The 232,134-nt window shown below is 39.6% G+C and overlaps 3 protein-coding genes and 2 non-coding genes across 8 annotated transcripts; 2 read left to right on the forward strand and 3 right to left on the reverse strand.

Annotated features, from left to right (window-relative positions):
- Positions 1-6,904: 6,904 nt before the first annotated feature.
- syt3 (synaptotagmin III) lies at positions 6,905-46,862 on the reverse strand. 2 transcript variants are annotated; one of them, XM_088069083.1, is made up of 13 exons: positions 46,571-46,862; positions 40,689-40,807; positions 37,891-38,315; positions 31,868-32,263; positions 29,122-29,230; positions 27,368-27,544; positions 22,229-22,355; positions 17,532-17,750; positions 15,198-15,318; positions 12,880-13,051; positions 12,045-12,174; positions 10,639-10,732; positions 6,905-10,112 (listed from the first exon to the last, which is right to left on the reverse strand). In XM_088069083.1, the coding sequence occupies exons 3-12, from the start codon at positions 38,039-38,041 to the stop codon at positions 10,643-10,645; spliced, it is 1,692 nt and encodes a 563-aa protein (XP_087925209.1). In that variant the 5' UTR covers positions 38,042-38,315; positions 40,689-40,807; positions 46,571-46,862; the 3' UTR covers positions 6,905-10,112; positions 10,639-10,642. The 2 variants fall into 2 exon arrangements, with proteins under 2 accessions (XP_087925209.1, XP_042361774.1); XM_042505840.2 differs by having other exon boundaries at positions 40,452-40,807.
- An 18,004-nt stretch (positions 46,863-64,866) lies between these two features.
- LOC121957173 (protein kinase C and casein kinase substrate in neurons protein 3) lies at positions 64,867-88,126 on the reverse strand. Of its 3 annotated transcripts, none has more exons than XM_042505700.2 (10): positions 87,880-88,126; positions 85,255-85,322; positions 72,336-72,492; positions 71,890-72,125; positions 70,913-71,068; positions 70,607-70,782; positions 68,451-68,571; positions 68,232-68,302; positions 68,013-68,092; positions 64,867-67,391 (listed from the first exon to the last, which is right to left on the reverse strand). In XM_042505700.2, the coding sequence occupies exons 2-10, from the start codon at positions 85,312-85,314 to the stop codon at positions 67,282-67,284; spliced, it is 1,167 nt and encodes a 388-aa protein (XP_042361634.1). In that variant the 5' UTR covers positions 85,315-85,322; positions 87,880-88,126; the 3' UTR covers positions 64,867-67,281. The 3 variants fall into 3 exon arrangements, with proteins under 3 accessions (XP_042361634.1, XP_042361635.1, XP_087925358.1); XM_042505701.2 differs by lacking the exon at positions 87,880-88,126 and adding an exon at positions 87,454-87,687; XM_088069232.1 differs by lacking the exon at positions 87,880-88,126 and adding an exon at positions 87,447-87,687.
- Positions 88,127-95,589: 7,463 nt separating this feature from the next.
- Positions 95,590-95,681, forward strand: LOC121957343 (small nucleolar RNA SNORD88). Its single transcript, XR_006106760.1, has one exon. It is a non-coding gene; the product is annotated as a small nucleolar RNA SNORD88 (small nucleolar RNA).
- A 158-nt stretch (positions 95,682-95,839) lies between these two features.
- LOC121957344 (small nucleolar RNA SNORD88) lies at positions 95,840-95,929 on the forward strand. The gene has a single exon (XR_006106761.1). It is a non-coding gene; the product is annotated as a small nucleolar RNA SNORD88 (small nucleolar RNA).
- Positions 95,930-97,701: 1,772 nt separating this feature from the next.
- shank1 (SH3 and multiple ankyrin repeat domains 1) lies at positions 97,702-231,187 on the reverse strand. The gene is made up of 27 exons (XM_042505266.2): positions 230,798-231,187; positions 203,444-204,013; positions 186,825-187,028; positions 185,877-185,948; positions 184,379-184,487; positions 182,000-182,154; positions 181,038-181,205; positions 178,899-179,015; positions 177,871-177,948; positions 177,102-177,168; positions 176,340-176,509; positions 174,820-174,941; positions 173,415-173,563; positions 171,344-171,457; positions 169,534-169,609; positions 156,382-156,464; positions 156,126-156,250; positions 154,753-154,888; positions 154,555-154,635; positions 151,118-151,126; positions 150,790-150,816; positions 150,621-150,677; positions 150,314-150,429; positions 149,372-149,495; positions 145,179-148,689; positions 142,043-142,933; positions 97,702-101,129 (listed from the first exon to the last, which is right to left on the reverse strand). The coding sequence occupies exons 2-27, from the start codon at positions 203,960-203,962 to the stop codon at positions 101,042-101,044; spliced, it is 7,368 nt and encodes a 2,455-aa protein (XP_042361200.2). The 5' UTR covers positions 203,963-204,013; positions 230,798-231,187; the 3' UTR covers positions 97,702-101,041.
- Between the last annotated feature and the right edge of the window lie 947 nt (positions 231,188-232,134).

A 232,134-nucleotide genomic window follows, 5' to 3' on the forward strand; every position in this document is an offset into this window, starting at 1 on the left:
TAAGATCTAAAGGAAATGATAACAAATAACAAGAAATGATGGACCTGGCATACAAATTACCCCACAGTTACAGTGCAGTGCAAATATATTAATGAAAAGCCCAAAGTGAAGGCAGTGGCAAACAAGAACGTTTTAAACATTAACTTTAGAGAAATGAGAGCAGGACCAGGCCTCAGGTTCCAGATGTGTTGTGCATCTTTTTCATGTTACGTTTTGCCCCTGGTGAGTAAGCACACCTGGTGTTCCAGATGACCTGACATCTGGATGGTTCATAACATGACAGCCCATTATAAATGCATTTTGGCCCCAAACCTTTCAATGCTTTAAAAAACTAGCAGTAAAATGAATTCATTCTTTGACAAACAGGAAGCAAGTGCAAATGCTGAGAACTGGAGTGATGTGCTCCACCTCCTTGAATTAGCTTCCTGTCTGATCGACTTGTCCGATTGACTTCTTAGAGAGACCTGTAACGATGCCATTAGAATTCAGGTCTTTTAAAGATAAAAAAAAAAAATCATCCACATACAGTATTGTTCAGCTATATAGTCCTCACAAATGAACCTCACTTTAATGATTTTTTTAAAGCATCAAATGCAATCATGTAAGGTAAAAAGCTGACATTAGGCTATGACTAAACTACATCATGGTGGCATGACCAATGCAACAAGGCTCTAAAGCTGTGTCTAGCTTGGTGACGTTCTGTAGTCTCATTTAGCCACTTGTTAGCAATCGCCTTTTGCAATGTCAAGTTGGTTAGACAATTTGTTATTTAATTAATATTATATTAATTTAACAGCACTCTAAACAGAGAGCTCAGAATATGACTGGGAATTGTATTCCAGAAATAAACAAGCTCTGGAAGCTGAGAAAGAGGCTAACATAGGCCCTCTCTCTATCAGTCCACAGACACCCTGTTTAGCCGGTGCAACCCTTACTTGTAGTCCGGATTCCCCCTAGGTGTGGTCCAGTAATATATGTACATCCATTCTTGGCATCTGTACCAAATGGACACATCTTTCATGATTTGCTCACCACCAAATTGTAACATGCTCCAGGGAAATTACCTGAAATTTGCTGATCCTTGAATGGTGCATACTTCAGATGTCACCTCAATGTAAGAAACATGTTGAAGGTCAATATTCGGCAAAGGCTGGGGTCTAGCAGGGCCAGCATCATCAATTCTGCTGCTGTCCACATGATGCCAGGGAAATATTTATGATTAAAATTCCCGCTAGACAGAGCAACAGACAAATGGTAACACCACAGTAAAATCAAACATACTTGTTTTTTTATGACACATATCCGAACGTGATCTTGAGCCAGTCAATAGACTAATACTGATGATCATGTTTCTGATAGTTTAATCTGGAAAAGTCAATCAGTGATGCTCGTTCTTTGTCGGTCAGAAAAAAGTCTTATGCCTATTCTCAATTTTACTCGTGAAAAAGCCCCCTGCTCTGTCTGAATCAGGACGGCCAGTAGATGGATTTGAGGCAGATGCAATAACAGATGACCTTTCTCATGACTAATGCCACTGCCAGAGCACTTTCAAAGAGTGAGGTTAAGAGGTTTAAGCCAAGATAACATTCAGTGATGACCTTATACCTCCAAGCTTTACTTACACTGAATGTGGGCATCTATTAAGTGCCTCTGTTTAACAGAAAAGTCAGTGCCATAATAATAAAGCCAAATCGAATAAATGTAACCCAGATCTGAACTAGATGCACAAAACTAAAGCTAGAAGCTTAATGTACTTTTGCTTTTGGTAAGATGTTTCAAATAAGGTCTGTGGTTAACATAAGAAACTTTCGCATTTTGTTCTGCAACAAAAAATACATCAGTAAATACCCCACTCGTGAACTTTGAAGCTTTTATATGTCTCTAATGATGTAAAACATTCTGACTGTAGGAAAATAAGTGTGCGTGAATTCAATTATACCAAATAATACCAAATAATATAACTCAAAACACACATTCACTTTAATCTCATAGTCACTCACATTTTAACATAAACAGTCCTGCTAACATTGATTCAGCAGTAGTATACACAAAACTTTCTACCAAATTCTTATAGCATGCTCCAGGAATGAGTCCTAAAACCCAGAAATGAGTTAGCTTTTCAGCACCTCCGCCCTTGTCCCTTGCTTCAGTGGGTTTTATAAACGTATTTTTGGTAAGATGTCTGGTCTGTGGTTAACACGAGCTTAAGAGACTTTCATGTTCTGTGCTATGACATAAAAATGTGTGAATTTTGAAGCTTTTATTTGTCTTTAAAAATACATTTGCCAACAGGTGGCTAAATGAGACTGCAGAATGTCATCACACCGAACAGGGCTTTACAGCCTGGCAGCCGTAGGGACCTTAAGTCGTGACCATGGTGTAGTTCTTATGTACAGTCAGTGGGTACTCCTTGATCTGACATTTTCAGCTGAAATCAGTTGCAAGCTACTCTTACCAAGAGGCCATCCATGTATGCAGGCATGACAGCAGCGGTCTCTGATAAATATAGTGAGTAGCTAGTAAGATGAAACGACCAGTTGATTATTTTGTTTTCTCGAGATGACAAAATAATTAACTTGTGATCTTGAGATTATGGCATCAAAAAAAAATGCAAGTACGGCCTTTCTGGGCTTCTGTAATTTGATAAAAGAAAAAGTAGGCTACACTAAGACTCCAGAGAGATGCAAAGACATCACATGTGTTTCAGACTAAACTGTCCCTCAGCAAAGGCAATAGTCTGGTGTATTCTCCTTTAATGCCTTAAGTGCTGTTGAACCAGATCTCCAGAAGATGTCAGCAAATATCTACAGTAAGTACAGTAGATGTTTGGTCTTTATCAGAGTCAAGGTTACAGATGGTAACTTAAATAGCCTTGAAGTGATGTATCTATGGTTGGCCTATGAATTTATGTAGTGAAGTTACATAAAGAAAAAGCTCCAGAGACCCATGTCCATGATGTAATGCAGAAATCATATATTCTAACCATTATCTAAATTAATATAAAATGTTGGCGATTTGATACTTTAGAAACTGAACCTGGTTGTCAGGTTTGGCTGGTTGGCATATCTTCTCTCTAGCTTTTTTATTTAATCTTTCCTTCTCAACACATGCTCGTCCCCTCCAAAACCTCAGAGCTGAAACAAGAAATAGAGCGTAATCACTACAGTAGCAATTAGCATGCTAACCTGCTGTCAGATTACCACAATGCACCAGCAGCTAACCTATAGTTGTAACACATTGGTGCGCTGTTCCTGTGGGTCCAACAATAGCATCTAGTCCCCTGTGGCAGTGCCAGCCAGTCAGCTCAGCACAGTGTTCAGCAAAGGGCTTCAGAGCTCATCAAACTCAAAACCTCCCACAGAAACAATGCTCCGTATCAATTTAACCCAAATTCTATGGAGGGCAACAAGCTGTGGGCTCAAGCAGCTTTTCCATTTGGGCGTCAGTAAGCAGGGCTGCTTCTGGCGACCTAAGAAAAGTTCATCTGAGGGAAGGTTTACGCCCAAGGCGATCTCATGGATGCAACAGTTAAATTCCACACAGAGCTTTTTTATTCTGACTGAGTTACATGGCCGAATTAGACAGACAGAATGGTTCATGAATGCTTGTGAGTTTATGCATGTGTGTGAATGTGCATGCGTAGGCACCCTTTTACTTTGCAACTGATGCTTTCTGCCACTCTGAGGGATATACTGTGTGCCTCGCTGCTTTGAACTTCAACACACACAGTGCCAGCAGTTGCCAAGAAATTATAAAAAGCCTGCTCTCCAGGAGTGCCTTTTGGAAAAACCAGTCAATGTTTTCTTTTTTTGTCTCCCCCCGTTTGTTTTTTTGTTTGGTCAGAGAATGACATAATAAAATATGAATGAGAAATATGGTCGGTGCCTCGGCGCTCCATGTCTGCAAGGTCCAGGTGGTGTGGTAAAGACAATTCGTCTCCTGACCGTGGTACCCAGCTGGGATGCTGAGGGCCAGATGGTCTGCTCACAACAGGTAATCACAGCCAGCATGCTGATACACTGACATCCACACAAATGGGTTACCAGGACTACCCAGAGCATTTGGGATACTTTGATAGTACCCCCACTGTCAGTCCCTGGGGCTTTTTCTATGGAGTCTGGCACAGGTGCTGTGCCATAGATGTAGTGAGTAATGAAATGCAGGCTCAAATATGGATTTTTACTCTTCATTTCTCAAAGGAACTGTGCCTCTAAACGACTTCTGTTAAGTTGTGATGTCACAACCATACTATATAGACCGAATCACAATGTTTATTGACTTCTGGGAAGAAAATTCTTGCCTCATGTACATAAAATCAAATGGCAAAAAGCAAATGCTGCCTCAGTTTGTTAGATTTTAGCCACTTAAAGAGGCCCATGGAAAAATATATATATCAGTTTAAGTGCACACTATATTTAGAATATATGTACTGCTTTACTTTTTCTGACCGGGAATTGGAGCCTTTATATCAAAGCAACCAACATCCTTTGACAAAAACACTAATTTATCCGAGTAGAACACTGAGTTGCTGGTGTACTGCGGCATTGATTGGTCAGTGTTCAAAAATAGCTTACGTTTTGCTGCTGCCCCTGTCCACAGCAGTACATTACTTAGATTCCGTGTATTTTGTTCATCAAAGATGATAGTAAAGCAACAAAGTACTTAAATTAAGCACAGCTGAACCCTCAGATAGGTTGGACCACAGTGTTTAACTACATATTATTACACGTTACAGATATGGCTGAAAAGGACACCAAAAATCAACAAGTTTGCCAATTTAAATATCTTTGCAATTGTAATAAACTTGCAGTAGTCTAACTGAAAGTGATTGCTGTTTGCATGACATCACAGTGATTTTTTCTATAATGATATAAAGTGCCGCTACAGTGCCATTACAGTCATTTCCCTGGAGGCTTGAGTGCAGATTTGGAAGATCCATAAACACTGACCAATTAGAGGATACTGAGCTTTTTAAGGAAGAGAGGGGTTTAAAGACACAGTTGCTAAAAAAAAAAGAGTGTTTTGGGTGAGCGCAGGTGTATTCAGGTAGACAGTATTCAGAAAAATGAAGTGTTTTTAAACATAAAAGCATGTAAACATATTATAGTAGACAGCCAAAATACAAATATGAACCTGTAAATGAGCATTACTTGGGACCTTTAAAAGGCAAGATTATTATTTTTTAAAGAATTTACACATTCCTTTTTAGCATTCCCCATTTGAGGCCATGATAGCAGAGATATAATGTCAAACCATGTTTTACAAAAGTTTTTGTTTGTTCGGTGAGTATCATTACATTCTTCAGTGAAAGCAATTTATAGAGAAGGTCAGGTCCTGGGGCCCAGCTCCTGTACTAAAACACCATTCCCCTGCAGAGGCAAGCTACTTTAATACACCTACGTGGTTGAGGTTTCCACTTGCATGCATTCATTGAATTCATTATTTTGAAAGGTTTGGGGTATTATTTATAGTGTTGGAATAAAATGTTAAAAACTGTGTACGCGGCATAATAAGCGGCCTCATAAAAAGGTCGGATTCCCTTTGCGCAGTGCTTTCAAGATGAGAAAACAAAAGTTTGCAGTTCCAGTCACGAAAGGTTTTTGGCGCAGAGGTAATGTCACGGTATCAAGTGATTTTAACACATTACATAAAGATATACATTCGGATGGCAGATGTCAGGGAAATAGAAACACCAAAGTGGCACCCAAAGCTGTTGCATTCATCTTCAGTGATGCAAGAGAATGTGTTATCATTTAGGATAATAATCAGATATATTAGCAATAGCAGCTAACGCGTGGCTGTCAGCTTACTTTAGATAAATCCCTCCAGTGTGATACAAACAACTCTATATTGCACACACACCTCCCCCAGTCTCTAACGTGCTCCCCCTCCCTCTCTGCCTCTTTCAGCTCACTGAACTGAGTGAAATGTCTTTCCGACTAAATGATTTTTTTTTTTTTTGCACGGTGGGAACGTTGCCATGGAGACAGCAGTACCCCCCCCAGCCCCTCCTTTCACTTTTCTCTCTCAACAGTCTACAGCGTTAAAGCTGTGCTAACTGGTGCGTTGTCACGTGTGTATGTGCACACATGATCACTGTGTGTGTGTGCGTGTGCGTGTGTATGTGTGTGTTCTTCGCTCTTCTTGAACTGTTAACACTGTCAGTATGCTGCAGGTGCCCCATGATGAGTGTGTCTATATATACACTGCCTGTCTCCACTTCTACACACATTTACACACATCCTGCAAGCAGCTAGCCCCCTCTCTTCTCCAGGTTTTCCCATTTACGTCCACCTCCTCCTCCTCCTCCTCCACTTCGCTGGCATGCTCCCGCTCTTCATCCTCCTTCATTTGTTTAATCCTCTCCTACTCCTCCTTCTCTGTCATTCCCCTGCACATCTGAGCTCTTCCTCCTCTCTCTCTCAGTTGCAGATCGCAGCTGGTGTGCACCTTCACTTTAACAAGAGATTATAACCACTCGGCAAATAATACAATTATTATTTTTTTTTTAATAAAAAGGGGACCAAATCAGAGTAGGGAGGCCAGATGGAGCAAAGCACACAGGGCGAGCAGTCGTGTTCCATTTTACATTTAAGCAAAACGCGGCCACAATAAAGAATTCATGACAAAGTGGCTGAATAATTACACACGACGTAATGCACAGCAGAAAGTCGGAGAGCTTGGTGATAAAAAAAGGAGAAAAAAAAAGTTGGGTTCAGGCTGCTGCTGTCCAGGTAGACTGTCTAACCTCTAATGCCTGAGTCAAATATGGACTGTGTGCATGTGAGATGCCCAGGGCCTTGCATATTATATATAGCACACTGCCTGGGATGTGTGACAGTAGCTTCTCTTCTGCCTCCCCATCCAGTGGGATTAAAAAGAGTCAGGAACACAGCACTGGATGATACATATCCTTTATTTCCATTTGCTTCAGCCACACCGTTACTTACACATTCACCGATATTCTGCGACCTGGTACAGCTGTCCTGACTGAACCCCTCACTCAAATTCTCAGCATTAACCAATAAAAAAGTAAACCTCTTGAATAAATCAAATATAAAAAAAAAACAATTGAAAAAAAAAACAATTTTGAGATAAATACAGCATAAACAATGTTATTTCATCATCATTGTTTTTGACCACAGAGATAAACAATTGCTAGGTCTCCATTTAGTCGTCATTAGTAGTATTAGTATCAAGTTCATTGTCAGATTTTGCTTAAAGCATCACTTATATAATTTTTCATTGCATCAAGTTGACATCATTCATGTTAATATAAGCATGCAAACATGTTTCCCCATGACCATTCAGAACTGCACTAACACGAGAAGACAGCGAGAGAGAATACAGAGGAGGGGAGAAGGGAGAGGGGTGTCTTACACAGAAAGAAAGAGGGCAAGATGGAGGGATGTGAGATAGCAGAGGGAGCTGGAAGGTGGTGGCGGTGTTGGTGGGGGGAGGAAAAATAGAGTGAGAAATGAATAGGTGAGGGGGAGGTGGAGGAGTGGAGGAAAGGTAAGGATCGCTGGAGGAGAGAATGAGTAATCAGACAGTAATCAGACAGACAGAAACAAAAAGAGAGGGAGGGTAGCGGACAGCGCGAGGAAGAGAAAAAGGGAATGTGCTGGTTTCACTATGAGTTTTCGTAATCTATCACCAGGCAGTAACACAAGGGCTAAATAGGGTAGACACAAGCAAAGACAGAGAGAGAGAGGCTGGGAAAGAGAGAATTATGGGGCCTCGAGACCAATAGATCAATACCATATCTACTTATACAAGCTGGTCGATAATCCACCAGCTGACAAACCACATGGAATACTTGCAGGTACGATGCAGGATGTGTTACCTCCCGAATACCCGATCAAGCATGCCGGTGACTGCGCTTGCAATAGTAAAGAGAAAGAAACTAGATCCCAGTGCCCTGAAACACACTCCTCCATAAAAGTGTGTGTGCAAGAATGAGAGCAAAATGGCAACGATTGCAATACAAGTAGCTGTAGTGAGGTGTTGTACTGTTGTTTTGCTGAGGTTACAGTCGTAGTAGCAGTGACAGACATGGCTTTATAAGTCCGTATCGGTTTAGAAAGGAAGTGCAGAAATTCCAGGCCCTTGTTTTCTCACAACACCTCCTCCCTGTTGTCTTGCTCTAAGGGGATGTAAATTTGTCATGATCTGTAGGCCGTAACAAATGAGCCTCCGATGTTTGTTTTTTTTTCCCTTCTTTTTTTGTGTGTGTGTGTTCCTTCTCGTAAATTTAATCAAAAACACACCCGACAATTCAATTTTCAATCACTGTGCCATCTGTTTTTTTCCCTCGGACATACAGTACACAAATTACTGAAAGAAGTACACGATCAACACAGTTACTTACATCAGGCAAAGGGTTAGAGAGGAGAGGAGGGTCGAATGATTGGCAGCTGATTTCAGAGACGACATAGACAATACAAACTAATGTCTATGAAAGACAGTGTTTCCCCACCTAGTGCAATGAGGCACGTATAGTACACGCACATTCTCAAACACACACTCACACACAAACACACACACACAAAATGGCTCCTTGTAAAGACACGGGACAGAAGACATTTGGCTCCGAGACAAGCGTTCCAGTCTTTGGATGCCGGGTTTCGGGAGAGTGAGGGGGTGGGGGTCAAAGACAGAAAAAGGACAAGGGAGGGGGTGAGCACAGAAACGTGTCACACACAAGGTCACAGTGACACACAGGCATACACACGCACATGGACGCGCCACAAATACAAAACAAACACGCCCACAAACACGGAAACACACACTAATAAAAGCAACACGGACGTGTGTGTCCTCCTAGAGTCTTGTCACGGACATGATGTGGACTTGAAGATTTTCTCAGTTGAAGCTGGACAATGACTTCTTGAGAAAAGAAAAAAAAGTCCTGGAATGATAAAAAATAAAATAAAATAGAGTGGTGATATCCTTCCCTGTGGTATATGTCCTCTAGCGAGTGCATTCCAAACAGATGCTGGTCCAATCCTAAACACAGGTTTCGTTCAACCTGTGTAGTCGTACTTTAGGAAAAGTCTGCCGGTTTGGCCAGAAAGCAGAGGACGATCAAAACAGTCCATGTCTCTCAGAAGTTCACACCATTGAATCCTCAGTGGACTGTAAAAATGGCATGAATAAACTCCTTACCTGATGGTTATATGTGTACAAACAACAGAGAGAAATTTAAAAAATAGATACTGATGACCACCATGAGGATGGTGACAAAAAGCATGAGGAAGAGGGACACATTTCAAGGTTGCGTTACATGCTTAAACCAATGAGTCTGTCCTCATTTTTTTTCGCTCCTCTGACATCAATAAAGACCACTGGACGCTTTTGTTGTCTGTCTCTGGGGAAAATAAGCAAGTTAAGTCTGAAACAAGACGATGTGGAGCCTGAAGAAGGCGTCCAAAATGGTCCGGGAGAATCCACCTCAAATGTTTTGTCCTGCTAAGAACTACGTGAGACGTTTTTCCCATACAGTATGGCACATACTGTACACCACTGTTGCAAAGAAAAATATCAACATAGTGATTTTCTTCTTTTATAGTCTGTACAAGGGCATGAACCTTTGGTCCTGGTTGAAATGACCATTCTAGGATGGCTTTCTATTTTTTCTATTTTTTTGTTTTCAAGAGAGAAAAAGTCACATCACACTCCCTCCTAGATGAAATACTACACTAATCTGAAGCACACATGAACTACACACATACTACAAACTCTGTGTGTATTCGTGTGTGTGTGTGTGTGTGTGTGTGTGAGAGAGTTATGTATGTTTGCTCCCTTGTTATATCCCAAATTTACACCCGAAACCAGTCCTACTGTACCGTTTAGTGTCTGCATGTGTTTGTAAATGTGTAGTCTGATGCTCAAAGTGTAGCTTGTGATGGATGTTTTTTTTTTCTTCTTTTTTTTAACCCCCTGGCTTGGTAACGATGGCACAGGACTTAGAGGAGTCATTAGCAGGAGCAAAACAGCACTAGCAGTCGGACACTAGCAACGTCTCTGTGTCTCTCTTTCTTTGATGGAGAGAATTATTCACAGATGAGAGGAAAGAAAGGAAAGTCTGGAGCTGCAGAGATGATAATGACCTGAGGAAAGAAGGGATAAGGGAGAAGAGGCAGATTAAGCAAGAGAGAGACAGCACAGGGGGGAGAGAATATATAAACAGTATGCAGTACTGTAAGTTTGGAGGGAGGAGGGGGAGATGCATTACATAACCCATAACATCTAGATTATACAGATGCTTCTGCCTTAGAGCTCCTACATCTGACAGCAGCACAGCTTCCAATTTATCACATACTCGCAGTCAGGTCATGCCTTTAAAGATTCCACCAGTTTTACAGTGTAAATCTGACTTGAGAGCATCTGCTGCACAGTACGTGGATGTACTTTAAGATACATTCCAATACAGTGTTTAGAAATCAAGGGGGTATTGAATGTGGAATAGTGATGCAAATTTCAATACACTGTTGCCGAGAGAATTCTGCCACAGTGTGCGTGCAAGCATGTTGATAAGAAAACATAAATATACCTTTGTGTGTGTGTGTGTGTGTGTGTGTGTGTGTGTGTGTGTGTGTGTGTGTGTGTGTGTCAGATAAACCAGGAAAGGCTCACAGTTTTAATCGGAGTGAGGACTGTCCACCACGATATGTGGCTTAGGGGAGGATGTTGTAGCACTCTTCGACACAAATGTACCGATTGCTTTTTCCTGCAAGGAAACAGAGATTTTGCTTTTGTTGACAAAAAGAGCCACTTTTTAAAGAAAACATAAATTCATTTATAATACATGATATTTGAATATGTTCTGATATTAAGGAGCTGTATGTGACATTCAGCGCATTAATATAGCAGCAAACAACTTTTCTCTGAGTATCTGTCTTAGATATAGTGGAGTAATGGCATCCTGAGCAGAGAATGAAGTCACGCTCCCTATGTGTGTGTTAATTTGAGCCTCTCTGTTTTTTGTTGTGTTAGACAGTCCACCGGCTCAGTCACCTCCATGTTGAGAACAGTGCGCACACAACCTAGTCAGACTTTCAATCATAGATACGCTCTGAATGTTGTACAGAGCTCTTTAAATGTTTCTGTTATGAGAGTTATATAGAGTGCCACTGCTACATGTAGGCTCCTACTACTATAACTATTGTTACTATTGTACTTCACTCAAGTCTTGTACCTAAGGGAATTGTTTCACATTTTGGGAAATGTGCTCATTCACTTTCACAAGAGAGAGAGGTATAGAGTTAGAGGAGAAGATTGATACCATTCTCATTTCTTGATAGCAAATATGAGGCTACAGTTGCAGTTATCTTAGCTTAGCACAAAGACTGGAAAAGGGGAAAAACAGGTTGCCTGACTTGAAAGAAATGTTGTGGTTTAACAGCGGACTTGCTAGCTTCATATTTAGGGAGATGAGAGTAGTATCAATGTCGTCATTTAACTCTGCAACAAAAAACACATAAGCACTAAGAAGTACAATTTTGAGTATTTCCTTATTATGCTTCAGTATTTCAGAGGAAAATATTGTTTACATTGTTATAGATTAATTGCCCAACAATAAAGTAATTAAAATTTGTTCCACATAATGGCCCATTTTGCTCATTACATATTGTATATTTCATTTAGAAAATGTATTGGGTTATATTTTAATGCTAATACTTATAATGAATTACACAAATGTGAACCTTGTACTTATAATGGAATATTTTTAAAAACTGCTACTACTTCCTTTTCTTAAGTAAAACATTGGAATAATGATTTTATCACTGTTGCTTTAATGTTGCTGCACGAGTACTTCTACTGCTATCACTACAAAGACTGCTATTCCTCAAGTCACTCATACTCTTAAAGATAATGATAATCATCATACCATAAAGTCATTTTGGTTATCAGGCCCCGAACCAACAGAAGAACTGAACATAACATATGTGGTATGAGATCACACTCATGACACATGAATGCACACACTCACAGTCACGCTCACACACACACATGAACACACATGATCATATGCTCATTACCTCCACAAGCTGATGCCAGTGCTCTATTGGTTTGCGTGGATTGGCCAGCATGGCTGTCCAGTGCTCCCTCCCCGGACCGTCAGCTTCACTGCCCACACGACACATCCCTATAACCTCATTATGACCGATACTGGCACGCAGCAAGGGATGGAAGCAAAGACAGGAGAGACAGAGAGTGACAGAGAGGACAAGAAGGAGAGGGAGGGGTGGAGAAAGGGAATGAGCGAGGATATAATAAAGCAGGGTGAGAGAGGGAGACAGGGCTTGTAAGAAACAGGCAGGGAGAGTCTCATTTATCAACCTTGAGTACTGGGAAAACAGTACAGCAGCTGAGGAAGGATATTGAATAGCAGTTCACAAATACACACAGCCCCGCATAAAAGCTTGATGTCAGCGGGGGAGCAGGCACGAGCACAAACATACAAAAGCACACACCTATGGAGATGCCAAATGGAGGGCAGACTACATAATAGGAAGGCGGTGCATCTATACACAAACACATCAACCAGCCAAGTGTTGCTGCCAGCGTCAGACAGACAAACACTGGCAGGGTTACACTTCTTCCCTCACCATTAGCATAAATCATGCTTATTCATGAGGCGCCCGTCTATATAAAACAGGGAAACTTCCACCAGGAGGCTGACTCCTTGGGGGGGGGGGGGCACACAGTGCATTCAACACATCCGCAAACCATGAAAATGTGACAACCCAAAAGAAACACCACGCTGCATGTGCAAACACACACTCAATAAGCAGCACGCTTCACAGTAATGATCAGTTTCATGTTAAAGCCCCCGGGGCACCCTATGATACAATAACACCTCAGCTTGCTCACCAGTCATAGTCCATCACGGCAATGATGATGGATACACTCTCTATATTTTCATTGGGAATGTCAAACACCAGCGCCTCGTTGTACGTGGGGTTCAGTGTGTTTTTCTTAATGGAAGTCTTCCTCTTTTTTAGCCTTCGCCCATCACAGATCAAAGAGGCCTTGACGTAAGGGTCTAAATGAGAGACAAGCGAGAGAGAGAGGGAGACGAAGACAAGGAAGGTGGAAGTGAGAGGTTTAAAAAAAAAAGGGAGTTGTAGGAGAGAGAGGAAGAGAAGGGATGGGGATGAGAAGCAGCAAAGAAGAAAGGGAGAGACAGAGAAAGAGGGGGAGGAAGCATAGAGAAAAAGATAAGGGGGAGACTCCTGCAAACGCTGTTAGGTATTATGCTCACAGGTATCCGCGTCTGTAACACATAAAAAAGCATGAAAATCAAGTCACCTTGGCAAAGCTGGATTAAGAACACAAAGGGAGAAAAGCAGCACAGGTTGAATCACTCCAGTTATCCATTCAACATGTGCAGCTCGGTGACAGCAGCCAGGGAAAACACACACACACCCACGACTCCATTTTTATGCAGCGATTTTCAAGCATCTTTAAGAGACCTCAATCATCTCGGGATCACTGTGGCAATAATTGCGGCGTGTGGTCATTATCATTTGAGATCTCATTAATCTGTGGGGGCATTGCCGTTGCAATCATCAAGTGTTAAACTGAAGTATAACTGAAGAATAAAACCTTACGATAATGCTTTTGTTCATTCAATATAAGCCTTAGCGATCACATTGCTTTACATCAGTCTCACAGGTATAACTTGTTTTTGTCTATTCCTGCAGATTAGTACAAGGCTTGCTTGCAACAAAGCACATAACCATTTTTACTGGTTGTTGTGTTTGTAAGTAATAAACTTTATAGCTTTGGGTTATATATTCATAATGTATAAACTCCACCTCAGATTCTCTAACATAGTTAGAAACGATCAATCTGGCGATACAGTTCAGGAATTATTTAGCAAAGATGTATGGTAATTTACTTTTTTTGCACTTTCCCTCAATATGCTTCATCTCTTTCTACTTCAGTTTTTGTTTTAAAATCAGTTTTGACAAATGTCTTCTGCTTTTTTTTTTGCACAAACTTGTTGGTTAAACAAGAGTCATTATGATCGTAAAAGCAAAAGCTAGAGAGTGTTGCAGGAAAAGAGGGGTCGCATCCCCAAATCAAAATGCAACATAACACAAGTAAGTCAAGTCTTTGCACTCAAGTCCCAAGTTAAGTCTCAAGTCAAGACAAGTCCTGAGTTAAGTACCAAGTCAAAATTGACCAATTCCAGGGCAAGTTCCAAGTTAAGACAGACAAGTTTTGAGTCAAGTCCTGAGTCATACAGACGATTCTGATTATTCTGATTCTGATAAATTTTGAATTTTGAGTCCTAAATATGTCATAATCAATGAATCAATGAATGCCTTTTAAATGTTAATTGGAATTGTCGTGTCTCCGTCTGTAATTTTTCGAGCCATGTGTTTAACAAAATGTTTTGTATTTTTTCTCCTGTCATGTCTTATCTGTGTGTGTGTGTGTGCGCATCTATCTCTGTTTTAGGTGCAGCTCACTAGTGAGCAGTGACTAATCGTACTGATTGAGAGCAGCCGTGAGCTGTGGGCAGAGCCTATAACAGAGGCTGCATGCCCTGCTCATTCTGTCTCTGACTCCGTGCACCCAAGACAGCTTTTTGTGTTTGGTATAATTTTCTTTGACCTTCTTGTAAAGAAATGTTTTCTTTATGCATTCAACCTGGTGTGTGTCTCTTATGTTGCGACATTTGAGACAGTCGTAACAGGTCAAAAGGCTCATCTTTAAGTGAAGTCCAAGCCAAGTTGTAACTCTCACATATGTGACTCAATCTGACTCCAGTCCTGACTCAAATCAATAGTGGAATAAAACTATTTTTTCAAGAAACTGGCACCATGTGCACTTTGTTTATTCATTTATTTTGCTTTTATTTAACCAGACAAGTCAACTGAGAACCAGTTCTTGTTTACTGTGTGGACCTGGCCAAGAGACAGGGCTTGTGATATTTGCAAATGAAAAATGTTTCTACTGCAAGTTTCACCAGTTATTAATCAAAAATAAGAAATAAATCTAAGAGAACTCAAGGAGTCAACATGCGTCACCAGCGGCTGTTTTTTCCGACAGTATTAAAGCTGTTCTCTGTCATATTTTTCCTTCTAATGAGTTTCCCGTCAGATGGCTTGCTGGAGGTGTCGCAGCAGCATGACGTGTGTGTGTGTGTGTGTGTGTGTGTGTTTGTGTTAATCCTTTACCTGAGAAACCAGTCAGGTCCATGGCTTTGAGGTTGGTGGCCTTGATGATTGTAGCAGTGAGCCTGCCTGCAGTGGGCAGGTAACACAGCGAGAAATTAAGCTCCCCGAGATCAGCCTTCTCCTGTAGGTCACCACACACACACACACACACACACACACACACACACACAAACACACACACAAAGGGATCAGAACTGGAGCAAGGACGTTGTGATCACATATCCACATGGCACCAGAAACAGAGTCAATTAGGAAAAACACTGACAGACAGACATTCTTTGGTGTGCTATGATTGTCTGTGGCCCGATAAGAACTACATCTGTGACTGACGGCGGCTGACAGCGGGCATCCTAATGCAGACAGGCAGAGTGTTTAGGCAGTGGGGAAGTGCCGTCACTGTAAATGAATCATATGCCAATCTGTCGATGTCCCCGAGTGGAGGAAAGTGTTAAGTAGAGGTGACGATTCTCCAGGCTTTTTATATCTCTTTCCCTCCCCTCCCATCTACTGATCTTCTCACTGCCTGTGGTCTCAGTGGCACCACAGTAATGACACCGGCGGTATTCAGGTCACACTGTGGCATGATGACTCCTTAGTGGCTTTGAGCCTCACTAATCAATACTTCCCCAAGTGAAACACTAAAATATGATGAAAGGCTGATGCTTTGAACTTATTTTAAAAAATGAAACATCCATGCCAAAAAATTAAGACTTTGCTCTGTCTAATTTGCTAATAGCCTTCTATGAATATTTCATATAAATCTACTTGGACGCCCTGTGATAAAAAGTTTGGATGTGGCCAACGGTGCCTTTCCAGTAATCTTTCTGGACTCTTCTGAGCTGTATTTTCATATTACCAGACTCTAAATGTACTGCAGATAATTCTAAGTCTGCACTATTTCTGTACATCTGCTCTATGATCTTCAGACATTAAAGTGCTTTTTGTTGTGTCATTTGATAGACAAGGAAGAAAATAATCATTTGAATCCTGCAAGAACGGAAAACTTAACTACCAAAAGATACTTCATCTTAAAAATGTAAATATCGCTGAATTGATGGCACTGGAATATTTTATGTTGTAAACCATTTATGTAAATGTAGGTGGCTTAAATTCCCTTTTCTGATTTTTTTTTGAAAGGAAGGTCATTTCAAGTTTTTTCAATTTTTAAAAAATCATACTCAACTCCAGATTTTTCATTGAAGCGTTTGAAATTCTTTTTCTTGGCATGTGTGAACACAATCTCACAGAACAGGGGTACAATTGATTCCATTAACCCTTACATAATGTTCATAAACCTTCACAGAACCATTACAGTTAATTTTGACCCTGCCCAAGAATCGCCTCATGACAAGCGTAAATACCAAATTTTGAACCACATAATGTATGAATTGCTTATCTGACATTAATAAATGGGTGATTACTTCTCAATACATTTTTCAGAGAGCAGGGAGATTTTTTTAGGTTTACACTACTTGGTTATAGAGAAAAAAAACCCTACTATCACACAATAACATATCCTATTTCACTTAGACATGAAAAAATAACAGCCATACTGATTTAATTAAAACTGAAAATGGCAAGACCACTCTGGAACAGGGGGGTTTCATATAACACCATTTATAGCCATTACAACCATCAGACCCTTCCTCTCTACTATATCATAAAATATCTAATATAATATAGCTATTATTTTAACATTAACTAACATTTAACCAACAAGCAAAAACCAAAAAGTGATTGAAAATCATAAACCACTCTTAGTATTCGCAGCAATGGTAGGACATCACTGTTGCTGTGATACCATGAGGTGATCTGGCATCTTTACATGCCCCATACATCTGTAAGTTGAATATAATTTATATTATGGATCTGAAACATGTATGCATGCATGTACAGCCCACAAGGCAAATTGTGCAGATTGTGTAGACAAAAGCATATCCACATTTGTTTTATTTTCCCCTTTGTACTGTAATGTGCATAAATCTTATTGTATTTATGTTTAATGTTAGGCTACATACTGCAATACCATTTTTGGACATTCATATCTTTATTTTTAATGCGTTTTCTCTTTCTTCTAAGCTGTAATTCAGATTCATTTTCACACCATACATTTCTGCTGGAAATCTAGAATTGAAACTGTCACTCGTGTCATGTTTGATATGCTCCAATCCTCATTCTATCCTATTTATCACTGCTCAGGCCAATAATTTTGCAGCTGCAACTGCCCAATATCACTGCAAGGCTCATTCAAATCTAATCTAATCTTACTTGCAATCTCCTTCAAATGAATGTGATTGTTTTGAGGGTTTTTTTGAAGCAGAGCTTGGTCCTTACCGCAGTGCCCTCCACGATGTCCCTCCAGACGGGTTTATCCCCGCTGCCCTCGCTAAAGTCCAGCAGGTTGTCCACCACTACCTGGCCGATCAGGTCATGTCTGGAGAAGCGGTCGAAGTCGTACACAGAGAAATGCAGCTTTCTGGAATGTAGCTCATTCAGCGGCACGCTGAACTGAAACGTCTCATTGAACACTGGGTTTAAGGTCTTTCTGTGGACCTGAGAGAGAAAGACAGAGTTATAATTTATAGTAACATTTTAACATTACAGCCCACAATTTATTATTTTATTTAGTACATACAGTTTCAATGCGTAGGTACAAGGGAATCAGTACAAAAAAATGAGGGGGGAACAAACATCATATTACCCTGCAACACTATAATTACAGTGAAAAGGGGGTTAACATGGGACTACTTTCTTTTATAGCCCACATACCCCTGACTCCTACTGTAATAATGGGTGCTTTTGGCCACATGTCTGCATTACTGATTCCTGTATTTATAGCTACACAGGTGCACCCTTATTTCCGGGCTTAGCCTGATGCTTTGCTCCCCAGCAATTAAAAAAAAAGAATACTATATTAATAATATTAAGTACTCAATATTCAAAATCTTTTTACATTGTTAATTTCCTGAAGCATTTTTTGTAAATATGTCATAATTCTTTTTTCAAGCTCCTCAACTGGCAATTTTCTCATGGAAGAAAAACCTTTATGTCCTAACCCAGCCTTTAGTAGCTCATCAGCAGCTCGAGTTTACCTGCTGACCTGTGACTCTGCTCATCAAACACACAAACTTCTGCTTGCTTTTTGTTTTGCAAGCAACTGCATGCTATGCCATGGCAAGTTGTAATATAGAAGTAATTTTAGTATAAGCTACATGTTCAAACTGATAACCAATTCAGAAGAAGAATAAGAAGAAGAGCAAAGTATAACTTTATACTTCTTCCTATCCCTTTTCACAAATGTAAACTGATGCAATTTGTGGATGGAATTTAAAGTCTTTTTGAGTTTTTTTCTTTTTGTTATTCATATGTTTTTAACCACTATTTGTGACTGAATAGTTTCTCAGTAATTTACTGAAGTGTCAGCAGATACATTTTCTGGACGTGCCCCAGTTGGTGCCTTTCATGTTACCATCATTTTCACATCTGAGACTTTTGCATTGCTGATTGCATTCATGTCACAGACTTCAAAATTTCCTCAAAGATAAATTCAAGACAGATTTTGAAAAAAAAACAGCAGCCTTTTTGACAACACTTAATGCTCTTTTGAAGATGCCTCCGAAATCAAGAAAGACTTGTATTTTCCTGGTATAAAAGGTATTCGATACGCTGCCAGGTAAAGTACATTTTCAAACTGTTTAACAAGATACGTCTGGATTTCTTCCACCAAACGAACTGGATATTTCTCATACCAGCAGTATAGGGAAGACACTGAGGATTCTGGGCATGTCTTCGAAAACACAGTAAGTGCTGTCAAACAACCCGCTGGTTTTTTCAAAGTTTGTCTTGTTGCTTTTATCTGTGTCTCAAATGTAACCATTAATGCAAAACTCTTATTCTTTAAAACTCTGCTTATCTAAGTGGCACAAAACTGGAGCTATATTTGGTCACAATCCTTTTCTCTGAAACCAGTAGTCGACAAGATCCTGTTTCTTTTTTCTTCTTTTTAGTCAAATCTTTGGCACTGAGCTCTCAGTGCTGTGGTGTTGAATATTTTTCCTTAGATTTGATTAGTTAGAATCTTGGTGGGGTATTTTTTCCCTTTTTTTCTGTTTTCTGCTGCAAACCACCCATTTTTTCCAAAAACAAACTGCAAACATAAAAGGCGTCACTCCCTACGAACCAAAGAGTTTTTTTTTCCTCACAGAAAAACAAGAGACTGCTGTAATATAAAAGCTTTGATTAACTGCCTGTAGGATGAATCACAATTTGCTGAAAGCAGCACAACAGACGTTATTGCATGTAAATGTCATGAATCAACATATTTCAAACTGACCTACAAAAACCAGACATATCAGGACACAGAGTATTCCAGAGAGGTTTGATTTTCCAAACCTGCCAAAATGACCTTTAGCAACATAATTAACCTCTACCGCATAGGTTGACCTTGCTCCTCCGCCAGAGGGAGAAAAGTGAATTTCACCTTTTCTTGAGGGATGAAGAATCAAATCAAACCTGCTGAAATTAAATAAAAGACCAAGTACAAGGTGCAGGATTTCTTTCTTTCATCCTCACAACACATTTCCTTTTGTTAACTGTATTTATTCCAGGTGAATCTACCTCTATTTCTGTATGTTGTGTTTCCTGCCTTTTCCATCTGTCTCCTCCATAACACATCAAATAAGACAGATCATTTTGTATGCAGCCTGATTGAAAGGGAGTGGCTGTAATTTCCTGCTCATCATGTTTTAACACATCACAGACAATTTGAATTTGTCTTCAATATCATTCAATCTCCAGTGCACTTTTTTCCCCCTACTATTTGTTGATTTACTGGGGGGATTTATTTGCTATGAAAGCATTTGATATGAACGTTGTCACGAAATGAGGCTGATGATAATTAAAATGTGACACATGCTCGATTTGACTGGAAATCCAACTTTTGTCACTGCATGAGTGGGTCTGTCACTCCAGCTTATTAGCACTTGATGATTACTTGTTAGCTTTGGATTAAACGTGCAGCCGATGGAGACGCTGCGCCTTTAGAAATCAGCAACACAAAGCTCCGGTATCTACTAGGTGATGTCTGCTTTGCTTTTGAAATGAGTTGGAGGGATAAAAGCGTGGCAAAATTTGAGTGGTGTAAAAATTGCATGTTAATGAGGGGGTGATTGAAATGAAACAATCATCTGCACTCTAAACAAAAGAGGAGCAGTATTATGCAAATGACTGAAGCATTGACTCTTTTCAATGGCTGAAGGGGCTTTTGTGATATACAGGAGACAGATGCACAAAAGGGGGAAACCAAAAGGGAGAAATTTCAAACTGCTACAGCTTCATCTTCACTGAAAACGTACTTTTCACACTTTGTACGGTCAATTGTGACAGTTTTCAGCTTCAGAGTGTCTCCCTGTTTTATCCAAACACTGTACAAAAGTACTGCTGATACTGATGGATATAAAAACCAAGAACAACTCACATTTGTGAGGCGACTGAGCTCATAAGTCTTGAGCTTCCCCACAGAGAATAAATTAGAAGAGAGGAGGATATTTTGAGGGCTAAGGGTACATTTCCTGGTACAGAACATCCCAAAATGGACTCAAATATTGACTCTACTGTCCTCAAATACCAGAATAACACACAGGAGTTGAGTAGCGGTGCACAGTAATAGTCTGAAGCACATTATCTTGAATAAATTATGCCCCAGATTAGATTAGATTACATTAGTGAAACTGTAATGATTCCCCATGAGGAGGCCGCGGTCATCAGAGCAGCAGGAAACAGACGGAGAGAAAACAGCAAGTCAGACCTGATGATGGTTTAAAGACTAACGTGTAGGATGTAGGGGTATATATTGGCAGAAATGGAATACAATATAATAAGTATGTTTTCTTAATTACCTGAAAATCAAAATTGGGGTTTTTCTTCTTCTTTTTTTTTTTTACCCTAGAATGAGCTTCTATATCTGCATAGGATGTGAGTCCTTGTCCATAGAGTCCATCATATTGTTTCTACAGTATGCTAGAACTAACAAACCAAAGACTGGAGTGTTCCTGCAGGCAGCTTTATTTAGCAACCCCTAAACAACAACAACTTCAGAAAAACAGATTATTTATCCTTAAACTGCTAAATTTAGTGTTTTTAGTGGTTTAAATCACCAGGTCTGTCTGTTTTTTGAGAGGAAGAAGCATCCACACATAACTTAGCTCTCAGGAAAAACCTCCTGAATGTCTAGATCTTAAGTTATCAGAGATAATGAGCACACATTAGTGGATGCTGGGGTAGCCAAACAGCATCAGAGAAACACTGATTTTTAATGTGAAACTGCTTCATTCAGTGTTCTTAACTGATCAAATTACTTGTCCGGTAATTGTTTGTTGTTGTTTTGTAGGGAGCAAGAAACCTCTGCATATTCATTTATTTGTGGTGGCATGCCACGATGAAAATATCTGCAACCACAAAAAGATTTTTATTTTTTTTTGGAGCTGGACGGTTCATTCGGAGTGTTGCTAAATATATATACATATATATATATATATATATATATATACACTCTCGGATTGCAAGGTGTCCTTAGGGCACAGATGGAGCATCAGGCGCATGACAGTGAAACTTAACTGTTCATTGTGCTGGATCTAAAACTCGCATTCACCTATAGCAGCTTCTCTTCTCATCTTCTGATGTGATCAGAACAGCTCTGAACAGATGAAGAGATCAATTATTTGCCCCAAGAGTCACAAACTGCTGCTGCCCTTTGTCATGTACCGCCACACATACACTCTAATTCTGTGTGAAAACCTATCTGCGAATAATTCTGTTTACGGCAAAAATCTCCTAAACAATAAAAATTCTAACAGGACATCACATTGGGCACATGGTAGAAGTTTCCGCTGTTTGCAATCTGCAATCCTCACCACTATATGCCGATAAATCCTAAACATTGCTACTGTAAATGTTGACAGGGTTTTTTTGTTTGTTGGTTTCTTTCCACTGAGCATACATTTGAGTATGGTGAGAGTGAAAGCGGGAGTCACCTTGGTCTGGTATTTCTTCTTCCTGTCTGGCAGTAGGTAGATCTTCACATACGGGTCAGAGAAGCCATTGGCGTCCTTCGCTGGCAGGTCCAGAGCTTTTAGGATCTTCACCACCAACTGCTCTGTACTGACACACACACACACAAACAACAAGCTCCATTAGACGTTCACATGCTCAAAAAAAAAGACATAAAAGGCAGGGGTCGCACAAATTTACACAAATAATCTATGAGGCCCAGACAGGATCAACCCACACACAAACACAAACACACACCTGTGCAGGCTTTATACACACACACAATAGTGTGGGAGGTTCCAAGTCTCTGAAGCTTAGAAAAGCATGCGTGTGTGTTTGTGTGTCATCCCTGCAGCTGTATCATGTTGCACTATCAGCGATGTGAAATGTAAGCACAGTAAGCACAGATGTACAGCCAGCAAGAGTCTGGCCAAAGCTGAGCTCATTAATAATCCTTAACACTATACACTTGATTCTACACTTGCTGTGGGCCGCATAGTTCTTAAAGGTATACTATGCAGGATTTTCCTTAAAAAAAGTAATCCCTCTCAATCATCTCTTATGATCCACTAGAAGTATGTGGCAGTGTATTTATCTGCAGAGACTCTACCCTCTGACTGTATTTTCTTATCTTCTTATTTTGCTGTTTTCAGGGCGTTCCTGGGCTGCAAATTTTGGGTGATAGTCTGTTGCCTCAAGCCAATAACAGCACGAGGTCAAGCCTGGACTTAGCAATTAGGTAGTAGCGCAGGCTGTTCTCATGCACTGTGAGAATACGATGTGCAAGTACATATAAAAAGTAATGCACTAAAATGTGTATATATCCCATGTAATCATGAGCCAGTTATTTGTGTTTAAACCATGTATTTGAGAAGGCTGCATTCATGTGACCAATGAGATGACGGGAGTGAAAACAGAAGTAGTCTGTGTGAGGTGGTACATTGGGCGGGTGGATGGCTTACAAAACACAAGACTGTCCCCTGGAAGACCAGTGTTCAAAACTGTATAAAATCAAGGTGAGGTATGTTAAGTAATAATAACATAATAAAATAAAAAAAACATGAAAACATCAAAGACGAAGAGGACTTTTATTTTGACAAAATGTAACAAATTTAAATCATAAATTGTTGCAGAAAAGCAACAGATTGCTGCATAAAAATCTACTGCAGGAAATTAAGTGTTTGATTCTCAGAATTCCCCCATTTCATACATAATTTCTAATTTCTTTTTGTTATAGTTAAAAATCATTTTCAAATGAAAAAATCTGAAATCATATGTACAGACATGGCTTTACATAATGAGCAACCACTGGTATAAAAGAAGCATTTACATAAACTGATTGTAATGGAGCATTTTCATTTGATTTTAGAAAGTACGGTACAAATAATGAGTTTTATTTGCTCCTGATCTTTATTTATTCTTCGGCAAAATCTGTAGTCAAGCTGTCAACAAAAGTTTATCCCCAGTACCAAAATCTAAATTACAACTTTGATGTGGCATTCTCAAAACTGACAGATTTTTTAAAATTATTATTAGCAGTAGTATTATTAGTAGTAGAGAGCAGCTAAATCTTAGCAATTAATATTTTCTAATACTGCTAAAAATAGGTGGAATAATTGTCGATTAATTATTTTAGAGATTGATCTTTTAATTTGTAAAATACTTTAAACAGTCCAAACTTTTGTAAAAAAAAAAACAAAAAAAAAACAAACAAAGAAATGCAGCTAATCTTCAATGTCGAGTCGTCATCTTCTTTGCTTGTTTGTTTTGCTCCCTCAAGGCATGAGCAGGTAGCAAGTGAATGCAACAGTATAAAAGACTGAAAGAACACCACATGAGTAGACTGCATTTTTGCTAAATTAATGACTCAACCTATTAATTGATAATCAAACTGTTGTTGTAAATTGTATCATGATAAGTCAAACTCATTAAATTAGCTTTATCGCTAACTCTGGCTCAACAGCTGTGTTGTGCATGGTCCCTGTCAAATAAACAAATAAAAATAAATTTGTTATATATATAAATATTTAGTACAATACATGACCAAAAATTGATATGGCCTTTTGGAGGAGTTTATTGTTTCAAGCTCAAAGTGTTATGTCACTGACAAAATAAAATATCAGGAATATTACACTGCACACTTCTTCTGTATTTTCTGTTACATTATACAGGTAAACAAATTTGGATGATAAGCAGTTTTGCTTCAAAAATAGTATAATTGGTATTCATAGCAACAAACCAATTATCTTTATTCACAAATACACGTAAGCACTACAGCGGGAGTCAAGCCTTTTTTTTTGGTCATGCACACAAGCATGTAAACATAAATACACACACACACACACACACACACATGCACACACACATGCGAGCACACGTAACACATGTCTTTACATTCAAATGCTCTATCCAGAGTCATGGCTGCATCTCACGCACCGTTTGTTATGTATTTAATTACCGGATGAAGATGAGGACAGCTCAGAGGCCTTTAATCAGACCTCGTTAGACTGTGTCTCCCCTTGTTAACCAGTGTGTCAGCACTTCATTAGCTGCTTTAGGAGAGCAGCGTGAACTTTGGGGCTGAGGAATGATCAGCAGGGCAAACGCCGATAGTGACCCCAGCAGTTATAACATCCCCTGTCCATGTGTACCAATCAAAAATAAGATACGCTTGTTGACAATGCAACCGTAGCCAATGCAGACATGTGTTTACCTCTGTATCACATCATCATCACAATTAAGGCAATCGGATAAACATGCCCACTCTGCAATCATATCAAATCAGGGAGATGATATACAGTGCAAATTGCTGGAGGAAATTACATTTTCAGCTTAGCCAGATAAATATTTTAACAAGAAAGCCCTGACCAATTCAGATATGTATCTAACGATCTTTATTCCAGTATGATTTTAAGTCATTTTGGCGGTTTAGTCGCCATGATTAGCCAGTGTGGTTCATAGCAACACTAAGATGCACCATAATTGGAAACGAGAGGAAGCTTGTGTACAAAAAAAAAAGGAGTAACCCTCATAAATTTTGTTTGTTTGTTTGTAATTTGTTGTTTGTAACAAAGACATAATCACAGATTTCCCTGCACTCACGTGTCTTATTACAGAACAAGAACCCAAGCCAAGGCTTTTTACACAATCCACAAGGCATGCTGCAGAGAATATACCTATTACTGCTCGAGCACAGAGGGAAATTCATGGCCTGATTCCTGGCAGACAATGCCTGAAAGCTAGCTGTTATTCCCACAGTGGAAATGTGTCAGCTTTTAATGGGATTGTCAATAGAAATGCCTTTCCCAGAGGATCTGAGGAAGATTGACATTGTTGTTCTGACTGTTACACTCCAAACAGCTGGGTCTCACACACTGACATACCAATCTGATCATAGTTCCAGTGTGAACACACCTCTATATGTGTGTTATCTACAGACATGCCCTCACATCTCTAACCTTTCTTCTTCGCTCCCTCTCTTCTCCTACTCTCACTAAAACAATTTGCCTCCAGTGTAATGACAGGCAACTACGGCACAACACAAATTATCTTGAGACTTTATAAATAGGGAAAAGGGACACATGAATAGTTTTCATCATTAACCTCCCTGTCCATCCAAGTCCCTTGCTAATTCTCTATCTGTAACTGCAGCTATAACACAGTCTGGTGTTATTATGTGTTGACAGGGGCCGCTGTTTAAAGTGGCTCGCTATATATAATTCATGACTGAAACGGCCTCTCGCTCCCTTTCTTTTCTGACCATCAGCACTTTCACCTCTTGTAATGTTTCTACATGTCAGGGAAGGCAGAAATGGGGGACTGCCAGCTGAGCCGCAGACAGACCTGGCAAGGGAGCTGCCAACTCCTCCCCACAACCCACAGCCAACCCTGACTGAGCACACACACACATTCATACACACTCTCTCCCATCAGCCAGTCCTCACAGCATGGCACCCACCAATTACTTAGACCCAAATTCAACGGAAAGAACCGTCAAAGGGGTCAAACGAAAGTAACTACAGAAATCTGTGCCACATGGTACATAAAAGCCACAGACACTGCTTTCGCTTACATTTATTGCAGCCAATCTCTTATTTTTAAATATTTCAGCATGATTATGATAAACAGAAGACACCATTGTCGAGACAACAACTACCAGTCACCTCTCACATCTCATGCTCATGGTGTGTTAGCTGGTGTTTTTCCCAAAAAAACCCCTCACTGTCACAAACTCAATTTTCTACTTGAGTTGAAGGTTTTTTTTTGTGTGTCTACTGAAGGGGATAAACACGCTGAAAGATATTTTCCCAAGAAGCACCCTCACTCTCTGTTCTGTGGCATAAAGAAATTCAGCAAACCAATGTCTGTTTTCAGCCCTCCTGACTTAGCATTTGAAGAGCTGCACACCCACCGCTATGATCAAAGTGGTGCAAAAACAGATGCATCAACATTCACCAGCGACGAGCAAAACTAGTTCCACTCGGTGTTGGATTCATCAAACAAGATTCAGGTCTCATTTTCAAGGATCAAAGGTATAGTTCAGCACAAAATCAAAAACACATATTTTATCTATTTTATCCTTTGTGCTTGGTGTGAGTGTTGGAGACATCTGGAGATATCTGCCTCCTATCCAATCTAATGGATAGATGGCACTTGATTTGTGGTGCTCAAAGTGCCAAAAAATAGAATATGGAAAAACTCAACGGCAATGTCTTTTTCCAGAAATCATGATCCCTTTACTCAAGACCATGTTGTGAGCAGTTTCATATAGGGACTATTTTTTACTGAGCTCCACCCGCCAACTGTAACACTGTGCAGAGGGAAACATGCATCTGCACATGTGAAGGAGAACAGTAGAATACTTTTGTGTTTTGCACTATTTTGATCAAAGCAAGAGGTGTGCAGCTTTTCAGACAGTAAGTCAATGGGCACTCCACACAGACGCTGATGCAGCGTCTTTAGGCTAACCCGGTGGTGATGTAATAGCCTCACTGTTTACAGTTAAACTTTGTATCTTAAAACTATTGTGGCAATAATTTATTAATGTTAAAAGTCCACACTTTTTACATAAGAGGACACTGACAAAGCAGGTAGGTTGTTTAGATGTAAGCTCACTGACTTACTTGAAGGCATAGCGCAGGAGGAAGCTGATCTTGCCGCAGTTGTCGCCCTGTTTGCCTTCACCCTGATCGCCCTTGGGCCTGTAGAGCTCCGGTTTGATCTGCCCAATGCTGGTTACCTGCTCCTTCTCCTCACCGTGGAAATCAGGGCTGGAGAGCTGGTGAGTCATAGGCTTGGGCCTAAACAGACACATAAGAGCTCAAAGGGTGAATATTAAGTAGAGAGCACAGCACGCACACAAACACACACACACACACACACACACACACACACACGCGCGCGCACGCATACCGCGCGCACACACACACACACACACACACACACACACACACACACACACACACACAAACACACACCAGTGCTATGCAATAGTGTAATTCAGCAGCTTAATCAGACATGCTGTGGTGGGCAAAACATCTAAATGGAGTTTACCCACTGCTTTTATTTGCATAAGAGTTTGCACACCTTTTTTTGTACACATGTATGCATCATAATACTTGTTACTTAAATCAAGGCCAGTTGTGTGACGCTTCTAGAGTACAAACAATGAAAAAGTGCCTGTTTAAAAAAATAAAAAAAGGTTTTCTGTGGATGTTTTCTGTTTTTGTGGCATTTAAACCTGCAGCTGTGATTTTAAAAAATCTGTTTAAGGTCCAGTGTGTAAGATTTAGGGGGATTTAGTGGTGTCTGGCAGTGAGGATTGAAGATTGCGACCAATTGAAACTTCTCCTGGTCAGAATTCCTTCAGTGCTCATATTCAGGAGGTTTTTAACGGAAGCTGAATTATCCATAGAGGTCTCACCCTCTCCAAAACAAACAGAGCAGTTGATTTAAAGCAGTAAAAAAAACACTGAATAAAGCTGTTTCACGTTATAAATCAGTGTTTTTCAAATGCTGTTCAGTCCCTGGGAGACAAGCCACTGGCCTATAGCACCTGCAGACTTAAGATCCAGGCGTTCAAGAGGTTTTTACCTTGAGACCAATTGGTCTCTTCCTCTCCAAAACAAATGGACGTCAGGAATTAAACCAGTAAACACTGAATAAGGCATTATCACGTTAAAAAAATGTGTTTTTCCAATGCTGCTCATCGCAGAGGGGCTTCTAACTAACATGAGTGACACAGAAATGTGAGAACGTCAGAAACTGAGAACTTGAGAACCTGAGAATGCAAATGGCCCTATCTGGAGCCAGTGTTGGGGTTTTCCACTCTGGGCTACTGTAGAAACATAGTGGTACAACAAAGCGATCTAACATGATTCTAATTTCTAGGTGATCATTTGATAAAGAATACATACTTATCATATTATATTCCATTTCTGTCATTTATCCGGTTAATTCCCATACACTGGACCTTAAATACCGCCGCAAGTTTTAAAAGCTGTTTTTCAAGATTAAACTTCATATAAAACGAATGTGGTTGAGGTTCAAACAAAGTCTTAGATTATTTACAAAACTCAAAAGTCCTCATTGAAGGATAGCAAATTTAAAGCCAACATCAACCAGTGTGGTCTTCATCAGTGCGCTTACAAAAACATAACTTTAGCTGGTAAAGCCCTCCTTCCCCTAAATTTGGATCACGTGTTATTCAGTCGATTTTGATCACTGGCTGGAGGTTAGGCTTACTCCTGTTTTTATTCATCACTACATCTCTGAGTTCAATGGCAAAAAAGACACAACACACAATGAACAATATACACACACTCTTATAGAGCCATACACGCACACACACACACATATACAGTAAACTCACACTGACCTGGAGGTGACCTGCTGCTGGGAGTGAGCATTGGGCAGGTCTTTATGGGGCTGGGCTCCAACCTCTGAGTTGGGGACATCTGGAGACGTCTGACTCAGCTTCAGAGTTCCTAATAGAGTGACAAAATGGACAAAAACAATCCTTGATGACTCACATGTCTCTTTTGTTAGCGCCATTGTGGCCTGAGTCACTACAGCGGCTAACAGTGATGTCTTTCTTTTGTAATGCAGGGGCGGCATCATCGATTGAATTGATTGTATTACATTGATTTAACAGAGGGTGATTTAACAGCAGAGAGTAGGGAGGGAATGAGCAGACATGTTTACAATAGCACACTATGAGCCAGCATGAAAGGCATATAATGCAGAGATGTGAAAGAGGGCACATCCAACTGCAAAAAAGGCAAACAGCAAACATTTGACTGTGAATAATAATACACAACCTGCACCGGTGTTGACAGCCAGAATAAATACAACAGCAGGGGGGAAAACTCAAAGCTGTCACCTGAACTGTTTCATCAAATCGTGTCGTGAACATCTCTCTGACATCAGTTTGTTACAGCTCCTAAAACTGTTTCTTGTTCTAATTGCGGCTTATTTACTGTAGCTAACAATTCCAACCAACGCACCATCACATGCTCTCTTGGAAGGATCTCTTAAAGCTACATTAATCTTGTGGTATAGCTTAAGAATATTTCACAACATGCACAACTATTACTTTAAAGTTAAAAACCATCCAAATTTGAGTTGCAAACCTTTGTGGTATATTTTACATAATTGTATACTCACACTCTCTTATAAGAATAACAATTTGAAGTAGACACTTACAAAGCAAGTTGAACTAGTATTGAATTTTTGTGTAACCTGGAGTCATTAACTGTTATTTTTGCCAAAAATTGACTCTTGTTTTTGCCAAATGGTATAATTCTTGGAGTGATAGTTTGTCCCTGGGGTGAAATTTGAACCTAGTTTTTCAAATATTACTGGAATATGTAATATCTCTATCTTGTTTTTAACAAACAAATGTCAACACAAGTAGGATTGGTTGTTCACAGCTGTGGGTTAGTATCGGTGTTCATGTGAAAATGAACACTGCTAGGATGTCAGTTCAGTGCCTAACCATGTATAAAGTTTTGTCTCTCAAAAAACACAACTCTGCAGACTGGCTCTGCCTTTTTTTCATGTCAATAAAGGTCTAAACTGGAAAGATCTTTGCCTGCTCTTGTCGTTCTTCCACCACAATATCTTCATGTGTATTTGTGTTAAGGATGCAACTAATATTTTTCTAATTACTATTTTTAAGTTTAGCCAAAATAAAAAATATGAGGAAACACTGACAAATGTCGTTACATACCATTTTTTTTTCAATTTCATTATTGAAATAGATGCCAGTAAATTTTCTGTCAATTGACCAATCAACTAGTTGTTACTGCTCAAATCTGTGTATTTATTTTTTATACTCGAAGCTTAAATAAAAAAAGTTTGTGTGTTATGTGAAAAGGTTGCTTGTAGTAACAAACCCACACAGGGTGATGAGCCAGCACGACAGCTCTTGAGAGCTTTTGAGCTCATTGTTTTTGTTTCATGGCACATTTACTGTTTGGTTCAGTTTCATGACATGAACTTTGTGTTCAGCCGTGTCAGGCTGCAAACACGTTCTGTTAAGACTAGCTTGTGAGGAAAGTTGAACATTTAGCAGCTAAATAACATGATTCCTAGGGCACAAATAAAGTCTTGAACAACTATATGTTGACATGTTAGCAGTAACCCAAGTAACTTCAAGTAACCTTGAAGGGGACCTGTCACACTCATTTTTAGGTTCATGCTTGTAATTTGGGTTTTTATGTGAACAAGTCTACATTAATTCATATTCAGAAAACACTTTCTCATTATTTTTATTTTTATTCTATTTTATTTTCCCCATACTATCTGCCTGAATATGTCTGTATTGACCCTCTGCCTGAGATGCTCCATTTTAGCACCTGCGTCTGCTCTGACTGGTCACCATATCCAGGTTTTTCCTGTCTGGGCTAACAGAGTCTCTGTGCTACCACTGCAAACGGTAAATGACTGTAGGAGTGCTGTGACCCTTTCTACAGTTCAACAAAATCACCAATAAAAGATTCTAAACCAAAATCTTCACAATCAGACACATTTCAGCAGGAATATGATCCAAAATCAAGCAGAAATTAACAACATCATTCTCTGACAATAACATGTAGCTACATATAGCAGTAGGCTATGTAATGTAATGTGTGGATTGAAGCCTGAGTTTTTACTCACATGGATTACTTTTACATATGTTTACCTCACTATTTGAAACTTTGGCCACGTTTAATGTGAACATCCAATTATTTTACGTTATATATGTGACAGGAAATAAGAAAAATCATAATCCTCATAACCCTCTTTAAAAGCTTATTATGTCTTTGCACAATATGCTGCTTGAGTCATAAACAAATGAATCCTTTGATAAAAACATGGCAGGCATTGCAGTAATTGACACTTCATCTTAAAGTCAAAGAGTACCTTTTCCCAAATTTCCCTCCTGTAACTGTGTGCAATAAGAGATTAGGCTGCTAACATGAAAAAGTAATATTCCTAATATGGTAAGGTAAATGTATTAAATTCAGTACCCTGTGAGTGTATTAAAATAAGAAGTTATTGACCACAGCTTTAAATTACTTGTACAGTCAGACTGGGATTAAGAGTGTCTAATGTCTGTGAGCGTGCTCTCTTTCTCTCACCAGCATTGTTGGGATAGGAGTCCATGTCCAGGTAGGAGGGCTCCTGGGTATCCTGTGGCCCACCAATTACGCCTCCGACCTCCCCCCTCTCCAGCCCCACCAAGTCAGAGAAATGTGGGTGGTGCTGGCCCTGCTGGCCCAGGGAGGGGTAAAGCGAGGACGAGGAGTGGCCCTCCTTCCTCTGCAGCAGGGGGGGTAAAAGTGATGAACCTCCGGCACCTCCGAGGCTTCCGACACCAGCGCTTCCGGGTAGCAACCCCGACGTCAGACTCAGGCCTCCGCCCTCCTTGTCCCTCCATGGCAGCCAGCAGAGTTTCCAGGACACAAAGAGGGAGACGGAGAGGAGTACGATGCCACAGAAGGTCACAATGACCGACAGCAGACTGACAGAGATCTCTACAGAGGAAGACAGAGAGGAGGGGGAGTAAGCTAAAGACAAACAAAAAGAAGCCACAACTTCATCATTTGAAAGTCTGTGTTCACACACAAAGAAAGAAATTTCATTATAAAGTTGTATGAGGAGACTGTAGTTTTCACAAGACTCGCTGGCAGCTCTATGAGTCTGTACTCAGGCACAGCAGTGCTTTGAGCTAAATGCTAACATCAATATGCTCACAATGACAATGCTAACATGATTATGTTTAACAGGTATAATTTATATCGTGATCACCAGTTGACCAATTAGCAACACTAAGCATGCTATCATGCTGGTGATAGCATGCTTAGTGGTGCTAACACCTATTTAACACTAAAGACAAACTACAACTGAGGCTGATAAGGCGGTCAGTAGTTTTATATGAATTATAAACATAGACTCTATATAAAGATGGACGACATAGCAACTACCCAAAAGTGGCAAGAACATGATCGTCCCCTTGGTGGCTGGCTGCAATATAGGTCATAAATCTCACCCCCTACATGCTGGTGAAAGGGACACGGGCCAAACTATAAACTCATAATACATGTCAAATAAATTTTTCCTTAATATGGTTTTTGTCATTTAGGGTAGATTTTTTTATTCCAGCTGTTTGTTCAAGTGTTCATTTTTCCAATAGGTTTGGTTGTAATTGGTTATTTGATGCTATCCAAAAAAAGGGGGATTTGAGGACATGATTGACACGATTGATCACGATTGGTGAGACAGAACTCAATACGGAGATTGCTACTACGCAGACTCTGGCTCCAAAATGCATCACCAGAGCGAGATAACAGCAGCCATATCCAGGATATTTTGGTTTAATTTTTGTACAGTGGGAGTAAGTTGAGACAAGTCACTCAAAACCACAAATGTGAACTGCACTGTGGTGATTCGTTGTCTGGGAATAATGAATGTCCATAGAAACTTTTATTACAATCACTCGGGTAGTCATTGAGATTTTTAACTCTAAACCAAAGACAGACCTGCCATCTATGGATCTTTTTCGCCAGTCATCTGTTACACTGGCTAAAAAACAACAACGAAACCACATGAGTGCACATCCTGTATTTATTTATTAACACATTATGCCTTGCAAATCAACAGTAAGCCACCGCACGATCAACAATCCATACACCCCCTTCACGAGCACACATCACGGCAGTGTCTCAAAAATCACAAATCACGGAGCAGCAGAAGGAACCCGCTGTAGGCGTAAATTGATGCAACGATCCCCTGAAGCTCATATCCCACATTAAAATCCTGAGCTTAAAATGGGGGCAAACATTGGTGGAGTGGATATTCTTAGGGGAGGAGAGGAGGTGAGGCAAGTGGGAGATGTGTGTGTGGGGGGGGGGCAAACAATAAAAAAAAAAAAACACACTAGCATCCGTAATGATGTCTCTATGCAATGTCATCCTGCATTTCCTCATGGTTATGCGCTTTTTAATCTGTGACGGCTCAAGGATTGTGTTGGAGGGGTGGATGGGATTGGGGGCGGCGGGGTAGCGGGTGGGGGGGTGAATACGGGGCGGTAGAGGATGTGTGTGTTGGAGAGGAGGGAGGAATGACTCATCCGGATGAAAAAGTACACAGAATAAAAGAAAAGCGCAGTTTCAGCACCAGACTGCCGGACAGTTCCAGCAACAGCCTCTGTCAAAGAGAGCAGAAATGAAAGAGAGTCGACATCAGCTCCAGAGATGGGGAACTTTTGTAGTTCTGTTTATGGCTTAGAAGTGCACAACCGCACATGTCGGAGCTTATGATACGTAAATTCATGAATTCATAAATTTGTAAATACCCTCTAAATATTCCATGAATATTTATAAATAAATAGACTAAATATACAATGAATATTTATAATTATCCTGAGCCATTTGAAGTCTCTTTATAAATAGCATGTTTGGGGTCTGATGACTGTCTTGACAAAAGAACCAATCAGAGCCCACAATGAACTACAGGCCCAGAGCCCCTAACATGAATATTCATAGGTTGTAAGTAGACCAAGAAGACTCATTACGATACAGAGTGCAGATTTCGCAAACCGAGTATGCTTCCCACCTTGCAGCGTCTAATTGCAATTTTTGCCTCTCACCATCTTGGGCTCCGTCCAGACTAGGGCCACCAATTAACAATCTTTCCTGTCTGCGGGCAGGCCAATCATCACCTTTGTGTAGAACAGCAGTGTCTTACTGTGAGAGGAAAATGTTCCCAGAGACCCTCACCAGCTTCATAAAGAGGCTTCATTTTCTTTAACCCCCTTTTCCTTCCATTTACTTCAATTCAGAGTGTCTTTATAGGCGTGACAATGACATAAACACTGTTAAATCACACAAAAGAGAATGGAATTTTATCTGTAACAGACTGACAACAAGACTGAGAGCAAATGAGTGAAAACAAGACAACAGCAGCCAATCCTCCAGCCCTGGGGTACGTCTTCTGGAATTTGGTTCGCCTTCTGTCTACACCCGCCCTCCCTCTCTCTTTCTCTTTCACTCTCTCCTCTATATAATCCCCTCAAACACCCCTCATTCCTCGCTGTCATTTCTTTTCCCATGCTGTCTGCCTCTGCACGCTCTGACTTTATTCCTCTCCTCAGCGACTGTCTCTTTGTTCATCACCCCTACCTTCTCTCTGTCCCCTCTCCCTCCTTCTCCTCCTCTCCTTCCTCGCTCACTCTTTGGTGAATTATTCATCAGTCTGTGTATGTCATTAATCAGCACTTGTTCAAAAGATATGATTGGGGGCCGCGGAGGTGGGGGAAGGGAGAGGGGGACATCGATCTGTCGCGGTGGTGAACAAGACGGGGTGGGAAGTGTGGAACAAGGGGGGAAAAAAGGAAGAGAGAGAACGTGACGATGGAGATCAGGAGATGGGAGGAGGGTAAAATTGATGAAGCCGGAGGAGAGGAAAAGAGGGCACAGGAAAGGATGAGGTAGAAAACATCAAGAAAGGACTGTGGTGATGATGGGCAATGGAGTGAAAGGAAAAAACAGTCCAAACGACAGAATGGCCGGCAGGGCTGAGAAAGACAGGGAGAAGGTTGAAAACAGATTGGTACACATGTTGAAACAGACATATAAGCTGACTAGGTCTATTCTCCCTTTCCGTTTCCTCAGAGGAGAAGGGGGAGGAAGGCTGATAAAGTCGATGCAACTACCACGCCATGTGTGAAAGAGAAGAAACCAAAGAGGCGATGGTTGAGAAGGAGAGAGTCAAGGAACAGAGCGATGGAGGAAAACAACCTGACAATGATTTAGAGCGAAACCAAAAGAGGGGAGGGGTTTTAGGATGAGAAAGGTTAATGTATTGATCTGGAGGGGGAAAAACAAAGCGAGGAGGCAGAGGAGTAGGTTGTGTGTGGTTGGCAGATCAGGGAGCACAGATAAGACACGGCTGTGATCAAACGTGCACAGGGACTGTCGGGGCCAAACCACTCTCCTCCATTTGTCTCTCTTTAGGGCAGTCGCTGTACCTTCACGAGCACTGATCCTGCCAAAGATCCATCCCTAATCCACAAAGCATAAAAAGCGAGTCAGCGGGCGGGTAGGTGGGTGGGTAGGAGGCCTCTGAAGTGCACTGTGAAGAGGGACTGAGACTCCCTGTCAATCAGCAAATGATGCAAGCCCACTGGGAGTTGTACATTGCTCCACATCAAACACATCTTCGCTGCTTACACAAGGCATTCGCTGACAGCTTTCAGCGGTCGCCGTCCTCGGAGGGTTCAGGGACTTCCATCAGCAAACACCGAAAAGGCACAGCTGGTAAGCGAGGAGGCCAACGCCTAAAACCATGGTGTGACATTTCTTCATAGAGCCATCCAAATCTCCAGCGGCAACATGCAGCCAATCCAGGCTAATCTACACTGAGCCACAGATATCCACGCTAATCTGCATAACAGCGCATTGCTCTTCCAAATGCTTTAATGAGAACCCACACACAATACTCTGCACACAATATATTCCACAGTGCAGTATCATGCACCTACTTACTTTGGTTAAAAAAAAAAATGAAAAGAAAGAAGAAGAAATAAATATATTTATAATCCAGCTCTCAGATAACAATCCCAGAATTCTACTGAGACTCTTTTGGGGCTCGTAAAAGAAATGGGATGGACTTGTACCGTTGCCATTTCAATCTAGCAGATGAATATTTCATGGTTTGTTGTTCTGAGTGCACACTACCTCTAACAATCTCCAAACATTAGCACTCATCTTAACATTTGCCTTCTCATACCTTAAAATCGAACAGATGTCATGTTGCTGTACGTGTCCACAACTGCTGAGGCAATCCTGAAATGTTTCTGCTTAAGTCAATTTTCCAGCTGTTACTACTTTTATGACAAAACATACTACATTTATGCTTCAGCAGTGTGTTTTTTGTCCATTTCAGGGTGTGATATCCTGATTCCCACCATAAGGAGTACTTAAAATCTTCAATGCAACCCATATTAACAGAATTCCTTTTGAGTTGGTGATCAGTTCCTTAAAGCGATTCCAAAAATCTTTCAATATCAAAGACTCGCCTCTTATAGCCTTGAAAGGTGTCTGTTAAATTTAAAGTTTCCTCCTTTACAGAGTGCAGCAGCTGTGGTCTGCTTGGAAACATTACATGTAAAATCTGCACCAGTTGTGTTAGTTTTAAATGATAATAAATACTAAGTATATGGACAGATGGAGTGGTTTATTCTGCAGGAGATGTTTGAGAAGTTTCTGCAGATGTCTTGACACTATTTCCATTGTAAAAGCATGTTGTCATTGGAGTACATTTGAACGGACATGAATCATTCTGACCACAGACTCTCTGTTCTGGATGAAGCAGAGACTACCAAAAAGTACAAGCCACCTTTCAAATGTACAGGATGTTAGAGCCTTTGATACAGCAAGGGTGGATGAAGTATTGCTTTGAGGCAGGGTGAAGCAAATTTCACTGCATGGTATGGCCCTAGGAGTGACTGTGCTGGTCTGCCTATTAGATGGATCACTATGAAATTTTGTATAGACATTCATGTCTCCCCCAGGATTAACTGTAATCACGCTGGTGGTCCCCTGACTTTTCATCTAGCCCCATTATCAAGACAAAATTCTAATCATGACCAAATATCTGCAAAACTAATGACATTTCTATCAGTGTAACAGTAGATTGTGTTTACTGTTAATAAGTCAGGCTGCCCCCTGAAAGTTTATTGTTTAAATCATTAGTCTGACATCCTTCAGACGACTGTGACTGCTTCAAGTCCAGCAGTCAGGGTTTTTGTTTGTTTGTTTGCTTGTAGTCAATGTTCAACGTGCTTCTGGGGACGCTTTGGTCCCCATAAATACACCATATTTAAATAGCCCAGCTACCATCAATAGCAAATTTTGTATTTGCTCAACCCAGATTTTAAAAAAGTGCAGCCCACAGTACACGCACACTATGAACATTACGCCATGCTGTGGAAATGAGACATTAGTCTTGTTCTTAACTGTATCCTCCTCCTCTGAATCCTCTCAGAGCAAACAGGAGAAAATCTCTCTTCATACTCATGATACTTTGAAAAGGAGTCTGTCTAGACAATTGCAGACATTGTAAAACTCAATTTATGAGATGCCCCAGGTGTGTCAGTTACCTGTGTCCAGCTGTCTGTTGCGCCCTCTCAGCAGGTAGCTGAACTCCTGGCAGCGTTCACTCTGGCTGTAACCTCTCGGGGAGTTGAAGCACAGCTCCTCCACCAACACCAGCGCCTTCTTACACAGGTCTTCATCCCAGTCCCCCGACATCCTCCAATCCGCATCGCACTCTCACCAGCAGCCAGCCAATGACAGCTCAGCCCTCGCCGCCCTCACCTATCGGACGGCGCCTGGGTAAGTAGATTGTTGGCCCGTCCACCTTTTACAAGGTGCGGACTGAGAAAGACGAGGCAGAGGAAGCTGAAGGGGCAGTGGCAATAAAGGAAGAACACGAGGGGCTCTGTAGGGTGCCTTGGTCTGGATCACAGAGACCAGACTGATGTGCCCATGTGTGACTGAGCGACACCCACCCCTCTCACTTTCCCTGGAAGAGATAAAGGGAGAGAAACTGGCAACGTAAGTGTAAGGACATAAAAGTGTACAAATCAAGTTCTTTGGCAGATTGGTCACCTTACCCATTAAGCGAGAGCATTGATGCCAAAACCATCAGTGTGTCCCTGATAGATCATTGGCTCTTGTGCTACATAATATCACTTTAGCATACACTATAAAGAGTGATGCTAGACAACTGGCATCATGTAAGAAGTGAAAGAACTTGTTATAAGTACAGCTAAATGTTAAAGTCTGGTTGATTTCCTTTGAGATTGGCAAAGGTTACATCAAAAGTTTACCCATATTATGAGGAAAAAACATATTCACCGCTTATCTAGCAGTGAGCTCCACTGCCGTTACCACAAAAGAAAAGCCTTACTATTGTTTTGTGTTTTTACTTTATAGAAAACAATTTTGGAAAAACTGTTTTGAGGTTTGTGGATTATCTTCATATGCCAAGGCATCATTTCTGCAAGGTTGCATTTGATAAACATTACATAATCAATGCTTTAAGCACCACAAATTAATTTCCATTTACTTCCATTTTAAAGGGATGGCAGCAGAAGGCTCATGGCCAAATAAAATCAACATATGGTTTATGTGTGGCCAGAAGAACTAGTTGCACAGTCATCCAGGGGTGTTGATGCTTAGTGGGTTCTGCACTAAGAGCAACCCTTTTTTTACAATTAATTTCATTTAATTCATATTATTATCAATATAACAATATAATCTAATGCAAATTTAAATATACTATAAATAAATTAAACCAGTTTTGAACAACAAAACAGTACATGATATATTCACTTGGGCATTATCTATTTTTTTATACCTTACACCTTTCTGACATTTCACCAGAGTATATGGTTTATGACAGTATTTGTGTAAAAAAAAAAAAAAAAAAAAAGTTAAAAGGTCCAAAAAAAACCCATCTCCTGTTTTTGTTAAATCTACAGTCACAAAATGTCAGTGAAGGAAATATTGTCACATCTATTTTCCATTTTGAAAAAGACAAATACAACCTTAAACTTTTATTGAAGTTTCTCTCTTTCACCAAACTAAGACCATCTTAAGTGTCTTGTGAAATAATCATAAAACCTGCTTGATTCAAAATCAATGGACACAAAATTAAACTCATCAAAACTGTCATAGTTAGTCCACTGTTCCAACAATCAATTAATTTCCTGAGTTAAATGTGAAAATATGCTGGTCTATAGGCTGTTTTTCCTCACTGTCTTTCTCTGCCAGCTTTTTATTAGTCCTGTGATGTTATCCCCACCACTACCAGTTGCCATCTTTCTCCGCTCAGTTGCCTGTTTCACCAGTAGAGACTGACCTCTGGTGGTGCAAGCTATGCACTACAATGCATTGCCTCAATACAGCTTCAGTTTTCTATTCAGTTTAATAGAAATTGGGACATCTGTATTTTCGACAGTACTTAAAATCAATCATTGGGATCACACTTCCTACTTTGGGAAGTGAAGGTGATAAATGATGGGTAACTTTGTAAAGCTAAAATTGTGTACTTGATAGTGTTCCAAAAACTTATTTACTGAGTTTCTATTTTATTTTCAAAATGTATAAATGGAGACATTACAAAGGAAAACTCATCCACTTTTGCTGCATAAACATCAGTCTCCTTGATTTGAATAATCTCAGATGCTTGAGTACTCACTCAACATAGTGTATAGTTAATGACAACGAGCCCTACTGTCAATGATCTTGTGGGGATACAGTGATTATTTTTGGTTTCTAAAACTGACCAGTGGGTCAATCATCCTGAAACTTCATGTAATGTTTCAAAGCAAAACACTCTTTACTGTAATTACAGAGTAATTTAGATAATTATGAGCTGTCTTGTGTTAATTCCCTTAATTACGAAAATGCTGAAGAAACCACTAACAATGTGAGAGTGGAGGAGACCGAGTACTGTTTTTTCTTTTATTTTTAAAAGGTGTGTGTGTGTTTTTTTTTTAATAATTCAACCTATTTGGTCTATTGCATAGAAAAACAGCCAGCTACCTCAGATTTAGCTTTACATCTTGCTATATGTTGTACTGAAGAAACAATCCAACTGAAAGCATTTCATCAGCTTTAATAACGTAATAAACCCATGGTTTGTGTGTTTTACCTTTATTAGACTCGACTCTTGAGGATCTGGGCCATGTTGAATTTGCAAGCCAGAGCGAAGACACTCTTCATGTAAAATTTTCTTTGAAAATAGATTTGGCCAAGGGATGCTGAGTTATGCCTGCAGTGCATGCATAACCTTTAGCGTGTTATTTTCCTAATGTTTCCAAGTCCAAAAACGCTGGCCTGCAGACAAGTGGCTTTTGTTTTTAAACTTAAAAATGGGAACAGAGTCAACCTCTTAGTCATCCAGCTCCAACTGGAAACATCAGTTTTCAAGGCCTCTCCAACACATCAGCGTGGATTTGCACCCACTGTCAAACTGGTGGAAACTCTTTTGAAGTTTTCCAACATCACCTGAAAAACAGAATCAAGCAGTCAGTATGATCAGGCTGTTCTCATTTACTCTTCGTACTATTTTTCCATGAAAAGTAATGCATCAAAATTTGTAAATAACACATGTAGTTATGAGCCAGTAATTTGTGTTTAACCCTCATATTTGGGAAGGCTGCAATCAGGTGACCCAGCACTGACGGGAGTAAAGAAGGAAGCGGCCCCGTAAGTAGGCAGGTGGACGGGTCTGTGTGAACTGTGTGAACTAAACCTAACAACAGTTCTCTAACTTGCCTAAACCTTACCTCTGTTACTTTAGGTTAAGTACGTAACATCATTCGTGGGGCACTAATTTGCAGGATAATGTAGAAACTGTTGTTCTTTGCACAATTTTATAGGATACCATACAAACAATTTTATGAGGATATATTGATAATTTGAAGAGACAGAAAAAGATGGACACAGACAAACTGCAAAACCAAACTAAGGTACAAAATCTCCTAAAACATCAGATGGAGGTATAATTAGATGTATTAAGTCTGACTGCCTTATGTGTGTGCTCCTTGTCCTTTTATCCAAGAGGAACTAGACTTCTTTAGCATACTTTCTTTATTTTTGAACTCATTCTGTCTAAATAAAAGCAGGTCAATGCCCAAACTCCAGTTTCTCACAGTCTGTGAGTCTCCAGGGACTCTGACTGAGAAGAGTGTATGCAAAGTTGTGTCTAATAATACAAAACCGTTGCAAAAACCCTGCTATTGAATGTGTCTCGCCAAAAAAATCTTGTACAAGCTGTAGTGTGGTTGAAAAATAAATCACTGGCAAAACAATGTTCATGGTGAGAGGTCAGCTCACTTTTCCACCAAGCTGTTTTGTCCTTACGAAGCAGTGGACCTATTTCTCAAGCAAGGTGCCTTGTCGGACAGGCCAAGGACTATTGATCATTTGATGTATGTTGTTCTGTGAAATGTCAGCGTCAGTCTTTGTGCATTGAGTGGCACCTTCCTAGCAAAGAGCTCCTTATGTGTCCATCCCTCTCACACCCATCAATCAATCACTGCATTAGGCAAAGACATATCTCACTCTGAACAAGTTCTGAAACAAGAAATGCTTCCACTCCCTTTCTAGTTTTCTCCATCTCCTTTTGAAGACAGGAACACCTTTTACCTCTCTTGTTCGCCCTCTGTCCCTGTCTCTTTTGAAAAGCTGATTGTCACATTAGGAGAGTCTGTCAGTCTAAAAGCAGCCCAGATAATGCAAAGTCTATTTATCTGTCCATCTCGGCTCAGCCTATTGCAGAAATGAATCAGAAATTAGGGAATCAAAACGCCATCCAGACCTTACATCCTACACCAGCCCTCCTCTCACCCCTCCTCACCACCACTCTCTCCCATTAAGATAGTAAATCTGTCTGAGTGACTTTAAAACTCAGGATATCTCAATCTGAGGAATGGCTGTCTGGCACAATCCTGGCCGCCTCAAATGCCAGTGAGAGCATCAGAAGGGAGGGAGAGGCAAAGAAGAAATGGAGGAGACAGACAGACGGAAGGAACGATTGTGTAGCAAGACAAAGAAAGAGGGAGACAGAGAGAGAGAGATGCTGACATTAAATTGGAGGCGAGACAGATAAAGAGGGTGGAGAAAAAACTGGAGCAAAGAAGGGCAGGAGAAAAACATAGGAAGCTGATGGCGAGGGGTGACACAGCAACAATGGTAATCAAGGGTTCGGGGATGCAATTTACAACAAGCAAAATATTTACTGAGGCTGGTTATTCACAGATAAATATGCCTTCAAAAGCATGTTGACGAATCATTCCATCCAAATAGCACCATGCCCAGAAATGCACATTCCCCCTGTAGTGTACAGAGCAACACTAAACCTCCCACAGACGCTCCATTGACTGCTGTTCTGCATGGGATCAATAACTCTCAGGGGACGAGCGCAACACAGACCTGTCGTCCAGCGAGGTCACTGTCCGACTGGGCAGAGGAGACATGACGGCACACAAGGTCACAGTCTAATCAGACTATGGAGAAAGGAGGATCTGTATACAGAGGTCTTATCACATAACTGAAAGAAGAAGAGGGAGGTCAGTGTCCAATTATTGGAGATCATCAGATCATGAGCTAATTTGGGGGGAAAAGGCCAGTTGCACCAGAGAGAAGGACCAGACACCCTGCAAGCATCAATAGATAAAAACCAAAATTCAAGGGTATATCAGTGCGACAGAGGCTGCACTCTGCATAGGTGTCCCTGAGTAAGACACTGAGCCCCTGGCTGGCCCTTCCTGTTAATCACTAAGGATAAGAGCATCAGCTAAATGTCTAATTTTTAATGGCTCAGTCCAGCCGTTACATCCTCAATCTAGCTTATAGGCGATGAAGCAGATGAGGCGTTTATATTTGTATCCTCTCATAATGAAGGGATCATTCTTGTATTTGCACTGGAAGGACAGATTTGGAGCCACCCTCAGGTGCACAGAGAGCCGAGAAAACCCAACAAATTCGAGAGAGGAAGCACACCCGAAATGTGAGGGAAAAAAAAAAAAAAACTCGACACAGTACTGCCATTTTGTTATTGCTGGGGCATACACCAATAAATATTTATCTAATATCGAATGCACCCCCCTCGCTCTTTTTTGAGTAGTTGTATTGGATTTCGTATTTTTTGGCTCAGCACACCCTCTGACTAGAATTCCAGTGTTTTTTTCCGTTGCTCAGAAATTCCACCGAAAAACAGCTACAAACAAACAAGAATCCTCGAGCAGGACAAATGTGAATTTGATAAAACCCAGGGGGACAAGGTTTTCAGTAACAAGGATCATGTTAGAGAGTGCGACTGAAATCTGTATGTGCAATCTGTCTCTGAGGGATGAATCACACACCTCAGCTGGGTTTGGGAATTACAGTGATAAGGCATTTGAAATGCTGCTGTCTGCTGAATAAGAAGTGGAAGACATTCAGATGCTTACCACAAACCTGTGATCTATTGCAACCTCATATCATCACTTGGGATTTCATTTGCTAGTCAAATTATATGTTTGTCTTTGTAATGAATGACATTCGTGAAACGTGAGTCTGCTACAATTTTAGCTTTTCCAGTTCAGAGATAACTGGATCCAGGGGCGTTACAGTGAGGGAAAAAAGTGGGAATGATTATCCAGGGCCCCAGTGGGAGGAGGGCCCTTGAAAATCCTGGAATGAAACCTCTGTTTGCAGTAACTAAATTGAAATTGGCTGAATAAATCAGTTGAAAGACTGAGTTTTGGATAAAAAAATATAGTAATGGAGGCTGTCTGAGACCCCTTTTACACCTTAAAGGTACAAAATGGATTAGTCCATCCCTGCACTAGGATTTGTATCTAAGTGCAGCTAAAGCAGAGTGCTTTACAACTTATGCTGGTAGAGCACCAACATACACTGTCAGGTCTTTCCTCAAAAAACAGGAAATCAGGGATCGAAAGAAATAAAAGAAAGGAAAAATAAGGAAAGAGAAAGACAGCAAACTGACTTTGTAAAAAAAAAAAAAAGAACTTCAAAAGGTGCATGAGAAGACGGGGGGGGGGCTCAGAGACTGCTTATGCCCAGAAGGCCCAGAATTTGGTGCTACACCCCTTACTGGATCAATACTTTTAGCTGTAGCAGTGGAAACAGCAGTACTTTGAGGTTCTTCTGAATTTAATTTTGCCTAACAATCAGGCAGGTTTAAGATCATATCCGTATTCATTTAATAAAAGTCCTTTTCTGTCTCACATCCTCTCTCTAATACCTTTTATTGCTTAAATGTCTAACTATTTTTATGGGCAGAACGGAACACCTTCATAATTGCAAAATTTAACTGAGACCAGTCAGACCCCTCTTTTTTCTGTGAGAACATAATGCTTCTGTAGACAAAGGGGACTAATCCATTGGATATACCTAATAGGATGTTTCAGTCGGATCTCATTGAACCTGCTTTCAAGTCCTCCTATCTGCCGCCACGCTCTTTCTTTTGTTTTCATCTGCACCTGGAAGTCATCTTTTATTGAAACTCTCATCCTTACCCTGTACGCTTTTGTTGTTGTTTCTTGTTCTGAAGTCTGCAAATTTGCTCAAGTGTTTAAGCAAATTTCACACTTCTTATGTCCATGCTTTCATGCCAATTTTTGCATTAACTGTATTTTCTTTAATAACCTGTCATTTCCAGTGTGCTGTATTCCACAGACAGGCAACTTGGCCCTGTGACCCACTCCTCTCTGTTCCAGACTTTGAATCTGTCTGCTCTGCTGTACCCTGCTGTGCTGTATCATGTTGTGTAGCATCTCAAATCGATGTACTTGTGTACCCTTAGATCATCCGCCATTCGTCAGGACTCTCCCTGATTCATAGAGGTCGTGACCTCTCTCCACCGGTACTGGCACATCCTCCTTTTTTGCTTTGCATCACTTCCTTTCGGGGCCACAGCGATATCTGTCTGAGACAATGCTATCATCGCTCCTCTCTGCTCATTCGGCTGTGACAGATTGATGCACAGGGGTAAACAGATACAGCTACTACAACACATCTTTTTGGTTACTCCAGTGGAGCAGTACTGTGTTTCGCCAGGACAGAGACGGCGCCGTATAAGGCCAAGATTGAGCGTAGGGATATTAATGTCTATTGACTAGAGGTAATAGCTTTGCCGAGCCTAAGCCTCGAGGTTGTTCCTATAATAGCTCCTGGACACCCTTTCAGCTCCTGAACACCCTTTCAGCAAATAAATAACATGAAGGGGGTAGCAAGCGGGCCTTAATATCTTCTTAAGACCATATATCTTTATAAACATGCAATCAAATACCCGCTCACATCCAAGCAGACACAGCCTCCTTTTATCTGTACCTTTCGATCCTACATTCACACATATCACAGGTTGCTGTTCAGGCTCTCGCACCTTTTCCACCACTCTGGGCCTGTTGGAGCTGCAAGTGTCTTAACAGTCAATAACATGGGACAGGAAAAAGAGAGCAAGTGGCCAGCCAGGAACCCTGGGATACTGGTGCTGCTCTTCCTGTCTCTTGCACAGCCAGTGGAGCTGCAGAGCAGGACCTATTTACAGACAGGGAGTGTAATCACACACACACACACACACACACACACACACAGACAACGGGCCGCCCTCACTTCATTTTTCACCTACCGCTATGTCAGAGTCGGTGAGTCAGTGTGTCTCAGTGGTTGGGGTTTTTTGCCCATTTGCATAAATATGGTTCTCTGTGGTAGGAGCCAAAGCAACTGTGCCTTTGATGGTTGGGGTTGGGGTGTGGGTGGGGTGGAGGGGGGGAATTACGCACGTCTTACGCACGTCAACCTGTCTTCTGTGTGTTTTCTGCGTGCTCGTGCGCGCACCCCGCTGTCTGTTCATCTTTTCTCGAATAGCGTTTTGAAGAAAAAAAGTTAAATCATCATCTTCTGTAAGGATAGCTGCCGTTGATACAGTTGTAATACAGATACGAGCCTGTTATCTGTTGTAAAGGCTAGTACGTAGCCCGTACAGGCTGCCTCCACACAACATGCATCCCACTATATGCTCGAAACACATACCTGCCAACGGCACAATGCAATATGGAAGAGCCTGGGTGATGCACAAATAATATACATTAAATATTAATGGAAAACAGACACATGCTGCTAGATTTAGGACATATTCAGCAGAGCCCAGTGCGGGATGCAGGATCAAAGGAGAGATGATGCGAAGAACGCACACATCGCAGATATCACAGAGCCAAATGCATGCTGCTTACAGGAGTAACAAAGGGAATATCTTCCTACCTTGGCGTTGCAGAAACCGGTCTCTCTCCCTGTCCAATTTTTACGAGCTTCTCCGCTGTTTTAGTCAGATGCGACGCTTGTAAAGGGGCATTCCGCCCTCTTTCGCTCTGTCCACCCCCTCCTCTCTCTCGCTCTCGCTTTCTCCCTCGAAGACTCACCGAGCAATAAGCCGCGCTACCGGGATGGCAGACTGTGAGAGAGAAATGAACAATATGATATCTGTTCCCTCCCCGCGTTTCCCTCCTGTTTCCTGTGTTCTTCTCTTATATTTCCCCCCCTTCTTGTGTTTTTTCCTCCTCTCTATTTCACTATCCCCTCCCTCTCACTCTCTCACTCGGTTGCTTGCTCGCTCCCTCTCCTTTTTTTCCTCCCTGTGCTCTGAATACTAATACTCTGTATCTCCTCTCACCGCCTATACAGCCCGGCCAGTGCTAAAGACATACTGATGTATGTGGGGCGTGGAGAGAGAAAGCCAGAGAGGGAAAGGTGGCGTGTGCTGGTGTTTGTGTGTATTACTGGGAACCTGGAGGAGTGGGGGTCTGGGGATGGGGTGGAGGGTAATGGACACTCAGCCTGGAGGGCACACGGGTGGGTTAGAAGGGCCCAGGATCTTGTTTGGTCATATTACAGCTGTGATTAGACAATAATACTCCTGCAGATGCCCCTGGAGAGATGGTGGTGGTGGTGGTTGGTGGGGTAGGTGGGTGGATCGGGGAACAGATAAAATGTTTTTTTACTCCTTTTTATGGTCTCATCCCTGGGATGAGAGGGGGAGGAGGTGGAGGTTGAGGTGGGGATAGGAGAGTGTGAGAAGGAGGTGTTGCTTGGATGTCAGGCACTGGAGAGCAGAGCTGGAATGGAGGGCCAATGTTTTTTGGCTCTGGGCCAGAAAGAGGACATGGCTCTTAGCCTCTGTGTGTGTGTGTGTGTGTGTGTGTGTGTGTGTGTGTGTGTGTGTGTGTGTGTGTGTGTGTGTGCGTGCGTGCGTGCGTGCGTGCATGCATGTGTGCGTGCACCATGGAAACCTCAATGAGAAGAGCAGCTGAGGTATACAGAGGCCATGATCTTGTTAGAATGAGACACAGTCTTATTCAAGTCGTGATTAGATTATGATATTCCGGCAGGCCTCATATTTGGAGAGAGGGACACATAAAAATGTTTTGTGTTTTTTATGGTAACATCATTGGCAGAATAATGAGGAACCACTACGGTCGACCAGGCATAGGTTTAGACATTGTCTCAAAACGGTTGTTTTTATAGTGGTGTTCCTCAGGGTGTCCTTTTCGGTCCTTGACTTATTCCCCAAATGGAGTGCTAACCAAAATGAGGAAAACTGTAATTCAGTTGTAATCGAATTTGTACATCAAGCAGTGGGAGAATGTAATAGGAATGTATTTTGGATATCCAGATGTCCAATTCTGTATCAAATCACATTCATCAACAAAAATCTCATCAAATCTATCAGACAAGATAATTAAAAGACGGTCTGCATGCCATCCTTCGGGTTAATGAGTTGAAAACATGTGTGAACCACTGCATTAGGTTTTCTGGTCTGCCTGCCACTGAGACAGTGCCAACTTTAGCCGTTATGTAAGACAAGTCATCCCTCTGCCCCTCAAGATGTTCATTGCATATGGGCCTGCTGCCATAATAAATGAGCATGGCGAACAGTGTGTGCCTTTGATTCTTGTTCTCTGTTTGATGTATAGCTGAGTTTTTTTAGATTGCCAATCACTCTTTGCGTTCCCCGATTTCTAATTACTTACTGCATGTCCTGTTGTTTATCTGCACAGAGAATTAGTCAGGGTTGTGTGGTTGAATAGAGCTTGTGCATTAATCATTTTTGGGTCAAAAGAAAGTCCTGCTGTGAGTCCTGTTGTCAAGATGGAGGAAAGCACCTTCATATTTAAAGACAGCACACTAATGAATTAATCATTCTCACAGACTGTCCCCAAACAACACCTAATGGGTCACACAGCCCAGAGAACATCCAGTTCTTATACCAAACTTTGGTACAGAAATTCTACCTGTATTTGGCTCAAAAATTAATCTCAATGCACGCTTTAAAAAATGCTCTGATTAATCTGTTATTTATTCATAAAATGCTAATTACAGACATCAGATGGGTTTGGCAAATGAGTGTGAAGGGGCACTTGAATTACATTAGCTTAAGTGAATCCAAATTTGATCTTGTGCTTTTTACTATGATAATGGAGAGCAAAGATCAAGACAAAGATTTAGAAAAACATTTGGATTCCACATCTTAAGGGTCATATTAAAAAGAGTATTCAGTAATAATGTTCCCACTGAGTATTTAGTGATCTACTTCAAAGATTTTATCAAAACAACAAAATAATTAAATCTTGTCACTCATCATATTGGAAAATTTAACCAAATGGGCAAAGTAATATTTCAGGTGTCCCTAAATGATTTATTACACTGACCACATGACAATCTATTCCAAGCCCCATTACTAATAACTCATCACACTGTCAAAAATAATAATATCATGTCAATTGTCATTTCCCTGACAAATGGCAGAAAAAATACATAGTGTAATGAATAAACACCCCATAATTATTTGCCTTTGTCTTCATCATTGTTCTGGAAGCAACGGTGGCAAAAGAAGGATGGTGGATGGAAAAATAGCTGTGTTTGGAACCCCGCAGCTGGCGATGATTGACTGATAAATGAGAGTAAACAGTGACCTCTGTTAACTGTCACAGCAACGCACAGAGAGAGGCTGAGACATACAACAGAAGAGGACAGGGACACATAGCGAGGGAATCGGGATCCAAATAGAGGAGAGGAGAGGAGAGGAGAGGAGAGGAGAGGAGAGGAGAGGAGAGGAGAAAAATGGGATTTAGGGAAAGGAGGACTAAAGCCTCGGCCAGCAGTAGCAGCTACTGTCAGACCAGAGACCTCGTTTCCTCTAAAGCAGGCACTGGCATGACAATATTTCTTATACACGGGGCAAATTATCCACTCTTGCAAGTGCACACAAAATACACTGAGGCGCTTGCTTTCACACATGCATACTATATAAAGCACTCTGGGTGCATGCATCTAAACAACACACATGTGGAGACATATTAAGGAATGTAGACCAAGAGATGCTAGAGGGGAGACGAGCCCACAGAGAGTGATTAAGATTGACTAACACCATGGGTGTTAACTCTGTACAGGAAAATGAGTCCAAATTTGAATGTGGGCCTAATCCTTTGGGGAAAAATATTTTTTTAAAAGTCACAAAATTTGTTAGAAGGTTATTTACCAAATGTAAAATAAAGAAATTGCCAGAGGAAGCCAGTGTTTTCGCCAATGTTTCTTACAAATGTATCACGTCGACCACATAATGAGTCATTTTCCATTTTGTCCCCAGAGATTTAGTTGATATCAGCAGGCTTGACAGTTCCTGGTTATGATAAAGATGATAAAGGACCAAGCAGGTCCTGAATTGGGAACGTGGGAGTGAAGCACTCATTGTTATAGAGCCACTGGTGTCCTAACCTTTCTTTTCAGTAGTACAGAAACAGAAAAGTGACTTACTGTGAAGGGATCTAAACATGTGGTTTTCAAAATATTATTAACTAGAAGTACATTTGCGAGAATATTCATAAGTGGTATTATGTCACTATTTGGAGGGTGGTTAGTTTGCTGCAAGTCCATAGTTTACTTTTCTCTTAATGCTTTGCATTGTTCAAATCACAATTTGACAAAACAGATGTGAAAGAATAAAGAAAATCAGCCGATTGATTTACAGCCTTATGTATTTTTTCCATTTGCCAGCAGTTTTACTAATTTTCATTTCAATTGCTTAATAGATGCACTGCCTCAAACTCTAAAATTCAGGTACAAAAGTCTAATTTAAGTGATAAACATCAACTTTTCGACAATTCTCTGCTGTGACTTATTTCTGGTGGGTTGCCTTTGAATTTTGAGAGGTTTAGTCCACAATGGCACCAATTGGTGTTTATTCATCTTTTAGATTAGTTGCACTAGTTTTCTGTGACAACAAAGATGCTTGGCCACTCCAGCTGACACCTGTTGTTCTCTTAAAAGTGCCATATATCATTATGTATTTTGTGACATCAAACCAGGGACTCACTGTAGTATATCATCCCTATTATGAATTATCTCAGTGGAGTCAGTGGGTACAATTTCTGCTGTTCTAGAATTTGTAGAATAAGCTTCTCCCCTGGACTGGATCCTGGCTCTTCTCTTCATCTCTCACTCTCTTCCACTTCCAACTTGCTTTTAAGCAATAAAAGTGTAAAAATATTGACCGATGAGACATCAAATTCTGAACAGAGATCCATGACTACCCATTGTAGGAAGTACTACAGCCAAGATCAATCCAGGCTTTGAAAAAACAAAAGATTTTTATTATCCGAGCCTTGCCTGATATGGGTGTACGTAATCAGTTCTCCAAAGTCCTCATATTTTGAACAGTTACCACCTCTATCAACCCAACACACATCAGAATTGACCATTTTCACATCTTGAAAGACGCTGGTAACCTCTTGAACACTGAGACCTCCTTGCTATTCTTCAATAGTTCACTAGTTTTAGAGACAAAAAATCAGTTGAGTCATTTTCTTCTCTTATTTGCCCTTTTGCAGGTTTGTCATCGTTTGGAGCTGCTAATACTGTATGTACCACTATTATCACTCGAAGATCAATAAGCTGTGGAGGCTGACAACAAGCCAGTCAATCCACTTAACCAGTTGGTTGGTTGGGTTAATTTCCATACCTTTCTACACTATAGTTTTCACCTATAAGTCAGCCATGTTCCTACACTCAAGACTATGTCTTTCACTAGAAGAAGAGGGGCTTGTCCCTCTTGGCAAGGCAAGACAGAGGAGACAGACACACACATCACTTAAAAAGCAGTGTCTTTGTCTGTCTGCTCTGTCTTGTCTTGCTAAAGGGGACGTTCAAAGATGCCTATAGCTCACTACGTTTTACTTTCTTAGCAGCACCTACAAAACAGAATGGAGGTAGAATTTAACCTCAGCCAAACATGGTCCTGCGGCAAAACAATAGGACGAGATGCCGTCAAATGAAGAGTTAAGGGCAAGCAACTAAATATTACAACTGAATTTTTCTTTTGTAATTTAGGTAATTGTTTCTATTAGTTATGATAAAAGTGCACTCTCCGAAGTTGTTGCTGAGAACTTGGAACTTGCAACATTGCTGAAAAATGGATCCAACTGGGTAGTAAACACAAACTGCCAAACAATCGGGGTTTTAAACAAACTGCCAGATTTTAGGGATGGTCAACCCCCCCACACCACCACACACACAGATATATCATGTACAAAGTTATGGGCTAATAAAAGAGTAAGCAGAACTTAACTCAGACTATGCTAACTTAATACTTCACATATACTCAATAAAACTGAATGGACTGAAGTGTCCTAAAAATGAAAAATAAAGTAAACCCAAAAACCTTAACCTGAACACAAAGGGGCACATATATAATGGCTGATCAGACCATTTCTTTTTTAATTTCAAGGGAAACACAAAGACAAACTAGTAGTTTTCAAACTAAAAATAAAAAAACATCACAGGACCATTAGTGTATCAGTAAAGGTATTTTAGCAATTTAACCAACACAAAAGCACCAACAAACTAATCTGGTCTAAAGAAATACACAAAATCTCCAAACTAGAAGGCCTATGCCCCCCTCTGCTGTGGCAGACACTTGGTACATTCCTTTGGCCTCTTCCTGTATGTAAGAGCTGTGTTTAAGGGGCACATGTTTTGCTCCAGTCTTCCAAGAAGTCTCTCCAGCAATGGTGCCCTCAGCACTGGTAAGTCAAAGACATATAAATTAGACTGACTCTAAGAAAACTTATCTAAACACTTTGCTAATATATGTGCAATGTGCATGAGGTCAAAAGGTCATCAGACTTAGAAAACTAAGGTGTGTACAGGAGGGTTACTGAGGGTTACTTGGGTGCGGCCATCACAAGGACCTTGAAGACCAGGGTGTAGAGAGGCATTTTGCTTACTATGTACGCTGCATGCAACCTGTACCTCCATATGAGACAAAATATGTTTAGGCCCATTAATGTAATAACATGTGATTGGATGTGCAGCTATATCATTGTACAATTACAAAGTAGCATAAAGACCCCACTTAGTTAATGAAAATTATTTAATGAAACAATATTTCCCATGAGATCTGATTTGCTGTACTTGGCTTAATCCAATGCAAATTAAATGGTGGTTTGTTAAATCTAAAGTTTAAAACTCAAATTTAAAACCAAACTTTTGAATTAGTTTTCATCACACGTTGCCAACTCTGATGTAATACTGACCTGATCTTGTGCCTAATGTAATAATGTATCTTCTGTATATATTTACACTTTCTTTCCAAAAGTCTTCTCTGATAATTCTCAACCTCGTCATGATCACTTGTTACCATGACAACTCTCTCATAGGACCAATCGCCCACCTCTCTCTCTCTCTCTCTCTCTCTCTCTCTCTCTCTCTCTCTCTCTTTCTGGCTGTCTCTCTCTCTCTTTCTTCTGTTGCTCTTTATTGTCTTTGTCATGACACCCCCTCACCTATCAGCCACTACCATCACCCACTTTAATTTCTCATCGGAGGATTCCATTTGCTCCATTTACCTGATTTATTATTTTGTTTTTAGTTCTTTTTTTATCTGATAGGCTACCTTCAGGGGAGAAAGACTCAGTAGACTCTCTCCTCTTTGTAACATCATCAGCAAGTACAGTCAGAGCATCTGGCAGAGAAGCCCTCCAGCAAACTCAGCATGGTCAGTCTCAGGGGGTTTTCCAACCTCCTTGCCCTTAGCCTGGAGCAGTTTGGACAGGCCCCGTATGCAGTATGTGTTAAGGTCAGGAACCTTAAAATCCCCTGGTGAACCCCAGCGGCAGGAGCTAGTGGCTGGGGTTTTCAGAGGAGCCCTACACACGCTTCTACTTCTGAGGTCAAGGGGGCCGCAGTGTGGAAGAAAGGGCATGGAGCAACCAACTGCGTTTTGGCATGTCTTGGTTTGAGGCAGCATGCGCTTTCTGAGACCTGTCAAAATCATTTGCCTGTGTGTTTACAATGGGATTTTTGAGCACTGGATGTTCTGCATGTTTGGTGTAGAGACAGACTTTCACTGTTAAATTTGTGTCCAAGTTGGACATTTACAAGAAGAACATTTGGTGAGGCGCCATTGAGTTCCTAGAAATGTTGGAATAGCAGCGAAGGGGATCTGATGGGAGCTGAAAATTTTGGACATAAACTCACAATTTACCTTTTATCCTATCCCTGTTTGTTCATATTTTCCATTTATTTCTGCATTTTACCTTGAAGCAGCTAACACAGTGTGACTGCTCGGATGTCAAAGGAGGCAGTCATAGAGACTGTTGATAAATCCACTGTACATTACCTGCTTAGCACCAAACAGCAAACAGACAAAGTTAGAGACCAGCTGAGAGAACACAGTGGAGCAGTTGAAGAGCCAGATATTTCCCTCAGGAGTTGATGGACAGAATAATAGAGTGTAATGGAGAGGGAATATTGCTCTTACATTTGCCAGGTGGCCAGAAATTAATGATAATGTTGCTGTGGGTCCATTGAATATGTAAAACAAAGAAAAAAAAGCCTGTTTATGGCAAGCAAGTTTGTTTTGCGGCCCCCCAAGTGGCCAGAAAAACTTTAAACACACTCATAATTTACCATTTTTTGTTTTGACATTTTAATCATTTAGGACAGGAGAGAGAAGATCAAGAGGATGAGGCTGGAAAGCACCCTAAATTAGATTCTTTTGGATTTTTTTACAACCAGTCACCAGCTCATGGTCAAGCCTCTTGCCGTGTGTCAACAAACAAGCAGCATGTAGGCTAATCTTTAAAGGGTTACTAGTAAATTAACGTTTGTACCAGATGAATCGCCAGCCTATGAATTATTATAGTAAGCTAGCTAATAACCGAGTAGATGCTGGCTATTCACTAGCATTAGATAGCCATTATCTGTACATGTTTTTTTTTTGTTGCAGGCCCAACCAGCCAGAGCCAGAACCATTCAAATAGGTGAGTACAAGTGCCCTTTCAGGGGGATTTGGTGTATGTGATGGGCTGCCATGCTCCTGTTTAACAGGTTATCATTTCAGTGTCAGGTAATCTCCAAGCACCTGTTTCATAGTGTGTTTTTGTACTTTTGTGAGTAAACTGTGTGTGTGCTGCTGTACCACTTTTCGGGACATGGTGTTGTTTAGTGATTAATTTTAATTAGTTATTATTGATTAGTTTATTAATTAATTGAGTAATGCATCTTTCCTCTCTCTTATTTACTATAATCTCTTGCCTCTATGTCAAGGAGGAGTGTAGTTGTTGTGAGTCGCAAGATTTTTGTACTAAAAATGCCTGAAAAAGCCCATGGTCATTTAAGCACCAGAGTGAAATGGACAGCTCCTCTGCTGTCAGGTGCTTGTTGTCATGTTTCAGAGCTTTGACACAGCACTCTCCATGATTCTGATCACTTTCTCTTTGACCTCTGGGATTTGTGAATACAATAGCTTAGGTAACATACTCTGACTGTAAAATCCAACACATGGTTGGTACTGTATATACACGCCTAAATGTGTGAGCATAAGTGTGTGAATATGTGTGTGCATGTGTGCATCATAACTGAGGGCCGAGGGCCTGTCAAAATAGCCTGCACTGGGGCCCGTTGTTAAAGTATAAAAACATAATCCAAAGTGGTATGGCATGGTTTAAGGAACTATACCGTATATTCAATTTGCTAAACATCACTCTGATTAATAAAATAGGTAAGCATTAATGTATAATGCTACCTAAAGAAGGTTTCTGTTAGAATCAATGTCGTCAAATGGTCCAGAGAACACTACAAACATATACAGTAGCTCACTGAAAGTAAGAACAACTAATCTAAAATAGGTGGCTAATGGCAGGTTTATACCCACAGTCTACATTCTGTGAGACGGACCATGCTCAAATAGCTTGCTAAGCCAATAATCTGGCTTTATGGTACACCCGTAACGTAGTGTACAGTAGGTATTTAGAGCTTTTCCAGTGGAAACAGCTTCCTGCCGCAGCTGAAAACGATGCTATGACAGTGGTGAGCGTGACCCAGAACAGTAAAGCTGCAGGTTGGACAGATAAACAATGAGCTGAAACTCACCATAAAGCTCTATAAGGCTGGCAGGAGCTGCAGTCTCAGGTGATTATTCTCTCTAGGTTCATCACTATGACAACCCCTTTTACACTGTTACATCATAATATTGTCACTTAATACATTGTTAGATTAAAAAAAAGCATTTATAGCTGCTTTAAACTCTGTGAGATTTGTCTTCCTTTCTTTTAAATTTACTTCTGTTTTTCAGACATGCATGTACTTGAACTGAGCTTAACTTGGGGTGGGTTCCAATGGTGGACCTCTTGGAACAAGGACAGCTCTCTGCATGCCTCTTATTCTCTGACTGGACAATATTTTTGTCTCAGCTATGAATATTTGGGGGCTGCAAATGTCAGTTTGTATGGTGGGAGAAAAGGGTCTGACTCACAGAAGGCTATGGAGGGGGTTGGTGAAGCTGATATTTTGAGATGTGCACTTCTTTCTGCCTTTCTTCCTATTTTTCTTTACTTATATTTACTGTTCCATCCTTTCTTGTATCTCCAACGTTAGTAATGTCTCATCCCATCCTTTTCTCTTGGCGCTACAGGAGCCACGGAGCCAGGAGACTAATCTAATCATTTAGGGCCTGCTCTTGAGTAGTAAATAATTTTCTTGGCATATCACAAGATTTGCAAGTGGGCATGAGTGGGTGTGTGTGTGTCTGTCTGTGTATGTGTGTGCATTTACGAGTGTTGTGTAATTCTCCTCTCTCTTTCCAGTTTTTTTCACCACAGGCTTCCACGTCCCCCCTGAGGACAGCAGCAGACCTAGACCAATTTTTGTTCTTTTTATCTTGTTCTACAGTGACACACCATGGTCTGTATTTCACGTCACTCTGACTAAACTGCTCTGCTGTTGAGATGTCCACTTTAAAGCTTGATGCACTCCTTGTGTATGGATTTAGCTGCCATGCCAGCAAAGCACTTTGCCTTGAGAAAGGAATTAAACCCCAGAGGTTTTTCTAAGATAGATTAAATAGGGAGGGGAGCTGAGAAGGCTTGGCTTATGGGAGGGGCACTACCCAAATATAGAGAACCTGCCAAATGCCAACGGGTGTGGGCGGGGAGGCTGGCCTTTCTGATGTGTGTCTGCACATGTGGGTGGGTGTTTGTGTGTGTTATGAGGATTTTAAGGATATGTGTAAAACAATACATATGCCTGTTCCTTTGTGTGCGCGTATGAGCTTCATGTGCACATAATCTGCCTGCAAAGACGATTCAGTGGAAGAAGATTCAGCAGTAAACATTTTGACATTAAATATATGAGTTTAGGGAAGAGTAATTTTTTACATGGATGGATTACCAAGCACAGGCCCAGAAGCTCAAAGTGTTAGGGGCCCACCTCGACTTCACCTGCAAAATATCACTCAAATTAACACATACTGACCAGGAGAGACACAAAAAGACCACAAAGAGATGCACATGAGCTGCAAAAACACACAAAATAACCAAAAAAGGGGCTCAACACCACAAGGAGACACAAAACAACCAAAAAAAGGTTATATCACAGAAACGCCAAACGACTGCAAAGGGACAAAGTAAATACAAAATGGGGCAAAAGAGACACAATAAAGATAATAAAAATGTCAATTCAGGGTGAGTGACAAAATTACCTCAAAGAGACACAAAACTACTACAAAGACACACAAAAAATATAAAAAGGCCAAAATAATCAGAAAGAGACAAAACAGTAAAATACAAAAAGAGACAAAAAATGATTGTAGAGACATAAAACCACCAGAAGACACAGTATTACCTCAGAGACAAAAAAGACTACAATCAGACACAAAATAAACACAAAAATAGACACAAAATGACTACAGAAAGACATAAAACCACCAAAAAAGAAACACAAAAAACCTACATCAAATAGACATACAAAGAGACACAAAATAAATACAAAAAGGGACAAGACAAGCTAAAGAGACACAAAATGAAATAAAATTCAAAAAAAGAGGCAAAATCACCTCAACCTCTGTTTGTTTCCAGACCTGTGTAGGGGAGGTGGTAAAGCCTTTCACATGTCTTTGTCCAGAGGCCCATTTGTCCCTGGCATTAAGTAGGTGCAAGGCCATAAAAAACTGTGTACATGAAGGAATATCTATAAATGTATATCACTTTATGTAGTATGCCCTTTACTGTTTTTTTTCTATATGTTTCATGAATTTTATATTGTCAATTATTTTACCACCTGGGGTGGTTAAAATGGTTTAACCATACTTGCCATAATAGAGTTATGCAGCCTATTTTCACCTGATGGACATCCAAGTAATACTGAAACATTTTTATTAAACTTTTGTGGCATGTAGTAAGTGTGCAGGTGCTACTTTTTGCCTTCATGTCACATTAAATAGATTACAATATACTGTAGAAAACCAGCATAAAAAAGGAACATTTGGGTTTTTACCATGCCAACTTGTAATGTGAAAAATTTCGATTTATTTAGTTTTGCATTGAACTCAGTCATCTCTGTCTTTCAAATGTTTTCCAGTTCAGGGTGAGTGGAGCGACAAAGTGAAAGATGAAGCGACAAACAAAGGCAGGTGATGCGCAGAGAGCCACAGGAGTGGGGGGATGACTTGGAATAGGAATTGCAAAAACATAGTGCAGAGCTGAGTGAGAGCCAGAGGAAGGTTTTTGTTTGCTACGTCTCACATGTTTGGTTACTCAAGCTAATGAGCAGCAATTAGACAGCAGCCAATTAACTCTGGCCATCAGACTGAGACCGAGGGAAATGAAAAGAGGAGGAGCAAGGAAGTGAGAGAAGGGAAAAGGGTTGAGGGAGAGGGAGGGAGAGGAGATAGATGGGTAAATGACCTGGGAATCACAGCCGCTGTTATCTGCCAGAGATGTTCATGTGTGCATTTGCATGCAAATGAGTTGTGTGTGTGGGTGCTGATGGGAGTGTGTGTGTGTGTGTGCGTGTGTGTGTGTGTTTTGAGAGAGAGAGAGCGAGACAGAGAGAGAGAGAGGATTCCAGCAGGGGGAGCTGTGTAGGCCCATGTCACTGTAAGTGCTCTACATGACCATCTGGCTCTCACCATCAGACTGGATGCTGCCTGCACATCCTTGACATCTATACAATGAAAACACAAACATAAACAGATACAACCTTTTTCCCACTGAGGAGAGTTAGAGAAAAACACCCTTTCGTCCAATATTATAATGTGAACTGCATATTTTATCCATTCAGACCACAGAATCAGATATAAATGATTAATGATAGAATGATGGACATGCTGTGTGACTCTGCATCTTCTCTGGCAGCCGGTATGCTGACCAGATTGTGTATCTGCTTCAGGCTGTGGAGGGAAGAAAGCAAATGGTTAATTTCTCATTCTGACTGCTGATGCAGTGTTCCAGCTGAACCCCTTGGAGAGCCTCTCGCTCTCCCTCACATATACACACACACACACACCTACAAATACACACTGCACTGTAGTGCTTGCCATTCTTTTGACTAGCCCATTGCCCTCTCTTTAATTAGGCTAATTGAAATGCGAGAATAACCATTTTCTTGATTGCTCATTATTTTTGGGCAGTTTAGAATGAAAAGCATGCTTATACATTTAGAGGCCAAGAAAGGCGGTCTTACCTCTCTCCTTGGTTGACCCTGTTGCCTGGTGCAGATGAGTCTGGCCCCTACAGACTGGGGCCCAAGGGCTGTACCCCTGGCCTAAAGTCTTTTTACTCACAGGACCCAGCTCTGTTCGTGTGACTCCCTGCACCTTTGGCATTCTAACCGTTACCTTCCCTCTGCATTTCCACAGGAAGCATCCCCCTCCAGTGGCCTTAGTGTTGTTTAAGCAAGAGAGTCAAGTGGGATTTTCCAGACATCCTTGAGACAAATTGTGAGAGACTGTTTGTGCTTAAGAGCACTTGGCAGGTCCACAGGTGGTTGGGTGGCTTTTCCTGTGTTCTTACTCTGTTAACCCCCGAGCAGGCCCACTGTTGAGTCTTAGCCGCGACAGGAGTCTCCCCAGGGCAGCTTGAGCTTATGAGAGAGGATTTGAGGGAGAGAGAGACAGTACATCTGGAGCAAAGAGCTGGAGAGCATACAGTATGAGTGTGTGACAACCTGAGAAAATGTTCATATGTTTTGTGTCTCCCTGAGAAGGAGGTGAGTCATTCCCTCGACACACTCACATATACAGACACACACATTAATACACCCACCCAACCATGCACACACAAACATACACATCTAGAGTGTGACACACACACACACACACACACACACACACACACACACTTCCACTTCTCGACAAGACTACACAGGCAGATCACATGCTCATCATTAGCCCTGCAGAACCAGCTGCAGCATTGTACAGTAATGTTCACCTCATGGTGGGGCTTCAAACATTTATCATATGTACACATTATACACATACAGAGTCATTTGCCTGCAAGGAGCTGTGTGATTTCCTCATTAACTTCTCGAAATGTAATGAGTCATTGAACCGAGTTCTGTGGCTCTGTTAATTATGGCCCCGTTTCAGCAGCTCTCTCCATGGCAACCTAAAGTTCTGCCTGTCACCACATGAGAGATGAGGGAATAAAGACATTTTCCCATTATGCTGCCACCCCAGCGTGCATATTTCTCCTCAAGACAGGCCTGCTGAGGGTTGTGCCACTGATCTCTTAGCTCCCTCTGCTGGAGAAGAGGATAACATCAAATTAGTTCTTTTTCATTACCAGGATGCAAAGACATGTGACTTAAGTAAGCAGTACACCTGATAATAATCACGCAATGTCAGCATAAACAGTAATATGATTTGGGTTTGTGAACCACTAGGAAGTCTCATTTAATGAATAGGTTTCAGGGATCAGCACTCCTGCGCTGTGTGTGGGTTTCCACATGTTGACCTTACTGAGATCAATAGACCAAACTGTTGAGCAGTTGGTATTTGAAAGCTCCATGGCATCAAATTGAATATCATGAGGCTATTAGCATGCAAATGAGCCGTTTCCACTCATTATTGTTCTGACAAATAAGCGTCTGTTAATGGGTGTGTGTTTACATTGCACCTACAGTACGAATGAGCTTGAGCTAATGAATTTAAACGAGCAGGGATCAGAGTGGAGTTTCGTGTGAGGCGACCAATTCGCTCTGAAAAGTGTGATTGGAAGAGGTAAAATGATAATGGGTGTTAACAGACCATGTCAGAGGTAAGAGAAGTTGGGTACTTGATGTAAATTGCAAAGGTCTCTTTTTTTCAGTATTGTTCATACGTACCCTTTCATTATTCCCTGCTGAAACAAATGAAGCATAAAAACAACTTGCTGCCTCTCAGCTCTTCCTCTAATGTGACATTCACCCTGAGTCTCAGTCAAGTCAGGAAACCAGCGGGGCCTGACTTATTTCTTCTGGCATGCCGAGTCTGGGCCGATGCTTTTGGTATAACAGCCCAGTGATGGCAGTGTCACTTGCCAGAACTGGGCTAGTTTATTTGACCCAATGCTGGGGTGTCATTTATCCTGAGTCTCAGCTGAGTCGGGCAACTGGTCACAGCCGGACTTATTTCTTCCAGTGTTCCGAGTTTGGGCTATTGCCAGTTTTTTTTATAACAGCCCAGTGATGGCAGTGTTGGCAGCTGCAATTGCGAGAGTTTATTTGGTGTCATTCTGGGGTGTCATTCATCGAGGTCTCAGCCTAGTCAAGCAATCAGAAGCAGCCAGACTTATTTTTTCTGGCATGCCAAGTTTGGGCCAATTTTGGGCCAGATCATTTTGGCCACCTGGGAAGTAAAAGGAGTTGGGTACACAATGTACTGCAAAAGTCCCATTCTTTCAGTTTTGCCGTTATCAGCTCATTGTTCCTTTGTAAAACAATTGAAGCATCAAAACAACTGGCTGCGCTTTAGCTCTTCCTCTAATGTGACATTCATCCCAATTCCTAGCCAAATCAGGCAACTGGATGCAGCCTGAATATCTTCTGGCATGCTGAGTTTGGGCTAATGCTGGGCTACAGCATTTATGATAACAGTCCAATGATGACAGTGTTGGTAGCCAGAAACAGGCCAGTTTATTTTGCCCAATTCTGGGGAGTCATTTGTCATGAGTCTAAACGAGTCAGGCAACCAGACACGGCCCGATTTATCTCTTCCAGCACACAGAGTTTGGACCGGGTCATTTTGGCAACCTGGGAAAAAAAAAGTTGGGTACATGATGTAAATCGCAAAAGTATTGTTTTTTCTGTACTGCTTGTGCCCTCTCATTGTTCCCTTGTAAAACAACTGAAGCATGAAAACAACTTGTTGCCCTTCAGCTCTTCCTCTAATGTGACAGAAAAAGACATTGAGCTCTGGACGCAGATCAAAATTCTGCACTACCAATTACAAGCTTCAGCTTTGTGTCTAAAGTGGCTCACAGGTGAAGCTGCCAAGTAAAATGCCTAGAGAGAGTTAATAACTTTCACAGCATTTGTTTCTTATCATGGGTTGTTTAATTTTTGCATTTATCCAGGTATGAATAAGGGTCAGTTTGATCAAGAAAGGTTCATCTCCCACCAGCAAAGAAATGCGCCTGAGAAGATGAGTATAATCACTCAGGATTTGCAGTGTATTTACTGGTAATAACATTTTTCTTTTAAGACTTCAATGGACCAAAGCCAAGACGTAATACAGTCTATGCCATAACAGAGCTGGCAGGACACTGTGCTGCGTGAAACAAGCTCGCAGGTCATGGGCTTGGTTTGTCATTCCCCATAAATGAACTCCTCAGCTTGTTGAAAACAAGATGAAGGATGACTCATGACAAAGTGACTTTTTCCCACTTGCTAGTCGACCACTGCCTGTGGCCTTTGTGCCACTTGTCTCACTGAAGTGCATTTTTAGGTGTCATGAGGGGTTTAGTCATTGGTGAACTTCTTTTTGATGGATTGTTGCGGGCAAAGCTGTCTGTTCATTCCTTACAGTGGCCAGCTATCACTCAATGTAGTCAGGACATGCTAACATTAAAGAGTGGAGCACCAGGGATGATCCATAAAGATCTATAAAGAACACAGTGTCATTTCATTTTACTTCTTAGAGTGGATATAAAGTTTAAGTTGAGAATTGTTATTATTTTTATATATAATGACAAAAGACAAAGGAAATGTGACATTGTAAAAGGAATGTCTCACAGTGATAAATCTACAGAGAATTATCATCTAAATCTGCCACTCAGCTCAACTTTGCAGAGCTTTATAATGAGTTTTTGCTCATTGGTAGCTGTCCACCTTCAACTCAACTGTTCTGGTTCACTCTAATAGTCTTGTTTTCAGCCACAGCAGGCTGCAGTTTTCAGTGAAATTCTCTAAATGCCCAAATACACTACATGTTCAGCAGCAAACAGCATGCAGATACAGAGACTTGCAGGTGAACATAGTGAAGCATTTTAGCAGCTAAAGATATTTCCCTTGGGAGTTGGTAGAGACCAGAAATGTTATAACATTACAACAACTTTCAGCATGCTCAAACATATTTCTAGTTTGATTGTTTTGACCATGGATAACAGCACTGGACTGTCCTTAAAATATTTTTTCAGATAACTTAAGCTACAGTAACTGTATGTGTAGTCAACTGATCTAATAATAAGTTAGCAAGTTACGTTGGCTAATGTTACTTGCAGCTATTTCATCCGAACGAAACAGGGCTGCAGTTCTTGAGTCCAGTCTCAGTCTTTAAAGTTTTGCACCTGTCCTGGACTGTTCCTTGGACTCCAACTGTTTTTGGTCTCACAGGCTAAGGTCTTGAGAATTTGTTAAGTGGTTCCTGGCTGCCGATTTAGTATCAGTTCTACAGAAGGTTGCCTGATTCTACCAACATGATGCATGAAATTAATACCCCTCCAAGCAATGCTGACTCTGAACTCAGCTTTTGCTGCCACTTGACCACTAACAGTAGCATTACTTACAGTAAGTCACTAGCAGGTTACCTCAGCTGATTTTAGAAGGCAAAATGTCTGAAGTCTACCATATTTAATTTTGGTATCTTGAAGAGAACTTAATTTGCTGTGGACTCAGTCTTGACTTCTATTCAATTGCCTTTGGACTCGGACTTGACTGAACCTGCTTTTAGACTTGACCTTGATTAAACTGGTCTTGATAACAACTCTTGAATAAAATGAAATAATCCAAATAAATGTGATACAACATAACCTAAATAAAACATTCCCTCATTCGTGAAGATGGTCTCTGCCGCAGTCACATCAGATACATTTTCATCAGCAAGTGTGGTTGTTTAACAATGAGGACAACAACTCCCATGAGCCCAAGCTATTTTACAATGTCATCAAACTCCATCACATTGTAATCATGGATTTACATTCTCTAGGTGGCCAGAAACACAACTCCAAATGATACATTCACAGTTTGTTTCCACTCCCCCAAAGTAGCCAGAGAATCAGTTATTGCAGGTTTAAGTAAAATATTAATTGCAAGACTTTGCTTGACATAGAGTGTATTTATATTGTATTGCTATTTGTTCTCAGGATGCTTTGTACTCTCCATCTTTTGAAGGTTTTCCAGTATTTTGTCGGAAATGATATAGGCAGCAGAGGGAAGAGTGTCAGAGCTCAGGTGAGGCTGTCTTTATGATTACAGATTTGTCTATGTCTGCTTCAAGCTCGAAATCTGTCATCAGTTGAGGAAATTCCTTCCAGGGTGACATCATTATTTCCATTACTCCTGTGGAAACAGACATTCCTTCATACTCCTGTCTGCTTGTATTTACTGTAAAATTCTCACTGTATGTGTTTATGTTGACTGTAACAATATACTAGGATTTATCATCACGCTTCTCGCTATCGGCTGGCTCAGACATAAACACTGTGGGACAGTTTGCTTGGCTGATGGCCATGTGTGGATGTCCGACTGCATTTGACTCTGTGGTGGCATCATCAAGTTAAAGAGCAGCATTTGACCTGGATACAGTTGTTTTGACATGGACACAAGGCCTAAAAGTGAGTGTTGTGTGAGTGTGCGTGTGTAGGATGATGGCATAGTGATTCACAAACTCAAACACACACATACAACAACATCTCTCTCCCTCACTCACTCTCTCTCTCTCTCTCACTCACTCACTCACTCACACACACACACACACACACACACACACACACACACATTCATTCTCTTTACCCTTAACTCAAAAAAACTTTTTTTGTGTAAAAGTTTTCATTTTTTATTTTTTAAAAGACAGGCAATTTGCAAAAAGTATTGGAGCAAATGCGTAGTTTTTACATGACAGATAAAGAAACACAGCACATACACAGATACTGAAGAAGGTCAGGAGAAGCGAAAGGCAAACCAGCAGTTTCTGGAAGCCCTTTCTTTACTTTGGTAAAAATGTTCTCCGTGATAAGCGTCGTACATAGCTACAGATGATTACAGACAGACAGGAAAACTATTTGTTCCCCGGTACTTATCTTAAAGGAACAGTCTGACATGCTAAGAAATATGAATGTCTGGCATCAAACTGAGAATCTGATGAAAAAGAGCAATATCAGTTTAATCTCTAAACATTCTGTGCTGAGAGAGCTTCAAGTTGGAGATGTGTTTAGACCTGGGCCCTGTTTGTCAAAAGGTTCTTGATGCTTAGATGAACCCAAAATTTAGATCATTTTGGCCTTAAATTTCTTTAAGAAACTGCATCCTAGCTTAAGACTGGAAACTGGGTGAAACTCCCTGCTACATCAACACTGAACAAATAATAAATGGACGGCACTTATATGGCACTTTTCTACGTTAGCAGGCAGAATGATCCACAATTTGCCCCTCATTCACTCAGCTGGTGGCGGAGATGCTGTGCAAGGCGCAGCCCTGACTATCAGAAGCAATTCTGAGGCACAGTGTGAAATTAATGGACAAACTGCTCTTCCTCCTGAGCCTCAGCCACCCCAAAGTATGCCAAACTCCAAAGCTGTCTTATGTAAGAATGCAAAACAAGGTGTCCCACTACAAGAAAATAATTAAGTGGAGGCATAGAAGACCACAACTTACTGTAAAGTGGGGTACCTCTCCCTCTGTCAAGTGCATTATTCTCTATATCAGGACCTCAGAGTGCATTATTGTCATTGTCTTACCAAATGAAAATAGGAAGTTTTGTTTAAAGGTAGACTGGATTTTCCTAAAGAAAAAAAATCAAAAGCAAAAAAACAAACAAACACAAGGTATATTATATAATCTATATATAACCAAGGAAGTGCCATCTTACGGTAACACACTGCAATTGAGTTAATGGACATGCTTACAATGGATCTAGATAAACCCTGTCAGGAAATAGAAGGACAATGGTGGACTCTTAAGGCCTATTTCCACTGCGCAAAAATACACTAATATCCGCTAACATCTGTCTTTTTAATGCAATGGGAAAGTCTACAACCGCTATTCACATGCTGGTCAAATGATTCTGTGGTAGTCACAGGTATTTCTTGCCTCTGGCTCGGATTGACATTAATGGAAACACAACACCCAGGTGAAAGTGCTAATTTCAGCCCCTTAACCGCCAAGATGCAATGACACACTGCCACCAATTAAAATCCGTCTCCACCTAGGCGCTGAAACATCACTACAAATTAGTCTGCACTGAGTTGGAAATATGTTAACATTAAGAATTTTTGAGGGTTTTCAAATATAAGATTAAAACCAGAATCTGCCAGCCAATCTAGTTTTTTTCACGGCCATAATATACTTTAAATTTTATTAACTATTAACTTATTTACTAACTGATCTGAAGTCTGATATGTTACGTGCGGTCATGGGGTCAGTTTAGGAGTTCTTCAGAAAGATGTTACATAGGTGTTATGATATGAGTTTTTAATATAAAAAAATATTGATTATAGAAGATACAAAATAAGACAGCACTGTGGTTCCAGGAATATGTGTTGATACTGCTAGGCTAGCAGTTTCGTACCTGACACAAAGAGTTGGAACTAATCTTCCCATGTGTGTATTTGACAGCAAATAGCCATATTCCTAAAAATGTTGGACTGTTTCTTTAAACCACAAAAACAGAAGAGAAATACAAGTCCTACCTACTTCTATCAAGCTGACTCCACTTGTGCTTTGCTGCTTTGGATTAATTATAATCACAGTATTAGCGTCACTTTCTTCATATGTTGAGAGGATTGTGAGCATTTTAATAGAAATATGTTGAGGTGCAAAAAAATGAAAACAGCTCAAGTAAAATTGCAGTCCTGTAATGCAGTGTCCGCACCAAATGGCTAGTTATATAGTGTACCTTAAGAGCACCTTTTTGTACATTAAAGCATTGTTTATCGTATGGCTTCAATACAAGTGGTCTATGCATATTGTATATATTAAAACATTTCTCAAAATCCTTCTAGAGATTACACAGCCTGGATTGTTTTTAAAGATCTCTGTTTGCTAAAATATCATCTTTAGTGCCCTTATACTCTCATCACAGACCAGAACTTTGGCTAACAGCTACTTGGTGTTGTTCTTTACAGCATTGGTCTTATGTTTCTGACATTTCAAACCAGGTTGTGACTTCCACGGTAAAACAAAGCATGTGATGTAACAAGATCTTTCATTTTCAGTCGATGAGCTAATTACACAACCTCGACATAGTTGGCTGGGTAAAGCCCCTCACTCCCACCGTCCTTCATCCCCCGACACCAGCCCTGATCATCCTCATCCTCAATCTTCAAAAACTCCTCACCTGCAGGGAGACAGGAAATGAAAACTTTAAATTGCTTATTTTCCCTATCAATTAAAATGCTAGTTTGTTTTTTTTTGATTAATCAATTAATACTTCTATAAAATGTCTATAAAATGTTCCGAGATTGTAAAAAAAAAGCACCATTACAGTTTCCCAGTACTTTAATTGCTGTCTACAGATTGCTTGTTTTGTCCTATCAGCAATCCAAAACCCCAAAATATTCATTATACCATCCAAGAAAAAAAACATTTGCATTTGACAAGTTGGAACAAGTAAACTGATGGTACTTTTACACAAAAAAATACTTGAATTACATAGTAACCAAAATAGCTGCTGATGAATTTTCTGCTGATCAACTACTCCACTCAATTAATCAAGTAATTGTTTTAGCTAATATATATATATATATATATATATATATATATATATATATATATATATATATATATATATATATATATATATATATATATATATATATATATATATATATATATATATATATATATTATATATATACCATAATATTCCACACAATAATACATACTTCTGCATACTGCTTTTCTTTAATTAATGCTATACACAATGTGGTTCAGTAAGTTTAATAGGATGCGTGTTTACCTGCTTTAAATGACAGCTCATCTGTCTCCTGGCCAACATAATCATACAGAGCTCTTACTCTCACTCCTCCAATCATCACGCTGGAGCAAGAAAGACAGAAAGACAAAAGAAAGACAGATGAATATCTGATGAGCCGTACACCAACAGCTACAAAGCATCAGATCACAGTAAAATCACAAACTTGCAAAGAAATATTTTCTCTGGGATAAATACACTCACCTCCTCTCTATTGTTCCTTTCTTTTCTTCTTCTTTCTTCCCTTTTTTGGTTTTCTTCTCAGGAGTCCATTCCTAATAGATAAATAAAAAATTTTTTTTAAAAAACCATTTGAACAAAAAATTCAACTTCAGACCAAAGAACAGACAGAACAGCGAAGAATTGAACTTGTCATTGAAATGAGTAATAGAAATGGTTGGAGACAGACAAAACCTGGAATACCTCAAAGTGAGGCCAGTCGGTAGGCATGCCAGGTCCATAGGTGTTTTTCCACCAGCGAAGGTCCTCATGCTCATCAATGGCCATCAGTGTGTTGTGGAGCTCATTGTACACAGCCCTTACACTAAATGAGTGGTGGAGAGTAAATAAGAGTACCTAAATTATACTGAGCCCAAAAATACAGACGTGTTTTCCATTACTCATTACTTATTTTAAAAGAAAACTTCAACTAATACTTCAAACACTTCCAGCCTCTACACAGCAACTGACAATTCAACTTATTCTTACTCAGTAGCTGTTTTTTGCAGTACACACAAGTTTTACTCTTATTTTTTAATGACAATTCAAAGTGTTATATCATAGGCAACTGAACTTGCCTAAATTTTTAATTTTTTAATTTTTTAATTTTTAATATGTTTCACCTCTCATCCAAGAGGCCTCGTAAGTTCCATAAATTACTTTAAATAAATTTCCAGTGTGTAGGAAAAGGTGGGTATATTAGCAGAAGTTGCATTAACTCCTGAAATTAAGAATTATTGTGTTTTCATTTACTAGAGTGGCCAGGAAAAAAAACTGGGTGTGCATCTTCAGCACAAAATAGGTTAGACTTATGTGCAACTCCACAAACATATAACCATCCATCCTGATTTATGTTCGGACACTCAATAGAGTGTCACCTTGAATTAATGAGCAGCATGATATTTTCAAGCTATGCTTCTGCAAAATGTTTATGTCATCTCCATGATAACCAGACACACCCTGCATTTCTTTATGGTTTGAGTCTGTTTCTGTTGCGTTTAGTAAAGCATAATCTGCACAGAAAGCGATTTAAATTGAACAAATATCCTGCTGTATATGTGTTTTTCCTTTATAACCATATATTAATTGATTGATCAGCTCAATAAAAGCTGGACAATAAAATCAATAAATACAAACACTTTTGATTTCATCCTGTGGCATCGTCATAAAAACTATTATGGTTCTGTAAATATCTACTGTCAGTTAGCCTGGTAAAGGCTTCCTCTCAGCTCTGCAGGACCTGCTGCTGTCAGACGGCTGCTTCAGTGGACAGAGACGCTAAATGCAGGTCGAGTCAGAGTTTGGTTTTTTTTGCATTCACTGTTTAAGCTTTATGTATCTATTATAATTGTTTACTTATATTATTTAAAAAACAGTAGAAACAAGAAATTGATTGGCTGAGATAAATGTGATATACAGTACGTAGCTCAGCAGCTGTTTCAGCACCATGGACAGCAGTGTTTGTTCTGTGGAGGAGCCTTGTGCGCTGTCCATAGTACTGAAACATAACTGAGGAGATAAATTAGTACCGAGGATTTTGCGATGTAGCATATGGAACAGCAAATTAAGCTAATCTTCGCAAATTCTGCACAACTTTGCATCTTTGTCCACTCACCATAACGCTACTGCAAATCTGAATCATTTCATTGAGTCATTTCATTGTACTGCTGCACACAACGCATTGATCCACAATGAGAGACAATAAGCTGCAAGACAAAAATGCCGTACATTTCTGCTGTCATATGTTTTTCAGTGTCAGTGTTGTTATTTTCTATATTAAAATATCCACCAGTCAACAAAATTGTGAAGTTAAGGCTTTACAATTAATTCTAATTTTAGCATGATATAATAAACCTAACATGCAGGAATGTAGGAAGTTGAATACTTTATGGGGCAGCTGTATTGATAATGGCATGGTATTCATTTAAATTTGACCTGCTGATGCTCCTTTAGTTTTTATACTGTAACTAAAGTTTATTGAAACTTCTAATTGGCACATAATCAGCTTAGAGCATTTTAAGCAAAGTGTTACTCCAAAATTAAGCAGATTCATAGAGAATATAATGTCTCTCATCTACCCTATATCCCCCTGTGGCCCTTGCAGAGTTTATGAAGTAATTAAGTCTCTGTTCTACCTATTATTTCCCTGATTAGAGTAGAAGAGAGTCACTGAGAAACACTCATAAGTCATATGTAGTGGAACAGCTTTTCATCAGGGCTAAAGTAAGTCAAATGATTAATGTTTACATACTTATCTCTAAAAACACAACTACCTGTCTCACCCCGAACACTGTTCTTCATCTAATCAGAAGATACAACAACTTGCAACTAACACACACATGCAGAACACTGAGGGTCACCTCTCATTGTTAGTAATGTCCAGGTGTTTGTGGATGGAGAGAAAGGCCTGTTTGAGGAAGACAATCCTCTTGCGCTCCTCGTCTTGTGATTGATCAAAGATGGACTCCATCTCCTCCATGTAGCGAGGAGCGTACCGGTTCACCTCCTCAAGGACTTTCTCATAGCGGGCACGAACCTGTAAACATTAAGACACACTTTCACACACTGCTCATAGGCTCAATCATCATTTTAACATATTTATACACAATATATTATATATATATATATTATATATATATTATAATAGTTTATTCTGCTATCATTACCTTCTCGGCTTCCTGTTGAGCCAGCACTCTCTCCTCCTGGATCTTCTTCTGTTTGTCAATGGCGACATCCGGGTTTCCCTGAGCGTGTACCTCTCGCTCCCTAGCTGCCTGCTCCTTACGGCTCACTTTGTGGTATGCCCTCCTGGCTTTATCCAGCTGTGGCCAAACCGAAACACACATTATTATTTTAGTTGTGATTGGACTTTTCTTGACACCAGCAACCATCTCATCCATTCAAAAGCAATTCAAACTGAGATGCACCTGGCTTTAAAACTATTCTTGCTGATGCCCAGAATATAATAATGATGCATTAGGTCTCTGTAGGCTAAATATAGACTTGGATTGAAGGCATTTACTAAATGACTATCCATTTGCATTGCTGCAGTCAATTTTTGTATGTATGAAGTATTGATTCCCTAAGGGGCTCGTGTATATTTTTGATGCAAATATATACTTCGGCTTTTGATGGATGTCTTTTTGTCCTTCACAGGCAAGCAGATTGTGTAACTACAGATTTTATTTAATAAATATTATTTAGTCCTAAATATTTAATGCAATCAAGAAAAAGGATTTAAAACCAAGTTTTCAGGGGCTTTCATTTTTTTCTTCCACATATTGCTGTTTGCATAATGTATAATGCATAGTGTATTATGTATCGGTTCTGCGACTGCAATTTTGCACACTGTAATAATGCAATTATTCTAACTATGAATTATACATTTTTATTATTATCTTTTCCACTATATTAATGCAAAGCCACAAACTGTATAAAATTATGGATGAAGCCACACTGATGTCACCTATTAGGTTGTAGACCCCTGTTATGAAGCTTTGAGTTTGGCATTTTGTCCGTTGTCATCTAGGCTTTTTCGTACCAGAAGTGACCATATTTTGACGAGAGGATGAGGAAATGAATTGGAGCTTTAAATCATTTGTATAATGCTGAACATAACTTTTGAATTTTAAAAAATTCAGACCTTTTTAAGTCGTTTGGCCCACGGTTTCTGAGCACGAGCAAAACCTGTCTCAATGTCCTGGGACTCCTTGAAGCCACCAAATAACTTCTTGTGGAAGGTGTCCTTCTGCCAGGTCCTGACCCGGTCTCCATCCTCTGACACCAGGGAGCGACAGATAGAGGCATGTAAGGAGGCCAGCCGGTCAGCGGAGGACAGAAAACACTGCCAAGCCTTCAGAAGAGACCCATAGAGAGGACCTGAGGGAGACAAAGACCAGGGAATCACAAACTCTGATAATTTTCTTTGTGCTTTAGAGACAATTCTGATGATATGCCACTATTTACGTGAAACGTCAAATAAAAACTGGAAGGAACTCATTACAATCTCTTATCACAAAAAAGGAGATTTTGTTATCACAGTTTGCAGGCTGTAGACAAGCCAGCAGAGGTTGTAGCTGCAGTACTTACTGGAGTCCACTACTGGTTTCCACTTGTTGCTCCATTCACTGAGCTGCTGGGCATACTGCCTCTCCACGCGAGCTCTCTCTTGGAAACATGCCACTATGTCATTACAGGCCTGGAAGGCATCTTCTGTTCGCTTCACAGTGGGCTGATAGTTCCCAGGCTGCCAGGACACAAAGAGAGAGGAAGATCTACTGTTTACACAGAATAAACACAGAGAGGAGGGAGCTTTAATTGCCGTTATGCTTTAAACACTGATACTTATACCCAATAACATAATCATTTTTTGGAATGAAAAGGCCAAAAGTGGCTGATATTTTTGCCAGTATTCAATAATAGTCTCTTTTTTTTAGTTTCACCATTTGTGATTACAACACTGTACATCTGCTCACAGTTTATTCCTGGCAGAGTGGAAACAGCATGTAGACAGTAAACTGATTCAGACAAACTAATTTAGAAACTAAACAGAACATAAACAATATAAGCAGTTCATGTCAGCATGATCTTCTAATCTTAATAAACTACTGTACTACTTCTATGGCACACTGTTAAAACCATTTTGTTAGCACTGGCACTATGAGTAGCATTTCTACTAATAACAGTGTTATTGATTAATTAAAACCACTACTACACCTACTGCTACTAAAACCACAACTACCCCTGCTGCTACAAGCACTGAAACCTGTGTCCTACTGCTGTCATTATTTGTAGTCCTTGAATTACTACTTATACTGTTACTAACAGAATTATCCAGTAAGTAGACTTTATGCATCACTTTAAAGCAGTACTGTGCTTTTGTGATCCTGTTAATAATAATTAATAAATATAATCATATATAGTTAAACATGTTTTTTGTGGGGGGGGGGTTCTTTGTTGTTAGTTAAATGAGACGATTGATACAACCCTTATTACCATAACTATGTAGCGGTAGCCATCTGCTGGTTAGCTTAGCTCAGCATAAAGACTAGAAACAGGGGTAAACAGCTAGCCAGGACAATCCACCTATCAGCATCTCTAAAGCTCACTATTTAACACATCATGTCTCGATTAGGTAATCCATTAAAGAAAAAAAAAATTCTTACATGGGTGCAGTAACTTTCCAACCCAATCTCTAGATACATGTTTCTGCAAACCACGGAAATACAGTAATGACTTGCTGAAACACAGTGGTCTTCAGGTGTCCAGCCTAGGTGACATGTCATTCACCACCTCCTCCACCTCCAGGTGACAGTCAGCTCATATACTGCTCATCACTTAAGAAATGTAGCATATTTATGGTTTTCAGAAACATATAATGGCAACATTTTCTTCTGGTGATTGGGCTGCTCTTTCTGCTGTCTTTTGTGGTAAAAAAAAAAAAAAAAGAAAGAAAAAACAAACAAAAAAAGCATTCCCTTGATGATTGCTCTGTTCCATTATGTTTCCCAGTCAGTCATGCCATTTTACCAGCATGAACAAAATTCTTGAACTGTAGCTAAATGGTATGCAGCCATGATTAATGTTATCAGTTACACTTTTATACTATAAGAGCTGCTACCTGTTCAACGTTAAACAGTCACTTGTGGTTTGTATCACATTCTCTGGTCAGTCAGTCATAACAAGCTTCAGCTTGTGTCCTCATCTCCTTCCACAGCTGAGACACCGTTGCAGCCGTCTAAGGTCAACCCCCACGTGCCACAAGTGACACTTTACTGGCTTAAGGTTTCATGTGGTAAACTTTAATGCTGACAGCACCATGGGGTGTGGTCCGAGGACATGAAGACGAGGCATGGCCATAAAAAGCCAGACAGAGAGAGAGAACAAGAGGGCAGCAGAGGCAAGGCCCTGAGTGTAATAACATATCTGTCATGGACCTGCTGTCTGTTTCCTCCTACCTGCTGTCAGTAATTTTCCACACACACACACACCCTCCCTCTGCTCCGCTCTACCTGCTGACCACGCCCACTGCTGCAGCCTGCTCTCCCCTCAGCTGCAGCTCATCATCAATCAGTGCAGTATATAAGACACTCCAGGACACACACACACTGCCAGATTGTTCCTCTGCGTAATGCATGTCTTTCCAGCGTTTCTCCGTCAGATCACCCGTTGCCGACTCTGCCTGTTCCTGACCTGCCCTCCTCGCCTGACTCCCCCCGGACCTACCTGCTCTTTGTTCTCGACCACGTTTCCAGTTTCGGGCGTTCGAAAACTGACGGCTCTCCTGGTAAAGACTCCTTCGCTCAGCTAAGACGATCCTCCTGCCTGATCCCTGTCGGTACTGTTGCTCCCCGCTGACAGACTTCCCGGGTTACCGAACCTGCTTGTTCCAGACCATCCCTCAGCTCGATCCCAGGCGGCGTTTCAGCACGTGGAGACGGCTCGTGGAGCTACGGGGTTTCCTCCTCGCCAGCCACTGAGGGTACAAGCTTCGTTTCTTCATTCAGTGACGATCCCAGAGACACTGCTAGTGCTTCCGCACTAAGAACCAACTCTTTGTCTGTAAGCTGAGCTATTTCTGTGTTGGTGACAATAAAAGTTATTACCAACTGCAAGAGGCTATTGTTGTACTGCATCTGGGTCCTACCACCACCCGTTTCAGTACAATCTGGCCAGACATGGACCCAGCAGACTCCTAATGCTCTGCAATCCCGCCAACCGCGTGGAGGGAATGCTTCAGCAACACAGTTAAGCTAACCTCCAACGCGGGCAGAGGCACGACAGTCCGTGATCAGCCCTGGAGCGGCGCTATCCCTTCTTGCCAACCCGGTACAACAGATGGCTACGTCACTGACCCAGCACGCCGCTCCTGTTCCTCCTCCACCCCACCACCCAGCATGGCATCAGAACTGGGCGTGTGGGAGCGCCGAACGCTATGCCGGGGATCCGGAAGGGTGCAACCCATTTCTCACAAACTGTTCGATCCTGTTTGCCCTGCAGCCTCGCACGTTCGCTACGGAGGGGGCTCGGGTCGCCATATAAATCACCTCACGGGCAGAGCACGCCTTGTGGGGAAACGCGGAGTGGGAGAGGGCACGCCAGCCTGTGCGCGCTTCAAGCCTTTTTCTGAGGAGCTTCGCAAGGGTGTTTGGTCCTCGCCTCCTTGGGCCCCGATGTTACTGGGGGTCTTCTGAATCAGCGGCAGGGGGACAGGACAGTGGCAGACTACGCGATCGATTCAGAACTCAAGCTCGACAGAGCGATCTGGAATTCGGTCCAAGAATGTGATGCCTTTCAACGGGTTCAGCCCCATATATAAAGATTTAACTGGTGTCGCTTGATCTACCTCATTCCCTGGATGGACTCATTGAGATCACCACGAGGCTTGACAAACGCATTCAGGCGAGAAAAGGGAGCTATCGCCCGGGAGGAGGGGGGCTCATCGTGTTCGGTTCGGCCAACCCGGATTTCCAATGAGTCCCGGTCATCTCCAGTGTCAGCTCCAGGGGGCCCAGAGCCCATGCAGGTGGGGCAGACCCGGCTTTCTTCGGAGGAGCGGAGAGACGCCCGGCGAGGAAATCTCTGCCTGTATTAGAGTCAGGCCGGCCATTTTGTCACCAAATGTCCGGGTAAAAGGCAGGGCTCAGCAGTCGAGAGGGGCATCCTGCTGAGCCGATCCCAGAACTCTGTCCCACGTCCTCGTCCGGCTGTTCCACGCTCAGCTCCTGGTTAACGGCGGTCCACACTCTCGCCACCTTCGTTGACTCCGGGGCCGACGCCAACCTCATCGGACCAAGAACTCGCCCGTGGCCAGCTGGGATCGAGCAGGTTCCCTTCCACGTCCGTTCCGCACATGCATTAGATGGACATCTTCTGGGAACGTCATCCACCAGACCGTTCCTGTCTCCATGATCCTGGCTGGAGAACATCGTGAGACCATCCAGTTTCACGTTATGGATTCTCCCAAAGTCCCTCTGATTCTTGGATATCCATGGTTGAGGCGCCAATCCACATATAGACTGGGCCACGGGTTGATTCTGTCATGGAGTCCTTCCTGTCAGCACATCTGCCTCCAACAACAGATCACGCCCACACCGCCTGCCAGTGCCGGGTTCTCCTCCAGACCTCTCCGGGTGCCATCGGATTACCACGACTTTCGGAGGTCTTCAACAAGTCCAGGGCCACATCTCTGCCACCCCATCGACCATATGACTGGCGCCCATCGATCTCCCTGCCTGGGTCTACTCTCCCAAGGGGCCGCTCTTCGCTATCTGCACCAGAGAGGGAGGCCATGGAGACCTACATCTCCGAGTCCCTGGCGCCTGAATCATCCGACCCTCCTCGTCTCCTGCCGGGCCGGATTCTTCTTCGGGGAAGAAAGATGGATCACCCGACCGTGCATCGACTACAGAGGTCTGAATGACATCACGTAAAGAACCGATATCCTCTTCCCCTCATCGCCTGCTTTTGAGTTGTTGCAAGGTTCCACCGTGTTCACAAAACTTGATCTCGCAACGCCCACCACCTGGTCCGCATCCGAGAGGGGGATGAATGGAAACGGCGCGTTTAATACCCCCACAGGACATTATGAGTATCTGGTGATGCCTTTTGGACTAACTAACGCCTCCCGCCGTGTTTCAGGCCCTCATCAACGACGTGCTCAGAGACATGTTGAATAAATTGCCGTTTATCTTGACGATATTCTGATCTTTCTCCCGATCCATGCCTGAACATATCCACCATGTACAGAGGGTTCTGCAGCGCCTCTCGAAACTCTCTGTTCGTGAAGGCTGAAAATGCGAATTCCACCTCTTCCGTCAGCCTTCCTGGGTTACATCATCAGCCACAACCACATGGAGATGGACCCCACCAGGTTTCCGCTGTGTCCTCCTGGTCTGCTCCTGACTCCCGGCAAGCAGTTGCAGCGGTTCCTGGGGTTCGCTAACTTCTACAGGGCGTTTATCAGAGGCTACAGCACGACAGTCGCCTCCTCTCACCGCCCTCACCTCTTCCAAGATCCAGGTCCGCTGGCCCACAGCTGCGGGCGAGGCCTTCCAGCGCCTGACGGTCCGATTCAGTGCGGCTCCTATCCTGCTCATCCCTGACCCAGACCGGCAGTTCGTGGGTGGAGGTGGATGCTTCTGATGTGGGAGTGGGGGCTGTGCTGTCACAACGCTTCTGCTGAGGATGGAAACTGCACCCCTGTGCCTTCTTCTCCGCGCCTGTCTCCAGCAGAGGAATTACGACATCGGGAACCGGGAGCTGTTGGCTGTCAAGCTAGCGTTGGAGGAGTGATGGCGACACTGGCTGGAGGGAACCAGGGATCCCTTCCTCGCCTGGACAGATCATAAGAATCTCGACACATCCGCCAGCCAAACGACTGAACTCTCGTCAAGCCCGGTGGGCCCTCTTCTTCGCCCGCTTCAACTTCACGCTCTCCTATCGCCTCGTTCCCGAAATGTCAAGCCAGACGCCTTTGTCTCGACAGTTTCTGTGGGAGAGGAAGACTCTCCTCACACGGACAATATCCTTCCTCATCTCGCCTCCTGGCCACACTCACCTGGGAGATCGAGATGGATCAAGGCCGCTCTGGAGGATCAGCCGGGCCCAGCTCATGTCCTCAGGATCGCCTGTTCGCCCCTCGGGAGTTCGGTCGGAGGTTTTTCAGTTGGCCCACAACTCGCGACTTACCTGTCACCCGGGGATAGCTCGGACCAAGGAGGTCCTACAACGACGATTCTGGTGGGCCACCCTGGATGAGGATACCAGGGGTTTCACAACGCTTGTCCAGTCTGCAGTCGGAACAAGACTCCTCGTAAGCCCCGGCCGGCTTCCTGAGGCCCCTCCCTGTTCCTCATCGCCCTGGTCCCATATTGCTCTGGACTTTGTCACCGGTCTGCCACTGTCAGGAGGGAACACTGCCATCCTGACAGTGGTAGATCGCTTCAGTAAATGGCACATTTGGTGCCTCTGCCAAAACTCCCCTCCGCCAAAGAGACTGCCAGTATACTGCTCGACCATGTTTTCAGACTCCACGGCCTCCCCACGGACGTGGTGTCTGATCGTGGTCCCCAATTCACGCCGGCGTTTTGAGGAGTTTTGCCGTCTCCTGGGAGCCTCCACCAGTCTGTCCTCGGGTTATCATCCCCAATCCAACGGTCAAGCCGAGAGGATGAATCAGGAGATGGAGACGGCTCTCCGGGTGTATGGCCTCCTCTCATCCGGCCTCCTGGTCCTCCCAGCTCATGTGGGTGGAATATGACATAACACCCTGGTCAGCTCTGCCACAGGACTCTCCCCTTTCCAGTGCGCTTATGGCTTCCAGCCCCTCTGTTTCCTGAACAGGAAGAAGACACGCGGCGTACCGCCAGTGGAGGCATTCATCCGGCGATGCCGCCAAACCTGGTCGCAGGCCAGAACCGCCTTGCCCGGCCACCGATCGCTATGCTGCTGCTGCCAACCGCCGCGCCTCCCAAGCTCCATCCTACCGGTGGGGCAGAAGGTATGGCTCTCACCAAGGACCTCCCTTCAGGTGGACTCCCGGAAATTGGCCCCCAAATATGTGGGTCCGCTTCCGATCGACGATCGTGAACCCCATGGCGGTCCGGCTCCGTTACCCTGCTCGATGCGGATTCACCCCACATTCCACGCCTCCCGGATCAACCCGGTTAAGGACAGTCCTCTCCAGCCCGTTTCCCAGCCTCCTCCCCCTCCTCGGATCATCGACGGGCTCAGCTTACACCGTCGCCGCCTTTGCTCCGCTCCCGACGCTGGGAGGGGCCTCCAGTACCTGGTGGACTGGGAGGGCACGGTCCTGAGGAGAGGTCGTGGGTGCCGGCCTCGTCAGATCCTGGACGACCAGCTGGTGAGGGATTTCCACCGCCTGCATCCTGATCAGCCCACTCGTACGTCCGGGCGGCGCCTCTGCTTCTGTTCCGTTCCTTCCTCTCCTGTTCCCGGGGACGCTCATTGAGATCCTGCTCGGGGTTCCTGCTTCGCCGCTGGCCGCTCCTTCCTCCTCCGGGACGATGACGACGTGGGTTCCGTGTTTGGGACTTCGTCCTCCTCCTGACCCTCCTCCCGCCTGGCTTGGGTGTTCTCCTGTTTTGGGACGTGGGCCGTCCCCTTGAGGGGGGGTTCTGTCATGGACCTGCTGTCTGTTTCCTCCTACCTGCTGTCAGTAATTTTCCACACACACACACACCCTCCCTCTGCTCCGCTCTACCTGCTGACCACGCCCACTGCTGCAGCCTGCTCTCCCCTCAGCTGCAGCTCATCATCAATCAGTGCAGTATATAAGACACTCCAGGACACACACACACTGCCAGATTGTTCCTCTGCGTAATGCATGTCTTTCCAGCGTTTCTCCGTCAGATCACCCGTTGCCGACTCTGCCTGTTCCTGACCTGCCCTCCTCGCCTGACTCCCCCCGGACCTACCTGCTCTTTGTTCCTCACCACGTTTCCAGTTTCGCGCGTTCGAAACTGACGGCTCTCCTGGTAAAGACTCCTTCGCTCAGCTAAGACGATCCTCCTGCCTGATCCCTGTCGGTACTGTTGCTCCAGCGGACAGACTTCCAGTTACCGAACCCCTGCTTGTTCCAGACCATCCCTCAGCTCGATCCCAGTCGGCGTTCCAGCACGTGGAGACGGCTCGTGGAGCTACGGGGTTTCCTCCTCGCCAGCCACTGAGGGTACAAGCTTCGTTTCTTCATTCAGTGACGATCCCAGAGACACTGCTAGTGCTTCCGGCACGAAGAACGAACTCTTTGTCTGTAAGCTGAGCTATTTCTGTGTTGGTGACAATAAAAGTTATTACCAACTGCAAGAGGCTATTGTTGTACTGCATCTGGGTCCTACCACCACCCGTTTCAATATCTGAAGCAAATGTGTTGTTTGTGGATGTGGTATTTGGAAATCTCTCTGCAATTTTCCTGGCAGTCGCCATCAGCTCCTACTCAGCACTCACTCCTACACTCTTTTTCACTTTCTGTCAGACTCTATCTGTCAGTCACTGACACATTAGTCCAGCTGGTTGAAAGTCTCTGGACACCGTAGATATTGTCATGTTGTGTTATATCATCTGAGGCAATACACTTATTGTCAAAATCAACAGAAATAAGTGAGAAGGAGACATAAGTGAGCAGAACCTCCTCACAACTGATGATTCTCACTTGTCAGACACAGGAGTAGCTCTATCTTATAAGTGATGCTAACACTGTCTGTATGCTTTTTATATACAGCTTGTATAGACAGAGTACCCAGTGCAAAGCTCTTCTCAGTTCCTTGATGCCTTTTGATATTGTGAGTCTCAACACGCTTACTTTTTCTTTGGCAAATTCTCTGTAAGATGATATTTTACTCTTCACAGTTACAGCTGTTCTCTCTCAACTATGTGCAGACCTTTGTTTCCCACAGTGACTTGCGTTTGTCAGAGTAGTCAACCAAATACCTAAATCTTTGTTTTTTACAACTAATTGACAGTCCTTATGGGACTCATAATTAGTGGCTAATTAACATCTGAAATTGACATCTGAAAGGTTGAACAGTTAAGTCTTTACATGTGAAAGCATGTTGATAGTGGTGATGCAATTGTAAGACAAATATGCGGTATATTTTCTGCAATTGGTAGCCATTAGGGGCAGGACAAAGGATCGATATGGGACACACATGACCTTCTCTTATAATATGATATCAGTATACTGGCGCAAAATATGATATTTTTATTAAAACATGCAGACACTCAAAACAGATTCATCTGCTAATTGCACTTATAAAAATCACTACTTCAAGACTCCTTGTGGTGGCACTTATAAAATGAATAATCACTCTGTGTTTTCCACCTAGTAGATTAATCAATATGCAGGACATCTCCTTTAGAATATAAATTTCTGAATCAAATTACACCTTCTTTTCAAACTGAACTACTTGTGTTACTATAAATTTATATTTCAAGGTTTAATTTTCTAGACTTTAAGTGTCACCTGGTCATCATATAATTTTAAATAGTTAGAAATTAGAATACAGCATGTATGAAAACATGCACCCAGCCTGTAAAAGTTATTGACATTCATACTTCAAAGGACATCACACCACTCAAATGTGCTTTTAATGAAACACTAGTTTCCTTTTGCCCTAATCAGAATCAATTGGGGCACTTCTCATCAGTGCCCCCCTGTTTCTCCTTCTCTCTCCTTCCTCCTTACTTTCTTTCTTTCTGCCTGTGTTGTGGTTTGCACTGACTCTGCTCACTCGTCTGAGAATTAAACAGAAACAGCTGAGGAATCCAGTTTGAGGCCAACGGCAACGCTGCAGAGACCCAGTTGGCCAATCTCTGAGGCAGATGCAAATCCGCTACTAGAGAATCTGTCCAAGCAACAAAACGCAGTATAAAGGAAAATGGCCACGGGCCCCCATTGAAAAATCACATTTTACGTATACAACTTATCCTGTCCAGACCATAAAGCATGTCAGTGCCCAGAAGGAGTACTCCATCAGGAACAATATGAGCATTTCTCCAGCTACTAATGGTTGCAGTAGAAGTACTTATGTTGTACTTGCAGCAATAGTAGCAGTGATGCCAAAAGTAGTGGCATCAGTGATAGTTAGTAGTTGCAGTTATAGTGAAGAAATAGTTGTAGCAGTAGTAAATGTCATAGCAATAGTATTAATGGTAATAGAAATAGCAGAACTAAACTATATTCATGCCAGCTTTTATATTTATGTCCCTCCGAAGTGCCTTTAAACCAAAAATAGATCAGTGCACTAAACAAAATTAAATCATCTCACGAGGCATTTCACAGCATGAAGCAACAGATAAAAAGAAGGCCTGACAGAAATGTTTGTCTTAAAAAATAAAGAGGGTAATCAGTCCAGTCAAATATTTACAGTCTGAGTCAGACATTTAAAAATGCTATCACCTTCTCTTTTACACTCAAAACAGCAAAAAGGAAGAGTTTAGAGAGACACCACATGTCAGTGATCATCAAATGTCTAAATATAATCAGTAGAGCGTAAAGAGAACAGTAAATGTGTAATATTTTATCCAGGAACAAGCCCTAAGCGTCATAGCAGCCAGTATGTAATACTATGACTGTAATATACTTGCCTACAGAATGCACCGTAATTGCAAATATCTTAAAGTGGTGGTGACTTTGCAAATCCAAAACAAAAGAGCTTAAGTTTGCAGTATAATGACAGACAGCCCCTGAGCATGGCGGCAGGATAACACAGACAAGAACTGGCCTGGAAATGCATCCAACACAACAGGAGGCTGCCAAAATTACAGGAGGGGAGAGATGAAAGTGGGGCAGCACATTGAGGCCAACGGGAGACAAAGCCAATATTAAAGCGGCAGCACACTCAAATTAGACAGTTGGGCCACTTTAAAAGTTGGAAGTGTTTACAGCTTTAAAACATGGTGGCAAAGCAGAACTATGTCCTGTAAACAGAGTGTTGAGCGGCTCACAGCACAGTAAACTACAGTAACATAAGTTATTGGTGCTAAATTGGAGTAAAATTAAGTTAATTTCCAACTATAAAGGGCACTTGTTACTTGCATTGTTTTTGTTTGTGTTAAAATAAAAGTTGAGCTTTATTGTCAGTGTAAATCCTGTGAATTATTCTCAATGAAATAGTCTAATAAGCTATTGATGGAACAATAGTCTATAGAGCTGAATAATGAAATCCATCATCTACACTTTATGTTTTTTAATTTTGAATAAAATAAAACAATACTGCATCCTATGAAAGATTGAGGCTTTCTATCAATAATCGTAGCTGTCACTCTTTTAGTATAATATACAATGCACAAAATGTTATAATTTGTGCGATTTTACTTTTCTTATCTTCTTCTACTCATAGAGTAACCCAGAAATGAGTCCAAAAAACTGGAAATGAATTAGCATTTCAGCACCTCCAGCTCCCTTGTCTCGAAATCAGTGTTTTATTTAATTTTATTTTTTAATGGGTTTTTGGTTAGATGCCTGCAATAAGATCTGTGGTCAACACTAGCTTAAGAAACATTAATGTTTTGTTCTACAACATGAAATATGTCTGTAAATACTGCTCTCTGAAGCTTTTATGTGTCAAGTGGCTAAATGAGACTACAGAACTTCATCACGCCATGCCAAACACTGCTTATTGTGTTGTTGTGGTGACACCATTAAATTATGCAGCCATGATGTAGTTTGTCTATAGTCTAACATTAGCTTTTAACTTCTTGCGTTTGCATTTAGGCTTGAAAAATCCTGAAAGTGGTGTTCATTTGAGAAGATTATCTAGCTGAACAAACATGTAGGTATCATTAATGTTTGTTTGCCACAGAGCTTAATTTCTGCCATAATCCAATGGAAAAATCCTATAGGCTTTTTGACAAGGGAACAAAGGCAGTTCCACCCTATACTTGGCAGCAATATGTTGTTTCAAACTAATTCTTATACTGTATAATGTAAATTATACTATAATTTATATAATATTATTTCAGAGGTAAGACACTGGACGTAGACTAGTATTACTCTGCCTCTCAAACCTGATTCTTTGATGAATTCTTCCTCACTGTCACTTCCCTCAAACTCATGGTCCTCAGAGACCCTAACTGTTCAATTAGGCTTCTTTAACCCTTCGAATATCCCTGCATCCATTGCTTATTCGACTGAATTTTAATGGATGTGATCAGTAAAACCATGGCAAAGACCTTATGCATCACAAGACCTTCACTGAGCACAATGCTAATAATACTAAAAACTTTTTCCAAAAACTTATCAAATGTACTTGTTTAAGGTACTCCTGCACCTCACTGGATTGTTTACAGACATGTCATAATACACTCTCGTGTGTAAGGAAGGGGAAAAATGAGGGGGAGGGGTGAGGGACAAAAGATTCCCTGTTGCCTGAGGACAGTGGTATGCAGTACAGGGTTAACAGTATCTTGTCAACATGACACTGCACTGAGGGTCTAAACTTGGTCCTGGTTTTGCACCTACCAGTCTTTGTTCTGCAAGTAAAGTTTACCAAGTTTGACATTTACAACAATCTCAGATCTGTCTTTTTTTCTTTGCTTTTTTAGACTGCAGATTTATGCAACATTAGATCTTAGTTCAGATCTTGTTTTAAAGGAATAATTTGAAAAAGGCACAACCTTCCATCTAAAAGTAACAAAATCCCAGCATATTGTAAACTTATTAATTTCCTTTGTCGAGGAGGTGATGTTTTTGGTTTGATTTGATGTTTGTCAGTTTGTCAGCAGGATTATGGACAGACTGCTGGCCTGATTCTCTTGGTGGACGGTTGTAACATGAGAGAAAGGAAGAACCCAATACATTTTTAAGCAGATCCGAGTCAGTGTGGAGATACACAAATTATTTTTTTTGCTTCCATTAACTTTGGTCTGCGTTGTCTGAGTACCCCTCTTGTTAACACTTCTCGTCAGCAAAGACTTTAGGAAGTCACTGTGAAAAGTTTCCTTGGAGTCACCTTGGACAAATTGTAATAGCAGAAAAAAAGGTTTAAAAAAAAAATCTTTCATTTATTCATGGGAGCTGACCACTTTTCCTAATCCAGCAAAGGACACTATAAATTAAAACATCATGCACCGTGGTGTATCAGAACAATGCTGATGCAGAGAGCAGTTAAAATAAAAAAGAAAAACCTGTCCCAGATCCCCAGAGGCACTGCCCCTGCACTGTACAGTCTACTTTGTCGAACTAACACAATCAAATACCTGATTAGACGAACACTATCACAAAAACCTTCCCGGAGCACAGTTAGCCCAAGCAATGTGCTTCACAATGTACAATGTTTACCATTCACATTTAAAAATTAAAGCGCAGTCTTGTTCACACTGATACGTAGCCTGAACAACAAAACTGTTTAGTCTTCCTGATGACAGGAAGGTCATAAAGACTTGAGATACCAAGGCAGAAGCTGACTTGTGAATCAGTCTTTTTCTCTCTCTTTCTGAAGACAAAAAGACAAAGACAGAGTTATACACACAAAACGCAGTGTCTTACCATCCAAAAGCTGCGACTGTAGGCATCTTCAGGGCTGTTTTCTGATGGTAGCGTTGACATCTTGTTCTCTGAGAGAGTAAAGAGTGTATGATTAGTTCAGAGCGGTATTACTCTGTCCTTTAATCTGCACACTGACCTTTTTGTAATCTGCTTCTACGTGTCGGTAATGAAGGCTTTGTGGCTACAGTATGAACAAACGTTACCTAAGTCAGAAATATTGTATGTATATATAGAAATAGATTTTGCAGAAGATGCACAGGACACATCCTCCTCCAAATTTAGAACATATGGATTTTTTCCCCCATTGAAGAAATGACCAAAGAAGCAAAGGACTATTATTTTGTCAAAACTGGGGAGATGTCCACCATAAATCATGTCTTAAAAATCACCAAAATGCCAAAAAATCAGTGTTTGAGATCATTTTGCCATTATTTTGGGGGTTTTTTTGTTATTTTGAATATTTATTCATTTATTTATTCATTCATTTTTGATGGTGCCCTGGCCTCTGCCTATGTCACCTATAGAAAGATCTACTGTCTCTTCATGGGGGAAAACGAACCATTATCAAAGTAGGAGTCTGTCCTCTCAACCTTTTTTGTGAAACATGTCCCACGGCCCTGTCAGATGAACTCACATCAACACCACATGCTACAAATGTGTCCATTTGAACTGCTTTTAAAATAGATATTTGAATAAATATGACAACGTGGATATACTGGTGGATATTACAGTATTTTTTTAAACAACTGAACTAGGAATATTTAGGTCGATTTGGTTATGTTTGAATTAGAACTACAGAAGCACCCTTGGCTGGGAATCACTGCTCTAATGTACAGTGCATCTATTTGAGGCTCTGTGATATGAGAGCATTTCATCTCAATTCAGATAAATGACTGCTGCGAAGACAGACAGCAGGTGCAACGTGTCAGAGGCTGAATGGTTTAAAGGAGGCTGTGCAAAGCCATTAAAGCGTTGTAGTTGCTGTTGGAGGATGACGTGTACAGTACATTTGAACCAGAGGGTGTACAGTAAATCGAGGCAGCGTCTCACATGCCGTAACAACATTAGTGAGCATAACCTCTCCCACAACTCCCAGCTTTGAAACATGAGCTATCCTAAAATAAACAGGGGGTAAAGGTCACTGCATATCATACACATTCACAACAGAAACACCAGCACATACAATGCATAAAGAGTTCTGTCTGACCCAAAAAAAGCGATCTTCATAAAGCATTTGAGGTCTTTAACTGTTACTTTCCACTTTCACCAAAGAAACTTTGCTGGTTAAATATTTAGGCACACAGCAGTTTTGCCTTCTGGTGTTTCAAACCCTTGCTGCACCCGCAGCTGAACTCCACCCAGACACAGCCTTCATGTCTTGCCTGTTTTCCCTCCCTGCAGCCATCTCTCCCCACGGCTCTGCTCTGCGCACAATTAGATTCAATGATTTCCCTCTGCATCCTGCTGTTCACGGGGCATCACATGCTCCACTGAGAGCATAATGTCATGCCTCTCCCTGCCTGGATCTTCCTTCTGTCTCTGTCTGCTGCTGAGGCCCCCCTCATAGATTGCACAACCCTGAGTCCTGCAGGAGGTCAGAAAAATAATGAATCGCTTCCCTTTTAACCCTTGACCTGGACTTCCTGTCCACTAGCTGGCTGGCTCCCCTCAGGATGCGACAGTGTCCGAGTTTTCAGAGGAGCATGGGTGTTGGGGAGCTCTGCTGTCCCCGCCTAATTTCAAGTTTTACCAATCTTGAGTCGCAAGCGAACTACTTGTGTTAATTCAGTCCTGAGTCTTACCAGTGATCTACTTGCTTGTCTCTTTATAATATGATTTCATACTCTGTGCAACTCCAAGTCTACTGGAATCAATTTAATGGCACCAAATGTCATTTCGTAGACTTTATAATCGATTTGGAATCCTCTGAAGAGCTGGAGATGGCCCTGTTTTTGCTGTATCCTTAAATAACCAAGTCTGATATCTTTAAAAAAAAGAAAAAAGAAACAAACTGTGGTTAGAAAAGCCTGACTGGAACTTCGGATTTGCTCTAAGTGTCATCTCTGATATTTTTGAGGTATATATTCCTGACTTGCTGACTTTTATGGATCTATAAAAGTTCAAATCAAGTATTTGAATATGTATTTGCATACTTATATGCAATACACCGTGGAGTATATTGTATAACTTACCACCTACCAGCACAGATGGAATTCCACCATGGGTCCTCCAGACTTTCTATAATCTCTTGGCAGGTCAGACAGGAAATTTGTTCCCCCACTTTTCAAAAAGTCCTGCAGTGATCCAGTAACTTACCAGTCCTCACAGTATCTAAAACGCTAACTTTACATGTCAAAAACTTTATAACTGAAGCTAAAACCATCTAGAGCTTCCAACCAACCAACTCTTTCACCCCGGTATCCTGCACCCACCCTGGCACACACTCACTCCCACACACTCCTCCCCCTGTCCCCGTTTCATCTGTCACACATAACTCACCACACACACACATTGCATAGAGGAAATATATAGTAACAAATGAACACACAGAGCAGAAATAGGAGCCTGATCACTCCATGAGATCTCTCTGAAATGCAACTTTGGAAAGCGATCATAGTTTCTTACCTCTCTAAATGTTGGGGCCCTCTCTGCTTCAACCCCCTTTTGTTTGGCAGGCAGCTTAGACTTTTTTTCCAGTTCTTTGTGCAGACTCTGAGGCTCTTTCTCTCTGTGTCCGTCCTCTTTACACTTCTCCTCAGCTTCTCCAACCTTGATTTTCCACTCGTTCTGGACAGTGCTGCTCCTGCTCTTCCCGTTTCTTTGGCCCACTGTTTGTGTCAGATGAGTTGGCTTCTTTTTTTTTTTCTTCCTCCCTCCCTCTTGACTCCCTCACACCCTCCCTCCCTCTCTCCCAGTCTCTCTCTTCCTCTCTCTCTCTCTCTCCAAAACAGCTGCAGGAAACTTGCTCTCTTGTTCTTTGTCCTTCTCCACTTGTTGAATATGGTCTCTCTGCTTTTCTCTTTCATTCACTCACCTCACCTCCCTCAGTCCAAATGAAGTGTGCTATATTGTGGTTATTTAGTGTTTGTTTGTGTATGTGTGTGTGCACATCTAGATGAGTCAATAGCTGAGTCACCCACCCAGCCAGTCTGTATGTGTTTGTGTCAACAGGCCTATTAACTATGTTTTACTATTTTACAAGAAGCACAAAGCAGCATGACCAGATAAGGAAAACTCCATCCCCCTGTGCTCGTCTTTTTACCCCTCTTTCCTCCCCTCAACATTCCCCCGGGATAGTTTGGTAGGCCTGCCTCCACAGCTGGAGGACACATCCGCTCTGTGTGTGTGTGTGTGTGTGTGTGTGTGTGTGTGTGTGTGTGTGTGTGTGTGTGTTAAAGCCAGAGATTCTTTGAAGTCAAAGACCCCTGAAGAAGAGCTGTTCACACACTCACATATCTTGCTATTGCTTCATGCTATGCTGAACTTGTGAAACTTTGCCATGCCAGAACATGCCATGTGAATAACTAGACGGTTATAAATTGCCGCCCAGTTACAACCTGCTCTTAGGAACCAGTAATGCTGTGTTAGTAATCCTATAATCAAATCTGGAAGGATAGTAGACAGATATCATGACAACACTGTGGGATCCTGTGATTAAAATGATAATAGGCATAAGAGGCAGAACATGTCAACAAGTGGAAGATTCACCATGCGGCGACACAGTGTAAATTCCTGTAGGAAAGGTAAATAATATTAGAGCATTGCTGACTCCAACATCCCTCTTCTTTTTGGTAAGTTTTTCAAATAATAACTGGGACATAATCCTGGGTTATTTCAGTAATGTGGACACATGTTCACTTTGTTAAAAATCGATATTGATGCATCTTTAACTTTTGCTCAAGAAAATATTGTCTCAGTACAAAGGTTCTTCTTTTTGCTCTAACATCAAAATCATGATTTAAAATAAAAGGGTCAATGATTTATATCACACTAAGAAAAGTGCAAAAAGTAAACTTAAAAATTGTGTTGACTATAAACGTTTTGGCAAGTGCCCTGATGTGCATTTATCCCGTTTATTTTGATGGAACTACAAATTAAACCGGGTTTCATCTTCTGCTTTTTTTTTCTTTTTTTTTTTGAAAAGGCATATCTAAGGCCACCCAACTGATATAAAAAATGGCTGTCACCTGCATGTTTGAAAATCGACTTTGCCAAGCTTTTGAGCACCTGTAGTAGTGTTAAAATTATTTTTCATGTCTTCGGGCATTTGACATTCAAATCGGAAATCTGCTGGGCAAACTTTTCCACTGCATCTGTGAAGATGGACTCAATACAAGATCCAATAAACCGTGAGTGAGTGCATTCACTGTCATCTATTTTACTCAAGTTAAATTAAAGTTACGCAGCTGATCACTTGGAAACACAATTTACAGCTCTGTCTTTCAACTGATGTGGCAGATTTTACGTCCTATATTTAAAGCCAGCTGCAAACTTTACTGATATATGATTGTGTGTCTTTATGCATTAATACATTGGCTTGGGAAGGTCGACACTCAAAAACGTTGTATATTTTAAGTCTAACATCACTCATCATGTTGTAATAGTGTTTATCTACTTCTATACTTGGTTCTTTTGTGTCATAGATGTATTACAGAGAAGTCAGCCTATTATTTTGACATTTTAACCGGAAGTGTTGTGCCCCCTTTGTTCAACATAAATTTGTTACCGTTTTTTGAAAACATCCATAGTTGCCTAATTGCACGCATTGGTCACGAAAGTGAAGAAATAGTTTGATTCTGCTTCATAGATTATTTGTATTGGTTCTATAAAACGATAATCCCTGATAAACTTTATGCACCGTGCTGTAAAAAGATACAGTGTGCATTAATGCAAAACTGTCACACTTGTGTTTCTCTTTTCTTTTACCTCCATTTAGTTGTGACGATGTCAACACTCTTTGTTTACAATATAGGAATTATTTCTGTCTTCTGGTGCTACGTAATCTGCTTGGTGCGGATGCTTTATTTTGAAAACATTATCCAGAAGTACTTCTATGTCATGTTGTGTTTGACTTGACCAGTAGCTGCTGTTCCCTGTTGTGACCGCTAGAGGGCAGATGTGCTCGTGAATGTAAATACACACGGGTTATTTGGCTCATAGACTGGCTTCATGTGCTGTGAACGCAGCTGTTCTTTAAAATTACTCTCTAATATAGGGAGAAAAGTAAAATACATGCCGTTGATACGTTCAAAATATCACATTTATTTGTTTATTTTAACTTTATTGAAAAGCAAATTCGATTGTTATGAAACTACAAATATCGACAGAGCATGTAACTTATGGAAAATCAATATAAATAAAAAAGCAGTAACATTTTTTTTTTTTTTTTAAGTCAGAGGTCTTTTCATAAAATAAAACAGGAATATTATTGTAAATATGGAAGGTTTTTTGGCCTTAAAAAAAATCTACATTTGTGGATTCATTGTTTATCCATAATAATCTAGCTATTGTACATCATATCCCCTTTTTGTCCGCCATCAGAGCACCAAATTTAATATTATTATATTCCAAATGAGGAGCTCAAGGGTAAATATTGATATCCAACTTTGAAACGATTCCCAAAAACGTCTTATGGAATCACATGCTAACTCGTGAGAGTTTCAATCTCAGATTCACAGTAAACGCAGTTGGTCTTATGATAAATCTTTGTCTTAGAAAGTCATTGCAATGGCAAATATTGTTATTGTTTTAAAACCAGTGTCTTTTGCTTTTAGTGCAATAATGTGAGTGAGGTATCTGAACATGTAAAACTACTAAAACATGCTTTTCAAATAAATCATTTAACAATGGACATGCAGTTGCAAAGTGTGGCCACAGGAGGGCAGCAACAGCAGCACTTCCTTAATACACCCAGTAATTAATCTTATCATGTTTGTGACTTCTTAGTTTAATTCTTGATTTATTTGGAAATGGCTAACATTATGGATTTTTTTTCTTAGTCCGGATTGTTAAAATGAGTGTCTTTTGCTTTTGGTTAAAATAGGTTGATACAAAATAATGCATTTAAAATGTACATGCAGTTGCGCAGTGTGGCCACAGGAGGGCAGCACCACTAGCGGCTCTCTAATGCATCCAGTTATGTATCTTACCTTGTTTGTCTATGACGTGAAGCGGCTATAAAACACAACTATCCTTTAAAATGATTCTGTAATACACGGAGAAAAAAATGGAAGATCTGTTAATCTTTTGCGTCTCTCTTTTACCTCTATTATTAAGTTCTGTCAACACTATGATTTCTGCTTCTAACTTTATCTGGTCTAAGCGTTTTATTTTGAAAGTGTTATTCGGAAGTGCTACTATGTTGTGTTGCAGCTGACTTTACTAGTGAAATGCAGTTGCAGTTTCTCCATATGACCACCAGAGGGCGTCTCAGTCCTGTTATCTGAATTAGTCTCGTCTGTTTCTGCCCTCCAGTGAAGATATAGACTTCCTTATAATACATCCCTGGAAGATATCAGATAGGAAGGCGCTTCTCCTCCAGAGATGAACGGTTAAATAAAATGAAATACAATACATAATTGCTGTCGATACAGTCATAATATCACGTTTATTATATATATATATATATATATATATATATATATATATATATATATATATATATATATATATATATATATATATCCTAATCTTTATATAGAAACAAATTCGATTGTTGATAAATAAGCAATGCAGATTATCAACAGCACATGTAACTCTTATGGAAAATAAATCTATATAAATAAAATAGCAATCACATGATATGATTTTATTTTATTTTATTTTCAAATCAGAGGTCTATTAAAAAAATAAGACACAAATGTTATTGTAGATATGCAAGGCTTGTTTGGTCTTATACGCTTCAGTGTTTTTGTTTCTTTCTTTCTTTCTTTCAAAATTAATAACTCACTCATTAACAAAAGGAAATTGGGTCTGGCATTAATAAGAACTATATACTGTATGTGGATTATTGTTATTGTTTAGCCATAATAATCAAGCTATTGAACATCATATCCCATTGTTTATCCGCCATCAGAACACCAAATTTAATATTATATAATACTTCAAATTAGGAGCTTGAGGGTAGATATTGATATCCAATTTTGAAACAATCCCCAAAAACTTCTTATGAAATTACATGCGAAAATAAATGTTCCAGAGTTTCAATCTCAGATTCACAGAAAACGCAGTTGTTCTTATGAATGGTAAATCTTTTTCTTAGAAACTCACTGCAATAGTGAATATCATCATTATTTTAAAATTAGTATCTGTGGCTTTTGATGAATTGGGGAGAGTGAGGTATCTGCACATTTAAAATAGTTGATGCTTTTAAAATAGAGCATTTAAAATGTACTTGCAGTTGCTCAGTGTGGCCACAGGAGGGCACCAGCAGCGCCTCTCTAATACATCTAGTACTGTATCTTACCTTACTTTGTGTCTCGAGGTGAAGCAGCTATAAAACACAGCTGTCCTTTAAAATTACTCAGTGATACAGGAAGAAAAAATGCCGAAATTCTTAATTTAGAGGGGAAAAAAACTGATTGTTGACATGTAAGCAATAAAAATGATCGACTGAGCATGTAATTCTTATGGAAACGTAATTTAAAAAAATGAAATAGCATTAACATTTTACATGGATATGAAAGATTAATATTATTGTAAATATGCAAGGCTTGTTTGGTTTTTGTACGTTTTAGTGGTTGTTTTTTTTTAAAATGAATAACTGAAGAGGAAAAGTCGTCTGGCATTAAAAAAACGATTTGCAGTTGCGCAGTGTGGCCACAGGAGGGCAGCACTAGCACTGCGTCTTTAATGGATCCACTAATGTGTCTTTGTAACTGTGAGGTGAAGCTGACTTTTTAATTTACTTTTGACTTAGGGCCGCAATTACATGGTTACATGGATGGTGTTTTTTTTTGTTTGTTTTTTTGTTTTTGTTTTGTTTTTGTTTTCTAATCCCTCAAACTTTATAGACACGTTCAATAAATATACATTCAACACTTTCAAAGTATAAAGGCTGTATAACAGTATTTCTTAATATAAAAAATAATAAATTGCATAATAAACAAAATTTTAACTGAAAAAAAAAAACCTTCAGGATCTGCGTAAAGAACAGAATTAAACTGAAATGTCTGAATAATTCAATTATTTTTGCCTCTTTACTATGTAGTTTAAAATTCACTAGCTGTCAAGCATGTTTTAAAATCAGTATCTCTAAAATAATAATAATTAAATAAATTGCGTACTTTTCAGCAAATCAGAAATTGGGATTGATAAAATTTGTAATTTATCTAATTTTGTTAGTGGGACATCTTCTTAAAAAGTTTTAAAAAGTGTCTCGTAAATCATACCAAAAACCGGTGACATAAAACAATGCACAAAAACATCTTTAATAGTTTCTCCTCCACAATTACCAAAAATGCATCTTTAATTCACTATGGGTGGGTGGGTATTACCCTTCGCTGGGTAGTGCCTGTGTACGATCTTAAAATAAAAAAACTATTTGATTCTATTTGTAATTATTATGAGGTTACAAAAAGATAATGTTTTATTGTTTTATATTAAAATAACACATATTCATTGACACGTAGAGGTAGTAAACTGATACCGAGTTAAAATAAAGTACCTCAAATTGACATGCAACTGCGCGAAGTGGCCACAGGAAGGCAGCACTAGCATTAGTTCTCTCATACATCCTGTAATGTATTTTATCCATAGACTATGATCTTATTTCATTTGCGAATGTAAGGTGAAACTGACCTCTTAGTTTTCTTCTTGGCTTATTTGGAAATGGTCAGCATTGTAGTTATTAATAATAGCCACTTAATCATTTATGTTGAGGTTAAACAGAGAGGTTTGCTGGTTAGGCTATGTTCCGCTCCCGTCCACCAGGTGGCGGTAATGTCCGTATTAGCTAGAAGCCAACCGGCATTATTCAAAAGTCGAAGAAGTACATCCGGTCTTTTGGTTGCTGTCGCTTCGACAGCATGGGTCGACTGAACGTCGCTGGTGTAACTGGTGAGCTAATAATTTTAATTTTACCTATGTGAAGTTTCTTTTTTGTGATTACGTGTCGAGTATAATACGTTGTTATACATCGGTAGCTATTACAACCTACCGGCATTCTGCTACTGGATATCATTAAGATTTAATGCTACGAAATGTTTTATGCTAAAGTTGCACGTTTAACTGTGATTCGTTTGATTATCGTTAAACTTGGAAGTTACAAACTGTGCGAGCTTATTTGCGAAATTAGAGTGCTTAATGAATTTATGAGATGGCTTTGGTGGATAAATGGTTAAATTAACACTGTAACACGTGGCTACGACTCAAAGTCTGTGGCCATTTCTAACGACACGTGTTGTACATGGCAATTTAAAGCTAACAATTTACAACTGGGTTTAGTTGTCAATCGTTAAATCTGTTTTGTCAGCATGCATAATCAGCCGAAATAGCCGGATAAACATTAACGCTGTGGGCTTTTCTCCACGTGGGAACTCTACAATAGCATCTAAGCTAACAGTGCGGTGAGCTACCGAAGGTGATTTAGCAAAAGACAAGAAGCAGCGCAACTTCACTGTGTTTTACTACACATACAAAAACTTAATGCTGATTGTCTTGGATATATTATCTGAATAAGTATGTTGATATAGCTGCAGCCCCCTCGACTTGTGCTGGGCTCTGAGTCTGCATGGAGACTAAGAAGTATGCAAAGTATTCTCATAATTAGAAATGCCCTCATTTACTGTGTAGACGGACACATTTTTGGTCCTTTGGTGAGGACTTTATTCTCATTCTTCTTTTCAGTGTTCATGACTATTAACTGTGACCACTGGAGGGCAATGAACACTAATGATTTTACATTTGATTCATGAAATCTCAAATCAGACACAATCACATTCTAGCACTTCTGTCGAGGACATTAAAAATATAACCTGTTAAATGCTGTAACTATAGAAACAGGGACCCCATGCTCAAACCAGATTTAAACAGCCCTTGTTCAGAGGGGTCAAAGAAGTTTTGGTGTGCATTGGTGCATTTTGCCACTATTTGTCTTTGTTAAAAGCGATTTCTGTTGAGAAATCCTCATCAAGCAAAGCATTACTGCGGAAGAAGTCAGACAATTTCACACTTACTGTAAATTAAATGTGAAGTTTATTGTTTTTATATTGGCTAGGATATTGGTGTAGTGAGTATAGATATACTAGCATTTTGGTTACTGTGTCCCATTGCCTTTTTTTGTGAATTTGTTTCTGTGAGCTGTTGAAACTTAAACTTAATGTGGATTTAGCATCCTCTCTCCCTTGATGACTTGCACTGGGCTCTGAGTCTGTCTGAAGAGTAATGTGCATCTTTGGCCCTGACAAGCCAGAGTTTCTGAGGAGAAAATATGCTAATGATGGTCTTACGTGTGAAATGTAACCACACACTAACCATTGCTTTTGTTTTTCAGGTGGAAATTAAGACACTCATATTGGACTTGCATCAGGTTTGTGTTTTAAATCGTAACCTATTTGCCTTTAGTAGTAGACACTGTGTGAATGGTGATCTCTTGTGATGTATAGCACTGGGCTCAGAAAATCAGTGGTGACACAAGTGCATCTCTGCCCCTGACAAGGCAGAGTCTGAAGAGATGATTGCTATATATCATTTTTTGACCGTAAAGGATTATGGTAATCCTGACTGCCATTTTCATTCTGTTTCAGGTACTGGTCATCTCAACGACGTCACCATAAATGTAATTGTCATTTTCTTTAATATTTTACAATGCCTAATATTGAACTGTTTGTGCTACAATTGAATCAAATAAAACTCTTAATGTAAAGTTGTTTACTCACTTTTGTTCATATACTTTAGAGTAAGGAAGGTATGATGTAATGACTTGTGACCTTTTCTGTTGTTGGGTTTGTCACTTTGGCATGATTCAGCTGCAGCATTTATGAATGTGTTGCAGTTTGACCAGTCCATAGTCTGACTCACAGCAGTGAGAACCTCGTACTGAAATGTACTGATTTTGATTAAATAACAAAACCAAAACTTAAATCCTCTAAGGTTAGTTTGAGTCATTTAAATGTTTTTACAATTTATATCTTTTCTTTGCGCTGGTAGTGATCTGAAGTGGTTAGTAAACAACTTTCTTTGAGAGGGACTTTGAAATACTTTTTTGGAATGACTGAATACCTGTTTAATTATTACAGGGTACTTTGGAAACCTGGCTAACCGTTTTGACCACAATAGTTTGTTAATAGTTACAATAATTACTTAGTTGTATAATTTCAAATCAAGACATCTACAAAATAATTTAAACATTTTCATTTATTTTTAAAAAAATATATAAATTAATTAATATTGTGTGCATTATTATTGTTAGTGGGGAAAAACTGGCTCAAATTTAAAGTGAATGCAGTACTTTTTTAGTTGTAGTTGTTTCTTACTATTAAAAAGTACAGTACTGAGTTACCGTGCTGCATCACATCCAGTGTAGACTCTATGATTAATATGACCATCAAAACTGATTTTAACTGTAGTGGTCAGTAAACAAGATAAACAGTTTCTCCTACTCAAGTGTGTGAAAAACAAATCAATAATTGTTTACGGAAGTTGATGTATGAACTTCTATTCATGTTAGTAATTATTGTTAAATTTAATAGGAACCTGTACTGTTGGTTTACTGTCTGTACCCTGTAATCATTTAATATTTACAGAGTAATTTAAAAACAAGTCATTTTTTCTAGGCCCCTCCTGAACACAAAATTGTTACTTAGCAATAACATCCTATAAGTATCATTGGTACATAGTATGCACTGTACTTGTGGGCTTTGATCTTAAACATTGCTGTAACACTATCAGCCTGAGAAGCTTAAAGGAATACTTCACCCTCAAAATACCAATTGTATATCAATTAGTCTTGTCACGTTACCTTGAATTTGTGGAAAAACTCACAAAAATAAATCATTGTTTTCCGTACTGTGTGGAAGCATGCAAGAAAAATGTTTTTCTGTATGAATTCAAGATAACAGCACAACTAACTGATTTACAAATGATTTCTTTCTTGTGGGTGAATTCTTTCTTTAATGTGCAGTACTAGGGTACCCCCCGGGTTCTCGTTTAAATTTAAAGTTAACTTTCGAGGCCTTATTTTAGGAATATTAAATTCAAGGTTTTGTAAGATTTTTAAGGTCCCGTGGGTACCCCGAGTGCCATATATAATGTATTTTTTAATACACTTTTGTAATCAATTTGATCTTAGTGTGATTTAAAATGGTACAATAGTTTACCATAACCAAATTTAAATGACAACTTGATATCTAATCTTTAGCGACCAATAAAGTGAGTCAGGGAATAGAAAAGGTCAAGATGGAAATGAAATATGTTTCAGTCAAGAAATCGGACCACATAAATTACAACTTTGTTTCTGTATCTTTATTATAATTCTAACAATTTATTATCTTAAAACATCTGAAATTCATATAGGTTTATATGAATGTGTGTATATGTGTATCACATATACATATATATTCTGTAAGTTATCTTTCATCAGTTCATATTCTCATTTTTTAAAAGATCTCTTAAAGGAAAAGAAATGCTTTCTATAGAGTCAGACCAATTCCCTCGGATCTTTTCTCCTAACAGCAGCGGCGAGCCACATCTTCATTACAATCTCTAAATGCAAGGAAAGGATCAAAAACAAGTCTCCAAAAGCTGTTTCTCACCAGTCACTTAACGAGAACATTGTAGCAATAAGAGATGTCTTATCCAAACTTATTTAGTGGCCCTATTTACACTAGCAAATGTTTTAGAGACGTGATAGAAACAAGCAGAATGTGGCTCCCGCATTCTGCTTGTTCACCCTTTCAGAAACATGCCCCCTTTTTTGGCTGAAAATTACTTCAAACCCTTTAAAGGGAAGTGTGAAAAGCCACCATTGCTAATGGAAATAGGGTCATTGCATAATATGCTGGTAATAAACAATGAGTTGTGGGCATACTGGCACATGTCAGTGGCTGCAGAAGTTGCTTTGTACAAACCAGGAGATGCAAATGATAAGCGACTACAGACTGGAGCTCTTAATACTGTCAGGTCATCAACAGTGGAAGGGGGCTGATGTAGAGAATGGGTCGAACTGTATAGAAAGCAGAACGGTTAAATAAATACATTGTACCTTTTCATGTTAAACATTATTTGGAAGACAGAGATTCTTTAGAACTTTTGAGACTTTTTTTTCTTTTTCCTTTTTACATCTTAAACCATAATTAGATGACCATTGTTTTCATCGTCCTTATTGCTATTTCCTTTGTATTCAAATATAATAATCTCTCCTTGACCACCAGCACAAAGCATTTACAGAGACAAATCCACTTTTGCTTATTTGCATGCCTGTGTGTGCACTTTGGGCGAAGTGATCTATGAAATCTCATTTATCTTTTTGCAAAGACAGAGGAATAGCAGAGCCGCGTGGGAAGTGAACTCTCCCATCGATGCCCCAATGGAAAACGCACATTTTGATATGTGTTAGAGGACTCAAAAGCAGCAGGAGGTGAAGCGTTGTTCAAGGTAGAGAGGTCATGAGAGAGCCCTTATATTTGATCTCAGAAAGAGTGAGAAAATCAGGACTGAGGTTATGTGATGTAAATGTGCAGTGGATAATGATGGGAAAATTAAAGACATCAAGACGTGGCAAAAAAAAGAAGATAATATGATCAATCAGAAAAAGGGGGTTTCCAGAATTTTTGAAAATACTTTTAAAGTTTCAATATTTACTTATGTGTCTCGTGGGCATCCCCAGAGTAACAGTTGCTACACGTTCAGTATCTGCATATTACTCACTACCTTTTAAAATCATATTTTGAGGCTGTAAACATGTATTTTTTATTAAAGCTTCACAGTCTGACAAAATAAACAGTAAGGAGAAAGAAAATGTTCCTAAAATGTGCTTCACATCAAGTTGCAATGCTTCTCATCACATGGAAGCAATGTTAAGGGTGCCTGAAATAATACACATCTTTCAAGTCAAAAATACCTTTATATACATATATATTTATCTATATAGCCAGCACGATTATCTTCATCACACAGTCAGAAATTATCTTCATCACACAACCACCAAAGGCAGAAAGCAGGAACTCTCTGAAGCTGTAATAACAGTAAGGACGATGAAAGTAATGATAAATAGTAACAATAAATCTCTTCATATCAATATCAGTATTCCAGTATTCCCATTTAAAGTTTAAAAATTGTAAGAACAATCATAGTATTAAAACTCGATATAAGCGTTTTTATGTCAGATCCCCTCGGCCTGGTGGCTCCTCGTTTCCTCCTGGATTTTGTCGAGAGAGAGGGGTGGGGCCACTCCTGGAAGGAGCAGGGGGGATTGGGTGGGGAAAGAGCAAGAAAATGGCAGTTTTTCCTCTTCCCCTCCCCCTCTCCTTTCCCTCGGTGGACGGAAGGTCTCAGTGGTTGTACAACAGTTGCCTCAACTCTCGAGAAAGTCTTTCTCTGTAAATCGAATCCTTGGGGGGATTTCTCTTCGCATTGTTCCCGTCTAACAGTTGAAAGCACAGTCTGTCTCATTTTGTGGATCCAAAACATATACTGTGTCTATATATAAGGTGTCCCATAAACTCTAACACAATCACTTGCAAGTGCTTGTGTGTATGTGTGTCTACATGTTGGTGTATGCATGCAGGCATGTATAGTAGTAGTAACTTGGGTGCCTGTGTGTGTATCGGTGTTTCTTCTTTTTTTTACTATATATACTTTGTTGGTCTGGGCACTTATTTTTGCTACAAATTTGTGATACAGTGACCAGTCTGTATATATGTCATTATAAGACTTAAGATGATAAGGAGCTATAGAGAAACACGTAGGATCCTGCTCACAGGACCTGCAGTGAAGACAGAGCCCTACCATAGTGTGAGGTAAAAAAAAAAAAGTCATAACCAATCGAACGCGCAGCCAGCCTCCTCGGTTTGAGCCAAGGACGCGAGTTATCCGTCTGAGCCCTCGTCACCTCTGAAAGACGTGGAAGCTGTCATGATATACTGCCCTGCGTCGTTCGCTCACCATGCAGACAGACAAAGCCTCACACCTGCAGACACTCATCCCCATTCACACTCAGATATGCATCCTCAATAATATTCAGACAAAACTAGCATCCACTCACACGGGGAGGGGTTGTCACTGATTGCACTCTAAATATTCTTGGTGGGTTCCACTATTAAACCTGAACAGATTTAACCAGCCAGCTGAGGGGTAAGAGGACTATTTAACGAGATGGCTGAGCGATGAAGGACACCTTTATCTTCTCTAGATCGCAACACAACCTGCTGAATTTGAAAGAAAAAATACTGGCTTTTGATTGTTCCTCTCAAGTATTTGGTTTGGTTTCACTCATGATTTATGCTGCAGCCATGGTGTCTTCATATGCATTTTAGATACAACTGTGTTTGTTCATTGGTGTGACTGTGCATGCATGTGGGGAGTGTACTTGTGTAAATCAGCCTGCCACAACTAGGTAGAGCCAGCCGGTGTCTTTATGGATCGTCAGCCCTTTTTCCATCCCTGTGTTTCATCTCCCTTTCAGACTTGACTCCCTCTTTCTGTCACTCTCTGTGTGAAATCTGTTCCCCCCTCATTTGTTGTGTGAATCCACCATGGATAGCAGCAGTTGTGTCTTCCTCCCTCGTTGACTCCAACCCCTCCTTCTTTCATTCTTTCTTTCTCTCTTTCTGCCTCTGTGTTTGCAACCTCAGCTGCGACTACCATCGTCCCTCCTCCTCTCAGTCTGTCCTTCCCGAGGTGAAAGAACAGAAATGGGAAATGGGCTGCTGGAAAGCCTGAGGACAGAAAAACAGACATAGGACAGAAGTGTTGTTTGGTGGTTTTTTTTAATGATAATTAATGGTGTTTGTTGTTATGTAGCATAGAAGTGCTCGTGTGACTCCTGCTTTTTAGAGAAAAGAGAATTTTTTGTTCATTCAGTATGGTGGCTCTTGTGCTGTGGACTCACAAGACTGATAAGACTGGGGAAATACTGGTCATTACACACTTGATAACTGATAACAGCTGGGTTTATTTTTTCAGCTGCATTGACACATACATGCATATATAATATGTATCTTGATGTTTTAACCCATGTTTTGTCCTTTCTTTGCAGGCAATGCCTTGTACCTGAACAGACAGTGTTGTCCAGCTCTCCTGTGATTCGTCAAGTTTCAAGAACACTTTGACCCTCAATCATGCAGATCACAACTGCCTGGGTGATGTATGTGTTTGTGTGTATACTTTGACATGATACAATTTTTTGTTGTTTTTTTTTTAAAGTCATAATATACTGTGATATATTTAATGACATTTTGTGACATATCGTACACAATACGATTACTTTTTTTACTTTTAAAGTTTTATGTCATGCTATATTATTACATTTTATGACAATTTTGTCATACTACATGACATTTATTTTGTGATATACAGTATATCTATGACTGTTTTTTGACATGCTATAATAGGACCTGTTTGTTTTAATTTATAGTACATACTGTACCTTTTTCTTTCAACGTACTATACTAGGACTTATTTTTTGTTTTTTAAACATGAAGTACTATGCCTTTTTCTGGCATACTCTAACTTTTATCAACATACTTTGGTATATTTTTGTTAATTGTTTTATCAACATACTATACAATGACATTTTTGTTTATCGACATACTATACGATGCCATTTTTGTTTATTCAACACTGTACTATGACTTTTAAATGATATGCTATGTTGTTTTTAGTTTCAACATACTATACTATGATTTTTTGACATATACTTACTATTACTTGAAAAACTATACTATGACTTTTTTGATATGTTACACTATAACTTTTTTATAAAAAAATTTGGCAAACTATACAATGTTTTTTTTTCCAATGTCTCATTTTACAAAGCATACTATGACTTTGTTATTTTTTTGTTTTTTGACATGCTATGCTATTACCTTTTTCTACATTTTTCCGACATACTATATTACAACTATATTACAACTGTTTGTTTTTCAAGATACAGTACTAGACTATTTTTGGCATACTGAACTACAACGTTTTTCAACACATTTTACTAGAACTGTTTTCAACATACTATACTCAATATGATTTTTTAAGGTATTTTTAGTATTTTTTTCAAAGTGTACTATGACTTTTTCTGTGGACATACTATACTACGATTTTTTTCCCCCAAAATCAATAAACTATGCTATTATTTTCTTTCAACATTCTGACTTTTTTTTGTGTTTTTTGGCACACTATGAATGTTTTTGACAAGGTACGCTATGGCTTTTTTTTTTTTTTTTTTAATGTTTTAACCTTTTTAGACATACTATACATTGACATTTTTAGTTTTTTCGACATACTGTAATATAACTTTTTGTAGTTTTTTTGACATACTATACTTTTTCAAGATTTTTTTGTCAAACTATACTGTGACGTATTTTCTACATACTAAACTAGGATTTCTTTTTAAAATTTCGACTATACGATGACTAATTACTATACAATGACTTTTTAAGGTTTTTAAAAAAAATACTATACAATGCCTTATTTGGCATATTATACTGTGACTTCTTAAAATGCTGTACTATGTCTTTTTTGGGGTTTTTTTGACACATTATATGGTGACTTTTTTGGCATGCTACAGGTGCATCTTAAAAAAATTGAAAATTGTGAATTTTCTTTGTAATTTTATTCAAAATGGTAAACTTTCATATATTGTACATTCACTACATCTAAACGAAAATATTTCAAGCCTTTTTCTGTTTTAACTTTGATGATTATGGCTTATAGCTCATGAAAATCAGAAACCCAGTATTTTTAATTATTAGAGTATTTCCTAGGAAATCATTCAAAAAAGGATTTACAGTACAGAAATGTCCAACCTCTGAAAAGCATGTTCATTTATATACTCAGTACTTTGTTGGAGCTCCTTTTCTACGAATTAGTGCATCAGCGCTGTGTGGCATAGAGGTTATCAGCCTGAGTCACTGCTGAAGTGTTCTTGAAGCCCAGGTGGTTTTAATAGTGGCCTTCACCTTGTCTGTATTTCTGGGTAGGGTCTTTTTTATCTTACTCTTGACAATATCCCATAGATTCTCTATGGGGCTCAGGTCTGGTGAGTGGGCTAAGCCAATCAAGCACAGTAATATCATGGTCAGCTAACCATTTGGAAGTGAAGTAGTTTTGGCACTGTGGGAAGGTGCTAAGACTGCTGGAAAAAGAAATCGTCATCTCCATAGAGCTTGTCAGCAGATGGCAGCATGAAATGCTCCAAAATCTCCTGGTAGACGACTACGTTGACTTTGCACTTGATAAAACACAGTGCACCAACACCAGCAGATGACAAGGTACCCTCAATCATCACAGACTGCGGGAACTTCACGTTGGACTTCAAACTCTTTGGATTGTGTGCCTCTCGTCCTCCACACTCTAGGACCTTGATTTCAAAATGAAACGCAAAATATACTTTTATCCTGTTGCTTGTGCACCTTTTCCTTAAACACTTTTACCTTCCAGTCAACTTTTACATTAATATGCTTTAATACAGCATGCTGCAAACAGCCAGCTTTCTCAGCCTTATCCTCCTTTGTGAAGGGTGTCGATCGTCTTCAGGGGAACTGTCAAGTCAGCAGTCTTCCTCGTGATTCTGGTTGCTTATACTGAACTTGACTAAGAGATACACAGTATTCATACTCCTTGAATGGTCATTTACTCAAAATTAAGATGAAATATTCAAATTTTCTACCTACTCTGTAATTATCAAAATTAAAATAGAAAAATGCTTAAAACAATTTGGTTTGCATGTGACAAAATTCACAAAATACTAATTTTTTGAGATGCACCTGTACAATCTGAGTCTTTTTAGTTTTTCAGCATACTATACAAAGACTTGTTTGTTACTTTTTTAACATACTCTACTATGATATTTTTTATGACATTTTCTTTCAAATACATACTATATATGAGTTGTTGTTGTAATAGTCAATACTGTGACTTTTTTATGCCCTTTTGGGTGAAATACTGTACGTTTTTGTGCCGTGTTCTATGCCATACTATACTATGACTTTTTCAGGCCATTTTGGACAACATGCTATACAATGATTTTTTTCTTTAATTTTTTGGACAACATCCTATACTGTCATATGCCATTTTTCAGACATACTATACTATGATTTTGGACATTTTGGACAACTTACGATAGTATGAATTTTGTATGCCATATTTGACTGTGACATCTTGGTCACATTTTTGACAACATACTATACGATGACTTTTTTTTCCTAATTTTTGTTTCATTTCGTTTCTGTGTCATTTTTGACGACATACTACACTATGATGTTTTGTTCACATTTTTGATGACATACTATACTATGACATTTTTGTGTCATTCTTGGATGTGCTAATAATCAAAGAAAACAACTGCTTGAAAACGGATCTGTATCGCAAATCGACAGATAGAAACTCTCCTGCATGGTGAGTCATATCATCCAAGTCTCCCCATTTCCTAGTTCAGTTGAGTTAGACGGATCTGCAGCTCTGATGAGGACTTCCATATCAAGTCCATAGATTTGGAGAACCATTTCAGAAAAAGGGGTTACAAAGAGTTTTGGATCAAAAACACAACTGCGCATTTCTCCGGCTTGTCACAATATGAATGCCTTTCCATGACAAGACCAAAAGAAACTTATTAGAGGACTATATGTGCCATCCAGTATTCTTTTATCTACTTTTGTATTTAAATGTACTTGTTAGAGGTGCCTCTGATAGAGAGAATTATAGCTGTTATTATGATTATTATATTAGCTGTTAAGCTTGAATCGTTTTTGGAATACTAACTATTATGATCTGTAAGTTATTGTTGTTTTGTATAGATACACATGATATGTGCATGTTTTTTCCTAGTGTGCTATCCTTGTGTGTTAGACACAATACAACTATTGACTCTCATATAAATTGTTATGTATAATTTTTTGCATATAATCTGTGCATGTTCTAGTGTATAGACACACTATTATTCATCTACACACACAGACGGTGCCTTTTTATACATTATATTTATTAGGTATTTTCACTTTTACGTTTTACATATTTGTATATCTGTATTCATTACAGATTGAATGACCTCAGCTGTCTTTGAGTCATGTGATTGTTGACATATATTTAACAAGGAAGAGGGTTTTGGCTCGAAACATCACATTTTCGCAGAATAAAATCCTTTAAGGGGAGCTTCCTGGTGTGCGGATCTCTATCTTTTCACATTTTGGTTTACCTTGGATCCAGCACTCACAACAGAATGTATATCTTATTTTTTAATCTTCATCCAACTACAACTGACACATTTATTTCAGGATGTGGTGCATCCTTGAATCTGAAATTAATTCAAAATAGATTATAACTCTTCAAAAAAAAGTTCAGCCTTCAACTTCACCCTATAAGGGTGAAGTTGAAGGCTGATATATAGGGTAAGTTGAGCCACTACGGGGTAAATTGTGCCAGTCATTATGTTTTAAGTAAAACAACATTTTCCCTGATATACTCCTATATCAAAGCAAGCCAAATTCAAGACATCTTTAAGGTTTTATTTAAAATTAAAGCTGAAAGGCAGCAATGAATTCAGTATCGGCAGTTACATCTGTTGAAAACTCGACTGATATATGAGTCAGGCCGATATTCCTTGATTTTGACAGACGCATCTGCTGATACTGGTTTTACCTGTTTACCGGGACCGCTTCACCTGATTTATTGGCCAAAATTATATATCACTCAATTTTACGCGACTTAATTTGTTCTGCAATATCACAATCAATGTCTAAAGTGTATGAATCTACAGCCAAATTATATTTTATGGCATAAATAAAATAAAATATCGGCTGATATATCTGTCGGCTCTGCTGATATAAGGGTCATATGGTGTTGAAAGGAAAAATTCAGTATCGGCAGTGAGGTCTGTCAAAAACCCGACTGATATATGAATCAGGCCAATAATCAACTAAGTTCTTTGCAGGGAAAATTCAGTATTCATTTTATGAAAATTCAGTAGACAATTGTGTCTTTTTTAACTGTTTTAAGTGTTTGTAGTAAGGTATGTCTGGGCATAATATATAAGTGTACCGAATTTCATCGAATTTTGCGCTATGAAGCCATTTTGCCAAGCCCGTTTCTGAAACCACTAAAATAAGACTTTTTTTGCCGGGGGACATTCTATGATACACTGAGCTCCTTTTTCCTTCTCTTGCTCCCTCTATCTGCAAATGCTCATGTCTGTTAAATGCATTACACTAATTCCATTGCCTTTCTGGAGCATTCCTGCTCCATTGTTTCCTAGTTTTCCTGGAGCCTGGCTGCAATCTTGGCTGCACCTGATCGTGGTGATAGCTGTGCTTGTGCTGTGACCCTGCCTTTGGTCGTGCTTGTGCGGTGGCTGCACTGATACTATACCCCCGACTTGCCCTGATCATGGTCTTGGTTTTGCTGTTGCTATGGTCCTGTCTGAAGCTGCGCCTGTGTTGTGGGTCCTAGATGCGCTGATACCGTGATCCTGTTTGACACAACCTTCTACTGCCATTATGTTCAGTCATGCCTCCACTATCAATATACACATGGGACTTTTACCAACATACTATCATAGAGTGCATTCAGTAATTTTACAACTATCATTATTGTAAAATGATATGCGTTTCCTAGCATTATTGCATGCATCTCTCCCTCTCTCTTCCCCTCTCTCTTTCTCTTTCCTTTTTGTTATTATTGTAATTCAACTGTCTTTACGACATCTATTGCAAGTCTGCCCATCCGGGGAGAGGGAGCACTCATCATCCTCTGCCGCTCTTCCTGAGGTTTCTTCCAAAAGAAAAAAGCCATACTATAACTCAGGAAAAATGGTCCAAAAAGTGATCACTCCAAATGTTAACATAAGTCATATTACAGCATGTTCAGGCAGTTTATAGTATAGCCTGCTGAAAGCACAGTCCAAAATGTCAATATTTTGAGCGTTTTAAGCCAAATTAAAATATGGCAAAAAAAAGTCATACTATAAGTCAGGAAAAATGTTCAAAACAATATTAACAAATGTTAAAATAAGTCATAGTAAAAATAAGTTAAAATAAGTCATAGTACATCATGTTGAAGCAGTTTTAAATTATATATAGCTGGAAAAAAACAGTCAAAAAAGTCAATATTCCACTCCCAATGTTAAAATAAGTCATAGTACAGCATGTTGAGGCAGTTTATAGTATAGCTAGCTGAAAAAACAGTCCAAAAAGTCAATATTTAAAATGTTTTAAGCCAAATTACAATATCGGAAAAAAAAGGCACGCTATAGCTCAGGAACAATGGTCAAAAAAGTGATCATTCCAACGGTTAACATAAGTTATGGTACAGCATGTTGAGTGAGTTTGTAGTATAGCCTAGTGAAAAAAAAACGGTCCAAAAAGTCAATATTTTGAATATTTTGAGCCACATTATAGTATGTCAAAAAAAGCCACGCTATAGCTCAGGAAAAACTTTGAAAAAAGTGATCACTCCAAATTTTAAAATAAGTCATAGTACAGCATGTTGAGGCAGTTTATAGTATAGCTAACTGAAAAAACGGTCCAAAAAGTCAATATTTTAAACGTTTTAAGGCAAATTACAGTATGGCAAAAAAAAGCCGTACTATAGCTCAGGAAAAATGGTCAAAAAAGTGATCACTCCACATGTTAAAATAAGTCATAGTACAGCATGTTGAGGAAGTTTATAATGTAGCTAGCTGAAAAAACAGTCCAAAAAGTCAATATTTTCAACATTTTGAGCCAAATTACAATATACCAAAAAAAGCCATACTATAGCTCAGGAAAATGGTCAAAAAAGTAATCACTCAAATATTGATATAAGTCATAGTACAGCATGTTGAGGCAGTTTATAATATAGCTAGCTGAAAAAACAGTCCAAGAAGTCAAGATTTTGAATGTTTTAAGCCAAATTACAGTATGGCAAAAAAAAGCCATGCTATAGCTCAGGAAAAATTGTCAAAAAAGTGATAACACCAAATTTTAAAATAAGTCATGGTACAGCATGTTGAGGCAGTTCATAGTATAGCTAGCTGAAAAAACGGCCAACATTTTAAGCCAAATTACAGTATGGCAAAAAAAGCCATACTATAGCTCAGGAAAAATGGTCAAAAAAGTGATAACACCAAATGTTAAAATAAGTCATAGTACAGCATGTTGAGGCAGTTTATAGTATAGCTACCTGAAAAAACGGTCCAAAAATTCAATATTTTAAACGCTTTAAGCCAAATTACAGTATGGCAAAAAAAGCCATACTATAGCTCAGGAAAAATGGTCGAAAAAGTGATCACTCCAAATGTTAAAATAAATAATAGTACAGCATGTTAAGGCACTTTATAGTATAGCTAGCTGAAAAAAATGTTTAAAAAAGTCAATATTTTGAGCGATTTAAGCCAAATTACAGTATGGCAAAAAAAAGGCCATACTATAGCTCAGGAAAAATTGTCAAAAAAGTGATCACTCCAAATGTTAAAATAAGTCATAGTACAGCATGTTGAGGCAGTTTATAGTATAGCTAGCTGAAAAAACGGTCCAAAAAGTCAATATTTAAAATGTTTTAAGCCAAATTACAGTATGGCAAAAACAGCCATACTATAGCTCAGGAAAAATGGTCAAAAAAGTGATCACTCCAAATGTCAAAACAAGTCATAGTACAGCATGTTGAGGCAGTTTATAGTATAGCTAGCTGAAAAAACGGTCCAAGAAGTCAATATTTTGAGCGATTTAAGCTAAATTACAGTATGGCAAAAAAGCCATACTATAGCTCAGGAAAAATGGTCAAAAAAGTGATCACTCAAATGTTGATATAAGTCATAGTACAGCATGTTGAGGCAGTTTATAGTATAGCTAGCTGAAAAAAAACGGTCCAAAAGGTCAATATTTAAATGTTTTAAGCCAAATTACAGTATGGGGAAAAAAGCCATACTATAGCTCAGGAAAAATGGTCAAATAAGTGATCACCCAAATGTTGATATAAGTCATAGTACAGCATGTTGAGGCAGTTCATAGTATAGCTAGTTGAAAAAACGGTCCAAAAAGTCAATATTTTGAATATTTTGAGCCACATTATAGTATGTCAAAAAAAGCCACGCTATAGCTCAGGAAAAACTTTGAAAAAAGTGATCACTCCAAATTTTAAAATAAGTCATAGTACAGCATGTTGAGGCAGTTTATAGTATAGCTAACTGAAAAAACGGTCCAAAAAGTCAATATTTTAAACGTTTTAAGGCAAATTACAGTATGGCAAAAAAAAGCCGTACTATAGCTCAGGAAAAATGGTCAAAAAAGTGATCACTCCACATGTTAAAATAAGTCATAGTACAGCATGTTGAGGAAGTTTATAATGTAGCTAGCTGAAAAAACAGTCCAAAAAGTCAATATTTTCAACATTTTGAGCCAAATTACAATATACCAAAAAAAGCCATACTATAGCTCAGGAAAATGGTCAAAAAAGTAATCACTCAAATATTGATATAAGTCATAGTACAGCATGTTGAGGCAGTTTATAATATAGCTAGCTGAAAAAACAGTCCAAGAAGTCAAGATTTTGAATGTTTTAAGCCAAATTACAGTATGGCAAAAAAAAGCCATGCTATAGCTCAGGAAAAATTGTCAAAAAAGTGATAACACCAAATTTTAAAATAAGTCATGGTACAGCATGTTGAGGCAGTTCATAGTATAGCTAGCTGAAAAAACGGCCAACATTTTAAGCCAAATTACAGTATGGCAAAAAAAGCCATACTATAGCTCAGGAAAAATGGTCGAAAAAGTGATCACTCCAAATGTTAAAATAAATAATAGTACAGCATGTTAAGGCACTTTATAGTATAGCTAGCTGAAAAAAATGTTAAAAAAAGTCAATATTTTGAGCGATTTACGCCAAATTACAGTATGGCAAAAAAGCCATACTATAGCTCAGGAAAAATGGTCAAAAAAGTGATCACTCAAATGTTGATATAAGTCATAGTACAGCATGTTGAGGCAGTTTATAGTATAGCTAGCTGAAAAAAAACGGTCCAAAAGGTCAATATTTAAATGTTTTAAGCCAAATTACAGTATGGGAAAAAAAGCCATACTATTGCTCAGGAAAAATGGTCAAAAAAGTGATCACTCCAAATGTTAAAACATGTCATAGTACAGCATACAGAGGCAGTTTATAGTATAGCTAGCTGAAAAAACAGTCCAAAAAGTCAATATTTTAAACGTTTCAAACCAAATTACAGTATGGCAAAAACAGCCATACTATAGCTCAGGAAAAATGGTCAAAAAAGTGATCACTCAAATGTTGATATAAGTCATAGTACAGCATGTTGAGGCAGTTTATAGTATAGCTAGCTGAAAAAACGGCCCAAAAAGTCAAGATTTTGAGCATTTTGAGCCAAATTACAGTATGGCAAAATAAGCCATACTATAGCTCAGGAAAAATGGTCAAAAAAGTAATCACTCCAAATGTTAAAATAAGTCATAGTACAGCATGTTGAGGCAGTTTATGGTATAGCTAGCTGAAAAAACAGTCCAAAAAGTCAAGATTTTGAACATTTTAAGCCAAATTACAGTATGGCAAAAAAAAAAACCATACTATAGCTCAGGAAAAATTGTCAAAAAAGTAATCGCTCAAATGTTGATATAAGTCATAGTACAGCATGTTGAGGCAGTTTATAGTATAGCTACCTGAAAAAACGGCCCAAAAAGTCAAGATTTTAAACGTTTTAAGCCAAATTACAGTATGGCAAAAAAAAGCCATACTATAGCTCAGGAAAAATGGTCAAAAAAGTGATCACTCCAAATGTTAAAACAAGTCATAGTACAGCATGTTGAGGCAGTTTATAGTATAGCTAGCTGAAAAAACGGTCCAAAAAGTCAAGATTTTGAGCGATTCAAGCTAAATTACAGTATGGCAAAAAAAGCCATACTATAGCTCAGGAAAAATGGTCAAAAAAGTGATCACTCAAATGTTGATATAAGTCATAGTACAGCATGTTGAGGCAGTTTATAGTATAGCTAGCTGAAAAAACGGCCCAAAAAGTAAAGATTTTAAACGTTTTAAGCCAAATTACAATATGGGAAAAAAGCCATACTATAGCTCAGGAAAAATGGTCAAAAAGGTGATCACTCCAAATGTCAAAATAAGTCACAGTACAGCGTGTTGAGGCAGTTTATATTATAGCTAGCTGAAAAAACAGTCCAAAAAGTCAATATTTTCAACATTTTAAGCCAAATTACAGTATGGGAAAAAAGCCATACTATAGCTCAGGAAAAATGGTCAAAAAAGTGATCACTCAAATGTTGATATAAGTCATAGTACAGCATGTTGAGGCAGTTTATGGTATAGCTAGTTGAAAAAACAGTCAAAAAAGTCAAGATTTTAAACATTTCAAGCCAAATTACAGTATGGGAAAAAAACCCATACTATAGCTCAGGAAAAAACTCGGAAAAAAGTGATCACTCCCTCCACATGTTAAAATAAGTTATAGTACAGCATGTTGAGGCAATTTATAGTATAGCTAGCTGAAAAAAAACAGTCCAAAAGGTCAAGATTTTAAACGTTTTAAGCCAAATTACAATATGGGAAAAAAAGCCATACTATAGCTCAGGAAAAATTGTCAAAAAAGTGATCACTCCAAATGTTAAAATAAGTTATAGTACAGCATGTTGAGGCAATTTATAGTATAGCTACCTGAAAAAAACGGTCCAAAAAGTCAAGATTTTGAGCATTTTCAGCCAAATTACAGTATGGGAAAAAAAGCCATACTATAGCTCAGGAAAAATGGTCAAAAAAGTGATCACTCAAATGTTGATATAAGTCATAGTACAGCATGTTGAGGCAGTTTATAGTATAGCTAGCTGAAAAAACGGCCCAAAAAGTCAAGATTTTGAGCATTTTCAGCCAAATTACAGTATGGGAAAAAAGCCATACTATAGCTCAGGAAAAATGGTCAAAAAAGTGATCACTCCTCCAAATGTTAAAATAAGTCATAGTACAGCATGTTGAGGCAATTTATAGTATAGCTAGCTGAAAAAAAACAGTCCAAAAGGTCAAGATTTTAAACGTTTTAAGCCAAATTACAATATGGGAAAAAAAGCCATACTATAGCTCAGGAAAAATTGTCAAAAAAGTGATCACTCCAAATGTTAAAATAAGTTATAGTACAGCATGTTGAGGCAATTTATAGTATAGCTACCTGAAAAAAACGGTCCAAAAAGTCAAGATTTTGAGCATTTTCAGCCAAATTACAGTATGGGAAAAAAAGCCATACTATAGCTCAGGAAAAATGGTCAAAAAAGTGATCACTCAAATGTTGATGTAAGTCATAGTACAGCATGTTGAGGCAGTTTATAGTATAGCTAGCTGAAAAAACGGCCCAAAAAGTCAAGATTTTGAGCATTTTCAGCCAAATTACAGTATGGGAAAAAAAGCCATACTATAGCTCAGGAAAAAACTCGGAAAAAAGTGATCACTCCCTCCACATGTTAAAATAAGTTATAGTACAGCATGTTGAGGCAATTTATAGTATAGCTAGCTGAAAAAAAACAGTCCAAAAGGTCAAGATTTTAAACGTTTTAAGCCAAATTATAATATGGGAAAAAAAGCCATACTATAGCTCAGGAAAAATGGTCAAAAAGGTGATCACTCCAAATGTCAAAATAAGTCATAGTACAGCATGTTGAGGCAGTTTATAGTATAGCTAGCTGAAAAAACAGTCCAAAAAGTCAATATTTTCAACGTTTCAAGCCAAATTACAGTATGGCAAAAACAGCCATACTATAGCTCAGGAAAAATGGTCAAAAAAGTGATCACTCAAATGTTGATATGAGTCATAGTACAGCATGTTGAGGCAGTTTATAGTATAGCTAGCTGAAAAAACGGCCCAAAAAGTCAATATTTTGAGCATTTTGAGCTAAATTACAGTATGGGAAAAAAAGCCATACTATAGTTCAGGAAAAATGGTCAAAAAAGTAATCGCTCAAATGTTGATATAAGTCATAGTACAGCATGTTGAGGCAGTTTATAGTATAGCTAGCTGAAAAAACGGCCCAAAAACTCAAGATTTTGAGCATTTTGAGCTAAATTACAGTATGGGAAAAAAAGCCATACTATAGTTCAGGAAAAATGGTCAAAAAAGTAATCGCTCAAATGTTGATATAAGTCATAGTACAGCATGTTGAGGCAGTTTATAGTATAGCTAGCTGAAAAAAACGGTCCAAAAGATCAATATTTAAATGTTTTAAGCCAAATTACAGTATGGGAAAAAAAGCCATACTATAGCTCAGGAAAAATGGTCAAAAAAGTAATCACTCCAAATGTTAAAATAGATCATAGTACAGCATGTTGAGGCAGTTTATAGTATAGCTAGCTGAAAAAACGGCCCAAAAAGTCAAGATTTTGAGCATTTTGAGCCAAATTACAGTATGGCAAAAAAAAGCCATACTATAGCTCAGGAAAAATTGTTAAAAAAGTAATCACTCCAAATGTTAAAATAAGTCATAGTACAGCATGTTGAGGCAGTTTATAGTATAGCTAGTTGAAAAAACGGCCCAAAAAGTCAAGATTTTGAGCATTTTGAGCTAAATTACAGTATGGGAAAAAAAGCCATACTATAGCTCAGGAAAAATGGTCAAAAAAGTAATCACTCCAAATGTTGATATATGTCATAGTACAGCATGTTGAGGCATTTTATAGTATAACTAGCTGAAAAAACCGGTCCAAAAGGTCAATATTTAAATGTTTTAAGCCAAATTACAGTATGGGAAAAAAAGCCATACTATAGCTCAGGAAAAATGGTCAAAAAGGTGATCACTCCAAATGTCAAAATAAGTCACAGTACAGCGTGTTGAGGCAGTTTATATTATAGCTAGCTGAAAAAACGGCCCAAAAAGTCAATATTTTAAACATTTTAAGCCAAATTACAGTATGGGAAAAAAAGCCATACTATAGCTCAGGAAAAATGGTCAAAAAAGTGATCACTCAAATGTTGATATAAGTCATAGTACAGCATGTTGAGGCAGTTTATAGTATAGCTAGCTGAAAAAACGGCCCAAAAACTCAAGATTTTGAGCATTTTGAGCTAAATTACAGTATGGGAAAAAAAGCCATACTATAGTTCAGGAAAAATGGTCAAAAAAGTAATCGCTCAAATGTTGATATAAGTCATAGTACAGCATGTTGAGGCAGTTTATAGTATAGCTAGCTGAAAAAAACGGTCCAAAAGATCAATATTTGAACATTTTAAGCCAAATTACAGTATGGCAAAAAAAAAGCCATACTATAGCTCAGGAAAAATTGTCAAAAAAGTGATCACTCCAAATGTTAAAATAAGTCATAGTACAGCATGTTGAGGCAGTTTATAGTATAGCTAGCTGAAAAAACGGCCCAAAAAGTCAAGATTTTGAGCATTTTGAGCCAAATTACAGTATGGCAAAAAAAAGCCATACTATAGCTCAGGAAAAATGGTTAAAAAAGTGATCACTCCAAATGTTAAAACATGTCATAGTACAGCATGTTGAGGCAGTTTATAGTATAGCTAGCTGAAAAAACAGTCCAAAAAGTCAAGATTTTAAACGTTTTAAGCCAAATTATAATACGGGAAAAAAAGCCATACTATAGCTCAGGAAAAATGGTCAAAAAAGTGATCACTCAAATGTCAAAATAAGTCACAGTATAGCATGTTGAGCCAGTTTATAGTATAGCTAGCTGAAAAAACGGCCCAAAAAGTCAAGATTTTGAGCATTTTGAGCCAAATTACAGTATGGGAAAAAAAGCCATACTATAGCTCAGGAAAAATGGTCAAAAAAGTGATCACTCCAAATGTTAAATCAAGTCATAGTACAGCATGTTGAGGCAGTTTATAGTATAGCTAGCTGAAAAACAGTCAAAAAGTCAAGATTTTAAACGTTTTAAGCCAAATTATAATATGGGAAAAAAAGCCATACTATAGCTCAGGAAAAATGGTCAAAAAGGTGATCACTCCAAATGTCAAAATAAGTCACAGTACAGCGTGTTGAGGCAGTTTATATTATAGCCAGCTGAAAAAACAGTCCAAAAAGTCAATATTTTAAACATTTTAAGCTAAATTACAGTATGGGAAAAAAAGCCATACTATAGCTCAGGAAAAATGGTCAAAAAAGTGATCACTCAAATGTTGATATGAGTCATAGTACAGCATGTTGAGGCAGTTTATAGTATAGCTAGCTGAAAAAACGGCCCAAAAAGTCAAGATTTTGAGCATTTTGAGCCAAATTACAGTATGGGAAAAAAAGACATACTATAGCTCAGGAAAAATGGTCAAAAAAGTAATCGTTCAAATGTTGATATAAGTCATAGTACAGCATGTTGAGGCAGTTTATAGTATAACTAGCTGAAAAAACCGGTCCAAAAGGTCAATATTTAAATGTTTTAAGCCAAATTACAGTATGGGAAAAAAAGCCATACTATAGCTCAGGAAAAATGGTCAAAAAGGTGATCACTCCAAATGTCAAAATAAGTCACAGTACAGCGTGTTGAGGCAGTTTATATTATAGCTAGCTGAAAAAACGGCCCAAAAAGTCAATATTTTAAACATTTTAAGCCAAATTACAGTATGGGAAAAAAAGCCATACTATAGCTCAGGAAAAATGGTCAAAAAAGTGATCACTCAAATGTTGATATAAGTCATAGTACAGCATGTTGAGGAAGTTTATAGTATAGCTAGCTGAAAAAATGGCCCAAAAACTCAAGATTTTGAGCATTTTGAGCTAAATTACAGTATGGGAAAAAAAGCCATACTATAGTTCAGGAAAAATGGTCAAAAAAGTAATCGCTCAAATGTTGATATAAGTCATAGTACAGCATGTTGAGGCAGTTTATAGTATAGCTAGCTGAAAAAAACGGTCCAAAAGATCAATATTTAAATGTTTTAAGCCAAATTACAGTATGGGAAAAAAAGCCATACTATAGCTCAGGAAAAATGGTCAAAAAAGTAATCACTCCAAATGTTAAAATAGGTCATAGTACAGCATGTTGAGGCAGTTTATAGTATAGCTAGCTGAAAAAACGGCCCAAAAAGTCAAGATTTTGAGCATTTTGAGCCAAATTACAGTATGGCAAAAAACAGCCATACTATAGCTCAGGAAAAATGGTTAAAAAAGTGATCACTCCAAATGTTAAAACATGTCATAGTACAGCATACAGAGGCAGTTTATAGTATAGCTAGCTGAAAAAACAGTCCAAAAAGTCAAGATTTTAAACGTTTCAAGCCAAATTACAGTATGGCAAAAAAGCCATACTATAGCTCAGGAAAAATGGTCAAAAAGGTGATCACTCCAAATGTCAAAATAAGTCACAGTACAGCATGTTGAGGCAGTTTATAGTATAGCTAGTTGAAAAAACGGCCCAAAAAGTCAAGATTTTGAGCATTTTCAGCCAAATTACAGTATGGGAAAAAAAGCCATACTATAGCTCAGGAAAAATGGTCAAAAAAGTGATCACTCCAAATGTTAAAACATGTCATAGTACAGCATGTTGAGGCAGTTTATAGTATAGCTAGCTGAAAAAACAGTCCAAAAAGTCAAGATTTTAAACGTTTCAAGCCAAATTATAATATGGGAAAAAAAGCCATACTATAGCTCAGGAAAAATGGTCAAAAAGGTGATCACTCCAAATGTCAAAATAAGTCACAGTACAGCGTGTTGAGGCAGTTTATAGTATAGCTAGCTGAAAAACAGTCCAAAAAGTCAATATTTTAAACATTTTAAGCTAAATTACAGTATGGGAAAAAAAGCCATACTATAGCTCAGGAAAAATGGTCAAAAAAGTGATCACTCAAATGTTGATATGAGTCATAGTACAGCATGTTGAGGCAGTTTATAGTATAGCTAGCTGAAGAAACGGCCCAAAAAGTCAAGATTTTGAGCGTTTTGAGCCAAATTACAGTATGGCAAAAAAAGCCATACTATAGCTCAGGAAAAATGGTCAAAAAAGTGATCACTCCAAATGTTAAAATAAGTCATAGTACAGCATGTTGAGGCAGTTTATAGTATAGCTAGTTGAAAAAACGGCCCAAAAAGTCAAGATTTTCAGCATTTTGAGCTAAATTACAGTATAGCAAAAAAAGCCATACTATAGCTCAGGAAAAATGGTCAAAAAAGTGATCACTCAAATGTCAAAATAAGTCATAGTACAGCATACTGAGGCAGTTTATAATATAGCTAGTTGAAAAAAACGTTCCAAAAAGTCAATATTTTGAGCGATTTAAGCTAAATTACAGTATGGCAAAAAAAAGTCATACTATAAGTCAGGAAAAATTGTCAAAAAAGTGATCACTCAAATGTTGATATAAGTCATAGTACAGCATGTTGAGGCAGTTTATAGTATAGCTAGCTGAAAAAAACGGTCCAAAAAGTCAAGATTTTAAACGTTTTAAGCCAAATTACAGTATGGGAAAAAAAGCCATACTATAGCTCAGGAAAAATGGTCAAAAAAGTGATCACTCCAAATGTTAAAACAAGTCATAGTACAGCATACAGAGGCAGTTTATAGTATAGCTAGCTGAAAAAACGGCCCAAAAAGTCAAGATTTTGAGCATTTTGAGCTAAATTACAGTATGGGAAAAAAAAGCCATACTATAGCTCAGGAAAAATGGTCAAAAAGTAATCACTCAAATGTTGATATAAGTCATAGTACAGCATGTTGAGGCAGTTTATAGTATAGCTAGCTGAAAAAACAGTCCAAAAAGTCAAGATTTTAAACATTTTGAGCCAAATTACAGTGTGGGAAAAAAAGCCATACTATAGCTCAGGAAAAATTGTCAAAAAAGTGATCACTCAAATGTTAAAATAAGTCATAGTACAGCATGTTTAGGCAGTTTATAGTATAGCTAGCTGAAAAAACAGTCCAAAAAGTCAATATTTTAAACGTTTTAAGCCAAATTACAGTATGCCAAAAAAAGCCATACTATAGCTCAGGAAAAATTGTCAAAAAAGTGATCACTCCAAATGTTAAAATAAGTCATAGTACAGCATGTTGAGGCAGTTTATAGTATAGCTAGCTGAAAAAAACGGTCCAAAAGGTCAATATTTAAATGTTTTAAGCCAAATTACAGTATGGGAAAAAAAGCCATACTATAGCTCAGGAAAAATGGTCAAAAAAGTAATCACTCCAAATGTTAAAATAAGTCATAGTACAGCATGTTGAGGCAGTTTATAGTATAGCTAGCTGAAAAAACAGTCCAAAAAGTCAAGATTTTAAACATTTTAAGCCAAATTACAGTATGGCAAAAAAAGCCATACTATAGCTCAGGAAAAATTGTCAAAAAAGTGATCACTCCAAATGTTAAAATAAGTCATAGTACAGCATGTTGAGGCAGTTTATAGTATAGCTAGCTGAAAAAACGGTCCAAAAAGTCAAGATTTTAAACGTTTTAAGCCAAATTACAATATGGGAAAAAAAGCCATACTATAGCTCAGGAAAAATGGTCAAAAAGGTGATCACTCAAATGTTGATATAAGTCATAGTACAGCATGTTGAGGCAGTTTATAGTATAGCTAGTTGAAAAAACGGTCCAAAAAGTCAATATTTTGAGCGATTTAAGCTAAATTACAGTATGGGAAAAAAAGCCATACTATAGCTCAGGAAAAATGGTCAAAAAAGTGATCACTCCAAATGTTAAAACATGTCATAGTACAGCATACAGAGGCAGTTTATAGTATAGCTAGCTGAAAAAAACGGCCCAAAAAGTCAATATTTTAAACATTTTAAGCCAAATTACAGTATGCCAAAAAAAGCCATACTATAGCTCAGGAAAAATGGTCAAAAAAGTAATCACTCCAAATGTTAAAATAAGTCATAGTACAGCATGTTGAGGCAGTTTATAGTACAGCTAGCTGAAAAAACAGTCCAAAAAGTCAAGTTTTTAAATGTTTTAAGCCAAATTACAATATGGGAAAAAAAGCCATACAGGAAAAATGGTCAAAAAGGTGATCACTCCAAATGTCAAAATAAGTCACAGTACAGCGTGTTGAGGCAGTTTATATTATAGCTACCTGAAAAAACAGTCCAAAAAGTCAATATTTTAAACGTTTCAAGCCAAATTACAGTATGGCAAAAAAAGCCATACTATAGCTCAGGAAAAATTGTCAAAAAAGTGATCACTCCAAATGTTAAAATAAGTCATAGTACAGCATGTTGAGGCAGTTTATAGTATAGCTAGCTGAAAAAACAGTCCAAAAAGTCAAGATTTTAAACGTTTTAAGCCAAATTACAATATGGGAAAAAAAAGCCATACTATAGCTCAGGAAAAATGGTCAAAAAGGTGATCACTCCAAATGTCAAAATAAGTCACAGTACAGCATGTTGAGGCAGTTTATAGTATAGGTAGCAGAAAAAACAGTCCAAAAAGTCAATATTTTAAACGTTTCAAGCCAAATTACAGTATGGCAAAAAAAAGCCATACTATAGCTCAGGAAAAATGGTCAAAAAAGTGATCACTCAAATGTTGATATAAGTCATAGTACAGCATGTTGAGGCAGTTTATAGTATAGCTAGCTGAAAAAAACGGTCCAAAAAGTCAAGATTTTAAACGTTTTAAGCCAAATTACAGTATGGGAAAAAAAGCTATTCGATAGCTCAGGAAAAATGGTCAAAAAAGTGATCACTCAAATGTCAAAGTAAGTCATAGTACAGCATGTTGAGGCAGTTTATAGTATAGCTAGTTGAAAAAACGGCCCAAAAAGTCAAGATTTTGAGCATTTTGAGCTAAATTACAGTATGGGAAAAAAAAGCCATACTATAGCTCAGGAAAAATGGTCAAAAAAGTAATCGCTCAAATGTTGATATAAGTCATAGTACAGCATGTTGAGGCAGTTTATAGTATAGCTAGCTGAAAAAAACGGTCCAAAAGGTCAATATTTAAATGTTTTAAGCCAAATTACAGTATGGGAAAAAAAGCCATACTATAGCTCAGGAAAAATTGTCAAAAAAGTGATCACTCCAAATGTTAAAATAAGTCATAGTACAGCATGTTGAGGCAGTTTATAGTATAGGTAGCTGAAAAAACAGTCCAAAAAGTCAATATTTTAAACATTTTAAGCCAAATTACAGTATGGGAAAAAAAGCCATACTATAGCTCAGGAAAAATGGTCAAAAAAGTGATCACTCCAAATGTTAAAATAAGTCATAGTACAGCATGTTGAGACAGTTTATAGTATAGCTCGCTGAAAAAACAGTCCAAAAAGTCAAGATTTTAAACGTTTTAAGCCAAATTACAATATGGGAAAAAAAAGCCATACTATAGGTCAGGAAAAATGGTCAAAAAGGTGATCACTCCAAATGTCAAAATAAGTCACAGTACAGCATGTTGAGGCAGTTTATAGTATAGGTAGCAGAAAAAACAGTCCAAAAAGTCAATATTTTAAACGTTTCAAGCCAAATTACAGTATGGCAAAAAAAAGCCATACTATAGCTCAGGAAAAATGGTCAAAAAAGTGATCACTCAAATGTTGATATAAGTCATAGTACAGCATGTTGAGGCAGTTTATAATATAGCTAGTTGAAAAAACGGTCCAAAAAGTCAATATTTTGAGCGATTTAAGCTAAATTATAGTATGGCAAAAAAAGCCATACTATAGCTCAGGAAAAATGGTCAAAAAAGTGATCACTCAAATGTTGATATAAGTCATAGTACAGCATGTTGAGGCAGTTTATAGTATAGCTAGCTGAAAACACAGTCCAAAAAGTCAAGATTTTAAACATTTTAAGCCAAATTACAGTATGCCAAAAAAGCCATACTATAGCTCAGGAAAAATGGTCAAAAAAATGACCACTCCAAATGTTAAAATAAGTCATAGTACAGCATGTTGAGGCAGTTTATAGTAAAGCTAGCTGAAAAAACAGTCCAAAAAGTCAAGATTTTAAACATTTTAAGCCAAATTACAGTATGGGAAAAAAAGCCATACTATAGCTCAGGAAAAATTGTCAAAAAAGTGATCACTCCAAATGTTAAAACATGTCATAGTACAGCATACAGAGGCAGTTTATAGTATAGCTAGCTGAAAAAACAGCCCAAAAAGTCAATATTTTAAACATTTTAAGCCAAATTACAGTATGCCAAAAAAGCCATACTATAGCTCAGGAAAAATGGTCAAAAAAATGACCACTCCAAATGTTAAAATAAGTCATAGTACAGCATGTTGAGGCAGTTTATAGTATAGCTAGCTGAAAAAACAGTCCAAAAAGTCAAGATTTTAAACATTTTAAGCCAAATTACAGTATGGGAAAAAAGCCATACTATAGCTCAGGAAAAATTGTCAAAAAGTGATCACTCCAAATGTTAAAACATGTCATAGTACAGCATGTTGAGGCAGTTTATAGTATAGCTAGCTGAAAAACAGCCCAAAAGTCAATATTTTAAACGTTTTAAGCCAAATTACAGTATGGCAAAAAAAGCCATACTATAGCTCAGGAAAAATGGTCAAAAAAGTGATCACTCCAAATGTTAAAACATGTCATAGTACAGCATACAGAGGCAGTTTATAGTATAGCTAGCTGAAAAAACGGCCCAAAAAGTCAAGATTTTAAACATTTTAAGCCAAATTACAGTATGGCAAAAAAAGCCATACTATAGCTCAGGAAAAATGGTCAAAAAAGTGATCACTCCAAATGTTAAAACAAGTCATAGTACAGCATACTGAGGCAGTTTATAGTATAGCTAGTTGAAAAAACGGTCCAAAAAGTCAAGACTTTGAACATTTTAAGCCAAATTACAGTATGGGAAAAAAAGCCATACTATAGCTCAGGAAAAATGGTCAAAAAAGTGATCACTCCAAATGTTAAAACAAGCCATACTACAGCATGTTGAGGCAGTTTATAGTATAGCTAGCTGAAAAAACAGTCCAAAAAGTCAAGATTTTAAACGTTTTAAGCCAAATTACAATATGGGAAAAAAAAGCCATACTATAGCTCAGGAAAAATGGTCAAAAAGGTGATCACTCCAAATGTCAAAATAAGTCACAGTACAGCATGTTGAGGCAGTTTATAGTATAGGTAGCAGAAAAAACAGTCCAAAAATTCAATATTTTAAACGTTTCAAGCCAAATTACAGTATGGCAAAAAAAAGCCATACTATAGCTCAGGAAAAATGGTCAAAAAAGTGATCACTCAAATGTTGATATAAGTCATAGTACAGCATGTTGAGGCAGTTTATAGTATAGCTAGTTGAAAAAACGGTCCAAAAAGTCAATATTTTGAGCGATTTCAGCTAAATTATAGTATGCCAAAAAAAGCCATACTATAGCTCAGGAAAAATGGTCAAAAAAGTGATCACTCAAATGTTGATATAAGTCATAGTACAGCATGTTGAGGCAGTTTGTAGTATAGCTAGCTGAAAACACAGTCCAAAAAGTCAAGATTTTAAACATTTTAAGCCAAATTACAGTATGGCAAAAAAAGCCATACTATAGCTCAGGAAAAATGGTCAAAAAAATGACCACTCCCAATGTTAAAATAAGTCATAGTACAGCATGTTGAGGCAGTTTATAGTATAGCTAGCTGAAAAAACGGCCCAAAAAGTCAAGACTTTGAACATTTTAAGCCAAATTACAGTATGGCAAAAAAAGCCATACTATAGCTCAGGAAAAATGGTCAAAAAAGTGATAACACCAAATGTTAAAATAAGTCATAGTACAGCATACAGAGGCAGTTTATAGTATAGCTAGCTGGAAAAACGGCCCAAAAAGTCAAGATTTTGAACATTTTAAGCCAAATTACAGTATGGCAAAAAAAGCCATACTATAGCTCAGGAAAAATGGTCAAAAAAGTGATAACACCAAATGTTAAAATAAGTCATAGTACAGCATGTTGTATCATTACATATGAAGCTCTCTCTACAGCCTCAAAGGACAACACTTTTTTGTTCTACTGGACTTGGGACCCACTTCTTGATTACTTGGTGCATCTGCTTATAGATCTGGCTTTGAAAAATGATGTGGGGCCATAGCTTGATGTGGTATCAGAATGCTGTCGTCCATGAACCTTCTGGAGTCTCTAAATATATTTATTTATTTATTTTTTTATTTATTTACCTATTTTTTTCTATTTATTTTCTGCCTGTCTGTTTTGGTTTTGCTTTTTGTCCGTTTGTTTGCTTGTTTGTTACTATCTTAGCTTCCTAGGTTTAGTTGTCAGTAATTTGTTTACTGTTTGTATAATTATGTATTTTGTTTTCCTGTCTTCCCTGCATTGTAAAAAGTTGAATAAAAGTATGTTTGAAAAAGAAAAGTGATTTCTCCAAATGTTGAAATAACTAACAGTACAGCATGTTGAGGCAGTTTATACTATGGCTAGCTGAAAAAATGGTCAAAGAAGTCAATATTTTGAGCGTTTTAGGCCAAATTACAGTATGGCAAAAAGAAAAACCATCCTATAGTTCAGGAAAAATGGTCAAAAAAGTGATTATTCCAAATGTTAAAATAAGTCATAGTACGGCATGTTGAGGAAGTTAATACTATACCTAGCTGAAAGAATGATCCAAAAAGTCAATATTTTGAGCATTTTGAGCCAAATTACAATATGCCAAAAGAAGCAATACTATAGCTCAGGAAAAATGGTCAAAAAAATGATCACTCCAAATGTTAAAACAAGTCATAGTACAGCATACTGAGGCAGTTTATAATATAGCTAGTTGACAAAGCGGTCCAAAAAGTCAAGATTTTGAACATTTTAAGCCAAATTACAGTATGGGAAAAAAAGCCATACTATAGCTCAGGAAAAATTGTCAAAAAAGTGACCACTCCCAATGTTAAATTAAGTCATAGTACAACATGTTGAGGCAATTTATAGTATAGCTAGCTGAAAAAACAGTCCAAAAAGTCAAGATTTTGAACATTTTAAGCCAAATTACAGTATGGCAAAAAAGCCATACTATAGCTCAGGAAAAATGGTCAAAAAAGTAATCGCTCAAATGTTGATATAAGTCATAGTACAGCATGTTGAGGCAGTTTAAAGTATAGCTAGCTGAAAAAAACGGTCTAAAAAGTCAATATTTTAAACGTTTTAAGCCAAATTACAGTATGGGAAAAAAAGCCATACTATAGCTCAGGAAAAATTGTCAAAAAAGTACTCACTCCAAATGTTAAAATAAGTCATAGTACAGAAGGTTGAGGCAGTTTATAGTATAACTAGCTGAAAAACAGTCCAAAAGTCAAGATTTTAAACATTTTAAGCCAAATTACAGTATGCCAAAAAAGCCATACTATAGCTCAGGAAAAATGGTCAAAAATGACCACTCCCAATGTTAAAATAAGTCATAGTACAGCATGTTGAGGCAGTTTATAGTATAGCTAGCTGATAAAACTGCCCAAAAAGTCAAGATTTTGAGCATTTTGAGCCAAATTACAGTATGGGAAAAAAAGCCATACTATAGCTCAGGAAAAAACTCTGAAAAAAGTGATCACTCCAAATGTTAAAACAAGTCATAGTACAGCATGTTGAGGCAGTTTATAGTATAGCTAGCTGAAAAAACAGTCCAAAAAGTCAATATTTTAAACATTTTGAGCCAAATTACAGTATTTGAAAAAAAGCCATACTATAGCTCAGGAAAAATTGTCAAAAAAGTGATCACTCCAAATGTTAAAATAAGTCATAGTACAGCATGTTGAGGCAATTTATAGTATAGCTAGCTGAAAAAACAATCCAAAAAGTCAAGATTTTAAATGTTTTAAGCCAAATTACAGTATGCCAAAAAAAGCCATACAGGAAAAAACTCTGAAAAAAGTGATCACTCCAAATGTTAAAACAAGTCATAGTACAGCATGTTGAGGCAGTTTATAGTATAGCTACCTGAAAAACGGTCCAAAAGTCAAGATTTTAAACGTTTTAAGCCAAATTACAGTATGGCAAAAAAAGCCATACTATAGCTCAGGAAAAATGGTTAAAAAAGTGATCACTCCAAATGTTAAAATAAGTCATAGTACAGCATGTTGAGGCAGTTTATAGTATAGCTACCTGAAAGAACGGTCCAAAAAGTCAAGATTTTAAACGTTTTAAGCCAAATTACAGTATGGCAAAAAAGCCATACTATAGCTCAGGAAAAATGGTCAAAAAAGTGATCACTCCAAATGTTAAAACAAGTCATAGTACAGCATGTTGAGGCAGTTTATAGTATAGCTAGCTGAAAAAACAGTCCAAAAAGTCAAGATTTTAAACATTTTGAGCCAAATTACAGTATTGGAAAAAAAGCCATACTATAGCTCAGGAAAAATTGTCAAAAAAGTGACCACTCCCAATGTTAAAATAAGTCATAGTACAGCATGTTGAGGCAGTTCATAGTATAGCTAGCTGAAAAAACGGTCCAAAAAGTCAATATTTCAAACGTTTTAAGCCAAATTACAGTATGGCAAAAAAAGCCATACTATAGCTCAGGAAAAATGGTCAAAAAAGTAATCACTCCAAATGTTAAAACATGTCATTGTACAGCATGTTGAGGCAGTTTATAGTATAGCTAGCTCATAAAACAGTCCAAAAAGTCAAGATTTTAAACATTTTAAGCCAAATTACAGTATGGCAAAAAAAGCCATACTATAGCTCAGGAAAAATGGTCAAAAAAATGACCACTCCAAATGTTAAAATAAGTCATAGTACAGCATGTTGAGGCAGTTTATAGTATAGCTACCTGAAAAAACGGTCCAAAAAGTCAATATTTTAAACGTTTCAAGCCAAATTACAGTATGGGAAAAAAAGCCATACTATAGCTCAGGAAAAATTGTCAAAAAAGTGATCATTCCCAATGTTAAAATAAGTCATAGTACAGCATGTTGAGGCAGTTTATAGTATAGCTAGCTGAAAAAACGGCCCAAAAAATCAATATTTTGAGCGATTTAAGCCAAATTACAGTATGGGAAAAAAAGCCATACTATAGCTCAGGAAAAATGGTCAAAAAGGTGATCACTCCAAATGTCAAAATAAGTCACAGTACAGCGTGTTGAGGCAGTTTATAGTATAGCTAGCTGAAAAAACGGTCTAAAAAGTCAATATTTTAAATATTTTAAGCCAAATTACAGTATGGGAAAAACAGCCATACTATAGCTCAGGAAAAATGGTCAAAAAAGTGATCACTCCAAATGTTAAAATAAGTCATAGTACAGCATGTTGAGGCAGTTTATAGTATAACTAGCTGAAAAAACGGTCCAAAAAGTCAATATTTTAAACGTTTTAAGCCAAATTACAGTATGGCAAAAAAAGCCATACTATAGCTCAGGAAAAATGGTCAAAAAAATGACCACTCCCAATGTTAAAATAAGTCATAGTACAGCATGTTGAGGCAGTTTATAGTATAGCTAGTTGAAAAAACGGCCCAAAAAGTCAAGATTTTGAACATTTTAAGCCAAATTACAGTATGGCAAAAAAAAAGCCATACTATAGCTCAGGAAAAATGGTCAAAAAAGTGATCACTCAAATGTCAAAATGAATCACAGTACAGCGTGTTGAGGCAGTTTATAGTATAGCTAGCTGAAAAAACAATCCAAAAAGTCAAGATTTTAAACATTTTGAGCCAAATTACAGTATTGGAAAAAAAGCCATACTATAGCTCAGGAAAATGGTCAAAAAAGTGATCACTCCAAATGTTAAAATAAGTCATAGTACAGCATGTTGAGGCAGTTTATAGTATAGCTAGCTGAAAAAACGGTCCAAAAAGTCAATATTTTAAACATTTCAAGCCAAATTACAGTATGGCAAAAAAGCCATACTATAGCTCAGGAAAATGGTCAAAAAATGACCACTCCAAATGTTAAAATAAGTCATAGTACAGCATGTTGAGGCAGTTTATAGTATAGCTAGCTGAAAAACGGTCCAAAAGTCAAGATTTTGAACATTTTAAGCCAAATTACAGTATGGCAAAAAAAGCCATACTATAGCTCAGGAAAAATGGTCAAAAAAATGACCACTCCAAATGTTAAAATAAGTCATAGTACAGCATACTGAGGCAGTTTATAGTGTAGCTAGCTGGAAAAACGGTCCAAAAAGTCAAGATTTTGAGCATTTTGAGCCAAATTACAGTATGGCAAAAAAAGCCATACTATAGCTCAGGAAAAATGGTCAAAAAAGTGATCACTCCAAATGTTAAAACAAGTCATAGTACAGCATGTTGAGGCAGTTTATAGTATAGCTACCTGAAAAAACAGTCCAAAAAGTCAATATTTTAAACGTTTTAAGCCAAATTACAGTATGGCAAAAACAGCCATACTATAGCTCAGGAAAAATGGTCAAAAAATGTGATCACTCCAAATGTTAAAATAAGTCATAGTACAGCATGTTGAGGCAGTTTATAGTATAGCTAGCTGAAAAACAGTCCAAAAGTCAAGATTTTAAACATTTTAAGCCAAATTACAGTATGGCAAAAAAGCCATACTATAGCTCAGGAAAAATGGTCAAATAAGTGATCACTCAAATGTTGATATAAGTCATAGTACAGCATGTTGAGGCAGTTCATAGTATAGCTAGCTGAAAAAAACGGTCTAAAAAGTCAAGATTTTGAACATTTTGAGCCAAATTACTGTATTGCAAAAAAAAAGCCATACTATAGCTCAGGAAAAATGGTCAAAAAAGTGATCACTCCAAATGTTAAAACAAGTCATAGTACAGCATGTTGAGGCAGTTTATAGTATAGCTAGTTGAAAAAACGGTCCAAAAAGTCAAGATTTTGAACATTTTAAGCCAAATTACAGTATGGCAAAAAAAGCCATACTATAGCTCAGGAAAAATGGTCAAAAAAGTGATCACTCCAAATGTTAAAATAAGTCACAGTACAGCGTGTTGAGGCAGTTAATAGTATAGCTAGTTGAAAAAACAGTCCAAAAAGTCAATATTTTAAACGTTTTAAGCCAAATTACAGTATGGCAAAATAAGCCATACTATAGCTCAGGAAAAATGGTCAAAAAAGTGATCACTCCAAATGTTAAAATAAGTCATAGTACAGCATGTTGAGGCAGTTTATAGTAAAGCTAGTTGAAAAAACGGTCCAAAAAGTCAATATTTTGAGCGATTTAATCCAAATTACAGTATGGCAAAAAAAGCCATACTATAGCTCAGGAAAAATTGTCAAAAAAGTGACCACTCCCAATGTTAAAATAAGTCATAGTACAGCATGTTGGGGCAGTTCATAGTATAGCTAGTTGAAAAAACGGCCCAAAAAGTCAAGATTTTGAACATTTTAAGCCAAATTACAGTATGCCAAAAAAAGCCATACTATAGCTCAGGAAAAATGGTCAAAAAAGTGATAACACCAAATGTTAAAATAAGTCATAGTACAGCATGTTGAGGCAGTTTATAGTATAGCTACCTGAAAAAACAGTCCAAAAAGTCAAGATTTTAAACATTTTGAGCCAAATTACAGTATTGGAAAAAAAGCCATACTATAGCTCAGGAAAAATTGTCAAAAAAGTGACCACTCCCAATGTTAAAATAAGTCATAGTACAGCATGTTGAGGCAGTTCATAGTATAGCTAGTTGAAAAAACGGTCCAAAAAGTCAATATTTCAAACGTTTTAAGCCAAATTATAGTATGGCAAAAAAAGCCATACTATAGCTCAGGAAAAATGGTCAAAAAAGTGATAACACCAAATGTTAAAATAAGTCATAGTACAGCATGTTGAGGCAGTTTATAGTATAGCTAGCTGAAAAAACGGTCCAAAAAGTCAATATTTCAAACGTTTTAAGCCAAATTACAGTATGCCAAAAAAAGCCATACTATAGCTCAGGGAAAAATTGTCAAAAAAGTGACCACTCCCAATGTTAAAATAAGTCATAGTACAGCATGTTGAGGCAGTTCATAGTATAGCTAGTTGAAAAAACGGCCCAAAAAGTCAAGATTTTGAACATTTTAAGCCAAATTACAGTATGGCAAAAAAAAGCCATACTATAGCTCAGGAAAAATGGTCAAAAAAGTGATAACACCAAATGTTAAAATAAGTCATAGTACAGCATGTTGAGGCAGTTTATAGTATAGCTAGCTGAAAAAACAGTCCAAAAACTCAATATTTTGAGCGATTTAAGCCAAATTACAGTATGGCAAAAAAAAGCCATACTATAGCTCAGGAAAAATGGTCAAAAAAGTGATCACTCAAATGTCAAAATAAGTCACAGTACAGCGTGTTGAGGCAGTTTATAGTATAGCTAGTTGAAAAAACAATCCAAAAAGTCAAGATTTTAAATGTTTTAAGCCAAATTACAGTATGGCAAAAAAAGCCATACTATAGCTCAGGAAAAATGGTCAAAAAAGTGATCACTCCAAATGTTAAAATAAGTCATAGTACAGCATGTTGAGGCAGTTTATAGTATAGCTAGTTGACAAAGCGGTCCAAGAAGTCAAGATTTTGAGCATTTTGAGCCAAATTACAGTATGGCAAAAAAAAGCCATACTATAGCTCAGGAAAAATTGTCAAAAAAATGACCACTCCCAATGTTAAAATAAGTCATAGTACAGCATGTTGAGGCAGTTCATAGTATAGCTAGTTGAAAAAACGGCCCAAAAAGTCAAGATTTTGAACATTTTAAGCCAAATTACAGTATGGCAAAAAAAAAGCCATACTATAGCTCAGGAAAAATGGTCAAAAAAGTGATAACACCAAATGTTAAAATAAGTCATAGTACAGCATGTTGAGGCAGTTTATAGTATAGCTACCTGAAAAAACAGTCCAAAAAGTCAAGATTTTAAACATTTTGAGCCAAATTACAGTATGGCAAAAAAAGCCATACTATAGCTCAGGAAAAATGGTCAAAAAAGTGATCACTCCAAATGTTAAAATAAGTCATAGTACAGCATGTTGAGGCAGTTTATAGTATAGCTACCTGAAAAAACGGTCCAAAAAGTCAAGATTTTAAACGTTTTAAGCCAAATTACAGTATGGCAAAAAAAGCCATACTATAGCTCAGGAAAAATGGTCAAAAAAGTGATCACTCCAAATGTTAAAACAAGTCATAGTACAGCATGTTGAGGCAGTTTATAGTATAGCTAGCTGAAAAAACAGTCCAAAAAGTCAAGATTTTAAACATTTTAAGCCAAATTACAGTATGCCAAAAAAAGCCATACTATAGCTCAGGGAAAAATGGTCAAAAAAGTGACCACTCCCAATGTTAAAATAAGTCATAGTACAGCATGTTGAGGCAGTTCATAGTATAGCTAGTTGAAAAAACGGCCCAAAAAGTCAAGATTTTGAACATTTTAAGCCAAATTACAGTATGCCAAAAAAAGCCATACTATAGCTCAGGAAAAATGGTCAAAAAAGTGATAACACCAAATGTTAAAATAAGTCATAGTACAGCATGTTGAGGCAGTTTATAGTATAGCTAGCTGGAAACACAGTCCAAAAAGTCAGTATTTCAAACATTTTAAGCCAAATTACAGTATGGGAAAAAAGCCATACTATAGCTCAGGAAAAATGGTCAAAAAAGTGATCACTCCAAATGTTAAAATAAGTCATAGTACAGCATGTTGAGGCAGTTTATAGTATAGCTAGCTGAAAAAACAGTCCAAAAAGTCAAGATTTTAAACATTTTAAGCCAAATTACAGTATGCCAAAAAAAGCCATACTATAGCTCAGGAAAAATTGTCAAAAAAGTGATCACTCCCAATGTTAAAATAAGTCATAGTACAGCATGTTGAGGCAGTTTATAGTATAGCTAGCTGAAAAAACGGCCCAAAAAATCAATATTTTGAGCGATTTAAGCCAAATTACAGTATGGCAAAAAAAAAAGCCATACTATAGCTCAGGAAAAATGGTCAAAAAAGTGATAACACCAAATGTTAAAATAAGTCATAGTACAGCATGTTGAGGCAGTTTATAGTATAGCTACCTGAAAAAACGGTCCAAAAAGTCAATATTTTAAACGTTTCAAGCCAAATTACAGTATGGCAAAAAAAGCCATACTATAGCTCAGGAAAAATGGTCAAAAAAGTGATCACTCCAAATGTTAAAATAAGTCATAGTACAGCATGTTGAGGCAGTTTATAGTATAGCTAGCTGAAAAAAACGGTCCAAAAAGTCAATATTTAAACATTTTAAGCCAAATTACAGTATGGGAAAAAAAGCCATACTATAGCTCAGGAAAAATGGTCAAAAAAGTGATCACTCAAATGTTGATATAAGTCATAGTACAGCATGTTGAGGCAGTTTATAGTATAGCTAGCTGAAAAAACGGCCCAAAAAGTCAAGATTTTAAACGTTTTAAGCCAAATTACACTATGGGAAAAAAGCCATACTATAGCTCAGGAAAAATGGTCAAAAAAATGACCACTCCCAATGTTAAAATAAGTCATAGTACAGCATGTTGAGGCAGTTTATAGTATAGCTACCTGAAAAAACGGTCCAAAAAGTCAAGATTTTAAACGTTTTAAGCCAAATTACAGTATGGCAAAAAAGCCATACTATTGCTCAGGAAAAATGGTCAAAAAAGTGATCACTCCAAATGTTAAAACAAGTCATAGTACAGCATGTTGAGGCAGTTTATAGTATAGCTAGCTGAAAAAACAGTCCAAAAAGTCAAGATTTTAAACATTTTGAGCCAAATTACAGTATTGGAAAAAAAGCCATACTATAGCTCAGGAAAAATGGTCAAAAAAGTGATCACTCCAAATGTTAAAATAAGTCATAGTACAGCATGTTGAGGCAGTTTATAGTATAGCTAGCTGAAAAAACGGTCCAAAAAGGTCAAGGTTTTTTAGCATTTTGAGCCAAATTACAATGTGCCAAAAAAACCCCATTCTATAGCCCTGGAAAAATGGTCAAAAAAGTGATCAGTCCAAATGTTCAAGCAAGTCATAGTACAGCATACTGAGGCAGTTTATAACATAGCTAGTTTAAAAAACGGTCCAAAAAGTCAAGATTTTGAACATTTTGAGCCAAATTACAGTATGGCAAAAAAAAAGCCATACTATAGCTCAGGGGGAAATGGTCAAAAAAGTGATTGCTCTCGACTGATCATTTTTTTTATTTTTTGTGGAACTTGTCCTTGTGTTCAACACTTTTGGATTACAATTTGTCAGCAGTTTAATGTAATTTTTAAGCACCAACTACATCTCAGTGCAAGGACTTGTCTTTACCCCAGCAGACAATTAATCCCATAATTGACGAGCTACCTGCTGATTTCTACAACAAAGACCTTTTGCATATTCTGCTGCACTGCGCTCATGAATGTATTATGGTCACATGGATCTCTGATAAAGCTCCCACTCTTTCCCAGTGGCTTCATGGTGTGACAAGTATCATTACATATGAAGCTCTCTCTACAGCCTCAAAGGACAACACTTTTTTGTTCTACTGGACTTGGGACCCACTTCTTGATTACTTGGTGCATCTGCTTATAGATCTGGCTTGGAAAAATGATGTGGGGCCATAGCTTGATGTGGTATCAGAATGCTGTCGTCCATGAACCTTCTGGAGTCTCTAAATATATTTATTAATTTTTTAATTTTTTTATTTACCCATTTTTTTCTATTTATTTTCTGCCTGTCTGTTTTGGTTTTGCTTTTTGTCCGTTTGTTTGCTTGTTTGTTACTATCTTAGCTTCCTAGGTTTAGTTGTCAGTAATTTGTTTACTGTTTGTATAATTATGTATTTTGTTTTCCTGTCTTCCCTGCATTGTAAAAAGTTGAATAAAAGTATGTTTGAAAAAGAAAAGTGATTTCTCCAAATGTTGAAATAACTAACAGTACAGCATGTTGAGGCAGTTTATACTATAGCTAGCTGAAAAAATGGTCCTACTGTTGAGGCAGTTTATAGTAAAGCTAGTTGAAAAAACGGTCCATAAAGTCAAGATTTTGAGCAATTTGAGCCAAATTACAGTATGGGAAAAAAAGCCATAGCTCAGGAAAAATGGTCAAAAAAGTGATCACTCCAAATGTTAAAACAAGTCATAGTACAGCATGTTGAGGTAGTTTATAGTATAGCTAGCTGAAAAAACGGTCCAAAAAGTCAAGATTTTAAACGTTTTAAGCCAAATTACAGTATGGCAAAAAAGCCATACTATAGCTCAGGAAAAATGGTCAAAAAAATGATCACTCCAAATGTTAAAACAAGTCATAGTACAGCATGTTGAGGCAGTTTATAGTATAGTTAGCTGAAAAAAATATTTTAAAAAAGTCAATATTTTGAGCATTTTAAGCCAAATTACAGTATGGCACAAAAGGCTATACTATAGCTCAGGAAAAACTTTGAAAAAAGTGATCACTCCAAATGTTAGAATAAGTTATAGTACAGCATGTTGAGGCAATTTATAGTATAGCTAGCTGAAAAAACAGTCCAAAAAGTCAAGATTTTAAACGTTTTAAGCCGAATTACAGTATGGCAAAAAAAAAGCCATACTATAGCTCAGGAAAAATTGTCAAAAAAGTGATCACTCCAAATGTTAAAATAAGTCATAGTACAGCATGCTGAGACAGTTTATAATATCGCCTGCTGAAAAAATGATCCGAAAAGTCAATATTTTGAGTGTTTTGGCCAAAGTAGAGAAAAAAGCCATACTATAGCTCAGGGAACAATGGTCAGAAAAGTGATCACTCCAGCTGTTAAAATAATTCACAGTACAGTATGTTGAGGCAGTTTATACTATAGCCTTTTGAAAAAACAATTCAAAAAGAAAATATTTTAAACTTTTTAAACCAAATTACCCTATAGCAAAAAAAAACTCCTACTGCAGGACAGGGAAAAATTGTCAAAAAAGTGATCACTTTAAATGTTAAAAGAAGTCACAGTACAGCATGTTGTAGCAGTTTATAGTAAAGCCTGTTGTAAAAAACAGTCCAAAAAGTCAATATGTTAAACATTTTAAGCCATATCACAGTATGGCAAAAAAAAGCCATACGAAAGCACAGGGAAAAATGGTTGAAAATCTCATTGTTCTAAATGTTAAAATAAGTCACAGTACAGCACGTTGAGGCAGTTTATAGTATAGCCTGTTGAAAACACAGTCAAAAAAGCCAGTATATTGAGCCTTTTGAGTCAAATTAAAGAATGTCAAAGCCAGACTATAGGACAGGGACAAATGGTCAAAAAAGTGATCGCTCCAAATGTTAAAATAAGTTACAGTACATCATGTTAAGGCAGTTTTTAGTCTGGTCTGTTGAAAAAATGCTCAAAAAATTCAGTAGTTGTGAGCTTTTTTTTTGCCAAATTACAGAATGGCAAAAAGCCATGGTGTAGAATTTCCATAAATGGTCAAAAAAGACATGGTTTCAAATATTTAAAAAAGTCATAGTACAGCATGCTGAAGATGTTACTATCTATAAAGGTTTGAAATAGATGCTTCTTCCCTATATTTCATCCCATTTAATTCTGAAGTCGCATAATCTGGGTACTCGGTCAAAGAATAGCTTGTTAGTACACGTTCCCCAAATCAGAACTGAACTAGGAAAACTGTCATTCTCTTATGGTGCACCTTATACATGGAATAATCTGTAAAGGAACTTAAACTTGGACGCTCTTCCATAATTACGGCTATACAAATGCATTATTTCAGATTGATTTTAATTATAATTTCTACATTTTACCATGTTGTTTTCCTGTCTATTTTTAGCTATTTACATTGCTATTATTGTTTGTTGTTTTGTATCATTCTGTCTACTTTTTTTTGATTGCTTATTTTTTAAATGCCTTTTTCACACTCAGCATTATTAATAATTAGGTTCTTCCTCAATGATTTCCCGAGTCTTAAATAAAGGTTTGAATGAATGACAAAAACATCATACTATAGCAAGTCGAGAAATGGTCGAGAAAAAAGTCATAGTACAGCATGCTCAAGACGTTTACAGTATGGCTTGTTGAAAAAAAGGTCCAAAAAGTCTTTTAAAGCCAAGGTATCGTATGTCGAAAAATGGTCAAAATAGTCATGCTTCCAAATGTCGAAAAGTGTCATAGCATAGAATTTAAGTATTTTTTAGCATGGCATGTTGAAAAAAAAAAAAAAAAAACAGTCCAAAAAGTTAATAATCAAAGTGTTTTAAAGCCAAAGTATAGTATGTCGAAAAAAGCCATACTATAACCCGTTGAAAAAACGTAACAAAAATGATCGCTCCAAATGTTGAAAAAAGTCATAATATAGCATGTTTAAGGAGTTTATAATATAGCATGTTGAGAAAACTGTCCAAAAAGTCATTTTTAAAGTATGTCAATGTATGGTGTAATCAAAGTGTTTTAAAGTATGTCAGAAAAAAAGCCATTCTATAGCATTCTATAGACGAAAACTGGTCAAAAAAGTGTTTAAAAATGTAAAAAAAAACAGTCATATTATAGCACGTTTAAGTATTTTTTTAGCATGGCATGTTGAATAAGAAGTTTACAGAAGTTAGGAAACCTCAGCTTACTTCTCAAACCACAAGGAGAACAAAACTGAGATAGCACTAAACTGCTATCTCTGTAAGGACACCGGGACCGGCCAGCCTCCTCCTGGATCCTTGGAATAGCACAGCAGTGACTGAACCGGAACCTCTTATCTTCAGCCAGCAACCCAAGAAACTCTTCTCCCACTACTGGACTGGCAAGTGACATCTGGGCATAGCATTAGGACATAAGTACAGGCTGAGCAAGACTGTTTGCTTTGTCTTTCATCATATCGTGTGTACCATGTATTGATATAATGCTACTAAATGAGTTGTTGTGATATCTTTGTTATTAGGTTACCGGTTGATTTGGATTTAGTTTGTTCATGCCTCACACACACAGGGTCTTGCATGCAACTGAACACCCTTTTTTAATGAAGGCACCATGTTTACATATTAGATACATACATACACTTAGAAATTGGCTCTCAAAATGCTGAAAAAAGTTGTAGTACAGCATGTTGAAAAAACGTCAATATTTTAAATGTTTTAAAGTCATAGTATAGTATGTCAAAAACACCATACTATAGCACAAGAATTCTTAAACATTGCCATGTCAAGGACCTCCCTGCTGCATTTTTATTTATTTATTTATTTTTGATTACATGTACATTATAATGGAAGCTATCGAAAATCAAACACACAACTTCTTAGTATATTTTCCCTATTTAATTAATAATAATCAGTCTTCATGCCTGTGACATTTTTCCACATACTATACAACTGCGGTTTTTTTTTTATTTTACGTTTTTCGACATGCTAAAGTATGGCGTTTTTGGCCATTTTTTCAACATTGTATGCTATGGCACGACACTACAAGCTATAATATGTAATTTGCAGCCATTTTTACTACATGTCAAAATTTGCCATTTTTCGACATACTATACTATGGCACTCGACCATTTTTTCAACATGATAAATCATGATGGTTTTGCCCTTTATTTGCCTTTAATTTCACTTGCTATACTATAACATGTCTCTACAAGCTATAATATGTCATTTTCAGCCATTTTTATGACATGTCAAAATTTGCCATTTGTCAACATACTACACTGGCGTTTTTGGCCATTTTTTCAACATGTTAAATTATGATGTTTATGACCTGTTATGATGTTTCTGGTCTTTTATTCGACATTGTATACTATGACATGTCTCTACAAGCTATAATATGTTGTTTTAAGCCATTTTTACTTACATGCCAACATTTGATGTTTTTCGACATACTATACTATGGCATTACCGGCCTTTTTTTTTTTACATGCTAAATTATGACGTTTAAGGCCTTTTATTTGACATTGTACACTATGACATGTCTCTACAAGCTATAATTTGTTGTTTTCAGCCATTGTTTTGACATGTCAACATGTGACATTTTTCAACATACTATACTATAGCCTGTTTGGGCCATTTTTTTGACATTGTATACTATGACGCGTCTCTACAAGCTATAATATGTAATTTCAGCCATCTTTTTGACTTGCCAAAAATTCATATTTTTGGACATATACTATACTATGGCGTTTTCGGCCATTTTTTCCACATCCTAAATTATGACATTTCTGGCCTTTTATTCGACCTTGAATACTATGACGTGTCTCTACAATCTACAATATGTCGTTTTCAGCAATTGTTTCGACATATCAAAATGTGACATTTTTCAACATACTATACTATAGTGTTTTCCACCATTTTGTCGACATGCTAAATTATGACTTTTTTGGGCTTTATTTTGACATTGTATACTACGACGTGTCTCTGAAAGCTATAATATGTCTTTTTCAGCCATTGTTTTGACATGTCAAAATTTGATGTTTTTTGGCATACTTTACCAGGGGTTCCCAAACTTTGCCATGCCAAAGACCCCCAAATTGCATTCGCCTATGGCGCAGACCCCTGCTGCATTCTTTTTTTATATTACATGTACGTTATAATGACAACTATCACAAATCAAGCATAAAACTTCTTAATATATTTTCCTTATTTTATTAATAATCAGTCTTTCTGCATAAACATTCATTCATTCATTCATTTTCCGTAACTGCTTGTCCTCCCAAGGGTCGCGGGGGGGCTGGAGCCAATCCCAAAAAAGTTGTCCCTTGCCCCTTATGAGGGGCTTATATTACCAACAAACAGAGGAAACTTAAATGTTTCCCGATTCACATTCTCTGCACTATATTGATTTATATATATATATATATATATATATATATATATATATGGCTGCCAAGTTGGATCAAAGACTGTCATCCTGTGATGTGTCCTGTGTTTAAATGTAATTTAAAACAAATTTCCTGCAACTCTTCATCACCTGCCCTTGTCTATAATAGTAACATTAAGGTTGTCGAGAACAGCATAACTTCTTCTACAGCTGCTAACAGCCCACCATCATTCCCAGTTAGAGAATGGGAGAAATCAAAGCAAGGCAGTTAGGGTGGGGCACCAGGCCTCCAAAAAACTAAATCCGCCCCTGATAAAAATGGAAGTAATGGAGAGCAGCTGGATGTATTGTCGTATTTATTAAGAATTCCATCTAAAGTCTGACTTTTGAACAGCTAATCCTATCAACTTGTTTTAGAAAGTCAATAAAGTGGAGAATCTAAGCTTTCCACTGATATCAGATATGCCCAGTTTAGACATCCAGCAAGCCAAACAACAAGGGTTGAGAAGGCTTTGTCCCACCTTCTGTGTCCCAATTGGAGGAAAATTTCAATGTCCATGTGTTTTTCTCGCAAATTTAAATACACACGTAAGGAAAACAAGAAAAAGTACATGTGCTTGTTTACACTGAAACATACCCAAAAATAACAGTGTAGCACGACAGAGCTCAACAAAAGGCAAGACCAAGACAGTAAAATGAGGGTGAACAGCTAGAATGATTTTTTCGAACAAGCGGCCTCGCAACACTGTAGCTGATTCTTGTCACAAAAGCTGATACAGCAGGAGAAGGACAGGCAGGACAACGACCTCTTTGGAGATTTTAGGTGAGTAACTTATTTTTTACTGTGTACTTTACGTGAATCTCTTTGTACGACTCTCATAGGGAATCAAATGTTAAAATGAAAGAATATAAATGTGTAATGTGCAACATTGACATGCTGCTCAAGGCTGGATATATTTGTTCACCAAAGTGACTTTGGTGTTGTTTTTTGTATTTTATAACAAACTGTGCGGCGTCAAAACTGGGGGAAACAACAGGTGCTATGACCCGATGCAAGAGTACGATTTAAAGAAAAAAGCTGAATGCACTGTGCTGAATGGGATCAAAATGTGTATCAGCCATAATATCTGTTGTGTTAACACCACAGACCCGTACTAATTGTACTACTTGTGTTTTCAGCTGCTGGAAAGGAGGAGAGCTATCTTGGCCAAAGAAGAAATGGATGTTTGGAGAGGAATCACAATAGACATGATATCAAATGAGGATGACGACACAGCTGACAGGGAAGCTGCGGATGATGAGGCCACCATCCTTTAAAAGCCAGGAGCCCTCTGAACTATGTGCTATTCTTCAGGAAAGACTGGAAGGGAACCCAAAATATGTATCAACACACCACAAAAGGCTGCCTATTGGGCCACCGGCACCAACTGCATACGACCCCGAAGCAGCAAAGAGACATTTCAAGCATCTCATGTAATAAGAACAACTCTGCTGTGATGCTTTTTTTTGTTCTTCTGGTTTTTTTCAAATAAAGCTTTACTATTTTTCAATATGTTCCTAGCAAATGTGTCATTTTTCTCAATTAAGGTGTCTTCAGTAACTTGTATAATAATAATAATAATAATAATAACAGTAATAATAAATAATTTTTATAATTATTATAGTAATATTAATGGGAGGGGCAAATTACCATATGTAGCCTATGTCCCGGAGGTGACCAAGGAGTAAGGGATTTACTGTACAATCATAGGTGTTTTTTATTTTTAAATGTCTGTGGTTTAATCCAATGGTAGGAGACCCGTGGTTGGGAGACCAGCCAGGTCAGAAGCAAGTGTTATTCAAATGTTAATGACAGCTATTCACACTTCCACTGTGCAGCAGGGTGTATGTAAACAGTATCAAGGTGAGAAAGCCACCCCCCCAGTCCCTAGGACTGGGGGAGGTTTTTACATGTAAATGGAAATGCTGTGAGCTATACAAATGCATGTCACATTTTTGACAGCATACTACACTATGACGTTTACGTGCCATTTCTGACGACATACTATACTATAATGTTTTTGTCACATTTTTGTGCCTTGTTTTTTTCAAATTTGGAGGACATACTGTACTTTATGTTTTTAAGCCATTTTGGACGATATACTATGCGATATTTTCCTGCCATTTTGGACAACATACTATACTATGAAGCTTTTAAGCCATTTTAGATGATATACTATACTATGATTACTTTTATGCAAATTTGGATAACAAACTATACTACTATACTATGATTTTTTTTGCCATTTTGAACAAAATACTATCCTATGACGTTTTGGTCACACTTTGATGACATACTATACTATGACATTTTGGTGTTATTTTTGACGACATAGTATACTATGACGTTTTGGTCCCATTTTTAACGACATACTACACTATGACGTCACATTATTGATGACATGCTATACCATGATGTTTTTGTGTCATTTTTGAAGACATACTATACTATGACGTTATGGTCACTTTTTTGACGAGATGCTATACTATGATGCTTTATTCACACTTTTGACGACATACTATTATTACCACTATTATTTTTTTAAAAACATGCTATACTTCTTTTTGCAAATTTGGATGACATACTATACTATGACTTTTTTTGGCCATTTTGGAAGATATACTTTACTATGATATTTTCATGCCATTTTGGATGAAATACTCTACTATGATTTTTTAATATGATTTTGGGTGACATACTACACTATGAAATGGTTTTTGTCAGTTTGGACAACATACTATACTATGACCTTTTTGTGCCATTTAGGACAACATACAATATTGATCATTTGTTTTTTCCATTTTGTATAACACGTTATACCGTGATGTTTTTATGCCATTTTGGATGACAAACTATACTGCCATTTTGGTCGTTTGTTATACAGACTTTTTCATGCTACTTTGGCTGACATACTATAGTATGACTCTTAAATGCTTGTTTTGATTACTTATATTCTGTGACTTTTTTATGCTATTATGGACAATATAGTACACAATGACTATTTTTTATCTATTCACGATGACCTACTGTACCATAACTTCTTCATGCAACTTAGGACAACATACTATACGATAATGTTTACAAGCTATTTATTACAAAATAATACATCTTTTTTGACATACTATACTCTGACTTTAAAAAAAATGGATTGACATACAATACATTCAATGTATTTATTTATTTATTTTGTCAACATACAATACTATGCTCTTCTTGTTTGCTCTTTCAACATGCTACATTATGATTTTTTAGTTTTTTGACATCCTATAACATGACTTTGCAAGATGTTTTTGACATACTACACTATGACTTGTTTGGACATTCTTGACTATGAGTTTTTTTAGTGTACATTACTATGACTGTGTTTTTAACCCTGACATAGTATACAGTAGGGTTTTTTTAAATTTTCATCAGCATACTATACCGTGACTTAAAAAAAACACTTTGGCATATTATACTATGTCTTTTTTCTGGACATACAATACTATGACTTCTTTTTCAATACAATTGTATAGGTCTTTCTTGTGAATTTCTTAGTTTTTACGACATAGTACACAATCACTTTTTTAGACATACTATACTATGACTTTTTTCATCATATTATACTGTTCCTTTTGTTTTTTTGCCATGCCTTACTTGGGCTTGGGTTTTTTTCAACGTACTATATTATAACTTTTTTTGGACATACTATACACTATACTATGATTTTTTTTTTTCGACATACTATAACTTTAAGGTTATTTAAATACTACCTTTCAACATACAATACTATGACTTTTTTACATACCTTACTATGACTTTTTTTACATACTATACTCTGACTTTATATTTGTTTTTTCAACATAATACTATGACTTATTTAGTTTGTTTTTTTACATACTACCATACTATAGTTTTTTTTTAACATACTCTACTGTGACATTGTTTGTCAAACTATACCATGCCATTTTTAATAACATACTACACTGTGACATTTGTATGGCATGTTTTTGTCATATAATAGTATTTTTTATGCTATACAGTGAGATTTTTTAAAATACTTTTTATAATATGTGAAAATGAATGCAACCAATTATAAATATTCCAAAGACATGTGACGGTCAATGATGATGGATTATTGCAGCCCTACCTGTCCATTACGGTCCTCAGGGCCCGTTCTATGTTCATGCGGTGGCCTACACGCGTCACACCCAGATCAAGATAGTCGTCCTTGGTTAGGGAGGGCAGGTGGGTGCCGTCAATCTCGTTGTCCAGGAAACGCTCTCTGTGTTCACCCAGGTTCAGGTATCCTAGCCAATCTGCAACATCATACTTGGTCCAGTAGGGCAGCGGCTTGGAAGCAAAAGGTTTTGTAGGGGAAGGGGGCGGTAGATGGGGGTAACTTAGGCATGTAGGTGGAGGATGAGGGTGCAAGGGCGGAGAAGAGGTCCCAGACAGAAAGTGAGTTGGAGAGAGGGATCGAGAAACAACTAAGGTGGAGTTTGGAGGAGGAGGGGCACCGGAGGGGGCAAACAGGGGAGGAGAGGGAGAGAAATAGGGATCTCCAAGAGGGTTCCCAGGTGATGGTGGGGTGATTGAACCTCGAAGGTCATACATGGCACTGTATAGGGGTGTAGTGGGGAGAAGCGGAAGAGATGACGGCCGTGGTGGACCCAGCTTGGGCCTCTCTGATGGGGAGATGAGGGGACTGGGTGCTCGTCTACGCTGGAGCATGTGTGATTCTGCTTTGCGGGATTCTCGACTGGGGATGAATTGGAATTCTAGGGCTTTGGTCCGGTAGACAGGTCTGTGTTTGGGGGAGGTGGGGTATGGGGAATAAGATGTAGGGGACAGCGGGGAATGGGAACGTGGAGGCTGACAGGCAGCTGGAGGTTGAGGGGATGGGGATCGTCCCCAGTTAGGGTACTGGGACGCAGGGGTGGGGGAGGGAGATAACGATGGCTGTGATAACGAGATTGGAGACGGTGACTGGGATCGAGCCGAGGGGGGGCTCAGAGCTGAGGCGGAGTCTTCTGAAAATCTGTGAATTGAGAGGGAGGGACATTGTTACAAATAAAAAGAATGATAGAAAACAAAATGAAAAACAAGCACACACATTTACAGGGAACTTTTTAACCTAGACCCTATTTTTCAAATGAGGGACTAGTGGAGACAACATTTTTAAAAAAAATTTTCAGGTATTTAAAGAGACAACTTCAACCACAGCAGCAAAACAGGCTGCAATTAGGGGTGTGCGATATGACGATATTAGATCATGAAGAATTAGAATGTGTCCACAATCTGCCATCACAGAGAGATCGTTGTATCCTGATACAGTGCACATTCTACCTGTTGTAGTTCTATGCTAATACACGCGACACATCCAAACTTCCATGCAGAGCTGCAAAGGGAGGATGTGTTAATGATCAGCTGATACAGCTCCAGAGAAAGCAGCTCCCCTCTGCTGTGTGACTGCATATAACGTGAAGTGTATTGTTCTGCATTTTAACATATTTCAAGGTTGCCAACTCGCTCCTGGCATGTGACACGTGCTTTCATTGTCAGTTTCACGCTCTCATGCTGCCCAGGCAAATCTCACGCCAAAACACTGAGACAGCAGAAGCGTTGAACAAGCATGTAACGCAGTGAAGGACTGACTGTAGAATACAGCTGATTATTTGACAACTAAGCAGCCTTTCATTATCATGGAAGTCATATATCAAAATGAAAACAGTGTTGAGTTTGAGTTTCGATAACATTTCACCTGACAAAAGATATGGTTCCAATAAAAACAGTGGATAACAAAATTGCACACAGATTTAAATCTTTTCAAAAAGGTACTAGGTACTAGGCTAAAGTACTTTAGCCTAAATCTTCTGTTATTCTTTTATATTTAAGGCTATATTTAAATCAGGAAATTAGCTCAGTTGTACTGTTCAGTAGCATGCACAATAGTCTTAAAATCCAAAATGAAGAAGAATTGTGATAAAATCATGACTGTGATCCTACCTTAAAAAAAACATGATATGATATTTTTGGTATATTGCCCACCCCTAGCTGCAATGTAATCCTTATGGGCAATATGGCAATGACAATTCATGTCAACTGCAAGTGTTTGTTTTTTGCCACTTTGCCAAATTATGGAAAGGAAAACCTTACAGAGAAATGAAACATTTTTCTTTACCTTTTACTGATATGGTCTGTTTATGATTGTGTATATCCATGTCTTGCTCAAGGAGAAATTCATTCTGAAATCTCACATAGTTTTTTGCATTGTCGAAATCAGCTCAATATTCAGCCATGACATTAAAAATATTTTAGATAAACTGAGCAGGGCTTTTTGTACCCAAACACAACAAATTCTTCTGAGCACTCCTCTCTCCAACTCTTACCAACATTTTCACTATTGTCTCTCCTGCAACAATTCTCACAAAAATTCCAGAAACACGTCTTCTTGAGCGATACTTGGTCACAGTAGAAAGCAGACCAGATAAAGGGAAGGAAAATCATTTTATTTCTCTTAAGGCTCCTTTTTGAAATATCACACATTGTTTTATAACAATCTGAGCCTGTCAGTAGCAAAAATAAGCTCTTTGAATGGCCCTAAATTGACAGTGCACAGTTGTCCATGAGATAACATTGCAACCTGTTTGGCCTCTCTCAGTACAGGACCAGTTTTACATATTGCTGTTTCCATTTGTCAGTTAGACACAAAAACATGGGAAGTTGAAAAAAATACAAAGGTTTTCCTTTCAGGGACATGTTGGTAAAAACTGTCAAGCATTTTTTAGAACCTGTGGATTAAAATGATTTCGTACTGTCAACATCTCATTAATGCACATAGATAATAAAGTCCATCAGACATTATAATGTTTCAAGTTTGACAAAATTTTCTCTCCTTTGGCCTTACTGTCTCACAACAGGCTGCAAGTTCAAGTATGTGTCAAAGTTTTATGTTCTTCCTGACAGAAAGGAGTGTGGAAGTTATTCTATTATCTGCTTCTGCTTCTGAGAGAAACACATGGAAAAAGCCAGAGAAATAAAAGGAGTGGTTTACACAGTATAGATGCAACACTTATACAACACATAAACAGACATTTTTCACAGAAGACTTGAACATCAAGAGTGGAAGGTAAAGAACTCAAAATTGGCTAAATGATTCATTAACACAGGTGAAATATGAACAGAATGACAATGTCGTGCATCAACAATAACATAACATGTAGTTCATGCTGTGACAACAACAACAAAAAAAAAGCCAAAAAAAAGTTTTCATTGATGTGTACCTGTGTCTACTCAGTGGTCTCTGGCCGCTCCAGCTGTCCTTGGTTCTTTGTTGCAGTTTACTGCTCAGCTCATTGATGATGCTCGGCTTCATACTTGATGCAGGTGGGTAAATCTTCTTCCCCTCTAAAAGTGCCCCAGACTGGTCACCGGACATCTGCCCCTCACCCCACAAAGGCTTCATCTCAGGAGTACGGGGACGATCAAAGTACGGTGAAACGGGACGTCCCAAATTCTGCACATCCCTGACCCCATATCCATCTCGGCTACTTTCATCAACTCCCTCCTCGACCTCTTCCTCTTCCTGCTCCTCCCTTCGTCTGTGGGAGTGGAAGGATGCAGGAGCGGTGCTGGTTTGTCTGTGTAGATCACTGCGACCTCCTTCTCTGAACCTGTTGGTTTTTGGATAGGTGGAGGCTGCTGCTGTGGCATTCTGCATCTCAAAAGTTTGTCCATCCAAGTAGCTCATGTAAGACTCCAAAAAATCACCTCCCCTTTCTGATTCCCCTGTCCCACCTCCCCCTCCCATTCGTCCTCCTCTATCCCCTCGGTCCAGCCTGTCTCCCCGGACACTGGCTAGGATGCTGTCCAGGTGGTGGTCACTGCTGCTGCGGCTGTCCAGCTCTTCAATCCCAGAGTCCACCACCGTCTCCTGGGACTCTCCTTTCTTGGTAGTAGGGGGAGGACGGTGGTGATCCCCTGTCCTGCGAGTCCCCGTGGTGGCGGTGGAGGATGTTGTGTGCGTGGTGTGCGTTCGCTCCTGGTAGAGCTGAGTGGAGGTGCTTGTTGTGGTGGCAGCAGTGGTGGTTGTAGCGGCACAGCTAGCGGTCGTGGCGTGTGAGTCAGTGCCCCTAAGAGGAGCAGAGGTGGCAGCAACAGAGGAGTGCGGTGGGGGACCACGGTAGGCCGGGGGTGGAGCGACTGAGTGAGGGGGAGGTGTTGGGGAAGAGCGCCCAGAAGTGTGAGAGCTGTTGTAAAGGTGGTGGGGGTGGGACATAGAGAAGGGTCTATGATAGGATCCGGGAGGAGGTGGTGGTGAGACTGACGGGGGAGGTGGAGGTCCTGCTGTAGAGCTAGGTTGCAGGGTAGAGGGCGAATGAGAGGGCGGAGGGTTGGGGGACGTTTGGGAGGGAGAGGGCGCCGACTGAGTCAGGTTAGCCACCTCACTGTCATAAGATGTGAGGCTGGAGGCAGTGGAGTCCCCCGCCTGAGGCGAGGGCAGGGGAGTATGAGCAGGAAACCCACTTCCAAATGTTTCTTTTTGGGGGGGTGGAGGGGGTGGTGGTGGAGGAGGAGGTGGAGGTGGAGGGGGTGGGACCTGCTGTTGGCGGGAAGCTAGGCTGTTGGGGCGCATCCCATGTTGTGAGTACCCTGACATTCCCCCAATGCCCCTGTCGAAGCTGTTAGCAAACTCTAATGGAGGTGGGAGAGGGTCTGCGTAGACAAACTCATCATCCGCATCAACTGAGGGGGCAGGGGGAGGAAGAACCATCAGACCACTCCCAGTGCTCCCAGTAGTGTTTGTAGTCTGCTGAGTACTGGGTGGAGGAGAGGGAGGGGTGAGGGACAAGACATAGGCATCAGATTGGCTCTCCATCCTCAAAAAAGAGGGCCTCTGAGGCGGCTGAGACTGGGACGCCTGCTGAACAGCACTCTCAGCTGCTGCCGCACTGGCAGCAGCCTGCTCTACCCTCCTCATGTACCCCTCTCTCTCTTTGTCCCTCTCTCTTTCTCTTGATAGCTCCCTCTCCCGTTCCCTCGACCTCTCCCGCTCCCTCTCCTTATAGGTTGGCTGATACGGCTGAGACTGGTAGTGGTGTGTGTGGACTGTTTTGTCCTCCGAGAAGCGAACTCTTAGCCCCTCCCGAGTACCTCCTCCCTCCCGCTCCCTCTCTCCTCCACCACTCTCCTCACTCCACACACTCCCAACTCCTCTGAGGATTCTAGGTGAGGGCGGGCGGCCAACAGTGGCCGTGGTGGCAGCCAGAGAGGACGAAGTGACCAGGTAAGAGGAGCTGGAGGATTGGGCGGCGGACGACACTGACTGAGAGGTGACAGCAGATGAAGGAAACACCACACTCGACATCTGGCGGGTAAAGTGGTGCTCCGGTCCTCTCCTTAACCTGTTGTCATCTCTCAGAGCACGCTCTCTGGCAGCCAGGGCAAGACCTAATGGCGATGTGGGGTCAAGAGCCTTTCCCGTCAGAGGGTGAATGAAGGTGGTGGAAGTGGGGGGTGCTGGCTGCCTGCCTGCTGCTGTGTACAAATCAGTGGGCACAGACTTAGGCTGATAGTCCAGGGCAGGTGAGGAGTACTCAGGTAGGCCAAAGGCTGGAGGCATACTACGAGTGTGATGGATAAAGGTGTCCCCAGAGAACATGCCCTCGTCAATAGACTTGGACGGACGCAGCCGTGTTGATGAACTCTCAGCCTGTGTGCTAAGCTGTTGTTGTGACACTTGAGTCCTTGTTATTCCATCAGTTACTCCCCCGAGACTCACATCCTCCTCAGCAGACATGAACAAGGAAGCACTCTTTCTGCGGGCTTCATGAAACCGTTCCCTGTCTCGGCGAGCTGCGCCAACAATGGCAGCCCCAAACTGGCTGGTAAAGTCCAGATTATCCTGGGCTCGCATAGAAGGCAAGGATGGAGGCGGCGGTGCTGGGATGGAAGGCGGGGCCGGGGGCTGTGGAGCAGGAGTGGAGGGAGGGAGGGGTGTTTTGGAATCATCTGTCTCCCCTGATGCAGGAACATCTGCCTCCACACTGCTGCCCTGACTGCTGCGTCCACTGCTGCTGGTTGAAGGGGCCTTGACGATGATGGTGGGGATGGGGATGGAGCTTTTCTCCAATGAGCCCTTACCCCCTAGTGTACCCTGGCCCATGCGCAGGTCCTCTACTTTTGATTGCTTCACCAGGGGGCCCTTACCTCTCCGGGCCCCTCCTTTAGGACCGCCTGCTCCAGCTCCAGCTGCACTGCGGTCTGCCCGCTGGGGTTGACTCTGGGTAGTCTGTTGTTGCTGGGGCATTACAGTGGCAATGCTGGATGGGGGGACAGCAGTGCTGTAGCCTCTCCTAAGACCTGCTGCCTTGGCCCCTCCACCAGCTCCTATGCCAGCTCCAACAGGCTCCCCAGTATAGGCAACCTTCCGCGAAGCAGTCCTGCTTTGAGCAGTATGTGCAGCTGCGTGTGCATATGGGGTTGTGTGATCCACCGCTCCACCACTAGGGCCAGCGCTGGGACCACCTGCCCTTTCCCTACCCCCATGGGTAAAGTGCACTGACTGGGAGTAGGGCTGATAGTGCGCAGAGGTGGATGTGGACTGGGACACGGAGACAGAGGGCTGCTGGGATGACTTTGCTCTCCAACCTAGTGGTGGAGCAGAAGAAAACGGAGGGTCTGGTGGAGCTGTAGTGGGAGGAGGAGGGATGTCGTCTGGTCCAGGCACTGACAGACTGCGGGCAAACTTCATGGCTGGAGGATGCAGGAACTGCCTCTCCTCCTCAGGCACCCCTGCAGGACAGCATTCATAAATCGAGAGAAAACAAATTGGATTGAAATAGAGATTTACAGATGGTGTGGGGTGAGAATAAAAGAGGCTGATGAAGAAGAAAAGAAGATAAGTTCTGGGGCGAATAAGAGAGAGAGAGGGAATAGAGCCAGAGAAAAGAAAAGCTGAGGGTAATCTATGAGAGTGTCTGTCTAAATCTGACTGCCCGTCTACCTGCCAGCGAGTCTGTCCTCAGTTCTTATGTCTGTTAGTAGGTAAGTCAGTTAGTACTATATATTCCACAAACAAGTAGCAACTAGGCAGCATCACACAGCAGCATTTGTTTAGTTGGTCATCAGAGAGCACATTACTATTTCAGAAGGGGAGTTAGCAAAGCCATAGTGAGCAACAAACCAGAAAATAATCCACCAGAATAAAGCAAGGAGATTAGTGGCACTACTGTATGTAACAAATAGTAGTAAGGTGAGTATCAGACACACAGACATCTTATTTTTACAGTACAGCTATAGTAAGGTGCGTTATAACATACGATCAGATACAGATACAAAGTGTGCACATTTTTGGCCACAGACAAGACAGTGTTGGCCACAGACAAACACGTCAGCACAGTGCAGACCTCTACTGGTCCAGAGGACAGACAGACAGGCGAAAGGAGGGGCAGACAGAAAAAACAGACAGCCTCACCGATGGATTTCTGCCGCAGCATACCGTGCGGTGGGCCATGACCCGAGGTGTACTGGCCACGGTCATAACCAAGGCCCAACCCCGACGACATCATCCCCATCCCGGACTGATCCCCGTAGTTTGTCTGAAATGCCAAAAAGGAGGATGTGAAAGAAACTGGAGAGTGACATGAGACTCAACTGTACAGTTAATGTGTGGGCCAGAAAACTAAAACAGTGAGCTAAAAGTGGTGTAAAGCTGCTGAGTTTAGTATAAATTCTTAGGGGCCACATTGCATGGCCACATTTAATCATTGTTAATGTAAAAACATCACTTGCAGATTTATATAAGTCAAGAATAAAAGACTGAAAATAGTTTTTTTTTGTTTGCCATGTGCCTGTTATTTACACTGACATATTTACTGGTACAACAGTTGTTTACTTTGCAAATTTTCATACATTTGAAGGTCCAGTAAGGGTTAAGACGGCATGTTTTTTTTTCCAGTATAAGTGTCTCAGAAAGTATTGCAGTTTCACAGTATAAAGGCACATGGTTTTACATAGTTGTTAGAATTATTGTCAGCTACAATGACACCTAAAGGAATGAAAACGGAAGGTTTTTTTTTTTGGTTGAACAAATGCTTATTACTATAACGAAAACCATTTTTCCTTGATGGAAGTATGTGTAAAATGTGTCCCCTTTGAAAAGAACTAAAATATGGGTGAGATTCTTTCTCTGTTTGCTTTTTTAAAAATCAATATATATTCACATTTTACCACTGAAACTAATAGTTGCATCAAGTTTTGCTTTGAAACTGTTTTCATTTATATCCCCTACATTTTGCTGTCTCTTACTACAACTTAATTTATTGTAGACAGGCACTCTTCCCAACCTGATGACAGACCCAGTTAACATCAGAGCACACACATATAAATATACTGTAGTATGATTTAAGATACACACCTCGTTGCCATAAAAACTTCTTCCCCTGTCTCTTTTTGGCCCCTGTCCCCGTGTCCCTGGCGCCTCATTGGTGCTGATTGTCTGCTGAGCTGCTGCAAGAATTTCATCTAGTTTATCTGAGAGAAAAAAGACAGAGAAAGAAAGAGAAAGAGAGAGACAAAGAAGGGGACATACAGCAATGAAACAGAAAAATGGACAGCAACAAAATGAATGAAAGTGTGTGGAAAGAGACACACTTGATGGAGGTGGATGAGATAGAGAGGAAGAAATTCAGGAAACATCCAGTGACAAACATGAGCTCCCTTACTCAAAGCCATCTGATAGACTGTCCTCTTCTTCTCTGTAACTTGTGAGGATTCGAATTCTAAAAGAAAAGAAACTCAGATTAAGCCCAATAAGCAACTGAGCGGCGAATGCCAAGTCATTTTGGACAGACATAAATACAAAGCCTTAAGCGAGAGTGTACCAGAGCATACCTGATTTTTTTTTCCAAGGGGTAGCAGCTGGAAGGAGGACAAAAGGAGACTTAAGTTTTGGCAGGAGTGAAAGTGCGATAGCGCTGTTACAGTGAATACTAATCATATTCCCCGGAGCCTGACAAACTGAGTCACCTCGCCAGGCTTTTTCGATCTTCGATGTAAAAGAACGTACATCACACCCACGCTTTGAGACAACTGAAGCATGCACACTTATGTTACAGTAAATATGCTGCACACACATACAGTATGCTGCTTGCTGTTACTCTGTAAAACATGTGAAAACACACACACACAAATGTGGAGTTAGACTGAAGCAGACTCCCACCTCTCTCCACTGTTATATGTTTAAGATCCCGTCAGCATTGAAGTGGGGACAAAGGGAACAAAGAAGAGACAGAGTTAGTGGTTAAACCAGTGAACATTAAAGGGACAAGTCTACAAGGGAGTAAAGAGGAGGAATTAAAGGTGACCCTTTAGTGTTTGCATCCATTGGTGTGAGTGAGCTAGTGTGTGTGGACTGAATAGGAATAGGGTTATCCGCCATACTCATACTCAAGATGTTATATTTCACAATGCGTAGTTTATTGAGCTTAATTAAACAGAAATTAAATTTTATTGTCCAATGGTTAAACCAAGCATGAACGGGTTTTGAACTTCTTGAACGTCTTCACCTCATCGCTTACTTACAACTGCACGAATCCTTTAAAAAAAATACGCCACAGTTTTGTTGAAACTTGTCAAAACATATTTAAACAACACTCGCATGAAATTAGTGTTAGGAAAACAACAATTTGTGGACTTAAGTGCACTGCAGGATCATTTCCATTTTAATGTCCTTGTTATCTTGCAGCATGACTTTTAGATGAACTGGGACACTGCACCAATCACAGAGGTGAGATAGTTTAATAGGCGTCACAGCTAAATGAATTCTAATGCATTAGAATAAGCATATGGTAGGAGCTGACATAGCTTCATCACACACTGTGCTCCTCTCACCTTGATCTAGAAGGAGGCAAAAGCAAAGAGGATCTAAGTTACAGTGCATGTGACTGCAAATTAGGCACTCGCAAGGAACTTGGGATCTTTATTGAGAAGTGCACTGTATATTAAGCCAAACTGACTATTAAAATATATAAAAATATAACCCTGACCAGTACTGAGTTTTGAGGTGAATACTGATAAATGCGACTTTAAAAATTCTGATAACATTATGTCAGCCTACAGTAATTTTCTTTAAAATTAAACACATTATGTAACAAATAATAATGATATATTGATGATTATTATTGATTTTTTATTTTAGAATTGTGACCAAGTTACACAATAAGTGGAACATTTCAATCAACTTGTGAAAACTCTCTACTGAACAAACTATATAATGGTGACACTGTGACAATTTCTTTTGTTGGCCAAAAATCCATAATATGATCTGCAATAAGCTACTATCAACCTGGCTCATTTAGCTCCTGAACTGTGCCACTTTTACATCTATATATCACTTCAGTTAATTTTAATACTTTGGTATGATGATGATGAGGTCAGCATACAAGCTTAAACAACAGCAACATATTTACTGGCATTTTGTCTTCAAAATAATGAGCACATTTTGTCTAAAATCTCATGACTTCATTTGCAGAGGACTTAGCCTTTTGGTTGATTTGAGGAGGGAGAAGAGCCCCTTCATGTTTTACGCCATTAAACAATCCAGCTGATATTCCTACCAAATCTCAACACCGTATTGTAAAATGATTTCAGTTGTAGCACCTTCAAAGGGATAGTTCAAAATCAAAAATACATATTTTGCCTCTTATCTGAAGTGGCATTTATCAGTCTAGATTCTTTTGGTATGAGTTGCTGAGTTCTAGAGATATCGGCTGCGAAAATATAATGGAACTAGATGGTACTCAGCTTGTGGTGCTGAAAACGCTCCCCAAAAAAATTTGAAAAAAACTAAACAGCAATGTCTCTTTCACGAAATCATGGCCCAGTTAATCCACAAATCTGTTGTCAGCAGTTCAATGTAGGAACTATTTATTTCTACCAAACTACTCCCACCAAGCCTATCACTGGCCAGTATTTTGTGTTTTTTTGACGCTTTGAGCTGAGTGTGATGTAGTTCCATTTTAATGGAGAGAGGACATTTCTAAGACCGATATCTCCAGCACTCGGAAACTCACACTAAACGACATAGTATTGATAAATACCACTACAGGTAAGAGGAAAAAATTATTTGGGGATGAACTGTACCTTTAAGTTTATTGGAGTGACACTCTATGTATTAATGAACACAGTATCACTGTATACATACAGTGCTAGTGGCAAGATAATAGTGAGCACTGATGGTGGAAGGGAGGTGGATCAGGAGTTCAGGTAACTGGCACCTGTGCTTCAGACTGGGCGCTCATGCTTTGCGCTGGTTAGGTGAGGTCACACCACAGGAGGAGGAAGGTGAGGAGAGGAGTTGGGTGAGGAGTAAAGCAAAGGGCTGATTTCTACACTCAGGATAAACTTTGGTCTGATCTTAACTTACAGCAGCAGGTCAGGACTCATTGTAGTGGCTGTTGTTTACCAGTTTAGGCAAGTTTAAGTCATCGTTGTAAGAGCAAGTACTAAAACCAGATCTGAGACCAGCTGACAAAGCCCTGCAGATTCCCCTCCCCTCCAGCAGCTCCATGTCATCAGCCTTCATACATCGTCTACTGCTCACTGGGCATGCTCAGAACCAGACACCAGCAACAGCAACAGCGATGGAAAACACCATAAATGTTTAGAAAATATAACCCAATCGCCAATACAGCAACGCTCTGATCTGCAAATGGGGGTGTTGACCCTCACCATGCACTCTCCTCCCACTATTTTGCCTCAAATAGAGATGGCATAAGTGTAGCCACACATAATGCTGTTACCATAGCAACAGACCTGGAACAAAGTTGCTTTTTTCTCAAAAAATTACTCATCTCAATAATTTTATCCTGGGTGTGATTTCTTCCAAATGAATCAAACACATTCTCAACAAAAGATCTCAAACAAAAAAAGGGACATATTTTGCTACTTGCTCACTAATACATAAAGACCAGACACTTAGCCATGATGTTTGTGGCACCCGGAAAACTCTTCTCAGGTGACGCCCATTCCCCTGCAGTGTTACCTTGGCAACAAATACTTGCTGAGTGTCTCTGTGTGTGCATATGTGTGTGTGTTGAGCAGAGGGGCTGGTAGACTGTTCTGTGGGTTAAAGCTGTGGGCGGGCCAGGGAGCAGTGGGGAGGTGCAGGAGGGTCAGAGGTAAGAAGGGCGGGCAGTGAGAGAGGGATCACAGGGTGGATAGCGACACTTTTTCCGGGTGGGGTTACCTGTAGTGGGGGTGCTGGTAGTGACAGTGTGGAACCTCTGAAAGAACAGTGAAATGCATTGAGACCGTCATCCACGGCGGCAGCCAATCTTCTTTTCTTTTCTCTCTCTCTCCTTTCTGTCACTGAGTAACTAAACTATGTCCACCTCTACTTTCGTGCTGATTAAATTTAGCCCAAGCTCAACTCCCCTTCACACTTTCAGCATCTTTAGCAACCCCCAACACTCCGGTTTTACACTCTTTCTATCATCCCTCATCACCTCAATCTATTTTTCCCTGTAACTTTTTTTCCCCATCTTGAGCTTTAAAACACTCTCCTTTTCTTTAACATTCTACATTCTTTCTGTTTCTTTATTCTTTGTAATCCTTCTCTTTTCACCCCCCAAAAGTTTATCCAAGTTAGTCTCTCACCCATTTCCTCCAGTTCTGAAGTCATGGATTTGGATCGTAGGGCGATAGCCGGGGTGCTCAGCCTCTTACTCTGCTGGGGGACTGGAAGGGAGGGAACAGACAAAGGCAGCAGTCATCAGTCAAGCTGTTCAGTTAAGTTGCCACCAGCACTTATCTACAGTAGCACCCCAGGGGAGAGCAGAGAGTGCAGACTCTTACTTTTCTTCCTTGAACCCTCCTCCATGTCGGGGTTGCGGGTTACCATGACCACCTTGACCATGAGGCTGTTGCCACCTTGCCGGATCATGTTGACGACCTGCCGGTGACCAACCTTTACCACATTTTGACCATTGACCTGGTAAAAAACAGAGACAAAGATGACATTATATTGCATTTATGTTTTTGGCATCATTTATGTCAATAAGGCAGATGGAAGTGAAAACTGACAGGCTGACAACAATAACAAAGTGAAATGATTACTTGTAGTTGAAGATTCTTGGACATGATTATCAGCTAAACTTTATTTATATAAACAAATGTAACAGTATATAAAGTAAGGATGGATCTTAATTAATCCAGAACTCATGTGTGCTTTGCTGATTTCAAGTTCCTCCTACTAAATCAGAGATCAGGCTCTCAGTAGGCCTAAGTGCACCTTGGTCGAACACTGAATGTAAAAGGGAACAATCGAACTAATTGCAACGGTGTACTTCTTAGGATGCAAGGTTAATTTTGGGATAGTCTGATAAAATAGTTATTATTAGTTATGAGTCACAAATGAACTTAACCTGCATGTCTTTGGCGTGTGGGAAGTGGTCAAAGAACCCTGACAAAACCCAAGCTGATATGGTATATGTTATATACACCGGTAGTTTAATAGATTGAAAGTGAGTATCTCAAAAATCTATAAACTGTGTTGAAATTTTAAGGAAAGTGAGGGTTTGGGCCACAAAACAAAATATTTGGTTTTGGTGCAGATCTGAATCCCAGTGTGAATACAAAGGTTTTTATCAAAAACATTTTTCTGAAAATGTTAAACATTTAAATCCAGAAGCAGTTCAATCTCGAAACCCATCAGCTATCGGTCTGAAAACAATAAACCTCTCAGGCAACGGCCAGTATTTCAGGCTGATCCTGTGTAGCCAACCTATATCCACGCCAAGACTTTCTCTTTGGTGCGCCACTCATTTTGGCCAGGCTTACTAAACATACATGTTCATATGAATGCATATGATACATTTTAAAAAAGCAATATAAATCAAAATCGTCCTCACACTAGAGCCGATGGGTTCCAGGATTACATTTTTTGGCCGATGGGTTTGACTGTTTACCTGCCACTCAAACGTGATTGGTCAATACTACAAACAGACTACAAACTGAAACCAGACACTTTGATACCAAAATCTTGTCCTGTTTCCTACAGATTCTGCATACATATGCAAATATCTGTTTATAGGAAATAGATAGAGATGAACATTTAGAGGACTGAACACCTTTGCTCTCTTGCTCTATCTAGGTTCAGAAAACGCGACATAAAATCTGTTAGTGCTTTCAATTCCAACCCATGATGCAGTGTTAAGTCATGGCAGTACCTCTATAAGGAAATCCCCCATCCTCAGACCAGCTCTCCAGGCGACGCCTCCCTCGTCCACTGACTCCAGGTACTGCAGGGCAGGGAAGGCCGGGGTGGGAGTGAACTCCTCAATAGGAGTCTGAGCTGAAGACACCATGAAAATATGAGAATGCATTAGCATTGCATGTGATGACAGTATACAATTCGAACTACCATTCCTAAATCAATGAGTGTTGTTGCAGGGCAGGATGTTTGTTTATTTCACATTTATTTACCTTTGGCTCCTCTCAGCACAAAGCCGAAACCCTCGCTGTCTTTCTTCTGCAAAAGCACTGTCTTCTCCTTGATTATATAGTCACTGACAGAGAGGAGACAGAGGAGAGAAAGTTAGAAATAAAACAAGACAAACATGAAAGACAGAAGACAAGGAGGACATATGGCCTACATTGTTGCACATCTGCATTTACCCTCAATCTTAATCAATGGAGATAATAGGATGAAAGTCAAGATTTTAAAATCCATAAAATACAACATATACCTCACTGATGTTACTTTTCCTGTCCCCAACAACACCACTCCTCTCCTCTGATGTCTGCTTCCCACTTCCTTTGTCTCCCTCTGATGAAATCACCACCACTACTAGACAGAAACTCATCTCAACAGTGTATTGGATTAAAACTGGATCCCCTGTGTGTAAATGTGGGTATTTACATATATATGTACTGTACATGCATGTACCTTCTAATATATACATGTTTATTTTTTTAAAACTTTATTTTTTATTATTCCGAGGAATAAAATATTCAGAGGATAAGGTGAAGAATTAGAGGTGACGCTTCCCACTCTGACCCACATCCCTCTATTTCCATCCCTCCCACAACATACTTACATGCATATACATTAAATAAGCAATAATGAAGGGGCAGACAAGTACACTGTGTTAAAAAATCTGGACACGTTAAAGTAAACAGGCATATTCATCCTGAGGACATTGCTTTTTTGTCAATAATTTATCTTGAAATGTTAATACATTGTGGCGTTCTGTTCATATTTCTGCTCTTAGCATTTCCCCTTCACGTTATAGTAAAGTATAGTCTTCTAGTTGAAAGTTGAAAAAAGTGAATTGTAATATCAAAACTCTGATCTGGGACAAGACAATTTACGGAAATGTTTGTTTGATTTATTTATGTGGCATGTTTGTTGTGTGTGTTTCTACAAAAACAACAATAAAAATCTGTCATGGAAAGTATAAAAATGTATTTCAAAGTGGTTAAATGTAAAAACTGAATATTCATTTTAAAAATATTGCAGCCTTAATTTAAAATTACAAACATCAGTCTTCAAAGTTCTAAATCAGTCAAATTCAAGCCAACACTGATTGTAATTAATGTCACTTTTCCAACAGTACAGTGGTGACTTAAACAGTGTTTTGCTATGCTTCACTTTGCTGTATGTTTTTGACAGTGAGGCCAGAGCTGGTTTCCACCAGAACCTCACTGAAGAAGAGATGCTATATACAGTATGATGGTACTGCTTGTTTCCTAAGCAACAGCTAGATCTGGACGCAGGGAAACTTGGTTGGGTAGGTCTACACCAGAGCCAAGCCATGTGATGGTACGCTAGTAGTCACTGACAGCAGACAACAGGCACAGTATGCTCACAGGGGAAGCCAGTACAGTGTAGTAACATATTTTGTGGGGGAAATATGCAACTACTGGTTGAAAGTCACTAAATATATATTTTTTTAATAACCTCACATAAGCACAATTTTTAGGTACTAGAGTATTTCCATTTTATGCCACTTCATATCTCAACTCAGCTGAATTTACACAATTACATTTATTTGGCAACTCTAGATTAAGATTTTACATTGAAAAAAAAGCCCATGAAACATAATGCATTGTTCAAGCTTAAACCAGTGCTTTCCACGATTTTTGGCTTGCGACCACTTACAAAAAGCATTGTCTAGTTAAGGCCTCTTGTCACGTTCAGGTGTGTGAGAGTCAATGACGTCCCACCAAAGAGACATTCCCCCTCTAAACTGCTCGGATGATGGTTGCCAAGGCTACCATACAAGGTGCCGTCTGCTACTCAATAAAACATTCACATGCACTCACACATCGATGGCACTGCCATCAGGGTCAGTATCTTGCCCAAAGATACTTCAACATGCAGACTGGAGGAGCCAAGGACTGAACCCCATCCTTGAACAAATGGACGGCCCGCTCTTCCTCCTGAGCCACAACCTGCCAAAGCCTGGTTCCATAATAATAATTTAATAACGTGATATAGTAATAATCTATCTATCTATCCATCCATCCATCCATCTCTCTCTCTCTCTCTCTCTTTCTCTCTCCCCCTCTTAAAGAGACTGTATATGACATTCACACAGGGCTGGCTCTACCCAATTTGGTGCCCTAGACGCCCTAACCCTTACCCGCACCTCCGCACCCAATAACGACACATCACGTGCTCACACATAATTTAGGAACATGTCACTGTTTATTTATTTGTAATGTTAATATATATATTTTTTATATATATCTTTTTTAGACAGAAAACACTAAGTGAGGGCGCCAGTGGGCCTAGAAAATTATTATTTTATTGTTATTTTCCCTCGAGGCCAACGGGGACTGGCGGCGTGGCGGCGCCCCTCCAGCAGATGGCGCCCTAGGCGACCGCCTATATCGCCTATGCCAAGAGCTGGCCCTGCATTCACAGTCTAGGCCAGGATTGCCTGCACACAGCTCTCAACATGGAGGTGCAGCTACGCACCGTTATCTACTAGCCGCAGTCTCAGCATACAGGACTTCTAATGCAAGACTTCAATTTGCAATAGAGTATTTTTTACATCATACTACAATACTGTATGCAACTGTACATGACAAATTAAGCAGAGAAGATTGAATGACAGTGTTTAAAGTCACACATTTTAACTGACCTATGTTATGTTTTCTGAAACAAAAAAATAAAGCTAACATCAAATGCTTTAAAAGTTAAAGCATTTAATGATTTAAAAAAATGTTTTGTTATGTTGTATGTACACATAACAAGAGGCTTTATCTCATCCTAGTTGCATGAGAGGTGAGACACATCACACACAGTTAGTTTAAGGTCAGTTTAGAACACTCAGGGCTGCTGACCTCGAACGGACTCTTGTCTTGTTATGAATGGAAAGACCCTCCAAACAAGCGTTAAGTCAGTCAGTGAGTCAGAAGGGTATATATACGGTGTCATCTGTAACATAGTGTAACCACATGCTGATAATCCCATCGTGCACCAAAATAGTCCCAGCCCACTCCATCTGTTCATCCCTCTCTTTTTCTCTCTTCACTGGCTTTTCTTCTTTTTACATTTTCCATCCTGATGGCCCCTCCTGCTCTGTACCTCTCATTATACCAGCTTCCTTCCCTTGTTCTCCAAACTTCTACTCATTTTTCTCTAATCACATTTCCCCCTCATGATCTTTTTCACTCAGTCTATTGAGTGTATGATGCTCTCCACAGGCTGTGAGAGCCTCTCTGTCTCTGCCAAGGCTCAGTCTCTTTGTTATTCTTGTCCACTTCTGTCCATCTCTATTGCCCAGCCCAGACCTCAAACGCTCTGCAAGACCCATTGAATACATGAGCACATACTGTATGTACAAACACATTCACACAAATATCAAGGCATGACTGAGCAATGCAGGTATATTACTACATAGGAATTATGCACAAAGTAATGTAAACACACACATTGCTTTCCCCCTGCAGCTGTTACTCTGCCCTGTCTCTACAGGCAACACATGCATCAAGTAGCTCCATGGCAGTTTAGCATGTGCGCAGACAGCTAACATATCAGTTCAGAAAACTTTACCAGCAGTGGCAGATCATATTTTTACACTCATTTCCCTACTGATTTTTAGTCTCAGTGTAAATTTATATGAATTACCACAGCAATATGATGTTTACTAGTTTCATACAACCTTCATCTGAGGGACAGTCTGATTAAATGCCTCAAACACAACATTTGAAAAACTATTACATCCATCAGTGGGGCCGATGTTTAAACTCTGAAGTCTTGGTCTTGACTTTTTTTCATTTCAAACAAGCAGTGCCTGGTAAGCAATATTAACTCATCAGAATGACAAACCACTTTGAGAGGTGATACTAAAACAGCAGAACATGCAGAATATACCTGATGAAAACTCTTAGGACCGCTACATAACTGCACTCAGACAATTTTCCACAGCCAGCAATCAGTGAGAGTTACATACATAGCAATAATCCCACGAATCCCATTCAACTAGCTCAGGCTCTGCTGTCTCTAAGGATGTCATCAACTTTAAATTACATTAACTGTGTCCCAGTTCAGTGGCTCGATACTTTGGAGTCCAAATCATTTCTGGACCAAAGGCTCATCCAGGCAAGCAAAGAAATGCAGCCTGCATATGCGCATGTGCATCCTTAGAGAAGCCTATTTTCCCCAAATCTGCTTTGCACTGGTCAGCTGTTGATAATTTGTTTAGGCGATTGTCTTCAGCTTGTAAAGCTGGAAAATAATACATGACCAGGTTATATTTAGCAGGTGTTTGTGTTTCAGATAATCATCAGGTAGTAGCAGATATTTTACAGGGACAAGATTAAAAAAATGGAAGATGCTATCAGCATTCAGGTGTCGCCAACATTGCTATTTGCACAGGGGGAGTACATTCCCAGTTTGGGTGTTTATAGCGAAATGTGGCTAGTCACACCTTGCTGTGTATTGCTGAACATCCTAACAAAGTCAAGATGTAAGACACAGACATTAGCACGAACGGGTCTATTCAGCCAGCCATTCCTCTAAAGTTTATGTACAAAGTATGCGTTTAGTGGCTTCATAAATTCTAAATAATCATCAACTAAGCCTACAAATAATAAGCCAGCGTTGACTCATACAGGACTCAGACCCCTCCTGTGTGCTAAACCTATTCATCCACCATATCTTCACCCTCCGTGGAATGTTTAACTCTTATACTATGCCACTGACTTTCTGGCAGTACATTTGTTGTTTTTTTTGTGTAAATTCACCACTTTAATCTCTGAGAATATCCAAGACTGACTAGCACTAGCCCTTACCATTACCTCTTTGCCCTTATCCTTACAACTTCCAACACTGACACATCAGTATGACAAGTACTACCCAATCACAACATGTAGTGGCATCCATAATAACATGTTGTTGGGATGGGTGTAAATAGCCAAACAGCAACAATGTGAGTATTCGCACCACGGAGGAAGCATACAGTCTGTGATAAAATAAAAGAACACTATGGTGTGTAAATCATAGATGCTAGGCATGAACTTTACATGAAATATTAACACTATTTGCTTGGTAACTTGTAATTCAACTTTGGGTATCATTACAATTATCCTAGTTTATAAATGACACTGTGTTGTATGTTTGAGAGAAATTTCCTATTGACAAACTTTGAAACTTGTTGTCTTTGCCTGCCAACACCTGAACACACCCTTAGTTTTGCTGTTTGTGAGGCTCTACCATGTTAATAATAGAGAAGAGCAGGTTCAGCCCCTCAGGTCCAACTCTGTGGACTGCATCCTCCAGAGGATCCAGCCACTGAACTGGGTTCCAGTAATAGTGCCACTCAGTGTTGCTTCCAGAGTACTGGCAATGTTGTTGTCATCAGTATCTTAGATGCAGAGACTGAGCTGGACTATCCTGCAGAGCGTACAGTGAGTCTCATGCTGCATACGTAAGAAGCTAAGATGTTAAACAGGTTTGGCCACGCAGGTTTCCATAGAGGTGTCAGAAAGAAACTAGAACTTGTCATGCACGCTGCATCGTTAAAACTCCCTCACCACGCGCTGTTTCCAATTTGTCGGCAGTCTCCCTCCCTCTCTCTCACTCACTCTCTCTCTCTCTGTCTCACACACACACACACACACACACACAGTGGTAAACATACACGCCACACATTACGCAGGACACAAGAACACATGCAATCAGCTGGCCAACAGAGGAGGAGAAATGACCCTGCCATACCTTTGTGTTTTTGATGGACAGTAGCAAACACACCTTTCATGCACACAGCGCACACACAAAAGCAGACATGCATGCACACCAAACACGCAGTCAATCTGCACATCAGTAAAAGCAGCAAGCATCACTTGTGCCGGTGCAGCATTGCTAGAGGACGTTTGTTAATGGAGCGATTCAAAGCAGAGAGAACGACACACTCACATGTTCATACAGCGAAACACACAACGGCTGCACTGCTCATACACCAGGCTGTGCAGCAGCAGCTCTCGTCCGTCTTTACACACATACATCACACACACACTCACACTGAGACACACTGAATCAAACACATCCGTCTGCAAGCATGCACTGCAACATCTGTCAACCTATCTAATCGATCCTGTCCTGCCATCCATGATGTCCACATGCATGCATCCCTCCCTCCGCCCCCCCCATCTCCCCAGGCAACTGGAGGGAGAGGGAGGGAGAGAGAGGGAGTGGAGGGTAGGGGGGGTATAAAAAGCCATGGCAGGTACCTGTAAATGAACCAGACGCTCCTATTCACAGGGCCGAGCGACGGCCAGGAAGAAGAGAGGGAGAGGGAGAGGGAGAGATCCTCCTCGCCGCATGCCCCCATCGCCATTTCCTCCCCTCCCTCTCCTCCTCCTCCTTCTCCTGCTCCTTCTCCTTCTCGTCTTCCAGTGAGACAGCAGCAAGCGCGAGCCGCGAGAGAGGAGGAGGAAGAGGAGGAGAAGAGGAAGAGGAGGAGAGAGAGATGGAAGAAGGGAAAGGGAGAGGGCCGAGCTCTCCCAACCCCTTCATACTTAAGACAGAGAGAGAGGAGGAATGGGAGAGAGAGAGAGAGAGAGATGGAGATGGTTCATTGTGACTGCGACACAGAGAGAGAGGGAGAGAGAGAAGAGGAGCAGGGGGAGAGGGAGGGGGAATAAGGTGGCTTAAGAAAAGGAGAGAAATTAGGTAATTTAGAGAGAGAAAGTGAAAGGTGATTGGGGTTGTTCACCAGGGGTTTCATGCACATATACACACACAAACACACAGTTCAAACACACATGCATTCATTCAATCAACTCATGCACAACCACCACCACTACACACACTTCCTCTTTCTCCTCTTCTCCTCATCATTCATTCTCTCCACTCCTCCACTTCCTATGGTTTATATGTATAGTATTCACTCTGCCCATCTGTCACTGTCATGATTTCCCATTCATAAAAAAGGATGCGACTGAGATAACTCTTCGCTGTACATTCCTATCTGAAATAATGAATTCACAGGGAATGATACAAGGATCTTAAAGTTTAAATGAGTGAACATAATGGTAACAGACAAGTCAAATTGTTATTATGTAATGTTACAAAGATGAAAGCTCACAAAGGCTAATTTACTTTTATTGGCATAAGAATAAATCTGACTTTTGTGCAGATCCTTCTGGAGCCTCTGCTGCTGTCCTTCCCCGGCTGTTATTGACCCCACATGCCTTTAAATCACACTTAACTAACTTAATCCATCCCATTTTTTTCTTGCTTTCTTTCCGACCTCTAACACGCACACACACACATGCACACACACACTGTTGCCTCACATTTGCTGTAAACAAAGCATGAATGAGAGGGTAGAGCAAGGGAAAAAGGGGGGGAGGAGACGCATCGACGCAGACAGGAAGAGGAGGACAGAGAAACAGCTGGCGGGTGAGTGGCGGAAGGAGGAAGAGGAGGAGGAGAACAAGAGAGAGAGAGAGAGAGGGGGGGGGTACAGATTCTCTCGAATAGGCACTCACATCATCTCTTAGTCAGAGCCTCCTTCCACGTATGTCGAAGCTGTTCTCCGTCGACTTGCCCTCCCTCCCTCCTTCCTTTCCTCTCTACGTCTCTCTCTTGCCTCCCTCCTGCATTCGAGGACGATCACAGCTCTTGTCCCCTCTCCTCTCACATCTCTGCCTTTTTGTTTCTCTCCCTGCATGTCAGGCTATACCACTGTGATTCTGTGCACAGTATGTGTGTGTGTGTGTGCATGCATGTGTGATGAGAGAGAGAGCGATAAAGAGAGGGCAATAAAGAAAGAGAGAGAGGGAGAGAGAGATGGGGGAGGGAGCACAAGAGCAAACAAACACTGACAGAAGGTCCACATGATTGTGTGATTATGAGTATCTGCATGTCTGCCTAATGTGTCCTGTATGTGTGTGTGTTCATCTGTGTAATTATCGTACAATTGCCAAAACTTAACACACACTCTTTGATGCTGCAGTCATCTCTTGTTGCACATTTCAGCGAAAAAGTCAAGTCATGTGTCATACGTGTTGGAGAAATATGAAAAATCATACCAGATGACTTTATGATGCCTATGCACAACAAAAAAAAGAAATGAATGTGTCTTACAAGACACAACAAACTGACACAACAATGTTTAGCAGGGTATTCTGCCTCTCTGCTTCAAATTGTTTGTGCTCCCTTGTCCTCATTTGACCTGCTGTTGGCCAAAAAAACAGTCTCATGTGGGCCAGGAGAGGAGCAGCAGCATGTTCTGATTGTGTACAGTTAATCAGTACATGTGTATGGCAATGAAACAGAGATCTGATCAACCATCAGTTCACAGGTTTTAGCACTTTTATGGAGAACAGCGGTGTTGCAAGTGTTTCGTAAGCCAGCAAAATCTGCTAAAACAGCAAAGGTACAAACATTTTTCTCCAACCAAATGCTTACGGAACAGAACAGATTTATTGAAAACATTTTCACTGTGATGAGGTGTGATATATCACAATGAACGGGCCAAAATTTTAAAAAACTGGCCCGACCCTATATGGACCTGCAGAATTTCTGTTCAAGCCTGGTCCAAGCTGGAACCAAGGCAGCAGTTTGGGGCCTGACTGAGTCCAAAGAAAAACCCAAATTTCCACTGTAAAAAATAAAAAAATGCTTTTCAATAATAAAACATTTACTACTAGCTAAAGTCAAGTGGTAACAGACATCTTCAACCCCTTGCATTCTCTTACTGACTGTTCAGCACAGTCCCAAAATTGCCATATGCCTTATATATTAAGGACAGACTGTATAACATTTCTCCTCATTAACGAGAGGCGGGAGGCTGGGTGGGCTGATGGCAACACAGCCCATACATTTTACATTATAACATTACACAGACTACAATGTCTGCTTTTTTATTTTATTTTTTTAAAACTAACAAACAAACAAACAAAAAACAGAAAACTGGAGCAAAACCGACCTGATTCAAGGTCATTCAAATGTGAGAAATTAAAGCTGAACTACAGCAGAACCCATTTAGACCAGACCCCATTGACCAGTTCGGGCCTAAACGGGTTCTGCCAGAGAATCAAAGCTCTAGTGTGATAGCACCCACATATCTAAGCATGTCTTCTGACAGATAGACCAGAATTTGGCTGTTGAAGACCTTTATATCATGGTTCTTAAAAAGAATTAGGGAATATCAATACAGCCATTCAAGAAAAAGAAGAAAAAGTCTGTCATGGTTAGATGATGAGGAGCAGAAGTAAGGAAAGCTTTAAAGTAGGATGAAATAAAAGTTCCCCATTTGTTTGCCATTTGTCACTGCTCTTTCCCAAGTCATCATACTTCTCAATCACTAAGTTCTCATTATTATAATTTTCACACCATATTATCAAGTTAAAGCAATTCACCTTACTGACTGCTGGATTTTGGTTATCACGCCTAGACGTAATGTTACGGCTTGGCCCGTGCTGTAAAACGCAAGCTACAAAATATATCCAGCTGTCAATGAACAGGCTGTAGGTGGGACAGAGGGTACAGTAGAATGAAGATCATTGAGTGGTAGATATAATGACTGTTTATTAGGGACGGACCAATATGTATGTACTGAATATCAGTCCATCAGTCATGTCCATTTCTAACTATTCCATTGTACATATATCCAGCTTAAGGCCTTGGAGCAAGACTATCTTTTAAAAAAATAAAATAAAATTCAAAATTTAGCTATGGCAATTCATCCAACAGTTTTTCCATACACATCAGCCTGGACAAAAGGGGTGGACCAAGCAACCAACATAACCTTCCCTTATAAAACAAGTATGAATTTGCAAAAGCTGCAACCTCCATGCAAAATTTCAGGCTCTTCGGGCAAAAACTGTGACTGCTAAAGGGTAGGAAAATTTTTGTGGACCGACAAACCAAACAGCCGACAGACAGTGCTATAGCTCAGCACATATGTAGGCCTGGGTATCAGTACTCGATAGCTTTAATGTATTATCCGAACTAACCCAGTACTAAGGATGATATCACTTAATTGATGATGGATAAATTGGTCATTAGGAATTTAGGCGAACATCGAAAATTTAATCTATCAATCTATAGGCAATGCAATTCCTGTTAAAGTATATGCAATATGTTGCAAGTACATTTGGTATTATTTAAAATAAGCAAAGTTTTTCCAGTTTTTTCAAGTAACAATTAATCAATCATTAATTTTACCAATTATCAATTACATAAAGTGCTCATGAATTACAACCCTACCCAGTACAAAGTCCTCTAGAAACTTAATTCTTAATTCAAAAAACATCTGAATTCGATCCTTTCTGCATCCAGATCTAGACAAAAACAGTATTTGTATGTTTTTGCTCATAGCCAATCACCACAAGCGTGTGTATTTAATGAAGTTGGTGGTTTAGCATGCCAAGAAAGAAATGATAAATGGATCGCAAATGGACTGCACTTAAATAGCATCTTTCTAGTCTTCTGACCACTCAAAGCACTTTTACACTACATTCCAAATTCACCCATTCACACACAAATTCATACACTACATTTAACCATTCACACACACTCACACACTGATAGCACAGCAATCGGAAGCAATATGGTGTTCAAAATCTCCAAGGAAGAGAGAGGGATCGAACCACTGATCTTCCTATTAGTACTCTACCTCCTGAGCCACAGCCACCCAAGTGTTTCCATTCACACTATGGCTATCGATTAAAGTAGACAATAAATGAAGCGCACTACTGGTACCTGTAGTTATTTAAGAATACTGGTATTGGTACTGGCATCATAATTTTTTTTAATGGTACCCAGCCCTAATCATATGAGCCTTAAAAAATCATATTGGCCTTGCTTTGGCCTTCACAGTCAGGAAGAAAGAAGTAAAAACATGGAAGAGGGCAACCCTCTTCATTTTTTTTTACTAAACTGCTTTGGCCCCCTGTTGCTCAAACAAAACAACAATGCATATGTCTCTTTTCACCCTTTTATAAAAACAGAATGCCCTTCTTCCTTCATCCAACCTCTTCATCCCTGTCTCCAACCCTCCATTCCCTTTAGAGTGCCCTTCACTGTCTGACCTCCAGATGGAGACACCACAGGGGAGAGAGGGTGATAGAAAGAAAATTAAAAAGTAGAGGGGGGGGTAGCAATACAGTGATGAATAGAAAGTAAAGGAGGAATGCGGAGATGGTCAGGAAATATGGCCAAATATAGAAGGACAAAAAGAGGGATAGGTGAGATATTACACGTAGTGATAAAGACTGTGGAAGTAGGCCCATGTGAGGGCGGCTCTGAGTCAGCCGTGCCTGCCTGGCCAAACAAACAGTCTCGGGCTCCGTCTATGCTGCAGTACACCGCTTTAATTATCCATGATGTGTGTGTTAGCACGTGTACACAAACATATGTGTGTGAGTTTGCATGGCTGAGTGCGTCGCTTGCATTAAATGTCACCGTTGATGAAAAGCATGTTAATAATAAATGAAACTGTGTGCATGTGCGAGAAAGAAACCGTTACAGAGGGAGATAAAGAGAAAGGAAAACATGAAAAGAAAGCACATGAAGAACTGAAGGAGAAAACTGAGGGACGATAGAGAATAATGATGAGTGAGAGAATGAAAAATAAGAGGGAAAGAGAGGCAAAAGGCAGGAGTACATTTAAATAATACATGCGATTGATAATGGCTTTATTTCTATGTAAATAATTCTCTCTTTGCTCAAGACAAGTCATGGACACTGAAATGAGTTTGCCTCAAAGCAACGCCATGATGCAGATGCAAGGCATTAAAGGGAATGACATTATATTAAGCAGAGTTAATGAGGGGAAGTCACACTCCCAAAGTCAATACAGGAGCATTTATCCCCACTCATGTGTCAACAGATCACCTCCACTGAGGATACAGAGAAATTTCAGTTTCTGGTTTACACTGAAAAAGTTGATTATTGAATAAGAATGATTTTCTGGTGATGTTTTCATGCTGATGAAGTTGAAGTGGGCAGATGAATGTCTGTATCAGAGCAAGGATGACCTTCTATCAAAACTTAAAGATCTTAGCTGCTGTTTTAAGAATAAACAGTTAGTCCCATGGTACAGCATTACATATGCATCAGTTCAGATAGTTTGGTCATCAAAGAACAGTAATCATGATTATATAACATCAGTCAACACAAAGAAACTTCAGACTTAGTCATCAGAGCGATCAGAAAGCACCTTCAACATCACTGAAAAGTTCAGCCCAATGCAGCCCAGAGCCAAAAGACAGAAATGCAAGGAAAGGAAGTTACTCTAAAATCTTGATATGACAAAAAGTCTGCCTGGCTGCCCAGGTTAAACACAGCAAAACCAGCTAGTCAAACCCCAGCTGGTAAACCTGCACCTCGAGGATGACTCCAGTATGAAATTAAGCGGATCAGCTTCCCGACCAGAGGCAGTGAACCCTTGCAAATCATCATCCCAGCACATGAATCACTCTCAACACATCACGTCACACAAATCAAAGTACCGCTGGAACGTATGAATCATTCAGCACATGAATCATCTTATCTGGATAGATGTATACAGTATGTTAGCATACAAACAAATCCGCTCGCAACATGTGCTGTGTGTCAAAACATTGGAACAGCAGGGGTCGTGATGAAAAGGTTGTCAGTTTGATTTGCATTACCCACTGGGTGGATGGACGAGTTACATCATGCTCTTTAGCAAAGGCACTGAACCCCCTCTTGCTTCAGTAGAGCTGCTCTGTGACCGATGGTAGAATACAGTGGTAGTTCTTACCGACTCTAAGCTGGAGCAATAATCTGAATGTCAAGCTACCCTTCTCTTAACCTTTATTTAACCAGGATGTGTTGGTGTCATAATGGGATACTTTCATGCTTCACTCTGGCCTAATGTCACACCACATAGGCACTGAAGCATCCAAGTGGCTCAAAGTGCCATTGTTTTCAGCTCAAATACCCCTCTGGTAGGTAAAGTACCATTCCCGAATCACCTTACCCTAAAAGAACATAACCCCTAACCTTGCAAGCTGAAGCACCGCTCCTTATTCACCTTTGCCCCTGCTGCTTAGAACATCTGTGCAGGCCTCAGCTTCTCTGGATAAAACTAGCATGTGTTCATTTTTCTGTACATTAGTGACAGCTAGCGGCAAGGTAACTCTTACCTGGGGGCGTCAAAGCTGTCATATGATCCCACAGTGTAATGACGGAACAGTCTTTTGGCTCGTTCTCCACGGCTCTCTGAAACACAAAGCCACAGAGACCTCAGTGTGGTCGCACCTGCATTAGATGTATTTGCAAGGCTTATTAAACAGCAGGTACTGTTCAGTTACCATATTACCATTACTAATGCAATTTATTGTAATATATTGTATTATCTTTCTTTAACAGGTAGCTTTTCTCTTTTACACATTTGATCTACTGATCCAAATCAAATGACACCAGACCTGCAATATATCTAAGACTAAAATGCATATTAGTGTCAAAACAATTACTCACTTGACTAATAGAAAGCCAAAAGATCTTAATATTAGCTAAAATGTGAGGATTTTTAATTTTTTTTTTTTTTTTTCTTTACTGTATGTCAAAAATAGCGTTGACTTTTGACGAAACAAGTACATTTCAAGATTTGGAATTAGGGAAACTCTGATAGACATTTTAATCATTTTTTGACATTTTACTACTGAAAACAACCAATCAAATTAATGATCAATAGATTTCAATAGTTCAAATAATACATAATGTACTACAGAACTAATATATACTTCAGAGCAATAGTGTGCCAATTTGGGAAATGTACTTATTCACTTTCTTGCAGTTAGATGAGAAAATTGATAACTTTCTTATGTCTTTACGGCAAATATGAAGCGACAACCAGCAGCCTGTTCGCTTAGCTTAGCATAAACTATGGAAACAAAGGGAGACGGCTCGCATGACCCTATCCAAAGGAGACAAAATCTGGCAGCCAGCCCCTCTGGGGGCCCTGATACACCAAGCCAACAGTTGAAAGTCAGTCAGCCCAGTGGTAAGCATCTGTTACCCTCGTTTTGCCCTAGTTTCCCGTACCACTGGCACAAGTCAGAACAAGTCAGCTCTTGTTTGCTTTTATTCTGGCCAATTGGACATGTTAAAATGATGTCAGACCCAGCAGTACCCCTTCAGTTCATGAAATAACTAAATAACACGAGAAGAGAAACGGAAGTGAGGAAAGCAAACAAACAATAAAAGAGATCAAAAGAAATCAGATCAAAACAAACTTTTTATTCTTGGTAAAACTATTTTTCAAGCCACTGAGCTCTTTAGCAGAAATGGTTGTAATTCTTTGTGTTATCTGTTCTTTCAGCATTGAGCCTTTAATGTCATAACTGGCGAACAAGCGTCTTGAATCCATCCCATCAGTCTGAAGAACAAGCCCCATTTCCGACTGGCATGGAGAGATATTTCCTCTCACGCACGTGAAGACTGTACATGCTAGTTGGCCATCAGTTGTAGTCTTTGCAATATGTTCACCTGCAACTCTATGGCGAAGACACAGGCGACGTGAGGGCGGCGCAACAGTCTGCCTCGATCGCCACTAGTTCTTTGACATCAGCTTGCTGTGACTGGGCCCTGAGGCTTACTAATTAATAACATATACCTTGTTTGTTTAATCCCCTCTGAAGTGTAAAAACAACATGCTGTGATTCTATACGGGTTGTGTGCAGAACTATTTCTTGGCACAGAGCAGCTACTTCCTGAAGTCACCGTGAGGTGTCCAGGCAACCCATGGTGTTAATATAACAACAGCGTAGATTATTGCCTTCAATCTACATTGTTGCATAATACCAAAAGTAGCATCTTAACCCATCATCAGGCTTTTGTGAGCGTAAATATGAAACTCTAAAGCTAAAAGATGTGCTTTTTTCCCCTTTGAAGTAATGCTGGCTGTTTTTCAGGATGAGCCTGCTGTGTATGTGCATGACTGGTAGTAGTCACCTGATCGGTTGTCTTGGCTTCGAAGCATCACTTCCTCCACACAGTCAGAGGGGAACCAGCCTGTGCGACCCCTGACAGTCCCCTCCCAGTATCCGCCCTCACCAACACTCAACACTAGAGGGGGGCAGGAAAGAATAGCATATCAGGAAAAGGCAACACAACATGAGCCAATACTCACACACACACACACACACAGATATCAATGAGAAATAAACACACGCAAGAAGACAACATTATACAGACGGAAAATAAATAATGTAGACACACACACACACAGACAGACATGCAAACCTCCTACATACTCACCAAGACATACATACCTGGCGACACCTTAGACTCACTCACAAACATACACATATTCATACCTGCAGACATTGAATACAAACATATATAGAGACCTTACACTCATGTTAGGACATGGCCATTTGTCAAATTCATCTGAGGACACTTGGATCTGGCCTGGATGCTGATCTGTCTTAGAGACTGAAAGACCCCCTTTACACCTGGTGTTAAAAGAACAGTTCACCCAATCCAAAAAACATATTTTGCCTCTTACCTTTGGTCCTATTTATCAGTCAATATTGTTTTAGTACTGTTAGTGATTGTCTTAGAGACACTGCTGTTAAGCTTTTAAATGTAACCATTTTTTTGGCACTTTGAGCATGACAAGCCAAGTGCCATCTAAATTCATAATATTGGAGAGAAGGCAGGCATCTCTAGGGCCGCTATCTCCAACATTTAGCAACTCGCACCAAAACAATCTAGACTGATAAATAGACTACAGGTAAGGGTAAAAATATGTATTTTTGATTTTGGAGTGAACTGTCCCTTTAAGTTTGTTGGAATTCAGCAAACATCTCCTGTCTTCAATAAAAGAAAATGTATATTAATATTTTTGGTGCAGTTTATCATTGTGAGTCGAATCACTCTTTTCTCGAGAGATACTTAAATAGTGTAACATTTTGGGAAATGTATTTATTTGCTTTCTTGCTGGGAGTGAGATGAGAAGATTGATAACAGTCTCATATCGGAGTGATATCAATCTTCTCACCTAACTCTTGTTAACAAAGCATATTTCCCAAAATGTCAAACTTTTGATTACTAGTAAATAGCAGGCTAGAGGTCTATCCATATATATTTGGTGGGAACACTCAAGATCTCCAGGCTTGAGTAAATGTAAAAGGGTTGCTACTAGAACCACCTCTGCATCTCAGCGCTGTTTTTAGCCACTTTTATTGTTTTGTCATCAGTGTGTCCCCATATGTGTACCAGAGCTTAAAGGAGAGTGAATATTGGACTTACATTAGTCATGTGGCTATAAATAAAATGTCAATGGGATGTTCACATGGCATCCTATGCCCTGTGTCTGCTGGATGTGCAATTGTGCACGTCTTTGGAAAGATGTTATAAACAGGCTGTGTCTGTTTTGGATGATAGTATTAGCTATGGTGTTGTGGTCAGTGGATATTTTCCAGTGTGGTATCAGCTATGTATGGCAGATAAAGTCAATGTTTTTGTGATGTGGTCTCACTTTGTGTCAAAAATACTTCATCAATTAGCTAAATGGTGTTTAAAAGCAGCTAATTGAATCTCAGCTCTAGAACTGTTAAACCCCACAGTCAGCAGCTTCCATATTATAAGAAAACTTTTTGAGGCTATGCCAAAGACCCAAACAAAGAGGGATTCTGTACATGCAACCTTTTGTTACATTTACATCCTTTAAAAAGTGTCTGTAATGTTGCTTTGCATGTTTTTGAATTCTCAATTTTACAAGTATGTGTGGATATCAAAGCTGCCAGTCTGATTAATGTGGAGATTAGTACCACATATAACGGCATAACAAACACTGACTGCTAATCACACAGATGCTTTGAATTCACATGAAAGACAAAATGCAGTATTATGCTCCAGCACGCACGCACACACACACACACACACACACACACACACACACACACACACACACACACACACACACACACACACACACACACACACACACACACACACTCACACACTCACAGATGCATGTGCTGTGTGATGTGTATGACATGAAAATGCACATACTCACCTTTGACCCTGTCTCCCTTATTGAAGCTGATTTCTCGCTCTCCCTGGGCAGAGTGTGATCGAGTAGCTACAAAGACTCGTCCTGGGACAGCACTGTAGAGGCGTCTTCGCTGGCCCGCGGTTTGTCCAGCTCCACTGGCAGGGGCAGGCCTGAGTGGGAAAGAGCAAAAGGTGGAGTGGATGATTTGAGACTTAAGTTTAATACCAAAAGCTCTATATAGATATGGCTGACTAAATTACTGAATACAATTCTTACTTTGCTTTTTCTTTTCAAAAGATAGGGGAAGTCTCTGCTAAACAAACTACTTCAGACCACATGGTTGAGGATTTGGAAGACTTTGTCAGACACAGTATTGTAGTCAAGACTATCTAAACCGAAACCAAGTAGTGACCAAGACAAAACCAAGACCAGATCAGTGTAAGTCCAACATTGCATGACAGGCTTATAATAAAATGTGGAACATGCAAACCACAGGTACTCCTCAAATCAATCTGAAAGATCCACAGTCCCCCCCCAAAAAACAGAGAAAACTAATGGAGATTCCCCTTCGTGCATTTCTTTGCATGCATATTGTATGTAAGTATGTGTGTATAAGTGTACCATGAGAAGTGACTTGATAAAACAATCAAAAGACATTGCAGAGGTGAATTGTATGTGTAGGAATTTCACTTTTTTTCTATGACCATCAAATACAAACAAACACTGGAAGCTGAAATAAACTAAACCATCTTTGTTTAACACTCCTTTTTGCAGGCAATTAAGTGATATTTCCTTACCGGTGGTCTTGACTGCTCTTGCAATAAATCCTTTCTGTCTAAGACAGACAGTCCTGAGATTCACCTTCAGTGATACAACACTGGTCAGACAGTTTTCCCAAAATGCGCCTGACCATTTTTATTATATCACATTTTAATGGTTTAATTAATGACCTTTGTAGGTCTGAAAACTCACTTAACAGATATTGAATTATCCTTATTTAATTTTATTTTACAGTTTATTTTTTGCAGGAACAGCACACAATTAAAAGGTAAGAGTTAGGTAGCAGCTAATTTGCATATGTTGTCCCTGGGCAGTTAGACAAAAAATATCAGGACAGCAAATACACCACAAAAAAAGAACACAATACATAAAAGTCCATCAGGGTAACTGGGTGTGAGTGTATGAGAGTAATAATATAAATCATTATAAGTCAGACTGGGATTGAAGAAGAAACCAGAGGAAACCATATGACCAAAACTTAAACATTTAAGGCCCAGCTCACGCAATTTAAAACATTTTAAGGACATTTTGGACCTTCAGGGGTCCAGTAAAAAGTCTCAAGAGTACTTTAACCAGGCTTAATGAGCCAAATGCAGATTCTTGTTAGGCAGCATCTTGTTCTCAGATGTCAGCCTTTGCCACTCACCCCTGTCTCCGACTCTGCCTGCTGCGGTCCTCCTTGTCCCCGATCCTTCCTCGGGACGGTGAACGTGTCCTCGCTCCTCTGGGACTGCTGGAGCTCCGCAGGGTTCCTGTATGCTTGTAGCCCTGAGAGAGACACATTTCATTGATGATGTTTTTATGTTATGACCACAAAATATATAAATTTTGTCATTTACATCCTAGTCTATGATCATTTCACAGTATTGTAGCAACAGGTAATATTCTGTGTATGACATTGTGTTACCATTATAATGGTGAAAATTTGTACAAGGTACAAGCACATATTTATGCAAAATTGTGATAAAATGAATTGATTTTTTTGGATGTTGTTGCAGTTTTTGTTTGAATTTTTACATCAAGTGACTTCCTTTTTGACTATTCATTTATAGTTAACTACTTTATCTTCCTTTCTGTTCCTTTGACAATTTCACTTTTTTTCTGACTTCCATTGCTATAATTAATTATCAAAAGTCTCCTGATGCCACTAACTCAGCTCTTAAGAGCTCTTAATGTTAACAGATGATCAAATCGGCATTTGCAAAATGACAAATATAATAAAATACAGGCACAAATGTCTCATAAATTATATAGTTATATTTCATGATGTAAATGTTTATGGACTTTAACTCAATATGATCATTAATCTGGCTAATGACAACAACAATACATATACATGGATGGCTTATGCAAAAGAGCAAAATATAAGTTGCTGCAATGAGTTCTGCTGACCACTAGAGGTAGATAAAGGTCATCCATTAAACTGTATAACGTCCCTTCAAACTGTATAATTTTTGTATGGATTGTTGGGATGCAGCTGCTCAAGCATCCACCTGTGCAACTGAAATACTCATTATCTCTGTATTACCATTACTCCAAGCTGTCAGGTAAAAGGTCAATCATACTAAAATGCAAGTTGGTAAAAAAACATTTGATTCTTTCTTAGATAACTTCTGATGAAGTCAATAAAACTCCATAGCATTTTGTACTTAAAAGTTAATATATAAAACTTTACGAAAGTTATTATTGTTCCACATCAGTATGTGTGTAGGTGTTCACTCGGGTGTAACTCTGAATTCTTTTGAGAGGTCAGAAGCACCATAACACTTACACCAAATAGACCTCAGAGTGAAGTTGTTTTTTCTGCTGCTGTTTCCAATGTCAATAATCAATTTGGAGCCTCAATTTGTAAGTCACCATGGTTGAGAAGTCTTAGATGTGTTCTAAGAGGTTTTAATATAGATATGTATGTAATATGTACAATTCCATGGCAACCAAACACTCTCTATCTGCTGATGAGGACAGTTGACGGCTGTAGAACAGCTTCTGCATGGACTGAGATTGTAAAGTCTGCTGTTTCCAACGTGAAGAATCTAAACTTTGAAACTCATTTCTCTCTCTCTCTCTCTCTCTCTCTCTCTCTCTCACACACACACACACACACACACACACACACACACACACACACACACACACACACACACACACACACACACACACACACACCTGCACAGAGACGATGTTGGTCCCTGGGGCATTGGGTACTGCCATCCAGTCTGGCAGGTTCATGCTGCTGTCACTGTTGGCCCGGAGGAAGGGATGAGGGTGGGGTATCGTCAGTGTCCGGGCGCTCTCCCTCCTCTGGGGGGCATACTTTGGAGACTCCACAAAGGGAACTGGGAGGTGAGAGAAAAGGAGCAAAGAGCGGGAGAAAAATGTGCACATTATTACAGATTTGTAATATGTTCATTTGGAGATAAAATAGTTGTTGTTTCTGAATAAAGATTAGTCAGATTATTTATTTAAGTTTCTATGAAGTATTCTTCTCTACTTTGCTGTATCTTGTGTAATGTAAAATAATTTTGTTTTTGGTAATAAAAAAAAAAAGAAAAAAATCCACATTTTTTAAATTACTTCATGTTTTTTTTCTTTTTTAAAAACCCCAAAAGGTAATCTCATTAATTCAGGAAAACAGATCAAACTGATTTTGCTCAAGTGTCTGCATTACACTTCCATATATAACATTATTTACTTTGTCACATTCTAAAATGTGTTGCTCTTAATCATTTAAATAAATATGTATAAATTTTGTTATAGTATATTCTTTACATTCTGTTTTTCATTGCCACTCTCTTTTACTTGTTGATTCAAGGCCTTATTTCCCCTGTGAAGATTCAATGTATCATTTTAAATAAACAACTTAAATTACAGGATGTTATACATCTCCAAACTGACATGCAAGATCCAGACCAGATCTCAGCTACTTACCCACATCTGTGTCCCTGTGGTTTTTGATAATTTCTCCCAACTCAAAATGGCCAGACATAACAGCCACCTGATAAAAACACAAATACATTCTTTTTGGATGCAGCTATATGGTAGCAAATGAATGCATAAGATATAAGAGTGTAATAAACTGTTTACTATTTCTCTTAATTACAGCAGGAAACCTTATGGGTTGTTTCTTTGAAGCATTATTCTTTGTATTTTATAAATGACCTCATTCTGTTGGTGCTCTAAACTTACACTTCAAATGGGCATATTTACAAGCAATGAAAACCAGATTAGTTGTAGTAGCATGTTTAAATCATGTTAGCATGGGACATGGATTTGCTATTTTCATGAAAAAGAATAAGACAGCCAAAACATGTAAGTACTCTCACATGAGTCCATGTTTTTGTGTATTCTTTCCACCATTGCACAAATGCTTTTTTTTAACAAACTACACAGGTCAGCACACAATCTGGCAAATTTCAATGCTTTCTCTCTCTGTTGTCTCCTCTCGTTTTCTCTCTCACACGCACACAAACACAACAGATTGTCTCAGCTGGCTTTTTCTGCACTGACAGAGTTAATATATCTAGATTAAGGGGTCATGTGTAACTCTGCCACCTGGGACCTCTGTGTGTGCATTGCAACGCAATAATAGTTAAAGTGAAAAGATGCCCGGCACTTTCTGCTACGTTAACTTAATAAGACACTAAACCATACAACCACCCAACATGCATAATTACCCAGCCAGGCACTCAGCCATTACCTGAAAGGGGGTCTGCCCACTGTTGTTCTTCATGTCTTTATTTGCTCCCCGGTAGAGCAGAATTCGTGAACAGCTTTCCTGCAACAAACAGCACTGATTGATGTACATTCATCGTAAAACATTAATTGTATAACTACTGCTTGATGCAGGAATGTAATCTGTTCACATTTATGCATTGGCTTTAGAAAGCACAGTATTCTCTTCTTTTGACTAAATGTGTATATTTTTATATAATGTTACTGCAAATACAGTATATAATGATAAATATTCCATGAAACATGCCACACCAACCAACCGTATCACTGCACAGAAGAAAGCGTGCATCTACTCATGGACGACAGGCTTGTGCTCATAACAGATATGTGAACATTAATGGCATTCTGTTCAGATGAACTGTAACATTAGCTAGCTTAGTGGTGCTAGGTGAGCTAGCAGCAGATGCACACTTCCTTCTGCGCAGTGATACAGATGATGAGCGCCGTTTGGTAGTAAGGAAATAGTTCCTACATGAAACTGCTCACAACAAGGTCTGTAGTTTATCTTGAGTAACCGGGTCATGATGTCTGGAAAGAAACATTGTTGTTGAGGGTTTGGGGTTTTTGTTGTTGGGTTTTTTTTGGAGATTTGACCACCATAAGCTGAGTGCCATATAGTTATATCTATGTCCAATATCTAAAACACTCGGCGACTCAGACCGAAACAATCCAGACTGATAAACAGAGCTACCAGCAAAAGGAAAATGAATGTATTTTTGACTTAGGGGATGAACTGTCCCTTTAAAAGAAACTTTAAAGGGACAACAAACCTTTTTGTTGACGAAAAGTTTATGATATACAATATTATTAATACTTAAACTTCCACTGAAAAAAAAAAAAAAAAAAAGTGCTCTAATTTCATCTTTTTTTTGCTTGGAAAACCCTTGAAAGAATTTTGCAATCAATGAGTTTTCAGGTTGAAGATGCTCAACCAACTAAAAGCACATACTCTATAGAAGATAGCATTTGATCTCACTTAAAAATGGTGTCTACCTTGTTGTATAAAGCACAGATGTGCAAGGCAGTGTTTCCAGAGGCATTCTGGGAGGAAGAATCCGCCCCGTAGAAGAGGAGGTGCTCCAGATGCTGCGAGTTACCATTCTGACAGGCCTGAAAGAGGACGAACAGATTGTGGAGGAGTGAGAGGGCAGGGAAAAATACAAGATGTAACGAAGAGTGAAAAACAGGAAGGATTTATGTGGTTGTTTAATAAGGAGAACAGAGAGGCGGAGAAGCAAACAAGAATGAAGAACAGACAGTGACACAGGGAAAGGGACAAAGTGACAGTTATTAAGTGACACCACATTTTATTAACACTACCTCCAAACTCAGAGGGTGAGAAAACAGAGAGGGAACACAAGTGAGATCCAATAACAACAATTAATGTACATTTATCATCATATGGACACACATACAGCAACATCATACAGTGGAAATAAAACCTTTATACATGTTATTATTATTGAGTCATACGCAACTTATGTTATTATCATGGCTATCATAGCAACACTACTTCTGTTTCATGCCGAGTTAACTGTTAACTCACTGGTGGACTACAAATACATTTTCTTTTTAAAGAATGATTGTTACCTTTTAATGCTATGGTAAGGGACAAAAGCATAAGCTTGACAATGTGCAGTACACTTTCACCTTCACTTCCTCTATTATTTTCTTCCACAGGGAAACTTTGACTAGGTTTACAAGGCCTCCTGCCTATTTTTGGTCAGCTCTGTGCACTGTCATGGATACATTGTACACAAATCATCTAACCCAATAGTTGTGGTAGAGATGCATGCCCAAAAGAAAATCCCACATTTCTGATCAGAAAAGATACAGACCTACTTTTAAACATTGTGAAAGACTTGAACATCAACCGGTTTTTGGATATGCACAAATATCACAACGCTGACATTTTCAAGAAGGTGGTTGAAAGACTGAAAGAGGGAAAATGTGTTTGCAGAGGTGATCAAGTCTGCCACTGATGGAAAACTTTTTTTAAAATCCTATTTTGATACAAATAAGCAAAATGGCACAAGCAGCTTCAGCAATTTCACTTTTCCATATTTTGATGTGATAAACAACATGATATGGCACGTTTATCGGGGTACGCACAACTGCATGTAAATGGAAACATTAGTGGAATATTCATTTTCATTTGCTTTGTAAAGATCTTCATAGGAATATTATGTTTTTTCGCAATGAGGGCAAACAACAAAATATTTTGTGCATGAAAAATTCCTTGCGGAGCAATATCACTTACATAAGTAGCCTTCAGTTGACTGGACTTTGATGTCCATTTCATTGTTCTAAACAGTATATCCAAGTAAAACTGAAAAAACTCAAGAGGGCCTCAAGGCTATTTCAACCCTGCCAGAAAAATGGTATTCACACACTGAATATTTATAATTTGGGGGGAGACATGGCGAATTCCAAAGTTCAAAATAATGAGTGTTTGTTAAAAAAAATAAAAATAAAAATAAAAACGACCTGTGATAGATCTAATCAGAAAAAAAATCTTAGTATCAATGCTATCATGACTCAAATCCTGCTCAACACACACAGACAGGAAAAGATGGAGGCCACAAGGAGAGCTGAAGAGACAGATGGTGATGAGAGTGCATGACTACACTGAGACGAAGAGGCTCATACCTTTTATTTTCCTGTCCACTGCTGGAATATGAGGCCACAGAAGCAGGGTGAGTGGGATGAAGGGTGAAAGGTGCCCAAGATAAAAGATGAGAGGTGCAGTGTTTCATGGCATGAATGGTTTTTGACGTAGACACAGATGCTGTACATACGGAGACACTGCAACACAGAGTACACTGGTACATTACAAATAGGATGCATGCACACTTGTGCAATACAAACAACAGAAACTAAAACCCCAAACACCCAAAGGCAGGACTATTTTTCTGGTGCTTTCAGACCACAGCCCCCAAACAGACACAAATTAGGCCACTGACCCCATTAGATTGAAAGATTTCACCCCAAGCATCCTCTAACAAAAGTTGTGCTGTTGATTAAGTGTAACTGTATACACAGCACATGGGAGATAACACGAGAACAAATCAAATACTTTCTATATTTGCATTCATATTACCTCTTAAGAACCTTCAGTGTACCCACTCGTACCTGATGTGTCTCATCCCAGCCGTTCTCATCCCTGATGCCCAGTTTGGCGCGGTGGAAAAGCAGTGTTTCGCAGCAGGAGGTGTCCCCCCCTGTCAGCACAGTGTGGTAGAGCGGCGTCAGCCCTCGCCGGTCCTTATAGTCTGGAGACGCACCCAGAGACAGCAGGACCTGCATAAAGACACAGCAGTGAAGGTAAACCTCATATACAGGCCATTCTCAAGTGCTGGCACTAATGACAACAGTAAGTAAAGTATACAATTAATACTATGCAGTATAATAATGATGAATTTTCTGAGCTAATAATATAATAAATACAGCAGCAAGATGAAATTATCATAAGTTGGTTCCCAACTTCAAGTCGAAGAATATTCATGGAATTTTAAATCAGTTTGGGAACACATAGCCGGGGGTTCAGAGAGGTCATCAACACCTCAGGCTGGAGAGCATTATGTATTCAATCAGAGTCTGCAGCAATTCTTTATGCAGTTTAGCAGCTGTTTCTTTCTTTTGTGGAGAACATGAACATTGCCAATGTAACACATGCAATTATCTGAATGAGTTTCTACAGGTAACTTCTTCCTGGCGATTTGGAAGCTGAAGTTCTGAGCAAATGCCTAAAATGTAAATGTGCTAATACCTTTATACCAGGCAATCTGAATTTTAATGTCTCTTTTTCTCTTTGGTTGAATAGAATGCTGAATTTTTTTGTGCTCTTTGTGTGTGGGTGGGTGTGGATTGTTGCTTGGGATGGTCTGTTTATTCTATCCTCAGCTTGTTTACTTATACAGTAACACAAATGAAGACTGAACACTGCATCAGTTTCAGGGCAGGTATCCATCTTGCAGATACATACGCTGTGTGGGCTGGGTTTTCTTGTTTAATGGCATGGCAATGAAAACATAACACTTGTGTATTAGATAACAGCATTTCTTTATATGGTCAATAACGTGTGTGAGGTTTACCAGCAGGGCTGTATGGCGGTGGCCTCGCACAGCTTTGTGTAGCGGTGTGAGTCCATCTTTGGCACGGAAGTCAATGTGAGCCCCTCCCTCCACCAGGACCCGGATGGGCTCACCTCCACCTGGCTCACATTGCACCGCCAGGGACAGGGGGGTCTCTGGTAGAAACACACGCGCACACAGATTTAAACAAAGTTTTTAAATGGTCAGAAGGATTGGTTTGAAAGTCAAATTATTTGGAGGGCACTGGCCAGATTGTTTTCCCCCTGGGGGGCGCTTGAATACTCAGTGGGAAAACAATTAATTTCAGCTATTTACACTACAATTCCTCCGTCCTTGTTTTGATATTATTGAACACCAGCAGCTTTCTCCTTGCAGGCAGACAAGAAACAGACATATTAAAAAATAATCATAAATAAATAAAAAACACTGTCCACCTTTATTGAAACAGTTTGTTTAACACTTTCATTTCTAAATAGAGAAATGTTGGTATCAGCAGTAAATCAGAGTTCTGTTTATTGTATCAGTGGAGTGGTGAGATTTAACTCTTGAGAATGGTTTTGTCCTACAGTAGCAACGTTATCTTCCAGTAAATGCTAAAACTGTGTTTCCAAATGATATATTTATAATCTGCCAATTATGCGGACATAAAAAAAACTCAATAAAAACTTGATTTTAAATTTTAAAAAATAAAATGATGTCAAAACAATAGCAATGCTTTGTCACAACACTTTCAACCTCACTTAACACACTTCAACTAATTAAGCAAGAAAGGTCAATGGCACCAAGAAGAATAAAAGCATTCAAAGTGTTCCCAGCAAAAACAGGGTAGGAGTCCTGGCTGCCATGGTGACAAGAGAGTTTTTGGCAAAGAGGAAAACGACTGAGGGGCTTTTCATCCTCCAACAGCTTCTGTAGAGCTCAGGTACAAATAATAAGGGGGAATGTTTTGACTGTACTTCCTCTGAAGTTAGCATGTTGGGACGACTTAGGGAATGCCCATTAAACGGTTCACTTGGCAGAGATGGAAGTGAGCCCCCACTGAGAGGAGCCACGCTGAATATGTTAGAATCATTTTATGTCCTATTAAAGGCACTCAGTGTGAGCCTTCTGCTGGGAGGGAAAGCATGAAGGATTTTCAGAGAGACAGGCAGGTAACGTAAAAGGTGTGGTGGGGGTATCTACAACCCAGGACCACAGAGCAGATAGGTTTTCCAAAGAGCTTCAGATTTCCTCATTGCCCTCCACATGCTTAATATTGAAGACCTTCATAAACTAACTGTCAGAACACCCTGACACAACCTAACAGTCAAGAAAGAGGAAGAAACTATTTAAAGCCATGAAGAAAGAAAAATTGAGATTATCTGTGAAGCTTTGAACAGTTTGTACTGAGTGAGTTTTCGTGTTTTGATTCAAGATTTTTGTAGCAAAATAATTCATACAATAAAAACAAATAAATGTTGCTATCCAAATTTTAAAATTTCAAATAATTTTCTACCATAAGCTCTAGCGGTTTTGTCGGTATCATTATCATATGATTTACTACAAGGGCACATAAACAAGGATCCATCATCAAACCCTGATGTCCAAAGTGGCAATAACCACCTCAAGTATCATTTTCAGGTTTATGGTGTGTATACGGTGGATCTTTCCCATATGATGCAAGTGCAGCATGAGAGGGCATCAACAGGGCTCTCTGTTGCCACCCGGTGTTCTGAAGAGGAAGTGTGTTTCACACAGTTGACAACAGGCTGTTTTGTTTTGTGACACTTCGCTCCCGCAGCGGCTGGAGTGACACAGAGCAACACACCCAAACTGTAAATGAGCCGTCTGCTGCTACCCCTAAACACTAAGGATCTGGGAAAAGATACCAAATTGTGAACAGCACTGGCCCACATCCTCGACAAAGTGTTAGGCCAACATACCGCAGAGCTGAGGGCAGACAACGGAGGGGGGGAGACAGGCAGAGCCACAGGTCACAAAGCTGCTGGTCACCAATGTGCTAATTTAGCCGAGAGGAGAAGGTTAACTGCTTCTTGAATGCATTTTTGTACATTTGAAGGAGAATGATAAATTAATTGAAGAGCTAGGCAAAGGTTCAAGGATATGTGGGTGTGAAGATGGATGTGTGTAGAGTCTATATGGATGGATGAGATGAGCTATAGCAAGTGAAATCAGTGTCACTGTTAACTTCAACCCTATTATGTTCCTCTTGTTTTAAGTCTTTTTATTCATCTCATGAGAATAATATATTGAAGTGTCAGAGTGTCGATGACAGATGACAGAGAGGAAAATGACTGTGGATGAAGTGGATGGAACTGAGGAACATGCTACATGTCAGAGGGAAGGTGGCAGTTCCTCAGGCTCAGAGGCACTCCTTACCACCAGTGTCAGCATCCTGGTAGTTGGGATCGAGGCCTTTATCTAAGAACTTGCTCATCTTATCCACAGCGCTGGTTTGGATGTAATCCATGAATTTCTTCAGGCTGGCCTGCATGTGGAGAGAAACATGCTGCTGTGTTACAGAGATTAAGTAGAAGTCCTGCATTTTAAATACTGTATTGGCAAGTGAAAGATAGTCCAGCACAGCACAGTGTGATATATTAACAAAGGGAAAATAAACGCAGATACTAAGGGTGTAAATCAATGGTTTCATCACAAAGTCTACCACGATTCGATTTTGATTCGATTCGATTTAGGGGCCTACGATCGACATGAGCCGATATTATCTGCTTATTTAATACAGTCGGTGACAAGAGAAGCTGCCACCCATTTCTTTGCGCTTAGCCAGAAAAGATAAAAACAACAAATACATAATTTGAAATAATTAAAACTGGTTCATTCTCTTTGAAAAAAATTCTGGAAAAAATGTTTCCATTTCAATTCAAACCATGATCTAGTTTCCTAAAACTTCAGGGCTGTCCGACTTGAAGACAAGCTCCTCCCAACATCCTCAAAACGTGAATTAACAACAAGATCTTTTCACTAAAGTATAAAACTCAATAATAACTATCAAGGATCATAGACAAAACAACTGTCTTACGTCACATTTCCCCCACATATACAGCATGCTACTGTTTTTAGCATAAGCCATTGGTATTTTACATTGCAGAAATTAGCTTAGCAGACTTTTCCTCTACTAATAACTTAATCAACTTACTATTGTTTATGCTTTGTCCCTGCACCTCCTGACAGAACAGCACGGATGACTTTCAGTCTACATGCACGTTTTTTCAGTCAACATTGCTACAACAGAGCAGCTACGGTAAGGTTAGCAAAAAGTCAGTGAAGTGGCCTGGCAGGTAGTGTTTCCTCAGTATGGCTTTTGTCACAGTTTCTCGGATAACAAAATATTTCCACACTGATGATTTATTCCCAAGTAAATAATAGTAATGTAATGAACACTGACGAGACAGAGACGAGAGCATGTTCTCAAAGTGGCTGAGTTTATTTTCTCATTCAACAGCTCGCACAAACACATTGCAGTGAAGAAAAGTGTCCCACAGAGAACTGCCCAGAAGTAGCTTCATGTAACACCATATACACTCTACAGACCTCGCTCATGAAGGGCTTAATTACTTTAAAAGAGTTCAGTTTTTTATGATTTTTTTTTTGTTTCCCTAGCATGAGGGGGGAAAAAACAACAAAATCAAAATATATAACAACAACAAAAAATTGCTATTGGTATCAGCCCAGAATATCGAAATATGTGCATCTCCATTATACTTGCACAATTACCTATATGTAAACATGTGCACTAATATGTATACTCTGCAGTGCTGATTTAAACTCACTTACTATGTGCCAGTACAATTATACGACTGACCAACGCAGCTGAAGCATTTCAGAGATTCGACTTCAAGACAAATAGGTTTCATACCTTAGTGTGCAGTTTGGCCAGCTGCTTCTCATCCAGATTGGTCTGTTTGTACACCCTGGTCTTGTATCGAAACTAAACCCCAGAGAGAGGAAGAGAAAGAAAACGAAGAGTTAATCCTAGCACAGAGGGCGTTTGTCCTTAATTCTCTTAGCTTTTGGCCTAGATCCATAAAATGGGGCCTGCAGATTTATTGTAGAAGAGAAGCTTTATCTGGTTTGCTATACAAACCCCCTCTTCCACTTCACCGAAGACAAGAGATGTGAAAGAAATGGTCTTGCTTTACAGTAGTTTAAAGACGGTTTAGAGCCTCCACTGGGTCATAATATAGCATGAAAAGAAAGTGACTGCACAGACTGGATAAGAGATTAACAGGTGTTGCACTAAACAGAGCAGGGATGCTTAACAGTTCTGTGACATTTCTCTAAGATGTATGTATGACAGTACATTGATAAACCAGGGTTTTTTATAACCCTGTATAACCTTAATTAACACAGGGGAATATTTACAGTAGAGGTAGTCTAAACTACCTTAAAGTGCTGCTGATTTTACTTCAGTCATCTGGGATCTCCATGTAAAATGCAAAAGCTTAAACCTTGGATACATAATGTGTGGCAAAATTCTGATGGTAAAAAAATAATTTAAAAAATCAGAATCTACTACACTGATCTTAATGCTGTAATGCACAGCATGATTGATTGGTTCAGCGTTCTCTTCAAAATACAACACATAGCTGACATTTCAGCTTATTTTAAGAACAAACTTTTGTAACAGTTTCTCAAAACTCATTGTAAACTTTAAAAGAGAGAGAACGCTGTCACATCAGAGTCTGATTTTGACCATTGCACTGTTGAATAACAGGGACATCTTGAGGAAATGCAGGCTACATCACTTCTCTGTTGTGTAGTACTGCGTCTCACAAACTGTGCCAAAGGAAGACTGGAATCATACCTCCAAATACGGTACCCCTTTCTCAAAGGACTGTGGGTACTCTTTGAGCAGCCTCTCCTCCTCCAGGAACTTGGCATCATGGCCGTCTGTGGCAGGTTGGAAGAGACCATAGTTCAGGACGTCCCGCAAAGATTCGGTCAGGGAGCACAGCACCTGCTGCTTGGCCTTCCACACCGTAGCATCTGGGTTAAACCGCAAACATTTCTGCAGGAGAGACAGAAGGAGATGTTGCTCAGATCTAAGTTCATAAAGCAGTGATCATTGGTTAACTGGGGAACTCTAAATGTTAAGAATAAAAAACAGACATTAATAAACATCTTACCATGTGATGAATCTTAAAATGCAGCAAAAGTGAGTGACAACTATCAAATAATAATCATATCAAAAACAAGTCAGTAGAACAGGCTTTAAGATGATGAAGATGCATATAGACTCCTTGTATGCATCATTCAAGACACTAAAGGTTATGATAAAAACTGCCTGATCACTTTTTGTTTATCTTAACAAAAGAAAAAGTCATAAGAAACGGTATCATTTTAAAACTGAACACAAGCCACAATTATTCTTGAACTAAATATTCAAACATTTAGACTGAGAACTGCCTGAGGATTTCAGGCTGCAATCTGCCTCAAATGAGGTGAAATGATCTGTAATATTTTGATGGACACACCATCTGTGCCTTAAGAATGAACTGTAGCTAATGCAAGTATGCTAAAATTAGGATGTTTTGAACTTTCTGTTGCAGAACGAACCACAGCAGTACATTTCATGAGCTGGAAGCAACAAAGGGACATTAGCTACAGCACAGTCGCCAGAAGAATATCTTGGCATTGTACATATCTGCAAACCATGGATCCGTTACATTTTGTGCATTTTATAACTTTTATATCAACATTTCTAAAGTGACACAGTATATTAGCTGACTTTGTCACTGGAAGGTGGAGGAAATGGTGGATGGTGTGAGACGCCTGCCTAGCTGCAGACCACAATACGAGACCAAAAGACAACAAAACAGGTTGCTTTTTTGGCAAGTCATCGCTGCATTTACAGCTGTTTTTTAGCCACCAAATTTGGCTGTTTTTGACTGTGACATTGCCGTGTTTCCCATCAGGATAGAGCCATGAAAAGCTTTTTTGTTTTTTTTGTTTTTTATCCAAGATATTGCTGCGAATTCCAGCAGCTTTTTCGCCACCAAAAACAGACACTTTAAGCCAAAACATGATCTTTTCCTAACCATAATAGATGGTTTTTGGCCCTAAATCTAACCGCATGTTGACCACTGTGTTGCTGAGATATAAAGTTTCAATGTTAAGTCTCAATGTATTATTATACCGAACAAGCTCCATCAGAGCATACAGAATTGTATGTACTGTCATAATTTATTCTGGTAATTGGGTTGTAAACTAACTAATTCTCTACTCACTCTGTTTTAAGGCAATAGTTTTGAGAAAAGCAATGCCTAGTTGGGCTCCTTAGTTGTCATATTTCAGATGTGTATGAGTTGTTAGCAGTTCCTCTTACATGGTATTATTTAAATACCTGTTTCAGGCTGTTATTTCAAACATAATTTCGAAGGGGGCCCGACTCCTTTACACTAAAACACCTATCTCCACCTTGACCAGCTGCAATTATAAGATGTCAAACACTGATGGATCAGGTAAAAGAATCAAATATATTAAATATTAGTCACGGGTAGCATTTTTCTGCATCTGTACACTTTAGTAGAACTTTGAATGTTGTATTTTTATTTGTAATGGATTATTTTCAGACTGTTTTATTGTCAATTTAGTAAAAAGAAAATAAAATCTGGGTATGTCTGACACCACTGTTTTTCATTTGAATAACTGGTAAAAACATAAAACAAACCTTGACCTTTTCTGGGGGGTTATGAATTTTGAAAAATGAAATATGAAAAATATTTTTCTTATTTCCTGTCCCATTAATCATCTCATCATGACTCCTAATATGCATCTTTGGATCCCCTGAAGATGTCAGCACTGTCCCAGAGAGCATACTGTGGCAGTGGATGTTCCAACCTTTTTGACTGCAGCACACAGAGGCTGTCCCCCATCTGAACCAGCAGGGGGAGACAGCCCCAACATAAAGTGGGTTATTCCCAGTGGTCTCAGTCAGCAGAGAGGATATGAATGGCAGTTTGGTGCAGCTTTAAGTGTCTCCAGTGGGGTCGTGAATGGCCAAATGCAGAACGGCTCAGAGGCTCACTCAGCAAAGTGGGACGTAACTCACTACACAGATGGCTGACAGAAGGTTTTTGGCAGCGCTCTCTCTCCCTCTCTCTCTCCCTCTCTGTGCCCAGAGTGGAGTTGGGTTATTCTCTGACCTTGAGGCAGCAGCAGGATGGTGATTGGCCCATGCAAACTACAGCTGCAAGGATCCCTGCCTCTTACTGCATTACAGTACGAGGTCTTTTTCCAGCCAAAACGTCTTCTAACCCAGAACATTCAATCAGTCATGTCACTCATCTTAATCTCTTGCATACATACACTTACATTTCTGTATGCACGTGTGCGTGTGTGTGTGTGTGTGTGCGCATCCTACAAAGGGAGAGATAAAACCCTGCATGGGGGTTTTGTGCAGAGGAGTAACATAACATTTTCTCCCTCTATTTTATTCAGTGTCTCCGTTCGCGCACAGCCAACCCGGTCACCACGGCAACCGGTTCATTAGTGGAGCAAGCTGCTTGTTGCCATAGAGACATCCCTGTGTTCCCTAGGAGATGGGGTACTGGGAGGGTGTGCATGTGTTTGTGTGTGAGCATGTGCATCAATGTGGATGGATTTGTGTCTGTGTGTGTGTGTGTGTGTGTGTGTGTGTGTCTGTGTGTGTGAACGCGCTTGTTACACGGCGTGGCGAAAGAGAGTGGAGTAAAAGGGAGGGGAGCATCTAAGACTTTGAGTATGAGAGCAAAAGAGGATGAAAAGGTGTGTCTGTTTGTATAAGATAAGGTCTCACACACAAACAGACACACTCACTCACTCACTCAGTCACTCACATACACACACACACACACACACACACACACACACACACACACACACACACACACACGCACACACACACACACAGATGTACAAACAAGCCTACACAAAGCACTCAGTCCCAATAAAGGATGCAGGCAAATTCACTCTAAAATTAATCACAATCAAAGCAGGAGAAAAGTAAAATTAAGGTTAAGGATTTAGATATCATACTTGAGAATATCCCACAGTCGACCAGAACATTTAAAAAACACTGATAATTATCATAAAATTATAGAGATTAAAATGTGTGTAATAACTTAGCTTTCAGTCTGAGACCCTTCAGATAGCTGGAGACCTTACTGAGGCAGCCATGCTGCTTATTGATCTGTATATCTATAGGTGTATGATTGATCCCACAGCTTCTAACGGTCCAGCCTATCAGGGCTCATCACCGATTCCTCATCCCTGTAACCTTCAAAATGTAACTTGGTTCTGTGAACTGTTTTTCTCTTGATTTGCCCTATTTTATAGACATTTCTGTACAGCAATAGTACAGCATGTAATAAAATCATGGCTGTGTACTCACAGACAGCCTTCAACTTGTTAAAAACCTCAAATGGTGCACTTACAGTTGAGTTTTTGTGGTGCCCTCTAGTTGTCAGAGAGCTCTGTGTGTAAGTCTATTAAACTAAATGGCTACTGATTTGGTGGTGTGTAGAATAACAATATTGTTTTAGAGTCAAAATATACAAATACAATTGCCAAGAGTTTTTTTGCTTCAAATTCATTAGGCTTGTTTATGTTAGAACTGTGGTTTATCAGTGTTCATTATGCAACTTACAAAAAACACTTACAACACCAAGTAGTACACACTGCATATCAGTGATGGAAAAACTACTCATAAAGGTACCATTGCAACAAAAACAGCCCTGAAATCACGCGGAAGCCAGCATATTCCATACGAATGAACAGTAATTTTATCAGCGTAAAACACACTTCATTCAAAGTCAACAGAAGCAAAATTAGACTAACAAAATCCGTCTTGATTCATCTTTCCACTGTTCCACCAATCACTGGCTCTGGTTTGGTTGAAATAAATCTGTAATTCAATTAGATGTGTAAACATGCTGGCTCCACACATGGTAAAATTATTGGCTCTTCTGACATGCAATTTCAGGGCTGTTTCTAGTTAAAAAATAAAAATAAAAAAAGAATGTTAGTTACTCTTTAAACAAAAGGTCTATCTCTGTAGGGATTCTTTCCATAATGTCTTGTATCAACAATCTGACCCAATCTGACTTCTAGTGGACCTAAACTGACAGTGCAAACAAGTCCCTAATGCTTACTTTGTAACCTATTTCACAGCTGTCAGCTGCAGCCCTCTTGCTCAAAACTGGACCAATGTAAAAGAAAAAACAAACAAACGCTGTTTCCATTACTGATTTAAACACAAAAAAGGGAAAATAGGGTCCAGGTTGAAGAAGAACAAAAATGTTGGTCAAGTATACAGACATTATATAAGAACATCAGCTGATATAACATGCTGTCCTATTGTTGCAAATCACTAAATCGGCTTCTTCTTCCAAGCCTCTGTGCTCCCTTGTCTCACAGGTTTCCTCAGAACATGGCTGCGCCTGGATTGTGGGTCGTGGTTGCACTGCTGCCGTGGTCCTGCCCGACGCCTACTACTGCTATTATTATTAGTCATATTTCTACTATTGCAACACACAGAATTATTAATGTTACATACATATACTATAATATATGCATGTAACATATATACTATCATATACTATGGTTATAAACATTTATATTTCTAATAATACTGTTGTATTTATCATTATTATTATTATTGTTGCTGTGCAACAACATCTACTGACCAACCAATAGAAATGCAGCATGACTGAATGATGCACCGATCAGCGCAACGCTGCTAAATACTAGTAGACACTACAAGTACTTTGAGCTCTCATAGCAAAAGTGGCGTGCCAAGTTGGTCTCTTTTTCCCTGCCATGACCACGTTCCTATTCTCCTCCTCCTCCTCTCTCTTTCTCTCTCTCTCTCTCCCTCTATGTATCATGTTGTCATAATGATTACTGTATACACGACATCTATTTTACATCTTTTTTACAAACCACAGTTTTATTCCATTTCATATGTAGCAGATATGCTGAAACTTTGTTACCTTTTCACATTTCGATTTTTGAATTTCAAGTTGTGACAATGCTGTGGTTAATGTCTTTAATGTTAGGAAAACATCATGTGTTGGCCTAAAACACCCACTTTTGTCGCTACACATGCAGTGGTCTGCTGCTGTCTGCTGCCATCTCACCTAGGCATCATGCCCCTTTTAATACTAAAGGTACATTTAACTTACAATACTTAAGTTTTGTAGTATTGAGTATTTTTGCTGTATTGCTACTTTTACTTTTTTACTAAAGTAAAGGTTCTACCACTGTGCATGGGCGAAACATAACCAGAATACTGCATCCCATAACCGTGATATAGTCACATATAAATGCACTAAATCTCACAGCTTTTATATAACTTATGACCTTTATATGATTCTCAGTTTTACATTAAAATCTTAACGCAGCTTTCAGCCCTTCTGTTTCTCTTGTGGTTTTATCATTATGCAGACCAAAAATTCTGTCTTGTCTCCCGAAGCTGTGATCACACTTTCCCACTCGCATACGCCCACTCACTCTGTCCATGCTGCTCTTTATCTTCCCTTGCCTATCTCTATATCTTATTCTCCCTGCTCATTCCCTCTCTCTCCATCTTTCTGTAAGAGCTCTGTCACTTATCTATGCAGAAATAAGAGTCCTCCTATCTCTGTCTCTCTCTTGCTCTCTCTCTCTGTCTAGCTCTCTCTATCTCTGTCCCTCTGGCCTTTTCCTGCAGGCCAAGTGCAGGGGGACTCGAAGCCTTTAATGAGATCTATGGGGAAATAACCCCCCTCCTAAAAACACATACATACACACACACACACACACACACACACACACACACACACACACACACACACACACACACACGCACACACACACACACACACACACACACACACTCAGCAGCCATGTCACCATTTAAGTCAACTTCCTCTCCATATCCCACTCTCTTTCTCTCTCTCAACCACTCCAACCACCCCCTTCCTCTCTACAGCACTTTAAGAGAAGTGAATTAATTTCTTTAAAGCATTCCTGTCATCCCCACTCTGCCTTGTTCTCCCACCATTGTCTTTCTCTTTCTCCTTCCTCTCTTCCCATACTTCTCTATTGTATGTGTCCCTCTGTTCACCTTTTGGGCTCACCCTTTCATTAGCACACAACCGGTGGACATGGTCTGTGTCTTGTAGTCTGAGAAGTTCACATATCTTATGTAGGCACTGAAATATATGTGAATGCGTGAGTGTGTTTTCTTGTGTGTGTCTGTGTTTCAAAGTGGAAGTGTTTGTGAGGCCAAATCCTGCCTGAGGGGCTGCTGCTTATACTTCAGAGTTTGCACGAATTCAGCTCAAGTCAAACAGCGGAGGAAAAACTCATTTGTTTCATGCTGTTTAATGCACTCGGCAGGCAAAGGCAGACTTGACTGCATGTGCGTGAGCTTGACAATCTAATAAACCTGAAAACAAAACTGCTTCGACCTCCTGCTGCTGCAGGATCATATCAACAACTTGTGATACACGTATCTGACTGTGGCTGTGCACACAAGTGAGGTAATGGAGCAGTGCCTTAGTCATCAACCACCAGAAGAAGAGGAAGGATCTGTGCACAGATCCACAGGCACAGCTAACTCAGAGACCCTTCCTCATCAGCATAAATAGAATTGTAAGACAGAATCTACAGGCAACAAGAGAAGATTTTGGTATCAGAGGTGTTCTGGTTTTTATTTGTAGTCCAAGTAGTATTGGCCAGTCACATTTGGATTGCAGATAAACATTCCATGCAGAGAGACAGAAATGCAGTCTTGGAACCTATCAGCTATCGTAGACGACAATGTGGCTTCATATTAAGTTGGTTTTTTTTGTTTTGTTTTTTTCGATTTATCTGCATTCATCTACAAATATCTGTGAATAAAGATAAGCCAAAATGACCAGCACATGGAAGGAGAAGTCTTGCCAAAGTTCACTGGGTACACCTAGGCCCCCAGAAGGCACACTGGGCTTTGAGATTAATTTCTGTAATGGCTAAACAGTAGAATTACACTCTCATGTGATGCTCTGCGCCCCAAAAAGACTTTTTCCCCATTGACTTGCATGGCGAAAGAGATGTCTGTCAGTTAGTGAATACATTTTTTTCAAACATCACAACCTCCAGAACAGATCATTTCATCTCCATCCAAGATGGCGGAGTGCTAAATCATCCACGTAAATTTACACGCCGCAGTTGAACCATTTTGGCTTAATGTGTCACTGAGCAACTTTCACAGGAATGAACGAGGGCCTGTCTCTAATGCTATATCCAGTTCTCCTTATTCATCCATCGCTACACCTGATCAGCACAAAATATTGATAATAAACTCGCAAATATATTGTGGCAAAATGCCAAGAGGGTAAAGCTCGTTATAAAACTAAAGAGAATCTGGGGCTGGCTTTCACTTTTATTGGCGAGTACTAAGGAGAGGATGAAGAAAAACACAGAGTTGGCCAGTTTTCTGTTGGATAGACAGATGTCCAACAGAAATAGCAATAAGTGCCTGTCAAATAAATATAGTTGAGGAAGAAGTACAATATGAAACATTTTAGAGAAGAGTACCTTAATTGTGCTGAAGTACAGTACTTCAGTTAAGGTAGCCTAATGATCTACTTTCCAACACTGAGTATAATTACACAAAAAAAATATTTTACATACTTTTAAATAATTGAAGCTATACTGATCAATCATTTAAGCACTGTGTCATTACTCAGTGATCACTGAGTTGTGGATTTGCTGCTCAAAAAATAAATTAATTACAGTATTTGAAAAATGGGCTACACTTGGTAAAAAAAAGCAGGTGTTTAAGTGAATTACATTTTACAGCACATCATAACACATCACAAAATATTTCAACGCAAAACTGCTCACTCACTACAGTAATAAAGTCATTCAAATGCTGTTGAAATAAGCCATACGTCACTAAAAAACATTTCAACCAAATGTAGTCCCGTTTCTAAACATCCTTTCATAATGGTGCTTACTGAAGGGTGCATAAAAAGTTCTTCAACACAGTTTCTATATGCCAGAAGTGCCCTGGCCCTCTGGAGATAAAATGGGACAGCCCATCAACTGTTACAGTGGAAAAAACTTTCTACATAGCATCAGCCTCTCTCTCCGGCATGACATAATAGAATTCATCCAACTGAATTTCCACTTGACCTATTAAAATATACTAAACCCAAGACTTTCCACATGTAGCAATGGCCCAGCTCTCCTCTTGACAAATGTAGCAGACTGATAGTAGATCTCTAACTCGCTCTGTCAGTGTCAGAGCACCTGCAGTGCCATCTTGATTGACAGTGCCTTGAGAGAGATCCGTGCAGAAGGCTTTTTTAGCTCTGCCGAGAGAGTTTAACGCAGCAAAGGTAAGTCCCACTGAGGGAAGGCAGGATGCATCACCAGATGTTTACTCTTCGCATTTGGATTAGCATTTGCCATCTCACAAAATACCTTGCAATCAAAAAAGAAAAAAAAAGTAAGGAATGCAGAAAACTGAGCCCATCTGCTCAATATGTGCACAAATACAAGCATTTAATATCATGAAAAACACAGAAAAAGGCTGGGAATTGAAATATGCTGGAATCCTGAGAAGATGCCAGTCCAAAACCTTTTGTGTTCTGCATGCCTTTATGTGCCTGTATTTGTGCACATGCAGCCCAATTTGATCTTACATGGTCAGGACCAGTAAAACCATCGCATTACAACCTATAAACAACATCTCCAAATTTGTCCTTTTCTTTTAGTCTAAAGAATTGCATTCTGAAAATGTTCATCTATTTACAAAACAGAACAGCCTGAGATGTCTTCAGAAGAAAAAGTTCAACACATCAAATGTGCATTTATCAGCATGCAGCCCATATTTTGTGACCATGCAGACTGTAAGCATAGCTAGCACACCAACTACAACATATAATTTCTTGTTTCACACTCCAGTCTGGTCCAAAAAATTCAAGCGAGCCACAGCTTCTGCACCATGGTGAAAGTAGTTTTAAGTTAGATATTTGGCAGCCAATCACAGCAGCATCTTCTTAAGCCTCCTGCAGACTGTAAGATTTCTGCAATCTTTTAAGTTTAGTGCAAGCTACACTCTGTGACATGGATCTTATTAACTTCAGTAAGACATCAAGTAAGACCAAAATGTAATCAAAAAAGTCAAGCCCTGCTATAGTGGCATTTATAAGTCTGAAGAAGAGGAGGAGGAGGAGAATAGGAACGTGGTCGTGGCAGGGAAAAAGAGACCAACTTGGCATGCCAGTTTTGCTACGAGAGCTCCAAGTATTTATTAGTGTCTACTAGTATTTTGCAGCGTTGCGCTGATCAGTGCATCATTCAGTCATGCTACATTTCTATTGGTTGGTCAGTAGATGTATTTTGTAACAGCAGTCACACAGTGCAATGGTCGTCCAAAATTTCGGACACTGTCAGAATTTTACTGAATTTTATCGGGACTTCTGTTTTGAGTTTGGCATTTCAGCCATTACCATCTTGGTTTTTTTGGAAACAGAAGTGACCATATTTGGGCAAGAGCATGGAACTGTGGAGAAACAAGGGGTGGATTTGACTGAGAAGCTGTGGACGCAATTGGCAGTCAGCCTGTCACTTAAAACAGCCCACACTAAATTATGGGCAACTTAAGCCTTAACAAAATGTTAACTGTTGAGCTATATTAATATTCCCTACAATTGTAGTGAAAATTGAAACCAGCTATCTAGACCAACACCATTTTGTACCAGACTGTTTATTTCTGCTCTAAAACTGGACATTTTTGATTGACTGGCTTCTGGAGCCAGCCTCAAGTGGCCATTCAGTGTTGATTTCATTTCAGCCCCAGAGGTTGCTGCTTGGAGCTGACTTAGACTTATGTGACTTAGACCACATAAGTGTATGCATAACAGCAGCTGTCCACGGACATTTAAGTCACAAAGTATGTCTAAGCCTTGAAGCAGAAGCCTTTAAGAAAACAGGTTAAAATATTCCCTGCCTTTCCAAGTTTTGGCAGTGCCTTAGCAAAAAGGTTAAACCAGTATTGTCCTAATAAAGAGGTCTGATTGATATTATTTTGCTACTGATTGGCAATATCAAGTCGGTTTTGACATATGTTTGAAACCTCTGCTGTAGTAATCCCTGCCAAAAATAATTGGTCACAATATGTTTCAGTGTAAAAAAAAACCCACTAATAATTATATTTTAGTGTCCAAAAAGAATATCAGCAGATATATCATGATCAGATTTCTAAAGTGTCAGCCCAAAATATAATGTTGTCTCAAGTATAAATACACCCTGATGAGCAGCAGTCCCACTGGAACCATCATATCAATTGCTATATCAAAGTCAATTGGCGATGGTAAATCTGTATTTAAACTGCATCAAATTGGATAATTTCAAGGATGCATAACATTGATTGCTCGTAAAGCTATATAGCTATTTACTGCCAAAAAAGCTTGATATACCACTAATTACCAGTGATTGTGTGTGTTTATGTGCAGTCTCTGCATTACTGCATTTGAGTGCTCTTTCGTCACTCAATATCCTCCTCCCCCAATTCATAACATTTGTGCTACAGTCATTCCCTCGTCTCATTACAACACAATTAACAAGCAATTAGAGTTTATTGAGGGTGGATTAGCTGACATGTAGAACAGACCTAATGTACTGGGAGTGTAAAGTGATATTACCCAACACCAGTGAGAGAGGAAGGAGGAGGAGGACAGGAGATGAATCAGTGGGAAAAAAAGTGGAGAAGATCAGAGGGGTTTTATTCTGAATGTGCAGGATGCGAATGAGAGAGGGAAAGTGAAACTTGGCCTGAGGAGGTTGAGTCAGGACAGGATAAGAGAGAGCCAGTAAATGTCAGAGTGATGGCTGGCTATAACTCTTATGACCTTGGGGACTAAGACAATATATACTGAGCCAGTAGATCTTGGCAGGAAGTCTATAAGGTCATGTTTTTAGTTCTTTCATATATCAATGTTTATCTGCATGTCTGAGTGCGTGCGTTTCCTCAACTCAGGCATGCAACAACAAAGAAGAAAAATACAAAAGAGACTGCAAAAGATCAGATGAAAAATAAATTAAAAATACTGTACATCAGACTGACAAATTGGATCATTATTGCCCTCATGTTGGGGGGTAAAACGTGCATATTTTCCCATCAGTGCCTTTCATGTCTACCAGCAGCCTGATTAATATGATTATACTTGTCAATCTCAAGAGTCCACAAATAGAGACAATGAGACAAACAAAGAGTATACTTGAGAACATTTAAAGTTTCTGACATTTTATAAAACTTTTTAGTTGAGTCAAACCCTCAGCATTGATTTTTTTTTAATTTAACTTTAAAAATACATATTCATTATTTCATTTTCCACCTCCTTGCTGCTCACAAAGATCAAAATGATTTGCATAAAAATCTTTTCTGCTAAAAGACTCAGAGAGAGAAAGGTGAATTTGTCCTCCCACAATGACTGAACTTCTTCGTCAATGTGGTATTTGTATTTTATTTTGTAAAATGATCTGAAACAGCAGGTATAGATCAGGAGGGCTTTGATTTTTTTGTGCTTGTCTTCTTTACAAAGTAAATGATAAAAAAATCTCACAAACTTCACATGTATTTCAATTAATTGATACTGTACTGAATTTCTATAAGATTCTTGTTGAGTGGTGTTAAGCGGTATTTGTACTTGTAAAAGACTATTTAAGATATTTACAATTATTGGGAGGAAATGGAAAGATGCAAGAATTCAATATAAGATACTGCTTAAAGGGACAGTTCACCCAAAAATCATTTATATACAGTATATATAAATATATACAAACACCCAGTTTCTCTGGATAATCCACAAGACTTGTGAGCAGTTTCATGCTGAAACAATTTTCATTTTTCTAAACCACACCCACCAGCCTTATCACTGTGCAGTAGGAATCATGCATCTACTGCTTTCATTATATTGTTGTCTTTCCTTCTTTACTTACACAAGTCAAATGCCATAAAGTTCTGTTATATTGCAGAAAAGGCAGAAAACTCCATGGTCAATATCTCCAACACTCTGCAATTCACACCAAAACAATCTAGAGTGATAAATAGCACTACAGGTAACAGCCCAGACACACCTGCGTGAGAGGAAATAACTCTACATAGCAGCAAGCAGGTGGGGTCTGTATTCGTCATTCAAAAAAAGGAAACCAGAAGACCGACAGGACAAATTAAAGACATCTAGCCTTAAAACTAGATTGCTACATATTTGCTCAAAGATTGTGGGCGTTGGATACCAGCTTTTGCTATCACACAAAAGATTTCGAGTCCCACAGGCTCGACTGAACAGGTTGAGAAATTCTTTTGTTACTCAGTCTGTCAGCCTATGAAATCAGAGTATTGCCTCTGAGTGTCCTCAGAGTACCTGAGTCAAACACTGAATGTAATAAGTAATGAGTAATATGTTGCACTGCATCCACTTTTCGTAATGTCTGTGGTGATTTGTAGCATGTAATGAATGATTTTTATGTTTGGTTAAGTGTTGTTTATATTTTTGTATTCTGGGACGCAAGACCAATTTCAGAATTATTTCTGACAATAAAGTCATGTAATGTAATGTAATCTAAAACAACATAACATAATGCTGACAGAAAAAAGGATATTTACTGTGCACTAGCACACAACACCAAGCACTAGGAACCATTTTGGCTCAAGCACTCAACGGCTAAAAAAATATCATCCTAACTTATATTATATTAAGTTTGTTTTCACGCCCTCTTGACCTTAGTTGTTTTTTTTACTTTCCTCACTTCCATTTCTCTTCTTTGACCTGAGCTCAAGTGCCGATCAAAGTGATTTAACTTTTTTCCACTTTTTTTGCCAATGTCTCTGACACCTCCAACACTGATTTAACATGCTAAATCAGCAGAAAAAAAGTCAACAAGATTTGACAAGGGATGATTAATGCCATCATTGCAGGACACACCACAAGACGAGGGCAGCAGATGGCCAACAACAAGAACGGCTGAATGTTGGTTTGGTGAGTCACAACCCTAAGAAATAAAATATATGATCAAGAGATGTTTATGTTCTATGTTCAGAGATTCCACGTCTTTATACAGAGTTGTATATAGAGCAATGGGCTGGTGATATATGGACTAAAGCAAAACTGTGAACATTCAGCACGATCATTTTCTACAGCTCTTTTTACATGGAACTGCGCACATTTTTGTTCAGTAACTTAAAACCAGATATTGATTTAGTATAAATGGATGATACACAAAGATTAAGGTAGTTATTTACATATAAAACATTTAGATTAGCTCATTATTTGGAGAAAGCATGGGAGATGAGAAAACAAGTTCTTTATTAAGATAAAATATAGATTCGTAAAATTTGCAAAATGTATGTTTCATTGTACAATTCATTTTTTACAAGAACACTGGTCATAGATTATGTTGCAATTTAATCTATTTTGTGTACCTACTTTTTCTTTTTGCTGATTTCTGTTAAACAATGACACTTGTTTTTTATTGTGATGGTGTCTTGTAAACCCATGTGAGATGGGCCAGAAATGACATGACACAGAAATAACTAATATAATAGTATTAATATTAATCATCAACCAAACCATCTCTGTGCCCATGATTTCTATTTCTATTTTTAGATACTTCAATCTCATTCCACCTTTATTTATGTGTCTTTTTCACTTTATCATCTGTATCTATCGCTGATTGTCTTCTTCAAACTACATTTATTTCTTTTCACCTGCCTTTCTACATCGATCTGCTTTAAATTGCTTCTATCTGTGTGTGCCTCCACTTACCTTTATCTCTAATCTCTTCTTTGTGTTTTTATTTACTCTATTTCCACCTTTTTCTGCCTCTACTTCCAAAGACCCAAGTCCAAGTGTCACAATTTACCTCAATCCATCTCTATGTGTTTTTACGTGACTGTCAAGTAGTTCCTGAGGTTTTGACCCCGAGCTTCAGTAAGCATTCTCCTCCCAAGCAATCCCATTTATCCATCTTTCTACAATTAAACTTTGATGCCGATTTGTTAGAATAAATAGGGAGTGGTGAATTATTTATGATTGGATTTAAAAACACTGAATCAAGCACACTCATGTATCCCAGCTCATGCACACTGCTGAAAACACCCATGCACAGATCAATAATAAATCACAAGGCAGCAAGAGGGAGGAAGAAGCGTTGAGCGAGGCATTTATAGTGCACTAGGATGGTAAATATAAAATATGGACACGCATACACACAGGCACTCAGAAATACATTTATTTAATTTGCAGTTTGATTCTTGCTGATGATTTATAAAGCCGACACATCACAGAAGCCTCGGTTGCTTAACAGAAAGGAGAAAAGAGGACAGACCGCTAATGTCTGAGGGAAACGAACGGCCTTCTGTTTGTCGAGCACAAAGGCAGTCTGGTTCAGCTTTAATCTGGCAGTGAGCAAAGATGCACACTCTCTTCTCTGTTTTTTTTCTCCTCAGCACAAAAATACACACTTGGATGCAGCCTCAGTCCCTTGCATCCCCTGCTCTTCATAATTCAATTAGCAGTACAATTGAGTTACTAATGATGATTCACTTTAACAGATCACTAATCAGAAAAACACAGAGGGGGAATAAAAGACAGAACAAAAATGCCTAGGTGTGTGGCATCTAGCAACCACTTTATTTTTCAAAATGAGGGAGAAAGACGTATTGTACATGGAGGCTGCTGCATCTTCAGCCCATGAAGCCTATTTAGACACACCTCTGATGGAAGCCTTCGCACTGATGTAAGACTACATCTGGGAAATGCAGAGTAATGGAGGATCGGCCTATCATGATTCTGGACAGCTCTCTTAAAACCAGTCACACTGAAAAGGGCTTTTCACGGCATGCTTTATCACACCATTTAGAAGCTCTTTGGCGACATTAAGCCAGAGGCAGCACTTCCCCCTCTGTTACCCTCCTCTCTTCACTTCAACTTCCCTCTCTTTGACTCTCTGTGAATCCTTTCTGGCTTCTAGTGTTTTTAAAATCAAATTCATTCCCACACATTTTCATTGTGATGGCCCTTGTGTGCGATTTGGCTCTGTCTCTCTCTCTCTCTCTCTCTCTTTCTCGGAGCTGGGTCACCTTGAAAGTCTCTCTCTCACCCTCTCAGATCAGTCACTTTGCTGATGAGTATTTGTGCTTCAGTCAGTTTTCCACCGGTGATGCAGGGAGATAGAAAGGGAGAGAGGGAGGGAGGGAGAATCTAATCGATACAATACGCCCAATCCTTGGAGACATGCAGTGTTTCTGGAGCAATGCACATTGCAGGTTTTGACTAAACTGACCACACATATTGCTATACTGCATGATGTCTGTATGAAGGCATAAACACCCACACCTTCTAAAAGACTGGAGGCAGTAGTTCAGCCTGTGGGGACTTGGCTTGGGAACTAAAGGGTCTCTGGTTCGAGTCTTCACATGAACCAAGTATGGAGTATGGACTGGCAGCTGGAGAGGTTCCACTTTACTTCCTGGGCACTGCTGAGGTGCCCTTGAACATATACCCACAGTCCTGTTACCTCGACGTTAACGCTGTTACCTCTGTCAGGACTGTTGCCATTGTAAGCGCCATTTGCTCTGATAGCACCATTAGATGCTAGCCACCATCATCCACCTCCATGCTGTGAGCCGTAAGCAGTTAATACCAGGACAGACTATGAATTATAGATGTGCTCTGAATGTCGCATACAACCCCTTTAAAGTGAAAGTTATCTACTTTGACCAAGGCTTTTTACTCTGTAACAAGAAATCCATCTACTCATCCATTTTTTATAACCACTCATCCTGTGAAGGGTCACAAGAATGACATCAAACAGAGGCCCAACAGGATTAGGGGCCCCAGAGCACTTCAGGCATGCTTTAACACAATGCATGTTAAAGGAATAGTTCAACATTTTGAGACATACTTACACTTGCTTTCTTTCAGAAGTTAGATGAGAAGATCACTCTCATGTCTCCACAGTAAGTATGAAGCTGCAGACAGGTAGCTCAGCTTAGCACAAAGACTGGAGACAGGGGGAATACCCACCATATCATCCTCCATTTACTCCCCCACCATTTTATTCTCAGCCAGAAAGCAAAATAAGCATATTCACAAGATGTCAAACTAGTTCTTTAAAGACAACACCAGCTGATGCAAGCTATGATGCATGAGTTGTGTTTTGAAAAGCAACAAAAACTAGACAGATATTTGTTAAAATGACCTACTTTCAGGGAGCACACAAGCATGTGTGCACTTACTGTTATTTTTTATGTAGTGAATCCTATAATCAATACTGGTTTAACTGGTAATGATTGTGTTAGAAAAAAAGGATGAGGTGTTCAAACTAATGGGACAAGGGCAGGGTGGGTTAGGGCCCTTTGTGTTTGTGATGTTGGCAGATTTTGTGGGTGTGTGTAGCACTGACCGTTTGCTTTATGTCTGGGATGCCAATGCGAAACACCATCATGGCAATGTGGGCGTCCTCAGATGGCACTGAGCCGGTGCTGCGCTCTTTCAGCCTCCTCTGCTGCTGCTGCTGCTGCTGCTGTTGTATGTGATTGGCTGGTTGTTGGTGCGTGGGTCCAGGATTGGACGAATAGGGGTTCGTGGTGTGTCCAGGGTTCCCTGACCGCATCTGTCTGTCCCCGGCGGCTCGTCCAGCCAGTTTACCTGACTGTCTGTGTCCCTCACCCCTGCCGCCCCGCGACAGGCCACCTCGCCTGACCTCCTCCACCAACTCCTCCTCATCATCTTCCTCCTCCCCCTCCAGCTCACCATTCTCTTCCTCCTCCTGGTCCTCATCACGCTCGTCTTCTTCCATTTCTTCCTCCTCCTCTTCTTCCTCCTCTTCCTCGTCCTCTGCCCCTGGATAAAGATGTCGATTGTTTCCCAGCATCCTTTGTTGCTCCTCGTCGCTGGACAGGGGGCTGAACGGCATCGTCATGGCGATAGAGAGGACGGCACCTGTGGCAACACCATCATTCCCAGAGAGACACTGCAACAGGGGGAGAAGAGAGAAAAAGTGATCAGAACAGAGACAAAGATAAACTACAGAACAAGTTTGTTAGTATAAAGTTTCTTCCCAGGCTGGAGGTCTTCACACAACTCTGGTCTCTATGGGAACAGACTGCTGCAGTTACAGACATGCAGTAATTCTAACCTCACCGCACAATGACATACTATTCACACCTCATGTATAAATGAACCCATTGGTGCTGTTAATTTTTCAGCTTCCAGACTCTCACCATAAATTCAGACATCCTGCCTGTGCTGTTACACTCAGGATTTGCCTGCAGTTGATTGATCCTTCAGGAGATTTCTGTGTCTGACGCATGAAGCATATCAGTATTTCACTCTGAGCGACAGTACTATGGCATTTATCATTATACTATATTGGAATGTGCTCTTATAAAGAGCTCTTCTGTGACACCTTTGACTTCAGACGGCACTGCCACAAAGAATAGTATCTATGGTAGCACTGTCTACAAGTAGGTCTATAAAGAGCAGCATAATTGAGGTCCTAGTTACATCATTACCTAGAGAATAAAACCTTGGAATAAAGAAAGAATTCTTCTGTAGATATGAAAGACATCAGATAAAAGACTGATAATGACGTAAGCTGGTCTCGATGTCCATGTGTCTTAGCCTTCTACACTATCCTGATGACGTAAGCTCAACATTCTGTATTGTTTGCTGTATCAGTCTGGACTCGCTGCCACCCTGCCTTGTATCCAGAAATTAAAATCTAGTTGACAACGTAAACAGGCAAACAGAACAGTAATAGCAGCCCCATTAAGCAAAAAGCCTAACTCTAACGTTAGTAGAGTAAACACAGCAATAAGTGAAGTTATTGAAGAAATACAGTCAATGACGACAATTAAACAAGAGCAAGAAAATGCAGAGTTTCTTGGAGGAAAACCTGTTTTCACTGTTCTTCCAAAGGTTTGATTTATCAACTGGCTCTGTTGGTTAAGAAGATTTTACCCAGTATAAGTCCACTGTTCATTGTTGTTTCTCCACTGATAGCACTAATGGAGGATAAATCATTGTGTTTTGGTGGCCTTCTCATCATTAGCTTGGTACAACCATCAGGCAATAATACATGGGACACGTATGTGCCCACATTTGAGCATGTCCATTATAATTAACTAAAGGTGCATTGCGCAACTCATCTCTATTTTTATATGGCTGGTCTATTTTTTCTTCTCTGCACATGGCTCCACAGCCCTCCAACAGATACAAACTACATAGAATTGTGTAAAAAATGAGCACATTCTGTTTTAAAGGATAAAAATGAATTCCTCACTGTACCAGAGGCCTTGCGAAGCAGCACAGCAACCTTAAACCTATTTTTACATTTCACATTGTAACAAATCAATCAAATCAACTCATCCTTTTCTTAAAACAACCCATTTAATTGATTCAGTAACAGTTAATATTGTCCACATTTCTGAACCCTCCATAACCAACTGCATTCTCACTTGGCAAAACTCAATATGCACAGTGAAGCTGTGGTGGCAACCACGTGTTACAAGGACGAAGTCTGTGTTACAGGTGAAAAACCCTGCTCCACTCCACCTTTGTGCTGCGTTGCATCTGCGCCCTGTGTATTTTGCTTGTTGCTTTTACGCAGGACATATTTTCATGACATTCATGAGTACAATTAAAATGTACTCATTTTGGACATACCAAAAGCTTGTTTAGTGACATCTTTAGCCTAAAAATATCAACTTTGCAACATAATCCTATAATGACAATTACAGGGATTGATTTTAATTACTCCACACCTTTTCCTCCAGTACTCCTGTCCTAATATAACCTCACTGCTGGGAAAACTGTAAAAAAAAAAAAAATAGAGAATCTAACAGTGCCGTTGGTCATGTACAGCATATTGTATTGTATGTTTTGCATGGTTGATTGAAATTAACAAAGATGTCAGACTTGTCTTGTTAGACTGAAGTTGCTGAGACCAATCAGCATCCTTGAACAATTGAAATGCCCAAAACAGTGTTTCAACCGAACAAAGCTACTTACTAATTCAGCTCCTTGAAGCTGTGTGAAAAAGCCAATAACATCATTCCCAGCAAACCAATATATCGGTCTAACTATCCACAGCAGACTATTCATCACTGCAAATCTCCTATACAGACACTCATAATGGACAACAGCTCTTCATGTGATAAACTATATACTCTTTTGCTCTTGCCATTGCCCCTGAGAGAGCCGAGAAGCCACTTCAGAGCATCAACGATGCAGCACTGCATTCGAGTGCAAGCTGAGCAAGATAACAGATCTGTCCCTGGTGGCTCCTGGTTGGCTCTGCGAGCTGTTTCAGGATTTTCAGCACCACTACATTCTGGACAGCTCCACACAGAACCAAACAGTAGAATAACAAACGGCGCTCAAATTCACACCAGAGGACTGAGCAATCAGCATAGAAGACATCTGATGTTGAAGTTACCGAGTTAAGCTTAAGTACAGTTTTTTACTACTCCTGTTGCAGATTAAAGTTCTGTACATACAAACATTTCAGAACTGAATGCACCAGTGATCTGAACACTATCAAAAAACAAGACTGTACAAAACTAGATTTTAATTGATGGCGTATCATCTAAACATTCATCTGGGGGGAAAAATCTGTTTCTAGTTGCTGTTTGTTTTCATTTTACTTCATATGAATATCAAGTACAGAATAATGAAGCAACTGAATGTGTGTGTCTGTGTGTGAGATGAGGCAGCTGAAAGACAGAGAAATCAGAGCATGTTGTGAAGGGGGGAAAAAAGTCTTGGATACATAATGTCAAGACTTTCCTCATGGAACACTTAGATAAAAGTACCAGCTGTCCAGTTTGACAGGAAACACAAAGGCAGAATAAAAGCTGAAGAGCCACAAGAAGATGAAAAAGAAAAGGGAAAGATGGACAACAGCACTTGGCACTTCCTTTCATGTCAATTAGGATGGTAATAAAACAAGTATTCCAGTGCTGGAAAGACAGTATTTTCATTAAACTGGGTTGTCTATGCAGTAGCAACAGTTTTTGAAATTGGTGCTGTATGACCAGAAAAAAACAGAAAAAGGGCTGTGGCATTTGCTTTTGCCCAATAGGTAGAAAACCTATAGCTACCAGAATGCACTACACCGCACCAAACCAGTAGGCTTAACACTCCTGCTGGTGGATGACAATGTGAGCTTGTCCATTTTTCCACAAGAGGTAATATGGCAGCTGGCTGGTAACAAACAATCTCAAATTGAAGTGTAACAGCGGCTTAAATATGTTTCTAAAGACATTTTAAGCAAGAAATAGGCATAACAGTGACAGAGTATTGGTTTATATTTGATCAGCGCTGCTAAGTTTGACCATTTGATCTGAGTTTGAGAAAGATAAGGAGAAGAGAGCTTCTATGCTGTTTGTGTCCTACGGGCAGGCATTCAAAAATGAGGAAATACAATCTGTAGTTCGAGCAACAGCCCCAGAGGCACTGAAAATCATTAAAAATCATTGAGATGAGCAGGAAGATCTGGACAATGTTTAGATGGAGGGACGTTTGCCTCAGTTCATTTACACATACTACTCATGTTGTTATAATACAAAGCTGGCTGGAAGTCTGCAAAGTTTCCCTTTAAGTCTTTAAAAATAAAAGCATGGCAATAACTGAAAATTATTACAACTTTCCAGGGACACTTTATCATATATCATTTATTTGATGCAAGTGGAGCAATATATACCTACTGTGTGCAATTTAGAGGGAATACCAAAGAAATGGAACCACTTTACAGAAAATTAGAATTATTGCCATAATCATTAACTTGTTCCAACAAAAGCACACTTTGAAGCCAGCATCTAAACATCTTGTTAAATTTGACAGGTGTTCTTCTGTTTGGAGAACATATATGATAGTGCCGTCTCTCTTTCAATTTCTCCTCACTTCTAGCACAAACAAACACACTGAGTGCAGGGCTGTTTGTGACAAATACAGACTCTGGCGGCATTTCAGCCTCCAACTTTTGAAAGCCTATTAGCAGGCAAACTTCTGTTCACAGTCATGAACAAAGACGGAGACGGCAGACAAGTGTGTAGCAAACTGTAGAAGTTTAGCAGACACAACATCCAGATTGTATTACCCAACCAAGATAACCAAGGACAAATGATGAATCATTATTATTACTTCATAAGCATTATTGGTGCATTGACCTGTAAGCTGTATTTTAAATATTACTCATACTCCTGCACATTCACTTATGAGTTGTTAAATCCACATTAATATTTTATGATCTCAACCTATGTTTTTCATGTTAAATCTTTATGACTACCGTAGTGAATAGTAACTACTGGCATAAGATAAATGTAATGGAGCAAATTGTGCAGTATGTCAAAGTTGCACAAAATGAAAGCTCCTATGTATGCAAAATATACTTAATTACAGTATTTGAGTAATGTAAATTTAAGTATTAACTGGGCTTTTGTAATAAAGTTATGTTATAACGAGTTAAAGCTAGATAAATTGCATTTTTAAGCTTTGGAAAAGGTTAAAAAGCCTCTCTTAAATATCAATAAAAATTAATGAGGCCTCTTACATTAAGTTATTTCTAACAATTTAGAGGAGTGCTGGAGGTATGAAAGAAAAATGACAAAATTAAGCAAGTTGTGAGACTAAATAGAGAGCGTGAATAGACCACAGGGGAGGAGAAGAGGGCTGGAAACCAAATTGTTGGAGGGAATTGATGAACAAAAGAGACAAGGGCACAGAAACAAAGGCGGAGAGAGAGGGAGAAAGATGCAACGTTGGTACTGTCTTGTCAGAAAGCTGACCAACCAGGAAAGGAAACCTCCAGCAGATATGATAATAAATGGAAGTGAACAATCCATATTTTTGCATAGTGCTGAGTAATCAAAGATAGGGGAAACTACAGGGGAAGGAGAGGGAAGAGGACAAAGGGGGAGTCAGGTAAGGGGGTGTGATTAGCAAGAGAAAGGAGAAGAGTAACAGAGGGAGGAAATACAAATATAAAAGGTTGTTTAACAAAGGGGAGTGAAAGCGCATCACAAACAAAAAAAGCTAAAATGCTAAATGCTAACACATCGTAAACCCCTCTTCCACTAAAATTAGGAGGTGTACACAGGTTTTGCCTACAGTCGTGTACACAGCGCTCTAGTAGACGAGTATACCTTCTGGGGTCTTTTTTGTTTTGTTTTTTACTGGTGCGTCACGTTCAACATCACAGACTGGCCAGAAAACAGGTTAGTAAACAATAGAAAGCAGCACGGAGCACAGTGAAAATATTACAGTGGTTACAGCTTTTTTACATCTCTTATTCAGTCTCTCTTTCAAACTCGGTTGCCACAACGAAATCATCCGCCGCCACAGTTAGATTTTTCGAGCTGGACTGTTAATTCGGAGTGGCACTGAAACACACACACACACACATACACACACACACACACATATATATATACTGTATATACACACTGTTAGGTTATTCATAGCAAAGCATAGGCAGAGTTGAGCAGCAGAATTTCAGATGCATTAAAAGTGAAATTAAACCATTAATTCTGCTGGGCTTAAAACTTTGCTTTCACTTACAAACATCTGCAACCATCTCTTATCCATTGATCTGATCTAATCAGATGTGAATGTATCAAAAGATCAATTATCCACCATGCGAGTGACATTCAGTTGCAGAGGAGAAAAAGAACTCATGGAGAGCTCCACCTGCTGCACTGTATTCACAGACCTGCAAAAACGTTGCATAAGAGTGAGAGCTGGAAGATGGGAAACCCAGGCATTTAAAAGATGAGACCCCCACCAGGAACTGAATGTGTAAAAATATTTTCTAGGGAAAGAACAAAGGTTCACAGTATTAAGAATAATATTAGTAGGGGGAGTCAACCACAATGTTCCCTGCCCCCTCAGGGTCCTGAAGGGACAACAGACTGAAGTGAATCACCTTCTCAAAGAGCAAATGATACGCTGTGCTGAGATGGAGGAGGCGAGGATAGATGGCAGTGTAGAAGTGCACCATCATTGTCTTTGGCAGGTTGGACTTCATCAGCTGCCTCAGGAAGTAAATTCTCTTCTGTGCCTTTTATAATTTCATTTATATCATTTGCTAATTAGCAACAATGACAAATTACACCTGAGGCTGAAGGGAATGTCATTTGTTTCGCAGATCATAAACCATATGAGTGGAAAAATGAACTGATGCTGGCACAGAGAAAAGATTGCGGGATCATCTCCATTATTTAAGGTCATCATGAGGTGGTCATGAATGTGTGCACTAAGTTTCATGGGAAGACATTCAATAGCTGTCTAGATACTTTGCCTAAAAACACAATTGTAAACCTCACGTTGGTGCTACAGGAATACAGGGGGTTGCCAAAGTCATTACGATAGATCTTCCAAGGAAGCTAAATATCTTCACCTTATTTTATGGTAATCCACCCAAAAGTTGTATAGAAACCACAACTGTCAACATCATAGTGACACAACAGGAAAAAAAGAAAGAGGACGATGAAAGTTGATAGGAATTGTCCTCAAGGGACCATGAATGTCTGTACAAAATTTCATGTCAATCCAGTCAATAGTTGTTGAGATATTTCAGTTGGGACCAAAGTGATGGATGACCCAGCGACAGATAGACATTGCTCTCCACAGAGCCATGCCGCGAGCATGGCTGAAAATATGAGGGGCTAGCTAAGAGGAAAGAGGAGTACATCGCAAAGGGCAAAGTGCCAGAGAGACAAGAAAATGACATGCATAGCTGGAGGACAGTGAGTGATAGTGAGAGAAGGAGAGGGAGTATAGAAAGTACAGATATTGTGATGGAACAGGAAGACAAAAGAGCACTGAAGGAGAATAACGAGAAAAGGAGTTGAATGTGAGAGGTGGCTGTGAAATCAGAGGTGTGAACTCACTCTGGATGAGCGGTGAAGAGCAGGGAAGAGCAGAAGGCAGAAAGGATGAAGGTGGGGTCGTATCATGAAAGCAATGCCAACATTTTTTTGGTTGACGTTGCCAAAGCCAGAGCTTGTATTGATGTTCATCATTTTTGGACTCTGTCTGCATTTTCATGCCAAAAAATTGAAAGGAGTCCCTCTTTTTTGTAATATGTGTAGAAAAGGCTCTGAAATAGCATTTATAAGCACTGTAAGCCATAATGACTTTTTTATGATGAGGAGAACCTTAAAGCAGGCAAAAGAAGGTTTTATTGCAGGCTTTACAGACTGGCACCTTGAAGCTGTTGAGTAAAATCCACCCACACCACAGAGCAATCATCGACCTTCTGAAAGTGACTGGTGTGATGGACCTGTTCGTTACACATTCTTAGTTATCTATTCTTTTTTTTTTTTCAAGGTTGATTTTAGCAAGATATTGGCTGATCTTCAAGGATGGAGCAGAGAAAATGAATGTGGAGTTAAAAGGCTGAAAAAACTTTTGAGAGAATCACTCATCGTCAATTAAGCTGGAACAGGTCAGGACAGAGGGAGAATTATGAGAGAGGAAAAAGTGATAATCAGTTCCCAAGAGAAAAGTCATGACTCATACATAAAAGACCTTCATAATGAAAGCTCTGTGCATGTGAGTTTATGTGTGTCTCTGAGTGGAGATGAAGAGGGCGATGGAGCGATTAGATATTGCCTAATGCCAACAAGTGATAATCATCTCTCCCGCTTCATATCTCACTGTCATAAATCTTTATCTCTCTTTCACTCTCTATCATTTTCCTCGGAGAGCTGTGTCAGTTTCAGGTCGTGCCATTTACACTTTAAGTCAGGTCAGAAACTTAAAACTAAATTAACCCAGCTTACCCTCGCCTCGTCGAGCAATCAGAGATGTTCACTCCACGAGGGAAGTGAGAACACCCTGTATGAACAGCTGGCGAACTCAATCAATTTTCAAATTACAGATGTACCAGCTGCACAAAGGAAAGTGTACAAGATACTTTTAACATAATATTAATGAGATTCTAGCAGTCACTTATTGTCAATGTATAATATTTTGCACATGATTTTGTAATGCGTCTGTGATGTGTTTGGGTAGCCAGTTGTGCTCAATCTGCTTTGTTACCCAAATTACTGTATATCCCATACCTTCAAATAAAGTAAGAGACACAATCGGATATAGATTATACATTATGTCTCTTATGTACCAGGGCTGCATCTGACTTAGAGTTATGTCAGTCAAATGAGATTTGGCTGTTAAATACAAATATTCAACTATTCCTTTTATCCAAAAAGAGTTTGAAAATCTGAACAGGGTTTAGCGGAACATTATGTGTGACAGTAACATTCACGTAATGCAGTAAACAAGCTAACTACATTAACGAGGGGTCACAAATGTGCAACATCATTTTTTGCCTACACTAAATATCAAACCATAGCCAGAGATCATATTAAGTTGCTGCAAGCTGTAAATTCACCATCTCTAAGCAGAGGGCAGAAGATAACGTTATCTCATTGCTGACCAGGGAAGGCCTCTCTCTTTCTCTTGGCATGCATGTATGCAGCTGCCTGTACTGAAGAGCAGTGTGAAAGCGGGTATCACTAACTGTGGAGCTTAATTTACACTGCACAGTGAATGACAAAAAAAAGAAAAAGAAACTGCTCAACTTGAAGGAATCCCAGTCAACTAAGTGATCTCCAACTGATGATTCCAACCTTCAAGGGACAGCCCTATCATCTACATTATAAACGAGAGGTACAAATGACTGCACTGTACTTTATTCAATTATGGGACCATGTACATCATTCAATGTACAGTCCAACATATAAATTTACTGATTTAATAGAAGTACTTATACATTTTGTGAAACAGGCTTTTCCACTTCCTTGCCAAGATTTAGTTAAGAGTAATGATACCACTCTGTCTGTACAGTAAAAGCGTTGTGCAGTGCACAGCTTTTATAAGCATGAATGGAGCGCTGTCCTGGAACACGATGCCCAGTGTTTCCTTATTCATCTGAAGGCAAAACAGCAAGCTCCATCTAAAGATTTATTTTGACAGAGCTGATTATTGTTGGAACAGTGGACATCTAGATCACTAGTAAGAGTAACCAAGATGGTTTGGGTGTTTTTTTTTTTGTTGTTGTTTCTATCGAGTTCGAATGAAGTGTGCCTTATGAGTTAACAAGAATATTAAGCCTTGTCAGTCTTCCGTGACCGAGAGAAAGTTGAATTCAAAAGGTTAACAGCTGTATTTCTCTGTTTAATAAGGAAAATATGTGTAAGGATAATTTTTCTTGTTATTTTGTGGGTTTCTATTCTGTAGTTATTAATCTGAAAAGCTGAAAATAAGTAGCACACTGGCTGGGGGGGGTAAGGGGTTGTGCCGCACACATTTCTGGAGGGTATGAAGGTATGAAATATTACATACAGCCCAAGCCTAGTTGGGACATTTCCAACTATATTTGTAGCGAGCAAACCATGTATTCTAAACAAAAAATATGATGCTTTAGTCACCCTAACTAAGTGGGTTTTGTGCCTAAACTTAACTACATGTTAAATACAGTGCCGTCACAACATAAAATATAAAATTTGGATAGTAAGTTTCAACATATCTGCTATAAACGTACAAATGTAACATATCCAGTGTTTGCAAGTAAAATGGCAACATTTAAAGCACCTTAAATGTCTTGAAATCAATAATATAAGTATAAGTTTATATAGAGTAGGCAGTTAATGGGCATTAGGAGATGGAAAACTGTATGCATTTTACTAGCAGTGTTGTGTTTGATTTGCTGTAAATTCACTTGTACGCTCGCAAACATCTGACAGCATTTATATTTATCTCTTCTGTCAGCAGAGTTGCTTTCAATAGCGTTTGTTGTTGAGACTCAGATTTAAGACACAGCAGTGTGTTATGCACCCACAGGCTATGTCATTCTTGCTTTTTATAATGTGTTGATATGCTGCTGTGTTGTGTATACAGTAAAGTTATTCCTGAATTTTAATCACTGACTAGCAGCCTTTTACAGCATGTGAAACAACATTTTGGTCATTAATTTTAGCTGCGTTGGCTGTAAAAAACTAAATATGATACATCACTCATTGATTTGTTTTACGTGTGTCCCAAGACACCTGAAGCACATCCATCAGATTCATCCTGGTGGTAACCCTGACCTAGAAAGCAAAGACACATAACCACTAGCTGTTTTTTGGCCTTACAAAAATGTTTGAGGCCGTTTTAACATTCACTGCACATTCAGAATCTTTTGTAGTCAATTGTGAATTCCAGTTGTGATTTACCCAGTATGCACTCAAGCTCAAATCAAGAAATTAAACAGGTGGCTGGTGGCTCAGGTGGCAACACATTTGTCAAAAAAAAAAGAAATGTTAAGATATTCATGGATGGGAAACAAGTGAGATGAGCCATTTAACATCTGTTTCAAAAGACGCAACACTCACAGGAGGAAGTGGCATGTTTAGCTAATCCGTGTTTTGGCGAGGGAAGATGGATTTGATCTCTGTTTGTTAACTCAAGACACAGTTGCCAGGTGTAAATGTAATCCAAATAAATCCTGTTTCATACACACGCCACAGTTGAACCTGACATTAGTGGCAGAAGACAATGAGCAGAGGGAAATAGGGCTATGAGGCAGCATTTCTGCTTCTACTTGAGGGGTTTTTATGCCACAGAAGTGAGAGGGGAAATGAGGTAACTTTGTTGGGTGACTTGCTAAAGTCTTGACCTGGTTTTACTAAGCTTCAATCCATCTATCTGTGTGATGCCATCAAAAGACTGATATCCCACCAGCACAGTGACATTTAACCTCCCTCCCTCTCTATTTTTATCTCTTTCAAACACACATGTATCTTCATGTGCTCTCTCTCTCTATCTTCCTCTTTGGTTCACCCTCTCTTTTACAGTATGTAGGACATTGGGTGTATATAGATAGATATTTTCAGTGTCTTGGTCCCCAGGAAATTTCGCTGGGAAACTTCCAAAGAACAGATCGCCCCACTTTCCTGCCACTAAACTGGAACGGCCAATTTCCTTCCCTCCTTGTTTGACATCTACACACAAAATGGCACTCTGTTGCGCACAAATGGACTCAACCCTCCTGTACAGCCTGTTTGTGTGAGTGAGTGTGTGTGTGTGTGTGTGTGTGTGTGTGTGTGTGTGTGTGTGTGTGTGTGTGTGTGTGTGTGTGTGTGTAAGGACTTGCATCCACCGCCGCAATCCCTGATCAAGCTGTGCATACAGATGGATGAAGGCTAATAATGTGTGTAAACTTTGACCCTCTGGTCAATTGAGTACATATGCAATCATCCTCCAGTAGGGACCTTAACGTCACAGTAAATGTCGATCTAAACTGCAAGAACCCAGGAGAGTCCGAACGAAGCACAATGAAGCCACGTGTTCTACGCACATTCACATGTAACCATCCCTTGTGCTGTTAAACTAGGGTGAGCGCCGGTGGAGGAACCTGGTTTGAGTAAAAGAAGAGAGGGCGGGGTGCACAACAGCGTCACTTGTGTTTTCATCATGGAAATTTCGTAGAATTAGGCCCAGGACAACTCTGAAAAGAAGACCAGCACATGTTGTGTCCCAGAATACCCCTTCTGTGCAACCTACACTCACCGATGTCAAGATACAGTCTCTCCACTAAGCACGCCAACAAGAACACAAACAGCCATGCTAGCACCCATGTGGGACTGTACTTGTATACTGGTGATTTGATCTAAAGGCTAAAATCTGCATACCAAAATGCTCACAATGATAATGCTAACTTGCTGATGCTGAGAAGGTATAATGTTTGCCATGTTCACAATCTTAAGGCCTTTAAGGAGCCGGGTATTTTCATTTCGTGTGATTAATTCTGACATTAATGTATTCTTTCAAACTATTGTTTTTGTCGTGAGTACTTTCACACAGAACAAAAAAGCAGCAAAAAAACTGCCTCCTTTTGTTTTCAAAAATGGGGTTGATTTCTCTGTTGCATTGCGTATACAGGCAACAAATCACACTGCACCTATACTTATGAGAATCATAAAACAACAACACGGAGACGCCACTGTCCGAGCCAAGACTGCAAATTTTATAACCCCTTTTAACCTTAACAATAGCAGCCAATACCAGATCCACTCGTTCCATTCTTACTTAACAGTTTCCCAGAGGAAACTCAAATTCACTCAGAGCATTTTGCTAAAAAGGACACTCAATAAAATACAGTTGCATGGGCTATACAACATATGTGCATTGCTGCTGGTGCATCTATTCCCATCAAAACCATTGTTTTAAGATTATTTTATTTAGCATTTTTGCTGTTTTTTACAAATAGCTTCAGATAGATAGGAAATGCAGGAGAGAGAAGGGTAATGACAAGCAGCACAGGACCACAAGTTGGAATCGAACATGTGGCGCTGCAAAGGCCTCAGCCCATATGGGGCGCACTTAAGTGGTGGACAGAGCAAATTTGGCCCCTACTTTTAAACATCCTACCCTGAGACTATAAATCACTTTAACCCATACTGTAAAGGAAACCAAGGCCAAAACACTCCAACTGCAAAACACTCACCAACACGTGTGTTTACAAGACATCAAAAAGCTTTCATGCCAACAATAAGCCCAAAGACATCTATCCAATTCTTTCTCTCTGATTTTTGAGCATCAAAAGAAATGGTACTGTTGTACAGGAAGAGGATCTGAAGACATGTTGGGGGACAGCAATAAAACAAACTCCCAGAGGCCTCCCTATATATAAACAACAGTGGATTATAGTGACGATGTGCGTGGGTGGTATGAAGCAACATGAAGACGCAAGAAAAAAATGAGCGGGTAAGAGTGACCTCACAGCCCATTTCTCCATGGTTCAAAATGGTGTTTACTCCGGGCTACCAAATATTTCCTCCAAACACAGTGGCTATTAAGGTATTTTACACTTAAATTCCTGTCTAGACTATTACGTTCAGTTTAATAAATGGTGCTGGAGGCAGGGCCAGTCAGATCTGAAAAATTATAATCAGCACCAGTAATTTATAAAGATTTGTCTTTCTCTCCTGTCTCTAAGCCTCTATTCTCTCTCCCTTTTATGGACTGCATAGGTCACCTGCAATATTAATTTGTATACAAATGTTACTACAAGGTTGCTGATGTCCCCTGAGCCAGAGGATAGCTCATTTGCGTACCTATTGATCAAACAGAGGTTAGGTTGTTTACAAGGAGCTGTCAAATCCTGACAGCTGATGAATGTCAGAGCCACACACAAAGCAACCTCTGCTTTGACTGAGCAACAAGATACAACTCTTATTTTGAAACTCTTCAGCATATCTACTCGATAAAGTATATTACAGTTTAGTTTTTGATATTTAGAGCTAAAATGTTAGTTAGGAAGGAGACACTTCTGTATCCTGAAATCTTAAGCGATTCCAAAACTAGGGTATCTATTATCACTTTCGGGGGATCACTTGCTTTACACAGCAAACTAATGTCATAAGGTCAAATCGTTATTATGCAGAGGTGGGAGCAAGAAGCTTAGCTTAAAATACATATTCACATACCTGTCTTTGTCGGTTTTGTGATGACGGGTGGAGTTTAATGTGATGGTGGATTTTTGAGCTGCAGAGAGGCATACCGCTGTTAGCTTCTTACTACTGTCATCAACAACACCATCCTTAGATGCAAATTATTATTGTTTTCGGACGCCATGACAGTTTCCTCATTCATTTTGCTTTGGCGTCTGGTCTGCTTTGTCCTATTGACTTGCCGGGTTTGTGCGAAAAATCACCCTAATGTGTTTAAAGCGAAATGTAAAATCTCATATTACGAAAAAATGGAAATGGATGGATACAAAGCAAGGCTACAGCCACAACACTGAGGGGACCATATCTTCCGCGAGCCCCCACCCCCCACAGAAAAAATAAAAAATCGAAATGTAATTTCCTACTATTTCATATATCATAGGCAATACAGCTATACACTATGCTAAACAAATGTGCAATAAATTCAAGCTACTGCCTACACACATTACACAAGCAGCACAACATAGATGACTGACCGAAGTCAAATTTCACTGAACTGAATACACTTAATTTCCAACATTTTTAAGATAATGATAAAAAAAATTCCCCCAGACACCTGACAGAGGTCCAATGTAAGCCCCAAATTTCCTCAATTCCTACAAACGCCCCTACCTACATCTGACCTGTGCGGGAATGCTGTATCTGGCTCCAGGCCTCCTGTCATCTTGCAAAAGTTTCCCCCAGGCAAAGCAAGTTAAGTATCCCTGGAGTAAAACTAAGCAAACTGCTTGTTGGTCCTACCCCTGTGGACTAGACAAAGTTGTGTAGATTAGACTAATCTAGAGGGAACCCTCTCTTTGCTAAGACTTCACGTGAACTATCTAGAGTGTGAACCCTGTATGGCTGAGGCTTCAGCAGCATTCAGGGTTCGATTCTGGCCTGTGGCCCTTTGCCGCTTGTCATTCCCCTTCTCTCTCACCCCTTTCTTGTCTCTCTTAAGCTGTCCTATCAATAAAGGGAAAAATGCCAAAAAAAATAATCTTTAAAAAAAACATTACTGCATTGATAACAAGTCAAAGTCAAGTTGAGTCGTTTTGGCAGACATGTCTGTGAAAGTACCACAGGTTTTTACTTGCACAGGAAATATAGGTTGTATAACTGAACAGTATCTACAAATCTTGGATGCAAATGAAGGTCAGAAGTGAATCCATCTTGAAAACACTAATAAGTTGTTTGCCATGCAATGATGTACTAGAGTACATATAGCCCAGTACGGTATATTTGACTGCAAAAAAGACACACTCTATGTTACTTTATAATAGGGCCATTATTTTTTAATTAAACAATTAATCACTTGCCCTGAAATATTTTAAAAACTGTGAAATATGCTAATCGCAGTTTCTGTCAGCCCAAGGTTAAGTCTTCAAATGTCTTAGTGTGACCAGCAGTCAAAAACCAAAAGATATTTCATTAACTATCACATGAAAGAAAGAAATGAGATGCTGGAACTTGAGAATGTCTGGTAATTTTGCTTTACAAACTTGGTTGCTGATTATTTTTCTGTCACTTGACTTTTCGATTACCAGACTAATCGTCTTGTACAAGCACAAACAGTATTTCTCAGCATGCATGCAAGAGGCCACAGTGTTTGTTAAAGCTTCTCTATTCTCTACAGAAGAGATGAAGACAGTCAATCAGCTGGGGAGCCAGAGAGCCGAGATCACATTCAAATAGTCTGCTAATTAATCAACTTTATTCATCATCACCACTAAATCTCCGTGGGACTGCTCAGAATCTTTACTTGTTTCCTGCTCGCAGCTCCATATGCTGCGTGTTTCAGAGAGCTGAGTAATATCCTAAATCACACAGACTCCTCTCTCTTGTCTGGCTGAAGAGCTAAGTGGTGGCTCGGCTCAAAGTGGCAGGACCCACTTGCTGCTTATCTAGGGCCGCACTGAGGGCCAAGATGGAACTATTAGCTGGCAGCGCATGGGGTGCTCATGAATAAATAAGCCACAACAGGAGTAGCTGTAGGGGAGGAGACTGTCTGAACATACGAGGGGCTGTGAAATATTAAAGGTGGATGCTGTTTCGTGGCTGCAGGCGCCAACTGGGAGCCTGACCATGTGGCAACCTCCAGGTCGTCCCTTTTTTGTTTTCTACAGGCCAACAGGAAATAAATCACCCGTCCAACTTCACGAGTCTCACATTCAAAGGAGCCTCTGTTTTGCCTCTCTCTTCAGAAAAACGTCCTTTGAAGTCCTGTCAGAAAAGCAATGACCGTCAGCAGAGTCGGCTTAGCAATGCAAGTTTTGATCCTGACCCACTGGGAGTTGACCAAAGCTGGGGCTGTGATGAGCGTGCAGCTCTGACACAAAAAAAGGCCAGGTATTATGTAGTGGTAAGAACTGAACACCTTAAACCAACAGACATGATGAGAGCTGTGATTCACTCATATGCTGTCTAACAAGATGAGGTGGAACGAACAGGGGGCCAAAAGCAGGACAAAGCTGTCATGGTGTGAGAAAGCCTTGTTTGACCGAGTGAAGGGAGTTTTTGAGCTCCCTGCGGTTCAGCAGCAGCTGAATCAGCACTTCTTCCAGGAGGATCTGTGGTTTCACGTTTCAAGGCTTTTGAATGGAAAATCTATTTCCTCAGACAGATACAGCATCCCAAATAGACACATCACTTAAACGCTTCTTTCCCCCAACTCTGTACTTAGCAAGTATAGGATGGGATTTTTTTCCCACACAGACTAAACAAATGCCAGTTAATCATCAATTCGGAGTTTACAATAGCACATTTATATCAGCTGAGATTTTGCATAACCTAGCTGCTCATTTATTCTTTTCTCCTAAGACAACAACACCAACAATCATATACAAAGTCACAGACAGGGGTGGAAAGTATCCACAACATTTAGTCAAGTACTGTATTTAAGTAAAACTTTGAGATACTTTCTTTAAATATGTCTATTTTTTCCTACTTTATACTTTCAGAGACAAATTTCATAATGTTTATTTTGCAGGGTGACATTTTTAATACATTTCTAAACCAATTCATCAAAAAAACTGCTTGAATATAGTATTTTTACTGCACTGTCAGATTTTTAAATAGTTAAAGGGTCTTTTTTTAACACGTAATTATATACAGAAATGTGTTCATGAGATTGTGGATTTTGCTAATTAAAATGCTCAGCAGTATATCAGCGGGAATAGAAAAAGGTAAATTCGCATCTATCTCAACCAACTACAAAAGTAAAAACCCCATTAATGTTTCAGAATTAATACATCTATACTATATTATTCAGTGTTTGTATAACACAACACCACCAAAGCAATTTTCTGCAGAACAAGTACTTTTACTTTGATACTAAGTACAGTTGACTGCTAATACCTCTGTACTTCTACTTAAATAAGCTTTTGAGTGTAGGACTTTAAGTAGTATTATAACATTAGTGTATACTTTCCCTTAAAGCAGGCATGTCAAACCGGTCCACAGGGGGGCCGGTGTGGCTGCAGGTTTTGTTTCCAACCAAGTAGCAGCACACCAGACTTGACTCATTTAATCAACTGATCTCCGTCTTCAGACAGTTGATTGGTCAAACTGTGTGCTCTTGGTTGGTTGGCACAAAAACCTGCAGCCACACCGGCCCCCCTGTGGACCAGTTTGACATGCCTGCCTTAAAGGGTAACTTCAGATTTTCTCAACCTAAGCCCAATTTTCCCATGTTGTTGTGTCTAAATGACTAATGGGAACAACAATTTTTGAAATTGGTCCAATACTGAGTGAAAGGGCTGCAGTCAAGAGTGGGCTCCAATATAATCACACGGTGGATGTTCTCACCATTATGTAACGCTCTCTAAAAGTGAACGCCACTGACAGGCTCAGACTATTCTGACAACATTATGAAAAGGTTTCAGACAGAGATAGAACTTTTCTGTTAAAGAGTAATATCCTTTTAGTTTAAAAAGAAACAGCTCCAAAATTGCTATTGCAAAGATCACCAGACTGTAAACAGAGTTGGTGATTGTTCAAAAAAAGTGGAAAGATATTCTAAGATGTTTTTTACCTGAGTTTTGTTTCTGTGTACTTTGAAGTTTTACTATGGTAAAATTACTGTATATTTAAATGGAGTCTGGCATGTTTGACAATAGCAGTTTTGGGGCTGTTGGTTGTTCTGGGTTAAACAAAAAGGATCTTACTCTTTTAGAGGATGTAAATTTACTGTGTGCTATTGCCCCTTGTGGTACAGCCCTGTCACTCAATACTGGACCAATTTCAAAAACTTGCTCTTATCAGCCACTTTAACGCCAAAAAAATACCCTTTAAGTAAAGGATTTGAGTTCTTCTGCATGACTGATCACAGAAATGAAGTCACATGTGTCATGGGACAGTACAGTCACTGCTGCATGATATCAGTGCTCTTTATTTCTTCACATCCCTGCTGTCATGTGCAAAAATAGGTTCATCTCCTTGTCCTTCATTATAATAATCCACTGGGATGTGGCCACATTGGCTGTGCGACTGTCATCTGTGTTTCTTGTTATCTGCCTTTACAGTGACAGATAAGCAACAAAAGCAGAGGAGACGAACAACTGCGAGGAATCAAGTCAGTCAGACTTAACAAACTCTAACCAAAAGAGGGGGGAAGCCATCGCATGTTCACGGTTTTAATCGAAGCTATGTAGGCCAATCAATATGGCTTCACATCAAACATCTCTATAGGCTCTATCTCCTTTGCCTCCATCCATGTTTCTCCCTCCATTTCCAGCTACTACTTCTATTCTTCTCTCCCTCCTCCATTCATTCTCTTCCTGACATTCTCAACAACTTACTGATTGTCAACTGATTGATTCTTTTTGTTCTCTGACTCTGATGAACACCTGAGCTTTGCAGAGATCAGAGTATGTGTTGTATTGGGTTCAAATGTATGCACAGAATTGTGAATGGGTGTGTGTTTGTGCACATGCCACCATCAGATCCCCCCACAACCCGTCAGCCAATTTCACATCCAGCACGGCCTACTGTGAGGGAACTCACACTGTCTGATGTCCAGGCGAGCTGGCAGGATGTACTGTATCTCATATATCACCTCCCATTCACGCTGCCACGGCCCCCCTTCCACTGTTACTATAAATACTGCCAGCTGTGCTTCCATTATTAATGCAGCAAGACGCCCAAATCTCCCTGGCCCGCACATCATCGATTCATCATCTCGCATAAACTTTAAAACACCCACTGCTGCCTACTGCTGGTGCAAACTGACACACATAAACAGGCAGATAAGGTGCATGCTCATACACCAACACACACTTCTGTCCATGACAAGTTCATTGGTGGAGGAGGAGGCAGGCAGAGAGGGAGAATCAGCATGAAAAACCAAAAATAACACATTGCATCCTGATGACAGATCAGTTGCTGTTTGAAAAGGAATATGGCAACAGAGGGCTGCAGCTTAGTGGAGGTGAATTAAATCAGGCCCTATTCTTTTTTTTTTCTCTCTCGCTGAGATGCAGCAACAAATTGAGATGTAATACTGCTTTTTAATGAAAATACAGAGAGAGGGAAAGAAGAAATAATAAATTGTCTTTGCAACGTCAAAGCTAATCGCTACATTAGAAAATGTTGAGTCAAAAGCTAATCCCAGCAGACTGCATTTTCCATCAGCTGCAGCTGTTTCCTGGCAGGGTTTTACTATGTATTGAAAACAAAGAGATGCAGCTTGACACCTTTCAGTCACAAGCAGCAAACCTGACACCAATTTCAGTTTGTACAAAGAGTCAAGTCACACAGTTACAGTAACATTGGCAGAAATCACAACAACACAAAGGTCCAGGACTGAACTGCCAATCTAGTTGACATCAATTTTATGTGGGCAACTTTAACTACTGACTGAAACACCATAAAACAGAAAATCATAATATTCATTAAATAATATAGAGCAGGACACAGAGGCTTTGATTTGCAAGAATCTTTGCAAGTGCTAGAAGAGATTACACATTATTCATAAGTGATCAGACTTCAATATGGCACAATTCCTTCTACAGCTAACACAGATCTCACACATTTCACATTTTGTTTTAAATCAAATGAGCCTCTCACAGATAAAAGAACATGAAACACTTGCTTTGGTCGGATACTCTCTGAATGCTGCTCACGATCCTATCAGGCTGTAGTGCTGCTCTCAAGGCTTATGGGAATAAGAGTGAGAACAAATTCAGGATTTCCAGCATAAAAAAAACATGGAAGTATTTATGTTTGAACTCATTTTAGGTCACAAAAAGAATTGAAAATAGGGGTATTCAGGGGTTTTTTTTGTTACAGAAAATCAATCATTACATCACAAATCAGCCTGCCATAGCATTTAAAAGTCAATAAATCAAAATAAAAATTAAAGGCCAATGCTCTCAAAGGCTAACTGTATGTATCAGAATGTTGTCCTTGTTGCCAGTCCCTAACTTTTAATGTTGTATTTCCCACCTGAAAACTAAAGCAAACACTGCTTAAGAAGCTCATATCTTCTGTCTTTCCCACTGGACCCGAATGCAGCATTAGATTCTGTGGCTGATGCTTATGCTGCTGCCTTTAATCATGCACACACACACACATGCACAAATCACACCCCACCCTACACTCTGATCATCATCCCGGGCCAACACTGCTCCACTGCTGCCATGCATCTGCTGCTGCTAAATATAGCAACTCCACTTTCATGATGCAGTGGTGACTGTAGGGAGAACTAAAAAAAAACCCACTCTGCCACCCCTCTCCGCCTCTCAATGGCGCAATTAGCCATTTTGAGTATGTGAGTATGGCCAGAGCCCCCCACCCTCCCACCAGCCTCCCCTCTAATTACCATGAATGGAGTCTTTGCAACAGGACAGATGTGATCTGTTTGTGAGGAGATGAGGTAGGAGAAAGAGAGAGAGAAGGACAGAGATACAGGACAGTGTGTGTGTGTGATAGTGTGTGTGATAGTGTGTGTGTGTGTGTGTGTGTGTGTGTGTGTGTGTGTGTGTGTGTGTGTGTGTGTGTGTGATGGGAGGAAGCGGATGGAGGGTGGGGTATCCCCTTAGGAACCAAAGCCTAGCTGGACATCGTTTTCACAGGGACAAATACAGACACTTACACACATAGGCTACACAACCAAAACAAACCAAAACAAGAGAAGCATTCATAACTGTGCTGTGATGGCAAATACACTGAAAAAACACATCATTTATTATGATAACCAAAACTTTTTTTTAATAGGGTAGGTTGCAATTTCTAACTTTGACCATTTAGAGTAATTCTGAAATTGCCTTATGAGTACACTGTTCTGCTACTTCATATGATCCAATATATCATGACAACACAGCAATTAAATACTGTTTACTTGCAACTCAGGACAGTAGTGTTTAAAGGTTCTATGGTGAACAGAAAGCGATGCAGTTTTTGTCATTTTGTTTTGTCAGTTAGCATTAGAATTGTATCAATATGTTAACTTACAGGGCTGATGCTCATAACAGTAATGAGAGCAAAGACGCTTTCACATCAGGAACCTGGGGGCCTGGATCCGAGTACACTTGACCAAAGGTCCATTACATTCGATTATTGTGAAAACTATGTTGCATTCCTGAGCTCAATCCATGCCCAGATCGAGTATGGTTCATATGTCCTCAGGTACGAGTGAAAAACAATTGTACGGAAAGATGGACTATTTAATATGAGAAGCAATTGGCGAGTGATGTTGCTAAGGCATCTCTTAATGCCACAGGTCTCCTCCAAAACATGCACACAGCACCCACTGATCTCATCCTCTGAACTGTGCAGCCATGGGTGATAAGTAGGCAGGCAGGCAAGAGGGTCGTTCACGACTTTGTTTCCAAAGCATAAACAATAGCAGGCATACTGCAAAGACAGACTCCATTGTAATCTTGCGATTCACGCTCTTCTCTATACTGTAGCACTAACATAAGCAAATGTATGTAGGTGATGACTCAAGTGTACTCGGGTATGGAACAATATTACTAATGTAAAAGTGAAATTGTGTGTGTAAACATAATAGTGCAAACTTGGACTAAGTATACTATTAAGTTTATATGTTCCATCTTGTTTACACAAACTTAGTGTTTGCAGTAATGTTTTAGAGGCTCTGGAATCACATATTTGCACTAGTTGCCACTGTTCAGGCAGTCGATTCTTGTAGTTGAAAAAGCAGAGAAGGGGAAGAAAAGGAGAGAGCTGAGCTCATGGGGGTTTGGGCAGAAGTGATGCCGAGACTTTAAGGAGTAATGGTCTGACTTAGCTGTGTTTGGACCTCACTAAAGTTATGAGGAAAACACAGAATGTTTTGGACTGCTTTATTCCTTCTCACACATCCATGTCCCTTACTGAAAGTCGAAGGGTGGGGGAGTGTAGAGAGGGGACAATCATACTCAAGCCCAGTACTAATTAAACTTAACCTAATATGAAAAATGCCCATATCTGATAACTATTAATAAGCCAATATTCTAATTAGGCCTGTTGCTTTATGGAAAGCAATGCTGTGTTGTTTGTTAGTCCACCACTTTAGTCCAGACTCAAAAATCATTATCAGGAAATTGGGAGGTTTGTCATGTAACTTTGTACAACATTCTCGAAACTCTTTAATGATGTACCCGTACTGATTTTGTATATCGATTGACTTTTCCTTGTGGTTCAGAGTGAAATAATTCCACAATTGTTGGATGATTGTCACTGAACTATTTTACAGACATTCACATCAGTTAGTATCATTATTAGTGATCCCCTCCAGTCCTTGCTGGTGGAACAGGCAGCTGAGCTGACAGACACTGCGACACCTAGTGGTGGAGGGATAGGTTAAGGAGCTGTAGAGGAAGACTGTGGAAAATTACTTGTTGTACACTACATTATATGTTTTTTTACATCTAACTTGGTGAAATTATTAAATTAATTAATTCATTAATTGTACTTCTTTCAGCCAAACGTAGCTGGTGATTGTGGGAAGAGTGGACTTACTAACTAGGTTACTAGCAAGAGTAACAAAGACTGTTTGGGTGAGTTTTATTTTGTTTCTGTTGAGTTCAAATTAAGCGTGTATTTTGTGATGGCAATTAAGCCTCGTCAGTCCTCCATGACCAAGAGAAAGTTGAATTCAAAAGGTGTACAGTTGTAGTTCTCTGATTATTAAGGAGAACTGGTGTAAGATATTACTTTTCCTGACACTTTGTGGGTTTCCTTTGTCTATTTATTAGTTTGAAAAGCTGAAAGAAAGTAGCACACCCACGGCTAAGGGGATTTGACCTCACACACTTTCACTGTCATATACTGTACCCCAGTCAAATTTCAGGAAGGTATGATGGTATTAAATATTACATACCATCCAAGCCTATTTTGTACTTTTGTACCATTTGACCACCCATACAACCACTCTTAAACGTCACCTACCTTTGAATCAAACATGATGTTTTAATGGCAGACAGGCACCAATTTTCTACATAACGCCACGTGGAGAAAAGTCTACTGTTTTTAATGACGCTGCCAAAACACCCTGACAGCCTATTAACACCAGACAGAACCATCATTCTGGTAAGATAAAACAGTTGCAGACAGTGAAATGATTAATAGAGATGGAGACAGAGCGACTCGCTAAGAGATCAAGGTGGATAGAGGTAAACGACAGTGGAAGAGAAATAAGGAGAAACAAGAGAGAGGACAACGCTGAAGTAGGACAGAGCGCAGGGGAGGCCTGTCTGTCCCAGATCAGTCGTCTACCGCCGGCAAGAGAGGCAGAAGGAATGAGTGAGATATAAGAAAAAGAGAGCGGAAGGAGTGAGAGAGTAAACGAGATGGCTAAATCTGGAGTTATGAACTACATCCCCCCCTCCTGAGCAGCGTTGCAAATATTGGAAAGAAAGTTAAGCTCTGCTCCTTGCACTTGGGCAAATATAACAAGAGAGAAGAGGCAAAGTAAACTGGCGCAAAACCTCTGAGAAAATAAGGCTTTGACAATGGGACAAGTTGTCAACATAGCAGCAACTGAAAACAGGAGTAATCATTCCAAAAGACACAGTATTACCACCTGTCTCTCCTTCCCCTGTTGACCATGACTCTGAATAAACATGGCTTAAAATAATCAAATTAATTTCAGTGAATCAACACGTATCTTTGTCACAACCTGTTTTTCCTCTTCCAGACAGGTAAGCTCTGCCCTAGTGTCCTGATAACTTGTCTTTTTTTCAAGCTTTGTTGACTTGAATGAGTGGTGAGAAGAGATAATGGTCCCCAGATCCCCAAAGAGGGAACTGCACAGGTGGATATGTCAGCTGTGTGCTGTGTCCTCTGTGTCTGTAGTGGAACTAAAGTGAGGCGTTCCATAATGCTCTCCGACCAAGAAGGAATTAATGGCATTTTCCTGCTAACGTGGGCTGAATTTTAATTCATTTGCTGGGGTGGCAAATCATGGCTGTTTGCTGGACCTTGACTCTCTTTGTGCCAAAACAACAGCGGAAGTATAAACGACATGACAGTCAGTTAATCAACACTCAACAGCGGCTGCATCGGCCTGTTGAACCAGATCAACTCCACTTCCACAGGCCAAATTAACTGAGCTCCCAGGGAGTCAAACAAAACAGATCTGGACTCAGATAAACTGGGTCAAACCTCTGAGTGTCATCACACTGACAGACTCCAGTTTGATGCTGAGTTTTGTCTGTTTTTTCCATCGTTCAAAGGCATCAAGCAATGGAAATCTGACCAGCCTGAGGACAAATTACATGAACAGCTACATGTTGAGTGTCATACTGGTTTGACAATGAAGGAAGATATATCAAACGAACTCAGTCATTGACAAAGTGGCTTGTTGATGATGCAAGCAGAGAGACTGGCTGTAGATCATTGCTTAACCCCAAAAGTGAAAATTCCCGTTTTTACTTTCCACCAGCAAAAAATGTAATAGAACATTTTTCAGGTCAGATGGTAAAAATGGCTACTTGGTGCCATGTCGACGTAGTTGACTACAACTGTATGTTAACACCATAATGACTTAAAAGAAACACCAGAGAATAGCCTTTAAACTACATTTTGTGAATTTTTATCTTTACATCCTTTCAGCTGGACTAGCTACTGATGCTCCTGAAATGGTGACGCAACACCTGGGGTGTGAGACGGCTACCAGGCTGCAGACCAACAAACAACAAAACCAGTGTTTGTTTGTTTTTTCAAGCAAGACATCAGCAGCATTTTCAGTAGTGGTTTTACAACCAAAACCATTTTTGGCACCAAAACATGATCTTTTCCTTGCTATAACAGAGTGGGTTTTTTTCCCTAAACATAACCACACATTAGCCACTGTTTTTTTAAACAAAGAAAAATATCCAGCAACCATCCAACATATCCACAAAATAATAATGTGCAAATTTTAAAGATGTGTTGTTTGCAGAATTGTACAGTGCCACATTATAGTGTTATTGGGTTCCAAAAATGCATGTTGCAAAATTAATTAAGAGCTCGAATGTTTACAAAACTAGTAGAGCACATCAGTAAAAATCACCTGGTATAGTGATGAAGTGGACCTGCAGTCCAGCCTTCATCACACGTGTGCCTTAAAAACAGCAGAATTAATGGAAAAAAGTTTAAATGTTTGATCCTACATGTGCAGTTTTATGGTTTTTTGCATGGTTTCTTTTTATATGAGTTAGTAAAGCACCACTGAAACTAATCTATGGAGAGCTGGTAGCAATAAGTTAGCCTGTGGCAACTGCTTGACACCCGTATGTGGTGAGTATGTTTCAACTTTGAGCACCACTCAAAGCACAGACTGAGTCATGTAGCGACACCGACGCTTAACAGAGTAATCACTACACATTGTCAAAAGCACTTCACTTTTATACATCAATACAGACTCTACACTTGCCCAAATCCACCATTAATGAACTGATGGTGGCGTTAGAAGTTTCCGCTGTCACAAATTGCCCTCATGATGTGTTATGCTGGCTGTCTTCTCTGATGATCCACTCTGCCATCCTCTACCTCCATGTCCCTGAGGCGACACATCACATACAGAGCATGAATAGCATGTGTGAGTTACTATGACTGTGTGTGTGGGTGATGTGCCCGCCGTGCGCCATTGTCCAAGCCTCTGTGAAACCAAAACTGAACACACGGCCACGTCTCCTGTGCTCAAACGCCTCCGACAAGGGATTAGCAGATCAACTTTCAATTTTGCCACATTCTACTGAAACCCTCCTAGCTGCTCTGTGCAACACTCAATACATAAGTAGCTTGTGTGTAATTATGTGTGCCCTGTTAAGTGACCTGCAATCACTTTCCTGCTGTGTTTGCTGGCATCTATAGATAGACTCAACTCAGGTGGAGAGATAATGACGGGGGCAAACCAAACACATGTTCCCTGCTGGCAGTGTGACCCTTTTCTTGTAGAGGCATCTGCTCAGGTGAGAAGACAGCAGATTGAACATCAGCTATGAAATGCATCTGATGTTTTAATGCATGGCGAAGCACTTACTATATCTGCTCATGATACTGCACAATTCTAACGCTAAGGTGCAACTATGTCCATGTTCATCCATGCATATCCTGCCTTACATGCTACAGTCGATATGCCAGGGTAGCCAAAAGTGTGATTTAGTAGATGATTTTATGCACTGTGCACCAGATCATCAGCACCCCTAGGCATGCATGAAAATGTATGTGGGAGGGATTATCAGTTTCACACGATAAATTCAAGAGCTGACAAGTATCTCTCATACATCAGCCCTGTTTTGATTGATATGCATTGTCAGATTTTGCGACGCCATGTCAATGAATCTTTGTCCCTTCATAGTGCCTCCTGCTCTCTTGATTTCCCCACTTTCTCTCTAGTCCCCTCTTCTTCTGCCTCGCTGTGAAGCTGGGGCAGAGTATTCATCTGCTGGCATCAAGGAGTAATCCACTGCCAAACACTGCTCGCTTTGCCTTCCTTGTATCTGTGCATACCCTCAGCGGATCCACTGCAAAGATCCATTTGCTTTTCTTGTTTTTCATATTTTCATTACAAGTGTTTATTTTGTGCAACTGCTGTATCTCTCACTCTCAATAAAGCTGGGATTTTACAGCCATGTGAGAGAGGAGTTCATGTGTCACATTAATGCAGTGAACTTGAACATGCAAACCCCCCCACCCGCTCCCTGCTGCACACACACATACACCCTTTTGATTCCAGCGCTATCCCTCCACAAACATATCATCATTTTCTACTCTGCTTTGCCATGCAACCCCCCTCCATCTCCATGCATGCCATCATGAGAGAAAACAGAAAAGACTGAAAACATTCTTACTGTCTTCTACAATCCCTGATGAAATACAGAAATCCCTCCTCTGGAAAAAGGGACAGAAGTAGAAAAGAGAGGAGGAGGGGGGGAACCCAGCGGTTGCCAGTTGCAGAGGAATAAGAAGTGAGGAGGGGCGTGCAGGAAGATGATGAAGAAGACTGTGGTTAAAGGGGGAGAAAAAAAAGAAAAGACAATCACTGCTGCAACAATGAAGAGCCTCCTCCTCCTCCACAGCCACTGCCACCGCCGCCGCCACGAGAAATTACAAGGTGTCCTGTGTGCCGCTGTACACTGACGGATGGAGCATTATCCTCGACTCCCAGCCCGTCCTCCAGCAGCAGCAGCTCTGTAGTAACACTTCTATCCGCTCAGTCCAGCAAGCTCCCCATCCCTCGCTCGCTATCCTCCCCTCCTCCCTCCCCTCAGCATGTTCACAGTCCCTCTCTCTCTCTCCTTCTCTCTCTCTCCTTTTGCTGGTTGGTTGCTTTCTCTCCCTCACCCCCTCCCATACCTCTCTCTCTCTCTCTCTCTCTTTTGTCCCCCCTCCTCCATCTCTCTCCTCCATCATTACCCGGATACAGGGCATACCCCTCCCTCCCTTTATCTCTCTCTCTCTCTCTCTCTCTCTCTGTGTCTTTGATGTTTTGGAGTTAGACTCTTAGCTGTGGAAAAACTCTGTTTTTTTTTCACACAGAACTGAAAGCACCAGAGAACACGGTGGGATCCACCCAACAGTGCAGAGATGCACACACCACACACACACACACACACACTCATAATAGATTATCCAATAATTACCACACAATATCAACAACAAAACCATACACATCAATTATAGCAAAATTTCTCATTTTAAATGGATTCCTCCCATAATCCAACGATAATATCCAAATCAAAGATATATAGCAGCGCAATCTGCAGCAGTGCAGCCAATATGTGTATTAACACACACACACACAGAGACAGAAATATGAATTAGGAATGAAAGAGATGTGTATAAGAGGATGAGGGAAGCCACTGCTGCAATGCTTATTACCATACGTGGAGGGGGGTGATGGAGGAGAGGACTGTGGGTGGAGAGGGAGCCTTCTACTGACGAGCTGAACTGAATAGCAAGTGGAAATCAACTCCATAATACCAATCACTGATGACTGAAGCATGTCGAAGTCGCCTCATGGCTTTGATGAGCTAACACCCCTTTAATACATAAGGGTCAGAAGGAAAGGGGGGTCATCATGGTCGTGTATAGAAACAATAATAGAGAAAACATGGTTTCCAGCAATCAGATCTCCCTAATCTTGATAATGGTCATAAAGTCTGTACTGGCTTGCTCATCAGAAGCT

Source organism: Plectropomus leopardus, chromosome 18, assembly GCF_026936395.1.
Source record: "Plectropomus leopardus strain MGB_pleo_1.0 chromosome 18, ASM2693639v1, whole genome shotgun sequence".
NCBI lineage: Eukaryota > Metazoa > Chordata > Actinopteri > Perciformes > Serranidae > Plectropomus > Plectropomus leopardus.

Coding starts and splice junctions, on each gene's coding strand:
- syt3 (XM_088069083.1), bottom strand. CDS start 38,041: ATGTCGGGGGACTGGGATGAAGACCTGTGTAAGAAGGCGCTGGTGTTG. Junction 22,356..27,367: donor CTCCTGCGCTATGCCTTCAA/GTAAGTCAGTGA, acceptor TGTGTGTGTCAG/TACAGAGCAGTTGGTGGTGA. Junction 12,175..12,879: donor GCCGTGATGGACTATGACTG/GTGAGCAAGCTG, acceptor GCTGCGTGCCAG/TATCGGTCATAATGAGGTTA.
- shank1 (XM_042505266.2), bottom strand. CDS start 203,962: ATGACGATGCCGTTCAGCCCCCTGTCCAGCGACGAGGAGCAACAAAGG. Junction 182,155..184,378: donor CCAGGATGCTGACACTGGTG/GTAAGGAGTGCC, acceptor TGTTTCTACCAG/AGACCCCCCTGTCCCTGGCG. Junction 169,610..171,343: donor AAGCCAAGACAACCGATCAG/GTGACTACTACC, acceptor TTTGTGTTTCAG/AGAGCCGTGGAGAACGAGCC.
- LOC121957173 (XM_042505700.2), bottom strand. CDS start 85,314: ATGTCAACGCTACCATCAGAAAACAGCCCTGAAGATGCCTACAGTCGC. Junction 71,069..71,889: donor GGGCCAAACGACTTAAAAAG/GTCTGAATTTTT, acceptor GTTTGGCCACAG/CTGGATAAAGCCAGGAGGGC. Junction 68,093..68,231: donor AAAGGAACAATAGAGAGGAG/GTGAGTGTATTT, acceptor TTCTTGCTCCAG/CGTGATGATTGGAGGAGTGA.